The sequence below is a fragment of the Melopsittacus undulatus genome, chromosome 12 (genome assembly GCF_012275295.1).
Source record: "Melopsittacus undulatus isolate bMelUnd1 chromosome 12, bMelUnd1.mat.Z, whole genome shotgun sequence".
NCBI lineage: Eukaryota > Metazoa > Chordata > Aves > Psittaciformes > Psittaculidae > Melopsittacus > Melopsittacus undulatus.
In genome coordinates, this window is record NC_047538.1 from 2228030 (window position 1) to 2505475 (window position 277446).

General features: G+C 47.0%; 8 protein-coding genes across 11 annotated transcripts; 6 read left to right on the forward strand and 2 right to left on the reverse strand.

Moving 5' to 3' along the window:
• Positions 1-7232: 7232 nt before the first annotated feature.
• On the forward strand, positions 7233-71188 carry CAPZB (capping actin protein of muscle Z-line subunit beta). 2 transcript variants are annotated; one of them, XM_005145426.3, is made up of 10 exons: positions 7233-7345; positions 26418-26507; positions 37933-38054; positions 45153-45266; positions 57763-57904; positions 58412-58528; positions 65358-65423; positions 67167-67243; positions 68414-68526; positions 70326-71188. In XM_005145426.3, the coding sequence occupies exons 1-9, from the start codon at positions 7343-7345 to the stop codon at positions 68514-68516; spliced, it is 834 nt and encodes a 277-aa protein (XP_005145483.1). In that variant the 5' UTR covers positions 7233-7342; the 3' UTR covers positions 68517-68526; positions 70326-71188. The 2 variants fall into 2 exon arrangements, with proteins under 2 accessions (XP_005145483.1, XP_005145484.1); XM_005145427.3 differs by lacking the exon at positions 68414-68526 and having other exon boundaries at positions 7237-7345.
• A 2703-nt stretch (positions 71189-73891) lies between these two features.
• SLC66A1 (solute carrier family 66 member 1) lies at positions 73892-79164 on the reverse strand. The gene is made up of 8 exons (XM_005145425.4): positions 78837-79164; positions 78286-78493; positions 77521-77650; positions 77210-77297; positions 75664-75818; positions 75367-75459; positions 74838-75023; positions 73892-74556 (listed from the first exon to the last, which is right to left on the reverse strand). Exons 2-8 carry the CDS (start codon positions 78453-78455, stop codon positions 74458-74460), a joined length of 921 nt encoding a protein of 306 aa, XP_005145482.2. The 5' UTR covers positions 78456-78493; positions 78837-79164; the 3' UTR covers positions 73892-74457.
• A 51-nt stretch (positions 79165-79215) lies between these two features.
• On the forward strand, positions 79216-82890 carry LOC101879298 (aflatoxin B1 aldehyde reductase member 2). 2 transcript variants are annotated; one of them, XR_004080090.2, is made up of 8 exons: positions 79216-79421; positions 79857-80044; positions 80557-80661; positions 81113-81209; positions 81311-81410; positions 81743-81872; positions 82368-82589; positions 82666-82890. XR_004080090.2 is itself a non-coding variant. In XM_031045744.2 (7 exons), the coding sequence occupies exons 1-7, from the start codon at positions 79223-79225 to the stop codon at positions 82527-82529; spliced, it is 981 nt and encodes a 326-aa protein (XP_030901604.2). In that variant the 5' UTR covers positions 79216-79222; the 3' UTR covers positions 82530-82890. The 2 variants fall into 2 exon arrangements, 1 of the variants encoding a protein (XP_030901604.2); XM_031045744.2 differs by having other exon boundaries at positions 82368-82890.
• A 650-nt stretch (positions 82891-83540) lies between these two features.
• MRTO4 (MRT4 homolog, ribosome maturation factor) lies at positions 83541-85733 on the reverse strand. The gene is made up of 8 exons (XM_034068285.1): positions 85677-85733; positions 85513-85571; positions 85339-85442; positions 85162-85243; positions 84929-84996; positions 84610-84761; positions 84130-84206; positions 83541-83860 (listed from the first exon to the last, which is right to left on the reverse strand). The coding sequence occupies exons 1-8, from the start codon at positions 85702-85704 to the stop codon at positions 83708-83710; spliced, it is 723 nt and encodes a 240-aa protein (XP_033924176.1). The 5' UTR covers positions 85705-85733; the 3' UTR covers positions 83541-83707.
• Positions 85734-85833: 100 nt separating this feature from the next.
• On the forward strand, positions 85834-98479 carry EMC1 (ER membrane protein complex subunit 1). Its single transcript, XM_005145424.4, has 23 exons — positions 85834-85967; positions 86111-86235; positions 87180-87245; positions 87409-87502; positions 87924-88052; positions 88188-88314; positions 88599-88748; positions 89091-89258; positions 89818-89889; positions 90343-90402; positions 90635-90757; positions 90992-91088; positions 91897-92013; positions 92932-93131; positions 93351-93500; positions 93739-93900; positions 94147-94266; positions 94476-94613; positions 94843-95016; positions 95713-95923; positions 96146-96230; positions 96699-96828; positions 97709-98479. The coding sequence occupies exons 1-23, from the start codon at positions 85891-85893 to the stop codon at positions 97886-97888; spliced, it is 2955 nt and encodes a 984-aa protein (XP_005145481.2). The 5' UTR covers positions 85834-85890; the 3' UTR covers positions 97889-98479.
• Positions 98480-100292: 1813 nt separating this feature from the next.
• Positions 100293-179749, forward strand: UBR4 (ubiquitin protein ligase E3 component n-recognin 4). The gene is made up of 107 exons (XM_034068093.1): positions 100293-100426; positions 105138-105235; positions 105947-106050; positions 106706-106835; positions 106941-107080; positions 107366-107468; positions 107947-108088; positions 108801-108925; positions 109627-109751; positions 109968-110027; positions 110156-110346; positions 110897-110996; positions 111086-111223; positions 111711-111828; positions 112231-112418; positions 112958-113117; positions 113250-113335; positions 114320-114489; positions 115098-115380; positions 116233-116365; positions 116761-116840; positions 117449-117577; positions 118273-118455; positions 118681-118803; positions 118894-119123; positions 119760-119884; positions 120433-120530; positions 120655-120812; positions 121513-121722; positions 122689-122790; positions 123654-123754; positions 123936-124134; positions 124322-124510; positions 124816-124879; positions 125272-125463; positions 126045-126115; positions 126244-126391; positions 126912-127139; positions 127360-127530; positions 127632-127814; positions 128403-128561; positions 129156-129308; positions 129591-129818; positions 130613-130770; positions 131693-131864; positions 132023-132224; positions 132960-133123; positions 133320-133536; positions 133892-134108; positions 135445-135477; positions 136609-136672; positions 137128-137262; positions 137927-138101; positions 138321-138458; positions 138909-139030; positions 139626-139737; positions 140257-140387; positions 140568-140740; positions 140909-141039; positions 141517-141672; positions 142298-142466; positions 143169-143265; positions 143684-143791; positions 144244-144360; positions 145546-145755; positions 146455-146604; positions 147301-147528; positions 147634-147712; positions 148175-148417; positions 149330-149498; positions 150076-150220; positions 150950-151035; positions 151559-151646; positions 151779-151972; positions 152877-153116; positions 154240-154378; positions 154799-154924; positions 155086-155214; positions 155627-155970; positions 156194-156284; positions 156663-156747; positions 157148-157275; positions 157964-158093; positions 158567-158724; positions 158909-159018; positions 159550-159691; positions 160372-160453; positions 161572-161745; positions 162174-162295; positions 162693-162890; positions 162993-163073; positions 165287-165374; positions 165767-165894; positions 166261-166368; positions 166600-166719; positions 167424-167614; positions 167958-168131; positions 168662-168761; positions 169298-169516; positions 169758-169871; positions 170332-170474; positions 170777-170902; positions 171542-171736; positions 173607-173831; positions 177464-177554; positions 178085-178247; positions 179342-179749. Exons 1-107 carry the CDS (start codon positions 100293-100295, stop codon positions 179404-179406), a joined length of 15564 nt encoding a protein of 5187 aa, XP_033923984.1. The 3' UTR covers positions 179407-179749.
• Positions 179750-192009: 12260 nt separating this feature from the next.
• On the forward strand, positions 192010-228976 carry IFFO2 (intermediate filament family orphan 2). Its single transcript, XM_034068578.1, has 9 exons — positions 192010-192809; positions 217121-217181; positions 217471-217566; positions 219847-219987; positions 221467-221609; positions 224706-224826; positions 227061-227150; positions 227792-227922; positions 228660-228976. Exons 1-9 carry the CDS (start codon positions 192190-192192, stop codon positions 228763-228765), a joined length of 1509 nt encoding a protein of 502 aa, XP_033924469.1. The 5' UTR covers positions 192010-192189; the 3' UTR covers positions 228766-228976.
• Positions 228977-235802: 6826 nt separating this feature from the next.
• Positions 235803-247547, forward strand: ALDH4A1 (aldehyde dehydrogenase 4 family member A1). Of its 2 annotated transcripts, XM_034068526.1 has the most exons (15): positions 235803-235925; positions 236553-236646; positions 238028-238120; positions 238242-238289; positions 238383-238538; positions 239053-239202; positions 239303-239377; positions 242259-242446; positions 243399-243472; positions 244244-244440; positions 244802-244849; positions 245210-245362; positions 246253-246374; positions 247020-247138; positions 247278-247547. In XM_034068526.1, exons 1-15 carry the CDS (start codon positions 235900-235902, stop codon positions 247388-247390), a joined length of 1656 nt encoding a protein of 551 aa, XP_033924417.1. In that variant the 5' UTR covers positions 235803-235899; the 3' UTR covers positions 247391-247547. The 2 variants fall into 2 exon arrangements, with proteins under 2 accessions (XP_033924417.1, XP_033924416.1); XM_034068525.1 differs by lacking the exon at positions 235803-235925 and having other exon boundaries at positions 236229-236646.
• Positions 247548-277446: the final 29899 nt, after the last annotated feature.

A 277446-nucleotide genomic window follows, 5' to 3' on the forward strand; every position in this document is an offset into this window, starting at 1 on the left:
CTGTGTAATGGGTCTTGATGTATTCTGACAGCCTTGCATCAGGAACATGGTGCATTGAACCCTTTTGGAGGAGATGGAATAGTTCAGTGTAATTGGTTTGAACATGCAGCTTCCTTCTGAGAAATCAGCTTGCTGCTTCTAAATCCCAGAGTCACTGGTGATCAGAGGGGGCCTCTGGAAAACATTATCCATGAAGGATCTAGAACACATTCTCCGTACCCCTTCCCCACCCCAGGGAAAGATTAAGGCAGGAGGGAACATGTCCAAAGACAGCCTTTTCTGTCCATTGCCATAGTTACTTGGCAATTAGACCCTCTCAGTGTAATATTGAGTATTTACTATTGTGTAACTCCAAGGTAATGTTTAGAATGTGTGGTTTTGAAAAACCTTCTTTGCATTTTAGAGTGCAGCATTTACTGTCCCAGGGTTCTGTCCCTCCCTCCTCCTCTCACATTCTCTTCTCTGTTCCAGTGAATAAGCATATAAAAAAATAGAGGAGGCTGCAGTGAAGCCAGAAAGCTTTAAAAAAACTCAAATCCTGCATTTCTCTGATAGGAGTCAATTTCTTACAGGTTCAGACCCTGTATTACCAGGTTTTTTTACCTGTATACTAATGTGTGTATTAAATTAGTAAGACTACTCAGAGACTAAAAGGTAGGCATTGACTTAAATAAACTGGTGGTTAGTTTTTCAACTGACGCTCATCAAACAATCTAGAGGCAGAATGGGAAATCTAAGAGGAATAAGTGCCACTATTATTCTTCCCATTTTCTGTTTCCCTGGTGTATAGTGGAAGAAGACACGCAGAGGGCATGTCCCCACACGTGTGTGGAGCTGAGGAGCTTCACCAGCCAGAATTTGAACCCAACCTTTTACTGTAAGAGACTTTATTTTAACTGTTCTTCCTAGCTTAGTGCAGTATAAGGAGGTTCACTGTCACCCCAATTGGTTTTGTTTTAAAGCTCCCAAGGAAGTGCCTTTCAAATTCCCATCCCCCAGATGAGTGTATCATCTCTTACCCTGGTTTCTCAAAGAATCCTCTAGCATCCCTCCTGTCAAGTTCCCCACTGCATACCAATATGCTCCTGATCTCCTCTTTTCCACAGAATACACAAGTAAATTCTCCCATCGTTTTAAATAACATGAATCACCTCCCACACACAGGTTCATTGTTTGTTCCTGCCAAGAGTAGCAGTGATCTGCATAGGAAGAAGGCAGTGTAGGAGTTGCCCAGTTGAAATGGTTGACACTGCTTTGGTAGTGAACCCCTACTTCGCTGTCTGTATGTCAGAATGCTTCATGTTACAGTGAGGTGCAGACCTGAGCAGGAAACCTCAACTCTTGGTCTTCACTTTGGTTTGTTGTTTTTTTTCCCTCACAGATACAAGTGCAGTCACTGGTGCTTGGTTTTCTCTTTGAAAGCCTTCTTGTTATCCAGGCAACACCAACAAAAGTCTAAGTCTGAGGAAAAAGAAACCATCAGCAGGACTTTGCCCTAAAGTGGGAAGAGTGCCAAAACCTCCATTAAGTCTACTTTGTTGCTATTGATTTGATGTGGAAGGCAGTCAGGTGCTGTGGGGATGAACAATAATCTAAAGGCTGAGGTAGCATAAGGAGAGACAGCTTGTGATGCTGAGTGAAACATCATTCAGTCTTCTCACAGTGATCACATTCACATTAATAAGTCAGTTTTCTGGCTGTGCTAATGTCTTTTCTTGCTGGTTTGGCAAAGCTAAAGGTGTATTAGTAGCGTGGTACTGCTGGTTACAGCTGTCAGGTACAGCTGAGTCAAGTGGAACACTGAAAACAAGAATGTGTTGCAGCTCATCATGCTGCTTCTACTTTAGGTTGCTTTTACAGTGAGGTTTGCCCCAAAAATCCATGGAGGCAAAGCACTTGCATGGAAAGACTGATGTGAGGTTTTGTTAATTTACATTACAGGCATAAGCACAACTTATCGTCTTTATTTGACGTGTACTATTTTAGAAGCATGGAATGGTTTGTGTTGGAAGGGATCTTAAAGCTCATCCAGTTCCAACCCCTGCCACGGGCAGGGACCCCTTCCACTGGAGCAGCTTGCTCCGAGCGCCTGTGTCCAACCTGGCCTTGAACACTGCCAGGGATGGGGCAGCCACAGCTTCTCTGGGCACCCTGTGCCAGCGCCTCAGCATCCTCACAGTGAAGAGCTTCTTCCTTATCTCCAACCTGAATTTCCCCTATTTCAGTCTGAACCCATCACTCTTTGTCCTATTGCTCCAGTCCTTGATGAAGAGTCCCTCTCCAGCATCCTTGTAGCCCCCTTCAGACCCTGAAAGCTGCTCTGAGGTTTCCCTGCAGCTTCTCTTTTCCAACAGCTCCAATGTTCTCAGCCTGTCTTCATATGGGAGGCGCTTCAGCCCTTGATCATCCTCGTGGCCTCCTCTGGACTTGCTCCAGCAGCTCCATGTCCTTCTTGTGTTGGGGACACCAGCACTGCAGACAGTGCTGCAAGTGCAGTCATTGTTGAGGTTAGGAGAAGGAATAGAAACAGAAGTTGCATGTTGTATCAATAGAGGTTTTCTAATGAACAAGCCTGTGAGAGGGTTCTGTTTTTCAGCTCTTTCAGGATGTTTTTCCATGTGTCCATGTCACTGGCTAATTCTATACAGATTCTAACCAGTGAACCGTGACTATTGTATTAAGAGAGAATCCAGGCCCTTACCATTCTTTTGGCTGGTGTATCAGCAAGCTTCCAATGAAGTGCTACGTGTCAAGGAAAAAGTAAGGGAATGGAAAGTTTTGTTTCCTTCTGGTGTGTTTAATCAGCTTCTCCTCGATTCCTTTTTAATGACACGCTACAGACATTACTGCTCCAGTTAATGACCAAGTTTGACAAGAATGTGCTCAATACCCTCTTTGCTCAGGGTCAAGACAGCTCTGAAAGCTCCTGTCTATCACGGTTCTGTGCTGGAAATATTAAGTTAAAGAGCAGTTTCAAGCATAGCAGCAAACAGCAGCTTCAGATATGCAATGACAGTGGAAAATAAGCAACCCCAACAGTCCTATATTCTCCTATTCTGGAATGATACTTAGAAAATTCCTCCTAGTCCTTTTCTGAACAAGCATTGAAGGTTTCTCAATGTGTGTTGGTCACATTTGTCCATCTTGTATTAAGCATTTCACAGAATGACAGACTGGTTTGTGTTGGGAGGGACCTTAAAGCTCTTCCAGTTCCAACCCCCTGCCACAGGCAGGGACACCTTCCACTAGAGCAGCTTGCTCCAAGCCCCTGTGTCCAACCTGGCCTTGAACACTGCCAGGGATGAGGCATCGTGTGGAATACAGTTTGATTGAAACCTGTGGGATTTGTGAGAACACTGTGGCTGCAAACAGCTCCTCAAAATGTGGGCAGGTACTTTTGGATTGAAATACAGCAATTTTTATTAGTGGATGAGGGTCTTACTTTATATGTGTGTGGGGGGGGGAAAGTCTCCTATGTCCAAGCAGCAAATGCAGAGATGGGACTTTTAAAGTGACTCTGCAAATCCCCTCTCTGTGCTTGAGTGGCCAAGTCTGCTCTTCAGGCTGTGAAAGAAGGATATGGGGCATGACTTTATCTTACCTATTTTCTTACAGTTATATGAGAATGCTCAGAGCCAGAAGAGTCTTATGCCTTTGGCAGTATGTGTGCCTGAGTGATGGGTAACCTTTAATTTCTCTGTTGTTACTGTGGCAGTGCTGTCCTGGTAGCAGAATGTCTCATTTTGGCCACTATATGACATCTTATGCTGCCAGTTTTATTGTCTTTTCCATTAATCAAATGAGCAGATCTCCTTGGGTGCTGAAGTGGGGAAAAGTCTGGCTTTAGCATTAGCATTGGAGGGGGGAATTGCCTCAAACCTCACTCTAAATGGGCAAGATGTTGGTTTTCATAAAATGTGGTATTTGAATTTGCTCATCAGCTCCTGCAGTGAATAGGGAAACTCTTAAAACCTTTATAATCCAAGAGCCCTCTCAGGAAAGTTGCTCTGTGATTGGAATTGTGTGCTATTTTGACAGTGTGTACAAAGATCTCCATAGTGAGAATTATCTGTGGCTGGAATACGGAATTCCAAGCCATTGGGTAGGGTTGTAGGTACCTTTTTCCTCTATTGGTTTCCAAGAAACACTGGGTTTTAAGCCTCAACTCAAGCGCTGCTGCTGAGTTACTGCCTCTGACTAATAAAACCCAGCAAGCGAAACTTTACCATTGCTGGAAGAGTCTCACTGCAGTAAATTCAATTTAGGAGAACCCCTAAGAGAAGTTTACATATCTTTCAAGTGCCATGAAAGAAAATGTGCAATTTGACCTTCAAGAAAAGCTCAGGATGTCTTTTAATAGGAAAATAAGTAGTCAGTGGAGCTGGGAGGTTTCCTATAGGACCTTGTTTCTAAGCAGGTTCTCACAGGCACTCTTGGTCCTGGCTAAACACTGGAATAAACAAAATCAAGAACATTTTGCCATGCCTGCAGGAGGATAAAATAAAACCCACGTTGTGCTGGACCACAAAGTCCCGGCTAACCGTGAAAAGCACTTTGTAATGCTAATAACTATTTATCCTTTGACTTCCTTGAATATAATCAACTGGACAGGGATAGCACATGTCACTGAGAGCTGCTGATTGCAACATCAAAAGCTCTGTTATCCATTGCAGATGAATCTGATGCCATGTGGCCATTAAGCTGTCAACTGACATCATTGTTTGTTTCTTTTGTTTATAGACCCTGAGTTTAAAGATGCACAATCCTGAGGGAAAGCCTCTTGAACACATCCTTGTCTATCCAGGTGGATGATTCCACACTGGGAAGTGTGGGAAATACCTGCAGCACAGGTAAAGCCACTGCACCCCACACAGCTTGATCACAAGTCCCGAATTTGCTGTATTTGGTGTCAACCCCTCCCCAAATCGCAACAACTGTAGTTAGAAACTACAACTGTAGTTAAATACATGGAGCATTCTGCTTCCTGAGATGCACCCCAGGCTGTAAACTGCAGCTCTCCCAGAGAGAGTCTGGTCCTACATCTTAATAAACAGAAAAGCTTCCCCTGAAGCATGTCCTGCTATAAACAAGCAGAGCAAACAGCTGCTCCTCATTTGAAAAGATGTTACAGCCATTTCAAAAGGAATCTGCAAGATCTTCTTAATGCAAATATTTTTTTGGGAAAACAAAATGCAGCTGTTTATTCTTCTTTATACCTATTAGCAGAAAAACAGAATTTGGGATGCTTGTATTTCTTCCACTAAGAAAAACATCCTCTTGGCCTCAACATTCATTTGGATCTCAAATTGCTTAAAATCTATTTGTCTGTGTAATTCTGCTATTGCTGTGCTGCTTCAAGCGACAGCTACAAGCAGTTGCTCTTCCTAATGATAAAACCTACTAAAAGTAGTTAATGGATACTTTGCATGGGTTTTGTGTTGCAAATAATGAAGTTTAGAACATATGTTTTCGAATTTATCAATTCTGTCCTCCCAGAGCCTGCCCCATGGAGGACACACAGCAGATGTGTGGATCCCTGTAAAATGAATTAACAATTTTCCCTCTGTAAAGAACAGGATTATTTTTCACACTGGTATCCACCTCTGAGGAAATGTAAGGACTGGAGGATGTCTTAGAGACTCTTGGTGTATTGCTACAACTTACAAATGGGCTTTCAGGTATGGGTTGAAAGGACCTTAAAGCTCCTCCAGTTCCAACCCCTGCCACGGGCAGGGACACCTTCCACTGGAGCAGCTGCTCCAAGCCCCTGTGTCCAACCTGGCCTTGAACACTGCCAGGGATGGGGCAGCCACAGCTTCTCTGGGCACCCTGTGCCAGCGCCTCAGCACCCTCACAGGGAACAGCTTCTGCCTAAGAGCTCATCTCAGTCTCCCCTCGGGCAGGTTCAAGCCATTCCCCTTGGCCTGTCCCTACAGGCCCTTGTCCCAAGCCCTTCTCCAGGTTTCCTGCAGTTCCTCTAGGCACTGGAGCTGCTCTCAGGTCTCCCCTTCAGGAGCCTTCTCTTGTCCAGGCTGCCCCAGCCCAGCTCTCTCAGCCTGGCTTCAGAGCAGAGCTGCTCCAGCCCTCTTTGGGAAATACTTTCCAAGGTTGTGTGACTGGTCTACTAGAGGTGGCAAAGTCACTTTCCATTGTAATGTTCATCTGGTAGGGGGTTATTGATGGAGCTCTATGAACATTTCTTTTTCCTTGAAGTAATATAGCTCCTATGTTTCCTGAGATTGTTGTTATACAGGAAGGACATTCTGTGGTGTCACATCCACAGCAGAATCACAGTGGTTTGCAACTCCCCTGGTCAAGCATCAAAACTGGGAGTTTTGACGGCAAGTGAGGAAACCAAAGGGATTTGAGCTCGCAAGGGCTGGATCTGCAGCACAGGAGCCCGAGAGCTCTGCTGCATGTATGGTTCTTGTGAGCCGGGAACCAGAACTGTGGGAAATGGGATCAAAAGAGCTGGGAAGAAAGCAATGCCATGCCATGAGTTGGGGTAACTGGGTACACTGCAGCTCCCGAATTCACAGCTCTGTACGGAGAGGTACAGGTGTAGATTCCAGAGTAGAGATCACTGCCGTGTGGATTAATGCATCAGGGAGGTACATGGTTTCTTTCTGGGACAGCTTGAGAGCAGCAGGGCTTTTATTGGCCGTACCCCAGGTTTGCTGATTCCCACCGTGTATTTGTGGATGCGAGTTGGGGCTGATCATCAAAGTACCACAGCATCTGCTCGGCTCCCGGCCGGTCCCCCCGTGCTCTGTGGAAGCACGGTCAAACTCCCGGCAGATTCCGCTTTTCCACGTGACTCCCACATCCCGAGGCTGTTGGGCTCAAGCTGCAATTGCCAGGACGTTCCACCACACCGGCTGCCGTTTCCCGTGCTGCCCCCCCCTGCCTCGCACTGCCCTTCGTTCGGCTCCCTTTAAACCGCTTACGGCCGTGTTCCGGCCGGCGGGCAGCAGGACCGCGCTGCCGGCGCGCCCTCCCTCAGGCCCCACCCCTCGCCTCTCATTGGTCTCTCTCTTTCCGGCGGTCACCCCCGCGCTGGCGTTGGTGGCGCCCGCGGCGCTGCTCCCCCCCCGAGGGAGCGGAATGGTTCCTCCCTCTCCGCCCCGTTCGCGCGCCGCGCTCCATACTTGGCGATGGCCGGCGAGCCGCGCGCTGATTGGAGGGGCGGCAGCGGAGGGGCGGGGCGGCGCGATGATGACCCGGATGTTCACTCCTAGGCAACGGCGGAAGTGGAAGGGCCGCGGCCTGCCTCGGAGGGAGACCGGACGGGACCGGGAGGCGCCGCCGTTGCTACCGCCCAGCGCAGCCCCGCCGAGCCGCCATGGTAAGGGCGAGGGGGCCGGCCCCTCCCCGCACCGCCCTTCCTCCCGCCCGTCCGCCCCCTCCCATCTCCCCGGTGCCGCCCCCCTCGCTCCCCCCCCACCCCCAGGGTCGTTTCCCGGAGCGGGTGGGCCTCGCCCGGGCCCCCCGGGGCGGCGGTGAGGGAGCGCAGAGCCGGTGCTGCAGCGGAAAGGGAGGGGTGGCCTGGCCTGGAGTTCGGGGGCTGGGGGAACCTCGGCCCGGTCCAGGGCTCCGCGGGGCCCGGGGAGGCGGGCAGCGGGGCCGCGAGGCGACCGAGCCCGTCCGGCTGCTCCGCTGGCTGGTTACTTCCCGGTTTGCGGGCCTGCTGGCTGGGGTGGTGTTTACAGAGGGAACGCTTCCGCTTTGGACGGTCAATGTTGCCGCTTGATGTGGTTGTGAGCGAATTAAGAGCGGTGGGGGCCTTGTCTGCTCCTGCCGCTGGTCATCAACCCCAAACTATCACCCGTGGTCTGGTGTTTCCCCTGGCAGCTGCACTTGGTGGTTAAGGTGTCCTGAGATCAGATGGCATCTGCAGAATGCAAGAAAGCTAAGGCAGCTGGAGCCGGTGATGCTGCAGTGGTGGGGGATGCTCTTCACATGAATGAGAACTTTCCTTTTTTTAGGGGGAAACCTGTAGTTTCTTCAGTTCATGTAAAATAATCTCCATCTTGTTGTGTGTTTGCTGCATGGATTAGCCCAGGTCACAAAACCTTCCCGTTTCATTTTGGCAGATTGCACCAGCTCTAAACAAACACAGGAGTGAGACCAGGAACTAACTGGCCCAGGCTTTGCCTGGGTGGATGTGTGCTTCTGCAGAGCCTGCCTGAGGCACTGTAGCCCCTGAGGATGTAACCACTGGAATCACTGAAATACTTTATGGTGTCTGGGAATTTGTCATTCAGGTTTCCAACATCATGATTTAAGAATGTTGAGATCTATTTAGGTTTTTAGAAAGAACAGCCCAGTTCCTTCTATGATAGCAATATAAAGGCTGGTTAACCAAGGAAGTGTAATCCTTTATTTCTTACCTTCAACCATAAGAATTTCAGAAGCAATACGGTATGTTTTCTCTTCAGAACTGAACATCATGGCAGTCCTGCTACTTGCATTATGTAGGACAATCATAGTATCACAGACTGGTTTGGGTTAGAAGGGACCTTAAAGCTCATCAGCCCCTTTAGACACTGGGAGGTGCTTTGAGATCTCCCCTTCAGGAGCCTTCTCTTGTCCAGGCTGCCCCAGCCCAGCTCTCTCAGCCTGGCTCCATAGCAGAGCTGCTCCAGCCCTCGCAGCATCTCCATGGCCTCCTCTGGCCTTGCTCCAACAGGTCCAGGTCCCTCTTGTGCTGCTGCCCCAGAGCTGGATCAGGGCTGCAGGGGGGGTCTCCCCAGAGCCCAGCAGAGGGGCAGGATCCCCTCCCTGAGCTGCTGGTTTTGAGCTTTAGTTTCTGGTGACAATTGAAGAATGGTTAAGATCAAGGTTCTGTTCCTGTGTTCTTGTTTGAACAAATGAGATGCTCTACCTGACTTTTCAGTGTGGGTTGTAGCAGGATGGAGCATCTTATTTCAGCTTTGCATCTTATTTTAAGATACTGAAATGTGTATGGGCGAGACCTGAGTGTAGAATCTGAAGTCAGGATTTCAACAGAGTGTCCTAACATGTGCTATGGGCAAAATCCTCACACGAAGAGAACTGATGGAAAACAGTAGGCTTGGTGGAAAATAACAGTTGTGATATATCTTTTAAGGAGATGTGAAAGCATGCTAAACAAGGAATCCAGTCAGGGTTTAATTGTAACTATATCAGTATCTGGATGCCAGAGAGGGATTTTTCATCAGGGACTGGAGCGATAGGACAACTGGTGATGGGTTCAAATTGAAACAGGGGAAGTTCAGGTTGGAGATAAGGCAGAAGCTCTTCCCTGTGAGGGTGCTGAGGCGCTGGCACAGGGTGCCCAGAGAAGCTGTGGCTGCCCCATTCCTGGCAGTGTTCAAGGCCAGGTTGGACACAGGGGCTTGGAGCAAGCTGCTCCAGTGGAGGGTGTCCCTGCCTGTGGTAGGGGTTGGAAGTGGATGAACTTTAAGATCCCTTCCAACACAAACCATTTTATGACTGTTTTCAAGGAGGTAGTGCACAAGTCCATTAAAAGCTTTCTGAGTGTTAGAAGCTTATGCTGACTTCTCATTTTTTCCTGTTCAGTCACAGAGACCAGAAGGTGTAGGAGAAGTCTGACCTGAACTTGCAGCACTCTGTGCTGGTCTCTGATGTTGAGTGGACTTCAGGGATGAACCTGCAGCAGCTCGCTGTTACTTGTGTGTTGTGGTGAATTGTGAGCACCTGAAGAGTCACTCAAAGAATGTGCTACCTTAAGCATGGCTTATCTGGGTGCAGTAGGGATGTGAAAGATGAATCACTGAGTTGTCTGCTTTTAAAAGAGACCTTTTAAAGCTTTACTGAGTCTTAAAATTATCTTAAGGTTCTGCAGGTAGTGCAATTACAACAGTCAGTTTAAGTGCAAAGCCACACTTCAGGGTATTTCCAGGATCCTTCATTTCGGTGCTTATGGAGCCAGAATGGAGCACTGGAATGCTGAAATGGCCCTTTCATTGACGGCTACAGCAAGTTCCCCAAAGCTTAGAGCATCTGACATGATCCAGAGTATTTCAAACACCTCCTTGGGACTGTGAGGTTACCAATATCTGTGTAGAGCAGAGAGATGGGAACCTTTAGCTCCTCTGCATCACCTCACATCTGAGTTGCTGCTGGTGAGCTGAAGTGCATCTGCATTTCAAGCAGGTGCTTGGTAAAATGGGGCAGGGCAACACATGGATCTTGAAAGCTGCCCGCATGGATGCTGTGTCTTGTGCTAAAAATAAGCTGAATGCACTGTGCAGGGCAAAGCCGGACTTGGGAGAGTGGAAGTACTGAGATAGATGAAATTGTGGGTTATAGATGGCTGGAATTGAGTTACTCTTTGTAGAAAGAAAAATCTTCCTTTCCAGGTTACATAAACTGGCCTGAGCACATTAGTGAGGATCTCTCTGCTCTGCAACTCTTCAAGAAAAGGTGGATACTTTTAGCAAAGATGTATCATTTAATCTTCCATAAATTCAAATGTCTGGTGTAGTGCTGGCTGCGCATCATCCAGTTACAGCACTGAAGCCCAGCCAGGGATGTGTGCTCTGCCACTCAGTACATCAACCTCACGTGCTGTCTGGAGTAGCTAGTATGTTCAGGGTAGAGGCTGTTTGTTTTGGGCAAGCATGTTGCTGGTTGATAGATCACTTGGATTTGTGTATCTACTACCAAAACTGTGTTAAGTGATTTGGCAAACTGGACAACTAAAAATAGAGCTGTTTCTGCTGCTCTCTCACAACCTGATTGCATGGCTTTGGAAACCCCAGGGGGAGAGCCCAGGGGAGGGTTTCAGTGCTCACAGCAAGTCCTTTGCACCTCGTGCCTTCTGAGAAATACTGACTTAAGCTGTTTTGTAGAGGCCATGTTTTATTAGGCAGGGCAAGTACATGAGCTTAACTAAATGTTATCTTAAAAGGCAAATTCCCAAAGTAATCAAGTTAGAGGATATCACTGGGATAGGGAATACTGCCATTGGAGTGATGCTTAATCTTGTGGTTTATTAGCGAAGGGAAAACATTTGCAAGCTGGTGTTGTTCAAACAGGATTTCCTCATATGGTAAATATATAGGCTGATATCTTACTAGTTGACATTTGGGAGTAAAGCAAAATGAAAGTTCAGTTCAAGTCTCTTGAATGACTATGTTTAGTCCTTGTTATTGTAGTTGAGTAGAGGAATTACTCTCTTTAGGGAAAGGCAAGTTACTGCCCTATTCAGTTTCTACTTGTATGGCTGTCAGCTCTGCTTGCCCTCTGTTGCCTTCCATAAGTGAAAGACACTCGGGTTGTGCATGGTCCTGCAGCACTAGATATTCCTCTGGTTTGGCTTTGGGTTTATGGGTACCTCTGAAGACTTGGTTGGGGAATGCTGATGCTTTCTCTCTTGCTGCCATTTGGAGGGATGTTTGGTCAAGTCCAGATGGCTCCTTACACTGCTAAGTAAACTTGTAGAGAAGTGTTTTGTCCCCTTGAGCTGGTGCACATTGTGGTAGTGCCACCTCAAGTTGAAATAAAACTGAACATCTTTCAATGTGTGTTGAAGAGAGCAATATTGAGATGTGTGAAGTTCTGGAAGGTACCTGTATTATCCAGCATGAGCTGGAGTATAGCTCCATGCTAAGCCCCCACTTTAATCCAGTGTGATGTTTAAGGACTTATTTTAAGCAAAGGACATGATTACACAAGTATAAGATACTGAAAATTGCATTAATCATCTGGTTTTATTCATATTTTTATTCAGCCACTGTGCATTATAATTTCCCACTTTCCCATTGATTTTTGCTGAGAGTCCTGAAGAGTTCAGAAAGCCCCAATAAAAGGAAAGGGGCTTTGGCCAAGGACCTGTAGGGACAGACCAAGAAGAATGGCTTTAACCTGAGAGAGGAGAGACTGAGATGAGCTCTTAGGCATAAACTCTTCCCTGTGAGGGTGCTGAGGCGCTGGCACAGGGTGCCCAGAGAAGCTGTGGCTGCCCCATCCCTGGCAGTGTTGAAGGCCAGGTTGGACACAGGGGCTTGGAGCAGCTGCTCCAGTGGAAGGGGTCCCTGCCCGTGGCAGGGGTTGGAGCTGAATGAGCTTTAAGGTCCCTTCCAACACAAACCAGGCTGGGATTCTGTGAAATCTTTGCTTTCTCCTTAATGCACAAGGTCCAAAGTACGTATGTGCTTCAGTTCTTCCTTATCCTTTGTGTGTTATGGGAGAAAGGGTGAAAAAATCCCCAAACTCATTTAAAACCAAGGGACCTCAAATTTGAATTTCTTGTCTGGATGAAACCTGTGTGGTGTGAGGGAGCAGTTACTACATCTGAATGACAAGCTTCCTGCAGTATGGAGCTGGGCTTTAGCCCAGGGTTTGTTTGCTGATAGGTTGTGTTAACTAAAAAGCTTCTCTACCTTAAACGTAATGATCTGGAATTCAGGCCTCTGTGATGGAATTTTGGCTGCTTTAAGCTGAAATATAAAGTGATTGTCTTCTTCATGTTTTGTGTAATGTCTCTTTAAGTACTTGATAGTCCATGAATGAGATGTTCATGTTAATGTGGGGCTTGACCACATGCAGTGAGTGGATACCTGGCTAAGAACAGTAACAGAGACTTGCAGTGCAGTTGGACAACATTAAGCTGTTGTGACTTACTTGAGCTGGATAATACAGAATTCCTGAACATGATGGAGTGACCAGAATTCACTTCCATGCTTGTATGTCCTAAAGCAGGTGCATCCAAATGGATTATCTTGGGCAATGTGGTCTAGTGGAAGGTGTCCCTGCCCATGGCAGGGGGCTGGAACTGGATGATCTTAGCATCCTTTCCAACCCAAACCATTCTGTGGTTCTATAAGCTTGAACTCTTGCCTGTGTGGTAGATGAGACATTTCCTTCTGAAAGGTCCTTCACAGGGCACGAGGGTGAGTGCTGGTTGAGCTGAGAGGATTTATTCTGGGAAGAAAAGGCACCATGTACTTGAGGAAGGTGCTTTGCTTGGTTCCCAATTAAAATGTAGTAATTTTCCAGAGCAGGTGGTGTCTGGGCAAAGCCAAATGCAGTCACAGTCCTGCCTGGGTTTTTAAGTACAATGAGGTGAGTGAGGAAGTGAAACCAGGATCTATTTCTTACTTGTGCCTGAAACAAGCTCTATTTGGAATTACTGTAGTTGCGTTAGATAATACATTGTGCTGTATTTCCTAGAGTGTGGCCTGAGCCTTGGCATCAAGTAATAAGATTAATTTCCCTGTATTATCTGGTGCTGTTCTTTTGCCCTCCCTTCCTCTTCTGGGGATTAGAAGGAAAACGTGCAGCTTGCTTTGAGCTCCTGCTTTGTGCCACAGCTTCCAAGCTAGGCTGAAGAATTACAGCTTGACTTACCTGGCTGCTCTTCTCATAAATGACACTTTATTCCACTACATGCAAATCACAGAATCATATAATCATAGAATAGTTAGGGTTGGAAAGGACCTTAAGATCGTCTAGTTCCAACCCCCCTGCCATGGGCAGGGACACCTCACACTAATCCATAACCTTCTAGTTTCTGTTTCATCAGCACAGCCTGTGTTGTTTCTCAGTGCAGAGTTGGTTTAGGAGTCTTGACTCTTACTTTAAAGCCATTGCTCCAAGTGCTTGCAGAGCCTGTCCTTGCTGCTGCTGTTTTGCTGGTACAAAGAGGATGTCTCCCATGGCTTTCTGTTACAGAAAGTGAAGCCCAGTTCTTTCCTGGTGCATTGACTTGGAATTTCAATCACGTCCTTGTTGCAAAGTGGGAGGTTCCCAGCCTGGGTGAAAGCAGAACCCAGGATCTAACAATTTTAGCAGCATCAGCTAAAACAAGACTGAAACCAGCACTTAAGCAAGAGGATTTTCTGCAGAAGGAAAAAGGGTTGAGACTGCATTGAAGACATAAACTCAGTGGTTGCCTGAAGCCACCAGAAATAAAATACTCTTTATTATCTCAGGGAATTTGATTTGCATTTCTTCAGGTGATACTTTCTGTCTTTCCCATTAGACAGTGTGCTGAGTTGGGAAGTGCTACCAGTTATTTTTGCTTTCGTAAATATCAAGATTTAAATAAAGCTTCCTGCTTGCAGAGGTGCCTCTGCTTGCAACTTGAGATGGGCTCAGGAAACAAGAGATGGGTCTTTGGTGAGTTAATTCATCAGAGGAGAGAGCCATGAAATGAAGGAATGAGGTAAAACACCAGCTGCATTGTGCTGACCACAGCACGCGCTTGCTGCATTTACCCACTGAGTCCTTTTGCTGGCCAAATTTAGGGGTCAGCCCAGCGAGTTTTGGATGTAACAGTAAGAACAGGCGTGATCTTGGCTTGGTGTTGACAGTGCTTTACTGGATGGCCAAATACAGCTTTCATGTTGCCAGTCAGTTCTTTAAAGTGGCCTATAAGAAAGATAGGAAGAGACTTTTAGCAGGGCCTGTTGTGACAGGATGAGGGGTGATGGGTTTAAACTGAAAGAGGGAGATTCAGGCTGGATGTGAGGAAGAAATCCTTTACTCTGAAGGTGGTGAAGCCCTGGCACAGGCTGCCCAGAGAGGTGATGGATGCCTTATCCCTGGAGATGTTCCAGGCCAGGCTGGATGTGGTTCTGGGCAGCCTGATGTAGTTGAAGGTGTCCTTGCTCATTGCAGGGTATTGGAACTGGATGAGCTTTGAAGGTCCCTTCAAACCAAACTATTCTATGAGTCTATGCTTGGTAGAGGAAGAGCTATTTCAGAGCTTGATAAGGTGAAAACTGCCCAAATGGAGTGAGTATCAACTTTGTATTAAATTGAATTAAGAATCTGACATGGATTGAAACTGGATTTGCATATTACATGAAGCACTGTCCTGCATAAACTGCCTCTACAACTTAAATGTATTAAGTTTTGCAGAACTTATATGTATTGTTAGATCACATACTGTCTGCAGGTTCGACTTGAGCCTAGGTGAGATGTTTTCAGAAGCTTGAAGGAAAGCCATAAAAAAACCTGACAGAACAGACAAGTCTGGGAATTACAGCAAGGAAAGGGATTCCAGGCATTGTGAATGTCTTGGTAGGTGGAGATGGGGTATTCCTATGCCCTATCTGTATGCAAAGTCATTAGCTTCCTGGTTTAAAACTTGAAATCTTTAGCGTGAATCCCTTTGGATGAAGCTGAAGTGTCCTGCAGGCTCTGTGGTGTGGTCAGCAAGACGAGTCTTGCTAGACACAAGCACAAGGCATATTAACCTACTTTACTGACCTTCTAGGCAATTGGAGAAGGCTCAGGGATGAGGCTAATTAGATAACCTCCCCTCTGTCCTCTCTGCCTTGCCAGGCATCCCATTCCTCGCCAGAGTTATCCTGTGAATTTACAACCCTGGCTAATCCATTTGAGGACACTGGGAAGTGCTGAGTTGCTGTGTTAAACTGGGCAGCTTGGCAACAGCTTACCCGGGACTCTATAGCCAGGCTGTGTAAAGCATTACACTGAACCTGTTGAATGGTGGTGGTAGTTCAACTGTCAGGAAGCATGTCAGTGTTTGTTGTCACCTTGGTAATAGAGTATAGGCCCCCCTGCTGTGCATAATAATGCACATAATAATGTGCATTTTCTCAGATGTTTCTAATGGAAGTAACTTCTCACATAAAATAACGTGGGTTGCAGTTGACTGGAAGGAGAGCCTGGATCTGTCAGGCCAGGACCAACCTGCCAAACTTGGCTGTTGCTACAAGACAAGGAGGAAAGTCTCATTTCTACTGAGCCATTCCTCTTCTGCCACTTGTGACCAGGCTGATCCGAATGTGAAACAGGCAGCACACTGAATAAAAGCATTTGGAAAGACCATTGAGCATTAAGAGGATTAAACGACAGCAGCACAGAATATACATTGCAGATGTTCATCTGACAAAGGGCATTGTTGAATCTCAAGAGCTGTTGTATTTAGAGTAATTATGGTTTCAATTAAAAAACCCATAATTGGTCCCTGTAAAAATAAAGAGTCAGAGTTGGGCACTAATATCTGAATGAAGGCAAGATGACAATGAGACTGAAAACCAGGTCATCAGACTTGGGAACCAACCCAGACCCACTGTATGAGCTCATTTCAAAGGCTGAATGAACCCAGGTAGGCAATTAGTAGTAGGTTTACAAAGAAAGAATGAAATAATGGAGTGGGTGGGTGAGGATGAGAGTACAAGTCAGTAATTTGGAATCCATCTGCAGGGTGAACTCAGAGCTGCCCAAAAGGAGCTTGCAGAGGTGAGTTGCATGGGAGTTGTTACAAAAGGGCTGTTGAGGTAAGGAAGAAGATCCTGTGAAGGATTTCCTGTGTCCTGGACACTGATCTGTGTGGTGTGAGTGGGGAAGGAGGGTGCTTAGGACATAGATTTATGATTTTTAGAAAGCAGGACTTACTTGTGTCCACAATGCCTTAATATATACGCAAGTATTGAAGTGTTGAACTGTGACAGGGAAATACCAAGAGACATCAGAAGGTCGACAGGACAAGGGGTTGATGGGTTTAAACTGAAAGAGGGAGATTCAGACTGGATGTGAGGAAGAAATCCTTTACACTGAGGGTGGTGAAGCCCTGGCACAGGTTGCCCAGAGAGGTGCTGGATGCCCCATCCCTGGAAACATTCCAGGCCAGGCTGGATGTGGTTCTGGGCAACCTGATCCAGATGAAGTTGCCCCTGCTTATTGAGCTGGTGTGAGCTCACTGGGTGAGCTTTGAAGGTCCCTTCAACCCAAACTGGTCTATGATTCTAAGTAATACTGAATGGTCACCCTGTCAGTAAAGCTGTCTGTTTCTTGATGTCTGTCTTGTAAGAGTATGTGTATGCTTATCTTCAAGCGAGCATCTCTTCTGGTACTGAAACTATCAGGCAGATGTTGTGGACTTCCTTATGAAGTGTTTGCAAGATCAGGATAAGTTATCATATATCAGTGTTGTAACAGGTTTGGTTTTAGCAGAGATTTCCTATTTTTCCTATCTAACAAAGAAAATGATACTTTGTGCTAGATCTAGACATAAAATGAGGGGAACCCACTGTTGTGCAGCAACATGAACCTAATTAAACATCTCACTGTTAATTGGCAAAGAGGCTCAGCTCTGCAGTCAACTTCAGTGTCCCTAATCCCAGTTACTGCAAAAAAGTATCTCTAACTTTGTGCAGCTTTTCTGTGTAGCTGTTCTGCTCCTCTCCCTGTGTTACTCTTTGGTGTGGAGCTCATAGACTGACATTCACTTGATGCTGTGGTTTATTAGGAAATTACTTTTTGCAAACTTTATGCTTCACAGGAATTCTTGGCACTGGATGAAAGTCACTAAATTGCATTGTCATGTTCAATGGCAGGTTTAATAAATAAAACATTGTGTCTGTTACCCAGAAGACAAATGCTGGTGCAGAAATTGTTAGTGAGCCTGGCAAAAGGTGGAGAGCCCGTTCCCAGAAATTGTGGAATCACAGAGCTGCAGCATGGTTTGGGCTGGAAGGGGCCTTAAAGCTCATTCAGCTCCAACCCCTGCCACGGGCAGGGACCCCTTCCAGTGGAGCAGCTGCTCCAAGCCCCTGTGTCCAACCTGGCCTTGAACACTGCCAGGGATGGGGCAGCCACAGCTTCTCTGGGCACCCTGTGCCAGCGCCTCAGCACCCTCACAGGGAACAGCTTCTGCCTCAGAGCTCAGCTCAGTCTCCCCTGTTCTGGCAGGTTCAAGCCATTCCCCTTGGCCTGTCCCTACAGGCTCTTGTCCCAAGCTCCTCTCCAGCTTTCCTGCAGCCCCTTCAGGCACTGGAGCTGCTCTCAGGTCTCCCCTTCAGGAGCCTTCTCTTCTTCAGTTTGAAATCCTTGTGCCTGCTTCATCCTGCTCTTCTGCTCATACATGGTGGCTCTTTTCACTGCACAGATGATTGAGACTTGTGTTGGACTTCACATAAACTAAAGCAATAGATGTTAAATTAGTTTTGCAAGTAGGTGCAATTATTTGCTGTCTTGAAATACACTCTTGGTGGGAAGGAGGTGCCAACAAATGTTCATTTTCTTCACTGTGTACTGTACATCTTTAGATGTGCTAATGGGAACTGAAAAGCATTTAGCGGAAAACCAGCTATGAGTGCAGAGCATCCTTTAGGAGAAGCTGAATTGTTACCTTTAAAGCAAATTGTGACTTGCAGTCAGTGGCCAGCTCCAGACAGTCATGGGTTTTTAGTTTCTGCTCAGTAAGTATAAACCATTTTGACAAATGGCTGTCACATGAGATAGAGCTTCTTAATACCAAGCAAGCACCTCTGGTTTATTTAGAGACTAATAGCTGGAAATGCCTTCAGTGTATTATAATTCACTTGACAATTGTTTCTAGACAACCAGGATGTTGGGTACTGTCCTGTGAACAGTGCTGAGCAGATTTGGAGGTGAGGATGATGAAGGGAAGTCAGATATCTTGTGTGATTGAGAGGATGCTTGAAAGCGGCTCCCTAAAGGTAAAGCAGTGAACAGGTATTTGGCCAAATGTTGATTTCAAACCTTGAGGGGCTTGTTGAGCTTGAATGGAGGAGATCTCTTTGGTGCTTGCTCCTAGAAGACTGTTGCCATTAGGACTTGCCATAGTTGTGCTGTCAGGTTGACGTGGTGAGAAGTGTCCAATGTCATCAGCGTGCTGATGGCAGTGAAACCTAAGCTGCCTCATTGCTTCCCATAGAGTATTTTAATTCCCCTAAACTAGACCCCATGTGAGTCTTCAGAGCAGATGTACAAGTTACTCTTCCCTGTAGAACCTCTTTGAAGAAGAGATCTCTTTTGAGCACTTGTCTTGCTGAAGTTAGTGTGTACTCATTTCTGGACCAATATAGAGTAAAGGCTGGCCAATGGTTCTGAGGTTTGGAGCAGACCTCTCATTGACAAGCGTGGACCAGTGCATTCCTCAGTGTATACAACACCTCCCCTTGAGTTCTCACAAGCTGTGACAGTGGTTTCAGTTATTAATTGGGGTTGGTTCTGCTTCTCCATAGCATGTTCTATTGTTTTACACGTTAGAGGAGAATGAAAGCAATAGTGTTCTGCAGGAGAACATCTCTGAGAGGGGTTTGCTGACGTAAAAGCTGGGACATGACTCGTTCAAGTGCTCCTTAAGTAAATGCTGGTTACAGGAGAGCTGTGGAAGTCAGAGTACAGGAAATTCTGCTAAAATCAACCAATCCATCACTTCTTGCTTTTGTTTTAATCTTTAATCTTTTTCACTTGTAATTCCTGGAATGAGCACTTTCAACCATTGCTCTGTCTGCTTGGTTGTGACCACAGCAAAGGGAGCTAAACACGTTACTGACTATACACCATGGTCAGAAGCCACTGAATCACATCCTAACCGGAGGAGACAAAGCCAGAAGTAGCTCAAGAGAAGGAGATCATAGTCTCCATCAGTGTCATGTTCTTTCGGTACTCTTTGACCTGTCCTTTCTTTACTCTGCACAATGTAGTGTAGCTTCAGGTTTTATTACATCTGATTGCTTCTTAAATATGCTCTTGCAGTTTCTCCCGCTAGTCCACCTTGCTGTCGGGGCTGTGATTTATAAGCCCATTACAAATGGCTTTAGATGGGATCTGCCAGAGGAGGATTAATAATCAAGGGAAAAATCATGTAGAAAACCAGATTGCAAGGAATATGTGCAGCTGGTGGGAGTGTCAGGAGGGCAGAGCTTGTCTGGGATTCATAGAGCACGCACAGTTATTCCCCTTCCCATTCAATAGCCTCAAAAGTGAATGCTGACAGCCGAGAAGGGAATCCTGTGACTTAACACACTACTGCACTTATTACATGGGGGTTACAATAATTCAACCCTTTGCTAAAGCTTCTTGTAGTAATAGTATCCTATTGTGTAATTTGTAAAGGAAGTCTTCTGCTTTTGGGCTCTGGAAGTTGGCAAGGATTAAAATGACAAGCAGGAGGGGAAGCTGGGGATCTGTTTCAATTAAAAGAAATTAATATGTTAGTACCACAAAGCTGAACCATTAGTCAGACATTCCTGGTGGGAGAACTGACAGGAAATAATATGATTTACAATCTGGGGTATGTCTGCAACATAAAAGGAAGGGGAAGAAAAAAAGTCATTTGCTGGTTGTGTACTTCTGGCCATGGATTAATTTAGAAGAGATTTTGGCTGTAAACTGACCCATAACCAAAGTGATCTGATGTGGGATTGCTTCAGATTGCATCAGTTGAGCAAATGGTCTGGTTTTTGGTGTCCCTTCAGGTTTTTATCTGATATTTCCACGGAGCTGCTGTGAGGGCTGGAGCAGCTCTGCTCTGGAGCCAGGCTGAGAGAGCTGGGCTGGGGCAGCCTGGACAAGAGAAGGCTCCTGAAGGGGAGACCTGAGAGCAGCTCCAGTGCCTGAAGGGGCTGCAGGAAAGCTGGAGAGGGGCTTGGGACAAGGGCCTGTAGGGACAGGCCAAGGGGAATGGCTTGAACCTGCCAGAACAGGGGAGAATGAGCTGAGCTCTTAGGCACAAGCTCTTCCCTGTGAGGGTGCTGAGGCGCTGGCACAGGGTGCCCAGAGAAGCTGTGGCTGCCCCATCCCTGGCAGTGTTCAAGGTCAGGTTGGACACAGGGGCTTGGAGCAGCTGCTCCAGTGGAAGGGATCCCTGCCCGTGGCAGGGGTTGGAACTGGAGGAGCTTTAAGGTCCCTTCCAACACAAACCATTCCATGGTTCTGTGACTCCTGGTCTTTGCAAACTGAGATGGCAGTTTGTACTTTAAATCTGGATCACTTTTCAGATGCCAATCTTGAGCAAAACTTGTGTGTGAAGCAGCTTGAAGACCTTTTGTTTTAGCTGTTATAACCTAGCTGCAGGGTCCTGACCACTGTGTCATCACAGTGCCCAAAATGGGCCTTCAGGAGAAGTGTTGTATTTTGTTTAACACTTTAAGTAAATAAAAGGTTTGTTCCTCTCTGGAAGGAAAGATACGGTGGCCCAAGTGGCTTATTTCTGGGAAAGAGCTAAAACAGGGAGATGCTGCCACTGCAGGATCACTGAGCTACCTCAGCAAGTTTCTCTTGGGTCAGGGGTGAGCTCAGGGTAGTGTTAATACAGAAACAAAATGCAGAAGTGAAAGCTGCCTGGCTTTCTTCTTGAAGAAACCACCTGACTCTGTTTATGCTCAGCAGTGACACAGTCGAATGAGCAGGAGCTGTTAGAACAAAGCTGTGACAACCAAGGAATTAAACCTGCAGGGATCCCAGGCACAGCTACAGGTTGGGTGAAGTGATTCAGAGCAATCCTGAGGAGCAGGACTTGGGGTATTGGTTAATGAGAAGCTCCCCATGACCCGGGTTCAGTTTGCACTTGAGCCCAGAACCCCCCCGTGTGCTGGGCTGCACCCCCAGAGCGTGAGCAGCAGCTCAGGGAGGGGATCCTGCTCCCCTTTTCTGCTCTTGTGACACCCCACTTGCAGCACTGTGTGCTGTGAGACCTCAGAGCAGCTCCCAGTGTCTGAAGGGGGCTGCAAGAATGCTGGAGAGGGGCTCTTCATCAGGGACTGGAGCGAGAGGACAAGGGGTGATGGCTTCAAACTGAAACAGGAGAAGTTCAGGTTGGAGATAAGGCAGAAGCTGTTCCCTGTGAGGGTGCTGAGGCGCTGGCACAGGGTGCCCAGAGAAGCTGTGGCTGCCCCATCCCTGGCAGTGTTCAAGGCCAGGTTGGACACAGGGGCTTGGAGCAGCTGCTCCAGTGGAAGGGGTCCTTGCCCATGGCAGGGGTTGGAGCTGGATGAGCTTTAAGGCCCCTTCCAACCCAAACCAGGCTGGAGTTCTATGACTTTGTGATAACTAGAAGCAAATCCTGTCAGCTCTAACCCTGGGGAGCTTTAGGTGAAGTCTTCCTTTCAAGCACACTGGCTTAGCCTTTGAAATGGGTCGAGCCACAGTTTTGTGTCTACCCTCTTAAAACCCGGAGTATAGGTTGTGTCTCGGAAGCAGCAACTGAGAGGTGTCAGAACTTGTGAGTGAAACCTGGGAATGCAGTGCAGTGAAATGAATAGGTGAGGATAAAAGTGCAGAGTGCTTGTGGACTCATCAGGTGGAGAAGAAAGGCAGTGTAGTGTCACTGGTCCTGCCAGCGCTGGGGATGTTTCGGAGGTGCTGGGGATGTATGGCTTGGAGTAACCTTGTTTATCAGGTGAGAGTTCTGTGTAAACTCAAATGCAAATGAGGTATGGTATCCCTTGCTCTGGCAGAGCATGTTTGGGTGCCATGAGCTGTGGCATCTGCATGGCAAGTAGTTGCAAGGTGTGGGTTATCTTGGGTTGGCTCCTGTTGCTTGATGTTATCAGCACACAGTATCCTGGCCAGGGGGACCCTTAAGGAACAGCAGCTATTCCTGTGCCCTTTTCCCAGATCTGAAGGACTTGTGTGGTTTAGTGGAGATGACGACTGGGAGTTAAAAGGAAGTTCAGTGTTTTGTCTGTTTTAATTCCCAACAATTTGCATACCTGTAGTAACTTCCTGGCTTCTTAATTGGTGTTTTCTGCACTGAAGGATGTGTGCCCATACTCAGCCTTTAAGCAGCATTCCTTACAGCATCCAGCTGGGCCTCTGTGCAACTACACTTACCCAGCTGATTGCTTTTCAGCACCACCTGTTTGTCTTTGAGCCTCTACACAGAGTTTGAAGGTGACCAGAGACCTGTGGCTGTTCTGTGAGGGTTTCTCTTGTGGCAATAAGCTAAGTACAGCAGAGCCTGAGGAGAAGAGCAGATGGAGATGAAGGAAGTTAAGCAAACATATATAGACATATTCTTATCATTTTTCCCTGTGCCATGGGAATGCTATAGTAGATGTTTAGATTCCAGATTGCCAAACATCTTTAGAGGAAACTTACGAAGGAGCTTTCATCTAAGCTAATATTTCCAGTCTTTGTGATCTCTAAATCATTCAGGGACTTGAGCTGTAATAAAACTTCATTTAGAATTTGTCTGAACTCCCTACTCCCCTACAGGAGCTCAGTGCTGGATGAAACAGAGCAGTGGTGGAGAACAGCCTCTTGTCAAGTAAACACTAAGCTCATTACACTCTGCAACCTCAAAGAGCTTGGCTTTGGGAGCAGCCCAGACTGGGAGACAGCCTGTCTAATACCTTCTCAGTGAGCAAAGCTTTGTAAGAGCCTCTCCATGGCTAAAGGCAAGAGTTCCGTAGGGATCTTTTGTCTGGAGGTGTGCTAAGAACACATGGCTTCAGTATGCAGGTTACAAGAGAATTAAGTAGAAATCCAGAGCAGGTTCATAGAGGCAGTTTGGATCAACATGTACTGAGGTAGGTGGCATATACCCTGAATCACAGAATCATTTAGGTTGGAAAAAGACCTTTAGGATGATCAAGCCCAACCATGAGCTCCTGAAGAACATCTTCCTCTTACATAAGATGTTTGAAGGCTTTGTGGGATTTTTAAGTGCCATTTCAATATGTGCCATTTCAATATGTGCCATTTCAAAACAGCAGGAATGTTACATCCCTGGGAGTGTTCCCTCTTCTGTGAAATCAGGGAACCCCGTGTTGCTGGTTTTGGCACCTGGGATATGGCTCCAATCTCTTTGTATCTAAAGTACCTCCAGCCAGAGTCTGGAGCCAAAGGATGTGTTTGAAACAGGACACACCAGATGTGTGCAATACCATGAGGTACCACTTTGCTCTGTAATCCATGTGCTTTGTGTTGCCTTTTTGACTGTGCCAGCAGGGATTTAGACCTGATTAAAGTGACCATGCAACCACAGATTTAGGGACAGAAATACAGAACCTGCCTTTATTTCAGTGCTTTAAGAGATCTGTTGACAAGCTGTTGAATTACTTAAATACCCAGCTAGAAGACTGGAGAATCCTGCTGCTCAGCGGTGCTTTTACTGCTGTGATACCAGAAAATACTGTTAGTATGTACTTATGTGTTTCTTTTTCCATTGCACACAGCCGTGGCTGAACTCCTTTAAGAATCTCTGCCTTGAACAGTCTTGCTGGTGTCTTTTTACAGCAACTAGTGAATATATTGTTACAAAACCACTCAGTCCAGGTTCTTTGGTTAAACCATAAACGAGTGCAAATGTGTGAGCAGCAGGTTGAAGGAGGTGATCCTGCCCTCTTCTCTGCTCCTGTGAGACCTCACTTGCAGCACTGTGTGCAGTGCTGGTGTCCTCAACATGAGATGGAGCTGCTGGAACAAGCCCAGAGGAGGCCATAAAGATGATCAGGGGCTGGAGCACCTCCTGTATGGAGAGAAGCTGTGGCTGCCCCATCCCTGGAAGTGCTCAAGACCAGGCTGAATGAGGCTTGGAGCAACCTGCTGTAGTAGGTGGTGTCCCTGCCTGTGGCAGGGGGGTTGGAGCTGGATGAGCTTTAGGGTTCTTTCCAACCCAAACCAGGCTGGGATTCTATTACTTAATGTAGATACTCTTTAATTCCGTGCAGTTAATTTCCAAACTGTCGCACTGTCAAACACTTCCTCTGGGGTTGGGGCTGTAGTGGTGGGTTTTAACATAATCTTTCCCTGGCTTTCTTTGTCTATTAAACAATTCCATCTGTCAGAGGCAGATGCAGCACTTCCGTAAGTGTTCCCACGATCCGAAAGTGAGGAACGTGACCCCATGACCATGTGCCAGCTTCGCTTCCTTGATGTGAGAGATAGCGGGAGGTAAAGACAATACTAGGGAAGAAAGGTCCCCTGCCCGAGCATGGCTGCTGGAGCTGCACAGGCTTAGGCCATCTAAATAGTATCTTCCCCCAGGGACTGAAACATTAGTAGGGAAAAGTGAGTAGTTTTCCCTTCCCCTGAACATCTAATGAAGATAAATAAGTTTTGAAGCTCTTGGCTGTTGCTTTTATGCATGAATATGGTGATAGTTCAGTGATCAATTTGGAGTGGCTTTCCAAGATAAATAACTTATCTCCAGACTCATTTTAGCCAAGGATTTGTTATAAAGAGTATAGGGTGGGTTTGTGTATGTTGCTTGAAGGCATCTTCCTTCAGTGACAGCAGGAGACTGTCATGGGTTTCTGTTCCTGGTGCCAGTGCATCCTGTTTCTTGGGTTGAAAGTGCAGATCTTCAGGAGGTTATTGCAGATATATGGAAGATCATGTCCTATAACCTGAACTGGATGAGAAGTAAATATATAATCTCCCCAGGCCGGTCTGTATGACTTGCTGGCTGTAAAATACTTATCTCCTGATAGGGAATGAGTAGTACCCTCTACGAGCAGTTTTCCTGATGGATGTCTACTAAAGTGAGGGCTCCCTCCTTTCCACATTGCCAAGGGTAGGGCTTAATTGCAGGAAACTTTGCTTCCTGCTTCTCCCTGACCTGGGGGCTCCTACTTGACTAATGTGATAATGTAACTGCTTTAGGTTTGAAGCCTTTCTTAATTAAACTAAAACTTCTGGAGCTTGGCAGACCACAGGAGGGAGAAATTAAAGCTAAGTTTGTTGTACACCACCCATGTACAGCTTGTTGTACAGGGGTGGTGAGAAATGCAAAGGGAAAGGGGAGGGGAAGAAGCTGTGGAAACAAAGTGGTTGTGCTTCAGCTGCTTCTGACCTGATCAAAGTAACTCCAGCAGATTTTGGGTGCTGTTAGGCTTGCAGGAAGGTGTCTGTTTATATCTGGTGGTGAGGAGAGCTCAGGTTATGTCAAGAACATGGGTCAGCTCATCAGGTGTTGCTGGTAATGTCTGCTGTGTGTTTTCTGCCTCTGAAGTGAAGTTAATGGGGTTTGTGTGTGTCAGAATTGGATGTGAGATCAGCTGCAATAAGCCCTTTGGAATATGTTGCCGTGATTTCTTGCCATAATTATAAAGTCTTTGATTTCCCAGGTACAGGCAGCTTTTGGGATGTGTTTTTTAGCAAGAAGGAAGTCATGGATCATACTGTGTGTTTTATTCTGGTGTTTCAATAAAGCTGAAGGAGGGAGAGTGCGCTCTGTGCTGGAGCAGAATTTGTCTTGTATATGAGTTATCTCAAGCTGAATGGCACAATAGAGATGAGGAAAGGTTCAAACTGCTTTGGGAGGAGGAACTTTCAGTTCCCTAACCCAGATTTCTATTGATAGCACAGAAAAACAGTGCGTTAAACATTTGCACAAACATTGGAACTGGTTTTTGGGTGAGGTAAGGACTGGACTCCTTTTCATCAACAGCACTATGTTGAGCTGGCAGCATGACACTAGTTAAAACTGTGCTTAAATCTGTAGTCTGCAACACTTGTTGCATCACCAAGTCAATAATCTGTGCTCAAACGGTACTGAGCTTAATTGAAATTTGTTTGTACTAATACAAAACATACTGCTGCTTAGAACTAGAATCTGGATCTCTGGTATTATAGGAGGCAGCAAGCACTGTAGTTCTGGTACATGTGTGTCAGTGTGATGTGTTCCCTGTTCATATTGTGATGGAATACCATCAATAACCCTGTTCTTGTTTCTGCAGAGTGACCAGCAGCTGGATTGTGCCTTGGATTTGATGAGGCGTCTGCCTCCACAGCAGATAGAGAAGAATCTCAGTGACCTTATTGACTTGGTGAGTATTGGATGCTCTGACCTGAGTGCTGGGTGTGATGGAGATCTGGTATGTAAGAACATCTTCTGAAGCATCTCAGAGGGGTGGTGATTTGTTTCTCTCCTTGTCCAGTGGCAAGGTTGAAGAATATAGCAATTACCCAGATGATGTCAGGAACCTATGTATTTACTCTGGGCAAGCCAACAGCTCCTGCTGTGTCTGCATGGACATGCTTTGGAATGAGGGGGCATTAAAAGCTTTCTTGATGAAGTCATAACTGGTTTGGAGGCTGCTGTTTAGTAGAAGTAATTTGGGGGAGTTTATACAAAGTTGATGCATTTCCTTGTACATGTGTGGTGTCTCCTGATGAACTGCCTGCCCGGTTGTAGTTTGACACGGGACTCCTGCAGTGAATGTGCTGTGGCACTTGCTTCAAAGAGATTTTCAAGGCAGAATATGTCAGAACACCCAAATCTGTTTATAATTTGTGCTTTCAGGTATTCTGCACTCCTGTGTGTATCCAGTGGCCAGGCATCTTGTGCCCAATCCCTGTTTCCTGCTTGCACCTGAAACATTGCTTTTCCTTCTGTGCTAGTGAAAAAACTAATGTAGGAAGGAGGGGTATGTTCGTTACACAGGATTCTGATTGCCTCACATCCTGTGAGGCACAGTTGGGCTGTAACAGGCTACTGAGTGTCAGTTGTTCCCTAAAACACTGTGTGGCACAGCTGCATGTGGAGTAACTTCCTGAGATACGGATTTAATCTGTACAGAACCTACTATATGGGTGGCTTGGAAAACTTGTTGCTGTTATCCATTCAAAATATATGCCTTATATCTGACCTAAGCTCCTAAGTCTTTGCAGACAGAGGATATTGAGGCTGGAGCAAGGCTGTCAGCCTTGTCTTCACTGTAGTGACTGACTTAAATTTATCAAACTCTACTTAAATACTGCTTTTACTTCCATAAGCCAAGGTACGGGTAAGAAAGCTCTGTGGGTCAGGAAAGAAATTGCTGCCTGCAACAAGGGATTATTTCTCCTTGAAACCATTTAGTAACGGGCTACATCTGTGCCACCAAAACTCTTGGCAACCTGAAGTATCACTTTTGTGGCTGTTGGTGAAGGTAGGACACAGGAATGAAACCACTGCTGTGATCTGGGGTGACATGGTTGGGATTCAGATGAAGTTTGGAGGACTGGACAGGTATTGGGGTTTGAGCAGCTCCTAGGACCATTCAGAACAAGGTGTTTGGGGAGCTGTGTTGAGCTTGGCTGTGTGATTGGTATGAAGGTTTTTTAATGACTCACAAAATTTCTGGTTACCTCTGAAGGTTGGAATTGCTTTTGGATGGTGCTCATTAGTGCTCTACATGCTTTCCATCAGCAACGTGCTCCCCGGGCTTCTCTGCCTATTGCAAGTGTAACATAAACCAGAGCAGTCGGATGCTTGTTAGGAGGAGAGTGTGATTCCCACACTACTCACTGCAGTCCCTTCTCTGGGGGAGTAATGAACTGATTTGTTCAATCCAGTGTGATTTCTTTATTGTTGAGACATCTGTAGAGCTCTTCTGCAGCTGCTCTCAGCCTGACCTCCACAAGCCTGAAGTCTACACTCCAGTTAGACTGGATGCACTGCCACCTGTAAGAGTTCCAAAAACAGCATAAACTAGACTCCAGCAAATAGTTTTTTGACCTTTTTTTGGCAAGTTTCATCCAAACCTTTAAAGCTGATGTTCTCATTCTGTTTCCTGTACCATTACCAGACAATAACCTCCTTGAAAGGAAAGGTCAGACTCCAAATGCATGGCAAGTGTGAGTAGGTTCATTAAATTTGTGATAGCATCATAGAATCAACTGGGTTGGAAAAGACCTTCAAGATCATCAAGGCCACCACTAAACTATGTCACACAGTTATAAAAGATGGCACCCGGATTTGTTTTCCCTTTGTGCTTGGTTGCCTTGCTTCATTACACTGCCATGCTGCAGTAGATGTGAAGCAGAGGCCCACATTGTCTTTTTTTGTGGGAAGCTTAGGTTATTACTTTGAGGTCTGCTGCAGCTCAGCTCCCCATGGTCTTTCCATAGGAACTGATCTGTGACTGAGAGTGTAGCTGCTCTTTTGTTGCTTGCTTAAGATGCATTGGAAGGGAGATGAAGATGGTTGAAGGTTGCCCAGAGAAGCTGTGGCTGCCCCATCCCTGGCAGTGTTCAAGGCCAGGCTGGACACAGGGGCTTGGAGCAAGCTGCTCTGGTGGGAGGTATTCCTGCCCGTGGCAGGGGTTGGAACTGAATGGGCTTTAGCAGCCCTTCCAACACAAACCATTCTATGACTTTAAAATGTCTTAGTTTTGGAAAACGTTTAATATACAAATATAGTGAAGAGCTGATGTCTACTTCCTAGGCTTGGAATTCCTTGTGGGAAGGATAACAGCATGAAGGTCCCTCCTTGAGGTCCCTCTTTGTCAAAGCCCTCCTCTACTGCTGCTGAGAGTATCTTGGTCCATGGGATGTGTTCAAGGCTGTATGTTACTGCCCCCAAGTGTTGGGCTGCCAAGGAAAAGGGCCCAAACTTAAACATGAAGTAAAAGGGTGGGTGGAAGAGGAGAATTTTTGGGTCACTGGCCCTTATCAGAACATACACTTCTCATTCATTAGCAAACCAGTTTGTGGTTTGCCCTTTTACCACATCTGTTGTTGCACAGTCTGCAATTAGAATTCATTAGAGACCTTGTCAATCACAGGACTCCAGCAGTCCAGTCTGAAAGAAGCTGTGCTGGTGCTGGTAATGTGCCTTGGCATGGGATACACTGGTTGGAATTCACTGGGCCATTATTTGTAAATAGACTACTTGGGGGCTGTTAGAATGTCCTAAATGCCCACAAAAAGAGTTCAGTGGAGGCACATACATTTTAATGACAACTAATTTAAATTAGACTGATTTTCCATGTAGCTCCTTTGGAATCTGGGGTAACTGAGGCTTTGGAGCATGTACCTGTGAGCCAAGTCTGAACTGTAAAGCAGTTTGCATAAAGGAAGTGTTAAAGGTGATTGTCCTGCTCTTGAATGGATTTGTGATGAGGATAGGCCTGGTGATAGCACTTGTAACATTAATACAACTCTTAACTGTGTCGCATAAATACTTCTCCTTAGTGCCTCACATTGTCCAGAAGCTGCTGCTGTTGATACTGTGCTTCTCCTAGAAGTCACTTATGAATCACATCTGTTCTCATCACTTGCTGAAGGAGAATAGTAGGGGAATTTTCTGGGTGGAGATGTTTCTTGGTATCACTAAAGAGTGAGATCTTGTTCTGACTCATGGAAGTCTCACCGCAGTAAGGAAGCTGGGAGAGCTCCCTTTGGAGTGGCTGAATTCTTTATACTGAAAGATAGAACAGTCTGAGAGTTGTCCTCCTGCTTCCTTGCTCTTTAAGATTGCTAAGCCAGGCCTAGTGTACTTTCACCTGTGTCCTTTCCAAGAGAAACCCTGAAGGAGGCATCAGTTTTCAGGCAGTGATGGGATCTATTCCTAGGACACCTTGGCAGCAGAATAACAGGGCAGGGCAGTGACAGATGCTCTGTCACAGCCTTCAGAAGCCTTTGGTGGGTGTTTCTGCAAGCAGCTTCACCAATGTGGCTTCAAGGGAGAGGTGGGAGCTGGGGGTTGGATTTATCGTGCTCATGGGCCATCTGCAGCAGATAAGGGGGCTGGGACATGATTGTCCGAATGGCTGTGCTCTCAGGCTTGGTAAAAGCTAAGCAAGTTCCCCTTGCAAGTAGGAGTTTCCTGCTGAGTGTTTGATTTGGGTGTTTGCCTGTGTGTAGTATAAATTAGATGAAAAATGCAGCTGAGTCAGGAAAATCTGATGGCAATAAAAGGGATGGAGAATTGTCCTTATGGAACTGCCTCACAACATGGACCAGCACATTCACCAGGAGAGTGGGGTTGCTCACAGCCGCAGCCACCTTCCTGTCTTTTCCAAGCCTGATACTCAAGTAAAGCTCAGCTTATTCCCCAAAGGGGAAGCTTTCTTGAAGTACAAGATCAAGTTATGCTGCCATGGAGGAGTTAAAGCTGGAGTTTTGTATAGATATAGCAGCCAGTAATGATACTGGTTATGTTTCAAAGCTCTGTTTGCAATTAAAGAGCTGGGAGGTGATCATCTTTGCCTCCTCATCACAGGAGAATGCTGCAGTATTTTTAGTAGAATGTGTTACTCTCTGAAAGTCCCAGAATGGTGAATTTAAAAACAAACTGAGGGTTTTGCAATATTTGCACAATATTCAGGACCTTGCTTCATGGAGCTGATGTGCCTCCAGGCAAGTCTCGAGTCTGCCTGCATGCCTTTAGTAGCTGAAGATAGATGAAGCTAGAGAATGTATCCTCCCCACCACCCCCCCCAGGCAAACTGCCTTGTTTGGTGTGCACAGCCCATAAAGAACATGACATTGTCACTGGAGCTTTTTGTGTTTGGAGTCCAAAAGCCTCTGCAGTATAGAGGAGAGATAAAATAATTGAGTGCAGATGGCAGCTGAGCATCTAGTGAGGGGGAAGGTGCTTAAAAACCCCATCAGACTCAATGAAAACTTAAGCAGAAGGGCATTGCCAGCCTCATGGTCTCAAAGCAGAGTGTGTGACCTGTTCTTCCTGGCTTGGGTGATAGATTCGATGCCACCAGCAGCCTGTTTGGATGTGAACACAAAGATTGTTGGCTAAACAAGGGGCTCTGGCTCTCTGAATAGGTTTATGGTTGTTGAGAGCCAGTTTTCCACTTGGTGAGGGGCTGTAAGCAGGAGTTTTCCAGCTAGAAGGGATTACCTTTGGGTATCTTGATGGTAATAGGAGATAACAGTGAATGTACGTAAATTGTTAATGTGATGCTTGGCTTAGAGCTGCAGCCCCACTTGTAGGAGGTTGTAAAAGGGAATTTCACTTCTGGTTTCATAGTCACTTATTCTTCTTAAGCCTAAACCCTGCCTTTCATTCCTTCCAGGCTCCTGCCTCTGCACTGCTGGTGTTAGGGACCCCTAAAATGTCTATTTAAGTATCTTTCTAAAGGAATGTGTGTGGGGATCATTTGGTGAGCTTGAATCCCGATTAGAAACCTGGGGGGGAGGGGGGGGGGAAAGCTGGGATATAGCAACGTCACTGGTGAGAACATGCATATCTCTTCGTTGTAGCTGGATGTATCCAACACCAGCTGGAATCTTGACACAAATAGTCAAGACTTCCCAAGATATTGATATGCTGTGGTGGCTCCTGGGACTTTGGACTCGTAATGAGATACAGAAGCCTTCACCTGCAGGTCACTAGTCAAAGGCTGGGGCACTTCAGTTGGGGCTGCCAGATGGCTGGCTTTTGTTTCCCAGTGAGCTACAGGATGGGGAATGCAGCAAAAGCCCTATTTATCCAGCAGATCACCGGAAGAATGCCAAGGATCCTGGTTTCTGAGCTTTTCAAATGGAGGTTCTGGAGCTGAATAGATAAATCCTGTAATCAACGTGATGTTGCTGCCATGCCATCACTAACTAGACAAACTGGGATCTACAATTCCATTAACATTTGCCTTTTTCCAGAGAAACTGCTTACTTTCCATTTTGGTTTTGGTAGTTGTTGCCGTGCTGGAGTTCAGTGCAAATACTTGAATAAAGCTGAGCTGTTTCTCCAGTATCAATTACATCTGGTCTTGAACACAAAAGTCCATTTGATAAACAAAGCTTGAAGAATGTGTGGCCCTTGGACATCTGATGGATCAAATTAAGGTTGAGCAATGTGCGGATCTGTGGGAGTGACCTTCCAAGTGGTTTTAGGTCCAAGCTGAGTGGAGCCTGGCTTCCTTCTTGGGTTTCCACAACATCCGTTAGGCTGTGGCTGTGTTCTGCAGGAACAGGAAATTCTGAGGCTGTGCAATGACTCAGGAAAAGTATAATAATATTTTATTAGATGCTGGCCCAGAGGGGAAGGATCTGAGCTGAAGTTTTCAGGAGTGCCCAGTAACTTGCATGGGTTCTTCTTTGCAGTGGAGCCATGTCCCCAGGTGATGTGAGCTGTGATTTTGTCCACTTCTGTCATGATTAAAGTTGTCTTAATAAAGAAAATTAGGTTTGAATGCAATGAAAATACTCTTTCCTCTTTGGATGTGACTTTACGTTAAAACATGCTCTAGTTACATATGGGTTGAGATATCTGCATGTTATAGATGTGACTTTGAAAGACAAATGGATCCAAGCGCTGCCTTTGCTAAGCTCTTGAAGCTCTCTTCATCTTCCTTCTGGGTCTTTAAGGAAAACATGCGTCTTCTCATCTTTAATTTTGCTACATTTAGCATATTTTTCCAGTGTGTAAGGTGCCTGTGGAGCTCTGTACACGCTGACCTCTGAATAAACATGGAAAAAAGAGGCAATTTCCAGGGACACAACCTTGCACCACAACACTGCTGCTTCAGTTGTAAATATGATTCACTTCAGTCAAGGCTGTAGGAGAAAACAACAGCCTTAATGTACTCTGTTGAGTGGCTCAGTAAGCCACTGAGTATGTAAGGTGCAGAATTTGATTCCCCAACACTGAACACTCCTAAGATTGGGCTGGGCAGGGTGCTGGGCCTTCTACTCTACATCATGCTTTGCCTAGAAAGGTTGGACCAGATGGTCCTTGAGGTCCCCTCAACCTCATATTCTGTGATTCAGAATCTGATGGAATTCGGCCAAGCAGGCTCAAAGCAAGGCTGGGGAGTGTGTTTAAGACATGAAGAGCTAAAGTACTGTCCTTGTCACTGCTGAACTCTTTTAGATGTTTGTTTAATCATATTAAAGTAATTCGGAATCGGTTGTTTAGTTGATGAAGTTCCTTTAGCCATAGAGTGAGTGAAGAAGGAAGGATTATTAGTTGGCTACTCCAAGAAGTGTACAGTTTCAGCTTTGGCACAAGTGATTATTTGTCTTGATAGCAGCACAATTGACTTAATTAAAACACTGTCCACATACCTGCCTTGCTCTGCTGGAGAATACCGTTACACAAAACAACAGAATCCTTGTTCAACATGCAGGATTATGCTTAACTCCCTTTTCATTCAGCTTTCCCCCCCCTCCATACTACACATTTACTTTATGTCCCCCAACCACAGTGCTCTGTTACATGGTGTATGCTCCTCAGTGATGCTGCTTCAGCTGCGTGCCTTGGTCCAGACCCCCAGAGATCCTTCTGCTTTCTTCTTTTCTAATTCCCAATGAGGGTGGTCTTGCTCCATGATTATCCTACAAGCACCATAATAGATGATTGAGTGCTTACTTATGGAAACATGGGTGCATTAGAGTCCAGAGTACACTGTGGACCAAAAGGAAACTAATGATGGCCTTTAGCTAAAGACACAAGGTTAAGCCTGTATTCAATATGTGGCCTCCCACTGCTTGGAGTGGGGAAAACTTGTGTCAAAATAAAGATGGGAGCCCAGTCTTTGCTTATAAAATACTCCTCATTGCTTCAGTGTTTTCATCTCCATGACACTTATTTACAGTGCAGTGATGAATTGAACAAAACCCCTGCTTTGGTGTTGTAGTGTTTGGCTGGGGGAGTGGGTTAATTCTTGCCTTTCTAAATTGAAGTCCGAGTTTCCTATATAATGACTCTTGGCACCTAACATCATTTTTGCTTTTCGGTTAACAGAGAACAAGCTCACAAGGAAAGTTAACAGCACAGATCCACTGTTTGAGATTGGGAACTCAGAGGGTAGGTTGGTCTCATGAGCAAAGTTGTCTTTGCTGGGATCAGCAATTTTGGATGGTTTCTTGCTAAATATAAACTGAATGTGCACTAAAGAGACCAAAATGCTTTGGGGAAGGGTCAGTGCTTGACATGGAGAAGAACAGAAGGAAAGGTATACATATAGTGGAAAGTAACTGCTCAGTGCTGGCATTGCAGCAGCTGACTTAGCCTAGCTGGGCCAAATTCCTTATCACTGCATGTTCTACAATGCAAAGGACCTAAATTCAGCAGGAATCAGAGTCTCATGAGCATGCAGCTGAAATGTTTAAAGCTGCAAATTATCTTGTTCAGATGACTGCATTTGCCCTATAAACAGCTTTCCAGTATAGAAGAGGAAAACCAGTATGCATGAATCTTGTAGCTTCATTCTTAGGAAGTACAGCAGCTCTTGAAAGTTCATGTGATAAATGGTACAGAAATGGTTCTCTTGGGATAACTGTGCCACTTGGGGGTTTTCTGATAATTAGAATTGCAGGAGGAGCTCCATCAGCTGGAGTATCTCTGTTCATTTTATAGACACTGCTGAAACTGTCTCGTTCATCCAAAGTAGATGAGTGAGTTTTCTTCCCTGTTTTATCCCGAAGAAGGAGAGGAGGATATATTGCTTTACGTCCTGTAGTGTCAATACCAGAGAGGCAATGGATACATAACATGTTGTTACAATGGATTATTGTAATGTAGTATTATACTCTAGTGAGTATCTTTCTCCTATGCAGCCACGCTGAGAGAGCTGGGCTGGGGCAGCCTGGACAAGAGAAGGCTCCTGAAGGGGAGACCTGAGAGCAGCTCCAGTGCCTAAAGGGGCTGCAGGAAAGCTGGAGAGGGGCTTGGGACAAGGGCCTGGAGGGACAGGCCAAGGGGAATGGCTTGAACCTGCCCGAGGGGAGACTGAGATGAGCTCTGAGGCAGAAGCTGTTCCCTGTGAGGGTGCTGAGGCACTGGCACAGGGTGCCCAGAGAAGCTGTGGCTGCCCCATCCCTGGCAGTGTTCAAGGCCAGGTTGGACACAGGGACTTGGAGCAGCTGCTCCAGTGGAAGGGGTCCCTGCCTGTGGCAGGGGTTGGAGCTGGAGGAGCTTTAAGGTCCCTTCCAACCCAAACCAGGCTGGGATTCTAGGATTGCATCTTAAAACCAATATGAATTCCTTCTGGTCAGTGGGAGGTTGTTCTCTGCCACTAAGTGCTATGGAAGCACCATACCAGCCATGTGCATTTTTTAAAAGGAAGTTAAGCCTAAACATTAATCTTTGGATTTTGTAAGGGTTGAAAATTCTGGTGGTTTTTGGGAGCTTTTCTGTAGGGGATTGACTCTGTCTTGAGTTTGGGGCTTCTTTTGAAAGTGCTTTCTATGTATATTGGGAGCTTGAAGACTTGTCCAGCGAGACCTCTTGTGCTCCCTTATCACATGTGTAGTATAGGGCTTTTCCCAAAGAAATGGAACCTAAACAGAGTCTGGGAAAAATGCCACTTTTCCCCAAATGATGTTTTCATCACCATTATTCATTTTAAATGCACATCATTTGACTGCATTTGAGGTTGAAGAGGCTGTTGCTGGACACTTACCTCTGCTGATGGCAGCTGGCCAGGGAGCAGCTGAGAAGAAGAAACATATTCAGTTGGTCACTTTGAGGAACAACACGGAGCAAAGCTCTTCATGATGAGGTGCTTTGGGTCTGCTGTGCATGCACCTGAAATGGAAGCAGTCATCTCAAGTTGCTCTCTGCCTGAAGAGTCAGCCTAAAATGAATGAGCTAAAGGAGCAGCGAAGGAAGAGCCAAAGTGGAACCAGATGGGCTCGCGGCCACAGATACATCATCTCACTTCACTTGGGCCATGACAGTGCTGATTTGTAGCAGTATTTGGGTTGTCTGTCTTCAGAATAAGGTTTTCCTAAAAGCTCTTTGCTTCCTGTCCACCTTCATTTACTCTGTGAATGTGGAATGGTTTTGACGTTGCTTCAACCAGGTCTTGAGTATCAGATGCTGAACCCCTATGAGAAGCATCTAGCTTTATATAAATACTTTGTTAATCAGAGCCTTTTGGTTATCACTCCCTGCCACATTATGCTGTACATAGACCAAAGTAAAACACCTCAAACTCATGGTTTGGGCTTTTCAGCCCTGTCAGTAAAGTTACCAACCATTTCTTGATTTTCATCTGTGTGTTTGCAGGATAATTTTAGGTGTTGCATTTCTTGCTAGCCACATCTTTTGTCCTTTGGTTTTGGGTTTTTTTGGGGGGTCTTTTGTGGTTATGTTGGTTTCTATTTGTGCCTGCTTACTCTGACTAGTATCCTTTATATGTTACCGCCTTGGGATTGGGAATGGTTTTGTTTCAGACAGTTGGATCTCTTATGTCATATCTAGTGCATCAAAATAGTTTGTGCTTATGGTTTGGGAGCTGCTGCACCTCAAATTGTTTGGTTTCTTTTCTCCTCTAGACTTTTTCCCTTTGAAAATGTACTCACCAGCTCACTGAAGAGCTGGCTGGAAAAGAAGAAAGTACATGTCCACATTGTCTTTATTCCTCCCTCCCCTTTTCATTTCTTATGAGTTCTGAATTCATCACTTCATGATTCATTTTATCCTTGCTTGCCTTTTGTCTTCAAGTTCTACATCAGGTTTTCATCTCTACAGTGGAGAATGAAACATAGAAGAGATCCCACATTCATTATTTCTTTTCTCTTCTGTTTCAGCCTGTTGTCACCAATATATTCAAGAACTTGCCAGTTGTCCTGTATCCTGTTGCATTCCCAGCTCTCTGCTGGAAAAGGGCATTTTACTTGAGTCCCTTTCTCTTGCGTGGTCTCTGGAATGCTTTTCCCAAGGGAAACACACAATGTGATAATTTTTTAGTAGTAGCTCCAGGAATGATTTGTTGATGGTCCATTGGTGCCCTGAAGTATGTAGAGAGATGGAGTTCCTGGAGGAACCACCAATGTGGCCTGTGGCCAAAGCCTGCAGTATGGGAATATGGATACTGATAATGGAAATGGATATTGATCACAAGATATTGATATGGGTATTGATCACAAGAGACCATGAGATGGAATTTGTGCTTGCATTCATGCTGCCTTCAGGCTACACAGTGTCATCTCTCTGCAGGATATCAAAGCTTCTCTGCCACGTTAAGAGCAGATCTGGTAGTCTTTCTCTACATGAAGCACAGGGGCCAGCTGGGGATCTGAAGCCATTAAAGCTACCTGTGGAGGAGATGTGTTTGACTTTCTGTGTGCACACACAGGCAGATTTTCATTAGCCAACATGGTAATGTTTGGCCAGCTGCCTGGAAACTATTCCAAACCCTACCCAGAGTGGGAGTCTGTGCAAAGCCCACTCTGGTGGATAGGTGGTGGGTGCTGCATTAGCAGCTCCCTCATTTCCCTCCATTATAAATATTTACCTTTATTCATCAGTCCTTGACAATCACTTTACTGGCTGGCTTTGGCAAGAAGCTAACGCTGAGGATGTATATATTGAAGTGTACTGGACCACACTAGTGGTTAGGTAATGAAAGCTGGAATTACTGGAGGTGGGAGCATAAGCCTGTGTTGTAAGTAAAGTGCAGCCTGTTTTAGTTCTGATTTGAAAGGATTTCTGGCTCTGGGGCAGATGTGGGCTGTGAAGAACAAAATCTGTCCTTCAAGATACTGATCTCTTTTAACCTGAATGTGTTACCCTCCAAACAGGTTCCGAGCCTCTGTGAAGATCTCCTCTCCTCCGTTGATCAGCCATTGAAGATTGCACGAGATAAGGTGGTAGGAAAAGACTATCTATTGTGTGACTACAACAGAGATGGAGACTCATATAGGTGAGTTCATATCCAAAGCTCAGAGCTAACTGGTTTACTTTGTGAATGAGAGCTGTGTGTAAGGATTGCATTCCCTTCTCCCTCTTAAATTTTAGCCAAAATAGAAATTTAATGGTCTTGAAACTCGGCGATGAAGCTGTGACTGTTTCAAATCCTCTTCTCTTTAGTACTAAAGACACTAGCTATGAAAGTTGTCCTTAGTGCCTTTGGAACATGAGAGGGCATAAACATCCAGACCACTGTAGAGTGCCTCAGTTCCAAACAACATGGGTCCTGCAGCACACTTGCTCCAGTGCAGGCTTCTCTCTCCATGGGGTCACAGGTCCTGCCAGGAGCCTGCTCCAGCAGGGGTTCCCATGGGGTCACAGCCTCCTTTGGGCATTGCCTTCCTCCAGTGTGGGGTCCTCCATGGGCTGCAGGTAGAGACTTTCTACACCATGGACTTCCATGGGCTGTGAAGGGGGACAGCCTGCTTCATGGTGGGCTGCAGGGAAATTGCTCTGGTGCCTGGGCTGCCTCCTCCCTTCTTCTTCACTGACCTTGGGGCCTGCAGGGCTGTTGCTCTCACGTACTCTCACTCCTCTCTCCAGCTTCAGTTGCTCTTGTGTGGCAACTTTTTCCCCTTCTTAAATACATTATCTCAGAGGTGCTACCACCATTGCTAGTGGGTTTGGCCTTGGCCAGCAGCAGGTCTGTCTTGGAGCTGGCTGGTATTGGCTCTGTTTAAGATGGGGAAAGCAGCTTCTCACAGAAGTCACCCCCTGCTACTAAAACCTTGTCACACAAAGCCAGTACTGTCCCATGGTCTGTCTCCAGAACAAGATGAGGGCCACGAGGATGAGCAGGGGACTGGAGCATCTTGAAAGCAGCACAGTATGCACAGTATGATAGCAACATAGTATGCACCTCTTGTATGAAGGTAGGCTGAGAAAGTTGGGGCTGTTCAGCCTGGAGAAGAGAAACTCTGTGGAGACCTCATAGCAGCCTTCCAGTATCTGAAGGGGGGCTATAGGGATGCTGGGGAGGGACTATTCATTAGGGACTATAGTGACAGGACAAGGGGTGATGGGTTCAAACCTAAACAGGGAAAGTTTAGATTGGATATAAGGAAGAAGTTCTTTACTGTAAGGGTGGTGAGGTACTGGAATGGGTTGCCCAGGGAAGTTGTGAATGCTCCATGCTGGTGTTCAAGGCCAGGTTGTACAGAGCCTTAGGTGATAGGGTTTAATGGGAGGTGTCCCTGCCCATTACAGGGGGGTTGGAACTGGATGATCTTAAGGTCCTTTCCAACCCTAACTATTCTATGATTCTATGTGTTTTATCCTAGAAACCACAGTGTTTCTGCACATTTTCTTTACTGTGATTTGCAGTCATTCACTGAAGCCTAAAATGTGGCAATGTTCTCTTGTTAAAGGGGTGACTAACATACTTCTCTTCCTGTAGCACAGTTATGTCTTAGAGAATTAAAACCAGTCACATCTCTAGAAGAAATGACTGTGAGGGCTTTGAGATGAAAATTATGGCGTTGTTATGAAATGCAATCTAGTGTTGCAAGGTTGTAAAATCTGTGGCATGGATACAGCAGTAAAGAGGTGATGCAAGCACTCAGTTTAAGCAAAGTCATCTTCCCATACAAAGTGGGGGGAGGGGGGGGGGGAGGGGGGGGGTGCCAGCTGCAAAAGGCATTTTCATTCCTGTTTGCAAAGGATTGAGTCTGATTTTGGATATGCAGTGTCATTAGTTCTGGATGAAAATCCGTGCCCAAATGTTTAGCGAAGGAAAAGAATCCCTCTCTACCAAAATAGCTGTAGACAAACCCAATGAAAATATCTGACCAATATAAGCTGTGTGTAATTATAACAGAATGAATTTTGAAGTAGAAGGGGCTGTAATACTGGCATGGTACAATGAGTTTTCAGTATTTTGGCTGCCACTTTGGACAGAGTCTCTCTTTAAATGTGTTTGTGTTATACCTTGCCATTAGGATGATTACAGTTGAGAGGCTATAATCGCTTCCTCCTCTTAGTTATCTTCTCCCTTTCCCCGTTTTCTGCACTGCCTGACTTCTCTTAACAGCTATAGTGACCATGGCCTAGTTCCAGATATGTAATTAAGAATCACAATGCTCATACTGCAGAAATAGTGCATCACCTTCTTTTGACTCTCTTCTCTTCATGAAGGGCACTAAGCTTTGAAGTGATGACCACAATTCATCTTCTGCCCTGAGTTATAGCTCAGCCATCCCTCTGCTTCTGGTTGTGATTATAAGGGTTACATCAATGGCTCTCCTTGTAGCTTGGGTATAACAGCTTACATTCTTCAGTGCTAACCATTGGAACTGACCGACAGTCAGAACCCAGCTTTGCTTTGTACAGGTTTGCAATAGGGTTTTACATTCATCTGGCCAGAGTGTTTTAAGAATTCTATTTTAAAGTGGAATTCCAGAGAATACTGTGACAACTCATTTTTTCTTTGGCCATCATTGCAGGAGCAGGTAAGCTTATAAAGGATTCTAGATTCTTTGGTATCAATTGCTTTGAGTTGTAGGAAAGGTTAAACTGAAAGCGTATCTGTACATGATGTACACAGAGATCATGCTGAGATTCATTTTGCCCTAGAAGCAGTAGGAGGCAATGATAATGGGTGCTGAGTTTGACAGCGCATCTGCATTGCAGCTGAGTGTAAATCTGGGGTTTTCTTTAAATATAACCTATTGCAGTTGGTCAAGAAGTGAGAAGTTCTCTAAGGTAAAGTGCTTGTGTTCTTTAGGGTTCTAGTCTAACACTGAAAGTTTGTTCAACCTTCTACGAAACAGCCTGGTGCCTTTTAAAAGCATTTGTGCATTAAGCTCATCTGCCTAAGCCAGTCAGCTCTACTGTAGCAGCTGCGTGCATTGAATCAGTTCTAAATTGGTAGCTAGGATAGTTTTATCACTTCTGCCCTCCACAGGGTGTGCACCTGCAGCTGCATCCTCTCTGGCAGATGCAAGAGAGGGGATTAGATCCTGTCTATCTTCTGGGTCTTTCAAGAGATGCCTTCTCACTGCAGTTGTGATCTTTCTTGCAGTCCCCTTGTATCCTATGTAGGCTATTAACATCTAGCACCAGAGGCACAGGAAGCTTGAACGGGCACTTGTTAAACAGTGCTGTGATACGCTGCAGTAACTGCTAACACTTGCTGCCCCCCTGCCTCTCCCTGTTGAATTAGTGTATGTGGAAGCCCTTTCTTTAAGGTTAGCTTCATGCTTGACTGAAATTTGCTCAATCTCTTTCTAAGAAGATATTTAAAGAGTTACAAGAATTCGGGAGAACTCAGGGGGGTTTAAATCAGTTTAAATCACATTGACTTTTTCAGGCCTTATTAAGTAATGGGGTTTCAGAAAAAAACTATTCCATTTGTTCATCTAGAATAGGCATAATATATTAATCGCTGGCATTAATGAATGATGCTCTTTAAGGCTTTGGATTCAAGCATTCTGTATTGAAGTGATTCTTCCTGCTGGAATTGATTGGTCTCAGCTCTGTTTTGTGAAGTAAATTCTTTCCTTCAACACAAAGCAAAAGCCTTTGAAAGCCAGGCAAGGCTCACATGTGCACGTGTTAATCCCATTCTGTGCCTGCGTTCAGACACTGTTATTCATACCTCATAAAACCTGAAGTTGTTACTGGGAAGTGCCTCTTACATTAATTTAATCAATTAGGCCCAAATCTCGGAGCTCTGCCTTTAAAAGCTTTTGATATTTCCAAGGCTTCTCAGAACCACAGGGGCAATTAGAAGTCTCAAGGAACACTATTCCCTACCTGCAGCGTGCTGCAGCCCCAATTACTGCCCACTTCAAACCAAACACTGGCTTTCCTCTTATTGGAGGGGTTGTTAATTGCATTTCTTTTAATACTAACCCAAGGATTTCAAAGCATTCTGCAGACAAGTGAGCCTCGTGCTACTTGGGCAGGAGAGGTGGAGCTAGATAGTCAGGTTTCCTACTGGGAATCAAGTTTTATAGGTGTTCTTTTCAAGTGGTTTTAGAATTAATGAATTAAAACATTAATAAATGGTATTCTTTTATCTTTGATTCTTTTTAAGCTTCACTATATGTATGACCTCAGTCTTCAAGTTTGGAAAGGACCTTAAGATCATCCAGTTCCAGCCCCTTGCCATGAGCAGGGACACTTCACACTGGACCACTCTGTCCAACCTGGCCTTGAGCACTGCCAGGGTTGGGGCATTTACCACTTCATTTGTTCCACGAAGCAATTACTTGCTAAAGATTGAAGTTCCTTCCTGCTGGGAATTAGCTTTGATAAAAGCTGCTGTGGGATGTTTGGCCATCCGGGTAATAACTCCACAAGTCTCATTGGGCAGCATACGCAGATATGAATATCCTCATGCTCAGCCCATCCCAGTTTACTCCTTCTCACATTTAGACTTGCTTTTCTCCATGGCAGGCATGGATCAGACCAGAAGGTCGATGTTTGGAGCTTCCCTTGGATATTCATGGACAGATAATTTCCAGTTTCTTCCAACTGTGGCACTGCTACTCGGGGGAGCAACTTCTCCTGCGTGTAGTCTTGCAGGCACTTCTGTGAGTGCTCCTGTAGTAACAGAGGTTTGTGGAGGACATCAAGCAGCCTTGGAATCCACATTGGGAAGGCAGAGCTTTTCTGTCTTAATATAAGACTTCAATGTCCCTGACTTTGTCCATACATTTCCATTCTGAGTGTGTTTGATCACTCTATTAAATGGAAACCTTATGCGGAATTTGGTGCCAACACCACTGAAACCTGTTAGCTGAAACAAAAACCATTCTCTTTGAGGGAAATTAAGAGGTCTGACTTTTGAAATTTAAGTGCTTGTCCATCTGTCTTTCTTCACATAACCTCAATGTAAGCTTTGAAATGTTTCAAGTACTCTTCCACCAGAAGAGAAAGAAGCACAGGGTTCTGTTAGGAGAAGGTTTTGTTGGGTTTGGGGTGGATTTTTAGGAGAAGTAGGTGCTGGCTTCAACCATAATGAGTTGAAAATGCCCCAGTCTGCTGGTTAGGCAGATCTGTGTTTACTGAGCTGCCCATTGAGTGCCATTCCTGCACCCTGCAGAAGAGAACTCATGTTTACAATGAAAGTATCTTGATGTCATGGCTTCTGCATGAGTTCTGTGCTCACTGGTTTCCTCGTACATGAAGAAGCAGCATGTGCTGAATTCACAGAAAACAGGGGGTTTTCAATCAGCCTTTCAATGTAGAGGAAGAAAAAGCAAGTCCATCCTCATGAATGGTGCTGGTGAAGGCAGCAGCACACTCCTGCATTGCTTGGTATCCAAACTATGGCTTTGCTTTTGCAGACTTCATGATAGCAAAGTCAATGCTCTGTCTGCCTGAAGTGGTGACTCCAACATTGGACACTAGTAGGATTTGGCTGGACAGGGTGCTGGGACTTAGAATCCCAGACTGGTTTTGGTTGGAAGGGACCTTAAAGCTCCTCCAGTTCCAACCCCTGCCCCGGGCAGGGACCCCTTCCACTGGAGCAGCTGCTCCAAGCCCCTGTGTCCAACCTGGCCTTCAACACTGCCAGGGATGGGGCAGCCACAGCTTCTCTGGGCACCCTGTGCCAGCGCCTCAGCACCCTCACAGGGAAGAGCTTCTGCCTTATCTCCAACCTGAACTTCCCCTGTTTCAGTTTGAACCCATCACCCCTTGTCCTATTGCTACAGTCCCTGATGAAGAGTCCTTCCCTAGCATCCCTGTAGCCCCCTTCACATACTGGAAGCTGTTCTGAGGTCTCCACGCAGCCTCTCTTCTCCAGGCTGAACAGCCCCAGTGTTCTCAGCCTGTCTCCAGTCTAGGCCTGGCTTTGCCTAGAAAGGTTGGACTAGACCTTGAGGTCCCTTCCAACCTGGCATTCTAGGATTCCATGGTGTCAGTTGGATTTGTGTGTATTGCCTCATGGATGTAGCTGTGCCATTTGGGAGTCCTGCAGATAGCCCCAGCAGTGCATTAGTGTGGATCCCATCCAGATTTTGGAGTTGCTGAGTTAGGAGCACTGCTGTAGCTGTCCTCTCTTCTCCAGATCAACCAGGTTGGAAGCAACTGTTTCAAAATGAGAACCACCACCTGAAAACCAGTGCTGGGGGTAGATGTGACACAGTGATTTAGCTTTTCCTGGTGTCTCACCTTTCGAGTCAGATGTGGTGGGGAGGAGGGAAGGTCTCTGGAAGCACAAAGCCAGCGCAAAGCCAGGCCTGTGCTTTGTGCTTTGCATTAAACAGATGTCAGAACTAGATGCCTTTCTGTGAAATGAGTAACAAATCGCTGAGGAGAAAGCCTTTACGTATGGACTGCATTAAGACCTAGTGCTGGTAGGTTGGAGTGTTGTGAAAAATGAGTAGGTAAAGGGTAGAGGCACCCTTCTTGAAACCAGCAGTGATATATGTAGGTTGGTTATTCCAAGGGGAAATGAAAAGGCGAATGCTGGTTTACAGAATGGGAATTATAAAGTCTCAAGCAGATGGGCAAAAGGCTTCCATTAATCTTTTAATACCAAATCTTTCATTAAGAGCACAGAAATCTCTTCCACACCTGCAGAAACCACAGTAAAACCTGCAGCCTTACAAAGCCTGTTAAATCCTTCCAACTGCTCAAATGTTTCCCTAATGTTAGACTAAAAGGAGAGTTCATTTCAAAGGGAAAGACTGGAAGAGAGTTTGGAGCCAGCAGTGTTCGGCTCTGATAATGTCAGATCCCAGGGAAACTGCACAACCCATTTGTGTTTGCATGAGAATATTTAATGTGCTACGTGTGATGCCTCGTTTTTGCCTATTTACAAAGGAGCAGGTTGAAACCTAAGCATGATTATTTATATAGTAAAAACCTGAAGAGGGGGGGAGCATTCCCCAGGCATGCTGTGAGCTATGAGTTGGTGTTCCCTCGTTGTCAGTGTTTGGGATGGCATTTGAGGGTGGAATTCTCACAGATGGATGGCTCTTGGTGCCTTGTGGTATTTTTGGGAAGTCAGCATCTGTGGCTCAGCTCAGAGCCACCAATCTCCAACCTTTCAGAGGTTGTCTTGGTTGTTTAACCCTCTCTTCCCTTGTCTCTTTGGCAGATCACCATGGAGTAACAAATACGATCCTCCCCTGGAAGACGGTGCCATGCCATCTGCTCGCCTGCGCAAGCTGGAGGTGGAAGCCAACAATGCCTTTGACCAGTACAGAGACTTGTATGTCAGTTCTACCCTACAGAGCCCTCTGCTTTCTTTGTTTCCTTCAGCAGGCAGGTGGGACACACAGTGGGTCCAGATGGTGGCCACTGGCTGGATCTGAGAGTGGCACACCAGGGGCAGCAGAGGGAGAAGGGTAGGCAGCCGCTGAGCTGCTGCTGGGAAGCATATCCACTGTGATTCCATGATAGGAAACATGATCAAATTTGTCGGCTGATGCCAAAGGCAGTTCCTCAGGTGCTTTCCTGCCTCCCTCCCCCTTTAAGATATTAATGATGTCTTTGTCCTGAAAGGACCCGTGTTCTCTGTGATCTTGACTCAGTTCAGTTTTAAACCATCTGCTTTTTCCCTTCCCTCAAGACTGTACTCTCTCAAAATATCTATATATACTGCAGCAACTTTCACATCTTCAGTGGAATGACAGGAGCTAGCAAACTGTTGATGGGGAGTCATGTACTGTTGCAGGGGCATCCTCTGATGCTTGTTTTAGGCCCTGCCTTGTTAAAGAGGCGTAAAGCAAAGGAATGAATAGAGTGTAAGATAAATGTAGATTAGCTAGTGTCTTTTTTAAGTAGCAGTAGGAAGCTGTCTGACTTGCCCAGAGAAGTTGTGAATTCCCCATCCCTGGCAGTGTTCAAGGCCAGGTTGGACACAGGGGCTTGGAGCAGCTGCTCCAGTGGAAGGGGTCCCTGCCCGTGGCAGGGGGTTGGAACTGGATGAGTTGATCCCTTCCAACCCAAACCAGGCCTGGATTCTGTGATGACTTCCCAGTTGAACAACTTTTCCAAAAGGTGGGAGCATGCTGGTCCTGCAACTGCAGTCCCATTTGAGCTGCTCAGATCCTGGTGGTGCCATCAGCTGTCATCTTTACAGGCTGTGGTCTCCTGGGCAGTGATGGAATGGAAATAGTAACACTAAATCTGAAAAGCAAGTGTGAGTTACAAAGTAAAATGAACTTACTGCTTTATCCAGTGACAGGCTGCTCTGGAGATGCCTAATAAGCATAAAAAAGGTGAACAAACTCCATTTCTGCTTCATGTTGCCCAAAACTTGAGATAAACCATGTCCTTAGCTGTAGTTCATCATGTGTCACTGTGCTGTTACAGTGCTAACAAAAGCAGGTTGACAGGTACTTTTCTTGCTAGAGTTTCTGCTCATTTTAGGATGTGGCTTGAGGTGAATGTAGCCTGTCCAGATGTGTAATCTTCACACTTTTGTTACGGTATCCAGTCTGTGCTTCTTTTCATCCATTATTTTCACAGATACCCAGCTCCTCTTGCCAGTAACAGTTGTTTCTGGTATCTGAACTTACTGTAAGAAAGGAGTTTTGTGTGTGCAGTGGAGAGGTTTGCATTTACTCCCCAGGTGCAGAACAGACCAAGACCAACAGGTTCTTTAATACACTAAGGTGAAACTGAGGATGTTTATGAAACCAAGGTTGTCTTTCTAAACCCCTCTCTGATCAGATGAGTGTGAAACTATGGCTGGATACAGTAACTCCTTTAGGAAGGTTTAATTGCTGGAGGCAAAGCGTGGTACAAGCTGCTCTCGGGTTTAGGTGAACCTGTTCAGCACGTGGTATAAGTAGTTTCAGTGTATTGTATGGAAGTAAAAAGCAAGATTAGATCCAATTTCATCTTTCAGTTGGCCAGTCCAGGCTTTATAGGCAATACATTGTTACAGGGAGGGATCCTCACAAAGACTTCATTCTGGTGTCATCAGCCAGAAATGACGGAGATGCTGTGGCTCGCGGTGCGCTCAGATGAGATAAGCACATCTGTCAGCACCCTGTGCTTTGGGGCATGTTCTGATCTCAAAAATGTGTCAGAAAACGAGGAGAAGGGTGTCTGACGTTGTGCTGAGTGGTGCGAAAATTGGGGCATTCTTTGGAAAGTATTTGCAAAGCTAAAGAAACTTAACCTGGCCATTGGAAGGGTTCCTTGTGCTTGAAATTGGAAGTGATTTGTACTTTACCTACAACAGAGATTTGGATAGAAACATGCTTTTGTTCTACTACTTGGACTCTAGTTTCCTTAATGAGCCAATTGGAGTTTGTATTTTGACAGCAGAAGCTTAATTTTTACGTGGAGATTGGAGGGGGAGATGAGGTTGGGGTCACAGCTTTCCCCACTGCTGCTTTCTGCTCGTGCCAACGTTTTGGGTTGGGAATTAGTGTTAACAATTACCCACATAACATCTGCTGGAGCCATCTCAGAGTCTGAAGTGTGGGGAAGGTTGTAGTGGGAACAAGATGGCAATTGCAGTAATGCAGGGTGTAATTTCCATGGTCTGATAGAACTGGAAACTGTCTGTAAAGGCAGAAGTAAGGCTGAGGTAGAAGCTCTTCCCTGTGAGGGTGCTGAAGCGCTGGCACAGGGTGCCCAGAGAAGCTGTGGCTGCCCCATCCCTGGCAGTGTTCAAGGCCAGGTTGGACACAGGGACTTGGAGCAGCTGCTCCAGTGGAAGGGGTCGCTGCCTGTGGCAGGGGTTGGAGCTGGATGAGCTTTAAGGCCCCTTCCAACCCAAACCATTCTGTGATTAAAGGTGTCACTGATCTCTTGCTTTGGCAGCTTGTGGCATGGGGGAAGGAGTGCACGATGTGTCAGTTCCAGGACAGAGTTACCAGTGTTATTTCAGATTCCAGAGCCAGTGACAACAGAGGTTTTCCAATGTTATGAAGTATTTCAAGCTCATTTAAAAGCATTGATGTATTAAGCAAAGCAGTAAGTAGTGTGCTGGCAGTACTGTGTATTCAATGGAATTGATGGTTTCTGTTGCATAACAAGGTTTATAACAGAGCCACCTACCAGTAACGGTGTTCATTTTGTAGGCAGAGTGCAAAAAACCCTTCTTCAGTTGACCTCAGTGGTGTCTGTTCAGTCTGACAGGGTTCTGTCCAAACAGGCTGCTCACAGGTGACACCAAGCTGCTGGATGCCCCACATCACAAAGTTCTTCTTGGAAACTGTGTCTTTAAGTGCTGTGCCTGTTGCACTGTTTGACTTTGAGCTTGCGTTGCAGATTAAGATGATGAAAATGATGCTGAGAGACAATCCTCAGGTCTCATACATCAGCTTCTCATACAGCAGTTCCTCAAGAGGCTGTTCTGCCCCTCTCTACAGGGTAGAGGATGCTTTTGAGGGGCACCTCTAACCACAGCTCTGCTGTGTTTTATGGTAGAGAGGTAGCAGTTAATACAAAACCAGTCTGTAGGCAGTCTTTTGCAGGGAACACCAGGCCCTGTGTGCTTGCATTTCCTGGGCTGTTAGACATTGTATTCCTAGAAGGAAGGTTTTAGCTGTGATCTCCTAAGCAGTTTGTGGCTGTATTTCCAGCCTCACTGGGCTAAGCTGCTGGATTTGTGCTGTTGCAGTCTAGCCAGAACAGACTGCCCTTTGCAGAAGGGTGTTGTGTGTCTTAATACCTTGTCTGAGGTGTTAAGACTTGTCCCTTACTCTGCACTATGCTTGTTTCACTTCCCAGCTTTAAAACACATCTTACATGGGTCATTCCAGGGGGAAGATACTTGCTTTCTGCGGAAAAATAAGTGCTATGGAGAACATGTGCTACTCCAACTCTGCTCTCAGCATCTGGTCCAAGCTTCCTCTGTCTGATCTCCTGCTTTACCCTTACACACACTGAGGGGTAATACCACACAAAGTTCATCTCAGGATCCCCTAAGACTTCAGATAGTTTCATTTTTTCCTTGTGGCAGTCCCATTTGGCCCACATACCATTCCTTGGTACAGTTCTGCTTTAATCAGGTGTGGTGAGTATCCACCTACATCTAGTGAGTCATTCCATTTAGTTGCCATTTCCCAAGGGGTTGGCACCTGCTAGTGTGGGTGTTTGGAGGGAAACAGCCTCTTATGCGTTTGCTAATGGATTGTTTCATGCAAATTGGTCACATTTGCTCTTAAATCTTAGTTTTCCTCCCAAAAAGCTTCTTGGCCTGCACCAGTGTGTGACTGCAGTGGGAAAACAAGTAATATCATACAGGGTTGTTTCAAACCATGGAAGCTTGAGAAGAATAACTGTGCTGAATGTTCAGCACCTCTTAACCAGAGCCGAGTCGTTCCCTGTAAGTGTCTGGTTTAGTGCAAACTACATTTAAGTATCTTTAGATTTGGCCACCTTTTATTTCTGGAGGCACATTCGTGTCTCTTTGGGTTAAAGAGGAGTCATCCTAAGTTTTCCTTCCCTCTGTTACAGCTGTTAAACAACAGCCATATTTCTGGGGCATCTCTTTACCAAAATGGATGTCACTTTCCCCAAAAACAACTGCTTCATTTTGATCTCCTGCTGCCAGCTTTAACTCACACACTGCCTGAAGCTAATGCCCTGTTCTGTTTCTGTTCAGTAGGTTATTATTGCCAGATGGAAGTCTAGGATCTTACACCCTTCACTTAGAGCCTTGCTTCTTCATGTCCAATATGGTGAAGATAATTCCTTCAAACACATGGTTGTAATTTATTGCCCTTTGCTTGCCGTGTGTGTGTGATGGATTGAAATCAAAGCATAATGAGGAACAGGGCAGCTGGGTAAATCTATCTATTTGGGACTCTTGTTTTGGGTTGCAGATAATCAGTGCTTTAATGAAGTAATGGAATCGCCCTTTGTTGTCTGGAAGAAATCATTCCTGAAGTGATTAAATAGACCTCCCTGGGGAAGGATGCTGCTCATCACAGTATTCCTACAAACAGGATGGGTTTTGGCAACTTTGGACTGCTTTAGGAAGCAGGCACGCATTTAGAAAGCTCGTCCTTACTTTGTTTCTTGGGTTAAGGAGGATTTATTGGTGCTTTTGAGTTTTAACAGCTTTATTAAAGAGAAAAGAAAGATAATAACATATTAATAACTTTGCTCCTTAAAATGTTGTCGTTGATGAGGGGTTTGAGTTCCCTCCACGGTGAGCACTGAAGCCTTTTGAACTTTTGCTTCTTTGTGTTTTGCTGTTGATCCATTTTCAATTTGTTATATTAGAGCTGTGGGTAAGGAATTTGGTAGGAGTGGAAGGAAGCCTGGGAGAGGATTGACCTCTGGAATGTCTTCATTGTCTGTAATCCTTTTATGATTGAATTTTGGGTTGGAATCCAGTGCAAACAGTTTGGCACTCAAATACTTGATGGTGTTAGCAGCGCTGAGTGTGGCACCCCTTCCACCCAAGCGCTTTCAGTACCCTTTTCAGTGCAGAGAACACCTGAACTGAACCTTCATCACCTTTCTTCCTTCAGCTGCAGGACATAAAGCTACAGAAGTTCCCTGTATGCCTGTACCTTTATGTGGATTCAAAAGCCTTTTGCTAGGGAGCTTAAAGGGACTGCTGCTCAGGTACAGTAGTGAAGTCCCAGTGAGAGACAGAGCTTAGCCTTTAACTTGCATTTCTTTGCAAGGTTTGTTACAACTGCTCTATTTATCAGTTTGACCCAATTGATTTATTGGGTGCATGGAACAGCATTGATTCCACCGAGTAAAAGGAGAGCATCAGATATAAGAGGTGTGATGAGTGTTTCACAGCCCCAGTGCTCGTGCCCATAGGTGTGCATGGGGGAGCTTCAATTGCCTGCAGTGCAGCTTTCAACTCTCAAATGATCAGGCAGCTGTGAGCTCTTTCTATAAGCATTCAGTCTCTGTTTAGATGTAAACCTAGTTTGCCTAAACTAAAAACCCATGGAAAGCTTTGAAGTGACTTTATTGCCATTAGCTCACTGTTCCTCATTAATGGTTACTAGCCCTTTGTGATGCCTTTCTCTTGGCCATGGTGGTTCCTGTGGTTTTTCACAGCAAGGGCCCTGCAGATTGAATCCAGATGCATTTGTTATGCATCCCAGCACTAAGGAAACCTGACTTTCCATCTCACTGCTGGCTGGGCTTCTGCACAATAGGGTGTGACATCAGGATTATGTCATCTGTGAGATTCTTGCCTCCGGGTTAGGCTGATAAGTCCAAGATGAAGTCTCCTAAGACAGACCTAAACTGCCAAGATGCTGCTTTAATGTGCTTGTGCTTTTAAAATCACAAGCATGATGTTTTCCCAGGGACATTGTTTTGATGTAAGAGTAAACAGAGTGGGGTTGAGGTCCCTTCCTTAATTTGCCTGTGGGCAGCTCAGAACTTAAACCAGAATCAACATTGAGCTTGCTGATATATATTACATGGATTAGAATAAACTTCGAAGAAGAGAGGGGGGAAATGAAGCTTTGAAAACTTCAATTAGTTGCTTTTCTCCTGCTTTTTTCCTTTCTGTGGGTGCTTCGTTCTGGAGCAGCTCAATCCAGACCACATTCTTATCCTCCGAATCGGAGATACTTGGAGGAGGAGGAGTTTTTCCCTTGGGTTCCCACGGTTCTCTGTGATTACATAAAACCTGAAGGCTGGAGAGGGAAAGCATTAGCAGGTCAGCACTGATGATGCAGTGCTCTCCTTAACCACCGATCTCTGAAGGTTTGAAATCCTCAGCAAGAAATTACTTACACGCTTCCAAAAGTGGAATGAGGCTCAGTTGTACCATGTCAGTTTGTTATGGTGTGATGATCTCTAACAGCACGTGCCTGTGCTTGCTCTTCATAGAAATTCACTTCATGTTCTTACAAATAACCCAGTGTTTTAATGATGACAGAGTAACTTCCTGTAGCACTGATACCTATATGAAGAAAGAAATATGTCATGTGCAATCTGTAGCCTGCACAGACTCTGGCCAGCTTAATCCCTGATACAGGGGACTTCTGCTGCTGCCTTTTCCCCTCTGACCTTATAGTTGAATTATAACTGTCAGGGCCCAAACCATGCCAGACTGTTGGTGGATGAAGCGGAGCAGGTCGGGCCAGCGGATGGCTACGGGTGAAAGACTGGGAAGCACTCGGTGCTTCCTGGTAGTTAATGAACCAGGAACACATTGGGGCATGTTACAAAGTGACCCATTGTCCTGCTTATGAGGTGGTTAATGGAACTGTTTCCAGGTGACTTCTCAAAAGGGATTGGGTCATTAGTTTCCATCTGCCAAGAGCAGTTGGATGGTAAGGCAAATGTGAGCAATACATTTAGAATTTTCTTCAATAATGAAAGGTCCTAGAAAGCACAAAATTGGAGGTTCTGGGAGGTTTTTGCCCTTCAGGATCCCATTGTTTGGATACTGTTTTCCTTCCTTGCAGAGTTTTTGCACTTCACAGCTCTGCTTTGCTGTTTGAGTCATCCCACCGTGGTCCAGATGTGTGTTTTTAAGTACAACTGGCATTGAAGTTACACATACCTAACCAGATTGGTATGTTTGCTCCAGGGAGATCTGCACCTGTGTATGCTGGAAAGAATGTGTGTAAAATACCTGTACAGAGTCCACAAGCATACTTCAGGCTGGGTTCATAAACTGTGGTGGAACAGCCCTGCTCTGTACACACAAACATCTTACCTTCCTCATTTGAAGGATTGAGGTAACGTGCTGGAAGTGTTACACAGCTGCACGCCTGGGACCAGAGGAGGAGGGAGAGAGGAACTGTAAATCATCCGTGCTCATGCCAGTGGGAGAAGTGTTACATCCTGGGGAGCTCCTGGTCCCAACCTGTCCTTTTCATTAAAGAACAGGCTCCTGAGCCTCATTACTAGAAAGCTGGATGGAGGGGACAGGCAATAAAATTCCTTAGTGACAACTGTGATCTCTTCGTGCTGTCCTGAAGACTTTCGTTCCCCCCTCACTTGAGCTCTGAGTTGCAGGTGATTGGAATGAATACCTTAGTGATGGTTTGGGTTTGGTGGAGGGGGGAGTGCTGAAACTTGCCACTTCCTTCATATTTCTGCTGCTATTTATGTGCTGGTTTGAAATGACAGGGGAAGGGCTCAGGGAAAATTGTGCCAAGTCACTTGCCATTACAGTCATCTGCTTTAATAGCAGTTGAAGTGGCTGCTGCCTCAGCTAGGTGGTGTTTTGGGGTTGCTGTTAGACACCAGCTTCTCACATTGTGACTTTACTCATTGTCACACTTGTGAAAACATTTGTAGCTGCATGCTCAATGTTTTCCTTTGGGGTAGGTTGTTTAAATGACAGGTTTCTTGGAACTCTGTTGCTCTAAATAGATGGAGCCATTTGTCTTTCCTTCCCTGCTCAGTTTCTGTAGCTGGAAGGAACAGAGAGGCAACCTTTAGGGGAAATAAAAAAGCAAGTCCATTTTGCTGCTTTAAATGAGCCAGTTTGAAACACTGTGCAGCTCCTTTGAAGGCTTGCATAGCCTGAGCTTCCAGGTCCTGGCGCTTTGGCTTCAGGGCTTTGTGGCTTAGTGCTCCGAGAGCCTTAAGCCAGCGCCACCGGGTGGGTTTTTGTCTCTGGCTCTCAGTTTCCTGACTGGAAAATCCAGATGTGCTTTTATGGATGAGTGATTTGGTTCTGAAGTGTAATTGAAAGGCAGAGCTCTTGGTTTTACTGCTCTGGGGTGGAAACTCATTTTCTCAGTATAGGGTCCAGCATTCGCTTGCAAGGCTGGTGAGAAGCAGAATGCGATCAGGAAAGTGCCTTTTCTGATGTGTCCTTTAGTGGTAAAGCAAAGTGATTGATGTGTCCTCCATTCTTGAGGTCTATGCTGGAAGATGGGGGATTTCCTCCCCTGTCACATCCCTCTTGAAGCTATGGCTTTGTTCTGGCCACAGCCTCTCTATTTCATGGCTACAGCTGGAGTTCCTTGAACAAGTTTCCATCCTGGGTCTCCACCCGCTTCAACTTCAAACACTTCATAAAGCTTTGGATCACTCTTAGCTTAAATATTTTCTTTTATTCTTGCATTTGTAAAGTAGGTCAGGTTGAAGTGGGACATTTTTTGTATAAAACAGCTTTTTCCAGGAGTTCTGTGGTTGGTGAGTAAGGGATAGGGAGCTGCGGTGTTTGAGCGTGGTGTTCCGACTCCAGCTGATTCTGAGGGAAGAGCTGTTCTGAACTGTGCAAAGAGAATGAATGGTTATGTTGGGCCTTGTTCCTTGTAGTCATCTTCCTGGGCAGCTGCATAGGAAGCAGTTTACTGGAGGTGGAAGAACACTGGTTATCCTCGGAAAGGACAGAGACAGCATTTGGTCTGTTAAGGTCCCTTCCAACCCAAACCATCCTGTGAGTGATTTGTCAGAGCTTTGGTTGTCAACAAAGGGACACAACAACTCTATGCTTTTTCTCCTTGTTTTACAGCAATCTTTTGTCTATAGGTAAACCCAGGGTATATCCTGGAGAGCTCCGTGTCCTTAGGCACAAGAGGAGCAATGGCTTTGAATTGCTGTCCTTTGGAAGGGGTTTGTCTTTTGGAGATGTTTTTGAGGTGTCCCAATACGAATTACTCCTTCTTCACATCTTTTGTACGTCTCAAAAGCATCTGCTCCTTGTGTTGTGCTGAGCCTTGGGTGCTTTGGGAGAGAACTTCTGAAGAAGCCTTGGGGTTTTCATGATTCCATGACTACATTGTGCAGGAGGAGAACGTGCCACAAGCAGGAGCACCCAGAGCAGGCCATCAAAGAAGCTTCTGTTCAACCCAGGAGCTAGGTGGTGCTTCAAAGGGTTTTACTGCAGTCACTCACTGCATGTGACTTTGAGCCTGTGCTCTGCTTTGCCCATCCAATTCTTTACCAGAGAAGATGATGCCTTCCAGGAACCTTTTCCAAGCTGGTTACCTCTCCTGCTTGGATTTTACTAAGTGCTGCTTTTTCATCTGTGCTGAAGGGGTTCCTCGGAGGTAGTCCAGCAAATCCAGGTTCATGAATGTACCTTTAAATTCCTACCAGTCTGTCATCCAGTTCTCTGTTATGTAGCAGCCAGTTCACCTGTAACACTTTTTTTGTTTTTCCTGAAGAAAATAGGTTTCAAGGAATGTTCCCCTCTCCAAACATGCCCTTCCTGGGCTTGGTTCATCTTAAATCCCACTGCAGTGCATTTTAGTGTGAGGAAAGGTGAAGAGAGCTCAGTGACATGTATTTTCTCCCCAGGAAGGATGTGTGACATTATAGTGCTGAAGCCCAGAGGAGGCTTTGGCCAGTCCGTACCCCGGTGTGCCTTGGATTCATACTGGTTCAATCACTGGCACTGTTTTGTTGGGGTCTCAGGATCCTGGATCTGGCCATGGCAAAGCAACTTTATTGAAATAGCATGTTGGTATTTAAAACAATATTAATACTATATTTGATTCATTAAATACACAAAGGCAAGTTAAAGCATTTCCATGTGTGCGCTGTTAGTTCTGGCGGGGGGTTCCTCAGCTGGTTTCATGTGGTTTCAGACAACATTTTAGCACATTCTTAAAATACCCACAAAAGCCTTTATGTAGAATCTCATAAAGGTGAAGCACATAAAAATGATTTTTTTTCCCCCTGTTTCATGTCATTAGGATCAAAGTACAGTAGGTAAGAAGAAATTTCCAAAAGCCTTGTTTTGGTCCCTCTCTTTAATGAATGTTTCATGCTCACAGCAAGCTCATAAAGTGCCTAATGGGGAAACTGTCTGTGCTCAGTCCCATTCTCAGTGCCTGACAGGGCATTTTGAGTGAATTCACGACAGTTGAATATTTTCTTAGGCAAACTTGGTCTAGAAATGGACAAAGAGCTTCAGGTCTCTGCCCTTCGATTCATGCTGCCCTTTTGGCAAAGGAAAGGTCACTTTGATTGGAGCTGAGGTTTGCTGCAGGACTGAAATTCCCATTAACTGTATTAACCAACATCCATCTGTGAACTCCCCTGAGGATATAAAAAGGGTGTTTCTTGGTTTGTTAGGTTTAAATTGCCTGCTGGAAGTCTGGCTTTAGCATGCCTGTGGAGCAGAGGGGTTTCTTTTCTGAACGGTATATTATCAGTGACTTGACAAGTGTCATAGGACAGTGTGTGTTGGCTACTTAAATGCTCAGGCTGATGAGTAGCAGTAGCCACCTATTAAAAATAAAATGATGTAGTGGGTTGCTATGAAGTCGTATACCCCTCGTGGCATCAGCATTGGGTTTGATACAGGCTTGGATGCATGCACTTAAAATGAATTGGGGCTCCTTTGGTCATTTTCTCTGTGCAGAGAATGTACTGAAAGTTACCTGTGTTCTTCACATCAACTTCCCAATGTCTTTTCTCCTGACTTGTAGAAAGGATGGGTTAGTGTTCTTGAGTCCACAGCACTTCCTGGAGTCCAAACTGCACAGTAAATCACATCTTAAATGCCACTTCCAACCAAGAGGCTCGTGTTTGGAAGGGAGGGGAGTGTGCAGGTGGGAGAGTTCAGCAAGTTCTTCACGCTGGCAGTGAGTGATACTTCTCTTTCTTGTAGAAGAGGAGAAGCATGCAGTCACTTGCAGGTCTATGGGATCATCTTGCTCATCAGTAAGATGCAGGAACATAGAGTGGTTTAATCTGTGTGACTGTCAGTCATAGCAGCTCCTCTTGTCTTTGCATAGTGAGCTTTTGCTGTCCCCAGACCATGAGTTCTCAGGTGTCCTGCAAGCCTTACATGCAGAACAGCAGCAAGTGCTCAGAACAGAAATGTCTGACTACTAAAACCTTGTATCAGTCATCTGCTGGCTCAGCTGAAGTTGCCTCTCCTCCTTCCCTTGCCCCTTCGCAGGAGATGGTGCTTCTGTGCAGCGCGACTTCATTGCTGAGATCCAGGAGCTGTGTGTCATGAAAGAGTATTCCCTGCTCAATATTCCTTGTGGCTGCTTGAGAGCAGAAACAGTAACGTGCTGTGGGTTACCGGGTTGGTTATCTAGAAGCCAGAATTGCTTCTTGTGCATCTTTCTCCCTCTGGTGTTGGGTTGTTTACTGTTATTTCAGAGTGCATCTTCCATCTGGGCACATCCGGAGCCTTGCACCACTGTTACAAAGGAGAAGTGAGGTTCTGCATTGCTGGTTTTCTAAGAGTATGCTTTTTGTTAACAGGAACCTGAGCTTTAGGGAGTCCAGCTTCTTTCCCATTGTATCCAAAGCTGAAATAACAGTGAAACCTCCACAGCATCCCTTCGTTTTGAAGAACCCTGGGTTCAGTTCAGCTCTATGTGTAATAAATCAATAACTCGGCTTCACACAAAGTTGTGAGGCAGCAGCACAAAGCTACTTGCTCCCTTTTGTCTGAATTAGCAGATTTGATTGTAAAGAACTTCCAGGCTTTCCCAATAGAGAGAGAAAATGGGGGGGGAGGAAGGCCTGAGCTGTAAAATAAAGCCTTACTCTCGGCCTACTTTGTAGTCGTGCTTTTACCGGCTGCTGTAGTTAATTGGAATCAGAGGAGCTGTTTGCTCAAGTACTGGGGGGATCTGTAACCAGCTCTGTTTCTCACCAGACTTTTATCCTCCTATACAGAAATGTCCAGGATTTTGTAAGGCAAAGTCTCTGTGTTTCCAGAGGGTTCTAGCTGCTGTGTTTGCTGAGAGGGTGCTGCCTTAAAAGAAGGAAAACTCTTTCTTAGGATATAGAGATTCTGCTTATTTAAGACTATTATTGATATCAGATTCTGGCTGGGATCCTGCTTACTTTTAACGTGCATATTGCATTGCATCCTGCAGGTATTTTGAAGGTGGAGTCTCCTCTGTCTACCTCTGGGATCTGGATCATGGCTTTGCCGGGGTGATCCTCATTAAGAAAGCTGGAGATGGATCAAAGAAGATAAAGGGATGCTGGGATTCCATCCACGTGGTGGAGGTTCAGGTACAGCCTCTGGGGTAGCTGATACACCCAAGTGCAAACAAACCCCAGTTAATTCCAGCCTGTTGAAGAGCACAGGTGTTCTGCTGAACAATGCAATATTGTCTGAGGGGCTGTGACTGTTTTCCCCTGTTAATTTCTGGCTATTCCCTGGAGCAGTTTGGATAGAGATAAGTCAGGGCTGTAATCAGAAAGAATCCCAGAAGAATTGGAAGTATGTTACTTTCTGTGCATGTGAGCCGGAGATTATAGATATTTTTTTACCAGAAAGGTCTACAGATAAATATCACTAATGAGGTAATAAAGCCAAGGTAATGGGAGGTGAGATTGCTCCAACTAGATTTGCTCTGGAAAATTAGGGGAATGTGCACACTTCCTTCTAGGAACCGGGCTGTGCTGTGTGAGTGGTTACACATACCTGTCCTGGTGCTTGTGGGGTCTGCAGGGCCAGCCACCAGCTAGGCTGGGGAGGGATTTTAACCTCTTGTCTCTATCCCTTTTGTTATCCAGGAGAAATCCAGCGGTCGTACTGCTCATTACAAGCTGACCTCCACAGTGATGCTGTGGCTGCAGACTAATAAAACTGGTTCTGGTACTATGAACCTTGGAGGGAGCCTCACCAGACAGGTACGCCTCTCTATTGGCATGAGAGGATGCTGCAGCCCTCAGCCATGCTGTTCCTTGTTCATGTACCCAGTAGCCCCAGTGAGGCACAGAAAGTTGCTTTTGTGAGGTGTTGTATAAAGATCTCTTCTCCTGCTGTGTGTGCAGCCCAGTGAAACAGTTAATACTTAAGTGTGTGATTACAAGGAAACCCCTTAAACTTTGCTTGGTGGCAGTATAGCTTTCAATTAAACATAGAGAACATTCAGTAGGAGTTAGGACTTTTAAGTCTTCATTTGTCCTTTGGTATTCCTATATTTTTATACTTTGATATGCATTACCCAGGCAGTTTTATTTGTAAGATTTGCCCACCTTCTTACTGGAAGATTCCAATAGGATTATAAAAATATAAGATGACCTTTGCTGTTATGTCTGTTTGAAAAGCCATCAACAAGCCTCTCTTTTGCCTTGGCTGCAGGATTCTTCTGTTCTTCAAGGCATCAGTCATCTTTTAGTATCCTTCATTAGTATTTTGTACCTGCAGTACAAGACTCTGATTTATAACATCTCTTGAAGAGGAAGAAAAGAATCTCTTCTAAACATCTGGGGGTTGTGCCAGTGTTACTTGGACTTCCTCTTGAGAGCTCTGGTTTTGGCAGGGAAGGTGCCAGGCTGATGACTGTTGAGGCAGTGCTGCTGTCTCAGGCTCTGGCAGGCAGGATCTGCTGGGCTTGACTTCCCTGGGTAAGGGGGCTTCTGCCCCAGCCACCTGCCAGAAGAGGCCATCTCCCTGCCTCATGCTGCTGATGAAGTGTGGTTGCTTAAGATGTGGGCTGTGGAAATCAGTGACTCGAGCAGGGTAATAAACTCTGGAGGACAGAAGGCATATTGTATGGTCATGAGTGACTGGAGAGATTGGCAGTAGCTAAAACTCCTTTATGAGACTTCCCAGGGCAGACTGTTGCTCTCGATACAAAGGACAATGCAGACTCTGTTAAACACGTCATGTTCTTGTACAGGTTTGAGCCACGAGGCTCTGTGATTGCAGAGAGGACCCAGGATTGTGTTAGCATTGCAGCTGCAGCAGCTTGCCCTAGACCTGGGGGATGCTTCTTTCCACGTGGTTGATTTCCAGAAGAAGCTGATGGAAAAGCAGGCAGGGATGAGACGTGTGGAGATGGTTTTGAGCATTGCAAAGCTTTGCAGTAATTACACCCGAGTTATGGTGACCCGGACAAATACTTAATCACAGGCCTCTCTAATAATTGAAATCATAGCTGTGAAGTGGAGGCCAAGGGCTTGACTCTGGCCATGGCCTTATGGTGCATGAGAGCTGTGCCAAGGAAAACAAGAGCCTATTGAGAATGGGTGTCCTCAGTACACCTTGGCCTGAACTCCTTTAGGCCTTGTTTAGTTTGACTTTCGCTCTCTAAGCTTCAGCAGGGAGATTCATGCTTCTGTCATCATTTGAACAGCAGAGCATTTCATTCATATGTGATGCATTAAAGCAGGGGCCTGCTTCCAATGGAAGTATCCATAAAAAAGCCACTGGGGTAATGATGCACTGCTTCTACACAAACAATGGAAACTTGACTTTCAGAGCGGAGCTTTGGGCTGGAGATTCACTGTCTGTGGATGTCATAGGAGGCTTAATGGGACAGAATCCACAGCAAAACCTTCATGCTGCCTTGAGCTGAGCTATGGGAGGAGGAGCTGTTTGTCCTGAGCCATTTATTTAGCTGTAGCTGGACTAAACTTTGCTGTAAATGCAGTTTGCTCCATCACCTAAGGACAGCAGGGGTTATTTTTTACTTTGTGGTAGGCTTTTTGTAGGGTCTGCAGCAAACTTAGGCACCAGAAGAGGTTTTAGTTATCTCTTGATTGCTATGGCACAGTTTTACCTTGATGACACCAGTAATCTGATCTCCTGACCTGAAGTTTATCCATGGTAAATTGTACATGGTTTCAGTCAACTCAACATTTAAGCTCCTTGCCCACCTTTGATCCTACAATGTGAACAGCAGATGTCCTTGTATTTCAGTGGAAGCTTTTGAAGTGTTCACAAGCGTTGTAATATCCTGGCTTATAAACTGGTGTCAGAGAGAACCTTTGAGTGCTTTGAAAGGGAACTCTGTTGAGAGCCATTGCTTTGAAATCAGTTTTACCTCGTGGCTGCAAATGGGGCACCTCCTGAGTGATGACTAGAGTGATGAACTTCATGGCTGGGAGCAGGCTCATGGAATGCCTCCTGATTCCCCACCTCCATAAGGCACGGAGAGCTGGGCATGGCTGACACTGAAATGCTGTGGGAAGCATTTGCAGCTTCAGGTGGAAACACTTGCTCAGTAATTCCCCTTCCTGATGTCTGCACATTACACTTGGCACAAGTAATTGAGGTCTGTGCATGGACAGTGTGGTAGAGCTGAGCTGGGATGTACAAGTTAGAGAGCAGTGATTTCTAGACTCTGGTGTCATTTCCCACCACTGAAGTACCATTGTCCTGCATCAGACACAAACACAGAGGCAGGTTTGGTACCTTTGTCAAGGCTGTTTGGAAGAACTTGGCTTTGCATTTCTTGACTATCCCCAGGCTCTTGTTCCTGCAAGGCTTCCACTGAGGCCATTCCTCAGTGCTGCAGCGAGTGTCTAACAGTGATTCTTGTCTCCCTCCAGGACACCAGGTATCTGTTCTTACACCTCCACTTGGGCCATGTGATGTTATGTGCTGGGTAGATGCTACTTGGAGGTCATGTCCCTAGACTTTGTCTACTCTGATGTCACTGAGAAGTGACACATCATTTCCAGTTCATCAAACTACTACTTTTCAGTGGATATCCCATGCAAGTGGTTCGTGTGCTACTACAGGAGTTGTCTCTGCAGTTGTTTATTAGGGGGAAAGTAGCTGTACAGGCATTTTATGTTTGTAAGTGGCCAGAGTAAGTAAAGCAGGAGAAGCACAGTAGATGGAGGAGATGGCCACTTTTGGGTAGTTGTAAATCTTTGTGTAGCTTTAATTTACTTTACCTGATGGTTTGGGAATTGGGATAGAGAAGGAGCAAAGTGTTCCACACCGTCTGCCTCGATGAGGGGCCATGGGTGGAAGAGCTCTGTGTCTGAAGGGAAAGGACAGGACCTGCTCCCTTCTATCTACCACAAAGGGAGAAGTGCTCGCAGGGAAATGAGGAATGGCAGCAGCCTTTCGGTTACCTTGCACATTCTCCAGTGACTGCAGGTAACTGCCCTGCTCCTGATTCAAGCCAGATGCTTGGCAGATGGTTTTCTCCCTGACAGACATTAGGGTCCCGTCCTCTCTGTGTACATTGGAATCACTTGTGTCATTTGCCACAGCTCTGAATTGCTTTGGCTCAGTTTGGAGGATCTGAGGCTGCACTTTAAGGTAAGAGCAGCTGGATGATCCGGTTTCGTTTCATGCAAAGTAGATGTAGCATTCCCGTTCTCTGGCAAAGAGTCAAAACTGCACTTTGTGGGACAGATTTCTGCAGCCCCCTCCTTAAAAGCAAGACTTAGCAGGTGCCTTTCGGGGGCCTCGCTGTGCACAAAGAACCTGTGTGTGTTTCCTACACCACCATGACCATTGTGAGGAAGTTCAAGTTTGCTGGCGAAGAAGCTGGCTCCAAACCTATCGTTTATTTACCTCCGGAGGTGTGGAAAGGGGAGGATATAAAGCAGGGGGAAGTGAAGCCTGGGCTTTCACATTAAAGCAGCACAGATGGGTGTTGATTTTCATACTTGACATGCTCTGTAGTGAAGGTGGAACATTCCGCGGGGCTGGATGAAGGCTGCTCTGTTGCGGACTGAGCTCTGCCTGCGCTCAGGAAGATGGACCCTGTGGTCTGTTACTGCTCCATAAAACACCAGCAGAGACATTCTGCCATTTATCATAATAGGTAAATCCTCTGAGGCTTGTGCTCTGCAATTAGGAGAGCCATTTATTTTCATCAAGTTGAGCTTTCATGTTAGGTCTATCCCACCGACTTCCAGATGTGAGAATGTGAGCTGAGTGTTTTCCTACCAGAGGATCTTCCAGTTGTAGCTGTTGCAATCCTTAAGCTCTTCTTCATTGGTTGTCCAGGTTCCTGGAAGCACTGTCTTTCACTGCTAACTGAGCAGTGTTTTGGGGTGCAGGATAGCAGGGATGAACTGAACAGTAATTGTCCAGGGAATTATTTCTGCCTCATGTGAACATCTGGATTTTACATCCATATAATCAGTTTTATAATGACTGGTTTAGAAAAAGAGAGAGTAGAAGAGTTGAGCATCTGTGGACTTTGTGGCATCCAAAGCTGATGTTGCATTCCCAAATTTCCTCATGGTTTTGATGGGACAGTTTGGTGAAGGATGTGGGGTAACTGGTTCCACTGAATAAATACCCCTGAAAGGGGGAGGTAAGTTCTCAGCTGGTTTCTACAAAGCTGCAAGCTCTGTATAGCTCACAACCTGTTACAGCTTGAACTAAGAGGGGGAGAGGCAGGGCCAGATTTTGCCTTGCTGATATCCAAATAATTCCACATATTTTCCACCTGGAGACCGGAGCCTGCCCCACTGCCTGTGGCCTGGGAGCCTTTGGCTCACACTCCCTGTTTATGTTTCCTTAAAGAGATTCCATGTTGCTCCGTGGCCAGAGCAGCTGTGGATGTTGTCAGTGCTTCACAGCAAAATGGTGGTTGAGTTTCCTTCTTATCTTCCTGGTATTTTTAGATGCTTTTATGATGAACCAAAGTGTTTTCTCCAGGCGAACTTTCTCTCTTCGTACTCACTCTTCCTCCAAATCACATCTATGGAAAGCCCAAACAGCTGCTCTGTTCCATGCAGGAAACATCCAAAGTGACCAGCCAGCTATCGAGAGCTTAATGTACCCAGCAGAGCGAGGGTCTGAGTCAGACTTGCAGCAGATGGCTGGGAAGGGAGGTGAGGAAGCCAAGCAGTGTATCTCGATCGGGAGAGGAGCGGCTGAGCCCTGTGCATTGGCCTTGGCTCCTTAGCGTCAGGGTTTTGGCTGAGCTCTCCAGCAGATGGGGAGTGACAGTGGGAAGATGGGCTGCTTGTTACCATCAACTTCCCGAGTGGAATTTCTCCCTAAAGCAAATTAACCCAATTATTTAAGCAGCTATAGGCTTTCTGCTCTAGGTCCGGGTGTGGAAGGAGCCTTTAAAGCCCCCCAACAACTGCTGTTTGTATAAGATGATTGCTTACTGACTCCAGACTCCAGGAAAACAGGCTCTTGGAACATCTGGGCTCCTCTAGCACATGAAAATGTTTTCCTTCTGGCAGCAGTTTTTATGGAGATGTAATAATAGATGTTTTGCAAGGAGATCAAATCATTCTATTTTCAGATTCTGCTTCTCACCATTGAGCTCGGCCTGGCCAGGTGTGGAGGACACTCAGCAGGGAGGCTGTGGAAGTAAATGAGCCCCTGCCCCAGCTATGGGCCATTTGCTGATACCTCCATACTCCCCACAGCACGTTCACGTGTGTGAGTGTAACTCAGAGGTTGCTCTCCAGGCAGAATGTGTCCGTGCTGTGTAAACAAGCTGACTGCAGTCTAAAGGAGAAATGAAATGTCCTTGTTCTCTTGCTCCCCCCCTCTTCTAGGCTATCTTTTGCCTTGAGGGTTCCAACTAAATTACATGCTTCCCCAAGCCTGTTAGAGACTTGGCTTATTAGAAGAAACCTGTAGCTGGCCCAGATTTTTCAGCTCTAGCCTGAGGGAAGGATGTGAACAGATGGATACGGGAATTCAGTGGGATTAGTAAAACCCTTTGAAGCCTGTTCTTCCCACTACATTTTTCTCCTGGTTTTGTTTTTGTGCCATCTCAGCACATTTTGGATCAGTTGAGGTTCCTGGGACTGGTGTTCATTGTTCAACAGCTTGTCCATGTCTAGGCAGAATGAGTCTTTTCCTTAGCACTATCATGGATGGTCGGCCAAGGCCATGAGGGATGTTTTATGGAGCAAAGTGGGATAGAAATAAAGCAAATGCTGCATTCTGCAGAACCAGCTCCCAGGTTTTGATCTTGATACATCACCCAGTTCAGCTCCCTGCCTTCGTTCAGCCACAGCACGGTATCATTATACACTTACATTGATCCACCTCTGAACTTCTACTGCAAAAGGCAAGTCTGCTGCTTTCCCCCCACTCTCGCTGCTTTGTGATTCCTTGCCCTTGGAGCTAAATGTTGGTTCAGCTTTTTGGTCTGGAAAGAACTGCAAACCATCCCATTTCTCTTTCCATAATACTGCAGCAGTTGTAATCCTCACCAGTGTGGCAGGGAGCTGTGGGGTTTGTATGCTCTGCACCTTTCTTCTCCACTGGCAGGTAAGTAATGTCTAAGGAGTCTTTTGCCAGGAGATGCTGAGAATGTTCCCTACATGTGGTGGGAAGTAGCATTTGAGGCAAAGATGAAGAGATGCAGCTGGTTTTGTACGGATAGTTCACATCTGTTACACTGCCTGCACCATCCTCGTGTGTGTCTCGTCACCAACAACCTTGTTCTCATATCCCCATGCTGTGCTGCTGTGTGTTCCATGTTCACTATCACAGATCTCCTGCAGCCCTTTAGTGTAGGTAGGGGCTGAGAGTGTTGTAGGGCCTGTCTGCAGCAGGGATCAGTTTGGTTCCTGGGGTTTATTACATGACGTTTCTGTTATCAACATGTGAGACTGTTGGATGCTGGGAAACTCTCAGTAGGTTTCGCATCTGTTTGCACATAAAGAAGAGTTACTCCAGGATTTGAGCTCCACTTGTTCCATCCCTTCCCTTGGTAAGGGAAGCTGGTGTGCAGCCACTGCCAGATTTCCATGTTCTCAATGGATCTGTGTCCTTCCTTTCTAGATGGAGAAAGATGAGACTGTGAGTGACTCCTCTCCACACATAGCCAATATTGGACGCTTGGTAGAGGTGAGTGCTGTGAAGCCATTTGAGCCTGCTGCAGGTTCTCTTGCCTGTGTTTGGTCCTGTCATAGAACCATGGAATGATTTGGGTTGGAAGGGACCTTAAAGCTCCTTCAGCTCCAACCCCTGCCACAGGCAGGGACCCCTTCCACTGGAGCAGCTGCTCCAAGCCCCTGTGTCCAACCTGGCCTTGAACACTGCCAGGGATGGGGCAGCCACAGCTTCTCTGGGCACCCTGTGCCAGCGCCTCAGCACCCTCACAGGGAACAGCTTGTGCCTAAGAGCTCATCTCAGTCTCCCCTCGGGCAGGTTCAAGCCATTCCCCTTGGCCTGTCCCTACAGGCCCTTGTCCAAAGCCTCTCTCCAGGTCCTGTACCTTAGATTTTGTTGCCCTTGTCTTTACAAACAAGTTATTTCTGTTGTATCAAGTGTGGTGGTTTGGCTGTTGCTCAGTGTGTGAGGGATCGGTATTTCTCCTATCAGGGCTTCCAGCCATTTGTAGATATAAAACCACTGCTCAGCACTTTGTCTCCTGCTCATTAGAGCAGTAACCTCCCTGTAAGTGCAGTAGAAGTAGTTAACAGTTTCCACCCCCCGTTTCCTTCTACAGTCACTTTTGGGTGGCATTATTTAAAGTCAGGCTTTCTTGCACAGACCCATCCCTTTCACTGAAGGTTCAGTGTATCAAGTGCTCGTTCAATCCACTGGAAGGGGTTTAGTACTTGATTTTAGGGTTGCTGTCAGTTGTGGATGTTCAGATGATGACTGAAGGTGTCACCTACCCTTTAGAAGGGCTTTGCTGCAATGCTCTTTTGCTGTCTCATTGCACTGTCCTGTATGATGGTGGTGGATTTTCAGAAGGAACTGGGAAGTGAAAGGGGGGCAGGGATTTGTCAATCCCAAGTTTTTGGCTTGAGGGAAAGTGACTTAATGAAAAACTGCTGCCTATTGACAGGATCTTTCCCAGACCTGTTTGCCATGGCACAGAACAACCAATCTGGTGGCTGTGCTGAGTGGCTGACTGGGACTGGACACTTCCAGGCTGTTCAGTGCCAGGAAATTACAGAGGAAGGTTGGGATGAAATCCATTATCCTTTTCTGCAGCTCAGTGCAGATAAGTGATACCTGGAGAGCAGCTGCCCTCTTGTGGTGCAGAAGGATGTGTTGTAGCCTGGAGTAATGGCTGGGAGGAGAAGGCAGGAACAGAGCTGAGCCTTCATTCCTTTGGTAAGAGCAGAGAGAGAGGCTTGTGAGAATTTAGATAGCAGGAATACACTGGGATGAAGTCAAGTCTATAGAGCTGCTCCAGTGCCTAAAGGGGCTGCAGGAAAGCTGGAGAGGGGCTTGGGACAAGGGCCTGTAGGGACAGGCCAAGGGGAATGGCTTGAACCTGCCAGAACAGGGGAGACTGAGATGAGCTCTTAGGCACAAGCTCTTCCCTGTGAGGGTGCTGAGGCGCTGGCACAGGGTGCCCAGAGAAGCTGTGGCTGCCCCATCCCTGGCAGTGTTGAAGGCCAGGTTGGACACAGGGGCTTGGAGCAGCTGCTTCAGTGGAAGGGGTCCCTGCCCGTGGCAGGAGTTGGAGCTGGAGGAGCTTTAAGGTCCCTTCAACCCAAACCAGGCTGGGATTCCAAGATGAAGTGTGGTACCTCAAGGTGAACACATGCGATGCACAGAGGAGTGTGGGGGCCCCGGTTCTGAGAACAAGGAACCTCACTGAACGTTTGGTTTCTTCCTTTTCATTCCTAGGACATGGAAAACAAAATCAGAAGTACACTGAATGAGATTTATTTTGGAAAAACAAAGGACATCGTGAATGGGCTGAGGTAAGGGGCTTCCAGCTGCCCAGTGAACACTCTGCTTCCCACAGGGCCCATGGTACCACCCCTGCCAAGCACTGATCTGCTTTTGCTCACTGGAGCTTCCCTCTCCTACACAGCCTTGTCATGTCCCTCATTGTCCATCTCCCTGTGCTTTGGAAGCATGATTTGTTGTGTGGACTTTATGGGACACTTCTACCTTGTAGCTATAGATTTGAAGTGATGTTTTAATCCTTTGTTCCCTCAGCAGGAAGGAAACAGCCCACTTGTATTTCAGGATTACTTTTATTGAGGAGTTTTACTTTTCCCAGTTGAAAGCTGTGCTTAACTCCTCAGTTCTCTTTCTACTCTTCTCAGAAACAGCCAGGTTGGTGGCAGGGTTGTAATGTTAATGGTTTGTGCTATTTACACTTTGGTTTAAACACTGTCCCTCTCTCAACACCACTGGTCAAAACACAGTGTCCAGATGAAGTGAGTAAATCCCCTGGGCCTTTCTGTAGGGAACCTGTGCTCTACTTGTCAACCCCTGCTCCCTTCTGGTCAGGAGATCCCAAGCTGGTAGTTGTGATGCCAAATGATCTGGTTTTAAACTGCAGCTACACCTCCAAGCACAGTGTGGTGATGGAGAATTCACACCTCCGTGTGCTGCTCTGCTCTCACATCCTGAAATGTGGAAGAAGATGGAATAATGGTGCTGATTAAATACGTGTGCTGCCTTTGCAGCAGCATGGGCAGGGGAGATGAGGGTGTCTGAGAGAGCAGCTGGGCTGGGGTTTTCCTCCAAGCCCAGCTTTCAGGACAGGCCTCTGCTTTCATCTGTGGTGTGCAGGGGTTTCGCCAGGAGGCATTTATGAACATTAAATATGTAACAGAGTCCTTTTCCTTGTGAATGTTACCAGAAGCTTTTGGAATTGAATCTGTCTCCTGTGTCTCCCCGTGGCTCAGTTTGAGTCATGGCACTCTGTGCAGCGGTGGGATGATCAGCTCAGCACTGGTAACACACAGAGCATCCGCCTCTTCCTCTTGCCTTTTCCCTGTTCCTTCTAACCTTTGTATTTCCACTCATTCCTCCCCAGCGTGCTCTTTGGTTTCCAGAATAGCAGCTCTGTGTTACTGAGTTCTTCTGACTGTTCTTCTCCCTGTTTACCTCCCTCGTTTCTGAACTGCTCTCTGTAGATCTATTGATGCTATCCCCGACAACCAAAAGTATAAGCAGTTGCAGAGGGAGCTTTCTCAAGTGTTGACCCAGCGCCAGATCTACATCCAGCCTGATAACTAAAGCACTCCAGGTACCCCCTGCCTGTGCGGTGACAACCAGCACTAAACCAGGACTCACCAGCCAAGACCTCTGCATGATAACCCAGACCAGAACTAACCCCTAACTCCCGCAGACTGAGCAACAACGTCCGAGCCGTGCTTCACCCAAGGGTTATTTCCTAATACAGCCAACTAAATGCTGTGATTTTGGATGTTAGATGTTGCTCCACTTGAGTAACATTTGGAATGTCACGCTCTGGGATGTGGCAAGATTTACCACTTGGCACTCTTAGCTTGGGAGCAAGGAAGGAGCATGTGGTCACATCCCTGAAGTGGCATTAGCTTGGAGTGATTTGATCCAGAAGCCCTGGGACTCTGTCCCTTGTTACCCCATTTCAGTGAAGAAACTCCTGGTAATCTGAGCATCCTCCCTGCAGGAAGGAGTGAAATCCTGGAATTCTCACAGTTTTGGGGGGGAAAAACCCCAAAACCTGAGTGTTATCCCCCGTGACTCCTGAGTAAACGTGAGCTCATGCCACGTGCACATCCCTGTTTGCCTGGTGCATCCTGAATCCCTTGGAGCTTGGAAATCCCATCCTGGTCAAGCTCTATGGAAACATTTTGAGTCTCTGCTTCGTGCTCTGAAGGGCTTTGTTCCTGTGCTCACATTTGCTCCGGAGCTCTCAATGTCCAGCAGTGACTAACCCTGAGCCACTTTAACCTTCCACTCCATAATGAGTTGCAGATGTTGTCTTAAACACGTTAAGCTGCCAAAGGGAAAAATGCTCTATTTGTTGATAATGGCCAAGAACCACTTCTTCAGCCTGTGACAAATGCAAATAGGAAATGTATATATTCTTATTAAAGCAGTGGAAGTCTCCAGAGAAAGAGAATGGAAATAGTGTTACAAAACTGTTAGGAAAGCAACTGCCACAATGAGCAGCATCCAGGGAAATAAGGTAGCTTTGAGTCCTGGAAGGGGTGTGAAATAGGGTTTGTGTGGGGAGAAATCCTACCAAATCCTGACCACTTCTGTGGGAGCAGCTCCTGAAAGGTCCAGTAATGTTATTCTATTGATGATCATATCAAAAAGGGCTTTTGAAAAGTGGGAATTTCTTCCTGTCCCATTGAAAACAGAGGTTCCTGCACAGCTCTTCCAGGGCAGTGAGCCAGGATGACTCCTAAAGGATGTCATTTTTCTTCCACAACCAAACCCATAGCAACAGGGAACCCCTGTCATAGTCTTGCTGACAGAATCTCTGTTCTTCAGCTTGCATTGATTCCCCAGGGCCTGTAGGTAAGGTACAAACTGGAAAAGCCAATTTGGGAACAGGAATTCCCCCTGGTGAAGCCACCGGAGGGAGGTTTTGCTGCAGCTGCTGGACCCTGGGTGAATGGTCTGCAAAGGGCTCAGGAGCTGCCCTGAGCCTTCCCTTCCCCTTCCTGGGGAGAGGCTGGGTTTTCTCTGCCTTCCCATCGTGGTCCTTTGGCGAGCAGGAGCGCTAACACCCTTCGCTGGTGGGACACTGGGGCTTTTCCAAGCTCTAACACAAACCAGACCTGGGAATGTCCCTCCAGCAGCTGGAGGCTGAGCGGAACCGCTGGGGCAGCGTGTGTCTCTTGGTGCCATCCTTGCTCGAGTGACGTTTGCTTTGATATTCTCACTGGAGTGTTCACTTTGCCTTCTGCTTTCCATGGTAAACCAGGCGCGCTGAGGTCGGTGTCCTCTGAGCGGGGGTTGAGGTGCTTCTCCTTCCTCCTGCCCCACATGCCAGGAGAACCTGGAACCACCTCCTCTGGCCTCTGACTCGTGTCTCCTTCTTCCCCGCAGGTCTGTGCAGACTTTTGCAGACAAATCAAAACAAGAAGCTCTTAAAAATGACCTGGTGGAGGCTTTGAAGAGAAAGCAGCAAAGTTAAAGTCCTCTCCATGCTAACAAGACATGCCATGCACTCGTTAGATTCCTTTCTTAGAGAACTCATCCCTCCCCTTTGCCCTTTTCTGTTCCGTCACGTCACGATTTGCATTCAGTACTACCCGTGCAACGCCATCTCCTCCCCATGAATAAAGCTGTACAAACTTTTTCAGTCTCTGAGGCCTACTTTGCACCACATTTTACTCTTGAGACCTTAGGCTATGTCTGTAGAAGTCCATGTATTTTTTTTCCCCCCTTCTCCTCTTCCACCTTCCCTCCCCCCCATCTATATGCATAACCACGGATCATTGTTTGTCTTCTCCTCCCCCTCCTCCTGCCTTTTGTTACATTGGTGTAAAAAATGTAAAACAAGAATTTATTAAATACTGTGGTGTGTGAAAGAAGAACTGGAAAAAAGGAAAAAAAAGACTAATAAATCTATTCCACGTATGTCTGGGGCTGGGCACAGGGAATGTTGCTGGGAGGGAGGGGAGAGAGGGTGTTCCTCGGGGTTGTACTGTACTGAGTGAACCCGTTGCAAGGAGATGTTGATGAGGAGACCTGCTGAGAGCTCTGCTCTTCCAGAGCCTGGCTCTGAGGCGCTTTTCTGTCAATTTTTATGGAATGCAAAAAAAAAAAGGGTTTTCTTTTGGGTTTGATTTTATCTTTTTTTTTTGTAAAGCTTAAATTGAATCTACATCTGAGATTGAGCCTCCATAGAAAAACCAGAAAAAAAGAGAAAAAAAGACTAAAATGACAATAAAAAATCCTCCCAGGAAGCAGTGTGTGTGCCACTGGTGTCCTTATTTCCCTTCCCTTCCTCACAGGGTAACTTGGGGGTTGCGCTGGCAATGGTCTTCTGCAGCACCTGAGGCCATTGCTGGGGCTGAGGCTGGTGGACAGTGCTTGAAAACAATGGCAAAAGTCAGTAATCCATCAGCCTCTCCTTATCTGGCCATGGAAAGTGGGAAAGTGGCTTTTTCCCCTTTTTTCTCATCTCCAGATGAGCTGAAACTTGTTTAACCACGATGGGATGTCCTGCTCCCCACAGGTGTAGCTGTGTCACTCACAGGCCTGATGCCCTTCCAGGATGCTGGCACTGGGATGTCAGCATCTCATGGCTGGGATTGGCACTTCCAGCATCCAGCAAACATGGGACAAGTGGATTTAAAGAAGGATTAGTCCAGGGTTGCTGGGTCTGTTCTAAATGGTTGGGGGAAACCCTTGTACCAGAGCATTCCAGTTCTTGGCAGCTTGAGGTGGGGGCTTCCAGCCACTGGTGCTTGCCCAGAAGCTCCTCAGGTGGGTCCCTGTGTCAGTTGTGAACCTCGTGCAGACCTCCCCCTCCGTAAGCACATGGTGGGGCCCTGCCTAGCTCCCATCTGCTGTGGTTACAACTGATCCTGGTGAACCCGAGGAAGCAAATACCTGCCGGGCTGTTGCTGCACGTGGAACAGTGGAATTCACCTCTGGGTGAACCCGTGCAAAGTGAGACCTGGCATTACTATTGATTAATGTACTCTAACGTTGCTTTTCCAGTGCAACCCGTTTCACATCCCCATGTCTGCAGGGGGTTATGGAGTGTTCACTCAGGGCCTCTGCCCTGCAGCACAGCTCACACAGGTCAGCTTGCTCCAAGGCCTGTCCAGCTTGGTGCTTCCAGGGATGGGGCATTGTTCCTTTCTCTTAAAGCCACTGATGGTTTGTGCCTCCTCTTGTCTAACGCTTCCCTCTGCAGAACCTGCAGGTCCCAGCTCTGTAGGGGACAGGGCTGTGTTACAGCCTCAGAGGGAGGGGAACCTCAGCCAGAGGCTCCTTGTGACACCAGCTTCCACTTGTCACTACCATGATGACTGCTGGTGCATTAACTCCTCTGCCCCAGTGAAGCAGCAGCCACCCACCTTGTGCCGTGTTCCCCAGCCTGAGGGAAAGAAATAGGAAATCAGCTTGGTCCTTAACCAAACAAACTGGGGGGGGGGGGGTTATATATATATATGTACAGTTGTGTGTATATATATATTTACCTCTTATGTTAGAATGTCCTTCACCACTAAGGAACACCTCGGTGAAGCAGGGCAGTTATTTGGTGTTGTGAGCGGCAGAAATGTGGCTCTTAGTTTCAGTCAGAGCCTCCCCAGCATTCCAGAGCTGAGGCTAAAACCCCTCCTTGGACAAAGGCAAGCCCCAGGGTCTTTGTAATGACCAGGAATTGAGATCTAATGAAGCTGTGCTCTCTACCTTGCTTGGAATCTGCTCCTGGTTTGCGTTAGGGCTGGATGCAGGCTGTTCTGCTGCAATTCCTAGGGAAGGACAGCAGAGGAAATCTTGCTGGCTCAGAGATGGGGAAGAGCAGCGAGCCTGGAGGGAGAATCATGAATTAATGCTGTGAAAAACCCACCCACTTTGTTCAAGGGGCTCAACGAGGCTGAAAAATACCTTATCTTTCCAAAACCAAATTGGCAGCTTCAGAGACGGGCACAGGAGTGTCTGAATTAACCTCCTGGTGCACTTTGATGGGCACTGGGACTCCCGTTCCACACTTGATCCAGGCTGTGCTGTGCAGGCTCAGAGCTGTGGCTCTGCTGCCTCCGTGCGAGGGTGAAGCAGGGAGGAAGCTACTTCCTCGGGAAGGACAAGTGTCACGGGACTGGCATTGTAAGTGGATGATGAGGCAGCTAAAGCTAAATGGGGACAGGGAAGTGCTGGGTAGTGGGGAAGTGGAGAAAAAGGGAGTGAAATTACAGTTAATGGTGACTGCAGGGAGAGAAGAGTTATTGGTTTTAAAAGGACAAGTTAATAAGATCCCAGCCTGGTTTGGGTTGGAAGGGACCTCAAAACTCCTCCAGCTCCAACCCCTGCCATAGGCAGGGACCACTTCCACTGGAGCAGCTGCTCCAAGCCCCTGTGTCCAACCTGGCCTTGAGCACTGCCAGGGATGGGGCAGCCACAGCTTCTCTGGGCACCCTGTGCCAGCACCTCAGCACCCTCCCAGGGAAGAGCTTCTGCCTAAGAGCTCATCTCAGTCTCCCCTTGGGCAGGTTCAAGCCATTCCCCTTGGCCTGTCCCTACAGGCCCTTGTAAAAGGACAAGTTGCATTAGTTTTCCTTGAAGGGCCTACAAGTGTTAGTCGATTCCTCTTGCTTCCCCTAAGAGATGGAGCTGCTCCTCCCCAGCAGGAGCTCAGCACCTCTGGATGCAGCTTTTCCCAAGCTGCTGCTTCCTTCTGTGGTCAAGAAGCCACTGTGCTGGTGTGCAGGGCCCTGGGAGGAGGATAAATCCATCAACAAGAGAGTAGGAACCAAACAGCAGAGCAAGTGGAGGCAGCAGCAGCCTGGGTGACCACCTCCACAGCTCCCAGAGAGCAATGGAGCAACTTCCCCAAGAAACCCACACAATTCAAATGAGAAGTCAGGGCAACTATGAGACACAGTGAGAAAGAGGCAGGAGCTGCCAGATGGACAGGCAAATAAAACCCAAGGAGGCACATGGACAAGGACTTGTTTTATAGACATGAGCCATGCTAATTCAAACAGGTTTGTGTAGAATGAGACACTTTGGTTACGCTGCTCCTTCCCTCCCTCCTTCTGAACTGGGTCCAGTCACTGAGGTATCTTCTAGAAAGAGGCAGTGGAGACATGAGGCACACAGCTAACTGCTCATGGCTGTGGTGGGTTGCTCATCTCCATCCTCTCCCCATAGCCCCTCAAGCTCTTCTCCTGTTTGACAGTACTGAGGAAGCTCCAGATCACCCCAGAGAGGCAGCAGATAAAGAGAAGTGACTGGGCTCAGCTGTAAGAGCTGTGAAGAGCAACCTTTTGAGGTATTAAGTTATTCCCTGTTCATCCCAATAGCATCATTGGTATCAAAGAGGCACGAGGTCTCTCAGCAGTACACTCTGCCACCCAGCTGGGCTTTAACAGCACAACACATCACCCGCAGGCTCAAGTCCTCCCAAGAGCTGCCAGGGTAGAGGAGCTGGTTTGGCCAGTGCTGGGGTCAGCTTTTGTATCTGCATCCTCCTCTTCTCCTTCTGCAGCAGGTCGCTCTGTCAGCTCTCCAGGCTGTCCCCATGCTCGCCGAGAAGAGCACCCCTCTCTTCATGGGTGGCAGGTTTTCCTCCCCGATAAGCAAGGAACTGGAAGGAGATCTGAGAAGCAGTTAAGATTCTTCCCACAAGCAGGGGTGGATCTATGGGTGGCATTGGGTCTCATCACCTGGAAAAAGGGTGTTTGTTCCAGGAGATGGCAACAGGATGAGCTTAGTGCACACAAGGGTCTGAAGCATTCAGCTGTTGCAACACCATGAATTACTCACTGGCACAGCTCACAGCAATCACTGATGAGCACCAACCCACCCACTGCTGCTTGCCCTGCCTGCCCCAAGGTGGGACTGGATCCAGGAGGGTAACATTGGCCAGAGAAAGGATACAACCACATCGAGGGAAAGGACACCCAGGCTGCCCACCAGCCAGGGGAGGTGGTGCAGGACGTAGTCCCCTTCACTTTGCCCTGGCTCAGGGTTCTTCAGGAGGACACTGAGGCCATAGAGCGAGTTCCCCAGCATCACCAGGGCAAAGAGGGAGTAGGAGATCCCAATGGTAGATTTCCTCTTGTACTGGAAGAGAGGCCAGAAAGAGGAGCTTGGGTGCAGCTCTGAAATCTCACTAGGAAGCAGTATTAATAACCCTCTCCCCGACAAAAAAAAAGAAGAAAAAAGGTGGTGACTCAATGCCAAGAGCCTTTTAGTTCCCCCCTTTGCTTATAAATTAAGACAAAGTGAAAGCACCACCCTGAAAAATACTGTGTTAAAGGGAGAAAAATGAATCATATTTTAGAGCAGAAATACAGAAAAATAGTCCCTTATGAAGTGATCAGTGATCGGACCTCTGAGCAAAGAGGAGAAAGGTGATCCCACCACCATTTCTACCTGACACCTCAGGACCTGTCCTACCACTTACATTTGTGTAGATCTGGGGGACTCGGGAGCACAGGTACAGTACAGAGGAGACAGAGCCAATGGTGAAGCCAATGATCTCACTCCTGGTGAAAGGCTGCAAGGCAAAGGGGGGCATTGAACAGCTCCATGTTCTCAAGAGATGTGCTCACCACCCTCACCACAGCTCTGTGCCAGGCCATAGCATGGCCAAACCCCTGCCCTTGACCTCCCCACCAAGCGGGATGTGTTGGTCCAGCAGGACATGCCCAGCCCCACCAGAGCTTTATCTTCTTCCCCCCATCACCCAGCTTCAGCTCACCTCTGACACCAGCTCACCCACATGAGTGGAGAGCAGGGACCTTCCTTTGAACACCACTGGGTCCTGTGCCACGGCAGCACCTCTGCCCAGAAAGGAGATGGTCGACAGTGTCCCCAGGGAAAGGAAGAGGAAGGCTGCATTGATCTGGGCAGTGACTGCAGGGGATCAAGCAGAGGCTGGTCAGGGGAGCTCCTTTCCCCACCCCCAGTGTAGCCCAGCAGCCATGGTGGGTGCCAGGGGTCCCTCTGAGCCCTTCAAGCTCCCTCTTATCTCTGCGGTGGCACAGCCAGCACAAATAGCTGCTGTGGGCACTTTATCTTGCAGCAATACAGGCAATTGGTAAGTTATCAGGGAGGAAACCACTATCTCAGCAGACCGAGAGCACTTGAGCTTATCTATGCTTAGGGCTCTTCAAAAATCATCTCCTCCATCTAGAAGCTTTTCACAGGCTTAACTCACCACAGCACATGTTGAAATCCCTGCCAGACCGAGCCTCAATATCAAGACTTGGGTTATATTCTGTCAAGAAGCTCTCCAGCATTAACAAAGTGAGACAGCTGATGAGCCAAATACCAACTGGCTTAGTAAGTTAATGGCTTTAGTAAGTTAACTATTTATCAGGGTCCCAGAGATGCCTGTTGTAGTCAGGGATAGCTGCAATGCTAAAAAGTGGATTTTCTCTTGCTGTTCAAGCCTTGCAAGAAGAGTCCAGGTTCCCTTTTTACTCCATTTGAACAGGGAGGAACTTCTCCATCACATCAAGGCTGCCACTAACTGAAGGAGCACTGACCCCTGAATTTCTTTCTGTACTTAATGCAACTCCCAGAGGGGTTATTTTCAACCCAGACACTGTGCACGGCTGTTTGCAGAAGCCCCAGGCATGCCTGGTAACTGCAGGCTTTGGCTCTCATAGGTGCTCAGGTTAGCATAGAATCTCTCAAGCTGGAAGGGACAAGGATCACTGAGTCCAACTCCCTGCTCCTGGCAGAACTACCTAAAACCAAGCCATATGACCAAGAGCATTGTCCAGATGCTCCTTGAACCCTGATGAGCTTGGTGCCATGACCCTGAAGAGCCTGTTGTGGCTACTAAGGCAAAATTGCCTTAAGAATTACTGTAGGAAGGGAAAATGTGTGCAGAGGCTTCTAAGATGCTGTGCTCACATGTTTAAATTTGTGTGTTCTGCACTGCAGAAGACAGAGGCAGGCACAGGCTAAGCAGGGGAAATGCTGGGTTTCAGGAGCAGCAATACCATTTCCTCTCTCAGTGATCCCTGGTTATTATCCCATTTTTCCATCCTGACTACTCTTGATTCATCCCAGGTAGAATATAATCATGACATTTCAAGAAGAGGCAACAAGAATCCCTACAAAGAGGTTTATGTTGGGGTTTAAAAAGACCAGCAAGCAGTAAGTGATATCAGTGCATCTACAAAGCACCTCTGCCCCAACACATCTCCTCAGGGCTTCCTCCCCCTCCTGGATCCACAGCCAAGGCCCAAGCCAGCCCAAAAGGCAGTCGCACCACCCTCGTAACCCCAACTCACATCCTCCACCCCGGTTCTTCACTTTGTAGTAGCAGTAGAGAGCCAACATCACCAGGTCTGCGAGCACATAGTAAATAGCAGTGTATACCTACGGGGAGAAGGATGGGTTGGTTCTACCTGCAGAAAGGCTTCCAGGTAATGGCTGAGATGAGCCAGCATCCCAGGAGGAGAAGGAAGTATCCCCAGGAGAAGGACAGGGAGCATCCTGAGGCTGTTTGGGTCTCTGGTGTTGGATTAAGCAGCACCCATCCCTCCTCCCTGCAGTTCAGGGTGCCTGAGAGCCAACCCAACCCCAGCAATTCAGCTGGTACCTGCAGGGGTAACTGATGAGCCAGAAAGGAACCGATGAGGTTTAGGAGGTCTCCGCCCAGCCATCCCAGCAGGAAATATATGGAGAGAGCCCGGTCCATGATGCCTGTTTTGCAGGCTTGGTAAAACTGCCTGCAGAGACACAAGCCATAACCCCTGTATGGCTCAGTACTACCTGGGAATCATCCCCAGGATTCCCTATTGCTCCCACCTGGATCATTTTGCAATTGCAAAGCACTCGGCACCAGGAGCGGGGAAATAAGAGATTTCCTGTACCTAGCCAACCCCTGTGAGAAGTCCTGTGACCCACTGGCATCAATACACTGGGCTCAAGCCCTTGTAATCCATCCCTCATGCAGGGGTAGAAAGCAACAAGGAGAAGCACCAGCTGCAGAGTGCATCTCTGGTTATAAAATGACCCGATGATACACCAAGCCCCACCACGTCCCCCTTGCAGCAGCTGTCCCAGCACTTCCAAGAAGCCCAGGGCCCCTGGAAACACTTCATCCACATGCATGACCTGCAAGGACTGCATTGCAGTTGGCTTACGTGGGTAATAACAGCTGCCAAGCACGGTATTAGCAATATAACAACAAACAAGGCTTCGGGGCTGTGCTGCCGGCTCCCTCTGCACCCTTTAAACTCTGGTTTTCCAAGCCCTGATTGCTTTTGCTGGGAAGAGTTAATAACTCAGGCAGCTCGAGCCTGAAGCTGGATTTAAGAGAGAAGTGTTATCCCATGGGAAGGGGTTTGGGAGCGATGCTTACGGGAAAGAGGCAGCTGCAAAGCAGAAGATGGAAACCAGACCCAGGATGACACTGGCGATATCCCGGCCGTCCTGGGCACACTCATTGAACACATCCATCACCCAGCGGGAGCCGTTGGGACAGTCGGAAAGGTTCCCAAGCTGGAGATGCCTCCAGTGCCGCGGATCCATGGCCTCCGGTGCTTGGGTGTCGTTCAGGTGGGATAGTGCTGGGGAAAACCATGGTAACGTGAGAAAAACATGGGAAAACCATAAGAAACAGTTAATAACGCTGGGGGAAAATAGAGTTCTATTAGGAAGAGGCTTGGAGCCCTCCAAAAACCTTGCAAAAACCTCTTTACTGGCTTTAACTTTGGACCCGGTGGGACAACCAGCCAGGAATGCCGTCACCCAGCAGGATTTGCCCTCAAAGAACCGAGCCTCTATGGAACTGGGATTCACCCCTCTCCTTTACTGGCCTTAATATGGATCCCGTGGGATGACCAGCCGAGAATACCGCCAACCGCCAGGATTGAGCCCCAAAGCGCTGCTCCGTGCGGGACAGGGACTTACCTCGCTCCACGGTGGCCCTTTGGGAGCCGTCTTTCTTTCTCTTCAGAAGCTCTTGGGTTTTGCTGTTCCTGCTCCCGCAAACTCCCTCCACACCCGCCGGTCCCTCAGCCGCGCTCAGACCTCACTTCGCTTCCCAACCAGCTGCTTTGTCAGGTAATTTTTTACAAACCCACCACTTTTATCAGAACCTACTGGTGTCCTCTCACTCCCACTGCTTCCCCAGGAAGCCGCTGCTATTCCACAACCGTAATTTTGCCGGAATCGGATGTTTTTCACCCCAAACCCGCCTGGCTTTTGAGCGCTCCCCTCAGCGCGGCGCATGCGCCTGGGGGTGAGGCGAGGCGAGGCGAGGCGCTCCCCGCGCATGCGCGGTGGCTCCGGCAGCGATGGCGGCAGGCGGAGCGCGGCCGGCTGTGGTGCTGGGCGCCATGGAGATGGGGCGGCGGGCAGGGCCGGAGGTCAGCGCCGCGCTGCTCCGAGCCTTCCTGCGCCGCGGGCACAGCCAGCTCGACACCGCGTACATGTATGCGGGGGGAGAGTCGGAGAAAATCCTGGGAGCGCTGCTGGCTGCAGGCACCGAGCCCGGTATGGCCGGAGGTGCTCTTAGTGGGGCTGGAGGGAGAGGGCGCTGAGGAGAGGGGGCTTCTCTGAGGGGCTGGCACCGACCCTGAGGAGAAGGGACTACTGCTGGAGCTGTTCCATGAGGATAAGGGTCTCCTCTGCTAGGCTGGCACCATTCCCGAGGAGAAGGGACTTCCCCTGGACCTGTTACCTGGGGAGAAGGGTTTTCCCTGCCAGGCTGATGCCACCCCTGAAGGAAAGGAAGGGACTCCCCTGCTCTCTCTGCTTTGTGCAGGGCCTTCCTCTGGAGCAGCCCTGAGGAGAAGAGCCCCCCCTAAGCGGCTGATGTGGTTCTTGAGGAGAGGCCTTCCCTGAAACACCCCAGGCAGTGCTTGTGTTGTGCTCCTTATCCCTTTGCTGACACTGGAGCCATCCCTGCTCATTGTCCCTTTCTGCCAGTGCAACTCGCCACCAAGGCCAACCCCTGGGATGGGAAGACGCTGAAGCCCGAGAGCGTGCGGTCACAGCTGAACACATCCCTGGAGAGGCTGAAGAGGACTAGTGTGGAGCTCTTCTACCTCCATGCTCCTGACCATGGGACCCCGGTGGAGGAGACACTGCGTGCCTGCAATGAGCTGCACAAAGAGGTAAAGCGGGAAGAGCAAGCCTGGACCATCTCTTGGTTCCCTCCCTCTCTTTACCTTTTGTAAACCAGGGCTGCTTGTTGTGCTCTTTTTCAGTGCTGGGTTTGCACAACACGAGGAGGAGGGGACACAGAATGGCCAGGGCAGAGCTCTGACTAGCACTCCATTGCGTGCTCACGTGGTGCACTTTGTGCCCAAGAGCTCTTGGAAGCATGAGACCAACTGGACTTTGCTTTCAGTGCTGACTAGGTTAAGATTAGTGCTGGTAATGGCTGAAAGAAGAATTCCTGAATGGCATTAGTCCAATGGTGGCATTTAAATTAGAAGATGTGAATTGAAAATGAACAGGAAATATTTCTGTTGAGTCTTATAATTCATAGCAGAGGTGGACAGGGATGAGCAGGGAGCTCTGGGCTAAAATTTGGCGCCTGTTCATTTCACTGTTACCTTGCACAGTCTGGGTACAAGTGCACTTCTAAAACCTGGATCTGAATATTCCTTTCATTTCTCTGCAGGGGAAGTTTAAGGAACTTGGTCTGTCCAACTATGCAGCATGGGAGGTAGCAGAAATCTGCACCATCTGCAAATACAACAACTGGGTGATGCCAACTGTGTACCAGGTGAGGGATAGGGGCTGGCTGTGGCCTGGCACATCTTTTGTGGAGGCTGAGATGAATCCAACCAGAGGAATACAAAGGTTCAGCTCAGAACGGCATAGAAATGGTTCTCAGTGTCCTTACAGCAATGGGCAGCTACTGTGGGAAAGTGTCTGGGGCTCCCAGATCTTGGAGCAGCTCCCAGATAACAGAGCAGAGGACGCTGTGGCAGTCAGCCTGGGAAGTCCTGCCAGGACACGTGTGATTAGAAAGCTGAGTCCACGTTTGTTCCTTGAGTCAGTGACTCCCTTCATGCAGAACTTAAAAATCAATGACTTTAGGAAGTCTGTTCCTAAGCAGAGAATAACCTTGTATGACCCGGAGCTCTAAGAGGAAGGGTGGGGAAAAGGCTGTTCAGGTGCCCACTGCCCTGAGCTGGTGTTTGCAGTTCTTTGTCTCCCTTATCCTTGTGTAGGGCATGTACAACGCAACCACTCGCCAGGTGGAAGCTGAGCTCTTCCCTTGCCTCAGACACTACGGGCTGCGGTTCTACGCCTACAACCCACTTGCAGGTACAGGGAGGGAAAGGGTGAGACTTGGAAACCAAGCCTGTGCAAAATGGGGGCTGTAGAAGAGCCAGCTCATCCCCAAACGTGCTGCTGACCCTTTGCAGGAGGGCTGTTGACTGGCAAATACAAGTATGAGGACAAAGACACGCGTCAACCCACAGGAAGATTTTTTGGGAATGACTGGGCTCAAGCTTACAGGGACAGGTATGTTTTGAGCTGATAGATGAGCAGGGAGATGGGGCAGAAATGATTGCATAGAAATGCAGTAGTAATCAGCTAAGAGGAAGCAGAATTGACCAAAACTTGTGTCTGTGCATGTGGTTGAGGCTGTAGCTTGTGACTGAGCTTCGCAGAGTGTTTTTAAGTTCAGCTTCCTCCAGGCTTAGAGTGGGGGATTGTAGAAGTCCTTGGAAGCTACTAATTGTTGCACGAGGCTTCCTGAAAGCCTCTTGTACTAGATGGGAATATAAATGTACCAGTCACTTTAGATCCTGAGGCAGTAAGAGTGATTTTGTGTTTTTTTTTTTTTCTTGCAGGTACTGGAAAAAACACCATTTTGAAGGCATTGAAATAGTAGAAAGAGCTCTGAAAGATGCTTATGGCTCTAATGCACCAAGCCTGACCTCCGCAGCTCTGCGCTGGTTGTACCATCACTCTAAGCTGCAGGTGAGCACCAGGCAGCTGTTGTGGCTTCCAAACAGGGCAACGTTTCTTAATCTGCTTATCCTGTGGGCTTGTGGTGTTCCCAAGGGAATATTGCTACATGGCTCTGCCTGCCATGCAGCAGGAGCAAGCTGGCTCTCTATTTCCTCATGGTATCCTGTGTTTGTTGGAGTGGGAGAAGATGGTAAGGGGCAGTTACTGGGCTTCCCACCCAGACAGCAAGGAGATGACTTTTAATCAAACTAGGGAATTAATGGTTATAATCTCCATCTCCCCAAAATGTTCCTGTAGCTCCGTGTAAAGTAGGATTTGGCAGCTTTTGAGGCATTGCCACAACATGGAGATGTTCTTGCCCAATGAACAGAACTTCATGGTGCCAATTGTGTAAACACCAAGGAGCCACTGGCTGCTCTTTGCTGGAAAGAGAGCTTTCGGCTGTGGCTTGAGAGGTGAACCAGGTTTCTTTTGGGATCAACAACACCTCCTATCACTTTCCAGGGTTCTCTTGGAGATGCGGTGATCGTTGGGATGTCCAACTTGGAGCAGCTTGAGCAGAACCTCAACTACAGTGAAGAGGGGCCCCTACTCCCTGCCGTGGTGGAAGCATTTGACAAGGCCTGGAGCTTGGCTGCCTCCGACTGCCCCAACTACTTCCGCTAGAGACCAGGGTAGGGAGAAGAAAGTGGATGCCATTGGGGTGGATGATCAAGCACTGGACAGGTACTTGCTAAGCCTGCCCCTTTGATCAATGTGCAAATGGTTTTTTTCCTGTACTAATATTAATGAAGCTTTGCAGGATCCACTCCAATTGTCAGCACTTGGTGTGTTGGCCGTGCCTTCATCCTCCTGCCCTCCTGACTTCCAGCTCTGTGCAGCACACTGTGATGTACACATGTAGTTAATCAGGGAAAAATGGACACGTAACTGGATGGACAGGGGAAAATGAACACTTAACCCCAGTTCACCCTTAATATGAGATTTTTAAATAATTATATACAATAAAACCTTTTTCTCACACTGCCCCCATCTCCTAACCACAGTCTATCTCTTAACACAAAGCCTGGCTGGCTTATCCACACTCTGCAACCTCGAGCTTTAACAGCTCCTCTGGGTCAGAAGATGGGAGCAAACCCTTTGCAACATGTTGGAGGGGGTCCAGAGAAGACCCACAGAAACAATGGGGGACAGAGCACCTCTCCTATGAGGAACAGCTGAGAGATCTGGGGTTGTTCAGCCTGGAGAAGACTCCAGGTGGCCTTATTGCGGCCTTTCAGTTCCTAAAAAGGGCCCATTAAGAAATATGGGGAGAGACTTTCTAGCAGGGTCTGGTGTGACAGGATTTAAACTGAAAGAGGGAGATTCAGGCTGGATGTGAGGAAGAAATCCTTTACACTGAGGATGGCGAAACACTGGCACAGGTTGCCCAGAGACATTCAGGGCCCGGCTGGTTCTGGGCAACCTCATCTTGATGAATATGTCCCTGCTCCTTGCAGGGGGTTGGGACTGGATGAGCTTTGAAGGTCCTTTCAACCCAAACCATTTTATGACTGTGATCTTCCCCCATAGCAGGCACAGTGTCCAAGCTGTTATATTTATGTGCTTTCATGTTTGGAGGGAGCATTTCCTCAGATCCCAGGGTACTCCAACAGTAACAGGCAGCAGCAACAACCATTTGAGGTTTTATATGTACATTTATATATATAAAAAAGCATAATTAGGTAATTTTTATGAAGAGTGTATTTGAGCAGATTGTCCTTGTCCTCCAGGTGTAAATAGGAAAGGGAAACATCCTCCTGTTTCTAATACAGCTGTCTGGTGTCCAAGCACAAGGACTGTTGCTAGTCCTCATTGCTGTCATCATCCTCCTCCTCTTCTTCATCCTCCTCCTCCTCTGTTGCATCTCCCACAAGCTTCTGGAAGTCTCCAGTCTCAGAATTCCACAGAAATTTAATGGTGACTTTAAACTCTGCCATCTCATAGCCAAAGAGTTTCTAGGAAAGGACACAAAATTGTCATTGCTGCCTTATTTCCGTGGCCTGCTTAGCAAAACTACGAGAAAATAAGTACCGCTTCCAGCTGGGAACTGCAGCAAAGCAGGAGCCAAAATAACTGCTGCAGAGTTTTAGCACTCATGTTAGGAAGGGGGAAGGAAGTCTGCACACCCCACTGACCAATACCCAGCAGTGCTGCTCACCTTCACCCCAGAACTCACACCCTACACTGGGGGCTCACACAGATGCCATGTTACAGCATTACTCACCAGGACTCGGGCTTGCTCAGGGGTGAGGACATCCCCTTCTTTGCAGACTTCGTAATCTGAAAGCAGCGTCACCACTCCTGTGGGACCAGAAGCTCTTGAAATAGGCTCAGAAATCCTGGAGGAGCCCAGGGAAAAGCAGGGCTCTCACAAACACCACCATTCCATGCAAATATTACAGCTTTCCAGGAAGCTGGGTGAGATAAGTTCTAAAACCCCCCATGTCTAGTTTCTGAACAGGATACAGATGCGCTAGCAGTCCCCACTGAAGGAAGATGGTACCTGAGAGAGAGCTGGTTGCTTGCTCATCTCTGACAATAGTTTAGGAAGAGCAGCACAAGAATACAATGAGTTCTAGTATCAGCCAAAGAAGAATAAAGCTGCCCATGGGATTTTCTCCTAAACTCTTATTTAACATTCTCTTTCAAAGACATTACCTGTGCAGGTGAAAGCCAAGCTTGCCTTCTCAGCCCCACCACATACCTTTCTTCAGTGCTGTTGGCAGCCCCAGCTGCCGGAGCTGCGGCTCCATGGAGTGAGGAAACTGCTCCAAGGGTCCCGTGTCCAGGCTCACTGTGTACGTCGCCTTGTTCCCTGCACGGGCAAAGTCCACCTCTTTGAACTTGGAGAACCACCTGGGACAGGGATCGGTAATGAGCTTTAGCTGCAGTGAGTTCTTCCCTGCTGCTGGGAAGTGGAAAAGCCTCACAGGATCCTAACTTCTTGAAGAGAAAGGTCAGTGAGTGATGTAGACAAGGGGAAGGAAACCAAGCAGCTGCTCACTGCACCCACGTGTACTCACTCGTCCACCTCATCTTTGGTGCGGTTGGTGAAGAGGAGACCAACTTCTCCCCGGAGGTGTTTGCTGACCTGAAAGACAGAAGCCATCATGGGACTTGAGCAGTGTGCGGGGATCGCACCGGAGCCAAGCTCTGCCAACAGCAAGGATGGGTGCCACAACACGAGTGGGTCCTGTTACAGCACCCGAGGGAGGTCACCCTTCTGGGGGCAAAGCTTTCAGGACACAACTCCTACCTTGTGCAGGTTCTCCTTGTACTCACTGCTCGGTTCACGTCCCAGCGCCACCATCATCACTTTATTCTTCCCGAAGAAGATCCTGGACCGGCGGGAGGAGGAGGCCGGAGCCATCAGCTCCCGGTTCGCGCTCCCCCCGCGGCAGCACCCCCTGCCCACCGCTGCCCCCCGCCTCACCTGCTGTGCTTCCAAGCGTTCCGCACGTCCTTCAGCTTGTTGTTCCTCATGTTGGCAACGGAGAAGACGAAGATGTACTTGTAGGTGTCCACGCATTTCCGCAGCTGCAAGACAGCCGTTAGGGGGGACCGGGGCACCGCGGCACCGCGCGGGGCCAGGCCGGGCCGCACTCACCTCGGCGATGAGCGTCTGCTTGGCTTCCAACCCCTTCCTGGGCGTCCGCGTCAGGGAGACTGCGGGAGCGGAGCAGGGAACACGTTAGTGCGGGGGGAGCGGAGCAGGGAACACGTTAGTGCGGGGGTAGCGGGGCCGGGGGCACCGGGACCCGGCGCACTCACCCTTGCGGTCCCGCTTGGATTTCGGCATGGCTCCGACACCGTGGTGCTCCGAGGTCCCCGCGGTGCGGGCTGCAGGGAGCACCGGCGGGCTGCCGCGCGCGGTGCCTGTGTAGTCGCCTTGCGTTTCCGAGCGGCTTTGCTGCGCAGGCAGCGGCTTGGGCAGCCCTGCGGAGTTAAGGACCTCTGGGTGCCGGGAGCGCGGTCTAGCGCAGCCATGGCGGCGGGGTTGTGGGTGGTGCTGCTGCCGCTTGCGGCCGCTGTCTATGAGGACCAAGTGGGCAAGTTCGACTGGTGAGTGCTGGGGAGCCGGGGGGGTCCCACCGCGCCGGGGGCCTGCGAGCATGGGGTCCGCCGTGCTGCCTCCCATTGCTGCGGCCTCCCTGCGGCCTTCCCCTCGCTGGTCCCGGCTCACCCGCTCGCGTTTGCTGTCCTAGGAGGCAGCAGTACGTGGGGAAGCTCAAGTTCGCCTCTCTGGAGGCCTCGCAGGGTTCCAAGAAGCTCGTTGTGGCCACCGAGAAGAACGTCGTGGCTGCCCTGAACTCCAGGAGTGGTGAAATCCGTGAGTGAAGTGGGTTTTGTTGTGTTGGGGATAATGGGTTGATCGGGTTGTGCTGTGTGGAACTTGTAGCTGTGTGCTACATAGGGCTTGGAGGGTGTTGGTTGATGAGAAACTGAACGTGATCTAGTTTCAGTGTGTGCTTGTGCCCAGAACTTGTCCGTGTGCGGGGCTGCATCCCCAGAGCATGAGCAGCAGCTCAGGGAGGTGATCCTCTCCCTCTACTCTGCTCTTATGAGACCCCACTTGCAGCACTGTGTGCAGTTCTGGTGTCCTCAGCATAAAAAGGACATGGAACTGTTGGAACAAGTCCTGAGGAGGCCACGAGGATGCTCAGGGGTGGGAGCAGTTCCTGTATGGAGACAGGCTGAGAACATTGGGGCTGTTCAGCCTGGAGAAGAGAAGGCTGCGTGGAGACCTCAGAGCAGCTTCTGGTGTATGAAGGGGGCTACAGGGATGCTGGAGAGGGACTCTTCATCAGGGACTGGAGCGATAGAACAAGGGGTGATGGGTTCAGACTGAAACAGGGGAAGTTCAGGTTGGAGATAAGGCAGAAGCTGTTCCCTGTGAGGGTGCTGAGGCGCTGGCACAGGGTGCCCAGAGAAGCTGTGGCTGCCCCATCCCTGGCAGTGTTCAAGGCCAGGTTGGACACGGGCTTGGAGCAGCTGCTCCAGTGGAAGGGGTCCCTGCCCGTGGCAGGGGTTGGAGCTGGATGAGCTTTAAGGTCCTTTCCAAACCAAACTGTTCCATGACTGAGAGGGTGATGCTGGCAACATTGTTTTGTCAGACTAAGAGAATTCATCTGGTGGTTCAAAAGCAACTGCTTAGGGCAGGCTGACTGGTCTCTGTGTACATTTATGGCCAGAAAGAGCCTAAGTTTAAAAATAACCACAAACAAATGCTTTGGGGGAGCAGATCTTGTTCTCACATCACTCTGTTTCTTTCAGTGTGGCGCCATGTAGACAAGGGAACCTCTGAAGGAGTAGTAGATGCGATGCTGATCCATGGACAGGGTAAGGAGAACACATGGATGTTGTGCTGGGGATGGTGGTTGCCCACATACATAGGATCGCAACCATGTGTTAGACCAGGAGCTGAACTTGCCAGAACTTACTGCCTTGTTGACCTGTGCTGAGTACAGGTTCGATATTCGTCTTCTCTTCATTTCCTGGGCAGATGCCATCACTGTGTCCAATGCTGGACGTATTCTACGCTCCTGGGAGACCAACATTGGAGGGTTGAACTGGGAGACATCCCTGGACACGGGCAGGTAGGCTTTCCTGTTTGTAATGCCCCTCTAGAAGGCGAAAAGGGGTTGTTGACCCGGTCTGGGTTTGCATTATGGGGAAAGATGGGTTAGATAGAAGTACATTTCCAAAATAATGTTGTGATGAATTCTTTAAGAAGGGCTGAACTTTCCAGTTAAATCCATATCTATTGCTTAGCAAACCAGTAAGAGAAAGAGATGCACGGTTTTTACATAGATAATTTTCTCTTTAAATATACGACATTCAACATGCATCTAGTTTGGGGTGCATGGATTCAGCCAAGTGCTCGCTGCGGAGGTCAGCAAGGGTACATAAAGGGGCCTATAAATTGTACTTCACGACTGATGTTGAGTGTTTGGAGTGGTTTTATTTTCTCCTAGAATAGAACAGTTCTCTAACTCACTGCCTCTGACCTGTGCTTAGTTTCCAGGTGGCTGGTTTGGTGGGGCTGCAGGATGTGGTGAAATATGTGGCAGTCCTGAAGAAAGCAGCCATCTCTCTTCACTACCTTTCCAATGGGCACCAGAAATGGGTGGAACACTTGCCAGAAAGGTAAGAATACCTTTTAAGTGTAAACTTCTGGCAGGGAGCTTGGTGCCTTGGAGAGGAATGGGTGCTGTGCTTGGCTTTTGCTTTTGGAAACTGATGTGAGAAGATGATGCTTCATGGTTGCTGCCTCTCTTGCAGTGAGAGTACTCAGTACCAGTTGCTGTATTCCCATGGGACTGGAGTGATCCATGTGCTTGGAATTGTTCCCCAGAGCCACCTGAACATTATAACCTTCAGTGTAGAAGATGGAGAAATTACAAAACAGGTAGTGCTAGATTGCGGAGCCAGAATACTGAAGTTGATGTTAACAAATGTAATTAGATGGGCTGTGGTATGCAGAGTAATTGTTATGGTGTGATGAAATTCCCTTTCACTGTGGTGTTGCTGCAGGCCAATAAATGGGTTTCACTGCTGAAAGCAAAACCTGGGAATCTCAGTTTCACCCAGGGTCATTAGTAGAAAAAACTGACTTAAATTCTTACTTGTGTCCAAGTTGGTTCTTGGAAGATTTAGTTCTATTGTCAGCTTTGTTTGTGTCTCACTTGGCAGATCAGAGTAGCAGCCCCGTGGCTGAAGACCCTGAACGGCGTGTGCAGTGTGGTGGGGGAGGCAGTGCTGGTGTGCATGGACATGGACACACGTTCACTCTATGTTTGCTCCTTGGAGACCGAACAGGAGATGAGGCAGATCCCACTGCAGGTGAGAATTGCTTAGAGTTGTATGTAATTCATTGTCCTGCTGGTTTGGTGCTTGGCAGCAGAGGGGGTTCTGTCTTTAAAGTACAGAGTGATTGAAGAGATAGGGAGGGGATTGCGATCTGTACATTGAGACAAGGGAGATAAAACTCTTTGTCTAATCATTCTTTCTGAATCAGTGCCTTCAGATCTTGGCTCCAACAGGGTGCTTAGCCTCCTTGTTTCTGCTTTATTTATCCTGACGCAGGGAATCTCTTCATAAAGCTTATATTGCTGCTGATAAAATAAAGCTGTTAGTTTCAGTTGGGAAAACAAAGTTCTGATGAACATGTGTCTCCCATCACAGTCACTTGACCTGGAGTTTGCTGATGGCTTCCAGCCCAGGATACTGGCCACTCAACCCAATGCAGTCAGTGCTTCACGGACTCAGTTCTTCCTGCAGCTGGCACCGAGCCACTTCTCTCTGTTGCAGTACAAACATGGGCTGCTCAGCCACCTCCGGGACTTCCAGCAGGTAACCAAGATGCGTGTACTCCAGTGAGAGGGCCAAATACAGCTTAAAATTCCTTAAAACCTCTGTACTGAGCTTTCTGAAGCAGCTGCTGAGCTGCTTATTTCAGTGTGCTCTTGGCTGCAACACTCAAACGCCATTTGGTTTCGTTCATACTACTTGAACTATTTCCAACAACTTTATTGTTGCCAACAGTTGTCAGCACTGGGATGCTGCCCTGGTTTTGAGGTGGGTAGAGACTTGTGTCTAAGTGGCTGGTGGTGTAGCAGTACTTTTGCTACACCAGCTGAGAGGTTTTGAAAGCAAATGAGCTTTAAAAAGCCAAGGAACACTGAACATAATGGTTCAAAAACCTGTGGTACGTCAACTGCTTCCATGTTTGAGAAGTATTAATGTTAGTATTAGTTCAGTCTTAGGTAATTTCGTTTGGTGAAACAATGGCATTTAAGGTCTGGCTGTGAAAGATCATCTGTTTCTAATGGTTTAGTTTGGTGCACAGGTAGGTTTTATGGGGCTTGAGGTGTTTTCTTGTTTCTCTTGCAATTTCCTGCTCTTTTTTCAGGTAGCTCTGGTGAGTTTTGCAACAACTGGGGAGAAGACTGTGGCTGCTGTCTTGACCTGCAGGAGTGAGCTGGTGAGCACAGTTTGCCTGTACTATGGAACCAGCACAGCTCTAGCATGGATCTGCTCTGGGGGGTGGGTTCCATAAGGGCTTTCCTTCATGGAGGAGTATTTAATTAGCTTATTTGGCGTATAATGACAATGATAATGCAAGCAGGCCTTGATTATTGCCAGATAAAGCTATTTGTGGCTTGGTGAAGCATCTTGTCCTGTGTGCAGCCTGTTTGAACCTTGTTTGAGGTGAGTATGTAACCTAGGAATCAACTTCACTGACTTGCAGAGGATTTCAGTTCAGTTCAGAGGGGTACTGAACTTAGCCAGTTCTCATTTTTATCAGAAATAGAATGGAACAGACTGGTTCCTGCCTGGTTCCAGAGTCAGGCCGAACGTGACTTGTTAGGCACTCAGAAACCTGTTTTGTTTTGTCCTCCTACTGCCATGTTATCTCTCCTCATCCTCATTTCAGAAGCCTGGGAGTTCTGATGGCCTGCATGCTGGACGTGCTCTGGAGGATTCCCAGAAGCAGGTATGAAGGGTTCCCAAGAACAGCAGAAGTACTTGACAGTCCTCTTATTGCTTTGCGTGCAAGAACAGAATGCAAAAGGTGTTACACCATCTTTTTGGAGACTGTAGCAGCTCCATATATTTATAATCTAAAGTTCTCCTGCAGCCACAGTTCTTGCTGAATATGAAATCCTTCTGCAGAACTTGGTGTTGCACATGTGTTTAACTCAGCTGTTTTCTGCCTGGTGTTACAGGACTCCTTAACCTGTTCCAATCAAACCTACAACATTAATCTCTACCTGGTTGAAACTGGACAAAGATTGCTGGATACCACAATTACCTTTAACCTGGAGCCGAGTGGTGCCAAGCCACAGCAGGTGAGTGGGGAGACATTATCACACTTGCAGTGCCCTCCCTACCCTGCTGTAGCAGACTTGATAGAGCGTTCCAAGGAGCCCTGCCTGTGGAGGACAAGAGGAAAAGCATTCTGAGGGCGTGCTGATTAATGCACACAATCATGCTGTTTGCTCTTGATTTACCCAACAGTTCTGTTTTCTCTAAGGACATGATGGGATCATTAACCTCACTGCTTCATTTGCTTTTTGTTCCAGCTATACATCCAAGTTTTCCTGAAGAAGGATGACTCCGTGGGCTATCGGGCCTTGGTACAAACAGAAGACCACATGCTAATGTTCCTCCAGCAGCCAGGTAACTGGCACAAACAGCAGCTTGCTCCATTCTTAACAGGGCACACCTTGTCACTGTAGGCCAAAGAGAAAATTCCAAGTCCCAAATGATTATGTTTTATCATTGCTTTCATTGGAAACCACCAAAATGGATTTAAGTGGTCTAGGTCCCATTCCCTCAGTGCCATGGCTTAGTGGTGGCCTTGGGAGTGCTGGGGTAAAGCTTGGACTGGATGATCTGAAGGTTCCTTTCCAACCTCATTGATTCTATGAAAGATCCTGGAGACTCTTTCACCCTCACAAGACATCTCATCTGAGAAAACAGTTCAGCCGTGTTGTTTGTGGCAGGAGAGTCCAAGTCCTGTTATAGATCTTCCTTAGAGTTTCTTTAGAAAAGATCCTCATGGCAAAAATGTTAATTTCCAGGAAGGGTTCAAAGTCCTTCTTAGTGACATGAACTTTCTAGGGCTGAAAAGGAATCCAGTTGTTCACACTCTGTATCTCGTACTTTAAATAGAGTTAATGACTGTAACCCTTTTAAAACACCAGATCATAGAATCATACAATCATACAATGGCTTTTACTGATCCAGTGGCTTTTTCCCAAAAGTGATTCCAGTTGTGTAAAATATTTGTCTTTTATGACAGAGCTAATTTCATGATATTAGGTAGGTAGGTGAATGGCTGACTGGCTGGATGTTGTTTTGCATTTCATTAAGAGCAGTGATTTGCATCTGAAGGGTCCCCTGGAAGATAATTTCTATGTCGAGTGAGTCTATTTCCAGATACTAAGTTTCTTTTTCCAATATTTGACACCTGATTTCTTTCCAGGAAAAGTTGTGTGGACTAGAGAGGAGTCCCTAGCAGAAGTGGTAAGCTTGGAGATGGTGGATCTGCCTCTGACAGGTGCCCAGGCTGAGCTAGAGGGAGAATTTGGGAAGAAAGCAGGTAAGCCATAGACATACCAGGATTACCCCTGTGAGTTTGGTTTTCCTCCTAAATAAATGTATTGATTGTTTTCTTTTCCATCGGAGCTGAGAGGATTCAATTTTCTACTGCTGGCAATTTAACCAAGCAGAAACAAACCCATTTCTGTCTTAACTTTGGAAGTCCAATGCCAAATGCAGATGACACGAGTGTATTAAGTTGTTATATTAAATAACCAGTCAGCAGCAGTAGCAGGGATTTTGGCCACCTCTCCTAAACATTTCCCTTTGACTCTTCCTGTAAGACTCATTTGCAATAGCCTTTTTTTCCTCTTTGTTTTGTTTTTCCTTGCTGTCCTGGATGCAGCCATTCAAGGTAACCTCTGCATGCAGTGTTCCTGGTATTTCTTACAACTGCTTCCTAGTGGTGTCTGATCTCTGCTTGTCTTCCTCAGTGGTTAAAGATAGTCAAAGTCTGGTGTTCTCTTTGTTTCAAGGAGCTAAATATAAACCTTGATTGGGCAGAATTAAGTGTTTCTTTACTTCAAAGGCTTCTCTTGCTCTGAGTAATGAGTACAGAGGGAGATACCCACCTAAAAGTTCTGTAAGCTTTAGGTGAGCACTTACTGGGAGTGTACCAGTGAGAAAGAAGGAATACAAAGGAAGAGATGCTGTATTCTGCATGAAGGTTTGCTTTCAGTTGATGGGGATGTCTTATGGAATGAGCTGTACCAGTGTCAAGTGGGAAGAGGTTGGTAAATGCAGAGTCTGCTATGCAAACGGTAACTGGAACTGTGCTATCCTGGAGTAGGAGCCAGAGGCAAGGAGTTAACGTAGGTTCAAGCATGGCAGTATTTCTTCTTTATGGTTGAGACCATCATTGCAGTTGTGGAGTGGGGCATAATGGTTTATGTTGTTACTGTGTTGGTCCCATTTGCAGATGGCTTGCTGGGGATGTTTCTGAAGAGGCTCTCCTCCCAGCTCATCCTGCTGCAAGCCTGGACTGCTCATCTTTGGAAGATGTTCTATGATGCCAGGAAACCCCGGAGCCAGATTAAAAATGAGATTAACATTGACAATTTGGCCAGAGATGAATTCAACCTCCAGAAAATGATGGTGATGGTCACTGCTTCAGGAAAGGTGAGGAAGCCGGGGTAGGAATCTGCTTCTAGCCTGTAGCAAGGAGTCTCAGCTCTGGTGTTACTCAGGCTCTGGGCAAAGCATGGCGAGATGATGTGCAGAATGCTTTGGAGAGGGACTAAGTCTCTTCTTTCTTTGTCATAGCCTGAAGAAAGATGAAGTGCTTGAGTGCCAAAGATGTGTTGTTCTAAACTTGGGTTTTCCTGTGTCTCTGCTCAGCTTTTTGGTATTGAAAGCAGCTCTGGCACCATCCTATGGAAGCAGTATCTCAGGAATGTGCGACCAGGCTCCTCCTTTAAGCTGATGGTCCAAAGAACAACAGCCCATTTCCCACACCCTCCACAATGCACCTTGCTTGTAAAGGACAAGGTGAGTCCCTTTCCTCTCTCCCTCTACTGAGCTTCGTTAGCTTGGAAATGTGTGCTTTGAAAGAGTGAAAAACATCTCTTTTTTGGGGTATTGTCTGGTTGTCACTGACGTGGGGACAGGAGGAGAATGTGAATACCCTGAATCCAGGTTGTGAATAGTTGACACTAGTAAGCAGCAGATGGAAAATCAGCTCTTTTTCCTGCCGTAGAAAAAGCTATGCATCTTGTTTGTTTTATAGGAAACCAAAATGAGCTTCTTGTATGTCTTTAACCCCATCTTTGGGAAGAGAAGTCAAGTAGCTCCCCCTCTTTTGAAGCGTCCGATTCTTCAGACTTTGCTTCTGCCTATTATGGATCAAGATTATGCCAAAGTCCTACTCCTGATTGATGATGAGTACAAGGTAAATTGCTTTGCCTGGAGACAGTTTTCCTCATGTTCTGATTAATATTCGCCTCCCTTTGGAGCAAGATTAAAATGCCATTGAGTCACAGTTCCAATAAAACAATGAAGTTATTCTGCTAAAACAGACCTCATCCTGATAAATGTGTTTGAAACAATCTTTCTATGCTGCTGTTTTACTGGGTTTTGGTGGCTTGGGGTTATTTTTTGTTGGTCTTTAACCTCTGTTTCAATTCTTCTTTTCCAGGTTACAGCTTTCCCAGCAACTAAAAATGTCCTTCGCCAGCTAAGAGAAATGGCTCATTCCATCTTCTTTTATCTAGTTGATGCTGAGCAGGGAAGACTCTCTGGATTCAGGCTGAAAAAGGTATGGAAGACTCATTACAGTCCAAGTCTTGAACATCTTCTGGCTAACGGTAGCTCTCTTCATTGGATTTAAGGAGTTTTGCTCCAGATAGAAACAGTTCAGCCTCAAAATGTGCCCAAGAAACTTCCATTTCAAAAGCATTTTACAGGCAGAGATAGTGTCTTTTGACGACAAAATAAAACCTCCAATGTGATGCTTTGTTCCTGCAGGATCTGACAACAGAGGAGAGCTGGGAGGTGGTCATACCCACTGAAGTGCAGAGGATAGTGAGTGTGAAGGGGAAGAGGTCCAATGAGCACGTGCACTCCCAGGGCCGGGTGATGGGAGACCGCAGCGTTCTCTATAAGGTGCCTTTGCAACTTTTTGTTGGCTTTTTGTTGCTGCATTATCTCAGGGGCAGATCTCAGCATTGTTTGTGGGTGTTATGTGGAGAGCAACTGCCCTGTGGTGCCATTTTTGCTCTGTATGGCTCACTGACCACATACTTTGTTTATTATATGCTTAGTTCCAGATGAAATCTGTATAAATAAGGGGCCTACAGCACTAAAGTGAGGGTGATTCTCTCTTTTTCTCTAGTCCCTGAATCCCAACCTGCTTGCTGTGGTGACAGAGAGCACAGATACACATCATGAGCGCACGTTCATTGGAATATATCTGATTGATGGAGTCACAGGCAGGATCATCCACTCCTCAGTGCAGAAGAAAGCAAAGGGGCCTGTCCATATGGTACACTCAGAGAACTGGGTGGTGGTAAGAAGTTGTTCTTAGCTGGTTCTTTATGTCTGGGAGGTTGGGCAATTGCTGAACCTGTGTGGAAATACTTTCTGATCATTCTCTGGGATTTTTTGAGATGTGAGAGGGTTTTGTGAGACCCCACCTGAGGTAACGTGCACAGCTCTGGTGTCCCCAACACAAGAGGGACATGGAACTGTTTGAGCAAGTCCAAGGGAGGCCACAAAGATGCTGTGCAGCTCTGCTCTGGAGCCAGGCTGAGAGAGCTGGGCTGGGGCAGCCTGGACAAGAGAAGGCTCCTGAAGGGGAGACCTGAGAGCAGCTCCAGTGCCTAAAGGGGCTACAGAAAAGCTGGAGAGGGGCTTGGGACAAGGACCTGTAGGGACAGGCCAAGGGAAATGGCTTGAACCTGTCCGAGGGGAGACTGAGATGAGCTCTTAGGCACAAGCTCTTCCCTGTGAGGGTGCTGAGGCACTGGCACAGGGTGGCCAGAGAAGCTGTGGCTGCCCCATCCCTGGCAGTGTTCAAGGCCAGGTTGGACACAGGGGCTTGGAGCAGCTGCTCCAGTGGAAGGGGTCCCTGCCTGTGGCAGGGGTTGGAGCTGGAGCAGCTTTAAGGTTCACTCCAACACAAACCACTCTGGGCTTTCCCAGTACCTCTCTGTATCACTGACTCTGCTTGCCTTGTATTCCTAAAACCCTTCTCTCATTTCAGTACCAGTATTGGAACACAAAGGCACGTCGGAACGAGTTCACTGTGCTGGAGCTGTATGAGGGGACAGAGCAATACAATGCCACAGCCTTCAGCTCACTGGACCGCCCCATTTTACCTCAGGTTCTCCAGCAATCTTACATCTTCCCATCTGCCATCAGTGCCATGGAGGCCACCATCACCGAGCGGGGCATCACCAGCCGGCACTTGCTTGGTGAGTGTGTCCTGCTGTGTTCTGCATGTGCTGATGCTGCCTGCACAAGGCAGTTTCACAGTGAAATTCAAGCAAAATCAGTTTGCCTCCAAAAACGATGCCTGTGGGCTGCTCTGGCCTCCTGGTAAGAGCAAGGGTAGACACCGAGAGAGCATTTATGTGAGTTGCTAGGAAATGCAGTCAGAAAGAGCTATTCTTAAGATGTGTTTCTTTAATGCACAGTTGGGCTTCCCTCTGGGGCCATCCTGTCCCTTCCCAAGGCTCTGCTGGATCCTCGCCGCCCAGAGATCCCCACAGAACAAAGCAGGTAAGGAACGCAGGGTAACCACTATTCCTGAACAGCTTTGAGGAGGGATTTGTTTTGTGTGTAGTAGAGTTGTGTTGAGTAGAACACCTTGTCCTGGACAGGTTCAGGGCAATTCTTGCATTAAATGAAGTGAGGTCACTTTGCTCGCAGTGACCATGAAAAATGTTTGTGATACAATAGATATTGCCATTAGCAAAATGAGTGTTGTCTCCACTCTAAGAAGTAGCAGGCAGAGTGAGTGCCTGAAGTCTTTAGAGTTACACTTTTAGCACTTCAGAGGGCTGTTGTAGTGCAGTCTGCCCCAGTGGCATGTTTGATTTTCATCTTGCATCAAAAATGAATCTGCACTGGGGAAAGCCACTAAATTTGCTGTTTCAGATCAGCTTGTGATGATCAGACATGAAATGCAGGTGATGTCCTCCGTGTGCTGGTTGATTGGGTTTTGATTTCTCTCTAAATGCCTTTCAGAGAAGAGAACCTGATTCCGTACTCCCCTGATGTGCAGATCCATGCTGAGAGGTTTATCAACTACAATCAAACCATATCCCGGATGAGAGGGATTTATACAGCCCCCTCTGGCCTAGAGTCTACTTGTCTGGTGAGCACAGGCTGGAAGCTTCAATGAAGAGATAAGGAGGTAGAGGGTGGTGCTGCAGCCTGTGGCAGGGAGCTCTCTGACCACTGATCAAGTGGCTGCTCACTGCTTCAGTGTTTCTTTTAATCAGAACTATAGACCTCACTCAGTTTTGGTGCATCCAATCCTGTGTTCAGTTCTGGGCTCCTCACTACAGGAGAGACATTGAGGTCCTGGAGCGGGGCCAGAGAAGGGGAAAAGAGCTGGTGCAGGGCCTGGAGCACACGGGTGATGAGGAACGGCTGAGGGACCTGGGGGGGTTCAGTCTTGGGAAGAGAAGGCTCAGGGGGGACCTGATGGCTCCCTGCAAGTGCCTGACAGGAGGATGGAGCCAGGAGGGGCTGGGCTCTGCTCCCAAGGAACAAGGGATGGGACAAGAGGAAACAGCCTCAAGCTGCACCAGGGCAGGTTTAGATGGAGCTGAGGAACAATTCCTGCCCCAGAGGGTGCTCAGGCATTGGAACAGGGTGCCCAGGGCAGGGCTGCAGTCACCGGCCCTGCAAGGGCTCACACATGGTGGAGACGAGGCCTCAGTGTCATGGGTTAGGGGTGGCCTTGGCAGTGTTGGGGTAGGGGTTGGGCTGGATGAGCTTAAAGCTGTTTTCTAACCCAGTTGATTTCATGATTCTATGATCTGGTTTTACACCAGATTTACACTGTCTCATCCCTGGCATTGTTCAGGGCCAGGTTGAACTGAGCCTTGAGCACCATGGTTTAGTGTGAGGTGTCCCTGCCCATGGCAGGGGGTTGGTACTGGATGAGCTTAGGGTCCTTTCCAACCCAAACCATTCTATGATTCTGCACTCAAACCTGCATTTACCAGCTCATGATCTCATCCCTATAGGTTGTTGCATACGGCCTGGACATCTACCAGACCCGAGTGTACCCATCGAAGCAGTTCGACGTCCTGAAGGATGACTATGACTATGTGCTCATAAGCAGCGTCCTCTTTGGGCTGGTTTTTGCTACCATGATCACAAAGAGACTGGCACAGGTGAAGCTTCTGAACCGTGCCTGGCGCTAAGGCTGTGGGCCCAGGGAGGGCTGTGGCTGGAGAAGACATCTGAGGTGTGGACTGGCTGAAGATCTGCCACCCCATGTTGGGTTCAGTTCCAAGTTCCAGCTTGCTTGATGGAGGATATGTGGGAGGAAATAGTGCTGGTGCAACAACACAATTGGTGCCTACATGTCTCCCAGCGAGAAGAAATGGAAGAGAGAAAAGAGACTATTATAAAGTAAATCTCCACAACCTCCATTAACGCCCTAAAATCTGCTATGGCATCCTCTCCCTGATGTTACTGAAGATCTAAGGATGCACATACTCCTGATCCTCACCTCTTCCTCAGCAAGAGGACAGAGGGATGTTGTACAGTGTGCATGGTGCCACTTGAGTTACTGTGGGCAAGGACTGAGGAGATGTTGGGAAGAAGGTTAGAACTTGGATGGATGCTGTTGGAAAATGGCCCCATTGGGTCACTCAGTCACGGGGCTGTGGGAGGAATTTGAATGTAAAATCTCGCCATGTTCTTTATTTATTATGATGTTGGTTTTAATTTTGCTGTATTTGGTGTATAAAACTGGTGGTAAGGTCTCATCACGGTTGGGGAGTGAAGAACCTCGCAGTGGCTGTTCACTCTTTGTATGTGGATTTAGAATTACAGAATCAACCAGGCTGGAAAAGCCCTTTAAGCTCATCCAGTCCAACCCTTACCCCAGCACTGCCAAGGCCACCCCTAACCCATGACACTGAGGCCTCGTCTCCATGAGGTGTGAACATTTGCAGGGACGATGCCTGCAGCCCTGCCGTGGGCAGCCTGTTCCAATGCCTGAGCACCCTCTGGGGCAGGAATTGTTCCTCAGCTCCATCTAAATCTGCCCTGGTGCAGCTTGAGGCCGGTTCCTCTTGTCCCATCCCTTGTTCCTTGGGAGCAGAGCCCAGCCCCTCCTGGCTTCATCCTCCTGCCAGGCACTTGTAGGGAGCCATCAGATCCCCCCTGAGCCTTCTCCAGACTGAACCCCCCAGGTCCCTCAGCTGTTCCTCATCACCCCTGTGCTCCAGGCCCTGCACCAGCTCCTTTACCCTTCTCTGGCCCTGCTCCAGCACCTCAATGTCTCTCTTGCAGTGAGGGGCCCAGACCTGAACACAGGATTCGAGGTGCAGCCTCCCCAGTGCCCAGTGCAGGGGCACAATCCCTGCCCTGGCCCTGCTGCCGCACTGGTGCTGATCCAGGCCAGGCTGCTGGAGACTTCCTGCCTGCCTGGGCACAAGCTGCTCATGTTCAGTCAGCACCTCCAGGTCTTTTCCCATAAGCAGCTTTCCAACCACTCTTCCCCAAGCCTGGAGCATTCGATGATGGTGTCATGACCCAAGTTCAGGCCCTGACACTTTACCTTGTTGAACCTCATCCCACTGGCCAGAGCCTGGTGCTCCAGCCTGTCCAGATCCCTCTGCAGAGCATCCTTATCCTCCACCAGATCAACGCTCCCATCCACCTTGCTGTCATCTACAAGGCAACGTTGTCATAACTAATTTTTATCAGCAAGTCATGTCCCCAGGAGAGGCTGTGTCCTGTCAGGCACCTCCTGTGTGTTCAGATAACCCCAATAAAGCTGTGTCACAGAATCAGACTGGGTTGGGTTGGAAAGGACCTTAAAGTTCATCCAGTTCGAAAACCTTGCCACGGGCAGGGACCCCTTCCACTGGAGCAGCTGCTCCAAGCCCCTGTGTCCAACCTGGCCTAGAACACTGCCAGGGATGGAGCAGCCACAGCTTCTCTGGGCACCCTGTGCCAGCACCTCAGCACCCTCACAGGGAACAGCTTCTGCCTAAGAGCTCATCTCAGTCTCCCCTCTCTTGGGCAGGTTCAAGCCATTCCCCTTGGCCTGTCCCTACAGGCCCTTGTCCCAAGCCCCTCTCCAGCTTTCCTGCAGCCCCTTCAGGCACTGGAGCTGCTCTCAGGTCTCCCCTTCAGGAGCCTTCTCTTGTCCAGGCTGCCCCAGCCCAGCTCTCTCAGCCTGGCTCCAGAGCAGAGCTGCTCCAGCCCTCGCAGCATCTCCATGGCCTCCTCTGGCCTCGCTCCAGCAGCTTCAGGTCCCTCTTGTGCTGCTGCCCCAGAGCTGGATCAGGGCTGCAGGGGGGGTCTCCCTATTCCCGGTTATGGGAACCACGGGGACACTGACACCCACACCACTCACCACGCATGCGCCTCCCGCAAACTTGCTGACTCATGTACTGCGCACGCGCCAGGACCGTGCCCTCCTCTTCCAATCAGAGGGTGCGAAGCACAATCGTCCGTCCCGTCACTTCCTGTGTAGCGGCGTGCGGGGGGGAGGCTCTTCCTGCCCACCGGGTCCCTCCTCCTCCGCCGCCGCGGCCCCCCCCCCTCCCTCTCACCCCCCCCCGCCCCCTCGCCCAGCGCAGCGGCAAGATGGCGGCGGGCGGCGGCGCGGGGGCCGCGGCAGAGCCGGGCTGGGAGGTGGCGGTGCGGCCGCTGCTCTCCGCCTCGTACTCGGCCTTCGAGATGAAGGAGCTCCCGCAGCTGCTCGCCTCGGTTATCGAGAGGTGAGGGCTCACCTGTCCCGGGGGCGGCCGGGCCCTGCCTCCCGTCTCAGCGGCCTCCCCTCAGGGCGGGAGGCTCCTCGGGGGTCGCGCTGAGGGAAGCGGGGCTCGGAGCGGGTGCCGGCGGCGCGGGCTGAGGAGCGGCCCGGCCCGGGGCTGGGCAGGGGCAGCGGTGGCTGCCGGGGTAAATAAAGGAGCCCCGAGCAGTGTCCGGTCAGGTACTCACGCCCTGCCCATTCCTGGTGTCCTGGGGACTGGGAGGCTCTCGGGGTGGTGCCCTTAGGACCTAATAAGCGGGGATGATGATGCACGCCCGGCTGCTGCTCGGCCACAGCCAAAGCGGGTCTGACAGTCACCCCGCAGAGAGGCTGCGGGACGGCTCTGCTGCTTGTGCCTTTGTCCAAGGGGGATTTCGGGCTGTGCCGTGAAAGCTGCTGTCTCACTTGGCCTGGGGACATGTTCTGGGGGGACATGCGGTGGCACCGGCTTCCTTTGGGTTCTTACCATGGGCCACTGCCCGCCTTTTAAAGAGAAATAAAGCCGAAGCACATCGAGCCTGCCTTTGCTAACAGCAAAGTTGGACTCGGAGTAGGAGTGTTTAATTTAACTTATTGTACGTCCTAAAACACTGGGTGTGAATGCCACAACGTTGTGCTCAGAGATACAGCCCTGACCACACGAAGTTGTTAGGAAACAAAGTAAGCACTGCACTGAGGAAGGTGATAAAGTGAAGCTTTGTGGTGTTGTGCTCAGTATGGAATAGCTGATGTACAATCAGTGTGCTGTACAGATCATATACTAGTGGTCACCTAGAATTTGCTCAATATTGATGTGATTTGGACAGTGCTGAGGCTGACCTTTCAATCTGTTGTTTTCTGGGGGGGGGGGGGGTTAGTCTGGAGCAGGAAGGCTCAGTGGGGACCTTTTTGCTCTCTTCCAAACCAGTTGATTCTGTGTTTTAGCGACCGTTTCAGATGCCTTTTTCCTTGTGGAGCTCAATTGTCAGTGTGCCTAAAGGTCATTATTGGAGTGTCAGCAGTTGCAGAACACACAGGAACACTAAGTGGATTCACTTGACTGTTGGGAGAGGTCTGTTTCCTGTCCTAGTGACAGTGAAGGTTTCACTTTCCACTTGAGACAGGAGTGTGTTGCCTTTAAGTAGCGTTGCCCTGAGGTTTGGAGTCATATGCCTGATGCTCACTGATTCACAACCGGCAGGAGTTAACATGAGCACAAGTCTCTTATTTCATGCCTTGATATAACATGGCAAATCACAGAGGGGGAAGAAACCTTCAGTTTGTTGTGTTTGAAGCCATGCTCTTCCATGCTGAACAAATCATCTATCTTTAGATTTCTAATCTAAAATATGTTATCTGGTAGAGTTATTTTTGGAAGGTAGTAGTTGGCTCTTGCAGCAAGACTGTTGGTTGACACCATCTGCAGAGTGGCTGGATTTCCTCTCAAATAAACGTGGTGAGATCACAGCAAAATCCCAGGATCATGAGGGTTGAAGGGACCTCTGGAGATCATCCAGTCCTGCCTCTTGCCAAGACAGGGCCACGCTGAGCAGGGCACACAGGAACGTGTCCAGTCGGGTTTGGGATGGCTCCAGAGAAGGAGACTCCACAACCCCCCTGGGCAGCCTGTGCCAGGGCTCTGCCACCTCAATGGAAAGATGTTCTTGCTCATGTTGAGGTGAAACTTGCTGTGGTTTAGTTTATGGCCATTCCTCCTCCTCCTGTCGCTGGGCACCACTGGAAAGAGGCTGGCACCATCCTGCTGGCACCTGCCTTAAAAGCATTAATGTAGTTCTTTCCGTAATAAACTAGTAAACTCATTTGTTTTAATAACTCTTACAGTTCATTTTGAAGTTTAAACATCACTGAGTTCCTGGAGTTCCCTTAGCAGATATGTTCAGGAATTGATAGACTCTGGCCTCTGATTTGACATAAATGATAGAAATGGTGGCTTAGAAAGATGTAGCTGAAGTGGATGTGGTTTGCAAAGCCTGTGAGAGTGCAGTGAGGCTGGTTTGCAGCGAAGGGATTTCCACAAGGGAGAACTCCTGCACCTGCTGCTGTGTCTTCGGGAGAAAGAGGTTGCTCTTGTGCCTGCTGCCTTATATAAAGGCTCTATTTTGGGCCTGTTTGGGATTTGGAAGCAGAACTGAGGCAGGAGGTGGTTGTTGCTGACGGGTTATATTTGATATTGACACAGAGGCTTCTCGCTTAGTGTGAGTAATGAGCTTCCCTGGGAAGCAGAAGTTAGTTAAGCAATAAATAGCAATACAGTAGCCTAAAGTTGTTATTAAATCTCACTATAGATGCAGTATAACACTAGCACATCACAGATTAAGCTGTTACCTCTTACTTATGTTTATTTGCAAGGACTTGATGATTTGTTGATGGATGTCTTCCGCTTTTTACCAGCATAACAGATCCAAGTCTCTTCTTGCCCAATCCAAATGGAATTCCCAATCTTGTTCTGGTTACTTACACCTTGTGGGTGTTGTGCCTTGGGACTTCTTGACCTGTACAGTCGAGTAGTTGTTGAGGAGCTGCCAGCTGCTCCTGTACTGTGTTATTCCCAATTTGTTCTATTAATACATGTTGTATACATCTGCTGATGATGATTTATAGTTGGCATACAGAGGTAGGTGAGCAAAATCAGTGTCTGAATAAAAGAGCACAAACATTTTTGCACATTCAGTCTCTGGGCTCATTGCCCATCCATGTGCTTTGGGCAGGAGGTGGAGAGGTGAAGCCCGGTGAGCAAGACATTGGAACTCAGTCATGTTATGCTGCTGATCTTTATGCAAAGCCTCTCATAACAGCTGCTTTTCTATTTCAGCTTTTTAGGTAGGCTGTGTAGGGTCCAGAGAAGGACAACGGAGCTGGAAAAGGGCCTGGAGCACAAGTGTGATGGGGAACGGCTGAGGGACCTGGGAGGGGGTTAATGGTGGCCTTGGCAGCGCTGGGAACAGATGGACTTGATGGTCTTAAAAGTCTTTTCCAACCTGGTTGATTCTAACCAGGAAGTCAAAGCCACAGAGCTGATGAATATTTCTCCTTGCTCATTTTTTTTCTAGAGAAATGATAACTTCTGAAGTTTCTTCTGTTTCAGCCACATTTTTCATTGTGACTGGAAATGATGACTTGGGATAGAAAAAAGGGAAGGCAACTGGGAATGGTGTGCCCTTTTTTCCCTCCCACCCCACCAAAGCCGGCACTGTCATGTGCTGGTGGGCCAAGGATTTGTCCTCCTGTGATCTGCAGCAGTGCTGCTCATTGACAAACTTTAGAGGTCCTGGGTTTAGCTGGGTATTCAGCTGATGCCTTCTGCTCCCCAGTTCCCCTCCAGAAATCATCACTGTCACCAGAGGTGGAGAGGGCTCCGTTTCGAGGTAAAGTTGAAGTGGGTAGTGAAGTTGAGTCATATAATCTGTTCTTCCACCTTGCCCGTTGAATGAAAATGGGAAATAAAGTAGTTTAAGTATGTAATAGTAGATATCCACATCCATTGTTGTCTCACAAGAAGCATTAAGGGCAGAACCCGCTATGGAAGCAGAGCTTAGTTTCTGTTCTTGGAGTGGTTGTCCTCAGGTTTCTGTGCAAATGGGCTATGGTGTGACACTGCAGCAGCTTTTGATGTGCCATTTCTGTGTATTGATGTTCCCTGTGGTCAGCAAGCCTCATGGAGAAACCTCAGAGACCTGATGTTCAGTGTGTTAATGTGTGTTTTGCTTTATGGTGTTCACTTTTGGTTTGAGTTGGTGTTGAATTTTTGGTCACTCTGAGCTTTGTGTTGGTCTGTGTGTGGGGCAGGGTGCTGCCAGTCTCTGAAATGCCAAGTCTCTGCCCACGAGACTGATTCCGGGGGGTGCATTTTTCTCCTCTGTGCATTACCTTCACAAGTTGTTACTCCACAGACTGTCACAGAGGCTGCCTTGTTTGTTTGTTACCATGCAGTTGCTGTTTTGATCCTTCCTTTTTGTGGAATTGCATCAACTCCAGTTGACTCTGTGCCTTAACAGAAAGGGAATGCCAGTGCTCCGCTCCTGGCAAATCCTGCAGAATGTTACAGAACAAACAGGCCAAACTTTATGGGCAGCTGAGTTTAGAATAACTTAAAGATTAATGAGCTGTCAACTGGGAGAGTTAAAAGGGCTGAGGTGTTGATGGTGCACCATAGAATCCCAGACTGGTTTGTGTTGGAAGGGGTTTTAAGGCTCATCCAGTTCTAAGGCCTGCCACGGGCAGGGACCCCTTCCACTGGAGCGGCTTGCTCCAAGCCCCTGTGTCCAACCTGGCCTTGAACACTGCCAGGGATGGGGCAGCCACAGCTTCTCTGGGCACCCTGTGCCAGCACCTCAGCACCCTCACAGGGAAGAGCTTCTGCCTAAGAGCTCATCTCAGACTCCCTGTAAATCTGTAAAGGAGGAACATTTGCAGTTTTGGAATGAGGTCCTTACATTTCCTATGTGGATAGCAATGCTGATGCCATCGTCCGTCTGCTGCTGGAGGTCTCAGCCCCGAGGACGTGAGAGATGGAACCCAAGGGAAAGGACTGTGCTTCCAAGACTTTGATTTGGAGAGCATGTGTGATTTTAACAATCTTGTCTTACATCTGTGAATAGATAAAGCATATCCTGAGTGTGGTGTGGTGCTGCTGTCATACTGTATGTAATTGACACATCTCCTTTCTCCTGTTGCAGTGAATCTGAAATCCTGCACCACGACAAACAATATGAGCCTTTTTACTCCTCCTTTGTTGCACTTTCTACGCATTACATCACTACTGTGTGCAGTCTAAGTAAGTGTTCCCCCTCCTTTGCTGCTCTTGCTCTTGTATTATGACTGAGGTATAGAAAAAGTAAACTGGAACTGCTGTCCTTTGTCTCCAGCCCTCTTTAAAGACAGAGGGGATGAGGCCAGCACTGATAGCTTCTGTACTGGCACAATGTCAACTCAGATGGAAAGGGAAACTTGTCAATAGGAGGATTTGGCCACCAAATACTGGACAGTGCTGACTTTCTGTTGCTTATTCATTGGTCTGAGTTCATTTAGGGAAAATAACTTTGAATCAAATGAAGTGTTTAAATAAATTTTCAGGATTTTTAGATTATTCTTGAGCAATTATTTTAGTATGTTGGAATTAACGATCAAAATTCTGTGACTCAAAATATTTCCTTTTATTTTGGCTGATAGAATTTGGCAATTTCAGCAAAAAGAGTGGTTTAGGTCAACTTGTTTCGTGTTCTTCAGTGCTTCTGCCAGTATTAAGTGATGTTGCTGGGGAAGCCATTTAATCTAAATTACCTTGTCTGGCTTATCTCTGCTTTACTGACATTTCTTGGGTTACCTTTTAATGAGATTGTATTTATAATTGCATCTGTGTGTTAGGTACAGTAGCTTGTGAGTGCATCCATGCTGCACCTCACTCTGTGTTACTGATAGTACTAAGAACGCATTACTCTGAATGAGTTTAAAACTTGTCCTGAGTACAGACATCTCCTTTTTTCAGTACCGAGAAACCAATTGCAGTCGGTGGCAGCTGCTTGTAAAGTCCTCATTGAATTCTCACTGCTTCGCCTTGAGAACCCAGATGAAGCATGTGCTGTGTCACAGGTGAGAGCTGATTTTGACTGCTTGAGTGTTAAAATGGGTTTTGGCCTCTAATTCCAAAGTATAATGTTGCATAAGGCAAAGTTAATGAAGGTGTACTGCTTCAGTAGAGTGCTGAGTCTTCCCTCTGCATCCTTCACTCAGAATTTCAGCTGTGAGCAAGCTGAAATAAAGGGGACCTGAAGCTTTGGTTAATTCTTGTGTTTTTCTGTGGTCTGGTTTAGTTTTGTGTAATAACCTGGAACAAAACAGTGGAATTCTTCAAGATGGATTCTTTCCTCAATTGTATTTCAGTCATTCTGGGAAAGTTCAAATCTATTTCAAAGAGGAAAGGCATGTGAGAGGTGTTCACATAATGTCACTTGTGAAAGGGACATGTCACTTCCTTCAAGCCTTAGTGTGACATAGGAAAGTGCTTTTCCAAATGCTTTTCCCTAACATGCACATGGGACAATGTTAATGACCTGAATTACCTGCAATTAGGGGTAATACCACTAATACCATGTCTTTGGTATGAGATCAGAGTGAGTTTGGAATGTTGCAGTAACCACACTAGCTGAAGGTGCAGTGCTCTTAATGCAGTTGCTTAGAATAAATGCTGTTGAGGAATAATTGGAATCAAGAGAGTTTAAGTTGTACTTAATGCCTTTTTTTGTAGAAACACCTCATTCTATTGATAAAGGGGCTGTGTACAGGCTGCAGCCGCCTGGATCGAACTGAAATCATTACCTTCACAGCAATGATGAAGTCAGCCAAGCTGCCTCAGACTGTTAAAACCCTCTCTGATGGTAAGAAGTTTCATTTATGTTTGTATCACTTGAAGCACTTGAGTTAGGAATAGAAAATACTGTGAGTTTGATGTATGAAATGGTGCTTTGCTGTTTGCCTTGCAGTAGAAGACCAGAAGGAGCTGGCCTCCCCAGTGAGCCCAGAACTGAGACAGAAAGAAGTGCAGATGAACTTCCTCAATCAGTTGACATCAGTTTTCAACCCTAGAGTCTCGTCATCACCATCTATCACACCAGAAACACAGGTAAACAGCCAAACCTAGTTTAGTAACATTGGTGCAAGAAAGGGCAGAGAGCAGTCACTGGTAGTTTTTTAGTACCCATGTGTAAAGAAAACCTTTCTTAAGTATTTAAATCCTACTTGAGTGTTGACGAGTGGCAAGTGACACAATAGTAGTTTTGTTGCTTCATTGACCCTAATGTTCAGTGATATTTGTAGCTCTTTTGAGTTCTGCTGCTACTGCACCTTGCTCCTGTGTAGATACTTGCTGCAATACCGTGTATTTTTAATGCTCCCATAATGGTTTTAGGTGGAAGGAGAGAGTGAGGATCAAGCTTCCACAGACCAGACCTCTGCAGCAAAGACAAAAAGCATATTCATTGCTCAGAACGTGGCCAGCCTGCAAGAACTTGGTGAGAGTCAGCTTTTTAGGATCTGGGAAGGGGTAAAAGAGTTTCCCTACTGCTCTGAATGGAAGGATCTGAAGGTTTTACCCATTTGTGTGCTGAAAGATGTTGTGGCTGTGATGTAGTTTTCCTCATTGCAGAGGAGATGAGCTCGGTATATTTACGTGCAATCAGTGTGTTTTGGGGGGTAAATAAGGTGGACCATATAAAATAGCTTATGGGATGGATTATTGAGGAGGTGTGAATTAGACCTGATGTGTCACATAACATTCACACAGAGCTTTGTGACACCCGTTATGAGTGTGGCTGAAAACTTCACCTGGTATATGTGTTGTAAACTAAACGTTATCCTGTTACCTCATCTGTGGTGATATTTTCTCACCGCAAAGAATAATTTAGGCAATTACTGATGACTGTTAGGTCTGTTCTTAGAAGCATTTCCACAGATCAGTAAAAATAACACTTCTGGGGTTTTTATTGGTAGGTGGCTCTGAAAAGCTGCTGAGAGTGTGCCTGAACCTCCCCTACTTCTTGCGCTACATCAATCGGTTTCAGGATGCAGTGTCAGCCAACTCGTTCTTCATTATGCCAGCCACAGTGGCAGATGCCACTGCTGTTCGCAATGGGTAAGTGTCTGTCCTTGCTTTCCTCTGGTGGATGCTGGGTACACTGTGTGAGAGAAAATAACTGTGCTGGCTATGCAGCATCAGTTAAAGTGCTGCTCCTGTGAGGTGTCTAATGTCCAGCAGGACCAGGGCAGTGATTGTCCCCCTGCACTAGGCACTGATGAGGCTGAACTTCAAATCCTGTGTTCAGTTCTCTTCCCCTCACTACAAGAAAGACATTGAGGTGGTGGAGCAGAGCCAAAGAAGGGCAACAGAGCTGGTGCACAGGAGTGATGGGGAATGGCTGAGGGACCTGGGGGGTTCAGATGGAGAAGAGAAGGCTCAGGGGATCTGATGGCTCCCTGCAACTGCCTGAGAGGAGGATGGAGCCAGAAGGGGCTGGGCTCTGCTCCCAAGGAACAAGGGATGGGACAAGAGGAAACGGCCTCAGGCTGCACCAGGGCAGGTTTAGATGGAGCTGAGGAACAATTCCTGTCCCAGAGGGTGCTCAGGCATTGGAACAGGGTGCCCAGGACAGGGCTGCAGTCACCGGCCCTGCAAGTGTTCACACCCCATGGAGACGAGGCCTCAGTGCCATGGGTTGATGGTGGCCTTGGCAGTGCTGGGGTAAGGGTTGGACTGGATGATCTTAAAGGTCTTTTCCAACCCAGTTAACTCTATGATTCAATGTGTACATTGCATTGCTGAACCTTAGCATGTGTCGTTACTGTAGATTTCATTCGCTGGTAATAGATGTGACCATGGCACTGGATACGCTGTCTCTGCCTGTACTGGAGCCCCTGACACCTACACGTCTCCAAGATGTGACTGTTCTTGCTCTCAGCTGTCTCTATGCAGGTGAATGGATTTCCTGTATTTGCTCTGGAGCTTTAAGTCATTCTTACTTTTGTTCTGCATTGTGCCCTGCACATTTGAGGCTCAGCCTACAAGAACCTTTATTTCTCCTGAATTTGAAAGCTGTGCAGCATACTGTGCAGTGTGGTGACTGGGTTCAGATGAAAATTGTTATAGTAGCACTGAAATTCTGGTATATTATGCAAATGTTCTTGTCAGTATCTGTGGCAAACACCGACTCAACATTCTCTTAATAGCCTGTGATTTCTGCTCTTTTAATGTTCAGAGCATAATGTATTTTTGCAGTGCTTATGGCTTCAGCTTACTTGGTTATGTCCCCCAGATCAACCATGTTTCCCAGGAGTGGTTTTACACCAGCATCCTGAGTGCTTAAATGATATGACTAACATTTTAAAGAGATACGGGAGTACAGTATGAAGATTGCCTTAGAAATGGCATTGAATTCCATGTTAAAACATCTCCTCCTCAAATTGTTTTCAGGGTAAATTGTTCTGTAGGGTAAAACTTTACTCCTTTGAGGGTAGTTCAGAAGGATCTTTAGTCTGTCAGCTGTAATACAGAGTATTCCCTGCTCCATCAGGTTTATGGGCATGTTTGATACTGCTTGGTTTAATATGCAAAGTAGAAACATTGAGTGCTAAGTCTGGCTCTTTGTAAGAATGTGACCTCTTGTTTTGAATCAGGTGTGAGTGTGGCCACTTGCATGGCCATCCTGCATGTGGGTAGCACTCAGCAGGTACGAACTGGGTCAACAAGTTCCAAAGAAGAAGATTATGAAAATGATGCTGCTACTATTGTACAAAAATGTGTAAGTAGATGAAAGAGCATGATTATTGTTTCATTTTTAGCAAGCAAAGTGCACAGAGTTTGTATTCCTTTGGATTGCAATACATAGCTGTTATTTCTAGGCATTAGACTTGCTGATAAAGGAAGTAGTGAGGTGGTGGCTAATTGTGGAGGGGAAAATGCAATGGTATTTGAAGCTTAACTTAAAATATTACCATGTCTTTGGATTTATTTGCAGCTTGAAATCTATGAAATGATTGGACAAGCCATCAGCAACTCACGCCGTGCAGGTGGTGAGGTAAGATTTGTATCTTGGGAAGCTCTTTCACTGGTTTTGTGCTTGTATATTTTGACATTTGGATTGACACTATTTTGTCTCTTTGATGCCTTTTTCCTCTCCTTCCCCCTTCATTTTTGGCACGATAGCATTATCAGAACTTCCAGCTGCTTGGGGCTTGGTGTTTGCTAAACAGCCTCTTCCTCATCTTGAACCTCAGCCCCACGGCCTTGGCTGATAAGGGAAAGGAGAAAGATCCATTGGCTGCTCTTCGTGTCAGAGACATTATTGCTCGCACTAAGGAGGGCGTTGGGTCTCCCAAACTAGGACCTGGGAAAGGGTATGTAAATACCTCTCTGAAGCTGTCACTGCCTGTGTGTCTAGCCATGCCCAGCAAGCAATTACCACAGAGTCTTGTTGGTCTCTAAAGTTGTATCCCCAGTGGTAATTCAAGGGAATCCATTCTTGATTCTTGGGAAAAAAGCCACTGTCTTCTTCAGTTTAGCAAAGCAGTCACTACTCTCAATATATTCCCATCCCTCCACTTGAAATTAGAATCATAGAATCCCAGACTGCTTTGGGTTGGAAGGGACCTTAAAGCTCATCCAGTTCCAAAACCCTGCCATGGGCAGGGACACCTTCCACTGGAGCAGCTTGCTCCAAGCCCTGTCTAACCTGGCCTTGAACATTGCCAGGGATGGGGCAGCCACAGCTTCTCTGGGCAACCATTTCTAATACCTTCATATAGAAGAATTTCTTCCTAATATGTAATCTAAATCTACCCTCTTTCATTTGACCTGTCACTACATGTCTTTGTAAGAAGGATTTCTTGTAGGCCCTTAAGGTATTGAAAGGCCTCAATAAAGTTTGTCTCCTTTACGTTTCTGTAGGCATCAAGGGTTTGGTGTTCTGTCTGTGGTGCTGGCAAATCATGCTATCAAATTGCTGTCATCACTCTTTCAAGATCTGCAAGTGGAGGCATTGCACAAGGTATGTAGGTAACATATACATTCTTGTGGAACATTTTGCCTTCTCCCCTGAAACACACTTTAAATTCTCTTCTCACTGCCGTCCTCCAGGGCTGGGAGGGCGATGGGCCACCAGCAGTGCTGGATATCATGGCTCAAAGCACGTCTATCCAGAGGATTCAGCGGCTGATAGATTCCGTACCACTCACTAACTTGCTGCTGACTTTGCTATCTACTTCCTACAGAAAGGTAGGAACCGGCTGGAGAACTTCTGTGGCTGGGGCACTCCTACTAAGTGCCATCCACATGGAAAAATCTCGCTTTACAAGCTGTGGCTGTGCTAAGAACTTAGAATTCTTCTTTCAGAAGCTGTCAACTGGAGCCTCTCTCTTTTTTCAGAGATGTAAAGTTGACAGACTTGTTCTAGTCATTTTTTTTCTGTGAGCTCAGTGGTATTTGTAGGTTTAGGAGGGGATGAAAAGGCTGCATTCAAAACAGATGCTTTTTGTTAGAGCTGTTACTTGAAGTGTTGCTTACAAGCTTGGCATAGTTTATTTGTTTTCCACCATCCTGTGGTATTTTTAATACAGTTTCAGGGGGAGAAGCCTTGAAAACCTGTTCATAACTTAGTTGAGACAAATTTGCTAGAAGAAAATGAAGATGTGTTAGGAATTTACTCTTGTTTTCAAATTCTTACCATTTATCCTAAAATTAATTGCTGTGCTGTTCTCCCAAGGCTTGTGTCTTGCAGCGTCAGAGGAAGGGCTCCATGAGTAGTGATGCAAGTGCCTCCACTGATTCTAATACTTACTACGAGGATGATTTTAGCAGCACCGAGGAGGACAGCAGCCAAGGTAATAGCAGCAAGCAACTTGAGGCAGGTTTTTACACTGTCTTTCAGATTTAGTGGAAACCTGGCTACTGGGCTGTTGCCTTCTTGGGCTGGAATGACATTTAGTGCTGAGAATGTGAACCAATTTGTAAGAGCTGTTTGGCAGAAGCAACACTGACTGTGCTTTTGGTGTAAACTAAAGGCTGAGTGCCTGGGATTTGGCAGTATTCTAAGAGAGTGGAAATGACTTCTTGTAAGCTCTTGTTGGACTTGTGTAAAAGTGCTTAGCCTTGTGATTTGGGAAGGAAAAATGAAGAAAAGAGATGACTTAAACTGAAACTGTTTTCTAAGCTGAGTAGTTTGCATGAGGTATGTAACATTGCTTATAACATCATGCTTTTGTTTCTCCTGCCTCCTGTGTTAGATGAGGACAGTGAACCAATCCTTGGGCAATGGTTTGAGGAGACAATCTCTCCAAGCAAAGAGAAGGTGGCCCCACCACCCCCACCTCCACCACCCCCTCTGGAGAGCTCCCCTAGAGTGAAAAGCCCAAACAAACAGAGTGCTGGAGAGAATGGGAACATCCTGGCCAGCCGCAAAGATCCAGAGTTGGTACGAGACAGTCTTGAGGCTTACTGAAATAACTGCTGTGCTGTAGTGTTGTTGCCTTGCCAGTGGCTGGGTATGTTGACAGACAAGATAAATGTGAGGTATTTTAAGTACGTTGCTGATGGAGATTCAATGACTGTCTTGCCTTTGAAGAAAGATATTTCCTCTCCTCTTCTGTAAGATGGAATAGTATTCGTTACTGCCAGGGAAGCAAAGCCTGAAGATAGTATCTATTTGGGTTACAGAGACAGAGGGAAAATGAGGGCAGAACTATAAGCAAAATGACTTGCTGATAGAATGCTTTTAGCTCCAATTCCATCAGGGAAAGACAAAAATAGATGCTGCAGTGGAGGAGAGCCTCACAACCTTGTCAGAGTCTGTCATTAGTCCTGATACAGATACAGGACACTGATTGCAGTGACCTGGCTTGCAATGAGTAAACCTGTACTCTGGGGGTAGAGTTAGGGGACTTGATCTATTTTGCTGGTGGTTTAGTTTTTGTTTAAGGTTGCTTCTATGGTGTGTTTCTCCTTTCTTTCCAGTTTTTGAGCCTAGCTTCAAACATTCTGAACTTCATCACTTCTTCTATGCTGAACTCCAGGAACAACTTCATTCGCAACTATCTGAGCGTGTCTCTTTCGGAGCAACACATGGCTACACTGGCCAGCATCATCAAAGAGGTGGATAAGGATGGGCTAAAGGGTGAGTGAGCAGAGCTTCTGTGTTAGAGAGCACAGACTATAGGAGTTAGAGGTGTGTGTTTTCTTAGTTTCATGTGGAAATTTGAAATGTAAGAGAGCAATGGCAGTAAATGGCTTGATCCCTGTCTTACAGGCACGTCTGATGAGGAGTTTGCTGCCGCCCTGTATCACTTCAACCATTCCTTGGTGACCTCAGATCTTCAGTCCCCTGCTTTGCAGGTAAGTGTGATTGCATATATAAATAAAATGAAGAAATGTTGGTGTCTGTTACTGTCTACACAGATTTTCCACACCTGGATTAACGTGCTGGTTATTCCATTTAGCCCTAGAGTATATTCTTTTGCAAACAGAACTTGGGATATTTTGGCTCTATTGAGTTGGATGACCTTTGCAGTCATCCAGTACAAAACATCCTGCAGAGTGTAAACTTAACATCCAGACTTCACATTAATCCACTGAACTTTGAAGCTGATGAAAGCTGAAAAGGCAATGAGTTTGTATATTTTGCTTTGGAGAGTTGCCTCTATCCATGCATTTATCAAGAGGGATTCCTGCAGATTTGCTTTGCTGTCAGGACTGATGCCAAAAGGCTTTGGAATTCTCTCAAGAGAAAATCAAATTAATCCTTTTGCTTTCATGTGTTGACTTCGTAGCCTCTAGGTTTATTTGCTAGGTCATGGACTGACCTGACTTAATACTTTAAGTAGAAGTATAAATCTGCTTGCAATCAGTGAATTCAATCCCTGTACTTTTTGTTGACTACTGTACATTTTCTACCATATTTAAAATACTTTGTTGGTTTGTGGTTTTTGTTTTAAAGCAGTTGCACTTTTCAGATATCTGCCTTTTTACTATATTTGAAAAGAAGCAGCATTGCTGTGACCAGTCAAAGAGATCATCTTCTGAATTCTTAGATACTGAACATAGTAGAAGAAACAGTCTTGCAGTGATCCTGCAGGAAATGAGTAGAACTCATTAATGCCATTTTTTATGGATTGGTGTTAAAGTTGCAAGTTTATTGTGGTTTAGGTGGCACAGTGACAGCATGGAGTGTCCCATGGTAGCTGTGCCATGTGTTGGCAATACAATAGGGATTGCTATGTGAACCCTTATGAGTTCCAAGGGCCCTGCTGTTTGTTCACATCATGCTTTTTAAGCATCAGACAGGACTTGCCTCTTCTCAACAAGTCTGTTTTGTTCCAGAATACACTTCTCCAGCAGCTGGGAGTTGCCCCTTTTTCGGAGGGCCCATGGCCTCTCTACATCCACCCTCAGAGTTTGTCGGTGCTCTCACGACTTCTCCTCATTTGGCAGCATAAAGCCACTGCCCAGGGAGATCCTGATGTTCCAGAATGCCTTAAAGTCTGGGAAAGGTGAGATAATTTTATATTGAGCTGGAAGTCACCCCTTCAATCTCTTATTTTCTATCAAGGGAAAATTCTCTGGGACCAGCATAACCAGTGTGTGTGTGTGTTCTCTGGGTGGGGATGGTATGTGATGCTGGGAGGAGCAGAGGGTCAGTCTGTGTGTTGCTGGAGTCCCTCACTTAGAGTGTGGGAAATGAAACCTAGGATCAGGATTTAACTGGGTGGAGCCTGAACCCTGGTTTTAGAAATGGAATGTCTCATTTCAGCAGCTTTCTGATAAGTTCTGTTATGACGGTGCCAGGGTTTTTTCTTTCTGCCATAGTGTGTAAGTCTCTGCTAAGGTTTAGCTGACTTAAAGTGGGCAGCCTTTCCTGTGGGAACGGGTTTGCATCTCTCTTTCTTCTTTTGAATGGTTGTTCATGTTTTCCATCAAATGTAGGTTTTGATGTTTGCACAGTCTCATTCCAGTGCTTCACGTAGTGATAATCAGTGAAATTGCCACTGTTAGAATAAGCAGAAAAGGGAGATGATGAAAATATTTCTCTAACCTAGAGTTAAGAAGGATCTAAGGCAAGAGAAAAGTGAACTTCATAAACTTCCTCTCCTGTTGTCAGGTTTGTGGGCACACTGAAGCAGAATGCCTTGCAGGGGACTCTTCCCAGTGACACAGAAGATCTGAATGTTGAACATCTCCAATTGCTGCTCCTTATTTTTCACAATTTCTCTGAGAGGGGCCGCAGATCCATCGTGATGCTCTGCATCCAAACAATTGTGGAGCTGACAGCGAACATGGATACCCAGCAATCTTCTGTCCCACTTCTCGTGGCACGTCTCCTCTTGGTGTTTGACTACCTGCTCCATCAGTATTCTAAGGCCCCTGTGTACCTCTTTGAACAGGTAGGATTTGATGTCATGTCCTGGCTATTTAATTGGTCACCCAGCAGGGATGTGTAACAGGCAATTACCTGGTGTGTTCTGGTTTCTTCATGGCCTTTAGGGAGTAAATTTGGTTTAATGTTGTTACCAGCCTTTGGAGTTATAATGTGTGATTAAACTACAGTTGTTGATTCCTAGCAGCACGTTCTGTTTGAGTGTGAATTCGTGGTGTAACTCTTGTCCTAATGAATCCTGGTAAGGGCAGGAACAATGCCCCATCTTATCTTTCAAAATCTTCAGTATTTGGGTATTGTGTAAAACCTTGTACACCATATCCTTGCTTTAACTCTTCACTGTTGAGGTTTTGGGCACTGTTGTCGTTAATGGAATGTTGGTGTTTTGTGCATGGCTTTTCCACTTGGTAGAAGCTTGACCACTGATTTTAGCTGTTCCCTCCAGAATAAAAATCATCAGAAAGGACAAGAGGTGGTGGGTTTTAACTTAAATAGGGGAAGTTCAGGTTAGATATAAGGAAGACACTCTTCCCTGAGAGGGTGGTGAGGCACAGGAACAGTTTGCCAAAGAAGTGGTAAATGCTCCATCCCTGGCAGTGTTCAAGGCCAGGTTGGATGGAGCTTGTAGTAACCTGCTGTAGTGGAAGGTGTCCCTGCCTGTGGCAGGGGATTGGAACTGGATGATCTTAATGTCCTTGCCAACCTAAATCATTCTATGAGATAGGGTGTAGGGCTTCCCTTGGAAGCTGGGAATAATTGTGTCTTACCAACAGGGATGTGGTGTTGGTGATTGTATTTCCCCCTCATTCCTCATGTAAAGATGCCATGGGTGGATTTTTGTCTGTGTTTTTGAACTTAGGTACAATACAATTTGCTGACTCCACCCATTGGGTGGGTGAGTGGATCCCAGGACAGCAGCAGGCGAACATCGGTCCCACTCTATCATGGGTTTAAAGAGGTGGAAGAAAACTGGACCAAACACTGTTCATCAGGTAAGAAAGGAAAAGTACAGAATTTTTGATACCCAGCTTTGCCTTTACAAGAAAGGAGTGCCCTGGTGTCACTTTTCCTACTTTTCATGGGCATAGCTATGTAATGCATGTAATAATGCAAGAAAAGTTGTATTAAATAAAATTATTGTCATCTAGGACTATGCTACAAGTAACTGAAAACAAATATGGATTTATGGTACCAGGATTAGGAGTAGGAAGACCTTGGCTGCATATACCATAGGTTGCAGCACATATAGCATGCTATGAAGCCCCCTTAGTAGAATCTGGTAGTAGCCTTAATGTGAAAGATGGTGGAGATGGAGGAGAGAGTATAACACAATACTGCCTGATTAAAACCATTGCTTTGAACATGATTTTCTGCCCTCACGCTCCAGATGCAGCTCCACAGCCCAGGTTCTACTGCATCCTATCTCTAGAAGCTTCTGAAGATGATCTGAACCGTCTGGATAGCACGGTATGGGAATCTCTGTGAGCCTTTATGGGCCATAAAGATTTGATGAATGCCAGAAGAAAATAGAAAGAAAGGAAAGAGCTGATGAGTCAGAGACACCAGAAGTTTTTCACTAAGTGAAGAAAGGAGTAGTGGCTGAATAAGATAAGAATAACTTTCTGTATGCACCTAATTTCAGGGAAATCAGTGTGCAAAATCTATGAAGACGTGTTGGGCAACTTGTAGTAGTGCTTGTGATTCCAATGTGTGTGCTGTGACAGAGCCCTATCATATCCATGCTGATTTTTCAGTGCTGCTGAAGCATCTGCAACAAAGACACATGGCATTAGAATTATTTTCCCATAATTTAGCTCTGTGTTTTTCCTGGGTTTTGTTTCCTCAGTAAATTTGTTGCCATCAAGGCTATAGGCTTGCTTTGTGCACGCTCCCGTATGACCAGTTCATTTGTATTCTGTCTGGGGAGAGAGATTCCTAGCAGAACTAGCTTCCTGCAGTTTTATTTTGCATGGTTTTGGTGTGTGGGTATTTTGATCACTTGAAAGCTTGGCTGTGTATAAACACAGAGCTGTGCAATTTGCAAAGCAAGGATGCTGACACATCATCTCTTGCAGGTTTGTGAGGTTCTTTTCTCTCGGACTACGAAGTATGATGAGCTTTACACAGCCCTGACTTCCTTACTTGCTGCTGGGTCACAGTTTGATACACTCAGGAGGAAAGAGAATAAAAATGTCACTGCACTGGTGAGACTATGGCTGTAACATTGTTTGTTTTCAAACTATTGAGCAAAATGTTAGCTAAAGTGTTTTGGACAGTGGTTGGAGTAATGAGGAACTTAAAAATCCCTTAGCTAAAGGTAGTATAAAGGTAATATGTATGGTGGTGGTACATCTTATGAGGTACTAACTCAGAACATGCATTAGACTTGCTCTGTGGCCTGGTAATGCCAGGAGGTCTGGCTAGAATGTGATGAAGCAGAGAAAAAAAATTGTATAACCTTTCATTTTTCTTTTCTTCTCTTTGTTGCATAATTTCATAGAACCATAGAATGGTTTGTGTTGGAAAGCTCATCCAGTTCCAACCTCCTGCCATGGGCAGGGATGCATCACATTAGACCATGTTGCCCAAAGCTGACATACCTGGCCTTGAACACTGCCAGGGATGGAGTATTTACCACTTCTTTGGGCACCCAGTGCCAGGGTCTCACCACCTGAGCAGGGAAGAACTTCTGCCTTATATCTAACCTGGACTTCTCCTGTTTAAGTTTAAACTCATTCCCCCTTATCCTATATGACACAAACTCAACCCTGGTATGTGTTCATCTCATGTGGCACTTCTATATGAGTCTGAAGTCTTTGAGGAGATCATTTCAGTAGCTGTAAATGGTTGAAACTGTGATCTTTCTTCCCTAATTTGCCCAACTGTTACTTCTGTTTAGGAAGCCTGTGCACTTCAGTACTACTTCTTGATACTGTGGAGGATATTGGGGATTTTGCCTCCATCCAAAACCTACATGAATCAATTAGCCACGAACACACCAGAGATGAGTGAATGTGATATTTTACACACACTGCGCTGGTCTTCCCGACTGCGAATCACATCTTATGTCACGTGGATCAAGGTACAGCTCATCTTTATAGGGGTGTTTTGGGATGTTGTTGATAGTAGGAATGTCAGTGTCTTGTTTTTCCGTGCTGACTGCATATGGGATTCGTTACATGGGTGTGATGGTGAGAAATGGGAGCTTGTGGCCATGGTCTCTAAGGCTTTCTAGCCTGGTTATTGTCGGAGTGGTTAATTATAGAGCACTTCTGAAGTGTGATGGGTCTATTTTTGGCATCTGTAGGATCACCTTACCAAGCAGGGCATGAAAGCTGACCATGCTGCTTCTCTGATTGAATTGGCCTCCAGCAAGTGCAGCTCAGTGAAGTATGATGTGGAGATAGCAGAGGAATACTTTGCTCGACAGGTAAAGGTGGTGTGAATGCAATTGTGTATACGGAGCCTCTGGTTTTGTGGGATGAGTTGCACTTACTGTTCCATCCCTTTGTATTTTAAGATCTCTTCTTTCTGTGGTGTTGACTGCACGACTATTCTCCAACTGCACGAAGTTCCCAGTTTACAGTCCATTTACACCCTTGATGCTGCAATTTCCAAGATTCAGGTTTCTCTAGATGAGCACTTTTCCAAGCTAGCTGCAGAGACTGACCCACACAAATCTTCAGAGATAACCAAGAACCTCCTCCCTGCTACGCTACAGCTTATTGACACTTATGCTACGTTTACCAGGTATACTCTTAGGATCACTAATAGTGAACTTGTGTGCATGGGGCTTTCTTTGCATTTGGTTTGTTGTTTTCTTAGAGTTAGATGCCTTTTTATTTTATAGTCCCATATAATTACTCTTAACTTAGGTCCTCTAGAATATTCATTGTTTTAAAAGAAGAATGAAAAGTAGCTTCTCAAGCCATGTGCATGAAGTTACTGTTTCTAAGCATCCTTCTTGTCTGATCTTTCAAGGCTTTCTTGCAAGGTTGCAAAGCCAACTTTTCCTCCAAAGATGAAGCCTTCTCTTACCACTCTCTAGGATAGTGCCACTTAAGGTTATTTCAATATTGAGACTGTCAGACTATCAAGAAAGAGAGGGGGGTTAATTCTTACATTAAAAGTCTGAGGTCCTCCAAGTTCTCATTAAAACCTATGTAGAAGAAAGCAAAAGTAAATGACCTTTTTCTTTTGAGTGGGCACTTTTCCTGGTAAGTGTCTTAAAGAAGATAGAAGCCCAGAACTCCCTTAATGGTGAACTAAGAACACAAAGGGTGGGGCAGAACTTCAGGAGCTTGCTTTATCTGTCACTGTATTGACACATTTAGTTCTGAAAGGCAGAGCTGATCCTGAAATGGATCCTTTCCGTCCTGAATGCAGATCTTACCTGCTCCGGAGCCTTTCTGAAGAGGGCTCCACTGAGAACAAGCCCTCTGAGGAGAAGTTACGAGGTTATGCTGCTGTCCTGGCCGTTGGATCCAGCCGTTGCAAGTCCAATACTCTAGGTGAGGGTACTGGGTGGTTCAGATTTCCTCCTCTGTGTAGGTAAAGCTTTGTACAGTCCTGCAGACATTCAGCTTCAAAGCTATATGCTGGGTAACATGTTCTCAACCGTGTTAAAAGAGTGCATTATCCTGTTAGCAACAAACTGGGAAGCTTTTTCTTTTAATATCCCAACAACTGAAAAAGTTGGGCAAACCTTGGAAGAGTAACTATCCTGTGGGCTTATCTGGATTATTGAAATGCTTTTGTAACCATGTTGGTGCTCTGGTGGGAAGGGGAATTATGAAATACTGATATGTTGAAGAGTGCTGCAAATGAGTATTTTTGCTACGTTTTCTGATTTTAATGAAGTAGAAGAAGCTGGGAGGCTCTTGCAAGCTTAGGGGTAATTTTGACTTGTCAGAAGCATAAACCAGTGGAATTACACCTCAGTGTAGCTCCAGCTGTGTCTTGAATAATGATCTAGTTTTAAATAGTGTTGCAGAAGCATTCCAGTTTTCAACATGACCCATGAAATGACTCAGTGATTACGATTCTGTATTAACTGCAGGTCCAGCACTTGTTCAGAACCTGCCATCAGCTGTGCAGACTTTATGTGAATCATGGAACAACATTCATACAAATGAGTTTCCAAACATTGGCTCGTGGGTGAGTCCAGCTTTGTGGATGGATCTGGTGTGATCCTAACTCCATAAATCCATGGGAATGGTGGGAAGGGTGTTCTTCTGTTAGCAGCTGATGTTCTGATGTTTATGTGTGTCTCCATCCTTAGCGCAACGCCTTTGCGAATGACACAATCCCAGCAGAAAGCTACATCAGTGCAGTTCAGGCTGCCCACCTCGGTACTCTCTGCAGCCAAAGTCTACCTCTTGCAGCTTCCCTAAAGCACACTCTTCTCTCCCTGGTCAGGCTCACTGGGGATCTTATTGTGTAAGTGGTGCTTTTTAGATGACGTTTTTGCTGTATCCATCTATCTGCTCCTGGGAATGTCTGTCTTCATCAGGCCCTTCAGCTGGAATGCTGAATGAGCAGGTGCTGTGTTTGGGACTAAGTCTTTAATGGAGTTACTCTTAGTTTACTAGAAGTATCATGTATTTAAAATTGAATGAAAGACAGCCTTTCTGTCTTGATTTGCTGTCTCTAGGAGTCAAAATCCTGAGAGAAACCTTTAATACAGATTTTCAAATAGGAACTTGAAGAAACTGGGGTATAAACTGAGACAATTTGGGTCTAACAAATTAATTTGTGTTCAAATTCATTCATTTATCTTTCATTTGTGTGATGCTTTCAAAGCACAAGGAAAATATGAAATGAAAGGATTTATTTCTAAGGACTTACTCTTAAGATATTCTGAAACAGAAAAATAGTTGTTGGCGCTGCAGATGAGTGCAAAGCCATAGTAAGTTGTAGAGTGAATGTCTAGGAAAACGTTGTACCTGTTCATATGCAGAAGAAATGTGTAGAGTTTTCCAAATGAGGACTGTGTGTTTATCACACCTTTCTAAAAAAGGTTTTATCTCTGACTTCCCTCTAGACTTGTGCCTTACTTGTGTAACTTCTCATTTATGCAATAAGGACATTCTGTGATACATCATGCAGAGAATTAACTTTTCTCCTTTTTCTTTTCAAGCTGGTCAGATGATTTGAACCCACCACAGGTGATTCATTCCCTATTGCCCCTCCTTTTGGAGACCAGCACAGAGAGTGTGGCAGAAATAAGCAGCAACTCCCTAGAAAGGATCTTGGGTCCTGCAGAATCTGATGAATTCCTGGCACGAGTTTATGAGAAATTAATCACAGGATGCTATAACATATTGGCCCATCACTCTGATCCAAACAGGTAATGGGCTGGGTGGCTGTGGTTTTCTTCCAACAAAACTGTATGCAAAGAATTACTACAGTCTGTTAAAATATCAGTGTCTGTTCTTGAACAACACAATACAAAGGCGAAAAATCAGCTTATTTTTATCTCTTGAAGACGTCTATATTTGCAGACTAAAAGTAGGAGATGTTTTATTTCATTACCAGTTTTCAGCACTGCCATTCAGGCAGTGGGGATTTGAATCATCTCTTGTAAATCTGGATGGAGCGTGTTTCTATCTGGGTAGTTTTGTATTTAAGCAAATAGAAAATTATGGAAATACAAGCAGGAAATCAAAGCTGAAGATACTGACCTAACTTGCTTAATATTCCTTTGTCTCTGTTCTTGCTGTTTGTAAGGATGGCTAATCCCTGCTTTATCACAGCAAACTAGGCAGATTTTGGCTTCCCACCCCTTACTCACTGTGTGTATAGAAGGAATAAGCTTGATGCACAGATGTTGGTTCTACCCATCTGAAACATAAAACCATTAGGCATTATGATATTGCATCTTTTCAACACTGATCCTCTCGGAGTGTTCAGAGGGAGGTGTACTGAGCCTTCTGGTAGAGGATGTAAATGTAATTGGATTTTACTTGCAGAGTGCTTTGTGGAGTGGGGGTGAACGCAGGAGAATAATAAGGGAGGAGTAACACTGGAAGTGACTTAAAGTGTAAAAAGAACAGCCATTTATAGGAATTTGTCATGTGAGGCGTCTGAAAGGTCTAGATCATTCTAGGTTTCTGACTGCAACTGTGCATCATGTGCCAGCTTTTTCCTGAGCACTAGGTGGATTTACTGTTTATGGATGGTTGGAAGAAGAGCTGCTTTCAGTGAGCAGAAAATGTATTAGACTTGTAATAGCAAAATGATCACTTCTTGACTCTCATAATTGTTGAAATTGCTCTTCAATATTCTGATTTAATTTGTATCTGTTGGTTCTCAGTGGCCTGGATGAGTCCATCCTGGAGGAATGTTTGCAGCATCTGGAGAAGCAGCTGGAGAGCAGCCAGGCCCGAAAAGCCATGGAGGAATTCTTTTCAGAAAGGTGAAGTATTCCTGAAATTCGTAGCCCAGGGACTTCATTATTCTTCCTTTTCCTCTCAGCTTGTCACTGTCAACACCTAAGGGATGTTAATGCCATTGCACAGGAGCCATGTAGAGATAGGATACCCTGCACACACTGCAGGAGAGTGTGAAAAGACTTTCTGTGTGGGAGAGGACCTAGGTCTTTGTCACTCCAAATAAAATATTCAGTGATTCCTCACAGTGAGTGATCACCAGTGGGGAACCTTGTCAAAGGCATTAGAAGGAGGGTTTGAGAGGTGCTGGTCTATAAAGCAGTCACAGATCAAGCTGCAAATCTGTTCTCTTAGTGCTTCCACAGACAATAGGGTGATAATTTTGAGGGTGGAGGTGGGGTGTTGGCCTGACTTCAAAGTATGAAGACAAATCGTGGTGGAAACACATAGCACAGCACAGTGTTCTGACAGATATGAGGGTGGACTGGAGGAAAGGTTTTCTCTGTTAGAAAGCCAACTGTTGTCTGCTTGTTCTCTCTACATGTTCAACAGCTCAAAACAGGCAGTCTGACTGTACTTAATATTAACATGGAGGGGAAAAGCAGGCAAGAATATCCTGAATTTTGGGTTGGAAACCAGTACAGACCCTTCTGTGACTTGACATGTGGAGAATACTGGTATGCAACTCAGGAGCTCATGAGATTTACAAGGTTGAGTCTGAGTTAAGGGTTCATTCTTTGCCTGAAAGCAGTTTCTGTGGCTTGACTGCTGAGCACTGTTAATCCAAACCATGGCCAGTCTTAAACAGAAGTGCAGATACAAGGGCAAGTGTAAAAACAGGAATAGGTTGTATTTTACAAAGCTGATTAAATTTTTCCTATGCATCCAGTGGAGAACTGGTCCAGATCATGATGGCCACAGCCAATGAAAACCTCTCAGCCAAGTTTTGTAACAGGGTGCTGAAGTTCTTCACCAAACTCTTCCAGCTCAGTAAGTGATTGTTGAATCTCTTCTGTTCTGCCTTTGTCCACTTCATACTGTTCTGCATTAGATTGTGATGTGAAGCTGTAGGTGGAGGAGGTGGAGTGACAGCCTCACACTTTAAATGGAAAGCCGTCTTTAAACACACTCATTGTGGCATCTGTCACTCATCAGTCATTTTCTCTCCCAGCTGAGAAGAGTCCCAACCCCAGCCTGTTGAGACTTTGTGGCTCTTTGGCTCAGCTGGCTTGTGTGGAGCCTGTACGTCTCCAGGCCTGGTTAACCAGGATGACCATGTCCCCACCCAAAGATTCAGACCAGCTGGATGTTGTGCAAGAGAACAGGCAGCTGCTGCAACTCCTGACCACTTACATTGTTAGGGAAAACAGGTAGAGTACAACCTTTTGTCATTTCTTTGGTGGGCTCCTCATTTGTTTTGTTCTTTGGATGTGCAGTGACTTGTGATTTGCTGATGGCTTCTTGTCCTCAGCTTTCAAATGAAGTGATGGGGAAGACATTGGAGGTGTGGGGCTTATTTCAGTGAATGATGTACCTGTCTTTGTTCTTCTTGATCAGCCAAGTTGGAGAAGGTGTGTGCACTGTTCTACTGAGTACTCTAATACCAATGGCAACAGAAATGTTGGCCAATGGTGACGGCACAGGCTTCCCTGAACTGATGGTCGTAATGGCAACTTTGGCTAGTGCAGGACAAGGTGCAGGACACCTCCAACTTCACGGTGCTGCTGTTGACTGGCTGGGCAGATGGTAAGAACCAACTGTGAGCTGCTGGTTGTTCATTTGCAACACTGAATTTGGGGACAGAAGTTCATGCTTACTGATACATGCTTGTTTTTAGTTTATTTTGGAATATAAAGTGTCTGAGAGAGGCTAATCTCTGTGTGTGTGTCCCAAGAACAGCCATATGTTTTGTCTTTTCCACTCTTGAATGGTTCAATTATTGTATACATTTCCTATTGTTAATTTAAAGCAAACTCAATGCTTGAAGCTACTGGTCAGAGTTTGTACTTCCAAAAGGCTGTAATGATCTTACCCACTGTTTCATTTTACAGCAAAAAATACCTGTCTCAGAAGAATGTGGTAGAAAAGATGAATGCAAACGTCATGCAAGGGAAGGTAAGACTGTTGCTTGACTTGCAGGAATTAATCTCAGGCAGGAGCTGTCCTGGTTTGGCTTCATAGAATCATGGAGTGGTTTAAATTAGAAAGGACCTTAAGATCATCCAGTTCCAGGGTCCTGCCATGGGCAGGGACGCCTCACATTAGAGCAGGTTGCTCCAAGCCTTATCCAGTCTGGCCTTGAACACTGCCAGGGATGGAGCATTTACCACTTCTCTGGGCACCCTGTGTCAGCGCCTCAGCATCCTCACAGGGAAGAACTTCTTTATATCTAACCTGAGCTTCCCCTGGAGTGGGAAGCTTTAAAGCAGTTTGGTCAGGGGGGACAGTTGCATGCTCTTCTGGGATCTAAGTGTTGCCTCTCATTTTCATTCATCTTGACTTCACAGCATGTGACTATCCTGGAGTGTACATGTCATATTGTCTCTTACCTGGCTGATGTCACTAATGCACTGAGCCAGAGCAGTGGCCAAGGACCAAGCCACCTTTCTGTGGATGGAGAGGAGCGGGCGATTGAGGTGGATTCAGACTGGGTGGAAGAGTTGGCAGTGGAGGAGGAGGACTCTCAAGCTGAAGATTCGGTAGGCAATAGGCACAGCCAGTGCTGCAAATGACTTGGAAGATTTATTTTGCAGCTTCCAAATCAGTATTCCTCAGGTTATAAATCAGGATTTTGTTGTTGTTTATTCCTAATGTCAGACTGAGTGATGAACCCCAGCTGTCAGATCTGAAAGAGAATACCTATCACTTGTTCATAGATCTGCTGGCTTTGTAATGTCAACAAAAGTTAAATTACTCTGATTTTTAGACAACAAAAAGGAAGAAATGGAGTAAAATGGGTTTGTTCCTGTTGGTTTCTTTGTCAGTAACTAGCTTTTATATCAACAAGCTGTTATTAATGAATTCTTTAAAATTTGTTATCCAGAATACATTATTTTTGCTACTATTTTCTTTTTCTGATTCACTCTTTCACGTGCTACACAATGTCACCATCTCCTCTCTCCATGTGGTTTGATACCAGCTGCCTTCTTTTAACTAGGTGATGCTAAAACTTCCTATGCTTAAAATGCACATTTAGTGTCTAAGGATCGTGGTCTGTACTATGTACCTTTATTATAGCTGCAGGTATAACGCCTTCCTGAAACAGCTTTTTTCTTGACAGGATGAAGATTCTCTTTGTAATAAACTCTGTACCTTCACCATCACACAGAAAGAATTCATGAATCAACATTGGTAAGCAGCTCAAACATGTGTTCACAATTCCAGCCTGCTATTTGTGGCCATCGAGAAGGAAACAAATGCAGTCTGGGGGCCTTCCTCAGGCTTTGGATCTTACAACCCATCTGGCTTATTTTGTGCAGGTATCACTGTCACACTTGCAAGATGGTTGATGGGGTTGGTGTTTGCACAGTTTGTGCTAAAGTTTGCCACAAGGATCATGAGATTTCTTATGCCAAATATGGATCATTCTTCTGTGACTGTGGAGCCAAGGAAGATGGCAGTTGCTTGGTAAAGTGTCTGCATGTCAACATAGAAGCTGTTTCTAATGCAGGTTTAGTCTTTTGCAGAAGTTTCTGTTCTGCAGTAAGTTATGTCATGATACGAGCATGTAAGAGTGCTAAGGCTTGAAGGCCTTGGCTTTATAATGAACCATATTAAGTTACAGTTTGCCTAGTGATTTATTTTGCATTAAATAAGTGTATTACCAAATCCCTGTCCTGGTGACTGCTGAGAGTCCACTTACCTTTACCCAACCCACAAGTTAGCTTAAGCTACACAGCAGTCAGATGCCCTTATTTTCATGAGCAGCAAAGTAACTTTGTCTTAAATATGGAAGTTTACCTAATACTCAAGTGGAGGGTGGCATGCAAGATGCTATTCTGTTACTTCTTTAACATTGCAGCAAAGAGAATTGCACTCTATTTCTTTAAAATTACATTAATTTTGCTGCTATTACAGTCTGTATTCCTTTAGTCGGTGGTAAAATCGAGTCTGGTTTGGGCTTTAAGCATTACTCTGTCATTCCCAGGCTTTGGTGAAGAGGACTCCCAGCAGTGGTATGAGCTCTACCATGAAAGAATCTGCTTTCCAGAGTGAGCCCAGGGTGCCCGAGAGTGTCATTCGACATGCCAGCACCTCCCCTGCAGAGAAAGCCAAGGTCACCATCAGTGAGGGGAAGGGCCCTGATGAAGAAAAACCCAAGAAGAGCAGCCTGTGTAGAAATGTTGAGGGCTGTCGAGAGGAATTGCAGTCCCAGGTATAATTATCAACTAACTGTTAAGAGGAGATGGTTTGTGATGAGGATCTTGAGCAGACTCTGTTGATTATCAGCCAAGTTGCTCTGTTTTTCTGCTCTTCTTTATGATAAGTGGGATCATAAAAGTGGTGTCAGGCTGTAAAGTGGTTGATGTGTAGTTCTTATGAATACTCCAAGCAGGAGCCTCTTGTGCCTTATTTGTGTTCTCCGTTTCTTGTAGGCCAACTTCTCCTTTGCACCTTTGGTGCTGGAGATGCTGAATTTCCTGATGGATGCCATTCAGATAAACTTCCAGCAAGCTTCAGCCATGGGGAGCAGCAGTCGTGCACAGCAAGCTCTCAATGAGCTACATACTTTGGACAAGTCAGTAGAAATGACAGATCAGTTGATGGTATGATACTAAAGGAGTGACTAGATCATGGACAGGTGGGATCACTTCTAAACAGAAAGAATTCAGTCATAGGTTGTTGTATGCTTTTACCCATGACCCAGGTGCCAACTCTGGGCTCTCAAGAAGGTGCTTTTGAGAACGTTCGCATGAACTACAGTGGGGACCAGGGCCAGACGATCCGGCAGCTCATCAGTGCCCATGTGCTGAGGAGGGTGGCCATGTGTGTGCTCTCATCCCCACATGGACGTCGGCAGCACCTGGCTGTGAGCCACGAGAAGGGCAAGGTGGGTTCTGTAACGCTGTAGGGAATGTTGGATTTTAAAGGAAGCAGCCTCAGGGCACTGAACAACAAACAGAATATGCGTGTTCTGAGATCTGGATCTTCTGTAAAGTACTGTGTAGTTTATTCCTCTCATTCCTCAGAGAAGAGAGTTCTTGCAGAGGAAACCTAATCTGGATACCTGACAGGAGGTTGTAGTGATGTAGGGTTGGTCTCTTCTCCCAAGGAACAAGTGACAGGACAAGAGGAAATGGCCTCAAGCTGCACCATGGGAGGTTTAGATGGAGCTGAGGAACAATTCCTTCCCTAAGGGATGCTCAGGCATTGGAACAGACTGCGAGGGCAGTGCTGAAGTCACCATCCCTGGAAGTGTTCACACACTGTGTAGATGAGGCCCTCAGTGCCATGGGTTAGTGGTGGCCTTGGCAGTGCTGGGGTAAGGGTTGGAACTGATGAGTTTAAAGGGCTTTTCCAACCTGGATGATTCTATAAAACAGTGAGAACTGTGTGGATACAGTCACAGAGCTGAAGTTGAAATGCCTTTTTACCTTGAGTTGTAAAGTTGGGTAACTAAGTTCATGCTGTTCTGCAGATCACAGTCCTTCAGCTCTCAGCATTGCTGAAACAAGCTGACTCCAGCAAAAGAAAACTCACTCTCACTCGTTTGGCATCTGCACCCGTTCCATTCACTGTGCTGAGCTTAACTGGAAACCCCTGCAAGGAGGACTACCTAGCTGTGTGTGGACTGAAAGTGAGTGCCTGTCAAACCCTTTTCTAGGCAGTTGGGAGCACCAGCTCAAAACTAGATGTGTGTGTTTCCTCTGAGGAGCTAGTGCAGAGCTGGCTCAAAAGGTCATGAATCATTTTCCTACTAGATAGATGGAGTAAAGAAGCAGGACCTATATGAATAAGAGAATAAACAATGCAGTGCCTCAAAATAGTACTACTTTTTGTAGTATAGGCCAGTTTTACTTAGGATGAGAGTCAGGTTTTCATCATGTGAAATTTAGTGTGTTAGAACTAGTCTGTAACAACTAGTATTCTGTAGCAAAGACTTCTCTTTTTTGTATTCTCCCAACTTTAGGTTCAGCTTTCACAGTGCAGAATCCACAAATCCATTACTTAGCTAAGAAGCAGCTGGATTCTGTGTGTTTGAGTCTGGGTTCTGGTTTTATTTTCTTTACAAACTTTCATGTCATTCATTTCAAACACAGGAATTTTAGTCCTAACTCCATGAATCATAATTGGCACCAAGAGCATTGCTGGCTTTAAAGTCCCCTTCTTGGCTTCAGGTGTTCATAAACATTTTGTTCTAGTACGTAACCAGATCTTTTCATTACTCCAGGACTGCCACGTGTTAACATTCAGCAGCTCTGGATCAGTCTCTGATCACTTGGTACTTCACCCTCAACTCGCCACTGGCAATTTCATCATTAAAGCTGTGTGGCTGCCAGGATCTCAAACAGAGCTTGCTATTGTTACTGCAGACTTTGTGAAGGTATGTTTGCTTATAAGCTGTTGATGAAAGGTCTTTCAGACGTTAGAGTCTGGATCTTTGTGGAGTTGCATGTGGAAGAATTGGGTAATATTCTTTGTTAGAAATAAATTGGAATTGCAGATTTGTGGTGGTTGGCCACTGTTCTCATAAGAAAAAGCAAACCCAAGAACCCAAAGAGCAAGAAAACCCCTGCAACATCTAATAGGTGTTCCCTTGTCTCAACTATTGTCCATTTGCACTGTTTTGTATCATCAGAGTGAGTTTCTTTCATTCTTTCCACAGATTTATGATCTCTCTGTAGATGCCTTGAGTCCAACTTTCTATTTCCTTTTACCAAGTTCCAAGATCAGGGATGTCACTTTCCTTTTCAACGAGGAGGGGAAGAACATCATTGTGATCATGTCCTCTGCTGGGTACATCTATACTCAGCTCATGGAAGAGGCAAGCAGTGCCCAGCATGGACCATTCTATGTCACCAATGTGCTTGAAGTCAATCATGAGGACCTCAAGGTATGTGTGAGTTCCCTGTCTTGCAGCCTGGGCTGCAGTGGCTTTCCAACTCTTTCATTTGGGTTTTAATTTGAAGTCAGAAGTTTTCTTTTTTCCTTATTTCTTCTTCCTTTTAAGCCCCCTGATCTAGATCAATGAGCTCATCATTCCTCTAAAGAGAGAAATATCCTTGCAGGGAAAGTGGATGGGGGTGGAAATGAAACCCCCTGATCCTTTCATCTGGGAAATGAAGCATGTTTTTCATGGCTGGCTCTGAAGTCATACCCAGCAGGATTTCTCAGCAGGGAGATGGCTTCAGAGCAGTGCTGTTCTCAGAGCAAGGCACTCCAAAGGTGCAGTAACCACAGTGGATGAAGTTACTGACCATTGCTGGGGCTGCAGAGGTGGAGTGAGCCTTTGTTTCTGATTAATAGCAACTCTGTTCATGTTTCACTCAGTGTTTTTACCTTTAGGCTGCTCCAAACCAGGGAGAGGGATGAGAAGCCCTCAGGAAAGCTCTTTTATGAGCTGGGAACATGGGGAGTGCTCCATGTGAGATTGTCAGACATGTGATGCACATTGATGTGCTAGCTGAGGGTGCTGTCTTCAAGCCTATGGGTATGAAAGCCTTTGAAGTAACTGATGGATAAGTTCACCAGCGAGTTCCGATCAGAAAAGCAGCATTTAGGGCCTCCTTCTCTTACTGGTGGGGAAAGGGATGGGGGAGAGGCTTTTTGGAACAAGAATTGCAAAGCCTGACAGCGTGCTTTGGAGCATGTGTGTTTATCTGGTGGTGTTTCTCTTTGATTCCACAGGACAGCAATGGCCAGGTAGCAGGAGGTGGCGTCTCAGTGTATTATTCCCACGTGCTGCAGATGTTGTTTTTCAGTTACTGTCAAGGCAAATCCTTTGCTGCCACCATCAGCAGGGCCAATCTGGAAGTGCAGAGGCTATTCCCAATCAACATAAAGAGGTGAGGTTCATGTGGGAGACTCCCCTGAAGTTTGATTTGTTTATTTGTTATTAATAAACATTAATTATTATTCATGCCCCAGCTCTTGAATGGCCAAAGCTTGGCTGAAGATCCCCTTTTTGCCTGATGATGTCTTGCTGCTTTTCAGGGTGCTTCTGCCCTAATTGCAGAATGATTTGAAACCAAAGCTGGCTTTTCTGGCAGTGGGGCACTAGAATTTCACAGCAGAAAGGTGGCTTCAGAGCAGTCTTGCTGCACAGTGCAGAGCTGCTACTGGTGCAGCAGCTGGAACTGATGGGATTACCCACCCTTGTGGAGGCTGCAGAGCAGGAAGCCTTTGTTTCCTTTCGGCACCAGTACTGCAGTGGACCTTATGCATTGTGCATATTAAGGCTTATTTTCAGACTCCCTTGAGGGAATCCAATCTCTTATGCTATGAACATGGCAAGAAAAAAAGCTGTTCTGTCATTTGTTCTGACAAGCAGAGCTGGGCATGTAGGCCACAGACTCTTCACTACCCTGACATAAAGCCACTGGCGTGAGCAGGCTCTGTGAAAGAGTCAGAGTTCCCTCCTGGGGGTGTTGAAACATGGAACTGTGCTTATGTGCAGATAAAAAGATAGGTGAAAGCTGGTTTAAAATTACTTCCTTGGTTTGGGGCATAAGATGTTATGAAGTGTCTTGCCTGGAAGCCCCAGGGGAGGAATCAGGGCTGTGAATCGGAATGCTTGTGCCTTCTGTCTACTCAAATGATGGACTCACCTGTAAACTAGGCACTGATGCTTCTGACTGTTCACTAGTGCAGTGCTTTGAATTCCTGCTGAGGACGAGGCTTTAGCCTATTGGTATGCTGATGATTTTTGTGTAGCTTTGCTTGTGCTCCTTCTCAAATGAATGTTACTCTACCCTTCATCTCTTGCAGTTCAAATGGTGGGAGTAAGACTTCACCAGCACTGTGTCAGTGGTCTGAGGTGATGAACCATCCTGGCTTGGTGTGCTGTGTTCAGCAAACCACTGGTGTCCCACTGGTGGTGATGGTGAAGCCAGACACCTTTCTCATCCAGGAGATTAAAACCTTGCCAGCCAAAGCAAAGGTTAGTCATGGTTCCCTGTATTTTTGGCTGTTAAAATGTGTTTTTTTGATGTTCCATCAACAAGACCTTTAGTCTTTGCAGCTTTTCTAATGCAAAGAGTTTGTTTCCTGAAGCAGTTGCCAGGTCTTTTCATTGACCTGCATTGCTTGGCTCTGCAGATCCAGGACATGGTGGCAATCCGTCACACAGCCTGCAATGAGCAGCAGAGGACCACTATGATCCTCCTGTGTGAAGATGGCAGCTTGAGGATCTACATGGCCAACGTAGAGAATACCTCCTACTGGCTCCAGCCCTCTCTCCAGCCCAGCAGTGTCATCAGCATCATGAAACCAGTTCGCAAGCGCAAGGCAGCTGCTATTAGTAAGGGACTTCTTATAGCTTATCTTGTGCAAAGTGGTGGTGGCAAATGTGGATGTAAAGATTGGTCAGCATTGTAGAGATACTTAAAAGGTTCACTTCTGCCAATTACTGGTTAAGCTCAGGCTTAAGTACTGCCTAAGTGTGGGTAAAATGTTTCCATAGATGTATAACAGCTCCATAGATGTATATGGCTAAGAAAGGCTGAGAAAGTTGGAGCTGCTCAGCCTGGAGAAGTTGTGTGGAGACCTCAGAGCAGCTTCCAGTGTCTGAAGGGGGCTACAAGGATGCTGGAGGACTCTTCATCAGGGACTGTAGTGATAGGACAAGGGGTGATGGATTCAAACTGAAACAGGGGAAGTTCAGGTTAGATATAGGGAAGAAGTTCTTTACTATGAGGGTGGCGAGGCACTGGTACAAGTTGCCCAGAGAAGTGGTAAATGCCCCATCCCTGGCAGTGTTGAAGATCAGGTTGGACACGGGCTTGGGTGACATGGTTTAGTGTGAGGAGTCGCTGCCCATGGCAGAGGGGTTGAAACTGGATGATCTGGATGAAACTGGAAGCTCCTTTCCAACCCAAACCATTCTATGATTCTTCTGTGATTCTATATAAAAATACATAGCTGCCTGTCTCACATAGGTATTTTCAAAAGAGTTTGGTTCATTCTGCAGCTTTTTTATTGTAGCTGTGCCTAGTTTGAATGTATTTTATCAAAATCGTCTCTCCTTCCCTTTTAGCAACTCGCACATCCAGCCAAGTGAACTTCCCTATTGACTTCTTTGAACACAACCAGCAACTCACAGATGTGGAGTTTGGAGGCAATGACCTGCTGCAGGTTTACAATGCTCAGCAGATAAAGCACCGCCTCAATTCCACTGGCATGTATGTGGCCAACACAAAGGTAAGCAGGGAAATTTGGGGGTTCTGTTGGGCTTGTAGGTGACATTATTGTCCAGGTGGACACATGCCTGTTCTTAGGAGTCTGCCCAGCATACTGTTAGGTAAACAGCAGAGGCACCTGAATATACAGCCTTAGATTCTTAGCTTAGGAGTGAATTTCTGACTTCACCTTCTGAGCTGTGATTTGTCTTCTACAGCCTGGGGGCTTCACCATCGAAGTGACAAACAACAACAGCACGATGGTGATGACAGGCATGAGGGTCCAGATCGGCACACAGGCAATAGAGAGAGCCCCCTCGTACCTGGAGATCTTTGGCCGCACCATGCAGCTCAACATGACCAGAGCTCGTTGGTTTGATTTCCCTTTCACTCGGGAAGAGGCCCTGCAGGCTGACAAAAAACTCACCATCTTCAGTAAGTCTTTGTTACTTGTTTGCTTTCACTACCTGTTGGTTTTGCTTGGGGGGTTGAGGCTTCACCTCAGGGTAGTGATCCACAACTTGTTTGACTTAAGAAACAGTTTAAGGGGTGGATCCTGGACATTTAATAACTTATGGTCTGGTTTCTTGCTGCAGTGAGTGAACATGCAATAGCTCAGCTCAGTAAGTCTGTGTTGAGGTAATAGAGAAAGGAAGTGAAGGAGATTAAACTCTCAGAGTGGTTGTATATTAATGATGCACATAATCCCTATCCTGACCTTATGAACTACTCTTGTTTGTATTCAAAAGAAACTGGTTTGCTGGTTTTAAGCAGTCTCTCATCACTGCAGTTGGGGCTTCTGTGGATCCTGCTGGAGTCACGATGATGGATTCCATCAAAATCTATGGCAAAACCAAAGAGCAGTTTGGATGGCCTGATGAGCCCCCTGAGGATTTCCCTTCTGCTTCAGTGAGCAACGTTTGCCCCCAAAACCTGAACCAAGGGAATGGCACTGGAGACACAGAGTCAGCTACGCCTGCTGCTGCCAGTGGGACTGTCCTGGAGAGGTATTTCTGCAGTCTTCCTTTGATTTATAGTTGCTGTAGAGGGGACTTAGGTACACTTGTGTGCCTTTTTTAACTGGGAGAACTTAAGGTTGTTAGTGAGTTGTTGCTATAAAAAACAATAACTGAAAAGTCAATGATTATCATCTAAGGAGGGCTTTGTGCTTTATCTGCTGGAGTAGCTGGCTAGATCTGTGTACATGCTTTGTGTTGCTAAGGCCATTTATTTCAGCAGTCTTGAAGAGCTAAATGAAATTTCTACCTCCTTGGTACATTTCCTCATTTCAAGCTGGCCCTGTTTCATTCTCTAGAGCTCACAAAGGTTGGGCCTCTCTGGAGTTCAGGTCACTTTTGAGGAGGGCTTTGTGTGTCACTTCACTTTAGGCAAGTGGTTCCCACCATCTTCCCTTGTAGCCCCTGTGTTTTGGGCTTCACCTCTGTGGTGGAGAAAGTGGTGGGCCTTTTCCCTAACCTATCCCTACTGAGAGTCAAACCACGGGGGTGAGCTGGGTGTGTATTTAGCAGAAGGAAGAGACTTTGAGGTTATACAGCCTATATCATAAGGGTGGTAGGAAGCCTAGCAAGGATAGGAGGGAAACAGATCAAAGAAGAACTAGCACTGCTGAAAGATGAGCATTTTAAGGGATATGCTGCTTAACTGTGAGTAAATGGTGGTTCAGTGAGGCAAAAGGCTTACTGAAATGCACAGGTAAAGGTTCGGGGCTTGAAGCAGCAGTTGTGTCCATTGAAGGGGCTGTTTGGCCATCCTGTAACATTTTGTCTAATAGTGAATGGCTTTTTTTCCCCCTGTGCTTATTTTCTGTTTTCTTCCCTCCTGTGCTGTGACATCTCCACAAGATGTCCCTCTCAGCACAGACATGCTGCCTTGCATTTCCAGAGCAGTGGGATTATAGTGTAAAAACTGAGAACCAAAAGAAAATACTCCTTATTTCTACTTAACATATTACAGAATGCAGCATGGTTACCTTATAAATGCCCCCTTGAGTAGGATCAACTAATGGCAGGCAAGAGGCAGCTTTCCCAGCCCAAGTTTGCTGTCTGCACTCAAACTGAACCTTCAGTGGTGCTTTAAGCAATGTGCTTGGCTTCTCTGTGCTAGGTGGCCTGGTTCTCCTTGATTTCTTTTGCTACGAGGCAAGTGTCTGCTGCTCAGATAGAGCAAACCGTGCTTAGATTTCCTGTGTATAGCGCTCTCCCAGCTTCCTGACTTCCCCATTTAATTTGCCTTTTGCTTAGAATGTCTTTGAGGGAGTTGTTCTGTGAGCTTTACACATTTCTTTTTGTTTGTTTTTTTTCCTTTTTCTTTGCTCCCCCAAAGTTCTGAATCTGAGTCCCTAACCACCCTGGACCGGTTAGTATGCCATCCTTTTCTCTGCACGAGTGAGTGTGTGTCAGAGAGGCAGAACACATGATGTGGCTTTTGTTGACTGGTTCTTTTATTACTCTTTGTTTTCCAAGCGCCATTTGCTTCTTCACATCCTGGTCATTGCATGGCAGATGGTTTAGCAAAGTATAAAGATGAGGTGGTTTGCAGATTTTTGCTGTATACAGCATAACTGTGGCTTGTTTGACAGACTCCTCTTTTTGCTTTGTTCCCTCCTTGAGTCTTTTGATCCCACTGATATTCCCCTACCAGCCTTATGCAGAGTGGCTGTGGGTAGGGCACTGTCTTACTTATCACCACCAGCCCAGAGAATTGTTTCTTCTACCTCATATCCAAGCCTACACTGTTATTCTCCCCTTAATCCTATCTTTCCTCCTTTTTCCTGTGTTCTTGCACTGCTCCTTCTGGTGTGTCAGATGTTTCAGGTAGTTCTGCCCCAAGGCATCAAGTGCTGCAGAGGAGGTTCAGCACTTTGCCCTGAGGTATAAGCAAGGTTTTCCCTTGGGGCAAGTATTTTACAAGCCTGCCTTACCACTATCAAAAGTTTGGACCTCAGCATCTCTCCCTTGGGTCATACCCAGTGCTCCAAGTTATTTTTCCTCTGGAATATTTTGTGCTGAAACTCCCAAATTGGAAAGAGCAACCTGTGTGGAAATAGCAAGCGAGTAGAATCTTGCTCCCTTAGTAAAGTCAGTTCCGCTTCTTCCCATGTGTCACACCACCCCTTGATCTGCAGTCATATGTACGTCTGTGGGCCATGGTGAATTGGTACTGTCAAGACAATCCAAGTTATCCCTGCTGCAGGCTGCGTAAGGAAACGTTTTATCCTCTTTGGGAGAGAAAAGCCCCTGTCTTTCAGCTGTGGATTATTAAAGCAGTCCTAAGTTTGTCTGTGAGCGTGAGCCAGGTTTAACTCTGGTCTGTAACACAATGAAATGATATGCATGGTGCCTGTGGCAGGTTTTATCATGCTTTGATTTTGTACTTGGCATTCGTTAGCTGTCTCTGAGCTACTCATGACTGTAGCCCGCATAAAGCAAAGTGCTAAGGAGAGAGAAGGGTTGCTGTACTCAAGCCTGCTTTCCTTTCTCCCTTCAGGCTAGTAGTGAGTTCTTTAGAAGCACTGGAAAGCTGCTTTGCTGTAGGACCAGTCAACGAGAAGGCAAGTAACTTTCTGAATACATTCTTGAGCTTTCAGAGCTGGGGGAGGAGGGGCAAGATCAGCAGCACCTCCTGCAGCCCTGGGGGCCTGATACGGAAGAGAAGCCGCATCCGCTTTGCTCAGAGCACTGATCTCAAAGTTGACTTAGCAAAGAGCATGTGAAACTAGTTTGGAATGACAGTCGGCATTTGCATTTATTGCTGGTGGGGTTTTAGTGCTGAAGAGTGACCTCGTTTACTAAAACAGCAGGGGAGAAGGCCAAAAATCTCAAAAGGACTGTTCTTAGGTAGACATGTAAATGTTCTTTAAATGCCAAATAATAATCTGAGGAGGCTACTAAAATGGTGTTGAACTTGCATGAGGGGAGGGAGCTGCAGGTACCCTGAGGAATCACATTCATGCATCACCTTAATGGTAAATGTGCTGAAGAATTTATTGTCTCTTCTTGGGAGCAGGAGAAGAATAAGGTGGCAGCTCAGGAGCTGGCTACTATGCTGCTGTCCATGCCAGCTCCTTCCAGTGTCCAGCAGCAAACCAAAAGCCTCCTGGCCAGCTTGCACACCAGCCGCTCGGCATACCACAACCACAAGGTAAGACACTGCAAGGATTTCAATGACTCCTGTAACATCCCAGTTTATGGTTGAGGTGCAGCATACCTTCCTCCATGCAGTGTAAACCTCTTGGCTACTTTTCTATCAGCTCCTGCTGCCTGCATTGCTGGCTTCTGTGTTTCACCAGAACCTCCCTGCTTAAAATGGGTTTTGAAGATTTTGGGGGGAATAATGCCAATCTAGAGAAATGGGGATCTTGAAACACATGAAGTTTGCAAACTCTGTCTCTAGCTCTGGTTTCTGTTTCCACAGGCGTCTGGCTTAGGGTGATAGGAAATTACCAGGGTAAGTAGTGGTTAGACTGTGCTAGTGTAATTGCAGTTAATGCACAGATGCTTGCAGATAGCCTTTGCTAACCACTTGGATGATTATGTTTATACACTGGTTTTTCCATCCACATTTGAGCCTGAGGGGAAGCAAATGTGAAAATCAATTCTCAAGCCAGATTTCTTCTGTTAGAGAGAGTGATTTTGTAATTTTAGTTGTTCTCCCTAAATGACATAGGCCAAGAGTTAAAGCAGCCAAGAGCTTACAGCAGCGAGCATCAGATAACTCTGGGATCTCTCCTGCAGTTGTACTCCAGTTGCTTTGTTGTGCTGCTGTCTGATGTTTTCCTTTCCCTATGTTATCTTTCCCTTTACAGGATCAAGCATTGCTAAGTAAAGCCATCCAGTACTTGAGTTCCTCAACCAAAGAAGGAAAGGACCTTGATCCTGAAGTATTTCAGAGGCTGGTGATCACCGCTCGATCCATTGCTATTATGAGACCAAACAATCTGGTCCACTATACAGAATCAAAGCTACCACAGTTGGAAACAGGTAGATAAGTCTGTTATATTTTCCAACTTTCTGGTATAACAATTGAAGGTGTCTTGGGGTGTCTAGTTCTGTGTGACAGGGACTCTGACACATTAGATGTGTGATTGTCCTTGTAATGAGGACATCAGTCTAACAAAAGCCATTTCGAATAAGACTGGTATTTCCTGCTTGGTAATGCTCTCCCTGCATATACCTGACAAGTGTTTTTAATCTATACAGAAAGTGAAGAAGGGCAGGAGGCCCTGAAACAGGCTGAAGGAGAAGGCTGCACCTTTATTACCCAGCTGGTTAACCACTTCTGGAAGCTACATGCATCAAAACCCAAAAATGCCTTCCTTGCCCCTGCCTGCCTGCCAGGTGTGTTGCTCCTCATCTGCTATTGTCAAGCTTGTGTAGTTTGAAGGATCCGATTTTAAGCTTGTGAACAGAGGAAATTGTTTCAATCTAGGCTTATGATGCTAATGATACAATGTGTGCTTTCTAAGGTGTAGCTGCAAATTCTGCTCTTAAGCTTTTGTTCAGAGGTACGTGTATTGTGCTAGTAAGAAAGTGACTGATTTATTCACATTTGGTGTGATGGGAGAGTGTTAGAGGATATTCAGTGATGCTGGTATATCATATGCACAGTATTCTGTTAGACAAGAGTGGTGTGTAAGATCATCTTGAAAATCAATGAAAATCAATGTATTTGTGATGCTGACGTTGTGCCTTGAAGCCTATGAACAGAAGATGCCTCCTGCAGTGTCTCACTCTATGTTCTGAAATGGAAAGATTATTGATCACAGGTCTACTTTTCCTCCTCCTTAGGTCTCACTCATGTTGAAGCCACAGTCAATGCTTTAGTGGATATTATCCATGGATACTGCACTTGTGAACTGGATTGTATCCATACAGCATCCAAGATCTACATGCAAATGTTACTTTGCCCGGTGTGTAATCTTGCTCTGCTCTGCTTCAGGCTCTGTAATGCTGCACCAGGGGAGTTTTAGATTGGATATTAGGAAAGATTTCTTCACCAGATGGGTCGTCAAGCACTAGAACAGGCTGTCCAGGGCGTCACCATCCCTGGAGGTATTCAGAAGTAGTCATGTAGATGTGGCATTTAGGGACATGGTTTAGTGGTAGTCTTGGCAGTGGTTAGTGGTTGGACTCAATGATCTTGAAGGCCTTTTCCAACCTAAACATTTCCCATGATTCTATATTATGAAGAGAATTAAATATAGGTAGAATGATAACATGTAGTACAGATACAAAACAGAGGATTGCAGCCAAAACCATAGAGCCAGAAGTAAAGGAAGGAGAAATTTCTACCTCCTTGTGTTTTAGTCATGTTTGTCATGCACTGCATGGGGAACGAGAAGTATTGCTTTAGGACTGCTGGGGAAACGGAGTTCAGAAGTGAGCAGTGACTTACGTCGTACATGAATCATGACCAACAGAGTCATAAGTGTATTTTTAGCTATCCTTCCAAATACTGTGAAGAAACACTTTAAGAAGTTTAATGATTAATTATTAACCCTCTAGGATCCTGCAGTGAGCTTTTCTTGCAAACAAGCTTTGATCAGAGTGCTGAGACCAAGGAACAAGCGGAGACACGTCACTTTGCCATCCTCCCCTCGGAGCAATACTCCTATGGGTATGCAAGATGGATTCATCTTTGCCTTTAGATGAGTGTGACCTACTTTATTTGTCAGAAAAGACAAGAAAATAAAGTAGTCTTATAAACTGGGGCTAAAAAAGACTGAAACCAGTCTTTCTCTGTTCTCTGTCTTGTCCCCTAACTCCCTTCTTTAAAAACTAAACATAATAGTCTGGGATTCATACAGGAGATCTCTCTGAGATATGAGTCCACTTTCAGTGACAGGGAAATCTGATTGTTTTATGTGGGGGTAGTAATCCAGACTGTCTTAGTATTTCTGTGCTTATTTTCAAGTCCTTCTCAGTAAGTTATAAAGCTGGGTGCAGACTAAAGTTAGGGTACCAGGTTTCCATCCAAGAGATGCTTTTTTAGCACTGATGTGAACTGTAGTTGTCCATGAAATCTAATAGTGACTGGGGGTAAACTGAATATAGCTTAGGGTTTTTATCACCATCGCCTTGTTTGTCATGGTATGAAAAAAAGAGGGCATTTATGAATGAATCCTGTGTAACTCAGGAGATAAGGATGACGATGATGATGATGATGCGGAAGACAAGCTGCAGAGTTCTGGGATACCAAATGGTGAGCACATCCGACAGGAAAGCCAGGAGCAAAGTGAAGTTGATCATGGGGACTTTGAGATGGTGGTAAGTCCAGAGTGCTTCTCTTCAGAGCCTTTCAAGTATGCGAAGTGCTTGCGTTTAATTTACTTATGATGTAAATTAATAATTTACTTATGATTAATTTACTACAAACTACTCAGTTTGTAGTGCTCTGTTAGCTGGTGGTGGGTTAGTGAAAGTTCTCACTATGTTTCCTTTTCATAGTCTGAATCTATGGTTCTGGAGACTTCTGAAAATGTGAATAATGGGAACCCTTCTCCCCTGGAAGCTCTTCTTGCTGGAGCAGAGGGGTTTCCTCCTATGCTGGATATTCCTCCAGATGCAGATGATGAAACAATGGTGGAATTGGCTATTGCTCTGAGCCTGCAACAAGATCAGCAAGGTAAGAAATAGGTGGTGTTGGCAGCCAAAAAGGTAAATAAAAGATGAGGAAACTGGGACAGAAACAAAGCAGAAGCTGTTGATGTCACCACCAACAAAGCAGAGACAAAAGAATGATGAAGCATACAGAGAAGGCCAGAGCTATCATTCTCTCATAGAAAGAGACTCATAATTTGTTTTCTTCTTGCAGGGAGCAGCAGCAGTGCACTGGGGCTTCAGAGCTTAGGACTGTCTGGCCAAGCACCCAGCTCTTCTTCTCTTGATGCCGGAACACTCTCAGATACAACAGCATCAGGTAACTGTTCACTGCAAAGAATCAAGCTTTTTTGCTTTTGACCTAAATAATAACTTAAAATTTGTTTGTAAATATGGTTTTGAAGAACCAGTTATTGCTATTGGCTTCATGTGTGTTTAATTGCATGTTTATGGCCTTTTCCTGCTTTGGAAGACTTTTACTGTAAGCTTCTGAGGAAGCTATTTCCTCTCCTTAAAATAAAGCAGACCAAATAATCCATATACTATATTTACTCTCCATTTATACACAAGTAGACACTGGTCTTCAAGTAACTTGCATGATTATCTCGTTGATGAGGAGGTTTCCTTCTCAGGGTATCTCCCCTCCACTGCTTTTAGCATGCTTAAATGGACACTTCCAAGTTCCCTTTTGACTTGTAGTTGAGAAATGACACAAAGCCCAAACCTTTGTGGCTTTCCTTTTATAGCATGCATGCCTTTTGATGTTCTATCAAGGCAGTGTTTTTACTTGTAACAGCTCTCTTTATTCTCTTAGCTCCAGCGTCTGATGATGAAGGCAGCACCGCTGCAACAGATGGCTCCACTCTTCGGACATCGCCTGCAGACCATGGTGGGAGCGTGGGCTCCGAGAGCGGTGGCAGCGCAGTGGACTCCGTGGCTGGTGAGCACAGTGGTGAGTGTCTCTTGTGCACCAGTACATCTGGTTTCTGCTGTAACAGGACTTCACCAGAGTGAGAAGGAGTCCTCCATCCCTGCAGAGAAGGGCTCTTAAGTTCCAATTAGATGATGCCATGCAGCAGTGTATGGTTACTGCAGACACACTAATGTATAGTTATGTACAGACTGCTTGCTCACTTCTATTAGTTCTCTACAAGTGTGGAGTCCTCAGTGCTTTTTGCTGGCCTGTTATAACAGAATGCAGTAGCCTAGAGCAAGACTGAAAGAATTCACTATACTGCTGGGTAAGCTTGGATGGGATAGAATTAATTTCTCTCTTTTTTTGCTTGGGACTGTTACGCAGGTAAAATAATCAGTCTTTTCTATTAAAGCTATGTCTGTGCTGCCCATCCACACCTTTTCTGACTCAGTTTAAATTACTACTGTGGAACCAATTCATTTTGTGCCACAAAGGTGAGGGTCATGAAGCTCTTCTAGCTTTATGAAGATCAACAAAGACACTGTCTCTTTAGTATCATAGTTCCAAAGTACATTCAGCTGTGTCAGTTGCTGTGAAGCAGGAAAATGCAAGTTCAGTTGTGCTGACATTGTCTTACCCTGGTTTTGTTTTCTTTTCCCAGTGTCTGGCCGTAGCAGTGCCTATGGGGACACAACAGCCGAGGGCCACCCCGCTGGCCCAGGCAGTGTCAGCTCCAGCACCGGTGCAATCAGCACTACCACGGGCCAGCAGGAGGGAGATGGTTCAGAAGGGGAAGGAGAGACAGAGGGAGACGTCCACACCAGCAACAGGCAAGGAAGGGGCTTTGCTTTCCTCTTGAAGAACAGCACATCTGGTCTGCAGTGTTGTTTAGAGGAGTCCTGAAGTTCATGGAATGTGATTTGTGAATGTTGGATAGTAAAAAGTGGAAGTCAGAAGCATTGAACCAAGCACACTGCCATGGCAAAATGCCTCCCTGTGCATTCACCGTGGAACGTGCCACCAAACTGCTGCCTCGATGATGAAAAATCCTGCATGAGTCAAGTAAAAAGAGGAATAACCAAAATACACAGCTTGGGAAGCTTGTGAAATTCAGTCTTAGGAGAAAAGTATGTGCAAGGTGCTGAGCACTTTGGGAAAGATCTGCAGGTTTTAGTTCTGCAGGAGACATAGTCAGTTTTACAGTGCACTTTGGAACTGATGTGTAGCATTTGTTCCTATACAGTTGAATTCTGCAGGTGGTCATGCTAAGCAGAGTAGTTCTGAAGTGAGTAACTACGTCTGTTGTCAGTTGCTCTGCAACTCTTTGTCAAGATGATCTTTGACATCGCTTGACTGCAAAGTCTGAGGGATTCTGCTCCTCTGTGTGTGTGGCTGTGATGACTTCAGGATTTCCTCATGCTCTGCACTTCTGTGGTGAATTGCAGTGCTCTGTTGGTGCTCCTGCTGGGTCTAATGTTTCTTGTGACATGTCTGAAGTGCTTCTTGTCTGATCCTGGCTTCTCACTTCCCAGGCTGCACATGGTCCGACTGATGTTGCTGGAGAGGCTGCTGCAAAACTTACCTCAGCTGAGGAATGTTGGAGGAGTTCGGGCCATTCCTTATATGCAGGTAAGTGAGGAGGGCTCAGGAGTTAAATCTGATCAGTTGATCACCACTACTACTGCCTGGTTTCTATTTGCACATGCTTTTCCCTTGCTCTTTCCTGCCCAGTCACAGTGTGTATCCATCTCTGAAGTGTTTGCTTCAGCAGTCTTTACCCATTGACTTCTGCTAGACTTGTGCCCTTTCTCAGTGTAGTGTTACACTTGGCTGATGAGCCTACAGGCTAAAATCTTTGAACTCTGATGTATTTGGGTCTTTTGGGTTTATACTGAATGGTCAAAATCAGGTGTGATGGTGCAGGTAGAATTTGGAAAAGAACACAGGTTAATGAAGTTAAAATCTGTGATGTCTTGTGAAAAATCAATTGCATTTATCTTAAAAACATGGAACCTGCCTCTGTTTATTCCCTGCCTTCTATTGCCAGGTTATTCTGATGCTCACAACGGACCTAGATGGAGATGATGAGAAAGATAAGGGAGCTTTAGATAACCTTCTGTCCCAACTGATTGCAGAGCTATGCATGGACAAAAAGGTAAGCTGTAGTGTTCACACTCTCGATTTACTCCTTCTAGACAGAGTTTCTTTCCATGGAGCAATTAGATGCATGGGACTTATAGAAACACACTGCTGTATGGAAGTGTACAGGCAGTTGATTTCTCTTGGCTCACTTCACACAAGGTAGAGAATGACATGGGTATAATTCTCACCGTTTCCTGGTTCTAGCGTCTACAAGTGAGCGTGAAAACTTGCCTTGCTTGATTATACTCTTAAACCAGACATGAACAGTAATGTCTATATAGCTCTTTGATTGTATAATATTATTCTCTGGCACCCAGGCCACTGTCTACCCTTACACTGATGAATTTGTGCTGCGTTTTTAGTATAGCTGCTTGAGCTGAATGCTTCCTGAGGATCAGAGCAGTGAGATGTAGGTGCTTGGGACATTGTGCTCAGCTCTGTAACAGGGAAGCTCTCTCTTTGCAGGATGTGTCTAAGAAAAATGAACGTTGTCCTGTGAATGAAGTGCACTTGGTGGTGATGAGACTGCTTAGTGTGTTCATGTCCCGAACTAAGTCAGGATCCAAGTCTTCCATTTGTGAGGTACCTTTTTCAAACTGCTTTGCTAGGGGGATAATGTGGAAGGGGGGCTTTTAGTCATCAGAGATGGTCTAGAATGTGCTAACAGAAATCGCTGATCTGAAACTGAAAAACAGTTGGATTTGGGAAACATTTGGAAAAATGTATGAGGAATCTGTAATGTTACTCAACTCCCATGGAAAAAGAACTTTGAAATTCAGAATGGAGGAAAGGGGCATGTAAAGACACCTGGATTCGCTTGTTTTGTGTACAGTTTCTGACTGAGTTAAGGGCAGCACATTAATGATAGTATTTCAAACAACATGGCACATTTTTTCCTTGCCTCTTCCTGGTGCTGAAGGGGTTAAAGAGGATTTGTAATGTGATTATTGGAAAGCAATATGCTGCTGTGTCAACGTAAAAGTCGCTAAGAGGATTCCTTAGATATTTGTTGCTAAAAGGTACAGTAATAAGGCATAAAAAAGCAGTATGTGTGGTGGGAAGGAGATTAATAAAAAAGCATAGAGGTTAAAAAATTTAGTCTGAACTGCATCAAATTTTAATGAGCTTATGAGCTGTGGGGTTTGTTTGGATTTACAGCCCTGCTTTAATAGTTTTATTTACAGTAGCTTTTTTCTCCAGCCTTTGTTATTCACTTGAGCTTCCCACAGAAATCAAAGCTCATCGTCTTGCAGAATGCAGGTGGAGCAATACCTGGGTGGAGCAGAGCCTCTTAGCTGCATCTGCAACAGGGCGTCTTTCTCTACCAAGAATTCCCACCCAGCTGGCCAAATCCCAGAGGAACAAATAGAAATCCCAACTTAAAATAAATAAATAAAATAAAGAAGGGGGGTTATGAAAGGAAAGGCAAAAAGCCCTCGTTGTCTAATCCATAGCAGAGTGGCCTCTGGCACATGTGTCGAGGGGAGATTAGACTTAAGAAGAGATTTTATTTGTTTTCCTTTACTAAGCGCTTGTTCAAAAGAGTCTCTGTAAATATTTGAGTTGCTTTTCATAAACACACAAAAAAAAACCCAAAAAACTCCAACCTCAAACAAACCCCAAACTTAAAAGCTGCCTCTAAAGTTCCATAAAAACCTGCTCTGTTAGCCACAGTCAGCAACTGCTGTGTACTTCTCACAGCTTCCCCTTCCCTTTCAACCTGGTGCTTCTCAGGTGCTTTAGTAACCGAGCTCCTCTTTGTTTCAGTCTTCCTCCCTCATCTCTAGTGCCACTGCTGCTGCACTGTTGAGTTCTGGTGCTGTTGACTACTGTCTGCATGTGCTGAAGTCTTTGCTGGAGTATTGGAAAAGCCAGCAGAATGATGAGGAGCCTGTAGCCACCAGCCAGCTCCTGAAACCTCACACTACTTCTTCTCCACCTGACATGAGTCCTTTTTTCCTCCGCCAATATGTGAAGGTGAGTCCTAGCCTATGCTCATAGGTTCATATAACCTGCATTAAGAGGCTGCTGCAGAGAAGCAAGTAAAAGCATCCTTGTAGAACTGCTTTTCCTTTAGTAGTGCAATTGAAATCTGTCCCTATAGCTTGTAGTTAAAACTAGTATTCATGTGAATTCTCTCAGAGCAGCCTAGCTTGCTGCGTCCATCAATGCACACCAGGCAGTTGTGTGGAGCTGCTCTCACTGTTTCTCGCTGAAGGGAAGCTCCTCCAACTCCTGCCTCCTTGGGCTTGGCAGAATTCCTGAACAACCGCTACTTCCTGTGGCAAGGAAGCGTAGGATTTGATGGGGATTTCCACCCTAAATCCTAGACTTGTTCTACCACCATGTTACCCTTATGCTGCTGGGGAGGAGGGGTCTGATATATGTACAGGTGCAGTGAAAAAAGTGTAGTTAAATGGAAGAATGTCTAAGTTGAAAGCTTCCAAGTTAAATTGCCTTATACTACAGATGAGCTTGCTGCATCCTCATAGTTGCTGTCTAGTTACTCATGCAGGTTTGTTGGCTTGTTTTAATCAGCTGGGAGGGTTTTTCCTGGCTGCAAAGGTGCAAAACAGCTTTGTTTTTAGCAAATCAATAAATGCACACCATAGCTTGTCATGACACCTCCTTGGGAATGTTCAGTGCCAGAGCCTGATGGATTGCTTTTGCTCTCAGGGTCATGCTGCTGATGTTTTTGAGGCCTACACTCAGCTCCTGACAGAGATGGTGCTGCGGCTGCCCTATCAGATCAAGAAGATTGCAGACACAAACTCCCGCATCCCGCCTCCCATCTTTGACCACTCCTGGTTCTACTTCTTGTCTGAGGTAAGTGAGAGCATGATAGATCTATGGACTTGAACAAAAACATTTCAGGAATATTACCTTTCATGGGAGAGATGAGCTTTTGCAGAATTGATCTCAGACCCATCTCTGCTTTTTAATCCTCCTTGGAAGAAGATGAGCTGTTGGCTTTGTTTTATTCCTGTTGAACAGGAATCTATAGGAAAGCATATGTGAGAAATAACACTGCTGCTATTTCCTGTAAGTCAGTGTCTGCTGCTAGAAAATAGGAATTGAAAACCCTCTCTTGGGTGGTACAATGTAACTGTGCCTGGTACTTAACTTTGCCCTTAAAAAAGACATCAGTAAGGTAACTGGAGGACATCTTTTTGGTTCCTTTGGTTGTATAGCTTCCTAGTTGAGCTCACATCTTCCATTTGCACAAGTGTGGGGTAGGATTTCTTAATTAGGCTTGACTAGCTTTTTATTTGATGTCATGGATGACAAAGGAAAAGCAGTTTCACAGTGGCCCAGCTCAGGATGCTGCAGTGTCACTTTGCATTGTTTCTTCTGGCTGTGACTTACTTTTCCAGGTGACTTTACCATATCTTAAAGCTGTCAGATTCAGGAATGCATCTCCCATATCTTTTCTTTGTGTAAGAAAACACACAATGTTTTGGTGGCACAAGTTGCTTGCTGCAGAGTTCACAGTGCTGATGTTGTGGCCTTTTCTTTGTCTAGTACCTGATGATCCAGCAGACTCCATTTGTGCGCCGCCAAGTTCGCAAGCTTTTGCTCTTCATCTGTGGCTCAAAGGACAAATACCGCCAGCTCAGAGACCTGCACACATTGGATTCCCATGTTCGTGGAATCAAAAAGCTCCTGGAAGAGCAAGGCATTTTCCTTCGTGCCAGTGTGGTCACAGCAAGCTCAGGCTCTGCCCTACAGTATGATACCTTGATCAGCTTGGTAAGGAGAAGTGTGTCACTGTGCTAGGAAGAGTGTACATTACATTGATGTAAGATGTCAAAAACACTGACACAGTGTTTAATCCTGTCCCATTGTGCCTTTCAGATGGAACACTTGAAGGCTTGTGCAGAGATTGCCACGCAGCGAACAGTAAACTGGCAGAAATTCTGCATTAAAGATGACTGTGAGTTCTTGAAGAGTATTTGAGGGAGCAGAGGGGATGTATTATTATGTGTCTTGGTCTGCATCAAGACTTATCCCATGGGGAATCTCAGCAGAGAAGAAGGGAGGATGCAGCTATGAGTTTTGAGTAGGACTGAATAGTTTCCAGTACTAATTATCACAGTGCTCTAATTGCATCAGTTCTTAGCTAAAGGACACAATCTGGTGTAATGGATAACTCACAAGAACAGAAAGAGGGGATCTGTATTCTCTTGCTTGAGCTGCTGTTGTTCCAGTGTGTAATTTGGGATGAAACATCTTACCTCAGTGTGCCCAAATGTGCAGTGCAGGGACAGGAGTGTTCTGTGAGTTTGTGGGATGGTCCTTGTCACATTCAAAGGCTTTTTCTTGTTTAGGTTGCAGGTTTTTTTGCTTGCTTGTTTTTTTAATTCAGGCTTCAAAGATTTTCTTCCTCTCTTTTCAGCGGTTCTCTATTTCCTCCTTCAAGTCAGCTTTCTGGTAGATGAAGGAGTGTCACCAGTTCTCCTGCAGCTGTTGTCTTGTGCTCTGTGTGGCAGTAAAGTGCTGTCTGTGGCTTCATCCTCGGGATCATCAAGCACCTCTTCCACCTCTGCTCCTGCAGCATCAGGCTCTGGGCAGCCAGCAACACAGAGCAAATCCTCCACTAAAAAGAGCAAGAAAGAAGACAAGGAAAAGGAGCGAGAGGGTGAGCTGTTGCTGTGCCCTTTTCTCCCTTATGGTTTTAAAGTCTGCTCCTCTCAGCCTTTCTTAGTCAATTTAGAATGAGCTGCTTGCTTCTTCTTGTGAGAAATGCCACTGTTGGGAAAGGGTCATAGACTGGTGCAAGGGCACTTGCAGACTACAGCAACAGTTAGGAGAGAAGAACAGTTTTACTGTATGTAGATAGGAAAGGGACAAAGATGAAGGAGTATGCCCTAGAAGCTGAGGCTGAAATTAAGTGCTGAGTGCATCCTGAACCCACTGTATTTATTAACTAGAATGGGCTTCAAGATAATGTTAGGGAAGTTACTGATTCTCATAATAAAGTGGCTTCCACCCAGCATGCCTGTCCTAGGCTGTAGGAGGTTGACATGCTCATGGGGATTAAAACACTGGACGTGCACACCCAGTTAGTTCTGCAATTCAATGGTAATGCTCAGACTTGTTTCCACTGGCTGACTTGTGAAGTCTATTAGAGCCAGGGCTGCTGCTTAATGGATACCCAAAGTCCTGGGAAAGTAATTAAGCTTTCCTATAAAAGTCCTGGGCATAAATTCTTTCTTGGCTTTTCTTCAGGGAACCGTTTTGGCTTTCTTTGAGATGAATCTCTGTGAGTCTTTTTACTGCCCCATGGTTGATCCTTTTCTTTTTATCAGGATGTGTGGCACATTTCTCACACCCTTCCTAGCAAGTTTTCCAGCAGTTTTCTGCTATGTTAGGAGTACTAGGTCATAGTTTTGGAAAAAGAAAGGAACATTAAAGTTGCTTGTTCCCCAAAACAAAGTTACTTGTCCCCATTATCCTGGCTTTATGAGCTATAAAATGAGAAACTGGCCTGCCTGTGAGATAGTCTATACAGCTTCTTTCTTAACTCACTGTGCCCCCCGGTGTCCCCTAGGTGAGGGTGTTGGCAGTCAGGAGGATCAGCTGTGCACAGCTCTGGTGAACCAGCTGAACAAATTTGCTGACAAGGAGACCCTAATTCAGTTCCTGCGCTGCTTCTTGCTGGAGTCCAACTCATCCTCTGTGAGATGGCAGGCACACTGCCTCACACTCCACATCTACAGGTGAGCTGGAGGACTCTGATCAGCCTCCTCATAGCCAGTCTCAGCTCAGTTATGCACAGTTTTGTCCTTGGGTGAGTTAATGCTTGAGCCTCCTTCCTGAAGGATGCTGGAGCTTGCAGATGATTGCATTCCCTTGGCTTGCTCACACTGTTTTGCAGTTATTGGGGCTGAAGGTAGAAGTTGTGACTTAATGATCAGCTGGAGCTGTCATCTGCAAGAAGCATTTTATTTGCCTGCAGACGCTGGTTGCTGATACCAAGGGGAGGAGGTATTTGTGAGCAAGTGAATTTCTGAGGCAGATGCAGACTCGTACAGTTACAAAGTTGGGAGTTACATAAGGAAATGCACAACTCAGGGTGCTGGAGTCCTTCAGAACTTTTATCAGTTGTTGCAATACAGCTGCTTTCATTTCAGAAAGTGGTGCTTGTAAGTGATGAGAATTAACTCTTTGCACTCCGATGTATAGGAAGATAATGGTTTCCAAGCTTGGTGGACTGTAGCACATGTTTTGAATAAGATGCCATGTCGTCTGTGTAGCTATCTTCACAGCCCTAATTGTACGTCATCTATTCAACAGGAACTCAAACAAGTCTCAGCAGGAATTACTTTTGGATCTCATGTGGTCAATCTGGCCAGAACTTCCAGCCTATGGGAGAAAGGCTGCCCAGTTTGTAGATCTCCTGGGATACTTCTCCCTGAAAACACAGCAGACTGAGAAGAAGGTACAGTGTCCTCCTGAGGAGGAGGTGCAGCATCCCAGGTCCTGCTGCTTCCTATGGATTATCACCAATGATAAATGATATCATGGGAATTATCAGAAATGATACAGCTGGGACAGATTTTCTGTCAAAAGAGCTTTTGGTGGAAATTTTTCTTGTTCCCAAAACTGTTAAAAAGGCTCCTTCAGGACTTGAGGAGTGTGGATTTCTTCTTATTTGAGGTTTTTTTGGTTTGGGGAGCTTTTTTTGGAGTCTGTGTTAATAATTTTCTTTAGAAGAAAACATCTTTCCCACAGGAAGCTTTTGTGGGCAAATATATTTATTTGCTAGCTCCAATTTCTAGGGTTTTGATATTCCAATTCCTAGAACTCTTTTGTAACCAGGACTGTTGGACAAAGGAAGTGGCAGGATTTCTTAGAGCACAAGTGGGCTTGAGAACAAGTAATTTAAGCTCACTGATACGTGCATGTTTACATTTAAAGAGCTGGGAATGCCTCACAAATCTTGGCAGGCAGTTACAGTGACTGCCTGACAAATAGCACTGTTATTGTGGTAAAGGTCTGATTTTAGGATCTATTGCATTCCTGGGTAATGATTTAACCACAGGAATTTCTCTGGTATAAAGCATTCCTCTTCTGGGGGACCTGGAATGCCACAAGAGGAGAGATCTTTAGGTCTTTCTAGCAATAAACATGCTGAGAAGACAATATTTTCCTTACTGTGTTGTTTCAGTTGAAGGAATATTCCCAAAAGGCCGTGGAGATCCTCCGCACTCAAAACCACATTCTTACCAACCACCCCAACTCCAACATTTACAAGTGAGTTACTCCTTACTTTGATCCATTTCACTAAAGAGCTTTTCAGCAGAGGAGGGGATGCAGCATTTCTGCCATCCAGAAGGGAATGCACAATCCCTGTAATAAAATCCTGGTGGAGGAAGGACCCCTGCTGAGATGGTGTGCTCGCTGCAGCTGGGCTTGGGGGAATAGAGATTCCTTTCTGCCATCTGAAAAATGTGACATCCTCTGTGCTCTCAGCAGTTGGGCTTTAGCTTTTTTGCTGTCATTGTTGGTAAATATTACAAAATACTAGGTTTGTAGAGTATAGACTGCAGATTTGAGTGTTGTGTACTTAGTCATGGCTTTGATAGTTGTTAATTATACTAAAATGCTGCCTAGTGAAGAGCAGTAATGTTCAATCTGCTTTATGCTGTAATGCTTTTCTTCCTAAACCTGGGGCTGGGGACTGCAGGTAAATTAAAACTACACTGATTGAATGGCTTGTGTTTAAGACACAGTGAATGCCAAATTGTATGTATCAGTGTTCTTTGCCTTGTTCCAGCACTCTGTCTGGGCTGGTGGAGTTTGATGGCTATTACTTGGAGAGTGATCCTTGCCTTGTCTGCAACAATCCAGAGGTGCCCTTCTGTGTAAGTAACTGCTGTTCTTAAAACCTTTCCAATTATAGGGAGCCAAAATGTTTACAGCAGTGACTTTCAGTGATTCTGAGGGTTTTGGGCTGTAGTCATATAGGCAATATGTCCTTGGTTTTGTCTTTTCAGTACATCAAGCTTTCCTCCATTAAAGTGGACACGAGGTACACAACAACCCAGCAAGTGGTGAAACTCATTGGCAGCCACACCATCAGCAAAGTGACAGTGAAGATAGGAGACCTGAAACGGACCAAAATGGTCCGAACCATCAACCTCTATTACAACAACAGGACGGTGCAAGCCATAGTGGAGCTGAAAAACAAGTATGTTCATCACGGGTTTTATGTGCAACTCTCTGAATTTGACATTATGATTTCTGGTGAGGTGCCTGGCTCCTTGGTTTAGCTGATATTCCTCTGTCTGTGTATTCAAGCTCTGTGCAGGCTCAGTGTTAAGCACCTAACTTTACTGTGTGGAAACCAGTGTTGACACCAAGAGCACCTCCTGGAGAGTTTGATTCAGAATTGGATTTGAACCTTGCAGCATGTCCAGAAATGCAGAAAGTGTTAACATCACTTATTTGAAGCCCTGTAGTAGAATTAAAACTAGAAGTTGATGGGCCAATTCTGGACTGCTGCTTTACCTATGAAAAATGGTTCCTTTTCAGTGCATGTGCTTATGTGCTTTCCCTTCTTACTTCTTGAGATGTTCTCACCAGAATCAGATCTTTTTGGCTTAAGGATTAATCTGTGCCTGCCGCTTATTGCTTATTTGAAGTCTTAATCCTCTGTGACATCACAAGTGGCTGCTGTGGAGAGGATTATGATGTCACAAAGAGAGGATTCTGACTTCAGGTTGAGAATAAGCAGTGGGAGCAGATGAGATCTTTAGAAATAAATATCCTGTTTTCATGCAAATGTCCTTCCTAATAAAAAAATGGAGGTGAAAATCCCTAGAAAATGTCTGTAGAATTAAAGTTTTTCCATGAGGCATCAACAGCTCTTTAATCCTAAACAGTCTCTCTCTCTATGAAGAGGATAAAGGCTTAAAATGTATTTCTGGCTACATATCATGTCAATACAGAAGCTAAGGAAATGAATCCTGGAACTGCTCTCCATTCATCCCATTTAAAGTAGATTTGGAGCTGAGACGGTTGCGTTTGGCTTCTCTTCAGGCGTGGGCAGGCAGGGTGCTTCCCAACCAAGCCTCTTTCTTGCCTTTTCCCAGGCCAGCTCGTTGGCACAAAGCTAAGAAAGTCCAGCTGACCCCTGGCCAGACAGAGGTGAAGATTGATTTGCCCCTGCCCATCGTGGCTTCCAACCTCATGATTGAATTTGCAGACTTCTATGAGAACTACCAGGCTTCCACTGAGACCCTGCAGTGCCCCCGGTGCAGCGCCTCCGTCCCGGCCAACCCCGGCGTGTGTGGGAACTGCGGGGAAAACGTGTACCAGTGCCACAAGTGCAGGTATGTCCCCCTCCTTCCTCCCCACAGAGCCAGCACCAGGGGTTTACCAAGCCTTTGTGCTGTTGCGCACGTTGGGTGTTCAACCAAACACATGATTCTGGTTAATACAACCACACGATCAAATTAGTTGAGAAGTATAAAACAGGCTTATAGGGATTTAATGTTAATACAGGCTAACAAAGGAAGCTGATAGCACACTGCTGAAAGAACACAGAAGTTTCACATCAGGCCCTCGGAAGTTCAATAAGGAAAATTCCCAGGAGGAGATTATTTTTGGCCTGACTGTTGCAAGGGCATGAGGCTGGAGTTAAATTAGATGATTGCAGGGGGGGGGTTCCCCACAGGATCCCTGACTTAGTGTGCTGGACAGACAGTGCTTGCTTGTCTGTGCAGGGCTTTTGCTGTCCTCCTCATTCAGAGCAGGGCTCAGGGTGTAATTTACTGTGTGCTATTCAAGCTTTCACTACAGTATTCTAAATCCTTTTCTTTTGTGAGTTTTGTCTCCTTATCTGATATCTCTTCTCCCCTTATTGTTGCCCCATATTTCTCTCTAATCCTCATGGATTCAAGGTGTTTAGCAGATTCTTTCCATAGATCAGGTGATTAGTGCTATATTGAAAGTTTTCCACATCCCTTCTTGAATTATGGGAACTATAAATCAGTTCATGTCATTCTGCTCTAGTCTGCAGTGGGATAATAAGTATGCTGTAGTCCCACTGCAACTGGGTAAAGAGTGAAAGCTATTGAAAGCCCAGACCTTACAAAACAAAATGATTCCCTTTTATCTGTGTTCTCCTAAAGGGCACAGTGCCCTAGTCTGATGTTCAACTGGGAATTACTGTAGCTAAAGTAGAATTGTTAGGAACAAATTCACATCTGTTTCTGCTTTTTTTCGGGCTGGAATGTGGCACTGCTTCTGCAAGGGGTTTATTTGGTTGCCTGATGTGTGGGTTTTGATGTACCTTATGTATTTCACTTGTGGCTTCTCCAGGCAGGTTGGTAGGTTAGACATTTTAAGGGCCATGCTCCTCTTTTACCTGAGTCCATTCACAGCTGTTTTCCTTGCCTTGGTTACCCTTATAAAGCTCAGCTGCATTCAGTGACCTTTCTGGTTGCCTTTCAGATCCATTAATTATGATGAGAAAGATCCTTTCCTCTGCAATGCCTGTGGGTTCTGTAAATATGCTCGTTTTGACTTCATGCTGTATGCCAAGCCCTGCTGTGCAGTGGATCCCATAGAAAATGAAGAGGATCGAAAGAAGGTGAGCTTAATAGCAGGGTCATTAATAGAATGCTCTATCTCTTGGCTAGGTCAGCAGCCAAGTAGGGATATCAGAGGTCCATTTCTCTTGGGAGTAACATGAAAAGCATGCTCCTTCAAGCCTTCTCACTGACTAATGCATTCCTTATTTACTGTCTTGCCCCACCAAATAAGTAATTCTTCAAAAGACATAATTCAGTGTTTTACTTACAAACTAGCTATCTAGCACTAGATCTCTTTACCTTGCAGTACGATTTGAGGTGTAGTGTGTGCTTTACCATCCTGTGTGAGGAGCCCTGCTAGTGAATGAAGAAGCCAATGCACTGTGTGGCCTGTCAGGCTTGGAGGCTGATGGTTGCAGTTCTGTAGAATTTAAAACAGGATCTGAACATAAGAGTTTCTTTTCCTTTTTTATTCTTAGGCAGTAACAAATATCAACACTCTCCTGGACAAGGCTGACAGAGTGTATCACCAGCTAATGGGACACCGACCGCAGCTGGAGAACCTGCTGTGTAAAGTGAATGAGGCAGCCCCTGAAAAGCCCCAGGTAACAAGGGATAGGTGGATCCCACACAGAACTCAAGGCTGGTGAAACACTGGTCTTTACAGTGCCAACAGCAACCCAAGGTCCTTGCTCAGGTGCTGTTCTGGTTATTTTTGTGTGTAGTCTCCATATGTGATTCCCTTTTATTGTCCTCTCTGTTCCAGGATGAATCTGGTAGTAGTGGAGGGATAAGTTCAACCTCAGCTAGTGTGAATAGATACATACTCCAGTTAGCCCAGGAGTACTGTGGTGACTGCAAGAACTCTTTTGATGAACTTTCCAAAATCATCCAGGTATGATGTGCTTTGATTTGAGTTTGATTCATGTGCTTCCTTCTGTCACCAGATACAGTGCATATCAGAAATGCAAAATAAGATTATGTCATCTGTGTTTAATGATATTTGTTAGCAATAGGTGATCACCTGCATATTTTCAGGGAAATAACAAATAATCATTTCTAAAAGCTATGGTTGCCATGAATACTACGGGTTTGTCACATTTTCAGTGTATGTAATATAGACAAGAAGCCTTTAAACAGGGCAAGTAACTGGGAGTGAGGCTGGTGTTTTGAATGGATTTCCTTAGTTTGCCATTGACTTGTAGGATTTCAAGTTGTGTTTCTCCACAAAACACACGGTGAATGGGATTAGCAATGATGTGCTGCCTCACAATTCCACAACTCCCATTTGTCCTCTGTGCTTTCAGAAAGTGTTTGCCTCTCGAAAGGAACTCCTGGAATATGATCTCCAACAGAGAGAGGCAGCAACGAAGTCCTCACGAACCACTGTGCAACCCACGTTTACTGCCAGCCAGTATCGTGCCTTGTCTGTTTTAGGCTGTGGCCACACATCATCAACCAAATGCTATGGCTGTGCCTCAGCTGTGACTGAGCACTGCATAACATTGCTGCGGGCTTTGGCAACCAACTCTGCCATCAGGCACATCCTTGTGTCCCAGGGCCTTATCCGAGAGCTCTTTGACTACAACTTGCGCCGGGGCGCAGCCACCATGCGGGAGGAGGTCCGACAACTCATGTGCCTTCTGACCAGGTTAGATCTCATTTGGTGCATGCAGCCCTTTGACTTCAGTGAACTCTTGTGAATGCACCATCAGAAAGAAGTAGCTTTATAGGGTAGATACCTTACATCAGCAGACTGTAGACTCTGACTGCTTGTACGTTTGTTATCAACTAAGTTGAAATCCCTGGAGCTTTTGGGATTTGTGCGAGCACAGCATGACAGTGTTCTCTTTTCTTTTCCCTCCTGAAATCAGGGACAATCCAGAGGCCACACAACAAATGAATGACTTAATTATTGGGAAGGTTTCTGCAGCTCTGAAAGGACATTGGGCAAATCCAGACTTGGTGAGAGACTGGTGTTTTCCTATTTCTGTTTTCTGCCCTCTGCGACAGTTGGTGTGTTCTCATCATTGCATCTTCTCTCTTATTATGGTCTGTTTGCAATAGAGAAGGTGTTTGTGTCATGATAGGAATTAAGATAAATGTCAGAGTGGAGCACAAAATGATGTGCTTAGGTATATGCCTGCATTTCCTCAGGCAGTTCTGCCTGTCTTGGCTGTTGTTTGCAGCTCTCAAACAGATTACCAGTCAGCCCAGATGGGCATAGGATTAAATTTACTTGGATCAATGTGTTTTGAACCTGTGTTTTTTAAATATCAGAAGGCAAAAGGGACTGTTGCATCACCAAGACTTCTTAAACCTTTGAATGTGTGTCTGTTACAGGCCAGCAGCCTCCAGTATGAAATGTTGCTGCTAACAGATTCCATCTCAAAGGAAGACAGTTGCTGGGAGCTCCGACTGCGTTGTGGTGAGTTCAAAGTAGTGTGAACATTTCATTTTAATATGCTGTGCCCACATCCATGGATTATAGCAAGATTTCCTTCTTTAAGGAAGGGAACTGGTACTGACCCAGCTTGTGATTAGGGTTTGAAGTGGAGTTAGCGGCAGATGGCTTGTCTTGAGATAATGTGTCTCTTGAAAGAGGAGTGTTGAGAAACAGAAAGCTGGAGGTGTAAGGAGAAGAATAACAAGACTCTCTTGCTGTAATAAAGTAGTTGTTTTCCACCCAGCGTTGCATGAGAATGTGATAGTTTTGCTGGAGGAGATGAAGTCTTGCCTCACTCTAAACACTTGTAATGTGCTCTACAGAGCTGTGGAGGTGTACTATCTGCACATCTGGGATGGAAATGTATGTCTGTGTCTTTCAGCTCTCAGCCTCTTTCTGATGGCCGTGAACATTAAGACTCCAGTGGTTGTTGAAAACATCACCCTCATGTGCCTGCGCATTCTTCAAAAGCTGATTAAACCACCTGCTCCAACCAGCAAGAAAAACAAGGTACTGCCTTGGGTGCTGAGCACAGCACCTGAAAACTTGCTGACTAAGGTCTGGCACAGAGGTCTCAGTGATTCATGAGGAAACCAGGACTTGCTTTTCCTGGTCACAGGCACTAGGGAAGCACAAGTCCTGTGACTCTTGTCTTTGCAGACTGCAAATCACAGCTTTTCTTACTGTTCTTTGGTGGCTCCAACCACCACTTTTCAAGACTGGGCTTTGTTTTTTTCCACTCAGATTTGAGGCATGGGGTAAGAGCTACTTCAAAGCTACAGCTTAGTTATTTTGGGCAGGCTTTTGGTTCTTTCAGTAGGATCAAATACCTAAACGTGGTAGAATCAAGTGCTTTTGACTCAGACTTTTAAATACTGAGCTACAATTATGATAAAAATGGTATTGATTGTAATTTAAGATGACATTTGCAAGGGACAAAATATGTTTCTGCTTTGATCTAGCTATCTCATAGTCACAGATCGATGACAAAGTTGGGTTTAGTGGTATTTCAGTAGTAACTGGAGTGAGGCATCTCTCTTAGTTCATCATTTACAGAAATTTTATGTCCTGCTGTTGCCCAAGAACTGCATTTACCTGTTCATGGCATACACACAACCAGTGATTCACCTGCAGGAGCTGCTCTTTAGGGAACAGGCTGTGGCTTTCTGAAGACTCATAGAATTACTTTCTTCATTAGGATGTGCCTATGGATGCTCTCACCACTGTGAAGCCTTACAGCAATGAAATCCATGCGCAAGCTCAGCTGTGGCTCAAGAGGGACCCCAAAGCATCATATGAAGCTTGGAAAAAGTGCCTCCCTGCCAGAGGTAGTCCTGTGCTTTTAACTCTGCAGTTTTGTGCAGGAGCATGTGTGTCCCTCCAGGTTTAGTAAGGAATGTGTTTCTGTTGGGTTGTGTTGGCTTCTGTCTGGTGACATCTGATCCCATCTTCACTCTTAGCTCTATAGTCCTTAGAGACTGTAGCACTGACTGTTCTAGGCTGTGTTGCTCAAACCTAAGCAGAATATGCACTGTCCCTGAAGATAATGAGGGGAATGTGAAAAATGAAACTGGTTGTGTATTTAAAATGATACCAGCCAACTGAATTCCCTGAGAGGTTATGGGATTTGCATCTGGCTTGGAAGTGAACATAGCTCCACACAGAGTAGAAATGGCAGCAGAAAGAAATGAGAAGCTTCTCAGCTGGAGTTTGGAGAGTTCCAGTATGGAGCAAATAACACAATGACAGCTTGCAGTTAATAGGTGCTGACAGTTCTCTTGAGCTGTGTTCAATATTGCAGGTGTAGATGCCAATGGGAAATCTCCCAGCAAAGCTGAGCTTCACCAGCTCTACTTGTCAGAAAAATATGTCTGGAAATGGAAACAGTTCATGAGTCACCGTGGGAAGAGACCTTGTCCTCTGGATCTCAAGCTGGGACACAACAATTGGCTGCGACAGGTAAACCTGGGTGAAAGCTCCAGGGGGGCACTGGGCAGAGTCAGTGGTCAGAGAGGTTTGGTAGCTTGCTGCATTTGATGCACTTTGCACAACGAGCTCACCAAGCTGTTCTAGTGTATGTTGTGCCTTCACTAGTTTATCTTTGCATGGCAAATGACGCCATCTTCTAATGTTCTTCCCTCAGGTACTGTTTACTCCTGCCACTCAAGCTGCAAGGCAGGCTGCATGCACCATAGTGGAAGCTCTGGCCACCATCCCCAGCCGCAAACAGCAGGTCCTTGATCTCCTGACAAGGTATTTCTGTGTTGCCACACTCAACAGCTCCAGGATTGTTTTCTCCTTCATGAGAATCTCTGCATCCTTCCAACTGTTCTCACACCTCTCCATTGTATACCTCTGGTTCACAGGTCTTTTGGGGCTGGATTCTGACAGTTACTTAGCTGGAATGGTATTGATTTGGGTTTTTTTGCTGTCTGGCAATAAGCTATCGCTGTCCTGTACCTTTTCCAGAAGTAAGCAGATGGTGTTCAGCTGTGTGGACAACATTTCTCCTGCCTCTTCAAGAGCAAAATAATAGGGTGAACTCTCTTCCAGCTCTGTGACATAATTTACCCCAGTTGAGGCTAGTAGCACAGTTGGGGGATGCTTTTTTGGGACAAAATACCACTTCAGCCATAGTCATGACTATCAGTTATACTTTTAGCTAGTAGGACTATAGAGAGGATGGATTCCTGGAGGCTTTTTCTTTCTTTCTGTGGTGTCCTGAAGCTGTGAATACTACTTGTTACTGTGAAGTGGTTGTCAGCTTGTGTTTCTCTTCTCTAGCTACCTGGATGAGCTCAGCATTGCTGGCGAGTGTGCCGCTGAGTACCTGGCACTGTATCAGAAACTCATCAAACCAGCCCACTGGAAGATCTATCTGGCAGCAAGGGGGGTTCTGCCCTATATTGGCAGCCTCATCACCAAGGTATTGACTAGAATGGAGGGACTAGAAAGCTAGTTTAGCTTTTTTGCTTTGAAATCTTCATCTGTTTGTTCAACACTGACCTTTGCCAGGTTTGTGAAGCTCACACTTCTGCGCTGTCATCTCTGAATTAAAAGAGCTACAATGGGTTTAGCCCCAGCTGTAGCATTCCTCAGCACAGACTGGCTGGGACACGTTAATAGCTGCTCTGGGGTCAGCTATGCTAAGGAGTATAAATATTTCTACACTATCTTGGCACCAGCTCCAAGTTGGAAGCTGCCTTAGCTGCCAGACTGGACTCTGAAAGCCTTTAAGGACAAGGGAGGATTGGATGTGCTACCATTCTTTGAATGTGAATTTACCACCTGTTGGAGAAACAGCACTTTTTAGTTGCACTCTTCAGAGTGTTAGGGCTTAGGAGTATTCCCTGGTGATCCCTGGGGCATTCCAAAGGGATACATGACAGCCTCTGTGTTAATGGTGGCCTTGAATCCATCATGGAGGGGTGACTAGAGGAAAGCAGTGGTAATAGAGCAGTACGGGGAGAAAATGAGGAGAATGTTTAGAGTAGTTTTTCTCTCCTGTCTCTTTCCTTCCCTGCTGCTTTGTTGCAGTTCTGGTTTCTCTGTGTCATTCTTGGCATTGCGGTGTCTTGTTCTAATAGTCTTGTTAATTATTCCCAGGAAATAGCTCGTTTACTTGCCTTGGAAGAAGCAACACTCAGCACTGATTTGCAGCAGGGATATGCCTTGAAGAGTCTCACAGGTATTTGGTGGCATCAGCGTGAGTCCTGTAGTAGGTTTAGAGATGGGGGAGTCCTTGTTCTGTAACAGCATGTAGCAGAATTTGAGAGATGTGACTTGGTGTTTTGCAGATACATTTTTGCTATTGATTTAGCACTTAACCCCTAAATAGATTTTTCTGTATTGTTTACAGTTTTAGTTACTTGAACTGTGATAACATATGAGAAGACTTCACCATAGCACTTTCCTTCTCCATTTCTTAATTACATTTCTTGTACGGTAGAATTCCTGGAACCATTCGAAACATTGATTTATTCCTACCTGTTGTTTCCTACCTGCTCACTCTACAGTAGACTTTCTCTTTTGAATCTTCTAGAGGACAGTATTTTCAAAACCTTGCTGGAAATGGAAATACATCAGTAACTGGGTCATTCTTTTTTTGTATTCTCTTCCATTTCTTGAAGAATCAGTGAAGTAATTCATAAAACCTGGGTTCTTGCAAGAAAAAACACATTAAGAAATATGCCATGGGAAAGAATCCAAGTGTTTGCTGATCCTTTGTTATAGGAGTGACCAGTTTGGTGATGTAACTGTTAAGTCACTGCACTTGTCACCTCATCAGAGCCAGCTTAAAGATTGGATGGGAGCAATCATCTGCTTTTGAAATACCTTGTGACAGAAAAATGTCAAAACATGCAGAAATGCCCAAGGAAGTTGTGGCTGCTCCATCCCTGGCAGTGTTCAAGGCCAGGTTGGACACAGGGGCTTGGAGCAAGCTGCTCTAGTGGAAGACGTCCCTGCCCATTGCAAGCGTTGGAGCTGGATGAGCTTTAAGGTCCTTTCCAACCCAAACCATTTCAGGCTTCTATGATTTTTCTATCAAGTGCTTAGAAAGCTCCCTACACCCTTTCCTCATTTCCTCACCATGGTCCCACATGCTGTAATTTACAGGGCAGCACTCACAAGCCAGGGGGCTTTGCCTCCAACTGTTCATAGAAAGGAGCTTTAAACCACAGGCTGACAATGGGAGTTGTAAGAAGCCATTTCCTTGTGCTGTTTTGATGATGCTGTGCCCTGTTTGCTGACAACGTGAAATCAAGCTCCCTCTTCCCAATTCCTGAATATCTCATTGCTTTACAGGTCTTCTCTCTTCCTTCGTGGAGGTGGAGTCCATCAAGCGGCATTTCAAAAGCCGCCTGGTGGGTACAGTCCTGAATGGTTACCTCTGCTTGAGGAAGTTAGTGGTGCAAAGAACAAAGCTGATTGATGAAACCCAGGACATGCTGCTGGAGATGCTGGAGGATATGACAACAGGTAAAACCACCTCAGTTCCATAAACACAGAGTTTGGGGCAACCACGATGAAAAAGCAGATTGCTACAGCCACACAAAGAACTTCTCTCTGAAAGACTGCTGTAGTGAGGGGGGTTTATGGCTTGGGCATTCCAATAATTCCTTTTGGCACAGAAAAGGTAAATAGCATTCCTGGAGTTGTTTCTTATTTTCCAGGAATTTAAACCTCCTCCTTTTATGGGATTGTTTTACTGCAGCCCAACCATGCAAAAAGGTTTTCCTAGTAAACATACCAGTAAATAGCCTTTCATCTTTTAAGTAGTGGCTCTGCAAAAGGAGAGGGCACCAAAGTGTGGTGCTTATTGCAGAAGGATTTATTGTGTATGCTGAGGTAAAATGGAACCTGTAAAATTGACTCCTGTGTCTTTTAATGCTTCCATTTCTTGGCAGGCACAGAATCTGAAACCAAAGCATTTATGGCAGTGTGTATAGAGACTGCAAAACGTTACAGCCTTGATGACTACAGGACTCCAGTCTTCATCTTTGAGAGACTATGCAGTATTATCTATCCTGTAAGTATAGAGAAGGCTGTAGCATCACTTACAGACTTCTTAAATAGATACAGGTGCTTGCAGTTTGGCAAAAAACCCAGTAGTGTCTACAATAATGATTTAATATTAGCCAGTGTGGAACTGTAGTAGTATCCTATTTTAGGGGTTTTAGCATTCAGGTTCCCTGCTGTGGCATGCATTGTGCAAAAAACTAGTATTGTTTCATGCTGAGGAATTTGCTTACTAAATGATAGTAGACATCTTCATACGTGCCACATATGTGACAGCATACAACAGGTTGTACCAGTAATGAAGGGACTGAAGGTTTAGGGACATCCTGTCACTTGCTACCATAGAAGTGCAGGAATGGGAGCATGGTTAGGGGAAAACTCACTCACTCTGTTCTGCTGTTCTTTAGGAAGAGAATGAAGTGACAGAGTTCTTTGTAACACTGGAGAAAGATCCCCAACAGGAAGACTTCTTACAGGGCAGAATGCCAGGCAATCCCTACAGCAGTAATGAGCCTGGTATTGGGCCACTCATGAGGGACATCAAGAACAAAATCTGTCAGGACTGTGATCTGGTGGCTCTGCTGGAGGATGACAGTGGAATGGAGGTGAGAATGCACGAGTGGGGATTTCTTGTGCAGTTGCATGGGGCTGCCATTTCCAGGCAGCAGATGATTGCTAGAACTGACTTTTTCTTCCCTCCTTTACAGCTTTTGGTGAATAATAAGATCATCAGTTTGGATCTGCCTGTGGCCGAGGTCTACAAGAAGGTGTGGTGTCCCACTAATGAGGTATGTGTTGTCGTTATGTATGTTAGCACACAAAGTGCCTGTCCTTCGTATTGCCAAGAAAAGAGGGTTGGGGAATAAAAATAACATGAGTTGGGATTTATTTTCTAGCATATAATTTCTTGGATATAATAGGTCAGCACCTTTATGTGCTCCCTTAATGACTGTTACTCAGTTCTGCAACATCAGGGGTTTAAAAGCTGACCAAGGTGAGTGTATTGAACTTTGCTGTGTAGCATATCAGATGCGTGAACTGACTTTCTGAGTAACAAACTCTTACATTCCTTTAGGGAAATAGCTGAACTTTGTGTCACTGCCTTTCAAAGCACATTTCACACTCCATCTACACGTGACAGTTTAATGTGTGAGTACAGACAGGGACACCAGATTGTTCCATCTTCCATCAGCTTCAGAGATGAACCCAAGCTATTTATGCAGCGTTTCTCTATATTACTTTATACTTCTGCTCTTGTGCTTTTCATGTAGGGATCTCCAGAACTTGACAGGTTTCATCCTCTCAGTTTGTTCTTAGTAGTGTGTAGTACCTGTTTCAGAGGGAGAAATGGATTCAGCAGTCTTAGGAGCTAGTGCACCATGTCCCAGAAGCTTGTTCAGGGGTGGATACGGTCCAGAACAAGCTCTTCCCTTCCTCTTCTTGTAGCCACTAAAATAAACTCGCACTGAGAAGGAATCCATCAGAATAAATATTGCTTGTAACAAATATGTTTTTTGTAGCACTTAAGATCATAAAAGAAGACTGATTTGCCCAATACTTCTTGTTCATTCCTCATTTACTCTTGGATTGCAGTCACTTTGACTGCAACCTTGGTGTTCTGAAACCGTTTGTTTCCTGTGTTTGTGGGGAAGAATTCAAACAAACGCCCATTTTCACTGAATGATGATGTGGGGAATGGTTCTCATCAAGCATAACTTCAGTAAAAAGGCCTTCTGTACTGCAAAATGAAGCCCAAAGCTAGGTGACAATGATTAGTTTTTAGCAAGGTACTAACCTGGACAGGGAAGTGAGGTGCTCGTCTTTATCTGTGCATTCCAATTGGAGCTCTAGTCCAGTTATTGAGGGATTGCATGTGCTGCCCAAGCAGTGAGGTGCCATTCCCAGGGGATGCTGAGCTGCAGCAGGATGCAGTGCTGCTGGAGAAAGGCAGAGTTCACTCAGCATTACTGAGCTTTCCTCTGCCTCCCTTTGTGTGCACCTCAGTAGAGCACTTCTGGAGCTGCGGCTCACGTTCCCTAGGAAATAGACAGGCACACAAGAACACAACCTCAGGCCCCTTTTTGTTTCCCTTGTCTCTCACTGGCTTTTTTTGTTCATCTGCCATTTTACCAGGGCCCCTGTGGTGTTAATTGCTGGTCGGTAGCGTGGCCTTTGAGCAGATATTCCCCCTGGGGCTTTCCCTCTGCTTATGTATTTGCTGTGACATTAAGCACTGCTTATTCCACATTAGGCTTAGTGCGCTCTCTGACAGGTTTTCTCTCACAAGGTTTCCTGCTCCCAAATCTGGGATTTTGCTTTTCTGCTTTTTATTCAGGCCTATGGATTAAAATGGAAAGTTTAGTGGTAGGCTGTCAGTATTTCCAGCTGGAAATACAGCTGGAAAACTAGCCTTTTCCCAGGCTTTTTAGCACAGCTTGTGCTTCAGTGGGCTTGGCTATGTCATTTCAGCAATATACTGTCTTACTGAAAGCTCATTAAATTGCCTTTTCCTTGGGCTCTTCCATTTTCCATCCCTGCAGATTTTATCTGTTCAAAAGCATCTGTCTGATTAATCTCTCCTGTTTCATTTACTGGGCTATGCCTGATCCCTGTACTTCCCAGGTGTGCTGTGCAATACCCTCAGAGGGAAAGGTTGCTGTGGAAAGCAGGCGTTTCTCTATAAAAGCACATTTTTCTTGGCAAGATCCTTCACTGGTGCTAAAGGAAACTGTTTATTCCCAGCCTGTCAATCTAAGTGGCAATGCCAGGACAGACCAAGAGATAAGATACTGATGTTTTTGCAGGTGGTGGCTTTACTGTTGTTTTTAACTCAGCTCAGGGAGGAATGAGGAAGTGAGAGATTTCTGTGTTCCCATCCACAGTGAAAACAGCAGGAAGGGAAACTGAGGCTGGAGTGTGTGTTACACGCTGTAAAGAGAACTGGACTTGAAAATAAGTGTCCACAGAGAGACAGTAAATAAAATGCTCTCCTGTCTTGCAGGGGGAGCCGATGAGGATCATTTACCGCATGCGAGGGTTACTAGGAGATGCAACTGAGGAATTCATCGAGTCTCTCGACTCCACTACTGGTAATGCATTTGTCTCCTGAAAGCTGGGATTAGATTGGAAATCTGAGGTTCACTGCAGAGCACTGGCACTATTATCCTTACAGCAGTGAGCTTAAAGTTGATTGACGTTGCTTTTGCTACGTTTACCTGCTTCACCTGGAGTGGATTGTAACAAGCTTTTAAATCTGCTCTTTGAATGTGAACACTTGCATGGCACAGGGACCATTCTGCCTGGCCCTTCTTCATATTCCTGCTCATAATTCTTTCCAAATTGGATACAGTTGAAGTGACTTGACTTGCTGGTAAATCTGTCCTACTGTACTCCCCATTTTTACTCCACTGTTTTGTCTCTTGGACTAAGCTTGCCGTACTGTGCCTGCTTCCTCTCTTCACAATCTGTGTCTGTCCTGTAGATGAAGAAGAGGATGAGGAAGAAGTGTATAAAATGGCAGGTGTCATGGCCCAGTGTGGAGGCTTGGAGTGCATGCTCAACAGACTGACTGGAATCAAGGACTTCAAACAAGGCCGGCACCTCTTAACTGTGAGTCTCAGCTTTAGGACTTTGGGGTCAGGAGTTACATGATAGCAAATGCCACAAGCATTAGTGAAGCTTACTCTGATTTGTGTTGCACCTGAAGTGTTGGAGCAGAGATTTCACTTCACTAGTTAATGAAAACCTGAGGAATTCCTTCTTTCCCTCTCATTCCTCCTAAGACTAAATTCTGCCTTGCCAGAGTGTGTTTTGCCTTGGCCTTACTTGAAACCAAAGCTGTCCTATGCTTAAAACTCTGGCTTTTACTTTACCCCAGTAGGCTGGAAACTAGCTATATAACTGGGTGCTTTGGTTTCAGCAAAACCCTCCTCATTCTGAAGGTACCACTGAAAATGCATTCTCTGTATTTTCTAGGTGCTGTTAAAACTGTTTAGTTACTGTGTGAAGGTGAAAATAAATCGTCAGCAGCTGGTCAAGCCAGAGATGAACACTTTGAATGTCATGCTGGGAACTCTTAACCTGGTAAGGGCAGCCTGGACTTCCATAAAGTCCATGTTTTCCATGGGCTTCAGTGTTTTTAAGGTACCTCTGACTGTCATGCTGCCTTATGGCATCTACAGGAGTGCTGGGCTGGCACTGCAAATTACCTGTTAGATAATCCTTATCTGTTATGAGTGGAAGTGTGTGGATCAGTTGAATCAGTTACTGCTGTTCCAGTACTGGTATTCCAATAACTGCTGCCATCTTCTTCAGGCTCTGGTGGCTGAGCAGGAAAGTAAGGACAGTGGAGGAGCAGCTGTGGCAGAACAAGTGCTTAGTATAATGGAGATCATACTGGATGAATCCAATGCAGAACCTCTGAGCGAAGACAAGGTGAGTGCCTGGGGCTCAGTACATGAATGGGAGTGTTGGTTGGGATTCAAAGATTGCAAATATCTTATTAGTGATGCTGAGCTTCAGGAGCTGTGGAGTGCTAAATGGGAGTCTAACCCTTGTTATGCTTGCTGGCATGTCTTAGCAGGTCTTGGAGGTAGGACAAGAGGAGTGCCCTGAACCAAAAGCACAGCAAGGCTGCTTTAGGATGATTCTTGCACAGTTGTGGGGGTTATTAGGCTCTGCTTGGATCCCTTCCTTGCTGCTTTAGGCCACAGGCCAGTGGGAGACAAGAGAAGACAGCTCTGCCTTGTTTTTGTACATGTTGAAAACATGATTGATTTTCAGCTAACTGAAAATAAAATCTATCTCAACCAGCCTGAGAATGAGAAGAGTTTCTCGCTCATCTTTTGAAACTCTTGGTGTATGGGAATCTGACGTCCCTTGGGCTGGAATCATTAGACCTTTTTGACTAGAAAATGCATTAACAGTAGGTGAAGAAGTCAGGTATCAGCTAGAGGAGTTGATACAGCCATTCCACAAGACACTTGGGAATGAGGTTGGATTTTGTTCGTTAGTCTGTCTTTATTAAGGGCCTAGACCTCTAATCCTTCAAGAGAGTCTACCAGCAACTAGAGTGAAGGTTTTTTGAATGTTATAGATTTATTCCTCCATATAAATCATGCTGCATTCTTCCTTTGCAGGGTAACCTCCTCCTAACTGGTGACAAAGATCAGCTGGTAATGCTGCTTGATCAGATCAACAGTACTTTTGTCCGTTCCAATCTCAGTGTCTTGCAAGGCCTGTTGCGCATCATCCCCTACCTGTCCTTTGGGGAGATGGAGAAAATGCAGATTCTGGTTGATCGGTTCAAGCCCTACTGTAACTTTGATAAGTATGTTGTCATGTTTCAACTAAAAACACGTTAAATCGGTTGTACTGACAAGTGTGAACCTTTTATTTCCTCTCTGACGCTTACTTCAGTGTAATGTGAAGCTTCAGAGATTCCTAATGCATAAGCTTAATTTCCTATTTCACTCCTAAGCCATTTGTAAAAGAAATATGTGAATGTGTAGCTGAAGAGGTAGGGCTTTAGCATGTATTCTGAGATGACAAGGGTCTGAGTAGCTGTTCTGAGTATCTGAGCTGGAGTATATACATTCAGCAATAATGCAGTGAGGATTACAGGCAGAGATGTTTGGAGAGCCTCCAATTTACCATTTCTTGTCTTCATTCAGGTATGACGAGGAGCACAGTGGAGATGATAAAGTTTTCCTAGACTGCTTCTGTAAAATAGCAGCAGGAATAAAGAACAACAGCAATGGCCATCAGCTGAAAGATCTCATCCTTCAGAAGGGAATTACACAGAATGCCCTTGATTACATGAAAAAGCACATCCCCAGTGCAAAGAAGTAAGAGTCACTAGTTAACGTATGGCATAATCCTGAACATCATTTGCTTGTTTCGTCACCACAACAGTCTTCCAAGCAAGCCATTAACAAGTCCACATTCAGAAGCATTTAGACTTGGTACAGCTGTGATGATGTGGAGGGTCTGGTGAGACAGTGCCACTATAAGGGTGAACTAAAAAGCCTGTCATCTTCCCATTTGATACCCATCCAAGCTGATTTCTTGGATGGGACAGTGCTTGTGTTTCCTGCCTGCTCCTTAGCTAATGCACTGTAACAGAGCTGTTGATGGCCAGCTTGTGAACACAAAACAAATTCCAAGGCTAAGAGCTGACACTGTGGGTATTACCATGCACAATATGGAAGTGGGAGTGTGAATATCACTTCAGTAATTAATGGATGAAGGACACAGGGGGAAGGGTGCTTGTCCTGCCTACAGCCTGTTCTCTGCCAGCTGTGCTGCTGGCTGACCACCAAGTGCCTTTTCAGCACGGGCGACTGCTCTTCAGCTGCTGCTTTTGTTTTCTGTGCAGTTTGGATGCAGATGTATGGAAGAAATTCTTAGCTCGACCTGCACTTCCTTTTATCCTTCGCCTGCTCCGAGGACTTGCCACGCAGCACCCTGCTACACAGGTAAGGAGACTCTTGTGAAAGCCAGGTAGGACGTGGCTGGCTTGTTATGCTGCTTTTAGTGGCTGTAGATAAGCAGTTGGTTCTACACTGTTTTTGGTGGGCTTGGAGAGACACACCAGCTTCAGGTGTCATCTTCTAGTCTGTAAGAGTCTGGAAGACAGAGATTTTGATTTCAGTATCTTCTTACTGTGCATGCTGTGAGATGCACACACCAATATGAGGAGGTAATTCAGGCCTGTGCCCTGTATAGTGTTCATAGGTTTCTCAGGGCCTGGTACTGTTTTAAGGATGCTCTTCATCCAACATCCACATCTGAGTTCGTAGGAATGGCCAGCAGAGAGGCAAACTGCCCTGCTGTCATACACAGTTTTAGGGTCTAGGGCCCATAGTGTAGCAACATCAAAGAAGAAAGACACTTGGTAAAACCAGTTGTAAATCGGTGCTTCTGCTTAGCTGTCACGGGTGGCATTAGAGGGAACAGTTACTGCTGGTGCACCTTTTCTCTGAAGAAAGTGCTGTGTTTCAATCCCTGTTAGGTGCTAATAGGCACAGACTCCATTACCAACCTGCACAAGCTGGAGCAGGTGTCTAGTGATGAAGGGATCGGGACATTAGCAGAGAATCTTCTGGAGGCACTAAGGGAACATCCAGAGGTGAATAAGAAGATTGATGCTGCCCGGAAGGAGACACGTGCAGAGAAGAAACGTATGGCCATGGCAATGAGACAGAAGGCCCTGGGCACCCTGGGGATGACGGTAATGTCTGTTTGCACTGATGGCAGACTAGTGAGCTAATGATCTTTTATTTGTGTCTTGCTAAAGCTGCCACACACGGAGTTGTGTTAACTGATTTATTGATAAATACTGCAGAGCTCAAACCCACAGTTTGCTGGGAGAGCAAACACAGTTGCCAGTAGTAGGCTGGGAAATGGAATGGGCATTCCTGTTCCGGTGGTGTTGTGGTGTTCATCATTGTCTTTTTAACCTCCTCTTTCAGACAAACGAGAAGGGTCAGGTAGTGACCAAGACTGCACTGCTTAAACAGATGGAGGAACTTATAGAAGAACCAGGTCTGACTTGCTGCATCTGTCGGGAAGGATACAAATTTCAGGTAAAGTGGGATACATTTTCAAAGCCTCTCGCCTGCTGACGGATTGACACAAGGGTTGATGTGTTGGCACTGGGAAATCAGAAATCACAGGTTTTGTTCTTGGGATCAGTAATTCTAGAGCTGGTTGGGAAGTGGAAGTGGGTTTCTAGTGAAAACAAATCTGGGTGTTTTTAGTGGAAGTTGGAAAAAGATTTCATAGAATGGCTTGAGTGGGAAAGAAGCTTAAGATCATCCAGCTCCAAGCCCATGGACAGGGACATCACACACTAGACCATGTTGTGGGCAACATAGCGCTGTTCAACCTCGCCTTGAATACTGCCAGGGATGGAATATTTGATCAGTTTGAGTTTGAAGTAGGGACTGGGAAAGATGAAATCCAGTGCAGTCTAAAAGCAGTGCAAAATGTCAGCTGTTGTAGTTGTGAATGATCTTTAACACAGCCCTTGTGTCATCATTGCAGCCTACAAGAGTCCTTGGGATTTATACTTTCACCAAACGTGTTGCACTAGAGGAGTTTGAGAACAAGCCCCGAAAACAGCAAGGATACAGCACAGTGTCTCACTTCAACATTGTCCACTATGACTGTCACCTTGCAGCTGTGAGGTGTGTTCTGCTCGCAGGCTGGGGGGTGCTGGCTGATCTTATGTTCCACGATGGTTTGTGAGCACCTGGCCTTGTAACTCAGGATGGGTTTGCTTCTGAGTTGATCACTTTACAGCCTGGGGGCATCATGGCCTGCTCTGGTGTGGTCTGTTTTAATGTGCCAAATGAAGGTCAGGCCTGGACACTGAAAAGTGAGCTCCATGGTTTAAAGAAGCTGTGGAATTGTCAAATATTGATGATTTCTTAGCCAAAACCTTGCATCCTTCTAACTTGCCTGGGCATGGCTCGCTTTCTCCATGCAGACTTGCTCGCGGCCGTGAAGAGTGGGAGAGTGCAGCCCTACAAAATGCCAACACCAAGTGTAATGGGCTCCTGCCAGTCTGGGGACCTCATGTGCCAGAGTCTGCTTTTGCTACTTGTTTAGCACGGTGAGTAGGAAAAGTAACTTCTTGACCTATAAATAAATGAATTCATTACCTCCTTAACCCCAAGTTACTCCTGAAGATGCAGTGTGAGGTGACAGTATTGATTTATTTGCAACCCAGTGACCCTGTGCTTTACAAAAGAAACCTATCTTGACATCAGAGCATTCCTTTGTGTAGTTCCAAACCTCTGTTGGGTGGTAATGAGTTACAGTAGCCCAACCACTTCCCTGGAGCTGATGGTTCATCTGTTGTCAGTATTCTGGTCTACCTTGTGTTGGGTTTGTACTGTCAGGTTTGAAATCAGGAGTGGTAACATCTTTAATTCATTTTGGCCAGGGAGCTGTATCCCACACCCTGGACATGGGAAAATAGTATTGATGGGTGTGTATATATATATATATATATATATATATATATATATGTATGTATGCAGATGAAACTGGATTTGCCAGAGTAAGCTGAGAGCCTCCCTTTGGGGAGGTTAATTGAAGGTAGCAGTGATTGCATTTCATATCCTGGTCATTCCTTGAAGCCTTTCAGTGAAATACTTGCTCAGACTCTGAGCTCTGGTGTGGAAGAAGAAATTTGATTGAAGTTTTGTAAAGGTTCTTGAGAAAGTAACACTTAACTGCTGTTTTTCAGACACAACACATACCTCCAGGAGTGCACAGGGCAGCGGGAGCCCACCTACCAGCTCAATGTCCATGACATTAAACTGCTCTTTCTCCGGTTTGCAATGGAGCAATCGTTCAGCGTAGATACTGGAGGAGGAGGAAGGGAGAGCAACATACACCTCATTCCATACATTATCCACACGGTGCTCTACGTCCTCAACACGTCAGTATCTTTACCTCTGCCTTCTACTTGTAGTCTCAGAAAGGTCTCTCAGAGCTGCACTCTGGGCTTTGTTATATGCATGAGGCAAGAAAGATGGGAAATCACACAAAAGCTTTAGGAGGAACCAAACTGCGCATCTTAAGTGGGCTGTTAGAGGTTTTCATTGGTTGGAGTTGCTGCCTGAACATGCAGGGTAACAGGGAGCCTATTGAGTAAAAGCAATTGGGAATTAGCTTCTTTTTCCATTCTAGATGTAATTATTACCTCTGGAGTGAACAACAGGGTTATTAGATGAAAGGAACACTGCCAGCTTCATTTGCTCTGGAGCAGACAGAAGAGAGACACTAGGATGAAGTAATTGTTAGTTGAAAACTTAACCCTGGTATCATTTCATCCAGTATTAACACAGAAATAATGCAGCCAGTTTTGTTTCCAGTTTTGACATACTAGAATTCTCCTGTAGTGTTCAGGTCCATGAGGTTTGCCTGACATTGAGACATTTTTTTCTATTATTATTATTATAATTATTATTATTATCATTGTTACTATTATTACAGCAGTCAGCAGTGTTTCAGTAAGATCTTCATTATGCAAAGCATGAGATAAGGGTGTGCTTTGGCTTGACACTAGGTCTAAGTGTACAAATCTATCAATACCTAAATGCTTTGGAATGCGTGAGCTGGTCCTGATAATACAGACAATGTAATGCCCATATGCCTTTTGTTTGTGTAGATACTAGAAAGACTAATTAAATGGGGCTATAAATGTTAAAATACACTCCTCTTCAACCAAGGTCACTCCAAATGCAGTGCAGGGAAATCTCACTAATTTTCCTGCCTGGAACTAATCAACATTTTGGCTCTAATACAATTTGTCTATTGTTTTTGCTATCTCTCTCCAGATCCCTGTGCTCTTGTTTTCTGAGTCCCTTGGGAGACACATAAATGAAACTATTCTTTTCATCTTGTTGGGCTGCTTGCTGGCACCCGAGAGCCCGGAACCCGCTGTGTGGCTCCTGTGTAAAAATGCTTTATGTAGTTTCCAGGCGCTATTTTTTCCTAAAGGCAGGATGATATTAAATGGAGAAAATGAAGAGCTACTGGTTGGCTACCAGCTGTAGCATGTAGTAGATGAAAAGGTCACATAGGAACAGCTTTATCTGCTAAGATGCTGCTCTATAGTATCCTGGTAGGGAGGGTGTATCTGACCCTGTTTGGCTGGCAGCCTCTTCCTGATGAAGTAGAGCAGTAGACCATGGTAAAGCATGATAGATGTACATAAAGTCTGCTGTAACACAGATTGCATGAGCAGCTCTGGGGGTCAGGACTCCTGAAGAGATTGGAGCTAGGGGATATATATATATATGTGTATAAGCTTACAGTAAATACACTGTCTTTTTGGGTTTGAAATTGGCCTTTATCCTCTCAGTGATTGCTTTTGAATTTGAATTTTGCTTTCTGCATTAGATGACTAATAAAAGTCTGGTGCAGGAGCTGCAGCCATGTGCTTTGTGTCAGATGGGAGAAGGTGCAACCTGAACGCATGGACTGGTTTGCCTTAATCCGTTTTTCCTCTAAAACAAGGAAAAATAGCTCTACAGTAGTATTGCCTTCTACTGGGGCAATGCCAGCTGCCTTGCAGGGCTCCAGTTCCATGCACAGCTCAAAGGAAAAGTGATGCTAGACTTGCCAGCTCCACTGGGAGCAACTGCTCAAGCAGTGAAGGGATTTGGGAGCAACCTGCTAGTGCCAAGCCTGCACTGCTTTTTCCTGTTCGAGACTGCATGGATGCAGCCCCTCAAAGGTCCTGAGGAGCAGCAAATTAACATGTAAGGGTTAGAGCAGCTGCTGAAGCTTTTCTTGTGTTTCAGAACTCGAGCAACTTCGAGGGAGGAGAAGAACCTGCAGAGCTTCATGGAGCACCCCAAGGAGAAGTGGGTGGAGAGTGCCTACGAGGTGGATGGGCCCCACTATTACACCGTGCTGGCACTGCACATCTCACCCCCCGAGAAGTGGAAAGCCATGAGAGTGGAGATCCTCAAGAGGCTCCTTGTCACCTCCCACGTGCGAGTGGTGTCACCAGGGGGAGCCAGCAGGTTAGCCATGCCACTGCCGTGTGCTCCTGTCACTGTCACTGCAGTGGGAGCCACAGGCGGCTTCTGGGGAGATAAGAAAAGGAGTGTATGTGTTCTAGAATAGCAGATACTGACCCTTCTGGGAAGTTTGGTACTCAGCGTTGCAGGTGTATAAGGAGGAGCATTCAGTTCTGGATGTTTTCTGGAGTGCATGAATTAGTTGATCAGTGGAAATGATGCTTTTCCTAGGAATATAGCTAAAAGTAGGAGAATGGTAAGTTTAATGTCTTGAACCTGCCAGAGGGGAGATTGAGATGAGCTCTTAGTCACGAGCTCTTAGGCAGAAGCTCTTCCCTGTGAGGGTGCTGAGGCGCTGGCACAGGGTGCCCAGAGAAGCTGTGGCTGCCCCATCCCTGGCAGTGTTCAAGGCCAGGTTGGACACAGGGGCTTGGAGCAGCTGCTCCAGTGGAAGGGGTCCCTGCCCGTGGCAGGGGTTGGAGCTGGATGAGCTTTAAGGTCCTTTCCAACCCAAACCATTCCATGGTTATTTTTCCCCTGTATCAAGTGAGATGTAATAATGCTGTAGTAACTTCTGTTGTGTGCTCTTTCAGAGGTGCTAGCATGCCCTCTGCTTGCTTTACTAAAGAAGCTGTTTCTGTGCTCTTTTGATCAGTGCACCAGCTTCTTTAAATAGAAAAATAGAAATAGAAATCAAATGCCATTGCTTTTAAAAAAGAAAAGAATCAATAGCAGCTGTCAGGCACTTGAAGCACAAGAATAAGTGGCTGTGCCTGACAAAAGCACATATTTCCAGAGAAGGAAGGAGAATTCCAGTTACTGAAAAGATGATTTTAAATAGCTGTCATAATTAGGAATACATTCATTATTATTCTAAGTCGCCTTAAAGGGCATTCTTATTCTGATGACATTAATTATGTGTTTGATAAAGTCATTACATTGTAGTAACACACAACACAGCATGCATCAATGCTATTAAAGGCATCAAAAGGGAAAGAGCCCTTAAAGGGGCTCCTGTATTGATTTCTGTGCTCATTTCTTCTCCTCAGGCTCAACCTGTTCTGTGTCTCCTATTGCCACCACCCTGCCTGAGTTCTGGGAAAGGGGGTTTAACACTGACAGGAGATGTTATTGTAGACACAAGGGTGTGCAGCTTTCATGTGGCTTGTGAAGGAGACTGGCAAAGCAGAGCTGTGGGTTTGCTGTGGATGTTTGGTGTCTTTCATCCCTCAGTAAAAGATTCTGTTTCTTTCCCAACTTATTTCTAACCATGACTATAATAAAAGCATACTGAAACAGAGCAAGAAACTTCCAGCTGAAGCATCCAGTCTCTGGAATTTTAGGGGAAAACACTCAGAAACAGTTCTCAGGAATTATGTCAAGGTTTATTCAAGGACGTGCTTTAATGCCTGCAGACTAAGAGAGCACAAAGCCTGCTGCTGATAATACCTCTCAGCAATAGAAATATGGCAGTTCTTATTTCCAAGGGCTGGGCTTATTTATTCTTGTGGAAAATCAGGAAGAGGGTGATGGATGGTGAAATGCTCTGCAGATAAGGGTCAATACCTTGAATTTGGAGGCCAAGGCAAAGAGAAAGCCAGTGTCTGTAACATCAGAGTAGTGTGTCTGCATACAGAGATTACAATTAGCATTCCACATGAGATGCAGTACAGGGGTGCTCCCTGGGAACTGCACCATTCAGACTACATTGGGGTGGTGTGGGCTGAAGGTTAGGGAGACACAAGGACTTGTTGCTGCCTTTAGTGGAGGAGATGGAGAGAAGTCGCTGTAGCAACCAACAGTGCATCTAAAAGCAGCTGAGGATCAATCTGTGATCCTAAAAAAGGCCTGTAAATCTTATTAATGAACATGCAGGCAATATTCTGTATTCCCTCATACTTTAGTGAAGGCAAGAAACAGTGCCTGTGCTCTGTCCTGTGGTTAGGTGTTTCTGCCTGCTCAGCTGGATTAGTAAAATACATCTGAGGAGAATCAAGCTCAAAATGTCTTCTATCTGTGCCAGGAGCTGCAGTTATCACAGTTTGTCTGCAAGAGCAAAGAGAGAGATTCTTTGTTTTAGAAACACTTTGTAAACCCACTGATGAAATTGCCAGAATGGATCTGTTCTTTTTTTGTCACTATAACTTACAAATGCCAGAGAGCTGAATCAAGTGACCGATTACCTGCTTCTTATTCCTGAACCAGGAATTCTAGCTAGAAAAAGCCTGTAGCTACTTCCCAGCGTAGCTTTCATCTGGAGTCTGGGAGGAGAATATCCTTCTGTTTTTTCCCCTTTGCTCTGACTGTGACCTTTGTAAAATATTCATGAAGAAGCAAGGTTCCTGAAGCATTGATGTCTGCCTTTCTGCTGGCAGCCCACGTACAACTGCTGAGCCTGAACCAGCTTACATTAATGACAAGGCTGCAGCTATTACATGGAGTAGCTGTTCCAGAAGGTAGCTATCAGACTTAACCCACAAGGGCCTTTTAGTTTTCAATTAAAGGAGCAGACTCCAATTAGATCAAACCCATTCACATAAAAAGAAACCCTGGCTTGCAGTATTTGGGAGTCTAGAATGAGCCTTGCTGCTCTTCCCGTGGAAATTTAGTCACCTTTACTAATTGGTTTTCCTTTCAGTAATGAAGCTTAGTGCCCAGGCAGGCTGCCACCTCCCAGGCTGGCTGTGTTAAGGGCAGACACACCAATGGAACCTTTGAGAAGAGCAGAAAAATGCTTTTTTTGCCCCCCAGAAATCCCCAGTTAATGGCAGACTGCAGGTCAGACAATACCCTTTTGTCTTGCTGACTTGTGCCAGTGGCAGCTCATCTAGTTCTAGATGCATAAAAAAGGGCTTTTTCTTTCCAAAGCTTTTAAGCAGGAAGCAGCATGTGATGGAGGCAAAGGTACCTGAGAAACACATGCAAGAAAATTCCAAAGCCATTAGAGTTGCTGGCAGGAGGTTCTGCCTTGCCAGAACCTGTTTGTGATTAATCCTGTAAACTTTGGGAGCTGTTATCCCAAGACAGCTCTGCACCTTTTGGAACATTTCTTCAGCCAGATGCTGAAGTTCCAAACCCAAACTCCTTTCACAGCAGTAGAGTAACCGAGAAGGTATTAAATGGGAATTCCTTCATTTCTTCAAGGATGAGATATTTCCCTTGAAGTCTTTCAGAAATGCTTTTGTGAGTTGTGTTCTCTGCCATTGGTACAGACTGTGTCTGAAACCTCCATTTAGTTATTTCTGCAGGAATCTGCTGCACAGGGAGCACACAAATGGGGGATGTGGGCTGTTTATTCCAGCTTGGCTGTTGACTTCCTACTAGTCTCAGCAGTCAAATTCCCTCTGTGCTTGTTTTCTTCCTGTAAAATAAGGTTTTATGGGTTAACCTGCTTTGGCTGCTTCAGGCACAGCTGGGCAAGTGACTTCCCAGCCATAGGAATTGTTGTACACAGGTTGTGGATGCCCCATGTTTGTTTTGTGTCCAAGAGCACACAGCAAAGCTTACTCGGAGCTATTCCCATGTGGATTATTGATAGGCTTTTTGGCTGCTTCAGCTTTCATGCTATTCATCAAATGGGTTACCAAAGCATAGTAAAGTGATTAACTCCAAGATTGATTTCATTATCTTCCTAGACTGGCAGATAAGACAGTGAAGGACTATGGAACATACCGCTCTGGCCTTCTCTTCTGGGCCCTAGTAGATCTCATTTACAACATGTTCAAGGTAAGAGAAAACCTTGAAGTTCATTGATATCAGCTTTCTAACCTGAACAGCTACATGTGTTGGAAATAGAAGGCAGAATTTGAAGCCCCTTTTTTCCAACATCCTTGTAAAACCTAAAACTTCACCTTGGATGAGCAGAAAGGCCATAAGAGACTGCTTGTGCCTATTGCACCTCTTGATATTTGGTGTCTGAAAAATTGAGAGACTTTTTCCACTCCTGGGTTGTGTATTTTGTCTGTTCATCATTCACTAAAGCAAGGACATTCAGAGCCGCCCCAGGGAAGCAGTGGGTAAGGAAGGAGGTAGTGGCATCCACCAGAAGGAAACCTACAGCTTCCAGAGAGGGTCAGATAATGAGAGTAAGAAAATGCTTGTGACCTTGCTTTGCATTCTGTACAAAGCAGTCGCATATGGGGTAATTTTCACTGTGTGGGAGGGGCTGCAAGTCCAAAAGCAACAGGAGAAGGGATCAGTTATTGTTCTACACTGTTACGTTTTTGACTGATTTGATCCCATTTTCCCCCTTATAGAAGGTGCCTACCAGTAACACAGAGGGAGGCTGGTCCTACTCTCTTGCTGAATTCATACGACACAATGACATGCCAATACACGAAGCTGCAGACAAGGCCCTGAAAACCTTCCAGGAGGAATTCATGCCAGTGGAAACGTTCTCTGAGTTTCTGGATGTGGCTGGTAAGTGTGCACTTTCCCTTTTATAGGCTGCCTTATGCAACTCGTGACTGCTTGAGACAGCAGCATTCCTGACACCGCTGCAGGAGCTTGTTTGTGCTCCTGGTATTGCCTAAGCTATTTCAAACACAGTTGGGAGACAACACTTGAGCATCCCCAGGCAGGAAAATTTCTATCACCTGGTCCTCAGTCTCCTCTGTTAAATATACATATGTTCATCCCAACTTAAAAGTGCTTTGGGGAATATGTGGTTTGAAGGTTGATAAACAGATGTGACCGTGTACTCAAGGCAGCAGTTCAGTGCAGCGAGAGCTCCTGCATAGAATCATGGAATGGTTTGTGTTGGAAGGGACCTTAAAGCTCATCCAGCTCCAACCCCTGCCATGAACAGGGACCCCTTCCACTGGAGCAGCTTGCTCCAAGCCCCTGTGTCCAACCTGGCCTTGAACACTGCCAGGGATGGGGCAGCCACAGCTTCTCTGGGCACCCTGTGCCAGCGCCTCAGCACCCTCACAGGGAACAGCTTCTGCCTTATCTCCAACCTGAACTTCCCCTGTTTCAGTCTGAACCCATCACCCCTTGTCCTATCCCTACAGTCCCTGATGAAGAGCCCCTCTCCAGCATACTTGTAGGCCCTTTCAGACACTGAGAGCTGCTCTGAGGTCTCCACACAGCTTCTCTTCTCCAGGCTGAACAACCCCAGTGTTCTCAGCCTTTCTCCATAGGGATTTTGTATCCCCAGGTGTCGGGAGATGCTGGAAATGAATGTGCAGAGAAGCTGCTCTTAGTTCTGTCACAAGTTTGTTGTGCTTCAGGCTAGTCTCTTTCTGCCTGATGTACAGAGCTGCCAGGCAGCCAGCTAGCAGGGTCCTTACAGTTGCTCACTTGCACAGGAACATGTGCCATATGGATTTAATGCACACACTTTTGGTCCCTTCTCCATCCAACAAGGGTTTATCTTCGTCTTGCTCATACTCAAAATAACGCTGCAGCTGTCATTATTAACTTAGACATGTCCTAGCACAAATCCCCAATGTGGGCAGGAAAAGCTGCTTTGTGGATCTAATTATTCTGTCTTATCTTCTTTTGTTTTAAAGGACTCTTGTCAGAAATCAGTGATCCCGACAGCTTCCTCAAGGATCTTTTGAACTCCATCCCCTGAGCCGCCAGCACAGCGAAGCGTTGGGCAGAGACTACACTAGCTTGCCTTCCATCCCTTTGTGTTCCTCCTTGTGCAGTCTGTCCCTTCCCTGAGGAGTGCTGCAGTTTTGGGGGAGAGTTTTTTGATTAATTCTTTTTTTTTTTTATTTTCTACAATTTTTCCTCTTGAAGTGATTTGGAATTTAGATTTGTTTTATCTTGTATTTCAGTGCTTCTATCTGTAAAGCCTTTGTGTATTCAAAGCTGGTTGAAAGAACTTGTACAGAGAGGAATCCAAACCAGTAAATCTTAATGCTTTAGTGTGCACCTCTTTGAAGTTAAATAAATCGAACAAATGGGTAAGATGGGTTTGACTAGTACTTGAACCATGCAGCAGCCTAAATGCCAAGTTCTTTCTCATCTTTTCTTTCAGAGCTCCTTCTCTCAGGGCTTGGAGCTGCTGCTCTTTCCGGCCCATAGTCTGGACAAGGAGCCACAGGAAACAAAAGGCTTGTAGCAAGCAAGGAAACAGACTGACACTGTCTTTACTGATTTTACATGCAGAGCAGGTTTCCTCTTGTGGGACATGAGCCTTAGAGACTCGTGGACTGCAAGGACAGCGTTTCCCTCCAGCCCTTCTCCACCTGGGTGAGGGCATCTGGCCCTGCCACCATCCCCTGGTGCTTCGCATTGCCCCTCTCCAGGCATGTTGCATATCCCAGTGTCTTCCTGACTTCACTCTCACCAAGGCTGTGTTCAAAGCAGGCCTGCATGCTGTGGCCTCTGGTCATGTAGGACTGATGGCCACGTTCCCTCTCAGAGGGATACGCTGCTGGCCATGAATTTGTTTTCTCTCTCTCGTAAAATTCACAGCTTCTGCAAAATGCATGGAAAATCACATGGAAATGCACATTCCTGAGCCGGCTACTCGCCCCTTTGATAGCTTCCATTTTGGTGTGCATGCCCTGGCCTGACACCAAGTACGTGCTTTGGATACAGCCTTGCCTTTTCTCACCCAGTTGTGCATGCTGGTAACTTACCTTTACCACCAGTTCTGCTGTCCTGTAACCCAGCTGACACGTGGTTAAGCTGGAATCTAATAAAGCTTTCCCTGTCTTCCTTGTCTCTGTTTGAACTTGAATTTCCGCAATCCTAACACAGTCCCATCCCATACATAGTAATTATTTTAGAGGCTGAATAATTCAGCAACCTATTTGATGCCTTTTGTTCGTGTGGAGCACACGTTATGATTTAGCAATTAGCAAAGGGGTGAAGGCCCAAGTTTTGTCTTCTCACCTCCATGGGTGCTTATGTCATTCCTGGCAGTCGGATTTGCTGCTGGGGAGGAGCACTGAATAGCAAACCACCTGAGAAGCTGGGGTTGGTGTCTTATAGGGGACTTGAGGGCATGTCAGTGGGCTGCTGTGTTGGTTGGGTAGATGTGTCTTGCCTTATGAAGGTAGAGGAGGGGGGGCTGATGTGTGGACTTTGTTTTTAGTACAGAGATACTGCATTTCACTTGCCTTTTAACCACATAAAAGAGAAAAAACACACCTTGTTTTAAAAGCCCTGTGAAGTCAAACCTAACAGTCTTCTCTGCAAATAAGCAGCTGTAATAACCTGAGTGGTTGCACAAGCATTGCTCACCGATACCGGTGTAGGCAATACTAAAACCCCATTTTGAGTGTATGACCTTTCAAATCAGTCTGATCCCTGACAGCAGCTGGAACAGGGAACAAGAAGCCAGGTTTTTGTGACTGTGTTTCCAAAGGTTCTCACAACACGAAGACTTCAGGTGCAAGACTGAAGCTGTGCCACATTCTGACTGGTTTCTGTGTAAGAGAGATGGGTGAAGCTGGGGACAAGAGCTATGAATGTGCTTTGGGAAGCTGGGATGGACAGTGAGCTGCATTGCTTATCTCCTCATCATCTTTTTACAGACAAATAGGTCTTCTTCCTTTAGCCACAGCCTCCTGTGCCCAGCCATCCCTCAGCGTCTGCTTCTCAGCCATTGCCTCACTGGCACAAAGACAGATGTTACACAGACCTCATGCAGCACCTTTCTACACCTTGCCTACAAGGTAACTTCAGCACAGCTCCAGTTTTTCCTGCTGCAGATCCCAGTGCAGCTCTGTTGATGTGGCACAGGTCTTTTACAAAGCCAGTCTCTGCTCTGGCAGGATCTGGGAGACCAAAATCATTCTTCTTCCACCCATGCAGCTGAGCAGATCCTTAAACTTACCAGGAGCAGAACGTGATCACCATCTCTTCACTGATGTTACTACAACCACAAGGAGGAAGGGTCTTCAAGAGAGGACATACGCTATGTCCTTACGAGTGTAAGCACAGTTGCAGTGACTACTGAGAGCTGTTCTAGGTGGTTTTGCAAAGGCCCAGAGAAACAAAGCTGGCATATCCATAAACCACAGGGGGCTTGAAAAGAAGGTGGAAACAACGTGCTAGTGATTCTGCACAGCAGAACAGCCTGGGAAGGACTAAAGCCTCAACTACCCCAGAAGACCTAATGAGGGACAAGAACAAGAGTGTTTTGGGTAGCTCCAGCTGACACAGGCCACACATAGGCTCAAACACCCTCAGTGTGCCCAGGCTGCAACATCCCCCATGGGTTGCTGCAACATCCCCCATGGGTTGGGGGAGTTAGCAAAGGCTTTCAGGGGGAGTGTTACTTAAATTAGAAGTAAGAGAGGAGCAAGACTGAGGGAAACTGCTTCAAAGCAGGTAAAGTGACTCAAACTGATGAACCAGAGCAGCAGCTGAACAGAGTTCTGGAGGGAAAGCTCCTTTGTGAGCACAAGAGCCAGGGTAGCCTGGGACCGGAACAGAACTGGGGCTTGCTCCCTAAGATGGAAAGCTCTTGACCTTCCCCCTTGTATTTCCTGATGTCTCCATCTTGGTGCCTGTTCCCTTTTCAAGCAGGTGAATGCCCTTCTGGAAGCTGTACATGGCTCTTCTGACCAGGATGGGAAGCCTTCCTCCTGCTCCTCTGCCCTGCCACCAATGCTTCCAGCTGGCTCTCCATCCAAGCTTCTCTCCTGTGTTTGCCTCTTACTGCAATAGCCTGGAAGTATTTTCCATCAAGCGGTGGGTTAGGGCTGCTGAGCATAACCACACTGTGAGCTGCAGTGTTTCTATGCCATTAAAGATTCCCTGGACTTTTTCCGATGCAGGAAAAGTGATTTATCTCTCTGGACATGGATCTGTACAGCTTGTTTTCCACGCAGGGGACAGATACATGGATCGTGTGTGTTCAGCAGGACCATGGTGGAGCCTTGATGATCACATGGGCACATCTCGAATACAACTCTGGAGCAAGGAGCCTCTTTTCTCTTTGTCCAAAGCTTTTGGGGAGCTTTGGGCACACACTGGACCAAAGGTTACCTTGGCATTAGTCAACAAAATCCCCTTTCATACGAAGGCATTACCAGTTCCTGCCATGGCAATGCTCCAGGACGCTACAGCAAAGCAGTGAGACACCAGACGTGTGCCACGGGCCACTGAACCACATGAAAACAGCTCCTATGGCGTGGCTTGTGCTTACCTGGGCAGGAAGGTTTGTGTTGTGTTTGATGAACTGGGGTTTGACGGTTTTATTTGAACCAAAATACCTCCTGAGGTGCCCAAGCCACTGGCTCTGGGAAGCACAGAGACTTTGCTGGGTGGCTAATTCATAGAATCATGGAATGGTTTGTGTTGGATGGGACCTTAAAGCTCCTCCAGCTCCAACCCCTGCCACGGGCAGGGACCCCTTCCACTGGAGCAGCTGCTCCAAGCCCCTGTGTCCAACCTGGCCTTGAACACTGCCAGGGATGGGGCAGCCACAGCTTCTCTGGGCACCCTGTGCCAGCGCCTCAGCACCCTCACAGGGAAGAGCTTCTGCCTTATCTCCAACCTGAACTTCCCCTCTTTCAGTCTGAACCCATCACCCCTTGTCCTATCCCTACAGTCCCTGATGAATAGTCCCTCTCCAGCATCCCTGTAGCCCCCTTCTGACACTGGAAGCTGCTCTGAGGTCTCCACACAGCTTCTCTTCTCCAGGCTGAACAGCCCCAGTGTTCTCAGCCTGGCTCCATACAGGAGCTGCTCCAGCCCCTGCTCATCCTTGTGGCCTCCTCAGGACTTGCTCCAACAGGGCAAGATCCCCACTTTGCTCAGCAGAAGGGCACAGCATGGGGCTGGACTGTCCCATCCCTGCTACTGCAGGAAGATCACCAGGCTTTGCCAGCCCAGCCCTTGCTGTCTCCGTTGCAGCCCTTGCAGCACTTGCTCTGCAAACACTGGGCACTGTGGCGCCGGCTTTGCTGTCTGCCTGGGACAACAAAGCAAATCTGCTAAACTCCCTGCCCCAGCCACACCTTTGGGGCCAGCCCTGTTTTCACTCTGGGGCTTATTTCTTACCATTTTATGCCCCATTGAACTCAAGGATGAGGTCTGACGTCCTCCAAGCAGGTAAGGGACAGAAATGACTACAAAAGGTGGGTATTTGCCCATAGAAGCTGTGGCTGCCCCATCCCTGGCAGTGCTCAAGGCCAGGTTGGACACAGGGGCTTGGAGCAAGCTGCACTAGTGAAAGGTACCCCTGCCCATGGCAGGGGTTGGAGCTGGAGGAGCTTTAAGGTCCCTTCAACCCAAACCACTCTGGGATTGTGTGGTCCCATACAAAAGCACCAAATCCAAATTCCCAAATTGTCTTTAAATTCACAAGTGAAACCAGCAACTTTCCAGCCACTCTGGACAGCAGCCAGCCTGAAAAGCAGCATTCCCAGAGCACCCCAGGAGACCTCCCGTGGTCCATGGGAGCTTATTTAGAAGCCACCCCTTGGGTCACATCCCTGCCAAATTCCAGATCAGAAAATCCAGCTTGGCTTTGACTTGCAGGGATGATTCACAGCTCAACACGTGCAGAGCTGAGGGCATGGGCAAGAACAAGCTGTGCAGCTTGCAGAGACCACCGGGAAAGGTGGTTGGGTGAGTTAAGTTCCAAATCACTTCAGGGATGTCTCCCACAGCATATAAAGCCACTGGGACAAGTGAGCCCCAACCCCCTGATCCTGCAGGAATAGTTATTCCCTTACAGGTTTCTGAAAGAGGAAAAAAAATGAATTATTAAACCCCCATTCCTAGGTTTTTTTGGCAGGATTGATCCTACTCGTTCACATCAACTTGAGGAGGAGCTGGCTCCATCCCTTTCATCGATATCTTGGATGTCAGCAGAGATCCCCTTCCCAAAGGGAAGCATGCTGGTAGGAAGAGATGCTTTTCCATTATGGGGTCCCCAGGTATCACCCTCCAGAAGAGATCAGCCCCAGGTTTCGGATGGGGAATGTGGCTCTCAGCCCGCTGAGGTCTGTGCTGCCTCCTCAAAGGTTCTAACTGTTCTTCTGTTTTCATAGCCTTTATTAGCAGGATAATCCCATGCTTAGTGCCATTCCCCACATCCGGCCCTGTTGCTGCAGGTCCCAGATTTGAAGCAGGAGTTACAACCTCTCTCCAAACCTCTTTTGTCCCACAATGATTTTTCCCTTCGTCCCCCCATTGCCATGGGCTGGGAGGGATCAGACACATCCCTGTTGCCTCAGTCACACAGCTGGTGCCACAGAGCTGTCCTGACCCTTCCTCCACCACCCTGGGAGCATCAGGCACCTCCCCAGTGGGTTTCCCACTCTGAAAAAGCCTCAAATGGGTTTCCTTCTGGAAAGGTGCCCCCACCCTGACACTCCTCTGCCTGACTCAGGTCCCTTCCCTTGTACAATAGAAACCACTTTCAGGTGAATCACAGCCCAAGCTCTGGGCCAGCTCCAGCCAAACCTGGTGCAGCCTCCAGCGAGGCCTCGGTGACCTGCACATGTCCAGGGAGGCACAGGAGAAATGGCTTGGTGTAGATCTGGGGCTGCTGCAGTTCATCCTGACTGCTCCGCAGGGGGAATGCATTGATATTGTATTGCATTAGTCATGGGCCACCAGGGAAGCAGGATGACACCTTCCTGCAGTCTTTCTCTACTGGGGAAAGTGAATGATACAGAAAAGGGCACATGTTAAACAGAAATGCATAGAATCCCAGCCTGGTTTGGGTTGGAAAGGAACTTAAAGCTCCTCCAGCTCCAACCCCTGCCACAGACAGGGACCCCTTCCACTGGAGCAGCTGCTCCAAGCCCCTGTGTCCAACCTGGCCTTGAACACTGCCAGGGATGGGGCAGCCACAGCTTCTCTGGGCACCCTGTGCCAGCGCCTCAGCACCCTCACAGGGAAACAAAGGAAATGCTTTAACTTGGGGAAGGAGGCCAGGGCAGGCAGGGATCCCCAGTGCTCAACAAGCTGTTGGGCTCCAGTGGTCCAGATGTAGAGATCTTTAGCACAGTGATGATAACCCCAATAATTGCTGCTATTAATTATAATCCTGTTTACAGCTTGTTCTTTCCCATGTGTTGTGGCAACACGACCTCAGCAACCCTCAGTGCGCACCCCGTGGGTGAGTGGGTGCTGTCCTGCCCCGAGATGAGGAGATCCTGGTGTGAAAGGGCTTGGGATGCACCTACAAGGGCCCAAATCCTCTGGGGCTTGAACAGAAATTACCACCTTGGGTAGGAATGAGAGCCAAAACCAGCATCCCAGGAGAACACGTGTGCTGGGAGGATAAAATCTCCTTTACAGCTCCTAAGAAGTGTTTGGGATGATGGGTTGTGTCGGTGCCTCTTGTGTTGGCTTTGGTGTTGCCACATGGCCCAGGCAGCTGAACATCTGTGTCGGGATGCTCCTCAAGCTGGTCTTTGGGTGTTTAATCCCCGCAGCTTCTCCCAGGCCAGTTGTATTAATCTCATTTAATGAACACACATGAGCGCATTCTGAACCCAGCACCGTCCTTTAATTATTCCTGCTATTGCATGACAACAAACTGATGCCCAAATGATGACATCAGACATGAAAGGCGCATCTCCTGAGCACCAGGTCATTAATGCCTCTCTTTCCTCCATCCCTATTTCACTGCTGTAAGCAGTTTTGATAGAAGGAGCTCGCTGACTGCATCAGCTGGCACAGGGGAAAGGCATTTACCGGCCATAGGCTGTGCTACGGGCTGGGGATCACTGGAAACTGGGCGTCTAGTTGTCAAGACACTCCACCCGAGGACCTCTCCCTCAGGAACACCCCTGGACATTGGGAAATCCAAGGGGGGAACCACTCTGACAGCTTCAGCTCATTGACTCACTCTGCTGATATCAGGTTTGCTTGTGGGTGCCATGAGCATCCCTCTGGGTTCAGAGGGGAGGTGAAGGGCTGGAGTGGTCCGGGCTGTTAGAGCACATAGGACCATTCCTATAGGGCAGAGCTCCTTGTCCTGTGCTGATGGAGAAGGAATGGAGGTGAGAAACCCTGCGCAGGGAGCGGGATGCTTGGAGGAAGCCCAGCCCCAGCGTGGACAGGGATGCCCAAACCAGTCACATCCAGTAGTCCCATCACCAGCTCCCACCAGGAAGCTTTTCCTCAACCTGTGTCATGCAAAATGTGTCAGGCTAAAAAAGCCACAGCGCAAGCAATGCAAACACTTAGCTGAGGGCTGCTGGAAGACAGATTGAGATAGTGAGCTAAAAATATATCCCAGTTCAACTTTACCCTCTTCTTCTGTGCTCTGAGCTTTGGATGCTGCTCAGCATCCCCGAGCCCAGCACAGGTTGCAAAGCTTGAGGGCACAACAAAAAATCAGATCTTCTGTCCTTGCCCAAAGAGCAATTATTTTGCCCAGAACCCCCCCATCTGCTGGGCTCTGCTCTGGGGTGACCCCCCCTGCAGCCCTGCTCCAGCTCTGGGGCAGCAGCACAAGAGGGACCTGGAGCTGTTGGAGCGAGGCCAGAGGAGGCCATGGAGATGCTGCGAGGGCTGGAGCAGCTCTGCTCTGGAGCCAGGCTGAGAGAGCTGGGCTGGGGCAGCCTGGACAAGAGAAGGCTCCTGAAGGGGAGACCTGAGAGCAGCTCCAGTGCCTAAAGGGGCTGCAGGAAAGCTGGAGAGGGGCTTGGGACAAGGGCCTGTAGGGACAGGCCAAGGGGAATGGCTTGAACCTGCCTGAGGGGAGACTGAGATGAGCTCTTAGGCACAAGCTGTTCCCTGTGAGGGTGCTGAGGTGCTGGCACAGGGTGCCCAGAGAAGCTGTGGCTGCCCCATCCCTGGCAGTGTTCAAGGCCAGGCTGGACACAGGGGCTTGGAGCAGCTGCTCCAGTGGAAGGGGTCCCTGCCTGTGGCAGGGGTTGGAGCTGGAGGAGCTTTAAGGTCCCTTCTAACCCAAACCACTCTGCAATTCTATGAGAAGTTGTTCTGGATTCAAGCTAATCAGGTCTACCTGCTGCCCACAGAACGCAGAGCTCAGCAGTGAAGGGATTGAAGCACTTGGGCATGCACAAATTAACGAAGCAGCATCCTGCAATTATCCTTGATGAGGTGCCAAAGCAATCGCTTCGTCCCGAAGCACACCTGCAGCAGCCTGCACAGGCCCATCAATGCATATTTGCTGCTCTACTCAATACAGATGCAAATATTTGGTTACTAAGGAAGCGGTGAATATTGCCACAGTCTCCAAGGAAATGCCGCGGCGTGTCTCAACCGCTCCGGCTTAGTGGATGCTTCAGCATCTTTATCTCTTGGTGCATCCGTGTCTCCTGAGCTCACCCACCTTCCTAGGCTGAACCTGCTGCAGGAGCTTCTGTTTCCAAAATATTGACACTATCTCCATAGAGAAGATCATCCCCAGCTGCGGTGGGAGGGGATGGAGATGCACTGAAGTGAACCAGCCTGGATCCCTTCTTTGCACCCTCAATTCTTTGCTGAGGGCCTGAGGATGAATGTAACTCTGTGGCTATGCATGAGAGGCATCTCTCTTTGCGACTGAGCTCTTGTTTTGTGATGTTGATGTGCAGAAAAGGCCAAAATGTGGCAAAATGAGGTTTTTAGCTCAGAAAAATTGACTGGGGCAAAGGAATTGAGCTGCAGTGGGAGAAGCTGCTGGATTTAAGCAGCAGCTCCTCTTTCAGGTGAGCTGATGGAACAAGTAGAAATTACACAGGGAGACAAACTGCAGTTTAAGGAGGAGAAACCTCCTTTAAAGGCAATAAGGAACCTTCAGGGAGGAAAAGCTGCTGGTTCTGTACCCGCTGATGTAACTCATTCCTCTCTCATTATCAATAGCAGCCAACCTGCCAAATAATGTCTGTTTCCACAGCGTGATGTGGCGACCGATGCAATTCCTGGTGTGATCCAAAGGCTTCCCTTATATGGGTGGAAAAGATAACCCCAGTGACCAACCCAGCCCTTTCTCCACCTCGGACACTTCGGTGATGTACAAAGAAGAGGCACAACCCTTGTGTCCTCCTGCAGGGACCGGGTGCGTTAGGTAGGGACTGAGTCACTGGAGGAGTCACCGGGGCCCGCAGCGTGTTCTTGCCCATCTTCCCACACACCTATTGCATGGCACGGGCAGGCAGGGATGGGTTCTGCTCCCATTTCATGGGAGTGTGCAGGAAAGGGGCCGGATGGGGTTCAAAATGCTTTGCTGGCCAAAAATGCAGCCAGGGTGCAGTAGGGCTCATGACAGCAACTCATCAGCTGTGAATGCCTTCATCCTGCTGATGCTCATGCACCATCACATGGGGCTGGGTAAAAACCCCACCTGCTTTGCCCAAGTACCCCTATTCAGGCAGGCAGCAAACTGCAGTGCAAGGGTAAGAGCCCCAGGCAAGCAACACTCATCCCACTTTAACCACTGAAGCTTGCTGGTTGTTAAATGGCAGCCTCAGACATAAGCTACCTCCTGTTACTGCAGAGTCTGGGGTGAATAAATCCCCCTTTGCCATCACTGAGGTCAGTGAGGAGCACGCTTGGGTGATTGCTGCAGCCTGAGGGAATAGCAATGGGGATGAGGGAGGGATGCTGAGATCCCCGGGGCTTTGGCAGGGATACTGCTTCACCACGATGCTGGGAAGCCGAAGCCAAGGAGGACTCTGCTGAGGTTATTGGGGGCTGTTTTCAAGGGCTGGGGAGGTTTATGGGTGTTAGGACAAAGGATTTTGGTTGGTTGTTTTAAAGGGGGGGTTTAGTCAAACACACAAACCATAACTCAGTGGCGATGCAGGTCAGCTCGGGGGAGCATCACCTACTCACTGTAACTCAGCGCGGTGCTTGCAGGCCAGGCTTTTGGTTGGCTTTGGTTTGGTTGTAAACTGGTTCCTTTGAAGTAAGGCACACCGGAGAAAACAAGAACTTTCCAGAGTACCAAAGCCTCAATGTATATAAGCAAACCCAGGGAAATTAGTATCAAAAGACCTATGAAATGTAGAGAGCAATCCTGGAACAGCTGCTGAGGATGCTCACAAAGCAAAGGGAAAACTGGCTGTAAAAATCAAATCCAGTGGTCTGGAATACTCAGTCCCTGCTCCAGCCTGTTCAGGGTGAAGCAACTGAGAGTGAAAATAAGTCCAGTGCATTATTATTAGCATCACTAGGGGTGGGCAACGTTATTTAATTGATGGATAGTTTCTGCATTCAGAAATAGCACCATTTCCCATCCCTTTTCCTCTCTGTCCAAATAGGAAAGGGCTAATCAGTGCTTCATTATTTATATCTGCAATTGGCAGGCAGCAGTGAGCTTTCCATGGCAGGAATTGGAGGAATCCCTTCAGGAATGTCCCCAGCCGCTGTGGGGTATCCCATGCTCCGGATTGCGGATGCTGGGCACAGCTGGTGGCAGCGGGTCAGCTCCGTGGTTGCACAAGCCCTCATGGAAGATTTCCATTTCTCCAAGCCTAAACCTAATTAATTGCTGCGATTAATTGTGGATGATTCACTGTCAGGGGCTGGGATGAAACCGTAGCCTGGCAGCGGAGCAGGATGCTGGTGGTGACCGTTTGCATCTCAGGGATGAGCCAAAGACCATTAGGAAAAAGATTCCTTAATTTAATGACCTGTGGATGGGGCCCTGGTGAATCCATCCTCACCATGGTGATGGGAGCTGCCTAAGGAGTGCTCATGATAAGCATCATGTGTGGGCAGGTACAAAAGCAATTATTAACTGGGCAGTTTATCATTCCCACCGATGCTTTCCTGCTTCCTTAAGGGAAAAGAAGGAATGAAATCTCTTGGTGTTCAGCAGGATTTTCCCAGCTGTTAACCGTTCTTTCCCACATTGCTGCCTGCCAGTGAGGATGGATCATGTGTGGAAAATGGGAAATTACCCAGATCTGGGAGTTCAAGGATGGGTTGGATGGGGCTCAGAGCAAGCTGCTCTATGGAAGGTGTCCCTGCCTGTGGCAGGGGTTGGAACTGGATGTGCTTTAAGGTCCCTGTCAACACAAACCAGGCTGGGATTCTAAGAAACCAGCTCTTGGTTGGCTTCTGCCCCTGTAATAACCTTTTTACTGGCAGTTTTAGTCTATTATTGCATTTTGCCAGCACTGCTGTGGATCTGCAGGGTGGAACGGGCCACAGAAACACTTCCCTGTGAGCTGCAAGCGTTTTGGTTCAGCAGAGCTTTGATGGTTGTACCCACTGTCAGCAGTCACAGCCAGGCCCTAATGACCACGGTATTAAAGGTGTTTTCCCATAATCACAGTGAACACAGGTTACAGTCTACATAAAGTGGTTTTGTGCTTGGGAAGAGATAATCTTTTCAGGTGTTTCTTTGAGTCACCCTTTTAATAAAGCACCTCCACCCACTACATGTATTTTTTTTACAGGAGGTGCTCGGAAAACAGGGGTTTGTAACACGCGAACAGAGCCCTTTGAAGAGCCCTCGGTTCCAGGGCTGATGAAACTCCATCTGGATGGAGTTGGAGTTTCAGTAAGTGCAGTTTAATGCAGATATTGCCCATGTAGTTCAATATAAATATTATCCATGTAGTTTAATACAAATATTACCTGAACATTTCAAAAGCTATGGGAATGAATAACTACAGCTCTATTGGAGCTAACAGCACAACTACAGCTTAAACCAGTGAGTGTTATTGAGGTTTTTTTTGTACCTCGCTTGCTCACAGAGCATTGCTCAGTGCACTGGAGTAATCACACAATTCAATTAAACAATAGCCCTTGATTGCCGACTGGCTCAGAGGTCCAGGAGCAGCAGTTGGGAAACGCTTGTTTAATAACTTAATTATTGTAATATCAACGTTATTTAGCACTTAGGCAGGACTCTGCTTTCAGATAACAGGATTCACCCCTTATAATTTAATCTTATCGGTTTGGTGGCTTCCTCCAGAGCCGGTTGCGATACGCAGGGCAGGAGTAATGCTGCTGTGTCTATTTAACGCTGTACAATTAACCTGGGGCCTCGCTGAGGGAATGGAAGCGCTGTTGGACCCGGTTACCCCCAAAACCCATCGCCCCCCCCCACCCCGCTGGGCACACGTGGGGGATTCCCGCGCCCATGCGGCGCTACGGGGCGTGGCTTGGAGGGGGCGTGACTAAGGACCCGTAGTGGGCGTGGTCTGGCTGGGGTGGGCGTGGCGATGCTGAGGTAAGGGGCGGGGCCAGGCGGCAGCGCTGCCCGCAGCCGGTGGGGCTGGGGCCGCGGTGAGGCGGAGCCGGGTCCGCCCCGCACCGGCGGCCGCTCAGTGCCCGGGCAGCGGCGGCGGCACCCGCAGGAGTGCGAGGAGGCGGCGTCGGTGCCGGTTCTTGTCCCGGTCTCCTCTCCTCCCTTCAGAACCTTCTCCCGTCGCGGCTCCTCCGCCTCAGCGGCCGTTACTCCGCCGCTTCCGGCCGCAGCCCCCCGCCATCACCTCACCTCAGGGGCTGCGGCGGCCGCCGGGCCATGAACTCGCTGCTCTTCGGGGAGATGGCCCGAGCCTTCGCCCCCGGCGCCGCGGCCGCCTCCTGCCCGCTGGGGCCCGGCGCTGCCGGCGGCCCCGGGAGCACGGCCGCGGCGGGGGGGGGCCCGCCGGTAACCGCGGCTCTTCGTAACGACCTGGGCTCCAACATCCACCTGCTGAAGGGGCTCAACGTGCGGTTCCGCTGCTTCCTGGCCAAGGTCCACGAGCTGGAGCGGCGCAACCGGCTGCTGGAGAAGCAGCTGGCGGCCCAGCAGAGCGAGCGCGACCGCCGCCTGCGCTACAAGACCTTCTCCCGCGACCAGGCCGTGCAGACCGACTCCGGTGCATCCCCGCTGCTGCCGCCGTCGGGCCCCGGGCACGGGCTGGGCGCAGGGCCCCTCGCCTCGCCGCCTCACTACAGCCGCTTACCCGGTACTATCTGGAGCTACACCCAGGTGCGGCGCACCGGAGGCGGCGGCTTGGAGACGGTGCAAGGGCCCGGGGTCTCCTGGATCCATCCGGACGGCGTCGGGGTGCAGATCGACACCATCACCCCCGAGATCCGCGCCCTCTACAACGTGCTGGCCAAAGTCAAGCGGGAGCGGGACGAGTACAAGAGAAAGTGAGCGGCTGGGGGCCCCTGAGCCTGCGGGGAAAGGGGGGGGGATCCGCGCCGCCTGCTCCTGCAGTGCGGGGAAACGGGAGAGCCCCTCCTGGGGGCGGAGGGAGCGTGTGGGGACCGTAGGGAGACCCCTGCGGTGATGTACCCATCCAGGGCTCAATCCATGGGGAAGATGCGCCGATGGCTTTGGGGAGGCTCTTCCTTAAGGGGGGCTGCGCCTGAGCTTGGAGACAAGAGAACTGTAGGATCCTTCCCTGGAGAGCTTTGGTCTCAGAAGGAGCGTTGTCAGCTCGATTTAACAAAAAAAAACCAGGAAAATTGGACAAAAATCCATTTTGGAAAAGACAAAAAATCTGTTATTAATATTGCATTGCATAGTTCTTCCTAAATTTAGCTTGCCTTCGTTTTCTGATCTGATTACTCCAGTAGTCTCTTTCGTGTGCCAGCTCCCCAAAATTAGCTCAGTGCTGCAATATTCGGGTTGCAAATACTGCAGGGGAAGGGTTGTACTCAGAGGTGTTCCTTGGAATTAGTGAAAACAAAAGCCCTAACGCCAGCCTTTGTAAGCCCTGCTCGGCTCTTGGCTTCTCTGAGCCTGTTGGGAAGCCCTGGGCTTTCAAATGGTGTTCTTCTCCCCCCCCCCCCCCCCCCCCCCGGTGATGGATAGTGTCCCCTTTGGGTTGCTGTATTTGCTCAACGTAGTGTGGCAGAGATGGAGGCCAGAGGAAGGAGGGGGGGGGGAAAGGTAGTTGGAATTCTGCAGGGAGATTCCTGCATTGTGAAGGAGCTGCTTGTCCTTTGGGGTGGTGTGGGCACTCCCAGCTGGAGTTTTGTCATCTTTAGGCTTAAAATGTGCTTCCTCTTTGCCCAGCCTTGTGTCTTTTGATGCAGAACAAATGTCATCCTTGCTTTCTGCTTTTGGAGGCAGCAGCATTTCCCAGCGCTGTGGCCTGTGAAGCGTAGCTGAATTTCTTCTGTCCAGGGTAGCAGGACTGCAGTGTGCTCTTTGCATACCTCCAGTCACCAGCTTTTATAACAGACCTCTTTACAACAGACCTGCTCTTGTGAATTAAGGTGATTTAGAGAGATTTTTAGGCAGGCCTGTCTGTCCCAGTAGTAATTTCTGGCCTGTTTCTCAACTAGAGTATTGCCTACTCTCAGTGCATCTCTTAAAGCTCATGTGCCTTTACTGCTCTGATCCTAATGGCTGGAGCACCTCTTGAATCTGGATGGAAAAAAAAGTTGGCCTCTCTTTTTGTTGGTCTGGAATAGTAGATGCCATCGTGGTTGTGTTTGTTGTTATGGTTGGTACCAAGGAGATAGGAGTAGTGGTTCTTCAGAGGAAGTTGTGCTTGGTGGGGGCTTGGTTAAGGAAGATGATACGTGTTGGGTGTGGGTTACGTCACCAGAAGTTGGGGATGTTTCTGCTTTTTAATGGCTATGTGATTTATTTTTCTTCTTGGAGAAGAGGAGATGTGGGGACCACTTAAATTGGTATGGGGCTGGTTCTGTCTGTCCTGCCTGTGTACAGCAGCTTTTCACCCCAGAGTCTACTCAGGTGTGACTGTGTGCACACTCCAGGCCATTCCCAAACCACATCAGTTCAGTGGGACCTCTTTGCAGGCAACGGTAAATCTCATCCTCACCACCTTTCCTGCTCTTGAAACAGGTTTTCCTCCTGATGCTTGACGGAAAGACTTGAGTAATGCTTATCAACACTAGCACTGTATCTGCAGTTCATTACTATGGAATTGCAGTGATGATGCCACTCTTGACCTTCAGCCATCAGATGGACAGCACACATTAAGCTCCTTTGGGGTAGCTTGGCTTTTCCATTCGTGGCCTTAAGCACACTTTTGCATGCTTGTGGTGTAACCCTGTGAATTCCTGCAGTTGAAGCAGATTAGTTAATTTGCTTTCATTATCACCAGCTAATAGGGTGTTGTAGTGTTTGTCAGCAGCCCTGTAAAGATTGGTACTGATGCTTTCTTGTTTGTTTTTGCAGGGAAGGGAGTATCTGTCATGGCATGTTTATGTATATAAATATGCGCTTTGGGGTTGCCTTATCTTGCTGTGAAGCCTTTGATGATCAAGTTGTGTTTAGCAAAATGAGTTCCAAGTGGAGAATAAACCTTGTGCCCATCTCGTGATGGTTGTGTTGGGGCCTGCAGAAAGTTTGGTGTGTGCACGAGTTTCCAGCACAGACTGATGATTATCCCAAGATGGAACAGATGGGCAGCCCCTTTGCCTGGTGGGACCACCAGGGACCACTGCCCTGTGCAGTGGCAGTAGCTGTGTGTCAGAAACAGTTTAACAGATGTACTAGAAGTGGTTTAGACACTGTAGTTGCTCTTTCACACCAAGGAAATAACCAGTTTGCTTTTGGAAACCATCAGGCCTTGTAACCTAACCAACAGGCCACCAACTCCATATGCAGGAATGCTAAAGTAGATAGTGATGTGTTAACTTGTATTTCCTAAAACAGTGGCGGCTTTTCTTCCTGTCCAGGATGACCACTTGGTTAAGGAGGTCACAGCTGGTAAATCCTGATTGTTTGAAGCATTTGGCTACCAGGAAAACACCAGGCAGATGATTACATTGCAAGACAGTGAATTCCACTCAAGTGAAGAGCTGCTTTCAAAGACCTATAGCTCATAGGTGATGTGTCTGTGGTTGCTGAAGACACAAACTCATTGCTGTCATACTTCTGAATTGAAAAATGCATTGGTTGGACTCAGAGGTGAAATAATCCCTTTTGTGTCCTTGCTTTTAAAGGTAGCTTTACTGCTACTCTTAAAAAGAACTGCAGAAGATGGTAGAAGAGACTCTTTCCAATGAAATTTTGCCTGTGCTGTTTCAGGAATTACCAGTGGCTTCACTTCAGAAACACATGTTCAGCTCCTTGGTTCCATTCCCACAAATCATTTGTCTTGGACATCCTAACACAAGAAACTCTGAGGTCTAGAATATATGAGTGCATCATCAGGGAACACCTCGATTGTATTTTAGCCAGGCTTTTGTTTGTATCTGAAGTACAAATGGGAAAGTGTTCCCCTTAAGGAGCCCAGCAGATCTTTCAGACCAAAAAGCCTTTCCTTCTCCCCCAGATGATGTTATTTTACACAAATGATGTATGAAATGGAGTATTTTTCTACCTGATGTGTTGTCTTAATCTTGCAATATGTTTTAGTGATGATCATGACTTTACATATGTGAATTATGATTTTTGCTGTGGCAGTAAGCAATTGGAGGAGATTTATAAGGAACAAATGAGCTTAAAATTAATTTTCTTTAGGTTTTTCCAAACTATGGTAGGATTTAAAAGAGCTTTTGTCCAGATCTGATCCCACATCCTTCCTAACTTTTTATCTGTATTACACTTCTAATAAGCAAAGGTAAAATTGTCCACTTCCCTTTGCAGTCAGACTGGCTCAGGAAAAATCCTTCTTGGGGACCTCAGTTACCTGGAAATGGAGGGATTGGTCAGATTTTGTTAGCTGAAACACAACTGGAGAGAAAAAACCCAAGATACTGTTCTGCTTCACCTCCTTTGAGGTGAGATGGAACAGTTGTGGGGTTTTATATGACCAGTGTTGGATCTTGGGTCTATCTCTCCCTCCATCCCTGGGTAACCAGCTTCACAGGAGGGGAATAAGCAGGTTTAATTGCAGGCACGTGGCAATGCTGCTGCCCTGTGAGGGACTTTGGGTCTGTTTAGTGTATTTAGAAGAAAAAGCAGCTTCCTGAAGAGCATCTGGGACTGTGAAACCAGCATGATCTGTCATTATGTAAGTCCTGTCCTTGGTACGTGCGTGCTTTGGGGTCCTTTTCCAGGCATCAGGCAGCAGAGCTGAATGGACCTCTGCAGCATGGCAGGGGATGCCTTGTGTTCCTGTGGCCAAGCGTGTACCCGGGTGTTTAAATCTGCTTATGGGCAAAGGGGAAAACAAACGTGCTTTTTCCTGCCCCCAATTAGTCAAGCTACACTGCTCACCGAGGTGAAGCACTGACAGCCTGCCTTTGGCTAAGGCAGGACGCCACAGTGCGCATGGACTGTGTCCTGCTTGTTCATGGCACAGAACGCAGCCTGTGTCAGGCTCTGATGCTGAGGACAGTGCTCAGACCTGGGGAGAGGCGATTCCTTCCTTTCCAGCTTCGCAGGGAGATCTGGAAGATGGAAGCTCATTGCTGTGTGTTATGCCAGTCAAAACGCTGCTGCGTGTGGCCAGCGCGAGGCTGCTGACTTGGTGAAAACCTTCTGCAGTCAGTCCCTGTTCTCCCTTCGGGTTTTTTTTTCCCTTTTAGCTGCAAGGAGGCAGCTCCTCTGTCCGGGGGGAGCTTTAGGGGGAACACTCGAATAGATTTGTATATTATGGTTTCACAATTGCGCTTAATTGGTGCAGATATTGAGTTTGCCAGATGTCAGTCGCCTTTTCCAGCGCAGACTTAACTGGTACTAAGGGTTGAACTGGAAATAATTGTTTTACCTCAGGTTGGTATTTTGTTGGGAAGATTAATAAAGTCCACTTGAAAAAGAGATTAGCTTAAATTTGCTGCAGCTGGAAAAGACAAAGATTATCATTGTCAAAGGCAAACACACGTCAAAACTAACTGGATCTGGGGTTGTTTTAAAGCAGGGAACTTCATAAAAATGTGCTTAAGAGAAGCCCTGGAGGAATGTCTGCAAACCTTTAAAGCTGAAATATCAGTGGTAACAAGATGCAAATGTTACACATAGACCCAATAAAAACCAAATCATTTCTTTATCCCTCTAGAAGAATGTAACCAGCATGTTCAACTCCTGCCCAGGCTTCAATTGGTTGCAGAGCTGGTAATAAAGCAGGCTCTGAGAAAAGCCATATATATATATATATATATATATATATGTATATATTTAATTCTGGCATTTCTGCTCTTCTTTCTATGTTTCCAAGGGGTAGTTTTGCTTCAGTGTGGCTTTTCACTGCAATTTAGTGTCCCTCACTGCTTCCAAAGCAGCCACACAGCCTGGTATTAGAGATGCTTTGGGTATACCCTTTGCAGGATGGGAAGTTTTGATGGTAAATGCTCACTCTGGTGAAACCTGAGACTCAGTCTGGGAATGACTTTTTTTACTTGCACTGAGAGGATGGGATTTTTCGTTGTAAAGAGCTGATAAAGTTGTCTGATGTGGAAGAGCTTGGCTGCATAACAAAGCTATACATCCCTTGTAATTGCTGGCTGGAAAGCTGCACTGCTTGGAGCTCTGCAAATGAAGCGTTCTAAGAATCAGGTTTGTTTGGGTGTCAGGCGTTTTTCTTTAGATAATGCCATCTTTGCTTCTAAACTGCTGCTGCAGGGACAGGCATTTACAGGATGAATACCTGGAGCACTCTAATGGATCCCAGATGTATTTATGTCCTTGGCTTAGCTGGAAACTGCGGCTTCTGGGTTGTAGTCATGTAGGAGAAGGTTTGGAAGTTTCCCTTCGATCCTGCTTTCTAACAGTGCTCCACAGTGGGATTGGGGCTGTATTTGGTATTTAAGTAGGTAAATCTCTGTGTGTGCCTTAAACTGACTTGTAATGGAAGCAGCTGGGGAGGGCTAAGATGTGTTAGGACTGATTTGAAGTAGCTGTCTTAGCTGTGCAAGTTAGCTTTGTTCAGAACTTTATCCTTGGCTATTAACTCTGAGTTACAAGTAAAATACTAACTTCACAGATGAAGCAGTTTGGATGTGATGGAGAAAAGATACCAGGATCTTCTGTTGTGGTGAGAGTTTCAGTGAAACCTGGGCCATGATCTGTGCTGTGTTCTTCAAAGGACAGCTTCCTCTGTGGCAAGAGAACCACAGGACTTTCTGTGTCTGTTTGGGATTTATCTTTTGATTCCTCCTGTGACTCATGGTGGGAAGCTTTGGCCTTTCTGAAGGCAAAAACCCAAACTTCCAGAGCACACCTTAAGCACTGAGTAGCTGTGAGAGTGAAAGCACCCGGGTACCTCTGATCTCAAACCCAACCAATCTCTACAGACCCTTGCAATTTAAGGCTGAGGTGAAAACAAACACAGGAACAAGTTATTTCTAGCTCTTTGTCAGCTGTAATCATAGGCTTCTGTTGCAGTAACGCAGTTTGAGTGCTGGGCTTGTAGCTAAAGAAAGCATTGAACCCACGTACAGCTCAAGGCTGCTTTTTTGTGGTTAAAGGTTTGTGGTGATGCTCTCCAGGTCTTACGTTGGCTTCCTGAGTGTGCTTCTCTGTGACCAGATTTATTTCGCTAGAAATAGGCACAGGATGTTGTTCTTTATGGTTTAATACGGTTTAAGTCTCCATCTTCATGTTTAAGACCAGTCTTTGTGTATGACTAAAGAAGAGATTTCTTCCAGGTTGGTTTTTTAAAAGGGAAGTTTAAAAGCTTAGTAGTAAGTATGTGTGTGCTGTTCAGTCTAACTGCAGCCTTGTGACCTCACCAAGCTAAAAATTATGTTGTTCCCAGAACTGCTAAGTAATAAATGGGACAAGACTGATTTTGCTTAGTAAGCAAGACACAGGGAAACTGTATAGTGCATGGCTGTGCTTTTAAACCAGCTTTCAAACTCTCTTCTGCAGTCCCCCACCATAGACCTGGCTTCTACAGTGTATTTTCCATGTGTATTAGTCTCCAGTTTCATTTTGTCTGAGTGTTCTCCAGCTGCTTTCCTGTGCTGGTATCATCCTTGTCACTTTTTACTCAAGTTCTTATGCATTTACATCGTGCTTTGCATCTGAAGGAACCTGCCTCTGCTTTATGATGTGCTTAGAATAGGGGGTAAAAATAAGATCACTGTAGTATGGCAATAGCTTGAGCACACTGATAATCATTGCATTTTGAATATATTGTTAAAATCTCTTGCTTTGGGGTTTAGTGACTGTAGTTAGTGACTGGTGTTGATCCATGTACAAAGATGACATTGACTCTGCCTCTGGATCTACTTCAATAGCAAGAGCATCAAGGGAGCTGGGAGAGAATGGTGCTCTGTGCCCATTAGTGATGAGTCCTGCTTGCTAATGACACAGAACATAGACTGGTTGCATTGCTACTGTGTGAAAGTGAATCAGGGATGATGCATCTCTTCAGGCTTTTGTTCAAGTGTTTCCACACTTTAACTCATCTACGTGTGACTTGCTGGTTACTGGACTCACTTTGGAAGCATTCTGCTGGACCTTTGTATCCCACTTCCCCCAGATTTGTTAATTTGAGTCCCTTTCCAAGTAGATTTTGTGACTGAACCTACTCACGTCTGCTTTCTGTGTCATGGCTTCAAAAGTAAGCCCACTGCTGCCTTTTGCAGCTTGTTCTCACTGAAGAAATGTCCAGTTGTCCTTGTTTTGGCTTTTTCTGTCTGGAAACCACCACACACTGCTTTAGAAAAGGATTTTAGCCATGTGTGGTCAGATGGGTGGCTTGGATTGCTGCTGTTTAGTAATGGGGATCCCATCTTCAATCTGATGCTGATTTCAGTGGATTTAGTCTGAATTTGCACTGAAATACAACCGAAAGCAAAACTTGGCGTTGCAGCCTGACCCTGAATTCCATGTGTAACTTCACTAATCTCTTGGGGCCAAGCACAAGCCAAATGTTTTGATTTGACGTGGCTTCAGGAATCTGCATAGAAATTACAAAGCCTTTGTGAGCAGGTAAACTTCAGATCAAGTTCTCTGTTGTGTGGTTATCGGCACACAGGTACCACTGCATTACAAACTCAGTTGTGTTTGCTTTGAAGTGTATAGGGGTTTGTATCTGTAAGCAGAGAGCAACACTGGTTAAAACACATGGCAGCTCACAGACCATGGACTAAAAGGAGGAGGAATTAACCTGGTCCTCTTCATGTGGGTGAGAAAAAGTTACTCATTTGCAGTGGCACATGAACACAGAGAACAGAGATGATGAAGGAAGTGATGATGTCTAATAGGATTGGATCCCCCTTTGCTCTTAAATACAGTAGATGTGTTTAGTCCAAGTGACTCATGCTGGAATTGGAGATCAAAGGGAGCCTGGCTCAGTATTTATTCCAAATCAGTGGTTTCAATGGAAAATGTATTTCTGTTGGGGATGCTTAGAAGTACAAATTGGCTGCAAGTCTCTGAGGGGAAAGAAAGAACTATGGCATTTCTTATATTTTATTTAAATAAAGCTTTCTCTACACAGAGAACACCATTTAAACTTAGCAGGCCCATGTATGTTCAGTATTAGAAGTAAAACCCTGACAAGTCGACTGGAGTTGAAAAGAACACGAGGTATTGGTGTAATTTTACCTAATCCTGTAGAATGGCACTAGTTCATTAACACTGCATCAGAGCAGGGATATTTTAACAAAAATGTGTAGTATTTCAAAAAGCTGTCATAATTAAAATTGTCACAAGGAAATCCCCCTCTTGCAGATACCAAACCCCCCCAGATCAAATCTTTATTTCCCCTTCTAAACTTTAAGGTGAGGCACTGACCATCTGCTGGAACATTGGGCACTCTGGATTCTCTTCTCTTCCCCCAAATGCCTATACCAGCAGCACCTCACCTCTCACTGGCTCTGTCATCCATGCAGTTTTGAAGCCTGGGTTTTTATGTGTGTGGTTTGTTTTTCTGTTGTTTAAAGGAAGGGAGAAAAAGGGAGGGCAAAGCACTTAAGAACTCCTGAATGGCCTGGAAAATGTTTTTCCACTGATCTGTATTCTTAACCAGAGTGTAGAATGGCTGCTTGTCAGTGGGAGACCAGCTTTGCTTGTTAAATGGGACAAAGTGACCCTGGGAATGAAGTCCCACTTGCAGAGCTGCTGTACAGAGTTTTAGCCTTTTGAGAATGGCTATGGGATGTAAGGAAGCTCATGTTGTGATAACTGTCCCTGAAGGATAGCTAGCTTGTGATGAATCTGTGAATAAACCCATTTTCTTTCATAGTTTCTCTTCTCCTTTTGGGCATTAGATACTTCTATCCATTTATATGCAGTGCAGTCAGACTTTTCCCTGTTGAATTTCAATGGCTGGAAGGAATTTACTATCTTCTCTAGTTATTATTTTGTATAGGTGATCATAGGAGCCTCGCAGTTGCCATGTCAAGGTAGGTCCTATTGCTGTGGGTATCCTGCAGTAGGCATCCAGACTCTGACCCTCTGTCATTTTGTTGCAGCCTGGAAAGAGGTGTCATCCTGTTTTCACATATTTCACAGCTTTTTTCTTTCTGCACTCTTCAGTGAAGCAGTAATTACTGGGTTTGATCTTTCTCCTATAAAATTCTCAATGAGATACTGCTCTAGAGCCAGGGACAAGGATTTATTCCCTATGGTGAGGTGTGGCTTGGGTGGGCTTTGGGTCCATGGCTCAGCCTAGTTCTCCTGTAATTGTAGGGCAGCCAAAAAACGGCAGGCAATGAGGTCACTGCGTCAGTCACTCTGTTCCTTTTCACTGTCCTTTTGCATTAAACCCGAGTTTGGAACTGTTCTGCTGCCTATCACTTCACCTCCATACATAGCACAGGGTTGCCACTGCCAGTGGTTTATACCACCCTTCCCCTATAAACATGCGCAGTGTTTGCCTTAAAACTGGATTTGTTTGTGGAAAACTGAGCAACTTCAACTTTCTTTGCAGCAGTGGCCAAAATGATCTTCCTCCCTTCCAGAGGCTTCTGTAAGCCTGTGCCTAGTATCTTGTATTCCAGTATGGGTCAGTTCCTCAGTTGCTGGGGTTTTTTCATTGTTTGCCTGTGGATTCAGGTACTGAACAATGATTTTCTTGGGATTTTATGCAACCAAGGCAGCAAAACAACCATTGTGTTTGTGTGGATTTAAGACTGAGCTGCCTTTGTGCAAATATTTAAAAATACCTAATCTTAAGGTTTACATCCTCCTGGGCTGTCCTCTTTATTAATTCACTGCCATCTCAATGGCACAGTACTGTGGTTTAATGGTAATGCTGTCAAGGCTGGGCACCAGAATTAACTAGAAATACTAAACTATATTGTTCTATCCATTGTACTAAAAGTGATTACAGCAGCTTAAGCAGAGTGAGCATTCTTACAGTTCTGGAAGGACTATATGAGGAGCGCTGGGCATTTCCTCAAGTGTCATAGAAACCCTTGAAGAATAGCTTATTTGTTACCCTTTGCCGATACTTGTGTTCTCAGACTCCTGATACTGCACGTAAAAGCTACACTTAATATATTTACCTTTACAAAGGTAATAAAACTCTTAAAATGTAGATAAGATAATAGGAGCTCTACTGGGAGACTGCTACACGGTGGGTATGTATCCCAGCTGCCTTCCTGACTCCTGGAAGCAGATATGCATTATCTCATTTCAGTAGACAGTTTCATTGATCTTTACTAGGTTCAATAAAAGTATTGAGGCAGAGATTAAGATGACTTCTAGCTCTCAGCTTTGATGCTGGCTCTTAAAGGATGTGGAGGAAAAGGAAAGGCAGATGGAGATAAACCTAAAGGCAAGGGAAGGAGAGCGGTGAGGACTTTAGCCACAGCTTGCAATTATTCTTGGCATTTCAGGCTGAAGAAATGTGGAAGTGAATGAGAATGGTGTGGTAATACATCCACAGGATCTCTGGTTCCTGTCCACAGGAGAGTAATCCTGATCTATTATCACTTGAGTTTATTGGAGCCTTTCAGAATGAGTTTGAACTAGTAACAGCAGGGTGGTTACCACATGGCTAGCGAAGGGATGGCTACATATAGAAAGCATTTACTCATGAAAGCATTAGGTCAAATGAAGACCTTTTATGAGAGAGGATGTTAAAATACCAATGTTTGGAACTTAATGCAGGTTATTTTCTAACAGCTGAGTTTAGCTAATTGTACATTTAATTACGTGGTTCAGTATTTCTCTACAGAAGTGGATCAGGTTTTCCCCTGAAATGGATGATTGGCCTGTATACTGAAATGAGGAAAGATTGGAATATCTGTTGAAAACACGGTTTGGATTATGTCTTAGTAGAGCTCAGTAGGTTTTAAAAATGGTGCTGTCTGATCATTTTGTGCTGCACTAGTGACGTTTTTCCTTTTCTTCTAGGATCACCAGCTAGCCCAAATGCATCACATGTTATCCAGTGTGATGCATTCCTGAAATCAATCCTTTAGAAAGGCTATCAGTTTAACTGGGATTTTTTTTATTCCCACCTGTGGAATTCAGGCAGGCATCCTTGATTAGCTCTCCAGAGGAATGCTCAGCTTCATGCTGGCTTACTGTGCAAACCCCTCTTCATGAGAGAACTCGGGAGTCTGTTTAGTGGAACTCAACCTGAAGGCCACAGACTCAACATGAATGTATATGTTCCAGCACTGGAAAATTCCGGCTCCATTCGGAGAGCAGGAGAACCACAGCACAACAACAGCGCTCAAAACATCCAGGTTTTCCTCTTCATAACACATTGCCATGAAGTCATAAAGCAGTTCTGTACAAAAATAATCTACACCCTACATGGGAAAGTTTTCCTGTAGTTAAAAGCCTGCTAGATTACTTCTTAGAGCTGTGATGTAAGAATCTTCCATATAGTCATGTGCATCAGCTGAGATAATGCGCTAGTTGAACTTGGCAGCCTCCAAAGGACATTCATGAAAGCTTTCATTAGGTGTTTATAGAAAATAGAAAGGCAAATCATACCACAGAAGTTTGCCTGTACTTTCCGACAGCGTTAGAGCTTATTATGGCTTTAAATCTCTGCTGTAACTACTTGTCTGCTCAGCTGCCAGACTTCTGGCAAGGTGTCTGTGTTTTGAGGAGTCCTTCACTACAGTAGGAGGTGAGAAATTACAAGTGAAATGTCCTGAGCACCATTGAAATACAAATGTATTTTTAACATGGTGCTGGTGTATATTAGAGCATGCCTCTGTGCCACCTTCTTGAAGGTGCTGCCAAGCTAGAACTATATAGAATTACACTCCTTTGTTACTAGAAGCAAATTTCAGATCTGGTTTATTGTGTGCTTTCTTTTTCCTTACTTTTTTTTTTCTAATACCCCAAAATCTTCATCCATACTAATATTTTTATCAGCTTTTGAAGTCTCTTGTGTTCTCATTTCTTCCCTGTTTTTAATCCTAGAATTGGGGTAAAGGCAAGGTGAAGGAAGGGGGAACACAGTTATCTGTGGAAAAATAGGCATTCCTGCAGTGCAACTGAAGACACAGAGGGAGAACCTTGAAATCAGCTCAAGTCTTGTGTACTGGGTTTCATGTGGAAGCTCTCGGGGTGGCTGGCTTCAGAAGCAAGTCATGTCATAGTCCGATATGGCTGTGTGTGCTGGTAATGCTTTTCCTGCCCTCTTAGATTTATTAATGGGTATTTTCCATTACTCTTCTAAAATTAAATTTTCTATTACTCTTCTAAAATTAATGTGCTGAAGTGGAGGTAAAGGAGTAAAAGTTTGACGTAAGGGTGCAAGGGAGCAGAGAAACAGGATGGGAATCCCTTGCTTGAGAGACCACAGTGTATCAGGGTTAGATCACAGAGAGAGCAGTCCTGGGGAGAAGCACTTGGGGGTGTTGATCAATGAGAAGCTCCCCATGACCCGGCTTCAGTGAGTGCTTGAGCCCAGAACCCCCCCGTGTGCTGGGCTGCACCCCCAGAGTGTGAGCAGCAGCTCAGGGAGGGGATCCTGCCCCTCTGCTGGGCTCTGGGGAGACCCCCCCTGCAGCCTTGACCCAGCTCTGGGGCAGCAGCACAAGAGGGACATGGAGCTGTTGGAGCGAGGCCAGAGGAGGCCATGGAGATGCTGCGAGGGCTGGAGCAGCTCTGCTCTGGAGCCAGGCTGAGAGAGCTGGGCTGGGGCAGCCTGGACAAGAGAAGGCTCCTGAAGGGGAGACCTGAGAGCAGCTCCAGTGCCTAAAGGGGCTGCAGGAAAGCTGGAGAGGGGCTTGGGACAAGGGCCTGTAGGGACAGGCCAAGGGGAATGGCTTGAACCTGCCCAAGAGAGGGGAGACTGAGATGAGCTCTTAGGCACAAGCTCTTCCCTGTGAGGGTGCTGAGGTGCTGGCACAGGGTGCCCAGAGAAGCTGTGGCTGCCCCATCCCTGGCAGTGTTCAAGGCCAGGTTGGACACAGGGACTTGGAGCAGCTGCTCCAGTGGAAGGGGTCCCTGCCCGTGGCAGGGGTTGGAGCTGGAGGAGCTTTAAGGTCCCTTCCAACCCCCATCATTCTAGGATTAAGTCTTCAGCATAGATGGATTGGAAGTCATGCTTGGTGGCAGGCTGCAGAAAACTTAGGTATTATAAACATTTGCTTAACCTAATGTGCAGTTTACAATGGCTTGGAAGTTTTCTCCTAAAGTACCCATGTCAGTAGTCTTGCATCTTAGCCAACTATTAAAACTGTTCTGTTAATGGTGAACTTGATAATCTTAAAGGTGTTTTTCAAGCTAAATAATTCTTTGATTTCTTTTAAGCTAGTAAAGCTTCAGATTCCGGGACAGACATGCTTGTGCTTATTCTTGAAATACATTTGATTAAATGAAGAGCATGAGGCAAGGTTTAAGTTTCCCTAAACAATGGATGGATTTTTCTGTGATTATTACATGACTCAGTTATAATAACCCCTTCTCATTGTGCAGTTTGGTTGCTGAAACCGAGCAGTGAAGGTCTGTTGGTAGCTCCCTTATAAACAACCTGGGCTGCAATTTGCAGAAGACATTTTTCTCGTGCTGTTCTGGTCTGCTGGAGCCTGTATTTAGTTCTGTAACGCTGTGGATGTTGGCGGTGAGCTGTCCAAAGGAATCACATGGCTTTACTGGGACACCGGGATAATAGCGTGCTGTGTTCCACAGCTCTCCTCGTGCAGCCTCCCCTTTGTCTGTGCAGGGTCTCTGAAAGCTTGTTTTGACCTTTTTGGTGCAGGAGACACGGATTGTACAAGTTTCTCATGTTAGCCCATGTCCCAGCCTATTTCTGTATGTTGACCAAAAGAATCCCAGATGATGAATAGTCTATGCGATCATTACAATATGACTTAAAAGTACTGGATGGGCTACTGCTTCCTGCCTTGTTATTGCAGGGTTAGTAAAGAAACTACTGAAAGATGTCAAACTTCTGCTTCTCATTTGCTCAGATTGTTCATGTGTGTCAGACCCACATAAGCAATGTAACCCCCCCGTCACGCCAGAGGTGGGTAATAAAGGAGTTCCTTAGGAGGAGTAGAAAATAGGCAGGGTTTTGACTTTTGAAGGAAGAGAAAAACTAATAATAAGAATACTTGACTTAAGTTGGTGCTTCTCTTCAGGCTCAGTCTTTGTTCTATTCTCTCTCTTTATAGCATCTTCACTGTATTTCAGTAATGTTTTCTTCAGAGAGTATGGCCATTAGCTTGAATGAATTTCACAGCAGTTATATCCATATGGCTGTGGCAAAGTGCTAGGACAAAACACCTGAATGCATAACATACTAAAGAGCATAAACCCGCAGCTTGTCGATAGGCAGAGCTGTGAAATAAATGTATATACGTGATCAGCTGTCTCTAATGTGTGAGGTTTGTGGGTGCTTATGTTTGCTAGAGATTTCCTTACATGGGAATTCAGGATTTGATAATTAACTTGTAGCCAGCAGCACTATGCAGTAATGTAATCCTGTGCTTTTCAGATTACCTGCTTCAGAATGAGTCAGAGTAATTACTTTATCTGCAGCAATGACAATGGTTTTACAGGAATGTAATGTTCTTTGCCTTGGTTGTTTCATAAGCTGTGCTTGCAGTTGCCTTCTGCAGGCCTAGAGAATGCAGAGCTCTTCTGTACACCTCAGTGGCAAGGGAGATAAGGGTTTGTTTGTCATAATAATGTGCACAAGTGAGTATAGTGCTGCTGTTTGCTAGAGGACAGTTTGATCAGACACGACTGACGTGAGCACGGATTCAACTGTGAGCTAAAATTGAGCTTACAGGACAGTGGCTTTTGCAACTCTTAGTCTGATCTCTATAAGAATGGGATATTTCTTCCCAGTTTATTAGTTGCTTGAGTCCTCTTTGTTTTGTGGTAGTGCTGGTTGGTGGGTTGCTGGTGCCGTGAGACCTGTGAGAAGTAAATAAGAATGGCAGCATGGGAAACAGCCTTGGAAATGTGGTGCTGTTACCCAGTATAGTGCAATCAGGATGTGTCCATCTCCGTCAATTTCCTTTTTATTGTTAGTAGAAATATATAGAAAGAAAGGGAAAAAATCAGCGGATATACCTACAAAATGGGGGAAACGCCTCAGATTTAACTGATACCAGAGGAAGAGAACTGAGAATCTGAGCATTGGCCTAGGAAGGTTGAAGTAGTAGCTACCAAGGCTACAAGAAAGTAGTGATAAAGATGATTCAATTCTGCACAGTTGAGCTAAATAGAAGTACAAAATGCAGTGCTCTGATTCTCGTCTTGCCAAAAGTGTCATTCTGTGTTGATATATGTCAAATGGGTGTTTGGGTATGAATATTATCAGATGTTCTGTAGTTAAACCCAACCATATTTACTATGCCATGCGTGGGCTGTATCATGTTCCTGGAATCATAGCTGACTTGTCAAGCAAACTGTCTGTCTGACATTTCCTTTCAGAACAAAATGTCACTGCAGGTACCCTGGAGGCACAGAGACGTGGCACTGGTTGGTCCTGCTCCCCAGCAGTGGGCTGAATTCAGACGAACTGCTCAAATTGGGTATCCTGTTGGCGTAGGGAATAGTGGCTGCCTGTCTTAATGCCAAAGGGCAGCTTGCTAGAAGTTGATATCTTTGCTAATTCAGTTGTTTTGCAGCTCTTGTGTCTATGATGTGTTTCTGATAGCTGAAGACTGTCTCAATAAAGCTAAGTAACTGGAAGCTTAAAGGTCATCATGACATTTCCTCTTTGCAGTGGGGAACTTCCTTAGAGGTAGGCTTTTGAGCTGTTCTCTTCTGTGTTGCACATCTTTCTCTGTCTTCACTTGCCTAGTCTGGAGCTATTGGTCTTTTTCTAATTGTAGACTGTTTTGTCCTTACCTTGTAGTCTTGGCTGCTTTTCCTTTATTGCAGAGTCAATCCTTAACCCCTGCCAAAGCAATCCCACTTGTGGGCCTTGTGTTTGCCTGAGTTGCCTTTCTTCCACAAGGCTCTTTTGTTAGAAACAGTTCTGGGTAAGCTGGCTGGGAAATGGAAGGCAGGCAGGCAGGCAGGCTTCTCATTGTGCTTTCTCATGTTACTGCCCAAATCCCTCTTCTCTTCCCCGGGGTCTGCTGCACCCACCCAAGAGCTGCATTTCAGCTGTCAAAAACTGCAGTAGATCCACACTGCAGAATTATTTGTTCATGCTTAAGAGCTATGTATTTGTTCAGGGCTTATGAAGAGTCTGACAGCAGTGAAAAATGAATTTGAGTTGCTGGTGCTGAGGGGAATACAACCAGCTTGAATTCTGCCTGCAGACTTGACTGCAGCTTGTGAGTGCCCACCTCTGCTGAGGAGTACATCCAGCCTGAACTACTATTGCTTGTGTCTTTGGTTGCTGGGACAGGTTGGGCACAGGTTTGTGAAACTGTGGTGACACACTGCCAAGCTGAGGAGGCTATGGAAAGCAGGGTTTAGTTCACCTTCTGTAGCAGTTACTGTATCATGAATTACATCATAAGTCTTGCTCTAAGAGCTTACTATCTGACGGTATCTTACCAGCTGAAACAGTGTCTGACTAACCAGAAATGGTTCCTTTGCTTGCAGTTATGTTCCTGAGATCAGCTTGATGGTTTGAGGTGTGAAGGACACTACTGATAAAATGGGGTTTGAATTATACCCTGCTTCTGGAGTATGGATACGTTATAAAGGTTGGACAGACAGGTGCCACTTATGCTTTTGCTCCTTAAAGTGTAAAAGCTCTGTTCCTCCCAAGCAGTTAGGATTTCCATATGCTTGAGCATGCCGTGGGCTTGCATGAAGCACCAAAAAGAATTACCTAACCTGATCAGGTTCTTTTCAGAAAGCTGCACTCCTGGCCATTGAGTTACGCTTGCAACACTTCTCATGGATTTAAGCTGTTAAATGGTGTTCAAAATCATTTGGAGCTGCAGGATAGGCAGGTCAGTGATCTGCAGGTTTGGGTATGTTGTCACGGGTCTCGTCTTTGTCTTCAGGAGAATATAAAAGGGGTTTAGAGCACGTGGGGAAAAAGGATGCTGTACAAAGCTTTTCTTTCCAATCAAAGTAACTTACAGCTTACCTACTTTCAGAAGTTCTGGACCCAGGCCTTGAGAAGGGCTTAGAAACCAGGATGTTGGTTAGATCATAAACACAAGGGAAAAGACTTCTTCACATAGCACTTACTCAGTTCAGAGCTCTGACACCTTCATGTTCTGAGGACAAGCTGAATCCAAGTTCTTCAGCTGAGAGCAGTTAGACATCCAGACATATCTGAACTTGGCCTTGCTTAAAGTGAAAGCTGGGCTGCACTGAGCTTGATGGCTTAAGCTATTTTACCCTATTTCTCAGTCTACTTATGGTGGGGAAAAAAACAACCCATTATTTCTTTTAAGGCAGCCCTATTTCAAGTGAATTTGCTACTGTGTGATGTGGAAATAGACTTATTGGTATGAATAGCCTTGGATGCACTGGGAAGTGGAAGACTTCCAAGGATTTATTTCTGTTTTTCTTTCACTTGCCTAGCTGTGAGATTGAAAAGAACTGAACTTTGTGATAGGTAGTGCCCTCCTTCAAGGACAGGAGAGCTTTTAAGTGCTTTCTCTATCAGGAAGATGTATAAAATACAGTGAAAACCCGCAACAGCAACCTCATGTGCTGTGTTACACCTCCCTGAGTAAGTATCTTGTGTCTTTGTTAATGGACTTCTGTGTTTGGGGCTGGGTGCAAGTGCAAGTGAAGGTCCAGAGCTTATCCAAGTATCAAAATACACGTTAGATTTAAAACTGGCTTTTTAGTGCAGTGTTGTTTCCAAGAATAAGTGCTGCAGGGGTGTATTGACTCCTAGCTATGGAGCTGAGAATGTGTTTAATGTTGCTGTGAATATTGCTCAATTATATGTAGAATCTCCTGCTGTGTATTAAAAGCACCATAATTTTCTCTCTAAAGGAATGCAGGCCTGGCTGTTGCTTTTACTTGATGTTGTTGAACTCTTGTGACATTATGCATGGCTTTTGTTGAAACACCTCGTGTGGTCAGGAACAAAACACAAATGAACTTGCAGGTGATTTTTATTGTGGTTGCAGTAACAGGCTGGAGCATCTTTTTAGGTGTGTGTAATCAGGAGACATAATTATACAATGGTTTTCTGTATAGTGAGTCCTTTTAGTAATTCCCCTCACAAGCAATTGCTGCTGTTCAAAGGTCTGCATGCTGTTTTAAGCAGAGCACAAGTCTGGAATAGGACTTTAATATTAACTCTCCTTTATAATGTTCCTTTATAATGAAACACCTAAGTATTAACAGTGCTATGCAGTGACTTTTCCTGTATCATCTAGACCATTGCTAGAGGTTCAAGGATACAAACTTCTCCCTTGCTCTGATGTTTGGTAAATGTGATGCTGCGGTGGCTGACTTGTAGCAAGGAGAATCTGTGGAGAGGATGTTGCTTGCAACAGGCAAGAACCATGACTTCATTCAAGTGCTGCTGTGTTACAGCCAGGCTTTAATGGAATCAGACATTCCCATTAAATTAATAGGTTTTACATGGAGCCCATCAACTAACATTTAATTTGCTTCAGTAAGAAGTCAGGGCATGTGGGATCAAAATGGTCTGTGCTTGAGATCGTCTGGGAGAATCCCTCTATTAGAGCGTCTTAAAAATGCTCACTGAAACAAGAGGTGGCATTTGTGAATAAGCAAATTAATGCAATCTTAGATTTAATATAGTGCTAAACTAAGCCTGGACATGAAAATGATCTCTTAAGCAAGGATTTTAAAAGCAGAGAGAATGGATTCTATGATTTTGTTTGCTTAACAAAATAAAGGTTTCATGGAGTTGTTAAATGAAATCCATCTTGCATGGTCTGGTTCTTTTAAGCTAATGAAAACATGCAGGCAGCTATTTGTATTTATATTCCCAAACTGCCATTCCGGTCTTGGAAATGTTTTAGTGAGATTGTAGATGCAGGTTCTTCTTTCAATTAAGAAATATCATTGCAAATGGTTCAATGGAGACTGATGCTGCAGTATTGTGAAGGTTTCTCTGTACCTTTGCTTAGAAAGGTTGGCCCAGGTGATCCTTGAGATCCCTTCCAACATGGTGTTCTTTACTTCTATATGATATCTGTCCAGAAAGTCTTGAACATGATGCTTTCTTATCCCAAACTATCACACTGCTTAGCTCTCAAACAGCACACCCTGCTCAGATTTTGTTTTGGCAGATCACAGGATTAGGCTCTGGATCCTTTTGTATGGGAATCCAAGTTTGGACATCTGGGCCGTTAAGTCAATTCGAATGAAATCAGTGTATAATAACCAGAGTTACAAACTGTAATGTTGATAGTTATTATCTAGGTGTTGGAGAAGGGGATTAGTGGGCATGTTACTGCAGACCCACATGAGAGGTGGCGTGTAACAACCATGAGTAATGCAAAGTGATTAAATCGGTTAGGCTGGTGCATGCTAAGTGTTAAATCTCATGCCAGCGCTGGCCAGCTTTGCCATTTGGGGTTCCTGTAAACAATGTATGGGCGTCAGAACGATCCCAACATGCACAAAGAGCAAGCAGTGTTGCCACAAAGGAGCAGGAGTGGGCAGCTCTGGACATGTCATTACTTGGCCCTGCCATAGCATGGGTGTTTTATTCCATCCTCTTGCAGGTGTGGTACATCAGAGAAAGCATCTTAGATGCTTCATGTCCAACATATGAGCAAGGCTGGGTGCACCTTGTGCCAAAAGTGGAATAGTGGTGTTTTAGCATGCAGGAAGAAACAGTTACTCTGTTCCCTGTAGTAGTGCTGATGGTCTCTTCAGGGGCTTTGTTTTCAGGAATTACTGTCAATAATTTAATGGGCATTTTATAGCCATTGTTGAAAGTAACAATTTAGTTTCCTTTTGTGGACTGATGCACTTGTAAACTATTAGGTTTTCCTTTCTGCTGCTGCTCTTGTCCCCATAAACTGGTGGGAAGATGCTCCAGCTTTGGAGTTGGTACCTGAGAGAAGGGCAGGGAAGAAGCTTGGAGCACGGTAACTGTTTTCTGTTGTTCTCTTTGGTGGGTTTTTTCCTCAGCATGGCTGTACAAAACTCCCAGGAAGAAGGATCTTGGCTTCCCTCCTAAAGAGTTTTCCTTATGGAAAAAATAATTTTGTCATTCAGTGCTACTTGAGGAATAGTTGCTTTCTTGAGGGGAGGGTACTTTTAATGTCGTTGATACCATCAGGCATCATTAACTGCTCTACTTGTGCCTTTCTACCTTGAGCAAAAACACACTTAAACCACTGTGTTTATGCTGGTGTATTTTGTAAGCATGTTTTCTTGTCTAAGTAATACTGTACTCCCACCTAAAAATCCTGGGATGGAAAGGAACCTACTGAGAAAACTTCCCTAAAACTAATGTTCTTTTCCAAAGAGGTTTTATGAATTGCTGCTGTGGGTGCTTCTCTTCACTGGTCGCTGTTCCTGAGCTTGTCTTGGCCCAGGGAAAGGAGAAAGAAATCAATGCAGGTATTCAGGGAGTGGGAAGGTGGCCCGAAGCTTTTTATGTCAACAAGCTTAGTTTAATTTCATGAATGTTAGGCCTGAAAACTTAAGAGAAGCTTTTAAGTGACATTATCCAGTTCCTGGGATGTCTCCATGGGCTTTCTTGGGTGCAGGGGCTGATGTTAGTGTGGGTGAACTGGTAGCTACTCTTCTAGTTTCAAAGGAAACACACAAGTTTGTGGTGTGACTCAGCTTTACAAGAACACTGCTTTAAGCTGTGCTAATCCCAGCTGACTATTCATGTGTTTTGTTTGTCTAATATCCCTGTAATGTAGCTATTCCCGTTAAAGAAAGCCAGCAGCCTTTGTTCTCCTTTAAGCTATGTAAGACACGACTGCAGAAGTAGTTTGGGGCCTGAAGCTGCAATGACTGAATGCTGCTGGAATGTAATGTGTCACATCTGGTAAAAGGGGAATAGATCCATAGCTTCTAAAATCCCTTTATTTGGGGGGTGGGTTGGAACTAAAACTTTCTTGGAAGATGGGAAAGAAGGAAAAAAGCTTGGTTAGATTTGAAATCTGTATTACTGGTGTTAAAGAAATAAAGTAAAACAAGAAACAAATCTGGTAAATTTAGATGGCACCGTGGGTCAGAAAATAGATTTTTGGGATGCAATAGATGCATCTGAGCCAAGAAATCAGTGTATCTGAGAGCAGCAGGAGCAGCTGGCTGGGTAATACCCTGCAGCAAATATGTGAGGTCTGCTGGGTTTTTAGCCTACAGCCTGTGCAGTCATTTCCCTTTTGGGATTACAGTCCCCATTGTGCTGCTTCTCCCATGCTTATCCAGCTGAGGAGCTACCTGCCCGCTCTGCCTTGTGCTGCAGAAGTGATAATCAGGTGGTGCTCCCCTCTTCCTTGAGATGAAGGAAGGTTCTGGTCCCTTTCATGGTCCCATTCATGGACATGTGTGCAGTGTGGCATCACTGGTTCTGTTTGCTAGGAAGTAGGAGGCACCCGCAGCCTGCTGGGTGGAAGAGCATTTATGGAAGACTTCTGGAAGAGCATCTTCTGCTTTTAGATGGTAACTAAAGAGAAAAACATTGACCAGTGTAACTGACCAGGAGAATATTTTAGTGTGCTGAATATGAAAGATGTCAGAGCTATAGTTAGCACCTTCTCAGTGGCACCCTGACTGCTGCGTTTGCTGGAGTGTGTAGTAGGTAGCACAGCTGCCAAGGTTCCTTTTAAAGCCCTGTGTGTCACAACAAATACAGGATGATCATATGAATGAGCAATCTTTCTATTATCTCACTTCCTTGGAAGTTGAAATGGAGAATTAATCCTATGCTCCATTGTCATCCTCTACCTTCCTGTCCATTTCCTTCCTCTCTTCATTGCAAATAGTCTCCCGAGGTTTACGTGTGAGGAGAAAGTAAGATTGGCATTTTTAGCTGTTAAATGAGGTTAATCAGCTTGGTGGTGGGTGGGAGAAATGTGTTCTGAGGTTCAGAATGTGATATGAATGTTTCTAGCAGGACCTTCATGTCAATCCAGTGCAAACTTCTTTGTTAGGCAGGAACTTTCGGGTTAAAAATGACCTTGCTTTATTGTTCTTATAATGAACAACACAGGAATTGTGGAGAGGGTCTGTATGTGTGTAAAAAGAGGTGATCCTTTTCCTCTTAAAGATACCACGAGTGTGATGGAAGGGAATGAGGGCCGTAAATCACTGTGCTGCAAAATGGCACAAAGGGGGGGAAAAGAAAAAGGCACTCCTGGAATTTGTGCAGGGTGAGGAAGGTCTGGGTCTGAGCAGACTTTGAGATGTGTAATTCTGGCAGCAGCCCAGCGGGGCTGGACCGCTGGGGAGGAATGCTGATCCTTTTCCCTAGCTTTTGGCAGAGGCTGTAAAAACACGCAGTTATGTTTTCCCTCTGCAGAATGCACTGTGAGGATGCAAATTGTACAGCAGGCAAACCTGGATGAAGGCAGGCGTCCTCATTGCAACAGTGCAAACCTGGAGAAGCAGCGTATCCATTTCTGCAGTGTCTGCTTGACTTCCAGCCCTAAATGACCGCCTGATGGCAGAGAGAGCAGGAGGAATGATTGAAGTCATGCAACACTCCTCCTGTAACAGAAGGAGCCCATCTTCCAGGCTGCAAATCCATTTGCTTTAATTTCACCTTGCTGCCTCTAATATTAAAATCTGTTATCCAGATTTTAATATCCAGTTACTATTTTTATAGAAATATGTGTAATTAGTAGTGAAAAAACCAAATAGGAAATGCAAATATGAGCTAAAACATTTGATGACAAATGTAAATTTCAACCTAAATATTTTCCTTTGCTTGGCAATAAATCGTTGCTGCTAAGAAGATGCACGCAAGGCTTCCTGCATAAGTCAAACTGTATGACAGGGAATCCACATGCCATGATGTTGGAGATTCCTGCCCCACAATAGCAGGAAGGAGTGGATGTAGGCAGCATGTCATCATGGCACCCTGCTCCTCTGAGCTGCTGCTGCATTAAGATGTAACCCCTTCAGGTGCCTGTGATTGCTCCTGAAGACAGCAAACTGCAATAGCACCTTTCCTGCCTGCATCCTTCCTGCTGAAATGGTCCCCCCTGGCTTCCATTTCAGATGGGATTAAATTTGCACTTGGAATGAGGAGGTGTATCGAGTGGCACAGTGATTACGTATGCATCAAACCAGCTGCCTCAGTGGGAATATCCTGCAATCTACCCATCCCCAGGTTCCTTTGTGGGCTTGAAAATAGGATGAAATGATGCATTTTAGCAGATTTAACCTTGCTTTTGTAAGAATCCTTTGATTTTATAGATTTCTGGGCCGTGGTTTCCCATTTTCAGTTGGGCTATAATATGTGTTGAACTGGCAACAGGAATTACCATGATGGGACTCTGAGATTATTTTTCATCATGTGGTATCCAAAGTTTCTCTTCCAGGGGTGTAATTCCTGTTGTTATAATAGACAGGACAAGTGTCATGTGGCACCACTGCCCATTCATAAAGAGGGACACATGTTTTACTTCCTCACTTTCCCCAAATCAAACCATATCAGTGTATATGAATGGGTGTCATCATGTTTTCAAGAGTTTCGCTTTTGAGTTAGTATGGTCAAATAGTGCTTTTTGCTCCTTAAAGGGTTTTGATGTTGAAAAAGGGGAACTGCTGGATGTTTTTACACTTAATCCAACAATGAACTCAAATATAATGATGCTCATAGTATGAGGTTTAATTACACAGTTTGTAACTCCTTTTCTTCTGCCCATTCAGTACTGCAGCAGAGTAAGTGTGTGTTCCCTGCATTCAAGGATGCTTCTCTAAGTCCTTATTGCAATGATGGTGCTGGGAAATGATTGAGGCATGTAGACTATTGAGACTTTTGATCTCAAAGGCACATTAAGGTATGAATTGATTGGACTGAACAGATGAATAGTACAGCTGCTGGTTCACATTATTTACCTTCAGCTGATTTTTCTTGCACTGAAAATGGCCCACTTTATTTGCAACCAAGTATTGCATAGGAGAGCAGGAAGAGTAGTGATCCCAATGAAAGTAGATTTAGCTTTTTGTCTCCTACAGACTTAATGTTCCTGTTCTAAGGGTGTACAAGTGTGAAGGACCATCTGCTTTACATTTCAAGTAACTGTCATCATCCTACAGCTACCAGAAAACTTGTGATTTTGAGAGGGGAAAACCAGTTAACACTTTGCCTGCAAATCTTATCTTTCAGATGGGAAGAGGAATTCACAAGAAGAATGAGTCTGGAATCTATGGTAGAAACCTTACGAGAGGTAAGCTTTGAACAGTGTGTACTGAAAAGTACAGGTTTTCTCTGCCTTTTATGATGGTGGTAATAACTTGAATTTGTCTTTTAAAATCTTTCTTCTAGCTAAAGCAGCTGACTGCATTGCTCTGAGCTAGAGAATAGTGTTAATGTTTGGAAGCTGAAGCAGGGAGGTGCTGAAGTCTGACAAAGTGAAGCCTGGGGTGGTGACAAGCCTTATCAGCCCTGTTCAGGTTAAGTGAGGAAGCATATATTGACCTCTTAGCCCTTAGTTCTTTGTGTGCTTTCTCTTGCAGGAGGCACAGGAAGCCGAAGCTCTGCAGGAGGAGTTAAATGAAAAGATTGAAAGACTGAAAGCAGAACTTGTGGTCTTTAAGGGTCTGATGAGTGATGTAAGTACACTGGAGAGCAGAGTGGCCAGCTCCCACTGCCTTTGTGAAATGTGTGTGTCATGCAAATGGCTTCATTCATAAAAAGGTTATGGTCTTAGTGAGTGCTGCTTTGTAGTTAGCATTTATGGCTGCCTTTATGATCTAATGCATCAGGCAGATCACCCTGCCCCCTGCTTCCTGTCTGGTCTGTGTAGAGATGCATTAACTTTGCTGCTTAGCCCATAACCTGGACTCTTCCCTCCCTTCCCTGTTCTCCACAGCTGGCAGTGCTGGCATTCACATCTGCAGCCATGCCACAAATGTTGGAGAACTCACAGGTCAGGGTGAAGGATTCGTCACTGAGCAGCACCATGTACTGCTAACAGGAGGGATTCTGCTCTGAGTCACACGAGAGAGTTGGGTTCAGAAAGGGAGCACACTTTATGTATTTCCCAGCTCCCTTTGGGAAAGCTCTGAGCATCACTGGGTCGAGTATCTGGCTTTGTTTCCTATGCTGCTTTTTGGTGGAAGGCTTGTATCTCATTAGATCCTGACTTCACTTCAAGGCTGGGATCTTTTAGGCTACAACTGGATAATTTGACTGGTTTGAGTTGGAAAGGACCTTAAAGCTCATCCAGTTCCAACCCCTGCCACGAGCAGGGACACCTTCCATAGAGCACCTGGCCTTGAATACTTACACTTAGACATACTGAGAGTGTGTATTCATGCAAGTATCTAGGAAGATAAGCCAGGTGAACATTAAGTTAGGTGCTGTTCTCTGCAAGACTGAAGGAGTGCAGATGCCAATTGTCTAATGAATATATCCTATTATGCTTATTTATTCAGTAATTTTGCATAGAATTGCTTCCTACTGACTTTATATAAACCTGCAGAACCTGCTCCCTGGTGTCAAATCCATCCTCTCAGGGCCACTAGATCTGTTCATGTGAAATTGGGCAATTAGCTGTCTCTTCGTTTGGTGTTTAATCGAGAGCAGGCATGCTTGGTTAGAGGCACTGTGAAAGGGAGAAGCTCTTTAGGGTTGTGTCACTGTGATGGCGTTTTCACTGAGGAAGAAAAGGTGCTCCATGTGTACAAAAAGGGTGGTGATGAAGGCAAACATCCTCCTCAGCTTGCTCTCAAGTGTGCTTTGGGCTTTGCAAACCCTGTAAGAGAGGAGAGCATAAGGAAAGCAGTGAGAAGGCTTGTTTTGAATCTCGCTGTCTAAATATTTAGAGCAGAGAAATGCAAGATGTTGGCATGTGCCTCTTGCCTTCCTGTGGGTAAGAATCACTGGTACCTATCAACTGAGAGAGTGTTTAAGAGTGTGTCAGTGTTTAAAGACCTCTTTATCTCAGTGTGCTTATAAAACACATCTCTAGCGTGTCCAAAGGTGGTTGACAGGAACTGGAGAAGAACTCTTCTAATGACTTAAAACCAAAAGCCAACTATACACCAACCAACCAAAAAACCTAAACCCAAACTTTTCCCCTTGTAAAGGGGGTTCAGTATTTAAGCATCTTCTGCAAAGAGCGTTTCTGCTTTTCTGGTCACACAGGAATTATTGCCTGGCCATTGAAGTGGTACTTTCTAGCAGAGTAAGTTTTGTTTAGGCTGGAAAGTATGCTTTTTGCTTTAATGTTTCTTCCTAAGGAGCCAGCTGTACTGTGTGAGTGGGAGTATCTCATATAAATGATGTTTATGATTACTGCCCAGAGTGAAGTAAGACAAGATATTTCTCAAATAGAATTTTTGCTAGGCTGGAAGCCAGGTTGATGCCATGAGGAGTGTTTTATGTGTCACAAGTTTTCACGGATCTCTTTAGATCCAGTCTGGATTTCATGTTTCTGTGGTATGTATAAAGTTGCTGTGTAACCTGGGGTCTGTTTTAAAAGCAACTTCCTCTTGCAGGCACAGCTTTTCTGCCTGAAAGGAGGGGAACTGTTGCATACTCCCCAGGTCTTAGATTTTATTCTGTTATGCGCAATCTCAAGAGGGTTTTTCTCTTCCATTTTAAAGCTTTATCGTCCCATACAATTTGCCTTTTGCCACATCTAGCAGTTGTTTTGGGGTGGGGTAGGTTTTTCAGTGACAGAACACTCTGCACGTTTATTAGATTCAGATATGTTATTTGTTAGCTGTCTAGTCCATTTAGATTGTCCATATACTGCCTTTCCCGGAGAGCAAGATGTAATACTGTGTAAAAGTGGTATGCCCTGGGGTTAGAGAGATACTGTGGGGTATCTCTTCTTTCCTGAACTGTATAATAATAGAGGATAATCACTACTGTCCTTCCTGCAGCCCATGACAGACCTGGACACAAAGATTCAAGAAAAGGCCATGAAGGTGGACATGGACATCTGTCGGCGAATCGATATCACAGCCAAGCTGTGTGATGTAGCGCAGCAGCGCAACTCTGAAGACGTTTCCAAGATATTCCAGGTGATTAGGCCATGAATTTTCCATAGGGTAGGACAAGGAGTGAGGGGACAGGAGGGAGCAGTGTTGAGGAGTGTGCTCCAGGTCATTTGCCTTCTCTTGACATTTCTCTGTGCAGGCATATTTTCTTCTCTTTCAGTCTCGGAATATCACTCTCTTCTCTGTAGTATTAAGAGCACAACATGTAGGGACTTTAAAATAAGAAGCCTTGGGATGACCTTTAAGGCACACTGTTAATCTTATGCTAGTCTACAGCGAATGCAGGGAAAAAAGCATTACAGGGTGTAGGTTTGTATAAATGGCTTCCTCACATTTGTTCCCTTCATAAGTGAAGGGTTTTAAGCTTTTACAACTGTCGTCTGAATGTTCTTATTTCTGGCTCAAACTCCAAGGCCAGAAATAACACTTCTGTGATGGTGAGCTATGACTGCTTTGAATTAGAAACTCCCCTTGCTTTCATTGAGCTAATGTGGCTCCTTGGTGCTAGTAAGAAAGTGATTTGCTCCAGAAGCAAGCAGTTACAGCTCTGTGTGGAGCAAACCTGTAACTCCTGATGCAGCTGGTCTTCTGTCCCAGCTGCACTCTCAACTGTGATTAATCAAGCTTCCTTCTACTTTGAGCTAAGTGTGTCTTTGAGTAGAGCTGCCATGTTTTTCTGCTCAAAGGTAACTGCAGAGCACACTTTTGGTCAAGCATGCAGTGGTTAAAATGATCATCGTGGAGAACAATACCAGTAAGGAATGGTTTATATGCTGAGTAGAGGAAAAGCTAAAGTAGGCTGGGAGTGGACTGACTGTGTGTTTGTGACTCTGTGGCACAATCTGTGAATATCTTTCATGTTCACCGTCCTCAGATGAAGAAGTGATCCTCTGCACCCTTTGCAGGGGCATCCCTTGAGTTCTCTGTATGTTTCTGAACTTCATTTCTTTGAGGTTGTCCAGGCATTTTCATGGGTCACTTTAACCCTTCTTCTGTCAACCTGATGATTAGCAATCTGCCTCTGCTGCTGGGGTGGGAATGACCCTGAAATCAAGCCTACCTAGAAAGGCTTCCTGTCTTCTCTTTTGCGTTGGTTCAATCCTGTGGTGGTGGCAGGAGAGAGGGAGAGTTCTGTCATTGCTCTCAAGCCTGCTGCCTGGGCACTCCTGCCAGCTTCTGCTTCTCCCTGTATCATTCTAACCTCTGCATGTTCTCTGGTCAGTCACAGACCGTTGCCAGTGAACAGATGAACATCTGTAGAGGTCTGGCAGCCTGCAGCTTGCTTTGCTCTTCCCTGTTCTGAACTGCTTCCTTGTGCTCTGTGTTCACCACTCATTAACAGATACAATTCCTGTCTTGAATACGAGCAAGCCCTGAATTGCCTGGGACCTGATGATCAGTTATATCTGCTCACACCTAATGCCTCTCTGTCTCTATTTCTGCCCCTCATGGCACAGCACCTTCAGTTGAACCTTCTAGTTACTGCTCTTCTCTCCAATTAAGGTGGCTTCCAAGAAGAAAGAACGCAAGCTCACATCTGATGATGACCTCTCTGAACAGGATGGAGACAATGGCAGGTTCTCTGATGATGAGGTCAGCTGCTCCTTGAACATCACAGATGAAATGAAGCGCATGTTTAATCAGCTGTGAGTATCATGAACGCTAGTTCTGGATCAGGAAAGCTAGTTCTGAAATGCAGACTTAGTCCCAGCACACTTGAGCTGCCACATACTTGGAGGTTTTCTGGAAATTCAAATAAAGTGAACTGATTTTTGTTCCTCCCTTAAGTAGAGAATATAAAAAATACAAACATCCACCTTTACTGCTCTTATCATAGAATCATAGAATGGTTTGGGTTGGGAAGCACCTTAAGATCATCCAATACCAACCCCTGCCACGGGCAGGGACCCCTTTCACTGGAGCAGCTGCTCCAAGCCCCTGTGTCCGACCTGGCCTTGAACACTGCCAGGGATGGGGCAGCCACAGCTTCTCTGGGCACCCTGTGCCAGCGCCTCAGCACCCTCACAGGGAAGAGCTTCTGCCTTATCTCCAACCTGAACTTCCCCTGTTTCAGTTTGAACCCATCACCCCTTGTCCTATTACTACAGGCCACCTTCAGATACTGGAAGGCTACTATGAGGTCTCCAGGCTGAACAGCCCTGATGTTCTCAGCCTGTCTTTGTATGAGAGCTGCTCCAGCCCCTGATCATCCTTGTGGTCTCCTCTGCACTTGCTCCAACATCTCCATGTCCTTCCTATGCTGGAGACACTGGAAATGCACAGAGGTTTCCAATGCAGTACTGTTATAACAGTAGCAAACCAAGAAATACGCAACACCATAAAAAAAGTACAAAACATGAGTCTATTCTGCATATTTGGCTGAAAATCAGATTTCTAGAGTTTTGGAAAGAACCTCACTGCTGCTTGGGCTGGATGGAATTTGGGAAGGTCACTGAAAGCTCAGTTCAAAGCAGTTACAAACTTCTCTAGTATTTTGCATGATTTTTCAGTGGAGCTATAGGCAAATGGTAGTGGTGGGTCTGTCCAGAAGATCAGTTATAGCAGTTGCGAATCTTCCTGCAGAATGTAGTCTTCCCAGCTGGAGGGTCTGGCATTTATTTTGCCTAAAGACTCCCAGACTGGAGTCTTTGGAAGTCTGTAGCACCTGAGAAGAGACTCTGCACCTTGGTGGCACACAGGCAGTGCGGGAGGCTGGCTGGTGCTGTGCCCTGCTGTTACCTTCTGTTCTAGAAGTGATGGAGGTGGCCACAGCCTGGTGAGGCTTTTGAGGGTCTCTGCTGTTTTCTTTTGGCAGAGAATAACCCCAGCAAGCACCGTAGATCTGACTTCCCTAGCATTGAATAGCAGTGACTTCTGCCAACTCCTGCAGTGCCTGCAGAGGGAATAATTCCCAGTGCTTTCCCACACAATGTAGGACAGTATTTCATACGTAGGAGTACACAAGAAATTTTCCAGGAAGCAGTAACCCCTCTTCTGTCATCAGCTGTTCCCTAAAGTTCTGTGTTCATGGAATGTCTTTCTTTCCACCCAAATTTCACATTCCAGAGGGCATGTTTCTTGCAAAAGTCATGGGTAACTCCTCTTGTTAGGACTTTGGTTTTGAGTATCTTTAGGCCCTTAGTAATATTCAGTGTAATAAATAGATTTTTGTGTATGTTCAGTGTAATAAATAGATTTTTGACTTCTCTGAAACTCAGTGTGACAGCAGAGCGTGTGTAGGTGTTAGAAAAGCAAGAGGCTAAAATTGAGCTCCCAGGTTTGTACTGCATCTAGCTTTTAGTTTTGTTCCTAAACCTGGCCTGTGATACCTGGTTTTAATTGGTGCTGCTAATGAAGTTCTTATCTCCTGGTCCTATTACACATGGCACAAAGCACTGCAGGACTCTTGCAGATATGTTGAAGTAGAACAGGGTTTGTGGCTTATTGGGGATGGTACCTTTCTAAGGATGTCTTAAGGTCCTTTCCAACCCTAACTATTCTATGATTCTGTGTCTGGGTTTGGGGTCTTGGTGAAGTAGAAAATACACAGCTGAAGAGCTTCTCTCATTCACAGAAACAAAGCAACTTGCATTGTAGCTGTTACAAACTTGGATCTTCACGTGTTTAGTAGTAAAAAGTCCAAATGCAGTCAGCTTTGTACAGTGTGTGTCTGAAGTAGGCAGCAGCCAGAATTGGAGCCTTTGTGCTCTCCCACAAGGATAGCTCTTGCAAAAAAGAACCGATGTGAAAAAGTTGGGTTGCAAAAGGCACTATTCCGTATGTCCAAGTTTATAGGGTTTTTTGGTTTAATGACTTTTTAAAGTCGTGCTGAGCCCAGGCAAAGAGCCTGTCTCTTGCCAAGCTCTTCAGCCTCCTGAAGACAGTATTGGCCTCTGCTTCCGGACTAAGATGTTATCTGCTTAAAAGGAAGTGAGCTCAAGTAATAAAAATGCATCAGTCTGAAATGGGCAGGCTGCTTCTGGGAGCCAGTTCAGGTTTTTGTCAGGCCTCCTTAGCAAGGACAAGAAGCAGCTACTGGTGTTCTGCTCTGCTGCTGTTCAAACCAAAAGGGACTCAGTGCCTTCTAAAACTTTCCTTTCTTACACAACAGAACATAGTAAAAGGGCTTAACCAAATAACAAGGTTAAAGGCCACTCTTGCCACTGTTTGTTCTCTGTCTTAAGTGGCTGTAGTAGTATCTTTGTCCAAGTCAACAGTGAGTATTTCTGCTCACCTGCATGTTGCTTTGAGGCTTCAGTTTTTCCTCGTTGTTACTTTTGGGAATCATGGGTTTTAAGTGCTTCAGGGGAAATGTTGGCTGAACTTCAACATGCAAAGCCGCAGGGAGGCTTCTGGTGCCTGTTTCTTGTAAAACTCCTCACAATGTGTTTGGGCTCATTTTCCCATGTATAAAAAGAATAGTTTCAAACATTTTTGTGGTTTTGCAAACAGGGGAAACTAATGTGCAGCACCATCTGGAGGACAGAGCTAGGACTGTGGCCTGGCATCAGGGATGTTAACAAGGAGCTTTTATTCTGCTTGGGGGTGGCAAAGAGCCCAGGAGTGAGGGACTTGGACAGTGGCAAAGCCTGTTTGTAAAACCTGTGAGGATTTTCAGATGCTGCATTGTTTCCTTCACTTGGTTCTCATAGCCCCTTTTTTCATGATTAATTAGAGGGTGATTAATTAGAGGAGTGGGGCTGGAGCAGTTTTCACTAATGGTTTTTCTGTTCCCTTAACAGTCGTGAGACATTCGATTTTGATGATGACTGCGATAGTTTAACATGGGAGGAGAATGAGGAAACGTTGCTGCTCTGGGAAGACTTCACAAACTGCAATCCTTCCATTGACCTCCAAGGAGAGGTGAGTTCATTTCCCTTCTTTTCTCAAACTGTTCTCTGCAGGAGCTGTACCCCTCAGCTGCTTTCAGCCATCTGAACCTTTGCTTATTTAACTGGTGATCTAGTTTGCCACACAAACTTGCTTTGATTTAAAAATCCTCTTAGTGATTTCTCTCTATGGTTGCTTTTCAGTGTGTGCAATCAGTTTATTGTCAATTTCTTCTGCTCCTTCAAACTGGGTATTTGAAAGCACTGAGTGTCAAAAGATCCAATGTGTCTGGGTGTTACAGGAGCATCACACGGTCTGTCACCCTGAGCAGTCATATCTCAAGCCCTGTATCTTCTACACAGCATCTCTGTAGGTTATCATTCACATTTTAATTGTCAAAAGAGTACACGTAGCACACATGATGTCACAGTTTAGTGGGGAGGAAAATAAACTCGGTATGGCCTATGGAAGAGGTTAAAGCATGTATATCCCATCACAAGCAAGCTGTGGCTGCAGGACTGCGTAAGGCCCCAGGGATCTTCTGAAGCCGTGAATCTTGTGCTTCCATTTTCTTAGTCAATAGGATTCTCCTGGCATTGGTGGATAATAAACAGCTTGCTTTTAATCCTTAAGATCCCACACTGAATAAGCTAATGGCTGCATGCTGCCTCATTCAGTGACTCCTGAGCCTTTTTAAACAAGCCTGAAGAGTGATTGAAATGCCAAGGTCAGGCTTTGTGCGGGTAGTCTTTAAATGCAATGCTATTATTTCATTACCGAGCAGCACAACAGCAGTAGGTAAGAAATAATCCTGCCTCCTTCCATCAGCACTGTAGTGTGAAGATGCTGAGGCAGCAGTCTCCTGAATATTGTCTTGTGTTGACTGCCAGGAGTGTGTTAATGTTACGTCTTCCCGTTTGTATATCATCTGGCATCCTCTGAAACTGCAGAGATTACTTAGAAGTGCTAGGGCTGCAGAAAGCAGTGTGCTTAGCTACATGTCATCTTTTGAGCAGGGAGAGTGGCAGAGTGATAATGTACAGCCATGTGCTGGAATTAGTGACAGATTGATTTGCATATACCCATGTGTGCATGTATAAGCACAGCTATCAGAGGAATATTGCCGAACTCAGGCCTTACGTGCAAAAACTCTATAAAGGTTTTAAGCAGCTTAAATCCTTCTAAATGAAAATTATACAAGGAAAGGGTAGATTTGTCTTGTAGATGGAGATTCAGAATAAAGACTGCTCCGACTGTGCCTGGTCTTTAACATCGTGCTTTACATGTCTGAATCTTCCTTCCAGTGGCTTTATTCCTTTCAAGTTCTTACATGGTGCCATAGCCACCTTCTTTTATGACCTTCCTCCTTAAAGCACTTCTGCATATAAAAGGATAAGTGGAATGATTCTTGTAGCTATAGGCTGGATACCCTGGTGCTGATACCAGGCATGATCCTGATAAAGCTGCCTCAGATATGACCAGAGGATGGAAACGTAATTAATGCTCATCAGTGCAGTTGCATTAAATTGATCATTTTCTTCCTGGAAAAGGGAGATAGGTAATAATGTGAAAGAGAGAACAGTGATGTTGCTTTAGTCTCTTTGTAACAGCATGAAATAGGGCTGTGTGTTTTGTAGCCCAGACTGTACTGACAATCCAAAGTGATGATGTTATGGGAGCTGCTGTCTGGCAGGATGTTTCCTATGGGACAGCATGTGTTCTTGCATGTTTTCATCAGTAGTGGGCTGGAGTGAGCTTGCTTTATCTAGCAGTTACAGATTTCAATAGGAAACAATTCATGCAGAGCATAGGTGTGAGCTAATGGAAACTTGAAGGGACTTGAGAGTAATAATATGCAATTGGAAATGGGTGTTCCAGAGCAAAGCTGGAAGTAGCACTATGGTCAATGCAAGGAAAACAAAGCTCCATGGCTGGAGAGCAATGGCAATCTAGATGTGATCAGATAGTGAAAGCTTAGGGAAAATCCATGGGTTTAGTTCTTTGGCAGCACAGGGTGTATGTATGTTAATTGCTGGAGCCTTGGTCTGTAGGTCCCTTGATCAGAGACTTTGTGTGTACAAAGCCATGGTCATTGTACAAAAGCGTGTTTTAAGAAGCAGAATATTCCCTGCCTGTGTAAAAATGTATTGAGGAGAATCTTTTTGCATGAAAGAGCATCACAAGCTCCATTTCTGAGCAGGTTAGACAAGAAAACCTGAATTCCGTGTTAGATTCTTGCTAATTCTGTGTCCTCCTTTCCCCTGTAGGAAGAAAACCTGGGAAACTTGATCCACGAAACAGAGTCTTTTTTTAAAACGAGAGACAAGGAATACCAGGAAACAATAGGGCAGATAGAGGTAAGGAAGTGGTTCACGACAATAGGAATTGTTTCTAGTGGATGAAAACATACAATGTTCTGATCCAGTATATACAGAGGAAAGATGGAATGTCTGTCTGTGTAAGGGATTTTCCTCTGACATACCCTTGGGGTTCTTTTCTAAATACCATTCTCTGACAGCACTATTACTGAGTAAGCATAAATCTGTAGCTGATGGAGAAAGAACCTTCAGAACAAAGAGAGCAAAAATGCACTATTACTCTTTCTCCCCTTGCATACCCACCGTCACACTGGCAATGCTTTCCAAGACGTGGCCTCAGAGATTGCCAGACACAACAGCTGTAGCTTCTCCAATTCTCTGCCCTGCCTAGAACATGCTTTCATTAATTACTGTGTGTTGACAAACAAGATGCTAAGCAGCAGGAAAAAAAACAACTTGAGGGCTGCTTAAAACCAGTGCTGAGCTCTGATTAAATTGCACTTCATCAGCTGATGAATGAATTGATGGTTTACAACACTGAGGTTAAACATAAATGGTGTGGATGCTTTGGCTTGGCTCTGGACAGCTTTAGTACCTCCACCAATATATAAATGCAGTGAAGTTGGGAGAAGCTGTTACCACCTCCCCTTAGGCTGAATTTTCTCTCCTATTTCTTACAGCTGGAATTGGCCACAGCCAAGAGTGACATGAATCGCCACCTTCATGAATACATGGAAATGTGTAGTATGAAAAGGGGCCTGGATGTCCAAATGGAAACCTGTCGTAGGCTTATCAAAGGCTCAGCTGACAGGTAATATAAGATGTCACCATTCTGCCTGGGCTGCTTGGAGAGGTTTGGTTTGTTTCCTGCCAGTTGTTTTAAAGGCAGTAGTGTTATTTTGTCCTTTGGGTAAGGTTGCTTTGTTCAGAGTCAAATACCAGTCAGAAACAAACTGTGTAACAGTTGTTGTGTGTTCCTACACACAGTAACAGCTCAAAGGATTCAACAGCTGAGGGTAAAACCAGGGATCTCTAATTTGGATGGATGTTTAGTCTTAACATTATGGGTGTAGAACTCTTAAACAGAAGCCAAAATTAAACCTTGACTGTGAGCTAATACGGAGAACTTGGGTTTTAACCTTCTCATGTGTTAAGGACCCTATACTATAAGGGGGCTTTCTTAGGTCTTGCTTGCCCCCAGTGCATATCCTGGCTTTAAGAACAAGATGTGATAAGCATTTGTAGAGTTTTAAAGTTTATACTTATGGATAATGAAACTCTCTGTAGGATGTACGTCATCCTTTTCCTCATCAGTAAAACTAGGGCAGCCTTTACGTTTGTACAGGAGATGGCAGGAGTGGGTTGGCAGCACGTGGGCTGTTTTACTACTGGTATTTACCATAAACCCAAAGTTTAATGTTAATAAAGTACATAAAAAAGTGTTTTGGGAAGTGAAAGCCACCATTTTCTTCAAAGGTTCATTTTTCCCCCCTTTCTGTCATCGATATTTAATTCCTTGTCTAAACCTTTATCTGACTTTCCCTGCAGAAATTCTCCATCTCCCAGCTCTGTAGCCAGCAGCGACTCAGGAAACACAGATGAAATTCAGGATGAGTTGGACAGAGAGACGGATGTGGAGCCCATGGTCACCTGATACATAGCTGGAGCATTCCAGGGCAAGGGAAGACACAAGAAACGATTATAAAAGAATACACTGATGTGGGGGAAGATAACAATAAGACTCGTAAGCCCTCACACAGGGTTTCTAAGGACTCATTCCTACACGCATCCCCACCCCACGCAAGGATTGGTGCTGTAAATTTCTATTGTTCTACAAATCGTAAATGCAGAGTCCTGTAAGAAAACATGGTGTTTTAATTGTGCCTTTGCCCCAAGCTGAGCCACTTTGAGCTCCAGTGGAATATTAATAGCAGGTGTTTTTATACAAAATATTCTTTCAACAAATCCTAGTCCGTTAGCAGAGAATGGTGCTGCAAAGGCTCTGGGTGTTCCAAGAAGCTCATGGTATTATTGAACTGCTGCACCCATTGGCAAAAGGAACGCTGGCAAAATGAGAAGTGAACCCGAGACATTTATGGTGCAATTACCAAAGTCTGGCTCCAAACAAGAGAATTGAACTGTAACAATTTGAACTGTAACAGTCCAAACTGAGTTTGAAACATTTAAAATGAGAGCAGGGGTAGAGACAGCTTTTAGGGTTAAGCAGTTCTACAACATTAACAGGAGTTTCTCAATTCCATCTTTCTGGCTGAAGGAGCCTTTGGGATGCATTACAAGCTCTCTGCTCCACTCCAGAGTCTGAAGAAGCAGCAGGTCTCAGCTCGGTGGCAAAGCAGGGGACAGAGGAGGGTTCCATGGGGTGGGAATATCCCTGATAAACTTCTATGCAAAAGAAAAAACCCACAAAAAAAAAGCTCGCCTTATTTATGTGGAATGTTTGGTCCCTGCTGGGAAACAGTTATCTCTTGGGAAAGGAAAGCTAAAATCACATTTGCACATGTTAGTTATCTGTAGAGCTTCTTTTGAGGAGGAATGTCATATCACAATGCCTTTGTTTCCAGTGATTGGATTAGGAGGGGAATCAGCCCTTCAGTTCTTGTGTTGTTTTGTGTGTTCTCTTTTTCAGGATTCTTCTTTTAAACCATAGTGTTTGCAGATTTGACTTTGCTGACAGGGAGGTAACTCCATTTTATGCTGCTTTCATGATGTTTAGTGTGGGATAGTTTGAAGCATCAGGATAAACTGACATGCAGTAAGATAGATATAGGCTTGAGACATGACACTGGGAGAGTTCCAGACCACTGTTCTTCAGGAAAGCTGAACATCAGGAAATACTGTAATCCTTTTTAGGGCATAGTAAAATGACTCCCAGACTACTGCTGCCCTAGAATTAGGGAGGGACAGCCATGTGCTTTCTCTGTGAGAAAGTGAGGAGACCTAGACTTTGTCAGTCTTTCTGTATTTTTACACAGGAGAAAGCAGCATTAAAAGTCTTGGTGGTGTTTGAGGCAGCTCTGTCATCATCAGGTATGGTTATAGTGGAAATTGTAGCACCTCAGCCAGGTAAAAACAGGGTATAAACCTCAGCCAATAATTTTCTGTTTCTGTTTGTTTTTTAGACCAAGATTGAAAGTGTAGTTAATACTGCCTAAAGGTAACTGTAGTTAACTAGCAGTTGCAGGACTTGGAGTAAATACCAAATGTGTTTGATTTCCTGCCAGGAAGCTTAGAAGCTGCTATGTAAGAGCAGTGCTAGGACTGGACAGGGAACTACCTGATTTAAGCACCCTCTCAGTGTTATGTAAAGGTAAGCTGACCAATCTTTTTAGCTCCCTGAGTATTGTTTCCAAGCTATTGGTCTGAAATCAGTAGAACTGCATTGTAAGCATGCACCCAGTGTAAATCAGTGCTGCTTTCTTCCAAAAAGAGTACAAATGTCTCAGCATATGCACGTTCCTGGGCAGAAGTGCCTCTGTCTTGTGCAGCTATGCAGAGGGGCAGGACCTCAGAGGGTTTCTGTTCCCCCTGTAACTGTGGGTACAGTAATGTCTAATCAGAGTTTCCCATGTTGCTGCCTGGAGTTTCATTGCTGTTCAGCTCCAGCTCCTGCTTAGACACGATGGTGCTTTTAGGCTACATGAATCAAACAGGCTCCTTGTGTTTTTCAGAGTGGGGAGGTCATGATCCATAGTTGATGGCTTCTCTTCAAGAAAACAGATCCAAGGATATTCTGGTGGTTTCCTTACTCAGTGCAGTTATTTATAGAGTAGCTAGCAACTTCTTGGTTCCTGTGGTGTGGGTTAGGGGCTTTTTCAAAGCCTCCTTCATCATGTAAAATGTAGATAACTTTTCTCTGGAAAAGAATCCTTATTCCAAAGTGCTCATTCCTATTATTTCTTAGGTGGCCAAAGTGGTAAATGTCATGTTCACTAGGGCTACAAGTTGGGGGGTGGGTGGGGGACAAGAGATGGGGGTATTTTTGTGAGGGGGCTGGGACTGCATGTTTTCAATCAAGTACTCTCAAGGTTTTGAAGCCTGTATGAACTTCAGCTGCTAATACATAGTTTCTCACGAGACTGAGAAACCATCTGCCAAAGCTGAATGTCTGTGATGCTATAGTGACGTTGGTAGAGGCGTTGTTAAGCTATTGACTTGCACAGTGACCCAGCCTTGGTGGAGGCTGTCGTTTGGCTCTCCTCAGTTAGGAAATGCTCTTTGGTACTAGAGAAACTGAGCAATTTCAGTGGCCGACCGGCTTAGCTGCTGCTGTGCTGTGGGGTTTGTTTCCTTTCAGACTCAGTGTCCTAGCAGGATAAAGGCTGAGAGTTCTTGAAACTGGGAGCCGGTGTGGTGAGGGTAGGAAAGAGCAGAATATCCTCAGTTTGCCAGCAAGAAGTGAGGAAGCAGAACTTCAGCTGTAACAAGGTAGCTGTAACCTCGGGTTTATCTCATAGCCATAATTGCAAGGAGCATCTGTAGTAGGGTTGTGTCTGTTGGGAAATGTAAGGGTTGCAGGGCTAGAGTAGAGGGTTTAGAATTAATGTGTATGGTGGTGATGTGTATGGCAGTAAATTACCATGGTTGTTGGTGTCTGTTTCTTATAAGTGTATTTAATCAATTTTTAAAGAAGAAAAGGTGTTTTCATACTCGGGATCAGGGGGTTATTTTTATTTAGGCTGTGTAGGACTCAGTGGATCACCAGGGTCGGTCCTTGAGAGTTTCCCTTGGAGGTCTTTGGTTTAGTTTCAAGCGATGCTGCTGACTTAGCCGACAGCGGTCCTGTTCTGTTCACATATAACCACTCCATAGAAACCGGATCAAAAGCTTGCCAGAAAAAGGTGAAAATGCTGGAAATGATTTTGATGACCTCTTTTCTTTGTTTCCTTTGTAAAGCTGTAAATACTTTCTTTTTGTCTCCTATTCTTACTGCGGTGTCATATTGACACGTTTTTAGACTTACCGATCCGAAAATCCTCCTCATTGTGTCTCATTTTTTACACGAGGATTTCAAGGAAGCAAATTTTTTTGCTTGTTAGCAGTGTACAACTTGATCCGATTCCTAAACTGGGTTTGTACGACACAACTGTTTTCAGTACATGAATGGCAGTTGCTTTTGTGGATGCATGTTCAAAAATGTCCAAAGAATAATGTGGTACAAATGTGTTTGTTCTCAAAGACTTGGTAATTATCATGTTAGTTCACACGAGTTAAAGACAAAACTCTTTAAAGGGGGGGAGGGATGTAATGGGACTCATCGCAGCTAAATGTGTATTCTATTTATAAAATCCCACTATATAGTCTATTTTTATTAGAGGTTTTTAAAGTGCAAACAGAACTCTGTCAGCAATTCAGTTATTCCCTTGGAAAGTATCTCCTGCTCTGGTGGGGCTCCAAATTCTCTAGCGGTTTCAAGTGATAATGTGGAAACAGTATGACAGGTATGGCTGTGAAGCACTTGCCCATCGCTTCCTGGAGCAAGGGGGGTAGACAAACAGTTAACAGCTTTGCTGCCAGTTATTGCTGCTGTAAAAACACCCATTGTGGTGTTTTTCCCTTCCCCTGATTGCTGGGGGGGTTCTGCTGTGAGGGTAAGAACCTCTGTCTGCTCCCCTGCATACCGGTGTGATGAGAATCATAGAACCACAGAATGGTTTGGGTTGGAAAGGACCTTGAGGTCATCCAGTTCCAACCCCCAGCACACTGGGTTGTGCCACAACCCGCTGTGGCACGGCAGTTTTAAATCCTGCCCCAGAGCATCTTTTGTGTTCTAGCGGGCTGGAAGATAAATGGTGTTTGTCCACACATAAATTGGAATTAACTTGATAAAACAAAATAATAGCTCAGAATTGTGCCTGAATCTACTTCTAAAGCTGCTTCTAATCTGAGATGATTTGTTTTGAGTAACCATTCTTGCCAGCAAAAGCAGAAGTTGTGTCCATTGGTCCAGGCTTGGCAGAGGGAACGCTGCGGCGATTGGGGGGTGCTCACAGCCTTGCCACAGCGCTGCTGCGGTCTCTCTGAAGCAGCGATTTCCTTTTGTTTCCCTTGGCTCTGGGAAAGCAGGGAAGAATGTTTGTGTTGGAGCGTGCGGGAGGAGAATTGCAATATTGGGAAGTCTCTGATTGTGTTTCACATTTGAGTGCTTCATTTTAGAGCTGAATGTTTAAAAAGCATGATTGATCACAGCAAAATGAACAAATCATAGTGCTTCCATTGTTAGTAATACCCTGATGAGGATTTTCCATACGTTTCTTCAGGACTTCTGGTTCTTTTTATTCTTTTGCACTGGTCCAGCACTTGGTTGCAGGGGAGCACACAGGTTTTAAAAAGCTTTGCCTTCAGTGTTAAAGTCACCCAGATTTAAGCTTTTGCTAGAATCAAACTTCTGTTTGACTTTTAAAAGAGAAAACAAATTGCTGGCCAAGGCAGCACATAGTAACCTGGTGTTAATAATGCTGGTTTTAGAGGTGAACTAGAGACACAACCTGCCAGATTCTTAATTCAGTCCCTTGCCATCGTGGTTCTGGAGAGGGGAACACTAAAGGCTTGAACACAAGTCTCTGGCAGAGCAGTGAAAACCACTCGATTTGTTTCCTTTTGTCTGTTTTTTGTGTGTAGTTCAGTGTCTTAAGACCCTTCCGTGTTTGCGGAAGCCTTTCAAAGCTTCTCTTTTGAAGAAGCAATGAATTGGGTTTAAGCAGTGGGTATTTGCTGCTTGTAGAACTCAATTCCTTCCTAATTTGAGGCACTCCAGCAGTGAAGCACTTCTGTGAGCAGAGATGGGGCTCACAGGTCTGGCTCACTCTTTTATCTTTGGAGGAAACAATGATGATGATGATGCTTAAAACCAACCCCAGGGTGGCTTCAGAGCTGTGTCATAGCAATGCAGAACACGCCATGGTTGTGGGCTGCCCAGACTGGTGACCCCTGCACAGGTTTCATCTGAAATCCTGCAGTTTTGTTTAAATTAGAGAGGGTTGAGGATGGTTAAAAGCTTGGTCACTAAAAACACTTCTTGTGTAATGTTATTTCACCGAAAGATACTCAATCCTTAAACATCTGTGGCTAAAGTGTATGTTAGCTGAGTTCTGCCCCCAGAGTAATGATTATTTATTATTTAAGGTGTTTAAGTGGAGGGTATTGATGCCTCTTTCCGTGTGCTGTGTCACTTCTCGTCAGTTCCTCTGAAGTCATGTAAGACTCTCTTTTTATACACATGAAAACAGACTGCTGATCAGTGTGGAGATAAACCTGTTTACTGTTACTGGTGTAAATATATAGTGCTTTCTATTCTGTATATTAGCTTCTTTCCAAGAAAAAGACTGAACTTGATGATGCTCTTTGATCTGTGGCGAGGAAAGGACGGAGGATGAACCAGCTCCCAGGCTCGCTCCAGAGTCAAGCTGCAAATCGATTCCCTCTGCGGCTGGAAGCCTGGGCTGGGTGCTTGTGAGCAGACCCAGTGGAACACGCACTCACTGGAAGGGGATTTTGGGCCATCAAAGGCTTCCAAAACCTAATCCACTTTAGGTGAAGCACCGAGAAACCCCCGCAGCAAGAGCCAGAAGCACTCGTGCTCCTCCGAGTTCCAGCAGATTATCTCCATTTTCCTTTTTTAGTGCCAAAACCGACCTCACCGACCCCTTCCAGGTCTGCTCCCTGTTCCGCTCTCCCATCCTGTGTCCCTCCGTCCTCATCTGAGCGGTTCATCCTTCAGTGCTCGACCCATCGCTCGCCCTAACCCCCGCCATGGGCTTCTCTGTGCAGAGCGGGTGTGATGGAAACGGGTCCCAGTCATGCTCTGGTGATGGGGGGAAAAAGAGTTAAAAAGGACAAAAAACTCCTAAAATAAACATGGAATTCCTGGTTAATGGCTGCGTGTGCTGATTGTGGGGTAGAAAAAGCTTTTAAAGCAAAAACTGCTTCTGCAGTTGGAGCTAAGTAGGGGGAAAACCTTCCTCTCCCCCTGACTCCACAACCCGGGGTTTGGGCAAGTGCTTTGGAGTTCCAAAGTACTCCAAACTTCCCCCAAAATACTACCCCACACTGCCTTAAAAGTACCTCAACCTCCCCTAAACCTAATACCCCAAACTCCCCTAAAAGTACCCCAAAATCCCCCACCCTCCCCTAAAACTGCTGATCTTTCAGATGCCTCTCTTAACCTCCTGCTTTTCTTCTGGAGCTAAACCCACTCCATCCAAACCCAGCCTCTTCCTGGCCTGTGCCTCAGCAGCGTCCCCATTTTGGGGTGAAATCCCCCTTTCCCCCCTTCCCCCTCCAATTTTGAGTCCTTAAATGGGTGGAAGGAGCTGCTTCATCTTCCTTTGCTCTCTCCTTGCAGGTCCGAGGCTGGGACCTTCCCCTGAAGCCTTCGGGTCATTTATTATTATTATTAATTATTAATAATCACAATTACTTAATTCCTCCTTAATTAATGAGATCTACCCCCCTCCAGCGCCCCGCCCTTTCCCACGTGCCGGGGCGCGCCGCCTCTCCATTGGTCGGACGCAACCACCGCCTCCCCTGTGCGTGTGTGCGGGGGGGGGGGAGAGGGGTGGAACCACACAGGCGGGGGGCGGGGGGGTGCACCCCGCACACGGAGCCGAGGTGGGACCCGCACAGCCCCGCGCACCGGAGCGTGCGGGAGCGATCCCCATCCGCTCCCTTGGGTTTCACCCCTGTCCCATTGGATGCGCTCGGTGTGTCCCGTGTGTTCCCCCCCATCTGTGGTGGTGTGGGCGCGGCCGGGGCGTGCGGCGGGGCCGGGATGTGGCGGGCGCTGAGGGGCGGCGGGTGAGTGACGGGTCCCGGCCCTTTCCCTTTCCTCTTCCCGTTCCTTTCCCTTTTCCCCCACACCCGCTCCCTGCACCCTTTCCATTCCCGTCGGGGCTCCGCTTTGCTGTGCGGGGCCGTTATTCCCTTTTGCTGCCCCAGCCCTCGCTGGCGCCTTTCCCACTGCCGAGCACAGCCCTTTCCTCCCCCTCCTGCCCCTTCTGCCCCTTTTCCCACGCTTTTTTTGGGGCGATATTGCTGATATCGGCAGTTCTGAGTCAGGAAACCCGCAGCCCAAGGTCCAGCCGCGCACCCGAGCGGGCAGCAGGGACCGGGTTGGCTTTTGCCCCCTGGACTTTACCAGGAGCTGGCAGCGCGCTGGGTGTGGGAGCAAACAGCGACTTTCACTTGGGAATTCCGCATCTTCCATAGCGAGGAGAGGGGATTCTGGCCGGTGGCGATGTCCAGGCTCTGTGCCTGGCTCGGGCATCGTGATCCGATGGGCGGATGGAGCACGGGAACCATAGCACGGGGCTGTGCCTGGGCATGCAGGGCTGGGTTGCACAAGGAGCCGAAACCACGCGTTGATGGGAGGCTGGGAAGGAGGGAACCAGCGGGATTCGGTGTCTCCTCTTCCTCCTGTCCCAGGCGGAGGTGGCGGCACCACTCGGCCATCACTGTGACCAACGAGCCCATCCTTGAGTTTAAGCCAGGGAGCCCCGAGCGAGCAGCGCTGCAGAAGGTACCAGCACACGGGATGGGGCCTGGAGGGGGTCTTAAAGGACCAAGCTCTTCCCTGTTCCTTTTCATAGAGCCATAGAGTGCTTTGGGTTGTAAGGGACCTTAAAGTTCATCCAGTTCCAACCCCTGCCACTGATGCGCGGATAGACTCCACAACTAGTTAAAGTTGTGAAGTAGGTATGCTTTTATTCAGCGCTGAGGTGCATGGGGATAGCTCCTGCAAAGCATGCACACCTCAGGGTTGTTCTCCCTTTACATTTATTCTCTTAAGGTATACATAGACATGAGGTTTCTCAATCCGCCTATACATATTTAGTATCTTTCCCCGCTTTGTATTATAATGAGCCAGAAAGTCCTTTGCACCTGCGCAGTGCCCCTTCTGATCATGGGCAGGGGTCTCAGGATGAAGTAAATGAGTCTTCCTCTTCTTAAACTTTACACCTTTTAATCTTCGGACATGGCCTTAGGGTTTAGTCGGTGCCCAGTCTGCTTCTCCTGCCGCTTATCAGTAGGACCAAACACCTGTGCTTTTGTCATAGTCTTAAGGCTTGGTCGCCCAGTCTGCCTCTCCCCGGCTTATCAGCAGGACCTTTCATCTGCTTTTGTCAGCAGAACTAGCATCTGCTTCTTCCCCTCCAGCAGTAATCAATGCCTTGGCAAGGTGGCAATGGCAGGTACTTAGGACAGACAATACTTTTGTTTAAGCAAAGGAATTCCTTTAACTCCCTTGTACTATTTCTCTGTATTACCCCCCTGTACATTGGTTACCCGTATATCACCATGGGCAGGGACCCCTTCCACTGGAGCAGCTGCTCCAAGCCCCTGTGTCCAACCTGGCCTTGAACACTGCCAGGGATGGGGCAGCCACAGCTTCTCTGGGCACCCTGTGCCAGCGCCTCAGCACCCTCACAGGGAACAGCTTCTGCCCCCTTCAGACACTGGAAGCTGCTCTGAGGTCTCCACGCAGCTTCTCTTCTCCAGGCTGAACAGCCCCAATGTTCTCAGCCTGTCTCCATACAGGAGCTGCTCCAGCACCTGAGCATCCACATGGCCTCCTCTGGCCTTGCTCCAACAGCTCCATGTCCTTATGTTGAGGGCACCAGCACTGCACACAGGGCTGCAAGTGGGGTCTCATGGGAGCAGAGCAGAGGTGCAGGATCCCCTCCTCTGAGCTGCTGCTGACACTGCTGGGGATGCAGCCCAGGATAGTTTGGGCACACGTGGATTTGTAACTCCCATCCCTGTCCCTCCAGCCCATGGACACCCAGGGCCCAAAGGAAGCTTGTCCCCAGGTTTTCCTTTGCTTTTGGGGCTGGTGAGGAGGATGGAGGGAGAGGCAGATCCATGTGTGCAGCTCCCCCCGTGGTGCTCTCCTCCACCAGGCACTTGCTGACCTGAAGGGCAAGACAGAAGCCATCCCATGTGTGATCGGGGGAGAAGAGGTGTGGACACCAACAGTGCGGTACCAGCTGTCGGTGAGTGTGTGGGAAAACTGCTTTACCAAGTGGGAATGGACAGAGGGACGCACCTGAGAGATGTACCCACAGGAGGGAGATCTGTTGGATTGGTAACTGTGGGCTCTTCTTCTCTTCTCAGCCATTTAACCATGCACACAAGGTGGCCAAGTTCTGCTATGCCAGCAAGGTGAGTGCCCTGGGTTGTGCCTAGGGATGGGTGGTCTCTCACTTGGGGTGATGATGGGTTCCTCCTTGCTGCCTTTCCCCTTCTCTCCTGCAGGAGCTCATTAACAAAGCCATTAACGCTGCCTTGGCAGCGAGGAAGGAATGGGACCTAAAACCTGTGCAGGACCGGGCGCAGATCTTCCTGAAGGCAGCTGACATGCTGAGTGGCCCGAGGCGAGCAGAAGTGCTGGCCAAAACCATGATCGGGCAGGTCAGGGGGATGTGGGATTATCCCGTAGATAACGGGTGCATGGGAGGGAGTGTGGGGAGCGGGAAGTCGGGAAGCAGGGCAGGGATTGCTGCCAATGCATTGCTCGGCAGTGGGAATGGCTGTCGTATTAGAAGCACCTCTGGGTGTGTTGTGGGGGGTACAGGGTGACTGTGGCCTCTGTGCTGACAAGGGAGGTGAAGCTGGGAGCTGAGCTTCATAGGAACAGGATCAGCTCATGGTGGGCTGCAGGTATCAGGGTTTACCCCTGCAGAAGGCCCTGGCTGCCCCAGGAGATGCACTAAAGGGCAGTGGGGGAGCACGAGTGATGTGATGTCCCCAGGCACAGCCATGGGTGGTGTTTGCCTCTGCTCAGTGTCAAGGAGATGAGGCAGGAGGGGGCTTGCAGGAGGCCACGTCTTCCAGAGGCAAGCACATGGTCTGTGTGAGCTGCACTGCGGCTCATGGCTGCTGCATTCCCCTTGCCTCCTCTCAGTGCCTTTGTCTGGCCCAACAGGGTAAGACAGTGATCCAGGCAGAGATCGATGCTGCCGCCGAGCTGATCGACTTCTTCCGATTCAATGCCAAGTACGCCCTGGAGCTGGAGAAGAGCCAGCCCATCAGCGTGGACATCAGCACCAACAGCATGGTCTACCGGGGGCTGGAGGTGAGGGGCTGGCCCCTGCTTCCGCAGCTCTCTGTTTGTACCCAGGCCACAGTGAGGGGGGCTCCTGGGGCTCATTGCTCCTTCTCCTCTCCCACCGCAGGGTTTCGTGGCAGCCGTCTCCCCCTTCAACTTCACAGCCATCGGTGGAAACCTGGCCGGGGCTCCAGCGCTGATGGTGAGTGTCGTGGTGGGGTCTGTGGAGGAAAAGGCTGGAGCAGGACCTGGTGCCTCCAAGCTGCAGCAAGGTCTGGGGTCTGCAAGGGGTGAATTCAGCCTCCCTGGTGCTGTTCAGTAGCACACAGTGGGGGTCCTGCTCCTCTTGGTCCCCTTGAACTCCATCAGCTCTGCTGCAATTAGGCTCAGATGTCTTTGATTGCAAGAAGTCATTCTAATGGCTGGGTCTTAGACCTGTCTGCTGATGGGCAGGTGCGATGCACTGGAAGAGGACAGACTGCTCAGGCCTGGGTTTTTGTTCTGAAGCACCTTGGCTTTCCACTCCTAGGCTGGGGTTTAGGTCGAGAGGAGGCCTCGTGCTGCGGGAGGGAAGGGAGATAAGCAATGCAGCAGGGTTTGTCTCCGTGCGTGCTGTTTGCTCAGTGAACAGGGTGCTGTTGTGGCATAGAAGTGTAATCCCTGTCATTGCTCAGGTTCCTCTTGGACGATGCTTTTCGGGTACAGTGGGAGTGTTGGGGCCAAGGTAGGTGGGAGCAGGTCATGGCCCTGTCATTTAACACTGAACTGGGAGACAGCTGATCCTGGCAGACATGAGGGATGGTCCAGAAAGATCTAGGTAACAACTAATGTGTCCCAGCACAACGCGCTCGCTGAGTATGGGGAGCAGCTGCCTTTGCAGGGTGAGTGGTGGGGAGAGACACCCATAACCGGATGAGTTTGGGCCAGGATGCATTCATTTACATGGGAAGAAATAAACCACAGAATTACCCCAAGCTCTTTACTAATTAGGCCCAGATTTCATCCTGGCACCAAAGGCAGCCCCGCCAGCAGCAGCGTCCTGTGTTGGAGGTAGAAGAGGCAGCCATGAGGGGGAACATCAAGCTTTTGATTTGGGGACATCCCATTTTAAAGCCATACTCAGGGCAATGCATTTGAAACTGTCATTTTTGCAGGAGAGGAGTGGGGAGGAGGAAGGGAGAGGGAAAAGCCACTGTGGGGCTGGGAAGTCTTGGGGAAGGGGGATGCATTCCTCCCACCCTGGGATTTGGGGCAGGTCCTTGGCTTTGGGACATGTGGTGATAAACTCATCCTAGAGCAGGTGAAACATGCTGGGGTGGGGCAAGCCCATGCTGCCAGGTCTGTTTTGGGACCCTGCAGTGCATCCACCTCTCCCTCCTTGAGGATAAGATGAATTCCCATCAGGATGAAATCCCCCTCTTTGGCCTGGGGCAGAAAGGACCAGGGCATCACTGGGTGCCTTGAGAAACTCAGTGGCAGTGGTACCTGGCATTAAATGTAGGAGAAAATGGTACTTAATAGGTGGATGTTAATTAAAGCCCCAGTGTTTTAGTCACCACAGTGCACTTCCCAGGGGATTAAACATTCCTCTTGCCTAAAGAGCTGGAGAGATCAACGCGGCTATTGCCATTGCAGCGTTGGCAGTGGGATTTCCTCAGCACTGGAGCAGTGCTGCTGGGAATGCAGTCACTGACCATGCCCTGAGTTCGATTTCCCTGCATGGGGATACTTCTGCAGTGTGGTTTGGTTTTCTCACTGTTCGGAGTGGAAGGATTAAAGGGGAAGGAAGGAGCTTTGCCTGCACCGTGGGTCCCTGTAGAGGAGGGGGTTGGACCTGGATGATGTTAAGGCCCTTTCCAACCCAGCCCAGTGAGTGATTCATTCTGTGGTTCTAAAGCAGGTGCCTGGGTGAGGCAGAGTCCAAACCCCCCCTCCTGCCCCCCAGGACAGTGACCCTGTGGCACAGTCACGTGCAGTGGGGCCAGGCAGTGTGACGATGACATGGGGAGGTCTCTGGGCACAGAGCCGAGGGCAGGAGGGTGGCGAGGAGCCAAAGGGGTGGGATCCTGCTGCAGCATCCTGGTGCTGGGCTCTGCAGCCACTTGTGCTGCTGCTTGTGCAGGATTGATCCAGGAGGGGGGTTTGTTTCACTGCTGGGGCTGGCACAGACGCAGTGAGTGGCAAACACACACGCACACAGTGAGTGACAGCGCTTGTGCCATCGCATTTCCCAACGCATAAACCAGGTCTGGGCTTTGCAGCTCCTCTTTGGGAGGCAAAACCCTGCGCCCCAGGCAAGAGAGGGTGTGAGGGTGGCACAGGGAGCATTGCTTGAAAAGGGAGGGCTTTTGTGCCTTCAGCCCAGCAAGGCAATCACAGACCCTGTCAAAACCAGTGCTGAGGGTGACCAGTAGATGTGAATCACCCAAAGGTGCCCGTTTCTGTGGTCCCATCCCCTGTGTGCTACAGGACTGATGCTCCCCAGGGTGTTTAAGCTCCACTCTACCTTGGTGAGGCCGCATCTGTAATATTGCATCCAGTTCTGGGCCCCTCAGTTCAAGAAGGACAGGGAATTGCTTGAGAGAGTCCAGCACAGAGCCACAAAGATGATGAAGGGAGTGGAACACCTCCCTTATGAGGAGAGGCTGAGGGAGCTGGGTCTCTTTAGCTTGGAGAAGAGGAGACTGAGGGGTGACCTCATCAGTGTTTACAAATATGTAAAGGGTGGGTGTCAGGGTGATGGAGCTAGGCTTTTTTCAGTGACATCCAGTGGTAGGACAAGGGGCAATGGGTGTAAACTGGAGCATAGGAGGTTCCATGTGAACATCAGGAAGAACTTCTTTACTGTAAGAGTGACAGAGACTGGAACAGGTTGCCCAGGGGGGCTGTGGAGTCTCCTACATTGGAGATATTCAAGGCCTGCCTGGACAAGTTCCTGTGTGATGTACTCTAGGTTACCCTGCTCTTGCAGGGGGGTTGGACTAGATGATCTTTTGAGGTCCCTTCCAACCCTTGGGATTCTGTGCACACCCATGTGTGGGCTGAAGCCTTTCCTCCCGTGCTCACTGCCTCCTCTCCCGCAGGGGAACGTGGTGCTGTGGAAGCCCAGTGACACTGCCCTGCTCTCCAGCTACGCTGTCTACAAGATCCTGCTGGAGGCTGGGCTCCCTCCCAACATCGTGCAGTTCGTGCCTGCGGATGGGCCCATGTTTGGGGACACCGTCACGAGCTCTGAGCACTTGTGTGGGCTCAACTTCACCGGCAGCGTTCCGTACGTGGGGAGGGGAGGGGAGAGGGTGAGGAGCCACCGGTGCTCATCTGCTGGTCCTTTGAGCATCACCTTCCACTGGAACAGCTGCTCCAAGCCCCTGTGTCCAACCTGGCCTTGAACACTGCCAGGGATGGGGCAGCCACAGCTTCTCTGGGCACCCTGTGCCAGCACCTCAGCACCCTCCCAGGGAAGAGCTTGTGCCTAAGGGCTCATCTCAGTCTCCCCTCGGGCAGGTTCAAGCCATTCCCCTTGGCCTGTCCCTACAGGCCCTTGTCCCAAGCCCCTCTCCAGCTTTCCTGCAGCCCCTTTAGGCACTGGAAGGAAAGGAGGGAGGGAGCTTCTGTTGCCAAACTCAAGGCACCAAACAGACAAACTTGCTGTGACGCTGCCCCACATCCCAGCCCTGCTGTGACTGACCACACCTCACTGCTGCTGAGCAGTGCCAGCTCCAGGGAGCTCTGTAGCCCCGTGCTCTTCCCGCTCGTTGTGCTGTGTTACTGACACTGAGGGGCCCTGGCAGCCTGCAACGGACTATTAAACCCGGGGACCCTGCTCCAGCGGTGCAGGACATGGTCTGATGAGCATCAGTGCTTTAGAGGTGGGAAGCTCATAAATTAGTGTTAGCGCCTGGGCTCCTGCTGGGAGGCTATTAGCATTTTTATTGTTTTCAGCAGAGGGGTTTGTCACAGTAAGGACCGGGAGGAAGGGGGGAAAGGCAAAGGGGACAAACATCACCTGGATGCTCACTCCTGTGGCACTGCAACAGCTTCTTTGACTGTGTGTGTAGTGCCTTTGGGTCCTTAGGGTCTCACTCTCAGCTGGCATCTCCTCTGCTTGCAGGGCATCCCTTCTAGGGATAGACATGGGGTTTCCTGGGGTCCCCTTCACCAGAGCACAGCACCCACTGCTGCCTTTTCCCTGTGCACTAACCAGCTCCTGCTTCTGATTCCAGAACGTTCAAGCGGCTCTGGAAGCAGGTGTCAGAAAACCTGGATCACTACCGCAACTTCCCACGTCTGGCTGGAGGTAACTGCCACTTCCCACACCGTTTTGGAGGGGTGGCCATGCAGGATGGGGGGGGTCAGCTTGTCCCCTGCTGAGGGAATAACCTGAAGTGATGGCCAGGATTCCTCTCCTTGGGAGCAGGGAGCAAATTGGATCCTCTGTGGCCTACAAGGGTGCTGGTGAGGGACTCTTCGCTAGGGACTGTAGTGATAGGACAAGGGGTGATGGGTTCAAACTTAAACAGTGGAGGTTTAGATTGGATCTAAGGAAGAAATTCTTTACCGTGAGGTTGCTGAGGTACTGGAATGGGTTGCCCAGGGAGGTTGTGAATGCTCCATCCCTGACAGTGTTCAAGGTCAGGCTGGACAGAGCCTTGGGTGCCATGGTTTAGTGTGAGGTGTCCCTGCCCATGGCAGTGGGGTTGGAACTGGATGATCTTAAGGTCCTTTCCATCCCAAACCATTCTATGATTCTAAGTTGGTTGTGTGGCTCTGATGGGCACGTGGAGGGGCTTATGGCACCGGCTCCCACTGTCACGGGGTGGTTTTTATGGTGGGGCCCTTGGGAGGCGGTGCCACTGTGGGATTACAGAGCTAAGATTGGGAACTCGGCTCAGTCCCTTTGCCATCAGGTTCGGAAGCCTCCTCAAGCACCAGGATCGTGCTCCCTGGAGGAGCTATGGGTCAGGCAGGGCGAGCTGCCCCAGTGACCTGGCTGTGGTTTGCTCTCTTCAGAGGCTGCGCATCCCTGACAGCTCCCAGCTCATCCCTTCCCCTCCCTTGTGCCCCACAGAGTGCGGTGGGAAGAACTTCCACCTGGTGCACAGCTCTGCCGACGTGGGCAGTGTGGTGAACGGGACCCTGCGCTCAGCCTTCGAGTACGGCGGCCAGAAGTGCTCCGCCTGCTCCCGCCTCTACGCCCCGGCCTCGCTGTGGCCCCAGATCAAAGCCAAGCTCCTGGAGGAGCACGGGAAGATCAAAGTGGGAGATGTGAGCGGAGCTGCTGGGGCTTTGCGGCTCAGCGGGGGGCTGATGGGATTAGAGACTGCGGTAACTGGCTACTAATTCCTATTGAACCCAGCTTTTCATCCACTGGCTCTCCTCGCTGCCACCCCCCCTTCATCTTCTTTATAGTGATTAGAAATTAACTTGTAGCCAGTGTCTGCAGGAAGGACCGTGCAGGTCGCTGAGTGCTGCAGACTAATTGAAATGGGGTAGCTTGTGCCCTGGACCAGAGGTGTGCTTGGGGCCGGAGGGAACGTTGCTTGGGGGATTTCAGCTCCTCTGAGTGCCATAGTGGGCTCTTCAGCTCAGCAGGCGCTGACTTCCCTCTTTCCTTGCTTCCCCACAGCCCACCCAGGACTTCGGGACGTTTTTCTCTGCAGTGATTGATGACAAGGTGAGCTCATGGCTCCTGTTCTGCTGGTGCAAGGAGCTGACACCACTGGCCTTTCACGAAGGTCTGGGTTAAATGTTTGTATTGCTTACAGCAAGGTATGAGCAGCAGTGATTAGAGCTGCTCTCAGCCCCCTTGTGCTCCCTCCTGGAGCACTGCGTGCCTTGGTCACCACCCTCTTGAGTGGGTTATTACACTGAGAAACCATCTCAGATGTAAGGATCAGAGCACCTGGGCCTGTATTTCCAGCTCCCACTCCTCCTCCTGAGCTGGGGAAGCATTGGGAGCAGCATAGCCCTGACAGGGGTTGCCCAAACCTCCTTTTACACCCCGAACCCACACTGCATTATTGCCTTTTCTCAGTCTTTTGCACGGATAAAGAAGTGGATTGAGCACGCTAAGAAGTCACCCAACCTCACCATCCTGGCCGGAGGCGGCTGCGACGACAGCGTCGGGTACTTCATCGAGCCCTGCATCGTGGAGAGCAAAGACCCACAGGATCCCATCATGAAAGAGGTGAGAGCAGCTTGTGGGGAGGTGGCAGCAAAGGTGTAAAAGGGGCTGCAGGTTCCACCCTGAGATACCAGCCAAGTGTGTGGAGATGAGCCAGCACCGTATGGTAACTGGTGTGGGGAGCATAGAACCATGGAATGGTTTGGGTTGAAAGGGACCTTAAAGCTCATCCAGCTCCAACCCCTGCCACAGGCAGGGATCCCTTCCCCTGGAGCAGCTGCTCCAAGCCCCTGTGTCCAACCTGGCCTTGAACACTGCCAGGGATGGGGCAGCCACAGCTTCTCTGGGCACCCTGTGCCAGCGCCTCAGCACCCTCACAGGGAACAGCTTCTGCCTAAGAGCTCATCTCAGTCTCCCCTCTCTTGGGCAGGTTCAAGCCATTCCCCTTGGCCTGTCCCTACAGGCCCTTGTCCCAAGCCCCTCTCCAGCTTTCCTGCAGCCCCTTTAGGCACTGGAGCTGCTCTCAGGTCTCCCCTTCAGGAGCCTTCTCTTGTCCAGGCTGCCCCAGCCCAGCTCTCTCAGCCTGGCTCCAGAGCAGAGCTGCTCCAGCCCTCGCAGCATCTCCATGGCCTCCTCTGGCCTCGGTCCAACAGCTCCAGGTCCCTCTTGTGCTGCTGCCCCAGAGCTGGATCAGGGCTGCAGGGGGGGGTCTCCCCAGAGCACAGCAGAGGGGCAGGATCCCCTCCCTGAGCTGCTGCTCACACTCTGGGAGCACATGGGGGGGGGGTTCTGGGCTCAAGCACTCACTGAAGCTGGATCATGGGGAGCTTCTCATTGACCAACACCCCCAGGTCCTCCTCACCATGGATGTTCCCCTTCTTCACGGCTGTAGCTGTTCAGTGCTGACTGGAGGCTGTCCCCGCTCACTGCCCTGTTATCTTCTTGCTGCACAGGAGATCTTTGGCCCCATCCTCACGGTTTACGTCTACCCGGAGGAGCGGTACAAGGAGGTCCTGGAGCTCATCGACACCAGCACACCCTACGGCCTCACGGGGGCGGTCTTCGCCCAGGAGAAGTAAGTGCCAGAACCCGCTCTGCCACCGCAGGGAGGATGCTTCTGCCCTTCTGGGGTGAGGTGTCTGTCTCACTGCTCTCGGCTGCACGATGGGGATGGATGAAAGCATTTCCTGCTGCTTTACCCCCTCCTCCCACTGAAGAGGCAGGGGGTTGTTTCTAAAACAACCATAAAAAGCCTAAAAATGCTTTTTCACTGAGAAACTGCCCCAGAGGTGATGTTTGGAGCACACAGAAGGATGCACCACACACCCCTCATGTAGGAGGAGGCCTCAGAGCAGGATAACCTCAACGAGGGACCATCCTTAAGTCACAGTTTCCTTCATTTATAGCAGTCAAACATAGAAACAAACTAGAAGAAAACAAACCTGGGATCATTTACATGAGCTCCTAGTGTGCACAACCTGCTTCAGTGTGTGTCAAACTGGTGTGAGGTGTCCCTGCCATGACAGGGGGGTTGGAAGTGGATGATCTCAAGGTCCTTTCCAACCCAGCCCATTCTATGATCCTGTGAGTGTATAAGCAATGTGCAGCCCTGAAATGCCATGCAAATGTGCTTTTTGCATGATGCTAATGGCTATAGAAGAGTAGAGGCCTCCACACCAGTTGTTATTGGGTTGACAGAGCTGTTTCTATCCCTCCTTAGGAGAATCATCGAGGAGGCCAGGAGCTTCCTGCGCAACGCAGCCGGCAATTTCTACATCAATGACAAGTCAACGGGCTCCGTCGTGGCTCAGCAGCCCTTCGGAGGCTCCCGCATCTCAGGTGAGACCTGAAACCCCTGTCCACAGACAGCACAGACTGTGTGGTGGCACATGGACCTGCATCCCCTTTAAGGTGGACCTGAAAGGTCCCCTTATCCTCCAGGTCATGGTCACCTGCACTGTGTTTCCTTCTGAAACAGGCACCAATGACAAACCTGGTGGCCCCCACTACATCCTGCGCTGGACGTCCCCTCAGGCCATCAAGGAGACACACGTGCCCCTGACGGACTGGCGCTATGCCTACATGCAGTGACACCTCCTGCTCCCCATCCCCACTGGTACTACTGATCCTCAACGCACAGAGTGGCCTTGAGCTACACCCTCGAAAGCACTTAGATCTACTGATCCCTAACCTGAGCTTAGGCTTTATTTTGAAAGGAGAATTCTATTATTAAACTGAAAACGCAGAAGAGAAAGTCCTTGTGGTCCATGTAAGAGTGATGTGTTAATGGATTCAGGGGTGCTGGAGGTGTGTGGTTGCATCCAAGTTTCCTTTTGTCATAGAATCCTAGACTGGGTTTGAGTTGGAAAGGACCTTAAGATCCAGTTCCAAGCCCCTGCCATGGGCAGGGACACCTTCCATTAGACCAGGATGCCCCAAGCCCCATCCAACCTGGCCTTCTGTTTAGTCTGTCCCGAGTGGTCCAGCATGGTTCCCTCTCTATGGGGCTGCAGTTAAAGCAGGAGCTGAGCATTAACAGGCTGGCACTGTCCTGCCAAAAGCTGTGTCATTCCCTGTGTCCTCAGGGAGCTGCACCAGCAGAAGTCATTGGAAGCTGAGGGCTGCCTGAGCCAGCCTTGCTGGGAGTTCTGGGCAGCTGGGCTTGCTTTAAACCACAATCAGTGTGGTGGGAGCCCTGAGCTCTGTTTTCTCCCTGTCCCTGAGCAAGGGCAAAGCTCAGACACCCCCAAACGTTCTTGATGTAGGGAGGGAACTTGGCAGGAGAGGGCAGCTGTGAGTGCAGTGCTGCTTTGGGTGACTTTAAGTAAGTGCCTTATTCCTCTGCTCTGAAGGCAGCAGATGGGGTTCCCTGCACATTACCTTGCAAACGGTCTCGGTGTGCACAGACATTGGGCAGATGGAGCAGCAGCATCCTGCTTGGTCCCCTTGTTTCATCACTGGTGATGAGGTCAGGCTGCCTCCCATGGGTTTTGGCTGCTTGTCCTGCTCCAATCCTTGCATGTTCACTGCATGTTGTTAAGGCTTTAAGAGAAGGTGTTTCAGGACCAGGACCATTTCTGCACAAGCTGCAGCATCCCTCAAATCCTGGAAGGAATTGAAACAGAGGGAATTTCACTTAATTAGCAGGAGGGGCTGGGACAACAAGTGGGGAGCTGCAATAATCAGAGCAAGATGCATCTCCCAGCCCCTTGTGCTCTGTCCAGGGCTTTGCTTTGGCCTGTGGAGCTCCTTCTGACACGGGCACATCACTGAGGCTCTGCAAGCTGCCCCGGTGTGAAGTCAAATCAGTTCTGGCCTCTGTGGTCCCTGTTGCCATCAGCATGGCCGCGCCAATGGGTCCTGCAATGAGAACAGGAAAAGGGATTTTGGGCATTGTCTGTGTCCTTCCAGGATCATTTCTAATCTAAACCCCTTTGTAACACCTACAATTAATTACTGTTCAGTTATCAGGGTTTGCAGCCGGAGTGGAGAACCCTGGTGTAATAAGCATTAAGTGTGGATCTTGTCCAGGCCTGGGCTGGTATTTAGCATGCAGGTCATGAAGGTATTGCATTGATAGGTGTGAATTTTGGTTTAACTGAGAAAATCTGCAATAAAATAAACTTTAAACACCCTTTGTGGTGTTCTGTGAATGATTTCTTCAAATTGTTGCCAAATTCAGAGCTAAATCGAGCGTGTTTGGTACCTTCCGTGCATGCATCTGCTAACAGATAACACTGAGGTGAAGACCCCCAAAAACGCCTTTTGGCTGCACTTCTCATTCCAGATAGAAAAAACCATAATAAACCAACCCAGTTTTGTGTTCTCTGCTAAAACAAAGCCATTGCCCTTGCATGAGGCAGGACCATCTGGTAAGCGCCTAATTGAGTATCGTCCAGGTTGGTACAAAGCATCCTTGTGCTGCGCACTGGGAGGGCACCTGGGATCCCAGTTCAGCTGCAAAACCACCCCAATCCTTCAGCAGGGAGGAAAGGATTGAACCCACTGGGATCCTTCAGGGAATGTCTCCGAACCCCCCGAGTTCATCCAGGTGGGACCACAGCAATGTCCCATTCTCCAAGTCCCATCCTGCTGCCAAGCTTAGGATAAACCCTCCCAGAGCTCCTCCACTGACATCTCCCAACCTTTCCTGATTGATTTCCATCAGCTCATTTAAATCTCATTAAGGGCTCTGCCTTGCACCCCCTTGCCTGGAGATCGGGAATGCCGCATCCCAGGAGCTGAATGCCGCTGCCTGTGGCTCACGCCTTTTATGACTTAAGGCCAGGGTGTCAAGTGGATTTTTTAGCCTTAACTCTGAATTTCATGGCTTTTTGTGACTTTAAATCAGTCCCCTAATGCTATTTGAACAGTTGCCTTTTTGAAGCTGATAAACGCTTCGGGAGGGGTTTGGGAGAGACAGGGGGAACCCCAGGCACCCTCCTGCCTTCTGGGATGCTCCTGGAGCTCTCTGCCCTCCACCGGGATGGGGAGAAGGGTCTAGGGAGGGTATAAGGGCACTGCATGGCCCAATAAGGGGAGGCAACAGGTTTGGAGCATCTCTGGTAGGGATTCAATCCCATTCCCATGCACAGCCAGAGCTGGCCTGGCTCTTGGCAGTCCCCCACAGCTATCCAGGGTTATCCAGCCTTGGAGCAGGAGCCAGGATCGCTCTGGGAAGTGGCAGATTTTCCCCTCTGATAACACCCAGTTCCATCTGCTTCCCGTTAACGGCCCCGGCTGAGGCTAATTGGCAAATCAAACCCTCCAGTGTCCTGTGTTAGGGATGGCGCTGGGAGAGGCCGGAGCGAGCACGATGCTGCCTGGATGGAGCCCAAAGCCTTCCCTGGCTGCCACGGGCTGTGCAGGGTGCGAATGGAAACCACCCCGAGCTCTGGGACACTGAGACCTTGGTGAGAGGAGCAAGACTCAGCACAAAACTGAGGCAGCCTGGACCAGGTCGTTCATGGGGAGGTAGAATGGGAGAGCAGAGGATGGGCAGCACCTTCTGCCACAGGGAGACCAGCACAGCAACAGCCACTGGGCTCTTTCCGTCCCAAGGGATGATCCTGGCTTTCTAGGCAATGCCACGTTCAACAGGAGAGGTGATGACCACGCTTCCTATCTAAAGGAAAGGTCACATTTGCAATTCCCTAACACATGCATTGGGAATGGCTGTTGTTCAGGAGGAGGCACGGGGCTGGAAAACCCCAGCACCACATCCCAGGAGTGAAGGGGATCACCCATCACCTCCATACCTGAACACAAGAACTAAAGCACAGAGGAGGAGCTGGGTTTGGCTTAATAAAGGTTGGAGGGACTCCAAACCCTCCCCCTGATGTCAGTGAATGAGGGCTGACCCCTTGCACTGGGCAGCAGATTGCAGCCAGTGGAACATGTGGGGCTCCCTTCTTCCCCATCCTGCCTGATTTCCCACTGAAAGTCCTATATCCAGTGTCCTAGGGGCAGATTTCCTGGTTTCAGGCTGGGGAGCAGGTACTCAATGCAATCCAAGAGGCTGGGTTTGCCTTCTGCTGGTACCAAGGGGATGCTCAGACTCTGTTTTACCTTGTTACCTAGGGAGAGGCCAGAAGAAACACATGGCATGGATGCTACAGGGGTGTGTGTGTGAAGAACCACACAGGGTGCAGGGAATGGCTGGGAATGGGTGTGGGACACAGGAAATACCTTTAAAGATGGGCCCAAATCACAGCCCAGCTTTACAAACTCCTTCAGCTCTGCTGGCTGGAAAACTGCCCAGGGCTGGAAACCTTCTGGACCCACAATTCCAGCCGTGGGGAGCCACGTGTGGAATTTCTCCTCTCTTTCTGCCTTGTATTATTTCCCCCTTCCTTCTATTCCTGCCTGAGGCTTCACCCCCTTGTCCCTGCTGTGCTTTGTGGCTTCGGGAGGGCAGAGCGGGGGATGTTTGCAGTACAAGCACTTAGCAGCAGATGGTGGTCTTTATCCCGTTCTCCACAAACAGGGAAAACCGATGGCCCCACTGCTCCCACCGCGCTGCGAGATCGGGATCCCTCATCCCTGGGCCTTGGGACTGGGAGGACTGGGTTGGGTGGGTTTAAACTGGTGGGGAGGAAGGAGGGAGCTGTGGGGTTCAGCTCCAGAGACCAGCTTTCCCACAGTGCAGATGGGAGCAAGCAGGCAAATGAGGGAAGGGGGAGAGGGTTTGAGTGCCTCAGCCCCATTCAACAAACAAACCATGGGTTTAAGAGCTGCCCAAGTGCCCCCACTCCCCATCCCCACCCAAAACGCTGCAGAATTATGGGGAGGCTTCTAATATTTAGCATTTTTGCTAAAGCCCCAGGTCCTGGAGTCATGAGAATGCAGCAGGATGTCAGCTTCCAGCTAGGATAAATAAAGAGGGGATTCACATCCCCCAGGATAACACAGCAGAGAAGAAGACATGACCCCACCTCAGGGCCGGAAGAAAATCCTGGAAAGCAAATAAAGAGCCCGGGAGGCAGAATGCCCCCATAGATCCCGATCTTTGCACAACCACGCTGCTCGTTGAGCAATTTAACACCAGGGAACCATAGAACGGTTTGGGTTGGAAAGGACCACAAAGCTCATCCAGTTCCAACCCTGCCTCATCTCCAACCTGAACTTCCCCTGTTCCAGTGTGAATCCATCACCCCCTGTCCTGCCCCTCCAGAGGGGCATCTGAGGACACTGGGGTCCCATCCTCGGTGGCCCCGGTGCTCTGTGCTGGCCCCGGCGCTGCAGGAGCGGTGCGGAGCCCTGGCAGGGGTGAGGAGCAGCCCCGGCTCAGCCGTTCCCAGCTCACCCCAGGGAGCGCTTGTCTGGGAGCCGGATTTATCCCGGAGCCAGGCTGCTTGAGGAGAGGAACAGGTGAAGGCGCCGCGGCAGAGCCCGGCTCCCGTCCCCCTCCAGGGCATCAATCACCCGCTGCTGCCTGACAGCGCTGGGGGGTGAGGGGGGTTCTGGCCCGGGGGTGCTTGGGGATCAGGAGCCAACCCCTGCATCTGCCAAGAGGCTCCTCCGCAGCTGCAGGCTCTGACCGCCCCCCCCCCCCCCCCCCCCCCCCCCCCCGGCACGGGCAGAGGCTGGGATGAGGCTCAAGTCTCCCGTTTGCATGGATCATGGATCATGGATCAGGGGTGATGGCTCCCGGGTCCCCCCGTGCCCGTCAGAGCGGTCCTAAGGCCGGTCCTCGCCCTCCCCACCCGCCCGTTCTCCTCTTGCAGACAAGCAATATCCCCATGTCCAGTCACCAGATGCCACAGCATCATCCTCCTCCTCACGTGACCCCCATGCCCACGTCCACAGGGATGGATGGTTTTCCCTTGAATCACCATTTCTTCACACCTATCTGCACCCCCCATCTCCTGGGGGGGATTTATCCCCTAAATCCTTCTCCTGTCCCTACAAACTCCCATTCCTGCAGAGCCATCCACCCTCCCGACTTCTCAGCGCATCCCCCCTTCCCTGGCCCTGTGTTCGGGTGCTTAAGATGTATCTGCAGTACCATCTCAGCTGCTGTTTTTCATCCTTCAGCGATAAGGCATCTGCATGTACACAGCACCCAGAAAATGACTTACAAACAGCAGCTCCCCCCTGCAGCCCCCCCCCTCCCTCCTCATACCAATTACTATCATCACCACAGAGGCAGCCCCGCTCTGCTGCTGCTTTCAGTGAAGATCTTTCCCCCCATCCCACCCTTTGGTTGTTGTTCTACCCTCACCCCACGTCGTGATCGCAGATTGGAGATCACAAACCTGACATTTGGGTGCCTGTTCCGCAGTGCCAGGAGGGCAGAGCTGCCGGGGACAATCGATTGGCCCCGCATCGTCTATGGGTGCTGTCCAAAACACTGCATCAACCCGAGCTCAGCCGTTCTAGCAGCTCTCTGCCTGCTTTTCACTTCCCAGCCTGGGCAAAGATGCAAAAATCAGGGATACCATCCCCAAAAATCAGGGATATCATCCTCAAAAAATCAGGGATATCATCCTCAAAAAATCAGGGTTACCATGAACAGGGCTTGGGGCTGGGTGGGAGCATCCCTGCTCTGGAAGGGTGGACAAGATAAACCCCCACACACAGTGTTGTCTGTGTGACTAGTCTTCTTCTTGTCCAGCATCACACCTGCAGCACGGTGAGGGTCAAACAATGACAGCAAAGTTGGTCCCAGCCTGATGCCTACCTAAAAGCACGTGATGGGGTCTGAGGGCTGGTAGGGAACAGGGCTTGTCTGATTTTGGGTTCCCAGATTTGCTGGGTCAAAATGTTCCTGAGCTTCAGAGTGTGCAGCCTGGTCCTTAGGCCACAGCTTGTGCTCTGATGAGGTCTCTCATCAGGCTGGATGCAGTGAAGGCATCTATAGCTGGTTCCATATTCCCTTCCTGCAGGGAATTGCTTTTCACACAGGGATGTGTGGGCATAGAATCCCAGCATGGTTTAGGTTCAAGGGAGCTTAAATCCCCAACCCCTGCCACGGGCAGGGACACCTTCCACTGGAGCAGCTGCTCCAAGCCCCTGTGTCCAACCTGGCCTTGAACACTGCCAGGGATGGGGCAGCCACAGCTTCTCTGGGCACCCTGTGCCAGCGCCTCAGCACCCTCACAGGGAACAGCTTGTGCCTAAGAGCTCATCTCAGTCTCCCCTCAGGCAGGTTCAAGCCATTCCCCTTGGTGCATGGCAGTGTTGCCTTCTCATTTACTGGATGGGGATGTTGAGGCACAGCATCAAGAAACAACAAAGCAGCCGCAGGCTTCCCACTTGTCTGCTCCCACCATTGGCCAGTGTTAGGCATGTGAGAGGACCCTGCGAAGGGAATAAAAGCCAAAAAAAGCTGTGGTGCAATAGCACTGATTGTATCCCCATTCCTGCCTTGCGTGTCCCTGTGCCTGTACCCCCTGCTCTCCTGCAGCCAGGCCAACTCCTGTTGGTCCCATGGTGGAGCAAGTTCAGGGGGGCTGAGGTATTGGTTGCACATGGCTTCAACTACACCCCCCACACATCAACCCACAGGGGATGCCGAGGCAGGAGGGCAGCGCCGCACTGACGCCCATCCCCCTGGAATGCAGGTCCCCCACCCCCCCGGTCCTCCCATCCTGCCTGGCCCTAATCCAGAGGTGGCAGCAGGATGTCTGGAGACAGCTGTGTCTGCCCCCCCCCACCCTGACATCACCCACTGGCTATGGAGCCGCTCGCCTTGGCCAAGGGCTCCTTCTCCAAGTGTTTGCAGGGGAAGGGGGGTAAGAGACCCCCACACTCCCCTTAACCCTCTGCTTGCAGAGTGGATCCAGGCAGTGCTTGCTCCCAAGGAGAACAGATTTCACAAGTGCGTGAAACAGGGCTGCTCCTGCGTGCAAACCACGGCTGGGACACAGGCAGTGACACCAGGCTGCTGCATCCATCCAGTGCTGCTGCATCCCCCCCACTGCTGCTGCATCCATCTGGTGCTGCCGCATCTGTCCAGTGCTGCTGCATACATCCTGTGCTGCTGTGTCCATCCATTGCTGCTGCATCCCCCCCAGTGCTACTGCATCCATCCAGTGCTGCTGCATCCCCCCCACTGCTGCTGCATCCATCTGGTGCTGCCGCATCTGTCCAGTGCTGCTGCATACATCCTGTGCTGCTGTGTCCATCCATTGCTGCTGCATCCCCCCCAGTGCTACTGCATCCATCCAGTGCTGCCGCATCCATCCAGTGCTGCCATCCCTACACACACACAAAGGAAAGGCCTCAACCTATTGGTATGGAATAGCCCCGATGTTCCCCCCACAGAATCCAGCTTTTTTTCCTCAGCCCCAAGTCTCTGCTGCTGGTGCCTCAAAGCAGAGACCTGAACTAAACTAGCCTGAAGGAGGGGAGGAAGCCAGCAAGGTGCAGCTGCTGCACCAGAGCGAGACCCAGAAATGGGCCTGCTGCCCCTGTCTCTGTTTCCCTTGCAGCTCTTACCTCTGTGGTTGCTGCTGCTTAGGGGTTATGCATCAATATTGTGTGGTGAAATGAGGCCAGGTGGTCTGGCTGTGCCTAAAAAGGACGCTGGCAGCAAGGTAGGTGTGTTAGCATCCTCTGCTTCATCTAACAGCCCCCCTGCTCCTGGTAACTCACACAGGTTTGTATGTCAGCATCTCTGCAGCCGGTTACTGTCAACTTTTTCCTGTACACCACATGGGTTTGATAGAAAGGGCTTTTTTAGATTATACACCACAGTGCAGCTACCCATGGGGATACTGGGAACACCACTGGGATGGTCCTGGGGTTAAAAGGGAAGACAGCTTTCCATAGCAGGCTGACTGGCACCCCACATTTGCTGCTGTATCCTTTAGTATTTCCTATGAGCCAAGGCTGGAACATCACAAACCCTTCCCCTAAGCTGCTGGCTCAAGGTTGCCCAGAAGAAGAAACCCACCTGGGCATGGCCTTCAAGCCCTAGAGAGATGCTGTTTCATCCTCTCTGCCTGACTGAGTAACAAGTGGGGCAACCACAACTGGTCCCAGCTTGCTGCTGGGCCTGCCAAGGGGGATATAGGATGTCAGGCGGCTGCGCCCTTCAGAACGTGATCCCCTCTGGGCCGATCTGCCTGATGTGTTCACTGGAACCATCAATCAGTGCAGGAGACACGATCATATTTTATAGCCAGGGTTGCTTGTGAAACTCAAGCTCACCATGGCAGCCACCGCTCTGCTTGCTTGGAAGGGGAAGGCGAAGCCTGGACCCAGCTTTAACCCCTTGTGCTGGGTCCTTTGAGCAGCAGCCTCAGCTATTCTGCTTGCGTGGCTCCTTCCATCCTCCATCCTCAGCATCTGATGCTGCAGATGCAGCTCAGGGTGTTAATGAGCCTGCAACCTCTCCTTATGCTCCTGAGAAGCTCTGTACAAGCAGCAGACAGGCAGAGAATCCCAGATGCACAGAGATCCTCCTCCCACACTATTTACAGCTACCCATGCCCCCAGACTTGCTAAAAGCAGACAACAGCGTAAACCACACGCAGGTCTGTGTGTTCTCCTCGACTCCCACAATACCCCCTGCTTCAGGTCCCGAGATATTCCCAATGCATTTACAGACTTGCAGCTAGAATAGATTTGCACAAGTTGCTCCTTCTTTGTGCACAAACACAAGCAAATCTCTACCCTGGAAATGCTGCTCTGTGAAATTCCTATCAGGAATGCTGCTGGTATTGAGCTCAAATCAAAGCAACGCTCTGGCGAGAGAGCCCCGCTCTGGCTGGGCTGGAAGTTTATCCCGGTGTCCCAAACCCTTTGTTTCCCCTCTCCTTGGGGAGCTTGTTCCTGGCCATGGTCCCACTGTGCAATGCTGTTCTCTGGGAATTGCTCTGGTGGCTTCGGTTACGCTTGCCCAGGAACAAAGCGGCTCTCCCCGACGGGCCAGCATCCTCCCTGCAGGGCAAGAGGAGCCTTGCTATTGAGACAGGGGCATTGGAGAGGCCTCGAGGATGTTTTTACAGCCCAGCCATGCCAGGCTGATGGATTGCTGATTGGAAATTACATTTCCAAAGCTGGAAGCAGTCATAAGAGTTGGAGAAATGACGGCTCCCACAGGGAATGAATGCAGCAAGGGCAGGAAGTGGCTGAGGTGGAGACAAGTCGCTGGGAATGATCTGGGACAGGCACATGTGGAGATGCTGCATGGTGCAGGGTCTCTGCATTGCAGAGGTAGAGGGATACAGTAAGTGATTGCTTGATGTTCTACACAGGGCACTGTCTGTTGTTTAGTGCAAGAACACAGAGCAGCTACAGTAACCTCAAAGCAAAGCCCAAAGGACACACATCTGGAGAAGAGAAAGCTCCTGAAGGGGAGACCTGAGAGCAGCTCCAGTGCCTAAAGGGGCTGCAGGAAAACTGGAGAGGGGCTTGGGACAAGGGCCTGTAGGGACAGGCCAAGGGGAATGGCTTGAACCTGCCTGAGGGGAGACTGAGATGAGCTCTGAGGCAGAAGCTGTTCCCTGTGAGGGTGCTGAGGCGCTGGCACAGGGTGCCCAGAGAAGCTGTGGCTGCCCCATCCCTGGCAGTGTTCAAGGCCAGGTTGGACACAGGGGCTTGGAGCAGCTGCTGCAGTGGAAGGGGTCCCTGCCCGTGGCAGGGGTTGGAGCTGGAGGAGCTTTAAGGTCCCTTCCAACACAAACCAGCCTGGGATTCTGGGATCCTATGAAATACCCCTCCCTGTAGCAGGAAAAGCCCATTTTGGCTGTATTCGCCATGAGGTCTCCCCAGCAAATGATGGATTAGAACTGAACAAACACATCAGAGGCAGCAGTGGAACACACACCACGGGGCTGAGCTGGAAGCGGTTTGCACACCCTCAGACATAGGAACTGGTTAAATCAGGTCTGATTCCCAAGAATCTCCAGGACCCTGCAGCCTCATGGCCAAACGTGCCATGGACTTGCAAAGGCACAAGCTTGTGGCTTGGGGAGCTGAGGGGTGAAGTGATTGAGAACCAGCTAAAGGATGGGGAAGCAGCTAAAACCCCAACACCAACCAAGGCTGGCTCAGAGGAGCTGAGAACCAAGGGGTTTGGTTGACACTCACAATAAAACATTGCCACCTACATCCAAACTGCTGCTCTCTGTCTGCTCCATAGCCTTTGGGTGCCATCCTGGTGCTTGTGCCAGCTTCCAGAGGGCTGAAGAGAAGGGTTTAACATCAAGTGGGATGGTGCTTGGAGCAGGATTTCTTGATCCCTGTTGAGGGCAAAAAACTAACAATACAGAAGGAGAAAAGAAGGAAGGAGGCAAAATCAATGTCTTTTCCTTCTGCTCTGGTTACTAAAAGGGGACCTGCCTGGCTGTTTTTCCATAGCTGGTGTATTTTGAGCCTCTCAGAGGACATCAGTGCCCACCAAGGCCTTGAATCCCAACTAGGACATGATCTCTGTCAAGCATCACAGCTTGGGATCTGCTCCTTAAGCCCATTCCTGGCCCTGCTGGTTCTGAGCATCCTCATCCCCTAACGACCTGGTAGTGGGGCTGATTTACTACAGCAGGGAAGGCGCTAAGTCCTGGGGAGCATTTACAGCCCCCACTCGTCAGCTCCTTTAAGCACAGATGATAACTTGTCAGAGGCTCTTGCCGTTGCGTTCTGCCCAGGCTGGGCAATGTGGTGAGCAGCTGCCTGCGGGGAAGGGTCTCATCTTTCTGCTCCAGCCATGGAGATCCCGGCTGTAACCTCTGCACCTCCCGTTTCCATTGGGAGCACTAAGACTTTGGCACCACTTCAGACCCTCCCTCCTGTCCCGGGTGAGGGGAAGGCAGCTGCGATGCCTCCTCACAGCCTGGGAAAATAGTTGAGGGCTCTGCTTTTCCCCAAGAGCCCTGAAATCCAAGCGGCCCTCTCGCTCCTTTGCTTTTCCCTCCCCTCTCCTCACCCTGACCTACACAGCCCTTGTTTCAAATCAAGCACTCTTCCTCCCTCATTATGGGGAGATGAGGCCTCCCATCCCAGCCCAGCCCTTACAAGGAGCCTCGGTGCCCTATCCATCACACACCCATTTTCCCTAGGAATATTAACCCGTTCCTTCCCCATCCCTATACTTGGGGATGGGAAGTCCAACCATTCCAAGACAGGTGTTAAATTATACTCTGCTTTTCCCTCTCATGGCAACCATTACCTGTATGATGAGGTTGAGGACATCACTGCTGCTCAGCATGTTTCTATACTTCTTAGGAGTTGCAGCTCCCAGACAAAGACCCCATATCTGTGAGCCTCTGGGACCTCCCCATTAAGACTATCAGTGCATTTCTGTCTTAAGTGTTAACATGCTGTTGCCCCATGACAGATAAAGTTGGATTTATCCCTGTATTATAGATAAGGAACTGAGGAGCAAAGGGATTTCACAGGTTCCCAGTACAATAAAGTAGGGCCAATGGCAACCAGCCTCATTCCTACAAGTACCCAGGACTGCTGTTTCAGTAAGCTTATCCCTGTTTTACCACTTTATCAATGCATCACAGACAGTGATTTCTGCAGTTCAGGCATGAAACCATGGTGCAAAGCCACCTATTTCCCCAAAGGGGAGCCAAGGGACAGCCAGGACTACTGGTTTCAAACTGGATTCCCCAGTTCTGCAGACATTTGGATGTTTTTGGCCAAAATAAGTCCTGCAAATGGACTGTGCACACAGTAAAGACCTTTGGAATATCTGTCAGCACCTCCAGGCAATGCCTTTCTTTATGTGGAATAATACTTTAATGCTACTTGGCAAACAAGGCCCCAGCTCTCTCCCAAGGCTATTGATACTCCTGCAGAATGCCACCGGATCAGGGTTTAATGGTTTAGGCTCATTTTGCACCACAGAAAGCTGCAGCACAAGATGCAGTCAATAACCAGAGTATGGAAACGGAGCTTCTTCATGCAGACACCACAGTAATTCCTGCCCAGGGTGCACTTAACATCAAGAAAGAAAGGTGGCTGCATCCCACCAGTGCAGGCAGTTGGAACAGAGGGTACAGCCTGGGAAGGAAACACATGTGTTAACACACACTGTACTGAGATAACCACCTCTTCCTCATCCTGTGTTCTCCTTTTCTGTTCTACAAGAGGGAAATAGCTGCTTGGGAGGCCACGGTCTGAATCTCCAGGTCTGAGCAAAGGTCAGTACAGCAAGGACTGCTGGTGGAAGCTTTGGGTCCCAACCCTATGCAGTGGATGATTTGGATTAGCGATTTGTCACAACCCCCTCAACTCATTGGGTTTCAAGGGTGGGAAAGGCACAGATGTAAAGTCTCACTGATATGGCTTTGAATTGGTGTTGGATTCACAACCGCATGGAGCCTGGGGTTTGAGTCAGGTTTAGACACAGGTCAGAGCTGTTATCCCAGAATTGGGCCCAGCTCCATCAATACGTCTGGTGGTGGGGACAGAAATGGGCAGGAAGGTTTTGAGCCCAGGGAATCCAAAAGTCAGGACAAAGCCTGAGCTCCTCCAGGAACCCCATCTCCATTTGCCAACCATTACTCAAACCAAATTCACCTGAAGTTTGGCCAAGAGAGATGCTTGCAAGAGTCACGGTACAGATGTGGCAGTGAAGCTGGTTTCTGTTCCCTCCCCTGCCTGCACTCACGGGAGATACAGGGATCTGGGGAACCTTGTGCCTTTTCCTCCAAAGGGAGGATGCCAACGCTTCCAAAGCACCCTGCTTGGGCTGGGTACCTCCTGGCAGGGCAGCAGGGGTGGTCCCTCATTGGGATCCTGCTGTTCTGCCTCATCACTGCAGTAGCAGGAGGCAGCTTTTAGCAGCTGTGGAATGCTGCAGGGATGGGAGCAGCGATGCTCTCGCCAGCTCCCTTCTTCCACCCTGACACCAGTCATTGATTTATCCACTTCTCCCCTCACCTTCCTTCTGTCAGTCCAGTGCCAGGGAGAGGCAGGAAAAGGGGACAAGACCAAGGGGGCTGGATGTCACCAAACCACCCCAGAAAGGAGGAATCCACTTGCAATATTTGCCATATTCAACACACAAACCCCATCTGACCCAGTTTATCCTCCCCTTTCCCTTCCACAACTTGCTGTCTATGGAGGCACAAAGAAGGCAGCAGGATGCTGGGAAGGCTGAGCTTGGCTTGGGAGAGATGGGTTGGAGAAGGTTACAATACACACCATTTCATTTAACTGCATTCACATCACTGCAGCAGCAGAGATGGAAGCAGCTGATGATGATCTAGAGCCCATCTCCTATTAAAGAAGTCTTTACATTGGGCACAGGGAGAAGGAATGGTTTTCCCAGAGGGGTCCTCAATGATGGAGATGATTTTTTCCCTCCCTTCTCCCTGCAGACAAGGGAGGGATGTTGAGTTAAAGGGAAGTTGCCAGTCGGGGGAGACAGAACCAAGGGTCACACTTGTGACTTGCAAAGAGTCTCAGAGCAAATGTCCCTGGTTTTGGCTGGAAGGGGTTTCTAGACCCTTGGTTCAGCCAATGGCCTTCCCCGAGTCCTGGCTGCTCACATGGAGGAGAGCCCAGCTGCTCATTTTGGGTTGACCTCGCAGACATGGAGGGACATGAAGAGGGAGTTTAGCTCCCATGGAGACCCTATGAACACGGGGTAAGTTTGCTCTGAACAGTGAGACCTCAGGGTCCCATATTCCCCCCTTTTACACCCATTTCATTTCAGGCTGACTCCATTGCTATTACACATCAACCTCAAGCAGACAGAAATCAGGCCACCCTGCAGCCCTGTCCCTGTGTACCTGGGTGCAGCCTGATCTCCCCATCCCAAGCAGCGCTTTCCCAGCCCTGTGCACCTGGAACAGGGAGGATGGAGTTAGGAGGCGATGGGAAAGATGACAAACAAAGCAGAACAGCACATCTGACACCCTGTGAATTAATCAGAGCAGGGCCAGCATGCTGGGCAAACAAGACCTGGAATTGCATCTCTAACCTTGATTAAATTAGAAAGCTCTCCAACTAATACAAACGCCCCTCGGTAAACAAGGGAACGGGGGCTAATGAAGTGGATAAGAAGCAACTTGACAAGTGACGGGGCTGATGAGGCAGAGGCAGGGAGGGAATAAGGCAGGGCCAGAGATTTAGAGAGGGGAGAAAGGAGGAGGGGGTACAGAGCCAGAAATGGGCAGAAGGGAGGGATGGAGAGGAAAAAGGGAAGGTGATTTCCTCCAAAACCATTTTCCTAACCCACAAAGAATGTGTCTGTTTTCTGCTAAGAGATGCAGGCACTGAAGAGTCGAAATTCACCAGCAAAGGCACAGGATTATGGCACTATCGCTGCCCCTTCCCCCTGTAATAACACCCATTTAAAGGTGCAAGAAAGCCAGAATCCAAACCAGTTCTAGACCAACCTTCGTTTTAGCAGAGCCTGAACCAGCACCAACAAAGTGCACTTGACTGAGATGCTAATTTAAACCCAGAGGCTGCAATGGTGCAAACAGGCAGGTGGGTTTGTCCTGCCAATGCCAGGCTCCCCCCCCCTTGCACACCCCACTGATGGGCTCCTGCCACCCCATCCCTTATATCTATACCCTCCTTATCCCCTCTTTAAACTGTCCATCTCATTCAGTTAATTCGCATGAAAATCATGGGACCAGCTCTGGGATACCCTAGGAATGACCTGACTGAAGGCACTGGACATGCAGCAGCATCAAGGGATGCCAGAACAGAACCCAACAAGCCGCTTCCCCTTCCATTTTGGGAGCATTTACCCTCCACATCCAGACTTAAGGAATAATGCAAACATTGCAGAGACCCTTGTTCCCCCCCACACCTCCCCAGGGATCAGGTCAAACCATGGCTGAACAAGTACTATGCAGCTATGATGAAACCTGGCAGAAAGCCCCCAAGTAGAGCTGGGAGTGGGAAAAGGAGCAGCCAAGTGGGGGAAAGAAGAGGCAAAGCAGTTTGGGATTAGCTTGGATCAAGTTTAGCTCCATGCTGGGTGCACTGCAGAGGTCCTCTGAAGGGATGAGGGGATGCTGAAGAACAGGGGCTCCAAACACACATCACCAGCGACAGAGCACAGCCAGCACTGAGCAGGCATCCCATAAACTGGCTGGGAAAGGGATCTGGGGCAAGATAAGGGAAAGCAGTTTCTTTCCTAACACTTTCTCTAGGATCAGAAGAGCTGGTGCAGAGGCAGCATCCACCAAGAGCTGTGAACTGCTGCAGAACTGTGTCCACTCTCATTTATCTCTGTCTCACATCCCTTCTCGCTCCCGCATCCTTCACCTTTCCCTGCCGGCTGCTTCAAGAGACTTCAGCCTTGGGGGGGGGGGAGTTTCCATTCTTTTCCTTCTTTCTTTCACTCTTCCTTCCATGGCAAAGCAGGAGGCAGAGCGAGACGATTCCCACCCCTCCCCACCTCCGCTCCGGCCGCGAATTCCCAATTTTCAGCTAATCTCAAGGTCGCGACAAGCAGCGCAGAGGCCCTGGTAGGACATAATGGCAGAAGAATTGTCAATGTTGCTTTGAGTGAATGCAGAATGAGGAAGGGCCAAGGAGGGGAAATTTTCCATTCAGCGCCGGCCTCGGAGCAGCGAATACATTTTCCCCTCCAGTGTGTCGCATTAGATTTCCAGAGGTGCTCGGCACCAGGTACATGTCATTAGTAACAGTTTGCGTGGTAATGAATCCTTTTATTTCTCTTCCACACAGCTCATGAATACATAAAGAGGTTGGGTTTAGGCGCATCTGGTTCAGCTGCAGGAGCCTCACATAACTTAATTTCGCAGGCTCTTCAGGCCCGTTGCAAACCCAGCTGGGGCCAGCCTTAAAGGCACAGCGAGGATTTCCAAAAACCCAAGTGAAAATGTGGCCTCGGAGGTGAGGGTTTGCTTGGAGATGCCTCAAAGCTTTCTCTGGTCCCTGGTGACCTCGCTAAAGATGTAGCATCCTTTGTTTTAACAGAGAGGAAGGGATGAGCTTGAGTTCAGTTGAAAGTTTGCCTGTTTGGGGACATCACAAGGTTTGGGTTGGAAGGGACCTTAAAGCTCATCCAGCTCCAACCCCTGCCACGGGCAGGGACCCCTTCCACTGGAGCAGCTGCTCCAAGCCCCTGTGTCCAACCTGGCCTTGAACACTGCCAGGGATGGGGCAGCCACAGCTTCTCTGGGCACCCTGTGCCAGCGCCTCAGCACCCTCCCAGGGAACAGCTTCTGCCTTATCTCCAACCTGAACTTCCCCTGTTTCAGTTTGAACCCCTTGTCCTATCGCTACAGTCCCTAATGAAGAGCCCCTCCCCAGCATCCTTGTAGCCCCCTTCAGACACTGGAAGCTGCTCTGAGGTCTCCACGCAGCTTCTCTTCTCCAGGCTGAACAACCCCAATGTTCTCAGCCTGGCTCCATGCAGGATGTGCTCCAGCCCCTGCTCACGGGAGGATGGAGGAGTTGCCATCACTGCAGGTAGCTGGGTCCTTCCCGAAGTTAGAACTTGCAGCCAGGAATTACAGCAGCATCAACACCCTTGTTCTGCAGGCAAGGAGCTGCTGCCAGCACCCATCAGTGTCGCTGCTGTGCTCCCCCTTCTGGAACGTTATCATTCTTAATTGCCATTAATTGCTCTGCCATTTTAATAATAACAGCAATAAACCTCTCTTGCCTTTGGCTCCCTGTACCCTTCAGGGCCACGCTGCAGGAGCTGCTGGTGGTGGCAGCAAGAGGTGGCTGCAAGGGAAGGATTTCCCAGCCAAACAAAGGTGCATGTGGAGCATGGCTGGAGAGCAAATGGAGCCCAAGGCTCCTCAAGCACCCAGCAAACCCCATCGAGGCCAGACCTGCCCCATGTCTCACTCCCAAAGAACCTCACTTACCTTCCACCAGACCCAGATGATAACAGAGCTCAAGAGCATTGCTTCTAAGCTATTGGAGCCACCTGGTCTAGGGGAAGGTGTCCCTGTCTTTGGCTCAGGGCTGGAACTGGAGGAGCTTTACTCTGTACCAAGAAACCTACTTTATATGTATGTTTTCTATTGCTTTTTAACCCAAATGAAGCCAACATGTGTCTATGGATAGACATCCTGGGGAGCCCATGGGCACCTTGTGATGAGGATGCAGGAAAAGCAGGTCCACATCCAGCTCCTTACCAGCAATGCCAGCATCCAGCCAGATTTTCACACACCCAACCTGCATCTCGGCCCTACCTTGTCACAGGGAGCTCAGCTCCTGGTTTAAAGTCAACTTCTCAGGCAGCTCCAGAGACCAGCATCAGAGCTGCTCTCAGTTCACCCTTCATCTCACTCCTGTTGTAGGTCCCTGGACATGTGGATGTCCAACATCACCTCAGCATCTTATTTCTAGCTAGGAGTGCACCCACACTGCAAGGCAGAAACTTGTGAGAGAATCAGAATCAGCTTCCCAGGTTTCCTGCTCATCTCCATTGAAGTCGGGTATCAAGGTGTTTGGTTTTACCTGGACAGTTTATAGGAGCTCAGAACCTGCCTGTTCCTCATACGTGAGGTGACAGACAAGGGGATGCTGTGGCTGGGATGCAGGGGAGATGAGCTGCAGCCATACAAACTCAGTTCAGTGGTGACTTCAGCAGGACAAACCCCAGCCCATAGGAGCTATTGCAAATGATGTCCTCAGTGTAAAACAACCAGGTCTAACTACTGTTAAAATGCTTTTCCTTCCCAAATTCAGCATGATTTCTCAGCTGGAGTTACTGATGACATTAAAACCAATGCTCAGCACTCTTCTGCTTGGGGTAACAACTTGTGATTTGTCTTTGGGCAGCGTGGTCTAGTGGCAGGCATCCCTGCCCATGGCAGGGGGATGGAACTGGATGATCTGAAGGTCCTTTCCAACCCAACCCAATCTTTCTGTACTAGGTATTTGTTATTAAATACAAAGAACTGCAGTTTTTCCAGATGAAGATGGGAAAATGTAAAAGAATATATTAATAAAAATAAATATTAATATTAAAGTATTTATGATGGAGGTAGGGAATAATTTCCTGCCCAGTTCTAGCATCACCACATTGCTCTTGCCAGACATAACTGGGCAATGAGAACTCCACTTCTCCTTATTCATGAGCACCCAAAACACCAAATACCCTAATTTCCTCATGGATAATTTACCATGGTTCCAAACACTGCCCAAATACCCCACTTGGATAACTTGGGAGCTGTTGGCAGTCTCAGACTGCCCAAGCCACCCATGGTAGGACATGAGAAGCTACAGAGGGTGCTCACCTCTGCCATCTGTGGCACTTGGAGACATGGTTTACTGTTGGATTTGGTAGTGTTAGGTTAATGGTTGGACTTGTTGATATTAAAGGTCATTTCCAACCTGAATGATTCCATGATTCTTTGCCATAAAATCACCTGAATTTAGCAATTGACAGGAGATTGTTGGACATTATTCCCAACTCCTTTCTTCCTGACATGCTGTTGTGCTGAACACGGATCACAGAGTGGGAATGTTCAAAAAGAAACTGGTGCTTGTGATGTTGGGATTAAAAATAGCTCAGAAACATGAATCAAGGTCAATACACCTTGAAACAACAAAGGCTGGAACTATGGCAGTGACATCCCCATTGCCTACAGAGGTGCTGCAGGCAGAGACACAGTTGTGGAAAGAGGGAGGGGTGGAAATCACAAATGAAAGTTCCTCTTTTACACCCAAAGCAATGGTTATGGGCTGCAGAGTGATCAGTGAGAAACCTGCCTGCACCAGAGCTTGGCTATGGGATGCTGGTGGGACTGACCAGGGAGGACTGAGGAGGAAGGACTGGAGCCAGGCTGAGAGAGCTGGGCTGGGGCAGCCTGGACAAGAGAAGGCTCCTGAAGGGGAGACCTGAGAGCAGCTCCAGTGCCTAAAGGGGCTGCAGGAAAGCTGGAGAGGGGCTTGGGACAAGGGATGTAGGGACAGGCCAAGGGGAATGGCTTGAACCTGCCCGAGGGGAGACTGAGATGAGCTCTTAGGCAGAAGCTCTTCCCTGTGAGGGTGCTGAGGCGCTGGCACAGGGTGCCCAGAGAAGCTGTGGCTGCCCCATCCCTGGCAGTGCTCAAGGCCAGGTTGGACACAGGGGCTTGGAGCAGCTGCTCCAGTGGAAGGGGTCCCTGCCCGTGGCAGGGGTTGGAGCTGGAGGAGCTTTAAGGTCCCTTCCAACCCAAACCAGGCTGGGATTCTGTGATGAAATCCTACCCAAAGCGTTTGCTTTACGGTTTCAGAACCACACATCCAGCACCTGCTTGGTCCTCACAGGAGGTTTCCTTGACTGGAGAGCGAGAAGAAGAAATCCCAGCATCACCTTGGCACAGAAAGTGGGTAAATCCATCTGAAGCACAGCAGCAGAGCTCCCTTGCACCCAAGCAGCCATCCAGCTCCTGCCAACTTCCCTGTTGTTATTCCTTCCCTTCTCCCTCCCCTTCCCACAGCAGGTCACTATTTCTCTGAGTTTTGCAGCTCCCGCTATTAAAAAAAAGAGAGAAAATAATGGCAAAATAATTAAAAAATAAAAGAAAGGAATAAAAACCCCTCATTTTAAGGGAGAAGGGGGAGGCGCTGGTAGATAACCGGCAGATGTGATTTTTGCAGATAAGCGTAGTAATTTAGATAAATCTGGAGGCTTTGGAGCCTTTCGCTTGCGTCCCTTTTCTTTCTGTCTGATTCTTCTTTCAATTTTATCTCATGAGTCAAGAGCAAGGGGGGGGGGGGGGAAGCTTCATCTTTGGGTAGTTTCTCTTCTCTTTTTCATGTGTTTTTCCCCAGAAGGTGGGATGCAGCCTCCCCCCCATCCACACACACACACACACATGCAGGCGCGTGCGGAGGAGCCGGGTTTGTGTATTTGAAAAGCAGCGGCCCCAAAATCAAAATATTTGAAAATGTATTTCATGGTAATTATGTCATATTTCATGGCCTGATGCCACTACTGAAAGAGCGCCTCAATGCCTTAATTTGTATAGAAATTGTAATCATTTGTTCATTTCAAGGTGAAAATTGCATTTTTTAATTTAAATTGTATCCTGCGTGATAGTCTATTATCTAGTAAAATTGTCTCCATGTCTGAATGCCTCCTCTGCAGCTGCAATGCTTGTTACAAATCCACTTAGCCTCATAAAAGCTTTGCCGATGTCTCGGGAAATGGGAACACTTTCTGTGGGCTTCTTCTCGCTCTTTTCTCCCTTTCCCTCCCTCCCATTCCCAGCCTCCCTCCCTTTCCCCCTTGCTCCTTTCTTTGCTTCCCAGTTGAAATAAACCCAGATCTGCCATTAATAATAATTAGCCTGGGTAGATACAAAAGACGTGCAGAAAGCAGTCAGGAATCCGCCTTCTTTATGTCTTTGGGAGCGAGCCACCTCGAGGTTGCTTATTGCTGGGGAATAAAGGATGAGGGAAGGGAAAGGACAAGATAAAGGAAGGGAGAGGTTTTGTGCTGCAGCTCCTGTAAATAAACCTCATCCCAAAGGATGGCACGGGTAGGGATGAGGACAGACGGGCACTAACTGAGATTTAAGGCATTGGGTGTCAGAGAGTTGAGGAAGGGAGGTACAAGGTCACTTTGCTTCCAGCCCCTGGTTTTGGGATGTCCTATCCTATTTGTCTCTTCTGGCATCTGCTTTGATCCCTGGTGTGATTTAGGAATGCTCAAGTCTGCAGGAGGGGAAATAGAGTCCAAGAAGGTAAGTGTGGAGTCCAAGGTCTGGTAACAGCCTGGATCTCCTCACTTCCTGTCTTTTCCTGTGCTCACTGTGTATGCGAGCTCCCTTTGCAAGAGGGAACTTGGATGGAGGGAATCACAGTCACCCTCTGGGCAGCCCAGCTGCATCACACAGCCCTCCATGGCCAGTGATCCTTCCCCGTTGGGCTGCCTTTTCCTGGGAAGGCAGATATGGATGTGCCTGCATCCAGCCTCCTCACCTTCCGCTCCTGCTTCAGCCCCAGAGCTGAGGACACCCCCAGCACCCAGCTTTTGTGGGAAAACAGCCCCCTAAAAAGTCAGGGAGGAAAAACGCTGGGAATACCAGCCCAAGGATGCACAGCATTAAGGGAGGACTGTCAGGAATGCTGCAGGAATGCGGGATGAGCTCAGTGCTCAGTGTAAATCAGCACAAGCAGTTAAAATTCCAGGCTGGTTCGCACCGGGTGAGGACGTGGCCTGCCCGGGACAGGATATTAATTATATTAATCCTTAAAAAAGAAAGAAATCGGCCTCCGAAGGAAATCCTTTTTTAGTCATTTAATTCCCTTTCATACACCTCTCCCTGCTCAGAATACCCTGATTTGATGCAGGTCCACAGCCCATTACCATAAACTTCTCTACACCTATTCTGAAAAGCTATTGCTTAGGAAATGCTGGGAAGCTGAAGGCTGCAAGCCAAATTCACCAGCACAGCCGCTGCCTGACAGGAGCTGTGACCACTGAGATGAGCAAGAAGGGATCTAAACACAGGTCATGGGATGAGCCAAGCAAACATCCCCCAAGGATTAAGATTTGGGAATGGGGGGAGCAGAATGCTGTTGGCACGGCAGGGATGCACGTGTGGGTATGGCAGGCTTTCTGCAGCTTCCTTTGTAATCTCCCTGGTGCATCAGAGGGATTTAGTAAGTGTGAATACCTGAAATACCTAGGAATTCAATAGCTGGAATACAAGGTGGGCCCTGCATCCGAGGAGACATTGCAGGGCAGGAGGTATTGCATATCATAAGGGATGAAACTGGGAAGAAGCAGGTATAACACAGAGCATGGAGTAATTGTCCTGCCAAAAGAGGTGTCAATGCACCCCCAGCCCCTCTGCCTTGCTGTCCACCAGCTTGCCTCTGCTATTCACAGGAATTCATTTCACCAGGGACTTGGATTTGGAAGGGAAAGGCTGATGTTTCCCAATGATCCGGAGTCCTGCTGTAAGCAGGACCCAATGTGCACAGGATGGTACCACCCGTAGCTGAGCAAAAACCAGGAGCAGGTTTTAGAGGTCTTGGTGTGATGCTTAAACAGCAGGGTCTGGTGCCTGGGAATATCTTCCAGGTTTCCCCTGGGACTTTCCCAAACTAGGCCTCACCTGCACACTTCTATGGTCCCAGGATCACCCTTGCAATGTGTTTTCAGCATCCGTACAAAACAGAGTGGTAAACCCCATGGAAAGCTCTCCCAGCATTCCCACCTTGCAGGGCTCTTCTCTCATCTTTAGCACACCCCAGTTTTTATAAGAGGGACCTTTTCCCAGTTATTGTAATTATTCCATTTCTAATACAGAGTAAGGAAAAAAAATTGCAGTTTCTTTCGTTTCAGCTAAAAAAAAATGGTTTAAATCTCTGTTTAGAAAGGCAGAAACGTTTTGGTTTGCATCCAGGTTATCTCTTCTCCTTCACGCCTTTGAAAATGAAAAAGGCAAAAGCAGAAACAACCCCAACAGTTAAAACGTTTGGATCTATTCCTTGTATTTCCTCTGTGCAAAATATTGATGAGAAAGTCTGGAAAATGATGTAAATCCATCCAACTTCTTCCTTTTGGAGTAATTCAGAAGAAAAAGGTCAGTTACTGTGCGAGGTGCTTCTGCCCTCCAAACCCACAGAGCACTGAGATGTATAGATATGGATCTATCAGTGGATATAGGTTTTATAGATATGTATTGTATAGCTACAGATATATATTCCATATAGATTGGATAGATTGGATAGAGATGTAAATTATATTTATATTGTATCTATATCTATATTTAGATTTACATCTATATTTAGATTTATAGCTATAGATATATGGATATGTAGATATATGGATATATAGATATACAGATGTAGATGAAGATGTAGAGGTAGATATATAGAGATAGAGTAGGGATGGAGACAGATAAAGATAGAGATGATAGAGATAGGATAGAGATAGAGATAGATACAGATAGATGCTCTGTGTCTGCTCACTTGGAGTCACACTGGTCCTGTACTTTCTTGGCAGCTAACTGCAGAGCCCCAGAGGAAGATGCTCAGGAGGGTTGTGGTGAGAGCTTGGATGATGGTTTAGATGGCATTGGGCTGTGAGGGGTTTGCTGGAGGCCAGAGGGAGTAGGTGTGAAATCACAGTTAGAGAAATAAACACCAAAGTGAAGAGCAGAGATGGAAACGTGCACATTGAACCCCACTGGGATGGAGGAGCAGCCCCTTCCTGCCAAGAGCAGGAGGCTGTGTGCAGCACCTCAGGTCAAGTCCAATGACATGGGACCAGCACGGATGTGATGCAGGGACCGGGGTCAGCCCCAGCGTGCAGGATGCAGAAGTTAGCAGCTGGTGTCAGATTGACTTGAATTTGATTTATCACCTTCTTATCAGCAGATTAAAGTTGATGACAGCTTAGAGCCATAATTGACCGGTGATGCTTGTAGCGGGAGCTCTATCAGGCTGAGCAGCTCCCTCGTGGGCTCGCTTGCGCCCTTGATGTCTTTCAGAGGGCAACGGATCGGCTCTGGCAAGGCCTGGGAAATATCCTGCGCTCCTCAGATAAGGTTTGAGCCGTTAGGAGGGAGGCCGAGGAGCTCAGGGAACGGTTGAGGGCAGTGTTGAAACGCTTGCAACTGCAGGGCTGGCAGCGGCAGAGCCTGGACGTGACCATTGCTGGAGCAAAGTCATTCCGGGGAGGGCTGGTGGGGAAGCACAAAGCTGGTACCTTCCATCCATCAGCGGGTTAGGACGCGATTAGAAGCAGGGATGTGGCTGGGAATAATGCTGTCCTGGTTTAGTGCTCCAGGAAAGTGATGGTCTCTTCCTCTAAAACCCCTCCATGTGTGAATGCTTGGCCACTAATAAACACACCGGCTCTGGGGTGAAAATCCGGTGCTGGTGATGAATGCAGATCCAAGGTGGGATTGGGGGCTTCAGTGTGGGTTAAATATGCAGATGCCAAATGTAATTCCCCCAGGACACAGCGAGAAAGCTGGGCTAACGCTCCTGCTCTGAGGGCTGAAGTTGGTTACAGTTCCTCCACAAAGAGAGGCTCCCATTCCATAATTACCACCAAGAAAGTGGTTTCTGACAGCACAGTCCCCTTGGCATGGGGCAGGAGCTGTGTTCCCAGCCTTTCCCTGATGCAGGAGCTGTGCTTCCCAGCCTTTCCTGGTGCAGGAGCTGTGTTCCCAGCCTTTCCCTGGTGCAGGAGCTGTGCTTCCCAGCCTTTCCCCATCTGGAGACCTGGAACACTTCCTAGGGGTACAGCTCAGAGCAATCAAAGCTTCTGCCTGGGCAGCCCCTGCATGCCCAGAGCTGCCCCATCCCTGAGCCAGGAACACAGCATTCCCTGGTCCTGGGTTTCTATATCCCACCCAACGTGAGGGCAGCTTTGTTGGGCACTAAGAATGGCTTCTGAGTCCTTCTGGGCCCAGGGGACTGCAGAGGACACTGCACAACTTCCAGTGAAGGTCCCTGCCTAAACCCAGGGCTCCAGGTACTGGCTCAGGATTGCTTCAAAGTCATAGAGCCAAGGGGAGCAGGGCAAACATGGCAGGTTGGGAGCATTGGGGCTGTTCAGCCTGGAGAAGAGAAGCTGCATGGAGACCTCAGAGCAGCTTCCAGTGTCTGAAGGGGGCTACAAGGATGCTGAAGATGGACTCTTCATCAGGGACTGCAGTGATAGGACAAGGGGTGATGGGTTCAAACTGAAACAGGGGAAGTTCAGGTTGGAGATAAGGCAGAAGCTCTTCCCTGTGAGGGTGCTGAGGCGCTGGCACAGGGTGCCCAGAGAAGCTGTGGCTGCCCCATCCCTGGCAGTGTTCAAGGCCAGGTTGGACACAGGAGCTTGGAGCAGCTGCTCCAGTGGAAGGGGTCCCTGCCTGTGGCAGGGGTTGGAGCTGGATGAGCTTTAAGATCCCATCCAACCCAAACCCTTCCATGATTCTATGAAAGATCTCAGCCAGTGCTTGATAAAGGCCTAACTCTGAAGCTCACCATGACCGGTGGAGTGCACATGAGGTGCAGGACACTGGAATGAGCAGAGTTTGTAATGCCAAAGCCCCTATACCCCACTGAGCCTTTTTGTGCTGGTGGGATCCTCCAGGTGGGCAGGATGCTGCCTCTTCTGCAGCAACAGGACATCATCTCATTGTGTATCTTATCTAAGGGTGATCTCAGCTGGCTTTGGGCAGCTGGTTAGCCCCCATGGACTGGTCCCTCTGCTCAGAGGCAACCAGAAAATGAAACCCCAGCATCTAATTAGTTTCTGCGTGCAGATATTCATCCAGCACGACTTGGCTGAAGCTCAACTTATTTTACAGAGAGCCAAAACATCTTCAGATGGGAACTTCAGCTTTTGAATTCAGGGCTTTGTTTCAAGGCAGAATGCTTTATTCCCGATCCCTGGAGCCCGGAGCCATGTATTCCTCTGTGGAGTTTCAGACCAGTTTGCCGCGCTCTGGCGTGTAACGAAAGCCAGGTGCCTGCCGAGTTGGAGTTACCGCGCGGTACCAGCCCGGCCCATGCATAAAGAACCAGTTGTGTTTGGAACAGGCCAGGAGATTGTTCTCCCCTTGTGAAAAGTCACAGGGAAAATGAATGTTGGGTTTATTTATGTGGCTTTTCCACGTTTTTGGTCGGGATTGGAGCATGCAGATTTGCTTCTTTAGCAAAACCATCTGTTGTTTGGATGTGCGTGTGAACAGTTTGGATTTCCCGGCTTCCCCCCGTGCTCTTGGCACACTGCAGAGCGAGTTAAAGCAAGCAAAGCACCCAAAGGCACTTTTAATCCGTTTTTTTCTTCTCTTTTAATGTATAACAGTTATGCCTGAGTTACAGAGAGACACCTACAGGCAGCAGGTAGTTAAAGCAAAACCAGTTTCTCTTCCTACTAAGACTACTCCATATAGCTGAATAAATTATGGTGCGATTATATATATACACACGCACGCACGCAGGCACACACGCACAGGCTCACACACAGGCATACACATGGAGCAAAATGGCTATGAGTCAAACACAGAAGCAACATATCCGCAGTTACTAGGAATAAGGAATGTCCTATAGTGCTATGTAGATACTCCCCAGGTGGGTATATGGAAGTGTTAGGGATGACGAGTTAGAAGCATTAAATACACAAAGTCTCTGAGCGACAGGAGCCAATCTGCTGAGTTACCGGACACAGTGAGGAGATGTCCGTTGGGTGGCCTCAGGATGGTGCTGAGAGGTGAGGGCAGGGACACGGGGAGGTAAAAGGAACATATTCGGAGCTCTTTCTGTCCCCCAAGGATGCCAGTTCTCATCTGCAGGCATGGAAGAAATGTCAACCTGAGAGAAGGTCTCTGGAGCATGTCCCTTCATTGGTGGTTCTTTTGGATGGGGTGCAGAAGGACTGTGGGGTTCCCAGGCACCCTTACTGTCACCAGTAGCTGAATATCTGCTCAGTCCCCATTTAGTCTGCTTTGCATCCACATGTTCTTCCGGGTCCTGCTGTCCAACACTTGTCCACTGCTGATTGCTGCTCTTCCATGCACGATTTTGTTTTGCCTTCAAGGCACCTCCCTCTGTTCTGTCCCCCCTCTCCCCATCCCACCCTACCCCCTGAGTTTGTCTCTTATCAGCAGAGCCGAGGCTGGCAATCCATAAACCAAACCAAACCCAATCGAAAAATACTTTGACTTTCATACATGAACGTACCTTAAAACAAAACAAAGAAACAACCAAAACCAAAGAATCCCCAAATGAAACCCATCCCACCCCAAAGACTCTGGAATGTATTTTGAAAACACACCATAGGCAAATTTCTACAGTTCCTCCCCTCCCTCCCCCTTATTTTTGTATCTTTTTTTTATAACTAGCACGGCACTCACTGTGGGTTTTAGTATAAAAAATGTCAACTTCCTATAAACATACAGCACATGACCAAAGTTCCAACTAATGTACAAAGTGCGACCACGAGGGAAAGGTCAGAGAACAGCTATTTGCGCTAGCATGGGGCAGTTTCCATAGTCCTCTAAGAACTCTATTTACAGCAGTGCCCGGGTGGTCACGGACTTCCTGGTGAAGGTAACTGGCAAATAGGTTTCTACAGAGCTCCCTCTTTTTAATGCTTTTTCACTTTTGGGGTCCTGCACTCAGTGCTGAGCTCAGCTCAAATGCTCCTTGACAATGCACTCCCGGTGCGGAGCAGGTATCTGCTGTTGAGGGGTGCTTGGGAGATGTGTGTGCACACAGAGGAGGATGGATAAGATACCAGCAGGGAGAAGAGAGCAGGAGCAGCAGACAAGCAGTTCTCATGACATACTGAGCTTTCCTTCTAGTTTAGCAGACAGCTAGGAATGCACTTGGTCAGAATTTTCACTATGAAGAAGAGATTGCAACTGTCTGGGGTAGATATGGGGTCAACACTCACCACCTACAACCTCCATCTTCCAGTTGGAAGGAGAAGGTAGATCTGAAGGTGCTCCCAGATGGGGTGATTATGGGCATTTGGCCTCTTAAATGTGGCACACAAGAAAATTGTGTGCTGCAGAATGAGACTGAGAGACAGGAGCAAATTCAAACAGGTACTTCAGTCATTAATCCTTAATCTCACCCTCAATCCCCCAGTTCAGATGTGGCTGAAGGTTACTGGTATTGAAAATGACATTTAAGCCACTACTGGAATTCAACAAGGATTTCTTCCTTAGATCAGGTCTTGCTTGCTGAGATCTCAAACTGGCACAAAGCAGGGAGAGTGCTTCAGGGAATGTGACCGGTCTGAGGCATTCAGTCACCTCAAGACAACAGTACCTTCGGCCTGCCCCAGCTGTTGGTGCTATATATTGCCCTGAGAAAGGATGTGAAGAATCCAAGCTTCAAGTGCTCCGAAAGCTTCATGATCCAAGAAAAGTCCTTCACAACTAAAAGGGAAGCTGTATGTGTGATACAGCTGGGCAAGAAGAGGCTGAACTGGGATCTCTGAAGCATAAAGGAGGGCAACACAGCCTCTAGATGCCCATGTTGCCCTGCACAGAGCTCCTGCACAGAAACATGTGAGAGGCCAAGCTGGTGTATTAATACACTTTAGGAATGTTGTGCAGCCTCCATCACAGCCATAAAGCACAGCTGATGGAAGCCAGATGTGGCTCTGATAGAATGCTGAGCTACGTAAGCAGCAAACCTCTGCTTTGGTCAGAACAGGTACTTGCCCATATTGCTCCAGAGGAAGTGGCTTGGTGGCCCATGATAAACAGTGCTGGGGAAAGGCAGGGGAAAGCTCCCTAGAAAAACGTTGTTTCAGCTGCAAAACCAAGAGGAGATTATATGAGAATAGAAAAAGCAAGTGTCTCCTTTAACAACCCAGGAGCATACGCTAGACCGTAACACATGGTCCCCCGTTATCACCAGTGGACAAAAGCAGACATTCATTATCCTAAAGCAGACGTATAAAACAAGTGTATTATAAACCCTTACAGTCTGCAGATGACTTTAAGTACTGCCTGTTGCCATTGGACTTCACACATCAGCTCCTGGCTGGCACAGATTCTCTGCATCAGGCTGTTACATCAGAGCAGCTTTCTTTGCCTTCTCCAGGTCACATTTTAGCATGAAGTCTCTCAACACAGGAAGGTGAGGAGGGAAAAGTCTGTATTAGACATCATCTGCTCAAGAATCATCAAGGATCATCACCACATGCAAAAGGGAAGCTATTTCAAAATTCATGTGGGTCAGGCCTTAGCAATAACCTCTTATTGTTGGCTTCTTTTATCTGAGCACTGTGCTGAGCAGACTTGTGAGACGATACAAAAGCAAGAGCACCGGCTGCTACAGGAAAGTGGGGTGATAAATCCAGAGAACAAGATCTGGCTTAGAGAGAGGGAAATGCTCCACCACCAAAGTGAAAAGCAGAACGAAGGGAGAGACTGAGTTGTATGGAATAGTACACGGAATGTGGGGGGGGGAAGAGCTGGGAGGATGGACAGGGGCACACATTTCTCCTGCTGTTGGTACAGTAAATCCTTCCCTGCAGTACAGAGAGGGGCAACTCTGCAGCTGAGAGAACCTTTCCCTCCCAGCTTGTGTTAGAAAGACTTGTCAGACATCTCCCCTCTGGCTCCACAGCCACATCCATCCCTCAGCGAGAGGCAGCTGCACAAAAGCACATTGAGAACAAGCCCCATTTTCTTTCGGGTGGCCCTTTACTTGTAGAAGAACCTGGCTCTGTGCACTGACCCCTCCAAGCAGGCAGCTAACAAACACCTCTGACTCTTCCCTCTCTTGTCTTTGTTCTCATGGCCAGCTTCTCTCCTGCTGAGTGAAGGAAGGGCCACTGACAGTCCTCGCCCTTCCCAACGGGACGGGCAGAAGCTCCAACATGATCGGGTGTATCCGATGCCCTTCCTCTGTGCGTGCAAGGCCAGTGTCTGCTATCGCATCCCCTGCTGCTATCTGATGCCCGTGTCTTTTCAGTGATAGTCATAAATTGGTCCCTAAGAGGAAAAGTAAATGTTGTCTCATGCCTCTGCCCATAATTGCCAGTCCTCATGCAGCAATTTACATTTACAATTTCCAAAGGTCCCAGGCTGGAATGGACTTACACCCTGCCCCTGTGTAGCAGCAATCTGGCCTTCTTTAGCCCTGCTTTGGGAAGCCATCAGTGAGAACAGAAGGGTAGAGTTGGAGGGGGGGAATTTGCTATCACTTTAACATCTGGTTTATGGTTTTCATTTGTCTTTGTGGTGTTTTGTTTTTAAACAAGTTCTTATGTTTGGTCCATAGGTCTTCTGTGGTCCCGAATTACATCACCCTTTAGGATCAGCTTGGTT

What these genes read in the sequence shown, in the direction of transcription:
- CAPZB (XM_005145426.3), top strand. An exon ending in GAGGGAGCCTCACCAGACAG is followed by an intron (nt 58,529 to 65,357) that starts GTACGCCTCTCT and finishes CTTCCTTTCTAG; the next exon opens with ATGGAGAAAGATGAGACTGT. An exon ending in GACATCGTGAATGGGCTGAG is followed by an intron (nt 67,244 to 68,413) that starts GTAAGGGGCTTC and finishes TGCTCTCTGTAG; the next exon opens with ATCTATTGATGCTATCCCCG.
- SLC66A1 (XM_005145425.4), bottom strand. Translation starts at nt 78,455, where the DNA reads ATGGATCCGCGGCACTGGAGGCATCTCCAGCTTGGGAACCTTTCCGAC. An exon ending in TTTGCAGCTGCCTCTTTCCC is followed by an intron (nt 77,651 to 78,285) that starts GTAAGCATCGCT and finishes GTGTCTCTGCAG; the next exon opens with GCAGTTTTACCAAGCCTGCA. An exon ending in GAAGAACCGGGGTGGAGGAT is followed by an intron (nt 75,819 to 77,209) that starts GTGAGTTGGGGT and finishes GATCCCCTGCAG; the next exon opens with TCACTGCCCAGATCAATGCA.
- LOC101879298 (XM_031045744.2), top strand. Translation starts at nt 79,223, where the DNA reads ATGGCGGCAGGCGGAGCGCGGCCGGCTGTGGTGCTGGGCGCCATGGAG. An exon ending in GCAATGAGCTGCACAAAGAG is followed by an intron (nt 80,045 to 80,556) that starts GTAAAGCGGGAA and finishes ATTTCTCTGCAG; the next exon opens with GGGAAGTTTAAGGAACTTGG. An exon ending in CGCCTACAACCCACTTGCAG is followed by an intron (nt 81,210 to 81,310) that starts GTACAGGGAGGG and finishes GACCCTTTGCAG; the next exon opens with GAGGGCTGTTGACTGGCAAA.
- MRTO4 (XM_034068285.1), bottom strand. Translation starts at nt 85,704, where the DNA reads ATGCCGAAATCCAAGCGGGACCGCAAGG. An exon ending in ATCCAAGCGGGACCGCAAGG is followed by an intron (nt 85,572 to 85,676) that starts GTGAGTGCGCCG and finishes CCGCTCCCGCAG; the next exon opens with TCTCCCTGACGCGGACGCCC. An exon ending in GCCAACAGCACTGAAGAAAG is followed by an intron (nt 84,207 to 84,609) that starts GTATGTGGTGGG and finishes CTGGTCCCACAG; the next exon opens with GAGTGGTGACGCTGCTTTCA.
- EMC1 (XM_005145424.4), top strand. Translation starts at nt 85,891, where the DNA reads ATGGCGGCGGGGTTGTGGGTGGTGCTGCTGCCGCTTGCGGCCGCTGTC. An exon ending in GTGGAACACTTGCCAGAAAG is followed by an intron (nt 88,053 to 88,187) that starts GTAAGAATACCT and finishes CCTCTCTTGCAG; the next exon opens with TGAGAGTACTCAGTACCAGT. An exon ending in AGAATTTGGGAAGAAAGCAG is followed by an intron (nt 92,014 to 92,931) that starts GTAAGCCATAGA and finishes TCCCATTTGCAG; the next exon opens with ATGGCTTGCTGGGGATGTTT.
- UBR4 (XM_034068093.1), top strand. Translation starts at nt 100,293, where the DNA reads ATGGCGGCGGGCGGCGGCGCGGGGGCCGCGGCAGAGCCGGGCTGGGAG. An exon ending in TGAGCCACGAGAAGGGCAAG is followed by an intron (nt 127,815 to 128,402) that starts GTGGGTTCTGTA and finishes GCTGTTCTGCAG; the next exon opens with ATCACAGTCCTTCAGCTCTC. An exon ending in GGTTCTACTTCTTGTCTGAG is followed by an intron (nt 146,605 to 147,300) that starts GTAAGTGAGAGC and finishes TTCTTTGTCTAG; the next exon opens with TACCTGATGATCCAGCAGAC.
- IFFO2 (XM_034068578.1), top strand. Translation starts at nt 192,190, where the DNA reads ATGAACTCGCTGCTCTTCGGGGAGATGGCCCGAGCCTTCGCCCCCGGC. An exon ending in TTAAGGGTCTGATGAGTGAT is followed by an intron (nt 217,567 to 219,846) that starts GTAAGTACACTG and finishes TCCTTCCTGCAG; the next exon opens with CCCATGACAGACCTGGACAC. An exon ending in ATCAAAGGCTCAGCTGACAG is followed by an intron (nt 227,923 to 228,659) that starts GTAATATAAGAT and finishes CTTTCCCTGCAG; the next exon opens with AAATTCTCCATCTCCCAGCT.
- ALDH4A1 (XM_034068525.1), top strand. Translation starts at nt 236,365, where the DNA reads ATGTCCAGGCTCTGTGCCTGGCTCGGGCATCGTGATCCGATGGGCGGA. An exon ending in CAGTGCGGTACCAGCTGTCG is followed by an intron (nt 238,121 to 238,241) that starts GTGAGTGTGTGG and finishes TTCTCTTCTCAG; the next exon opens with CCATTTAACCATGCACACAA. An exon ending in TGGTCTACCGGGGGCTGGAG is followed by an intron (nt 239,203 to 239,302) that starts GTGAGGGGCTGG and finishes CTCCCACCGCAG; the next exon opens with GGTTTCGTGGCAGCCGTCTC.